This window comes from Callorhinchus milii, unplaced genomic scaffold (genome assembly GCF_018977255.1).
Source record: "Callorhinchus milii isolate IMCB2004 unplaced genomic scaffold, IMCB_Cmil_1.0 Scaffold3, whole genome shotgun sequence".
NCBI classification, from domain to species: domain Eukaryota; kingdom Metazoa; phylum Chordata; class Chondrichthyes; order Chimaeriformes; family Callorhinchidae; genus Callorhinchus; species Callorhinchus milii.
This window is the reverse complement of record NW_024704744.1, coordinates 33,944,444-34,182,164: the sequence shown is the minus strand read 5'-3', so window position 1 is coordinate 34,182,164 and position 237,721 is coordinate 33,944,444. Positions and strand designations below refer to the sequence as shown.

Sequence of the window (237,721 nt, the reverse complement as noted above, 5' to 3'; positions counted from 1 at the left end):
GCTCAGTTATCAACACCCCTAACCCAACCCCAGCTTAGCCATCAACACTTCAAAGTGAACCCCAACTCACAGCATCAACACCCCAAAGTTAACTATAACTCAGCCATCAACACCCCAAAGCCAACCCCAACTCATAGCATCAACACCGCAAAACCAACCCCAACCATCTAAAGGTATGGAAGCTGCCATTATGTTTGAAATTATCCATCTGCTTGAAAGCTCTGACCTAATTAATGCATGTTATCAATCATAATTTGTGCAATGGAGATCCTCTTGCCTTTGTTTCCCATCTCTAGAATTCTGCTCTTCAGGTTATTGGGTTGACCATCTCCTCTGATTTCAAGTGGAATTCTTATATCTCCTTTATAGCTGAAACTATGCTGTAAGATATTATCTAAGGTGAAGGTTGCTATATAAAGGCAAATTGTACCAAATACTTATTTTCCCCCAAATCTCAACCCTTTTTTAAAACCCAAATCTGCTCATCCAAGCCATAAATACAGCTTTCTTATCTTAGGAGGATCTTTAGCAACTCTCTCTTGGTCCTGTAGTCTTTCTCAGTCTTTCTCCTCTCAGACTTTAAACGCAAACTTATTTCTAAACTTGTTAGACTGTCTCCTTATCTCATTCTTTCCCGGAGACTCAAGTTTATGAAATTCCTTTCTTCGCTTGATCTTCCCATCCATCTGCAATCTACAGACCTTCAAAGGCGAAACTTGTATTCCAGTTTAACCATAGTTGTGCACAACTTTATAATAATATCAAACTATTAATTTTTGCTTTTCAATTATAGTGAAATTTGCATTATAAAGTAAGTATTTGATCTTTAGGAATCTGTAATGTTGATAATACATCATGAAGCAGTGCAAATATTGATTTCTGACATTGTGCAGTTCACTGGGGAGCCTTTTCATAACTATATTGATTAAAAAGGGCCGAGAGAATAAAGCACATTAAACATGACAGCAATTTCCAGAAACTGTAAGAGCTGCACCAAAGAGAGTGAATAAGCAATATATTTTCTGCAGGTTTCATTGCCACATACAAACTGGTAAATAATAACTGCTAATGAAGAAGAAACAAAGGTACTAGACAAAAGTGATAATGACAATCAATTAGTAAATTACATTAATTGTATGACGAGTAGGGTAATCATGTATTTCAATATATATAAAAATAAATTGCCATTATTATGAATACAGCGGTAGCCGCTTAAACCGGACACATTGGCGCTAGGTGTTTTGACTGATTTATCTGGCATCTGAGTTAACCACCGTCCGGCTAAAGAGGCTTCCAATGTATTAAATAGTATAATTTTATGAAATTTTATCATTAAATAACATTTAGTATTTCTTCCATTAATGCAATATAAAGCAGCAGTATTGCTGTATATACATAGACAAATTAAACAAATAATGTTGACAGCATTTTTCCTGGACAATTTAGATATTGGCTTTTCCAGAATTTACAAAGAGACATCTGCTGAGCTTTCAGAGGATCCTTCATTCAAAGGTTGCTCTGCAGATTCACGCACCAGCTGTGCTATGTGTGAATATCCATCACAGTGGAACTGGCTGCTGGCCGACCACAATCCCTGTAGAATGGACTGAAGAGCACTCAGGGGAGCTCTGAATGACAACATCTTGGGACTGCAGAAAGGAAACTTGCTGGTATCTGAACGCTGATACAAGTAGATCAATTGCAAAGACAATTTGAGCTGCCAGCTGTGCCCAACCATGTTGCCTAACGTGCTGCAATATTATCATGTTTACTGTGCTCTGGGTGTGAGGAAGGAGCACCTGTCCACATTAATGTGCCTTCATAGCTATTTATGAGCAAGGCTTGCAAGGCTATACCAGATGGTAGCTCAGATGGTATCATTCTATCATTTGGATCTGAAAGTTGTGGGTGTTAAACCTCATGTTGGGACAAAATAGCTGGCAAAATAGATTTGCCCTCCAGTGCAGTACAAAGGGAGCACTGCATTAACAGAGGTGCTGTTCTCCGCATTAAAACTGAGGATTCAACTACTTTAAGTAGACATTATAGATACATGACACTATTCTAAAAGAAAAGAACATTTCCTCCAGTATACTGACATCAAATTACTGCAAAACAATTTGAAATGTTGACAGTAAAGATTCCATGACACATTTTGTAAAGAGAGGGAGTTTTTCCCAGTGTCCTCATCAACACTCATTCAACTACAAGAACAATTTGGATTTATAAAGCACTATTCCATAGGGTAACACATTGAAACTTTCTACAGTGACTTTGCTGAACACTGAACAGGGAGAGTGAGAGTGGTAAACGTAGCCACGATTGAAGAGGTAGGTTTTTCAGGGGCCTTTTAAACCTCCGGGATGGAGCTCCAAAGAGTGGGGACAGAATGGCTGAAAACAAGCCAACTAATGGTGGAGGGGATCAGCAGGGACATGAAACAGGTCAGAATGGAGAGCGCGGGTTAAAGCATTTTAAAGTATTACTGATACAAATATTAAGGTCACAGTAATGGTTAATTAAAAATAGGATACACTTTATTGCTGGAATATTAATACTATGGTACAAAATTAAAAATACAATTTTTACATTTTGCTCACCCTTTATGCCTTTTATTTTTCCATTCTCATCTCTTTTCTATTTGAAATGTAATTTTCCATATTTTCACTAACCATAACAATCTATTTTTTAATAATTTTCTTTTAAAAAATGACATTAAAGCACTTTTCTTGCTTTGTTTCTTCCTTCTCCTGACTACTGCCATCGTATTTAGAAGAGCAATGTTTTGACTGATTAAAAAAGAATCTCCAAAGGTCATTTTTTAACCCAAAGATTGAAAATGGATATAGTCCCTCAAAGGAATACTGAGTCATGGATAATTACAATATTAACTTTATTCAAGTGCTTGTTGTCTGACTGGCTCTTTAATAATATTAAAATATAAAAGTATATCCAACAGTGATATAAGCATATCTTGTGGTATAATTGATCTACAATTGACTTTTAAGCCATAACTGTATAAGATCTGATCCTGTTGCATTAAACCTCAAGTTAATTCTTCACATCTTCTCCTCCAGTTGAACTCTATATAGGTTTTAAATTCTTTCAGAAGCTCCCATTCACTAGGAAATGGGTTGAAAATTTCTCAGGATTTTAACCTTAATGTCATTGCCTTAAAAATTAAGATTCTGTATTTGGAAAATTCTTTAATTGTCTAAATTTGGAAGTCATTTTTCTGCATTTCTTTTGAAAATATTCCATTGCCTAAAGCGCATTTATTTCTAGCTGATTGAGATTACGAATGGGCTTTGTGTTTACTGGACTTTTTAGTTAAAATAAATGGATTTCATATATAATTGCACGGCACTTAATGAAGTATTATTAGGAATTATTTAATTATCTTTCCTTTTTACTCAAAGAGAGTTTCAGGCTAACAATGTAGATGGTTACCAGCTCATTCAATGTATTTCTCTCCTGTCCCCCCAGTTTCTCTTTCCATTTACTGGGTTTATCTGCACCTCGTTGCATAATTCATCCACTTTTTGTTTGCAACTCAGTGCATGACTCATTCATTTTCATCTGAATGTTTGCAGGCCACTGAAACCTGCCTCCCCAAATAACATATGCTCATGACACTGAATTAGTTTGGGGATTAACTCAGTTTGTATTAATTCATTGCCTTACTAGCTCATATTAGACCTTATCGGATTTGCTGCAGAGATTTAGTGGTGCTTTGCAAATGCTGTTTGCTTTTATTGCAGGTCTTTTATGTTCACCTCTGAATAGAAAAAAAAGGTTTATTTTGAATATATAAAAGATTGTGTCCTCCATTGTAGAGTTGTGGGTGTTTTTTTTAACTAACCCACTGCTGCCATTTGCCTCATCACCAAAAAATAAGTATTGCCAATTGTTATTCATTTGTTTGAGGGAAGCTTTACCCATCACTCCACATACTGAGTTCCTGCAGAATTGACTATCTTTCAGTTCCTTACTTTGGGATTCCACCATTCCCATTACAAATTGGGTATAGATGAAGAAGGCACATTTCAACTCACCCTTCCAGAATCATGACTTTGTATTAAGGGTCAGGCTGTTTCTTGAATGAGTCCAGTTTCCTGACCTTAACTATCCTTCCTGATAACTGGATTTAATGAAAGTGTAGTGGCTGCATATTTGTAGACAAATGCAGCAGTATTTTTATTTGGGGGTTGTTGATCAGGACATTGGGAGAAATTCCTTTCTCTTTTCAAGTAGTGCCATGGGATCTTTAAAGTCCACCTTAAGCAAAACTATTGTAGATACTGACTTCATAATTTTTGTATGCTCATTTTTAGAGCTGGCGTTTTCAGTGATACCACTCACAAACCAGTTTACATGCCATAAACTCTGTGTGCAAAACTGCCATACATGTGTGATGAGATTGTTTAGATCATAGCTCAACAACAATAGGAGACTCTCCCCCCAAACAAAATGCTCATGACACGCAAGACCTTTCTGATGAGGTATAAATCATGTCTTTACATCAATCAGTTATTGCATTATTGGCAGACAGACACACAGATACAGACAGACATTTTGTCTTTATTAGTATAGATAGATTATTATACAAAATTATATACATAAAGGAAGTAGAGGGAGGGGCTAAATCCTAGCAACGGGTGAGGCCCCAACTTGAGCCCCAGACTTCACCCTTCTCGGCATAGTCGCTGCGAGGCCACGGCACGGAAACCCCGTGGCCTTACTGAGCCAACCGCTACTGGCCCAACTCCAACATGGTGCCACCCAGCCCGGGACCGCCAAGGCGCAGCAGGAAAAGCCATCTCATCACCGCCATCTTGTTCCATCGCTTGGCTTCGTCTGAGTGTGTACATATAACTGCCATACACATGTGATGAGATTGTTTAGGTCATAGGTCATCAACAATAGGAGACGGCCCCCAAAACTATGCCCATGACACTTCGCCCATGCAAGAACTTTCCGATGAGGTATAAATCATGTCTCTACGTCAATCGGTTATTAAGTTCTTGGCTGTCACACATACACACAGACAGACATTATAAGACATTATGCCTTTCTTAGTGTATAGATGGAAGAAGATAGATAGAAGAAGATAACAAAATAAACATAAATTAAATTTCTCTGCCCTCAAAAAAAACCCACAGGTCTGTACTTAAACACTTGGTTGTGATGAGGTCTTGCATTAAATGTGTTATTAATGCAGACTTTAAAAAAAATGCTATGTTGCAGTTAAGAACCTCATTTTTAGCTTTAAATGTGTAAAGATCTGCACCATTACTCTGCTAGGTATGATTATGTAGTAAGGACTGCCTGGTATTGCATTCATCTCAAAAATGTGCTGTCTAATAAAGCTCAATATTGTATAAGTAGTTATTTTACAGCATCATTTATTCAGTCACTGGGAGCATAGTCTGCAATGCAGGGCTATAATTAAACAAAATAATAATTAGAATTTTTTTAACCAGAGCTACTAATACTTACCACAACAACAACCCACATACTGTCAAACAATTCACAAAACAATAATACTTGAATTTGATATAGCGCCTTATCACATCATTCAGTCAACAATCACAACAAATTACATGCCTTTCATGTGCCTTTCATGTCAGGAGGACATCCCAAGGCGCTGGACAGTCAGGGATCTGCACCCAAGCTGGTGGTTGGGATCAGGAGGGTGACTGAAGTTACGGTCGAAGAGGAAGGTATTGAAGGAGGCAAGGGAGAGGGGGAGGAGGTGGAACTGTGGGATGGAGTACCAGAGGGTGTGGGCAGAGAGGCTGAAGGCCCGCCCGCCAATGGTGGGGCGGGCAAGATGGGGGTCTTGAAGCAGGTCGGAGCCCGCTGAGCGGAGGGAGAGGACAGGTTGGTAGGGGTTAGGGGGTCAAAGAGATAGGGAATAGCAAGGCCGTGGAGGGCTTTGTAGGTGAGGATCAGGATCTTGAATTGTATCCTCTGAGTAATGCTCCAGTGGAGCTGGGGGTGATAGGGTCATGGAGCCTGGTGCGGGAGAGGACATGGGCTGCAGAGTTGGATGATCTGCAGTTTGTGGAGGGAGAAGTTGGGGAGGTCGACAAGCAAAGAATTTGCGTAGTCGAGCCTGGATGTGATGAATGCATGGATGAGGGTCTCGGCGGCCTGCGGTCTCAAAGCGCTTCACAGAATATATTGTACAGTGAATTGAGTGTGGATTTTATGGGCGAAGCGCAGCAGCCAATTGCACACCAGAGTGTCCCACAAACAGTAATAGATTGAGAGCAAATTTTTTTGGGGAGGTATTATTACTCCCGGAGAGCGATCTGCCAATACAATTTGCATTTAATACATAGCCTTGTCACATTACAATGTCTCAAATGTCTAAAGCAATATGATGGGTACTAGATCTGGTATTTAGGCTTTGCAGAAGCAGAGAAAACTATTGCAGTAATATCTTTTCAAATTGCTCCTGAGAGAGCAGTTCCAGACAGAATTTCAGATATTTTAACATATGTTACAGCAGGTTCTGTTCTCAGCCAATCCTAGTAATATGTGAACATACCGATAAATTTATAATCTTGGTTGGCACTTCAGTGCAGTGTTGTGTTGACGGAAGTGACAGCCATACAACAGAATCTTAAACTGAAGTCCCATCTGCTTACCCTCTGTAGATGTAACTTTTTAAAAAAACACTGCTGTTACTGGGACATTGAACTTGCAATCGGATTGCCACAAATCAAGAATAACAACGTGTGTGTGTAAGTTGGTGTGATGCGTTGTGAAGTATCTTGATGAAGCAGGAAATATTGATTCTTTCAAACACAGATTAGATAGGTTTTTTTAGGAAATAATACTATGGGATATAGTGCATAGGTGGTTTAGGACATATGTGCATGTGATTGCCAGGACGGTGGAAGATGAACTAGATGGACCTTGGTCTTTTTTCATTTAGCATTTTTTATGTTCTTACGATGTGATGAGGTGCAATATCAACATAAGCTGGGAGTGTCCAAGTGGAAAAGACTCTTGAGTTTGCTAATGTAATGCATGACTGCTGTGTAATGAGCTTGTTTCTCGTTGATGACCAGTAAAGTACAGGGAGTAGACATAGCAGCACTAGGTGATAGAAACCTTGCACAATAACATTCAATCTTACTTTGGAAAAGCACAAACATTAGAGGTGTCATTCGATGGAGGATATGAAGCGGGTCCATGTTCACTGAATTCTTATGGTTGAAGGAGGTCGCAGAGATATGGTGAGGTGAGACTGTGAAGGGAATTGAACGTAAAAAGAAAGAACTTAAATTTGACCCAAGATGTAGTGGCAGAGGTGGTCAATGTTTTGGAGATGAGAGAAAGCTGAGCGGGTAAGACAGTTGGGAGTCAAACAAGACACCGAGGTTCCACACTAGCTCTGTGAAGTGGAGTGGGCATCTCTGTCAGCCCCAAGGTAGTGATGGGAACCAAGCTCTACCTTGTCAACATTTATACTGAAGAAAGTTAGAGCTCATCCAGGGTACTTATAGACAAGAAAGGATATTTGTGAAGAACTAAGAGACATGTTGAAGGGATCAATGAACATGGGAACATTCTGATCACCTGGAAGCAGCAAATATGATTCCCATAGTCAGTATGACAGAGCCAGCCCTGGTTATCAAAGTTTTTTTAACCTGACCCTAATAAATGGAAAACTAATCACCTGAAGCAAAATGGAAAAATAGCTTCTGAAAATTACGAATAAATTATTTAGATGGAGTAGATCTTAAACTAAATGGAATTTCTGAGGTGGCATCCAAAATTATAAGTGGGAAGTATATCTTGACCAAAGTATATACTATTAAATAGTATATCTTGACTTCCAAAAAGTTTCTGACAAAGTATCACATGAGAGAAAGTCTCATTCTAAGGACAGCATCCCTGACAATGTGGTGGTCTCCCAGTTCTACGCTGCAGAACATCATCAGCCTAGAATTATTCAGCAAACTCTGTCTTGCTTCATTGCCCCCACCTAACCTGTCCCACTATTTGTGGATCAGATTTCAACCATTCCACTCCTGCTTTCTTGAACTACATCCTAGATTATCTCCGCCTAGCACTTCCCTTTCCACCTTCAAATCCTGCCTTAGGACCTTTTTTTTGATGATGATAATGTTAGCCACCATGCCTCTCCTCCAGTTATCTATGTGAAGTGCTTTGAGACACCCTCTTTACATCTGTGCTTTATATATGTAAATTGATGTTATTGGCTCAAGTTACATTATTTTAGGGTCCGCCAGTGTTAAGTACCCCGAGACGCTTCCCCGCCTGAAGGATGCTATACAAATGTAAGTTGTTGTTATTGTAACATATAAGCTTAGGCCTCAACATGGGGCATTAACCTACAAACTGAAATAGAAGCAAGAACAGTACCAACTATGTCAAGTTTGACACCTACACGCATGTACTCCATGCAAAACTTGCCATGGGGAAATTTAAGAGACCTAGTGATGATAATAATAATAATAATCCTTGCATTTAATATGGCACCTTATCACTTCTTTGAGATGTCTCAGAATATACTGTAAAGTCAATTGGCTGTATTCTGTGAGCTAAATGTGGCAGCCAATTGTGCACAGAATTGTCTCACAGTCGTGGATTGAGTGACCAAATTATTACTATTATATATTTGAAGGGATTAGTACCCTTGGAAAAGCGATCCAGAACCATCAACTTCCCTCAGAATGTCTGCAAAACTGAAGCCATCCTACTTGGCTCCCACCAATGCTGCCTTACCTCTGACAACAATTATCTTAACCGTCCCAAATTCTCTCCACCTCCCAGAGCCATAGAACAACTTTGGCATTCTGTTTCAGCTTTCATTTCTTCCTTACATCTCCCATTGGTCCCTGACCAAGATCACTCTATCTTCACCACATTGTCCACCTCCATCTCTACCTTACATCCATTGCAGGCAAATTCCCTATCCACAACTCGATTTGCTCCAGCCTCACGTTCTTGCTCATCCTGCTCTGTTCGACTATTCCAGGCCTGTTGCGTATTCTTTGCCTTTTCCACCGTCCTCAGTGCCCGAGCCTTCAGCTATTATTATTCTTTGGGTCTGGGATTCCTAACTCAAATCCCTCAGCCTCACCCCTTCCTTAAAAGCCTCCTGAAAACCAACCTCCTTAGTTATAACTTAAATATCTTATATGGTACCTTTACATAGTAAGTTGCTACTTTTCAACTGGAAATAGTTGTTGAGGGCTATAGCTTAAGAATAAAATTGGATTTTGTGCATCAGAACAAAGAAGTGAATACAGCTTTGTGGTTTAATCCCATATTAGTCATATTTACTTCTACATTTTTGTGCTTAATTATTATGATTGAATGTAAAACAATATTTTATCATAGTCCAATTAGCTCCTAAATGACTCACAGATTGATGTTAACAATACCCGCAAATGCAATATCTGGTTTTCAGCACTCGATCTGCTGTGCTAAACTGCATTCTGCTGCATTTGCAAATAATGTTGACACCTTGTGGCAGAAAATAAATACTGCACAAACTTTCAACACCAAAGCAATTCTAAAGGGAGAGTAAAGTTAATTAGATCAACTTAGGGAAGAGGGGAATGGGAAAACAAATGCCCACACCAGTAACCTATTACTTTTCTTTCTCAGCTGCGTGCCTGAGAATCACAGACACTCATCACTATGTTTAAGAGTATCCAAATAGATACGAGTTCAACATACTATGCTAACTGTCCATGGATCCTTTTCGTGAAGGAATGCACCCTGTTTAGCTAATCCAAGAAAGTAATTGGCACAGGTTGGTAAGAGCCAAGGTTTGGAGACTAGAGAGTTTGTATTGGAGAATTGCTGGAGTTTAACCAACTTAAACAGCGTAGATTGCTGTTGCAAAGAGTCTGGCAACTTTTCTACAGCCTGCCTAGCTAGGACCACTCTATCCATTAGGGCTTTGCCTTGCTGAAATGGTGAAAAGGTGACTGGGAAGAATTCCTGTTTCAGTAACTGGTCTGCCCTAACTTGGCAATGATCCAGCTGGCTAATCTAACATAGTACCTTAAAATATGCAGACCCACCTGCCTTAGGAAACCAGATTAATGTGACTGTCACAGAGGATCAACTCAATTGCAATATTCCATTGCTGGCCCCATAACACGTTACCGCATCATCAAACTGTCTCAAAGCACTGCACAGGAGTTTTGCAGTGAAGTAGTGGCTGTATATTTTGTACGTATTTGAACTCAGCAAACCAATTTGCACATAGCAATGTCCCACATACAGCCATAAAGTAAATTTTATCTTAAGAACTGTTGGCCAGGACATTGAGAGAAACTCCCTTCTCTTTTTGAATAGCAGCACAGGATCTTTAACATCAAGCAGGGGAGACCATGTTTGATTATCTTATCCGAAAGATGGCACCTTTGGCAATGCAGCATAATTTCAGCACTGCATTAAAGTGTCAGTCCAGAGCTCAAAATCCTGAGGTGTGGTATTCCTTCCTGGAGAGGGGTGCCACCTGCTGGTTCCGAGATAATAAAAAGTAATAATAATAATCCTTGCATTTGATATAGTGCTTTTCACGTCTTCTACACATCTCAAAGCGCTTCATAGAATATATTGTAAAATTAATTGACTGTATTTTTGGACGAAACACGGCAGCCAATTATGCACAGCAGTGTCCCACAGTCGTGGATTTAAGTGACCAATTTATTAATTTTTTTTGCTTGCGGATTATTAGGCGTGTGGAGTAAGAAAACTTGCCCAAGGCTTTGCTCTGCCAGGAATTGAACCAGGTCTCTCACTTCTGAGTGCTCTGACCACTGAGCTGCAGGACTCCACATTAGAATATTCCTTACATTTAATATAACGCCATATAACCTTAGAAATTTGCATCACAGAAGGGGGCCATTCGGCCCATTGTGTCTGCTGGCTCTTTTAAGAGCAATCCTTTAAGTCCCTGTCCTTATCCGATATCTGATACAGCCCAGTAGCCCCTTTAGATATTTATGTAGTCCTCTGGAAAGTTTATGTGGATTCTACCTCAACCACCTCATTGAATATCCTCATTGATTTCCAGCATCTGCAGTATTTTGCATTTCATTGAATATCCTAACTGCTCTGTGCGCCTTATGTCATAAATATCTTTCAAAGCTCTTCATAGGACTTGTGTAAAGTGTAGTGACGGTGTATTTATAGGCCAATCTGGTAGCTAATTTCGACATAGCACTGTCCCACAGTCATGAAGTAAATGATGGTAATAATAATCCTTGCATTTGATATATAGCGTCTTATCACATTGTCGAGACGTCTTAAAGCTTTGCAGGTTATACTGTAAAGTGGACTGACTGCGTATTTTGTGGGCAAAACAATCGATTTTATCCAGGTAACTGTTGGCCAATGGACTGGGAGAAATTGCGTTCTCTTTTTGAACAGTACCATGGGATCTTTAACGTCCATCTGAACAGGCAAGCAGGGTGTCAGTTTAACAGCTCATCCGACAGATGGCACCTCCAACAGTGAATCTTCCTCCAGCACTGCAATGAAATGTCAGCCTGGACTTATGAGCTGAAAGTCCTCACTGGTGCTGAAATCAATAAACATTTGACTCTGAGGTGAGAGGGCTGTCAACTGGGCCAGACTGAGACCTTAAAGTCGGAACAGCAAATTTAAGATATGCTTGGGTAAGCAGCTTGGGTGGAGTAATACAGACACTAGAATTGGCTTTAAATTTTCTAATCTTTGGTGAAGGGGAACAATCAGCTACGTTATTTGTCATTTGATTCCTATCTCGTGACTCCTGGTGAAAAGTACACACGGGTGAATGGTATACTTTCATATCTAATATTAATTGTCAGCATTTTTGCTGTTGTGGTGAATTTGGATGGAATTCAGTGATAACATGGATTAATGCCTACTATACACTGAACTGAAACTGTCGAAACATATTTGACTTACAATGACTCATTGCTCATCCTTTATATCTGGACCTTATTTTTTATATAGAATGGATCAGGGAAGGAATGTACAAATTCTCCACAAGAACTAATGTAATCACAGAATGTTTAAACAAGCAGATTTTCTCAAGCACACACGCACACACACGTGTTAATAGAACCAAGAAATGTCAACTGATCCTAGACAAATTGTAGAAGAGTAATTAACTTGAATCCTCATAAACCAGCTATTGTGTCTTTATTGAAATCTTACTGGAATATTAAATGTAAGAACAGAAAACAATTAAAGATCCTTCCAAGAATGGTTCAGAATTACACATTAGTTAAAATACCAATCCTTTAGTTTATGCCTCTTTTCCCATACATTTTTATATTCATCACTTTAGAAAATGTACATAAAAATAGCATCTTATTTTTGAAGTAGACACAACTGAACAATTTACAACAGTAGAGACCCATGTATTTTATATAAAGGGAATGTTCTAATCGGCAGAAGAATCACACAAAAAGATATCAAGTGTAAAAATAAATCATAAAAATACAGAAGAATTGAAATCAATTCACATTTGAATACCTGACTTGTTTGAGAAGATTGAATTGTGATACAAACTTCCTTCTTCAAGTGCAATATTTGTCTTTCATGCTTAATCAATATTATTCAATCCGATTAATTTGGAATTCCAGCTATATACCAGAGTCATCTTATACTATATTTTTCACTTCTTGCATCTTCAGACCTCAGGACAAAAATATTTACTCAAAATAAAATACTGATGCTTTTTCGTGCATTTGATATTTTCAAATGGGTATTAAGTATGGAAATAAGAAATCGAAATATGAAACCATTTAAGGTATTAAGCTCTCAATTTACCACCATTGTAAAAATTAACCCCAAAATAAAGCCCGTCACCATTTTTTTCTTAATATGTGGCTCAGCGACAAAGAAAAGCACAAAGATATTTTCCAGGTGAATATCGCTGGGTATTCAATTAGTTATGGCTTTTTTTTTTGCAACATGGCAAAAATTGCAGATCAAAAGCAGACATCTCCTCACAGAGGAGGTAAACTCTGTTGCGGTCCATCTTCTGCAGTCTCATACTAATTGAATGGCAGCATGCATGTTGCATATTAAAATTTCTTTTTTTGTTATTTTATAGCGCACACATTTTTAATTAAAAGGGTGAATATTTAGATCAATATCGTTCAGAAGTCCCCAAAACATCTGCCCTTCTTTACTCTGCTTGCTTCTGAATAGGCTTGTCGTCTTTGGGGATGACTGGGAATGGGTGGGCTTCAGTGTTGAAGATCCATTGGTCCATGGGAAGCAGATCGTCTTCAGAGAAGAGCACATAAAGATACCTGCAGGCAAGTGACAAATCTTAACAATAAGTAAAACTGATTAAAGTAAAGGGTTAGTTGTCTTATCTTTCATGTGCAGCACTTTTTACGTTTTTTAATGTTATCCAACTTGTGGATTTCTCCACAGTTCCCTAAAATACTGATTCACATGCAGACAGCAGTGGTCAGCTGTTCAGTTGTGTTGTGGCATAAAATGAGATCCTGAAATCTTTATCATGCGAAATGCTTGTGATCTGCTTCACTCTGGTTTTGAAGTGTGATGGCAGAATGGAAGCCCTTCTCTCTCTTACTTAGGAAGCCAGAAAAGCTGATGTCTTATATCTAGCTGCTGGGGAAAACCAGTAGTTGACATGACAAAAATAATCAGCTGCTGCTGTAGAAGAAGTTTAGATACCCAAAAAAGTGATCCTTGTAATAGCTTGACATGTTTTTCATGTTTTCTAACTTTATCCTTTTCTGTCAAACGTGTCATTGTCAGATGCAATAAAAAAAATTCCAATTGAAAACACTAATCTGTCATATTCCGTCAGAAAACAGAAATGAAATCTAGAAGCAAACAATGTTCTGAAAGAGATCCCTGAAACATTGGATGGAATTTATTATTAGTATAGTATAATTTCTAACGTAAACGAGAAGACACAGATATGTAAATTTCATTCACATAGACTGAAAATTTAATTGCAAGATTTGCAAAAAGCTTTTTCTTTGACGTTTTCAAAATTATAATGATTTCTACATTAATTTTAAACTTTTCTTCAATCTTGAAATGTTATACCCAATCTACACTTTAGTTTTCATTTTAGTAATCCGTCACACAGCTACAGGAGAGCAACATTAACATTCGGCTTTATGGCACTGCACAGAGCGAAACTACTGGTAAAGCTCAGTAACCCTGTAGATATTTTAATTTAGTTTTGTTATACTGTTGCAGATATTACTTATTGCTTTTCTTATAGAGGCAGTAGGATATAGGACTTTCAATATTTCTACGAAAACAGGAATTCCAATAAATCTTTTGAACCAGCTGAGGTTGTTACTATTACTAATTATTATTATTATTAGTTTTGCAGTAAAAGCCCAATAAGGGTCCATAAGCAGAGCTATATAACAAGCACAATCTCCATTCTGCATTCATTGCATACGTGCGTAGAAAGCCAAATGTCTTGAAGTCCACATTGCGCAGGAAATGCCACCAGTAAATAAATGTCAGGATCCATACCCCAACTGTGCAATAAGTAAACCCACATCATTATGAAGCTTGTTATTATTATATAATATTAATATGTTAGAATTCATAATCCATTGCAATATTTGCCAGAAGTTTTTTCTTTGATCTTTTTGAGAATTTGTTTTTACATTTCATTTCACTAATTTTATTTGATTATGATTTGAGGATACTTTAATGTTTGAGCAATTTACAAGAGAATAAAATAAGATTTCACTCATGCAAGTTGTGTTAATATGCTTAGCTATTAAACAAATTAGTTAAAATGCCCACGTGAGAATCTTGCTGCATACATTTATGAAAATGTAGTATTATAATTTTTTAAATTTCATAAGATACATATAAGCACATTTAATAGAACCTGCTTGCGATTGAACTCGTTTTTGGTACAAATGGCAAGCTTTCTCCTTCTTTTGCATGCAGTTCAAATAATTACTAGATATTTTACACAAGTTCACATTGTACAAATTCCATTGGAGTTTTATTCTTTCTAGTATGAATCTCTGAATATAATTAAGATGTATTTTGCTATTCAGAAATTCAGACTGCTTGTCTTTGAATATTGTACTTTTCCAAAACCAAAATACATCCTTCTTTTAGGTCTTTCTTGCATCTTCTAATTATCAGACAAGTGATTGATAATCAGATATTTTAATAGAATAGAAGCAATGGAGTTTTCTCCTCCAGTTATTTTACTTACTTTAGCGTCTCTGCCAGGAAAAAGCTCTGTTGCACGTCATCATAAACTGGTTGGGTGGCATAAACATCTTTAATCCCAGAAAACCCGGCATCTACTTTGCAGAACTTTTCCAATGCCTAATGTAGAAGCAAATAAATAATATTGGTAGCCTTTTTTTAAACAAATACCTTTATTACACCCATATAACTAAAAATGGAATCAGCACCCGTATCAAACTTGGGAGCTCATTTCCATTGGAAGACTTCTCATGTCATCAACATTAACATAGCTGAAGACTCACAAAGACCCAAAATCAAGTTGACATAATGAGGACAATGGACAGTGTTCATCTAAAAACAATCATCAATAGGAATAAAACATATCAATTGATGCTCCTATCTAAATTAGTGGTGATACAGAACAGAAAGCTTGCTTTTGATACTACTAAATATTATCAAATTAACACGAAGACTTCATTTAATCCCAAAGAAAGCTAACATTCTGGTATTAGGGAAAAAATGAAAACAGTGACATTTATTTTCAAAAATGTCATTAACTGAACAGAATATGTTGACGGGATTTGCAGTATTCGTCTTATTTGTTGTGTAAATCAAAACATTTATGCTGAAAATCAAATCTCATTGTATTGCAAGGATAAGGTTTGCAATATTAAATATTTTTATTTTTAATACTCACTCCTGTTTTAATCTTACATTATTCTACTTCCTAACACATACAATTAAAATTGTTGCATGGTAGATTGTTTTGTAGAGTTGATTAAAAATAGATTACTTTGCTAAATTCCCTTTGGTTAGTTGTTTCTTATTCTTAGATAATGAAGTGGGCTACTACAGAACAGAAGGCACAATTAATCCACATGTACCTCAATTACCAAGTTTACGAGGCAATAAATGGCTCTAGGAGGGCCAGAATATTCATCAGCATCCGTTATCACAGAGCAAATTCAGGCTGATCATTAATTTTTGCTTGTGTAGCTACTGCCATAAACCTGTGATTCTAGGCTATGTGGCAACTCTTAAATAGTTCATGATTAGCTGCACCTCATATATAATAACTAAGGAAGTCCAATATTTAACTAGTCACAGCATTTTCTGGAACAGCTTCAATGATTTCAATATTCTAGAGGCAGACAGACCCAAAAGGATGGATGTAAGTACAAGCCATCATCACACAGGATAACATTGTGACTGTTTCACAATTAACACAATATGCAAAGTAGGAGTGCAGATGTTACATCAGATTTAATGTTTAGAATGCCACAAAGGCTTGTTAACCTGAACTATAAAGACCGCTACAGAGCGCTAACTCAATTCTACATTTTGTTACCGAGCACGTCACACTGTACCAGCTCAGCTCCAAGGAGACCTCACTCCCATCCCAACTGATTCAGCACGTTCAAAATAGGAAAAAGCAAAAATGATAGTAGTATCCACATTCTACGCACATACCTGAACAGCTTCCCAACCCCACTCCCTGTATTTGGGGTCATGGGTAAACCTCCACAAGTACATGTACGTCTCAATGACTTCAGGTCGTAAAATGTAATATTTCTCGTTCTGTCTTGTTGCAATAGCTTCAACGCCTCCATCAAACCTGAAGGCCTCAGGACCTAGTTTTGTTGCTGTAAATGAAGGATATGCATAAGTTAATACAAATATCAAATATTTCTGTTCAGATTCTGATGTACCTCCAATTTAAACAATTAATTGCTTTAAACAGTTTGCCTTGCTTAACAAATCAGAGAAGATTCTTACCAAAATCTTCCCTTAGGAAAAAGCTTTAGTTTTAGCAAACTGAATTTGATGAGAATATAAAACATGAAAACCACTTTGGAAACAGGATCAACAGGAAACTGAATAAATTACTATGAACTAAAATGTTTTTGATTTAAAGATAAAGCCCTAACCGATAGGGTTATCCTCAGTAGACAAGCTTGCCACATAGTGTTCTCAAGGGCAGTTATGCAAGTTTAGCAGAATAAACTCTAGCAGAGCCACACCACACTCTTGGTGTCCCCAAAACATGGCTCTTACCAACCTGTGCCTAATATTTTCTGGAATTAGGTAAGCAGAGAGGTAGAGTGTGTGCATTCCATTCTTGAAACAGAGATATTTCCATGGGTACATATGTGGAACTCTTAGTCTGGATACTCTTAAGCATGTTAATGTCATGAGGTTTCTGTATGTCAGACATTCGGTGCACCAAATGTAACTAAATGGCTAAATGGTTCAATAGTTTACTCCTGTCTGAAGTTGTAACAGCAGTGGAGCCTTATTATAATGTAGAGTTTGGGCTCTGTAAAATCTCAGCTTGCGAATGCAGGTTTGACTGCACATGTATGCAGCACTCACTCCTTGCACGTTGGCTCGATCAAGCACTAGAAGTAAATATAATAATAATAATAATAATAATAATCCTTGCATTTGATATAGCGCTTTTCACGTCAGGAGGACGTCCCAAAGCGCTTCACAGAACACACTGTAAAGTGAATTGACTGTATATTTGTGGGCGAACGCGGCAGCCAATTGCGCACAGCAATGTCCCACAAACAGTCATGGGTTGAAACTGACCAATTTATTATTGTTTTTTNGGTTTTGGAGGGATTATTATTAGGCGGGTGGAGTAAGGAAACTTGCCCAAGGTTTCGCCCTGCCTGGAATTGAACTCAGGTCTCTCGCTTGCAAAGCGAGTGCTCAACCATTGAGCTACAGGACTCCAAATATAATCAACATCCGGATCATTAGGTCACCACCAACGTCACTTCCCGTTTTCTGCACATGCACAAAGGTAGGAAGTGATATTGGCGGCAACCTGTTGATCTGGATGTCAGCATTGTTTTTAATCAGGTCATTGAGGTTGTCTTCAACATCACCTCTGCTTTACACATTGTGTTCCAACAATGCAGCACATCTCCAACACTGCACTGGAATGTCAACCAAGAACAATACAAGTTCAAAGTCCCAATGTAGGGATAGAACCCACAAACTTCTGACTCAACAAAGTTGCTACCAGCTGAGTCACGTTTACACACAATAAAGCTCTAAACAGTGCGAAAACTAGGAATTAAAATAATACAAGATACTTTGCTGTAAAATGATGAAGTTCTCAAATAAATTCAACAATGCAAGGATTTATTATTGAGCACTATATACATGTAAATTTGTATTTTTTGTAAATACAAGTGTTTATAGACTTACAAACAATGTTTTGATAAGAAGTGACCAAAGAGGTAAAACATAATTGTGCTAAATTCAAACTGGAAATAGGGTTAGGAGTAGACGAGGGGATAGAAAATAGGCTTTGTGGGTCATCAACCTTTTACCATTTCATATTGTCCATTTCAGCTTTGAAAAAATAAACGATGATATTCTACCCTCTTGTAACTGAGAATTAGGTGGCTGAAGATCATTGCAGTAAAAGAACATCTTGTTCGATAAAGTAATCTGGATTGTTCAGTAGATTCTGCGACATGCAAAAAGTTCATTTCTCAATAATGCCAGCAGCACATTGCACCATACGTATTGTTCATTAATTGTGCAGTTATAAGAAGCCTACAACATTTAGAATAGTGCAGCTGTGATGTATCCCCGGAGATTAGAGGTCTTGCAGTATAATTAGACTCATTTCTAATTAGCATTGTCTGTATCTCTTTATCTTATCCTACATCATATGAAGAGAAGGGCTCCACCCTCCTACTTACACCTCTAACCTAGATAAGCTTGCTTATGGGTCGCTTTTGTATTACATCAATCACGTTAGAAGCTTTCCTATGAGTGATACATACGTTTTCTCGTACCAGGAATCTGCTAACCCTTCCGTAAAGCTACACTGAATACAGATAAATTCTATATGGTATTCTTGAATTCAATGTTTTTTTCATAATTTGGTTTCAAAGATCCCCTCAAAAACAATCTTGAAAAAGTCACTTAAGTCATCTTAGAACTGCTGGACCCTGAGACACTTTGCTCTTACAAGAGAGGGAGAGAGGAGTGATACTTCTCACTCCATGTGGCTACTGTGCGAGGAAATTTAAAACTAATATCTGACTTGGGTACTCCACAATTAGCTGATAGTTTCTATGGGAGGAAATTTAAAACTAATATCTGACTTGGGTACTCCACAATTAGCTGATAGTTTCTAAAATATTATTAAAGAGTCGTTTGCGACAGCCCATAAAACTGTTGATAGACCTTTGTGAAGTGGAGCCGGGATCAATCAAATACATTCATACTGAAAAGTGTGAACCCCATGTTCCACCTGGAGGAAAGGTTTCGCCCACAAATATACAGTCAATTCACTTTACAGTCTATTCTGTGAAGCGCTTTGAGACGTTGAGAAGACGTGAAAAGCGCTATATCAAATGCAAGGATTATTATTATATATATTATAAAGGTCCCTTTTACAACTCCCTTTAGCAGAGAATGGCATCTCTTATTTTTCAAAGTAGGGACCTCACTCAAAGGGATAAGTCTGTAAGGGTTTGGGGAGAACTCACTCACCGCTTGTATTTGAACCACCTTACACTAGGTTTGGGTGTGTGCCATGCTTGCATTGGTATCTAATTTGAGATATTTGCAAACTAATTGTCCAGCTTGCCAATGTAACAGCTGCTTAATTTGCGAGATGTTCACAAACTGGCAATCACAAAAGTCAATGTCACAAAACAAGTAAGTAAAACAGCCATTGAGAGAAGAAACCTTACCTGTGCGGTCGTAAGACTCATGACATGTCCGTGCAATTTCAGCTGCCAGTTCCATATGGTGACCGGTGTTTTCATTCGGTGCGCTGTCTGCACCAAGAGCGAACATTCCTCCAGTAAAACAGGTGAGATGTCCCATCTTATGTTCAAGCAATCCACCTTTCCACTCTGCAATGTATTTAAGGCCTCCATTGGACTTTCTGATCAAGTGGGTCTCTATAGCCTATGTGAAAAATACATTTTGCTTGAAATGTTTTCTGAAACCATCTAGTCTAGTGAAAATTTTAATTGTGATGAAAACTGAATTTAATATTCACTATTAAATTTATGGCTATCTGCTGTCTTATCGTATTTTAGCCAATTCAGGTTTCTTTGTTTTGGGTCTTGAAAAGATACTGCTCATCACCACACTTTACAGATATCACCAATCACAAACCCTATGGCAGAAAAGCTCTGTATGTATATGAATTGGATTCAGAACAGAATCTTTTTTCCAGCAAAACAAAAACATTGAAAAAAATCCATCCCTTGGATGTATTCAAGCCATTATTCAACACAGCTTTATCATTGCATTTAAAAAAAACTCTGAAAAATATTTAAAAACTACAAAATGCTAAAGTTATCCTTTGCACAAATAGAACACCACTTGAGCAACACCATCACATTTCAGCAACATTCCATGTGCTGCTTATACTTGTCGTTTAAATGTGTATCCCACAAGAGGGTGTGTATCTAGAACTGCAGCAGTAAAAACAATAAATAACAACATTTGTAAAGCCTGCTTTTCCCAGAAGTCTGAACCAATTCACATTAGTTAAATGCCAAATTATAATGTTCAAACCACCCACCACAGAATACTTAAATGCATGATACAAATAGACTTTGAAATCCCTAATAATAAGCAAACATTACAGTATATGTATTTATATTGAAATCTGCAGTTGATCATAATTCAAAATGATGCACAAACAACCGGTGTTTGACAAGCTAAATTTCATTACAGATCTTATTTATTACTTGGCCAGGTTTATACTTTATATTTTATCAAAATTACAGTATTTTGTCTTGTTTTATGAGAACGCTGTGCATGGCATCCTTTGTGGTGCTTGACAAAATTCATATATTGAGACAGATTGCAGTGCCATATCCTTCTGTAATAAACACGTTAGAAAAAAATCACTCTATGTGCAAACATCTTTGAAACAAGATAAATATTTACCAATCTAACAAGGGGTTTTATTTAATTTGTCTGCAACCACAAATATAATTCACAAATCAGCACTAAATAGTCCCTCTTCCCAGCACTTTTCTTAAGAAAGACACATGTGCATTTGTATAATCAACAGTCTAGGTGGATGATTAAAATTCCCCATTTACCTGAACTGCATCATAATACATTTTCTTGGCTTCTTCATCAGTCTTGTCTGACATCAACCATGCCTTGAGCAAATATTCATAAAAACTGTCTCCAAGTCCTCCAATGGATACGTGATCTGAAAGGACAGGTATGTAAACCAGAAAATTCCTTCAGATAGTCTAAATACGAGGGCTTCAGATAAAGCCATTCAACATGAATATAGATTATTATTATTATTATTATCACATTATTCACAATTCACACATTTATTAATGTCACAGTCTATGTTAGAAAATATGGTGTGAAATACAAGTACAATAAAATAGTTTATTCTTTGTGAAAAAGGCTCGATTGTGTACAAGTTAGTTAACTATCTTCACCCAACACAAAATTCACTTGTGACTGACATTTAGGGAACAGATTTAAAATCATGTTACCATTACACTGTTACTGCTGATGACAGCACTGCCTTCAACAGCTGCACTGTAATATAAATGAGACAGCCACAGCTGCTGTCTCCAGAGGTGATTACCACAGTGACCTGACCTGGGTATATATCCTGCCTCTGGGGGCAACAAGGTAAATGTTGGGATAGCAAGGTAAACGGTAGACTCCAATGCTGCTGGTTGACTGGCCTCCATGGGGCTAAACAGGTCAACAATACAGTTTTGTCAGGAATAGCCTGCAGGGATCTTCTTGAGAGAAACAACTTATGGTGTGTAACTTCCGAACAACTGTGTACACACGTCTGTGCATTGTTGTTTCCAACTCGCACATCACAACTGTTTCTTCTCCATTGTGAATTTTCCCCCAATTCTCTCCCCCATCCATAACGTAAAAGGGAAAGAATCCTTGCCCCAGCAGCATCAGACTGCTTTACAGAAAAAAAATTAAACACATTTGCTTTTTTCCCCTAGAGGTACAATCCTTTGATGTTGTTACTCCTTCTCCAGCAATTCAGCAAACCGAGTTGGAGCTACGTTACTGCACCATTACAGTCAGACCCCCCACTCCCCCACCCATTTCTATGAATGTGCTCCATAATCTATCGCCTCAAGTTATCTTGGGGGCAGGTATTGTTTCCATTAAGCTTCTGTTAACTCTGCAGCCAAAGCTTTAATGGGTAGTCCCAGTTGGACGAGCAGCGGGAAGCTTGATGGATAGTGCTTTCAATGGCAAGTTATGCGGTTTCAGCTGGTCCCCAAACCTTGCCTCTTGTGCCTAATATTCTCTGTAAGTAAGTAGAATACGGCCATCCACGGAGACAATGCACATTCATTTCCCAACATGGAGTTTCCATGTGTAGGTGTGTGGCATCGAACTCAGTCGGGTGTGGATACTGTTAAGATGGTGATACAAGTGTCCCACACCTGGCTGACCAAAAAAAAAGTGCCATAGGCAGTGAAGAAGCAAGAAACACCTGTATGGCCCTGGTGAGTGGGAAATTTCCTCTTCAAAATAAATCATATTTTACTTATATAGTACTTGTATACCAATTCTCTTTAACTTTAGAACTTAAATGAAGGAGAAATCATATTGACAAAATGCCATTTGATCCAACAAGTCCACGCCACCAACAACAACAAGATTACATTTGTATAGCGCCTTTCACGTTGGGAGGACGTACCAAGGCGCTGGACAGTGTACAGCATTTCAGACTCAGCAATATACACATAATATCCTCTATTGTGCACCTTACCACAATCAACTCATCCCATCAACAAACATTCTACATAGAAACTTGGCAATCCAAAAAGAAATCAAGCAAACACTTCAATATGTTTATCTTGTTCTAGATAGTTGCTAAAGAGTCCCCAGCTCAGGTGCAAATCCTGAACTGTCCAGGGCCTTGGGACATCCTCCCATTGTGAAAGGCACCATATAAAATATACATTTGTTATCCAGTCTTGTTTTGAAATAATTAATTGCTTATCTATGTGTCGGTTCCATATATTCACTATATGCACATGCAGAATAGGGCGAGGTGAGGAAGAGTGCTTTCTGTTCTTGCTCAAGGCTTGTTAATCTCAACCTTATTCCGTACTCAAAAGTTCAATAGCCTTGGCTACATTCACATCATCTTGCTCTTTTATACACCTGATCTGCTGATATATTTCTCCTCAATCTTCTTTCCCTTCTAAAGTTATTCAGTTGCTAATATTACATGTATTACAATAATACATAAAAATCATTTCTTCAAACCAATGTCTTTTGTTAACAAAAATATTTTTTGCCATAACAGATACAGTTTACATGGTTTAGGATTTGAGGCAGATTGGAATGTTTTATTAACTTCAGGCTACTTTTCATCAGCATAAGTTTGAAAGAATAGCAGAATTTCAATTAGAAAAAGCAATGATGCTATTTCTTAAGCTTTTACTTGAAGGGGTTGAGGATGGAAGGCAACACAATTATATCCGTTAATTCCTGTGGTTTGGTCTGAAACACCGCTGACCAGGCAAATTCACAGACGCACGCGCAAGCTACCTAGCACTGTCTTGAAGGTCGTGAGAGAAGGCAGTGTTACATTAGTGGCAGAAATTGTTCCCCATTATAGTAATAATTAGCATAATGGAAGATGTGAAAAAACACAAATTGCAATAATGGACTATTATGTGCAAGCCCCATTGACATCATGACAGATGTATTGTGCACTTATCTCTCCTTTTTAGCCTTTCATCTTCACCGCTGAGCTTGGAAAGGGAACGGTGGGAATGGATGAATGCCTTCCTCAGATGCCAGTGGTGCTCCTTAAATTGGCTTGTCAAGATCAAAAACGGGTTAATCCATTTCCTCCCCCAGATCTTTCCATGTCAGCAGCCAGCTGAGAATTGATGAAATCCCCCACATCTTATAAGCATTTAGGTGAAGAAACCTGACTCTCCTACTTCAGGTATCAATCAAGTCTTTTCAAGTCGCTTGATTTTTTAAAAAAAAATTTTAGTGTTTAAAAATGTCTTGGAATACCATGATAAGAACTTTGATTCACTGAAGGCAGGGCAATGATTTCTCTAGTTCTGTAAAAGGATGAGGGAAAAAGGGCAGGAAAATGGGATTAAATGAGCAGCTCCGTTCAGTGCACCAGCACAGTCAACAATGGGCTGTGCTGTAACTTCTTATAGTTCCAGCATAGCTTTGACGCGCTGAGCAACAAAGGATCAGGATACAGGCTTGCAACTAGGATTTTTCCCATATGGAGAATTCTCAATTCCCACATGACAAAAGAGGAAAACGGAGATCTTGTCCCTCTAAACTATGGTTGTGCACCTCCCCAGCAGTCAACTCTAGAGCATCTTTGTCACAGGCTTGAGCACACTTCTTCCCCACATGTCTTCTCGGCTGAGGTAAGACATGTGGGGAAGAGCTGTGCTCCAAATGAGAAACATTGGAATAAGGCCCCCCCCCTCCCCCCACTACCATTCCCTCCCCCTGAAGATAGTGTTGCTGAAATAGATTTTTTTTTAACGCTGCTCAATACATTACCAGTTAGCAAGCATAGGTGGCAACCTGAGCCACAGATTCTAAGATGTTAGCAATTGAATGCACGAGAGAAGGGAGGTCCTTAGATGTGTTTTATGACCTTTAGCTTTCCAAGAACAAATTACCATGAAAACCTTTGACATTTTCAATCGAAACAACTAACTGCACATTCATCTTCCGAGACACTCATCAATAATATCCTGTGCTATTATGTACTTTATTACAGGAGACAAAATTCTACAGGCACATTTCTGTAGCAAATCGCTGTCAGTCTGTTGTCAGATTAACCATGTTAAATGAATTCACACACAAAAAAAACGGGCAACATGCCAGCAAAGCTTTACCGAATTAGAGTTCTTCCTCAATGAGGGATAAAAGGTGATACTTGTGGAAAAGAGAGCATTACACATACATGCTGTTGTTTTCGTGTGGCAAAAGCTTCAAAAACAGCCAGAATTAATTATAGTGTTAGGAGTACAACATCCATTCTACAAAACATACTAAGTTGCTGGTATACAATTATAAATCAAACACTGTTCGACACTTCAAAGTATTTGAGATACTTAATTTAAAAAAAAGATCAGAATGCTCTGGAATGGCGAGTACTTCCTCCCCATGAGATTATTCAAGTGTATGAAAATCCAAATTTAAAAATCAATCTCGTGCAGATGGAATTTAATGACACAATTCCAGAAAATATAGAAAACTTGAAACGGTTTTGGGTAAAGCAAGAAACAAATGCTGTTTGAATGCACAAGCACCCAAACCGGTGCAGTCCAGTTGTAGCACTAATAGAATAATACTCATTTCCCAGAGGGGCTATAACAGATACTGCTCCAGACCTCAGGGCTGGCCAGGTGTCAAACCCACTCATTCAGTGTGTGGAGCATTTCTCTGTTGGACCACCTCACACGGGTGAGATATTTTACATCTGGTGGCAGAAAAGTACCAGAACAGATTACCTTCTCCACCAGCTCAGTTGGTAAGCACTTTCACCTCTGGGATTGAAGGTTCAAACCTCATGTCAGGACTTAAAATTATAGTCCTTGGACCACTGGAGTGCTGCATTGTTGGAGGTACCATCCTTTGATGAGGTGCCACCTGACTGTTCAGACAGACTAGAATTTAAAGATCCCGGGACAATATTTGACAATAAGAGAAGGGAGCTTCTCTCGGAGTTCTGGCCAATAATCCTCCATATTAACAGGACATTTTCTTTGTGGAACCTCACTGCACAGAAAATGGTTATTGTGTTCACAATAATTACTTTGAAGTACTTGCCAACATTTTAACAAATAAGGCACCATAAAAATGCAGGGATTCTTAATGTCTACCAGAAAAGGGAGACAGGACCTCAGTACAGCACTAGAACATGAATCGAGATTAAGAACACCAGCAGAGGCTAATGTCAAGGAACAAGCTGCTGTGTGTCTTTATCTTGATGCATGGCATTACTGCACTTTCACCAATTCTACTAAATAATTATTTTACAGACTACGTTTTTATTCCATGAGGAACATGTTAATATTAGAAACTATTGATACGCCCAATTCAACAATAACCATGTTATTTTGCACTAAGTTCATAAAGTTAAGTTTTTCAAATCAAATTTTTCCTCAGTCCTCATGCTGTCAAAACAGAGGTTATTCAGAAAGATTGGTTTAGTAGCAAGCTCATTCAGCCTCATTGGAGAAGATAACTGAATTTGAGGAGAAAAAGTGGATTCATATGACTGACAAGGTTTAAGAAACACTCAAGTTGCAGTTGGATTGATTTATAGCTACCAGCCAAACTCCTTCGCATTCACCATTGTTCACGTAACCGGTCCAAGCTATCCAATTTTTTTCCCACTAATATACTATTTACTTCACAGAGATTGCTTTATTTAGCTCTACTTCACAGCCACTCTTGTGGATGCCAACAGCCAGGCTGCTCCATTCATGAATGACTTGTGATTGTACTAAAAGGATTAATGACTGGAAGCTCATCAAAAGTCCGTCAAGTGATAATTAGCAACCATAGAAAATACAGCCATGAAACTGTAAATAACTGAAAGATGTTTTGATTTAGGAGTCTGTAATTTGTATACTAAGTAGGAGAAAAAAAGTGGCTGTTTGAAACTAATTAAGACCATGTACTTCAGTCCTATAATGTTAACAAGTGGATTGAGAATTCTGAAAAAAACAGCCTCAAGCAAGAGGGGTCTCCCAAGTGGCTCAGGGGATAAATGAAGATTATGGTGGTCGACTGAACCAGTAAATCGGGATAATCTCTTGTCCGTGCAGTTATTTGATCACTGCTTCTGCAATGAGGGTGTTGATTGATGAGGGGTATTATAATTAGTCAGCTCATCTAAGCTAGGAAGTTAAAGATACAGCTAAGGTCCACTTCTGTTTTATTATCCCCTGATCAATACACTTCTGTGTGAAGTGATTGAGAACAGAATCAATGCTGGGTTTAGATTCTCCCCCCCACCCACACACAAAAAACTCTATTCAAATATCCTGTCAACGTTCATTGTCTAGGCTCACACGACACAAGACAAATGGTCATTTGAAGAAATATGAGAGAGATTCTAATGCCTCAAAAATGAAATGGCGATAAGAGAAAAAGACTGATGATTTTTAATATCAGCAGTAGTCAGTATGTTGGCTTTACATCAACCAAGTGTTCTTTTAATAAAGTTTATTAATAATGTTTGGGGATGACAGAATGCCTCAGTACTGGTAATGGATCACTAATGCAATCTATGTACCGCATTCAAATACAGTATACATCTGTACAATGCCTTTCAACTAAAAGAAAAAATCCTCAAAGTTCTTTCCTGAATAAAATTAGTTAGAAATTAAGCCAATGCTGTTATGTAGGCAAACACAGCAGGCAATTTATGCAGCACCAACCCATACCTACCCATAGCTGCTTACCACATCACCATGAGGAGGAAACATGGAGTTTAGTCAGGCGTAGGACTGAAACATAAATATTGTGCAATGTGGCAAGTTTCAGTAGCTCTTCAAGTGTTTACTAGCTGCTTCCTAAATTTTGTAGGAGTCCAGTATACAAAACTGGAAACAGTCTGTAACACACAATCTCATGGGCTCACTCAAGTGCTGACCCTAACAAACAGTGTAATGATAATAATAATCCTTGCATTTGACATAGAGCCTTATCACTTCTTCTAGACATCTCAAAGCGCTTCACAGAATATACTGTAAAGTGAATTGACTGTATATTTGTGGACAAAATGTGGCTATCAACAGGAAGGCTGAGGAAAACCACAGCAGTTTTAGATTGCCTATTACAACAGGAACTTGAACTTCATAGAGTATGCACATGGACTGATAACTGTCAAATATAATTTAATACAGATAAATGGAATGTAGTATATGTAGAAAATTAAGAATGGGAAGTGTGTACTCCTTGGATGGGATAGAACTTGCCAAGGGGAAAGCTGAAAAGAGATATATGTGTGTTAGTTGACTCATCACTTACTAAAACAAAATATCATAAGACAGCAATAAATAAGGCAAACAGGATTATAATGGGACGTCCACCCGACATGAACTGCGGTATACAAATGTAATTTTGTTGTTGTTATATTGCAAAATTAGTTAAATTGGACTAGACATCATACTGAGCTATATAATATTCTGGTCTGGTCACACCTGAAGTGCATACAATTCTGGTCACTGAATATAAACTTTGTCTGTGGATAAATACTTAATGAGGAATAATTTCCCTTTTGTTAGAATAAACTATGAGGAAATTGTTTTGTAGATGGAACTAATCTTAATCACAATTTCTGCTTGGTTTTTTAAAAAAAAATGATCAGGAAGTTCAGCTTTGCATCAGAGTATTTTTTAATAAAAGTTAAGAATATTCTTAATTGGAATCGAATTGAAACATTGCCAAAATCTAACTTACGTTGACCCCATTGACCACTGTTAGGGTTCAAGTAGTTTGGGTACAATCCTTGAGGTTTATCCAGACGATTCAAAACTTTCCGAATGCTCTGCATCTGTCAAAACAGCCCAAATTATTGCATTTTTAAGTAAAATAAATATTTGCCTTCTTACGATAAAAACAATCCAATTCAATTTGAAAATCAAACCAAGAAACCAAAGTTTCTGATTGACAAAACTTATTTAACTTGATTTTACCAAATTATCTCTTTGTTCTATTTATAGCTTCTTTGTTTTATCTGACTCATGATTGGATGACACAAATATAACTAATTTGGAATGAATGGAAAAAATACCATTCATCAAACACAAACAAAGCCTAAAGGAAAGGAAGCAACTTGTTGTCACTGGGAACACTCAGCAAGTCAAGCAGCATCTATGGAGAGAGGAAAGTGATTTAAGGTTTCTGGCCGGTAATCTTTCTTAAGAACGAAAGGTCATTGATCTGAAACGTTAGATCACTTTCCTCTCTCCATAGATGCTGCTTGACCTGCTTAGTGTTCCCAGCGACTTCTGCTTTTATTTCAGATCTCCAGCATCTGGAGTATTTTACCTTTTGGAAACAGATTGTTGTTTTATTGTGTATTATTCTTTGACTGAAAGCCATGTTTCTGTATTAGATTCAGAACCAAATAGATGTGCAAATGGTTTGATACTCCCAACAATGTACCCATATGCAGTGAACATGATCCATTAAATTCAGTTCACAGACTAGGTTGTGCCACCAAAGTAAGCCCTAAATGGGAAGTTATGATCATCTACATGGGTATTATATAATGTATACATCATATAAATTGTGGTTGGAACTACACTTTTGACACAGGGAATGGAATTGAAAAAGGAACTGTGTTTATATGTGTACATCTACTATCTTTCCCAACTGTTTTATGGAAAAGGTTTTACGTTTTTCAAAATGGTATAAAACTATTAATATTCCTGTAATCAATTATTATTATAAAATAGATATAAAAATAAATATGGGCAATATCGTGACTTACCTTTTCCGCAAATACTGGATTTCCAGAGAGACGACTTAAATGCATAAACTCAAGATGCAAGGTACCAAATTCAGCCAAGATACTGCTACCTCCTGATGCCCAAGGCCAGTTCCGACCAAGTCCACTGTAAACATATTTCAGTGTGGGAAGGTAAGTGTTGTCAAAATAATAATAAAATAAAAATCATTGCATTTGAAATAGTACTTCATCAAAATTTCTCAAAGTGTTTCACAGGACTTTTACTGTGAAGTGCAGTGACTGTATTTTGTAAGTAATTATGCAAGGATACAAAATATTCAAATGTCTCCATTAAATATACACTAAATTCTACTTTAAATATATGCCTTTTTATTTAGTCAAAATAAGTCAAATTCTCAAAAGCCCTTTCACAGACAGCTAAGATGGACCTTTCCTAAAGCTGAAGAAAAACATGCTTACCAGGATTGCCTGACAAGAGAATTATATTTGCATTTTAATTATAATTTGTGGATTACTGCCAAATAATGTAGAGTTTTGGTTTGCAAATCTTATCCAATGCTATTCATAGCAGATCCCTTTGAAATTGCAACTCATCTGCTATTCCACCCAATTTGGTGACATCTGCAAATGGAGACATCTTTGACAAATATCAGGCTACAAATCATTCACAACAATTATAATAATAGTGGTGTCAATAGTGATCTCTGTAGCATACTACCCGAACCACTGAGGGGGAGAAAAATCAAACTGCACATGAAATTAAATACATTATCGGGGTGGAGTAAGATAAACAATCAGAAGACAGAGAACATTGCTTCTAGGACTCTAATATGAGAACTGAATGGTGGCTGAACAGTGAGCAGCTAACCATCCAAAATCATGGCCTTCAGTGAAAAGAGATTACCCTACAGGCCACCAACAGGAATTCTAAACGGATAAAATCAAAGTGCTGAATGTAGGAAGGAATATATAACATAAAAAAGATATTAATCATTGCTTGAGATATAATGGTTCTCACTTGATGAAACATTTGAAAGAGATTCTCATAATTTTACAGTAAACTGTAATGACTTCTTATTTGTACATGAAGGAGGCAGGCAATCAACAAACAGTCATGAAGTGAATAACCAATTTTATCCGGGGGTTGTTGGCTAGGAGAAACACCCTTCTCTTTTCAAATAGTTCCATGGTTCTTCAATATCCACCTGAACAGGCACACGTGGGACCTCAGTTTAAAATCTCATATGAACAATGGTACCTCTGACACTGCTGGGCTACTTTGGGATCCAACACACAACATTCACATACTGGATTTGTTAAAGTGACAACTGATGGCAGGTTTTGATCTAAGGCTATAATTCATGAAATAGTTCCTTTGAATGTCATGGTCAAGTGCATGCAAAATATTTAATGATAGGTGTTAGAGTTGGTGAAGAATGTCTGGAATCATTACAGGGTGGATATCTAACCCCAGTGTTCTCTTGTGAACAACTGCATTACTGCTATGAAAAAGATAAGCTCCAACACTGGAGCCCAACCAGACTTGTTCAATTGCTAGATACAGCAATAAATAGAGCATTTGCTCCTGCTGTGAGAAAGCTCCAGGAATCCAGGAGGTCTGTACAACTTCACAGCAGGTGGCAGAATGAGTAAGCCACCTAAAGAGTCTAAAGAGGTGGATACTAATTGGAGGTCCAATTTCAATAGCCTGCATCAAGGGATTTTTTAAAATTGGAATAATAGAGCAAAAGTAACTTTCCTACTCAGTAGGAGATACTAATAATCCTTGCATTTGATATAGTGCCTGATCATGTCTTCGAGACGTCTCAATGAGCTTCACAGAACATACTGTAAAGTAAATTGACTTTATATTCTGTGGGCGAAACGCGGCAGCCAATTGTGCACAGCAGTGTCCCACAAATCGTCGTGGATTGAGATGCACCTTAATGGCATTCTAATTAAGTTTAATTCAAATTAAGTTTACATGACTCTTCTGAGAAAACATCAGAGGTTTCTATGAGATTTCAGCAAGCACGATTAAGTTGTTACTGTCGACCAATGAAGATAAAGCACTAGAGAGCTCGGACCATAACATACTGAAATGGCTATACCATTAGAGACTCTGAATTACTGTAAAATATATTTTTCTATATTAACAGTTTTTGCATTGCAATCAACAACATGTGATAACTTGTCGGTGGTATAGTCGAAATTGTGTTTGAAATTAATTAGCAAAATTTGTCTTTGGTTTTAAGAGAGTAAATTGATGTTCATGTAGAGGACAGGAAGGAAAGGGAAAACACATCAAATGCAACTTGCACCATCTGCACTAAAGAGTGTAAAGAGCTGGATAGTAATTGGAAACTAATTGGATAGTTCTTTCAATGAGCCGGCACAAGCATGATGGGCCGAATGGCTTCATTCTTTGCTGTAACATTCTATGATTTTATGCAAATTGCATTAAAAAATGGACCATACAGGGCTGTTTCATGCCTTTCCTATTGAGTTACATTTCAGCTGTTTCTCCCCACATTCTTCAATAGATTGAACAAATCACAGGAACAAATTTTAAACCATGTCCTGATCATGTCTTGAAATGTAACCATACCACTCACCAGTGTTAACTGGTTACATCACACAGCATGAAGCACATCACACTGTGATTAGCAGTCGTGGCAAAGTGGTGGAGTGCATGAGAATCAAGACTCTTCCTGCTTGTGGGGGGACAGGAACATAGTAACAACAACAACAAAATTATATTTGTGCAGTGCCTTTCACGTCAGGAGGACGTCCCAAGGCACTGGATAGACAGAGTTACGGACCCGAGCTGAGGGTCGGGGTGGGGGAGGAGGGAGGGCAGAGGGGGAAGCAGGGAGATTGAAAGCTCGGTCGAAGAGGAGGGTCTTGAGGTGGATCTTGAAGGTGGCGAGGAAGGGGGCGAGACGGAGGGATGGAGTTCCAGAGGGTGGGTGCAGAGTGGTGGAAGGCCCGCCCGTCGACAGTGGGGCAAGCAAGGCGGAGGACGTAAAGCAGGCCGGAGCCCACTGAGAGGAGGGAGCAAACAGGGTGGTAGGGTGGTAACAGGAGGAAAACATTCAATCTATCAATCCTGCTTTGACATTTTATTAGATCACGGCAATTCTTCCTTTACTTCCCCTTTCTCCATATTGGAGAAAATAACCTTCCTTCCCAAGGACTGCTCTCCCTCTGGTTTAAGCATCCGAATTGACTCTAAATCAACAACAACTTGCATTTATATAGTGCTCTTCATGCAGGTAGTGTCATTGCACTTAACCACCGTTGGTGTGGCTTGATGCTGAGTTGGACAAGAGAGGGGAGGTAACCGAAGGCATGGTTGAAGAGGAAAGTCTTCAGGTGTGATTTAAGACAGGCAAAGAGCGGACAACTCAGAGCAAAGAGTTTCAGAGATTTGGAACATCAATGGCTTTCTGAGGATTTCATTCCATATTTATAATATAATCCTGTTTGTGATTAAATGTTTTCTGATCTCACTTCTAGCTAATTTAGCTGTCATTTTTAAGATTACATCCCCTTGTTTTTGGATCTTTCTACCAGAGGGAAGAGTTATCCATTATTAATCACGTCAATTATCTTCATTATTTCAAACACTTGAGTCAGATCACCTCTTAAATTCCTAAAATCTAAGCAATATAATCCAAGTCTATCCAGTCGCTCAATCATAGCTAAACCAGCTAATAACCGAATGAATCGACACTGGATGTCTTCTGAGGAGAGTAAAATCATTGCTGTGGTTGGACACGCACAAGTGAACACAAATCTCTAAGTGAAGTCTGACCGGCACTCTCATACAACTGCAGCAGCACTTACTTGCTTCTCTATTCCAGCCCTCTTGTTAAAATGCTCAGCATCTCATTAGCTCTATTGATTGCTTTCTATATCAGAGAGGTAGCTTTTAAAAAAATCTTGGATTGCTAAATCCCTCTGTTTATCTACCCTCCAAGTTCTTGCCCGTTTAAAATATATCAGTCTTAAGGCGCAGTTCAAATGTAATTTTGTATTGTAATCTATAGACAAAGTGAACAATCTCACACTTTACACAAAATATTGAGATAATTTGAACTCTATCTGCCATGGTTCCATCCACTCACTTCATTTATAATCACCTAATTATAATAATTAGCCTAATAATCGCCTAATTATCGCCTAATAATAATACCTCCAAAAAACAAAACAATAATAAATTGATCATTTCAAACCATGACTGTTTGTGGGACACTGCTGTGCGCAATTGGCTGCTGCGTTTCACCCACAAATATACAATCAATTCACTTTACAGTCTATTCTGTGAAGCGCTTTGAGATGTTGAGAAATGTGAAAAGCGCTATATCAAATGCATATTATCATCTTTGCCCCTCTGCAATTTTCTGCTCTCTTCCTCACCTGCAGCCCTTTATAGGTGTACACAAGATGGAAAAATAACATAATTCCAACCTCATAAAAAGCCAGTTAGTCATTTTAGTGTAAGAGCCAGTCAGTGGGCAAAAAGCAAACAAGTGAACCAAAAGCATTCAGAGCGAATTGTGTTCATGTTGCAACTGCATTATTACTGAATCTGCACTATAAAGAAGAAGTTTGTAACAATTTGGGACTGCTTATCAAAATTCAGCAGGAATCTTTCTTAGGGCAAAACAGAAAATATCCTTATTGAATATGGTGCTTCAAACATCTTCTGTAGAAAAAACATCCGTATTAAAGGGCATCTGCTTTCAGCACTTTTTAAATTATAGAAGAAACTCCTTTTAAAAGTAGGTTTCACTCATGTTTAATTCATTCAAAGTAAAATACCACAAAGTACCATTCCAACACATTTTCATCCTCTGAAATCCTGATTCAAGAACACAATTTAAAGATATGGCAACATTTCACCAACAGATGGCACCCATAGTCAACAATGCCTCGTCCTGCATTGACACCATACATCTAATGCGAATTCCATACGGTATCAATACAAAATATAGTTTAAATATCTATCAAATCCTTACATTGATGTAGTAGAAACTTTTCACATCAGAACATCTCAAGTGGCCATATATTTTTGTAAGCAAATGCAGCAGCTGACATAGCCCAGCCTTTTGGGTTGTAGATTTGAGCCCTGTTCCCACTGAAAAGGGAATGAACCACAACAACAAAATTACTTTTATATAATGCCTTTCATGTCGGGAGGACAAACCAAGGATGCTAATACTTGTGGTCAGCTATATTTAAATGAACTTTCAGACTTTAAAAACAAGTTTATTTTTTTAAAAATGGGATCCAATCATTAAGCTTTTTATTATAACTCAAAGGAACTGTACTCCGTCTTAACATTGAAAACCTAATCAGTGTTAGCTACTGGCGAGGAGTTCATCCTATTCTCTGGAAAAATGGTGAAGATAAGACAATCACTACATTGCCAGAAGCAATATCTATTAATTCCAGCGATGTAAAGCAGGAAGATGGATAAAGAACAATCTCATTTTATTCCTGCAAATAGGTTAAACCAAGTGACCAATCATCATAAACGGTTGTGCATTTCACGCACAAAATATTATCCCTGCCTGTAATCATCACAGCTTAAAATGTGTCATAAGAAGCCAGAAACCTCTCAAGCTAAACGTTTTTAAACAACAGCTTCCAATGTGATAGTATCGCTGTGGAGAAGGGGGCGTAGAGTCAATTGGAGGAAGACACATTTAACAAAATCTTGGATGTGTTACAGTGATGGTTCCTAGCAGAATGTTGTTGAAACACAGAGAACTGCTGGCTGAAACTGCTGAGCCAAATGAAGAGGAACACTTCCCAAGGAGCCCAGTTTAACTATCACAACACACAGATTCTGACATACAGTGACTTTTGCAGTGTTAACTAGATTTCCAATGAGGATTTCAGTCCGAGTGAGAGCCTGCTCTTTAAATCATAATTATCTGGTGATTCTGCATTGCTACTATGCGGTGGTACTATTAATGTATTCGAGCAATGCTCTGCTTAGGTTATCTTGCTGTGGTGCAAGGTGCTCTGAATACTTGCTCTTGGTATGTGTGTTTACTATTCACTGGTCAGACACGCTTTGGACTTCCAATTTCCTTCCAGCATAAGGCATACTGAAAATATATGAAGCAAAGCAACAAATCCACTTAATGAGAATTTTTCTTTTAACCAAGATAACGGCAGGTAAGTAGTACAATAAACCTCTGGAAAAATATTACAAGACAATCATTAAAAAAACTCACAAGATTATGTTGCAACACACACTACTGGTTTTAAGCAACTTCAATACTCACAAATAATTTTCCCAGGTCCACTGTTTAGACATTGCTTCGCATTGGGATTCAAGTGCTATAAAATTACCAGCTGCAGACAAACAATTACTAGGGGTGTGAAACATTCATGAAAGGATGTTCTTTATTTTTTATGTGGTACGCAGTAGATTAAAAGCAAGATAATTTGGAACTAATTGACTACCACTTTAGAATAGTAGAGCAGAACCCAGCTAGAACGTGGTTGTTGGGGTCCATAAATCCATAACTCACCTTATAATGGGGTGAATTCACTCAAGATTTTCTGCATTGTGGAAGTTACCGATCACATGAGTAGGTCAGCAGATTGCCGACAAAGAACCTCCGTTATAAAGTCAAGATTAAACGAGTCCAAGATCCTTGTCCTAACTTTTATATCCCTCTATGGTCTTGCACCACCCTATTTCTGCAACTTCCTCAAACCTTACCAACCCATCTTTCCCTCCACTCAGGGGGCACCAGCCTGTTTCACGTACCCTGCCCCACAACTGGTGGTTGGGATTTCAGCGTATCTACCCCACCCTATGGGTCTCCATCCTGGAGTCCCTTCGACTCGCCTCTTCAAGTCATGAAGATGGTGCATTAATGTCCAGTCTCGCGGTAGCCCCATTGGATCCAATCCTTGTCTGTGCTGAATTTGCTGGTTTCAGCTGAGACTGAATTGGGACAATAATTGGTCCCGGCCTTCCCGGGGTTTCGAGCAATTTCGAGCAAACACTTTTGGTCGGCCAACAAAATAATTCTTGAATATTTCTCAGTTTCTGCCATACATCAAGAAATATTGAATCAAGAAAAAAAAATCTGGAAACAAGACACTGATTTAAAACAGACTCACCTAGACAAGAGTGAATGTTCAACGGGCTACCTCTGGATGGCCTCGAGGGCCACTTATGGCCCGCAAGCCATGGGTTGACCACCACTGGTTTAGAGGGTAAAGGCAGCTGTGAATACTGGTTCTGATTCCTCCTATCTACAGATAGTGAATGTGTGGGGCAGCTAGGTAAGGAAAGGTCAGGTTAGCTGTGACACCCTCTACAGTCAAGTGGCCTAGTAATACTCACTACCAAGGCTCACAGACGAACACAGATAGGGTACTGACTGGCAACTCGCACACATGGAATTGACCCCCTGCATGATAAGACTGGGCAGTGGATGTAGAGAGAGAAATTAGAAAAATAATCAGATACAATGAATTATGAAAAGAATCCAGTCTTGAGACTTGCTTCCTTCCACTGATTTATGCATAAAAAACTGCTATTAATGAAAGTCTAAAACATATTTTTCAATCACAATAGTCATTTGTGGCAAAGTATTCCACACGTTCTAACAATCTGTGTGAGAGCATTTCTTCTAACCACATCCTTAACTTTTCCAGTGATATTCCTGACCTTAGACTCCCTGGTTATCTATTTACCAACCAACATCTGTTCCCTGTTGCAATTCTCTGCTTATGGTAAAGAGCATTCACTACACACAACAGAGGCTGTGTGGGTTGCTGAGTGCCCGGGATGCCAGTTGGTATGAAAACATCACCAAATGTATTTGATACAATGTCAATTGCATTTGAGTAGACGCTTGGGCAAATCTATATTTACCCACTTTTGATTCTTGCCAAGGACAAATAAAACTTCAGCCTGAATAAATGCCTTATGTTTTGAAAGGAACTGAAATGCAACTGCTAAACCTGCAAATAAAGATTATATAAGTAGCTCTTCTTAGAAGTCTTATTAACTTGATATTTTGTTCCATCTCTAAATACACCCATAACACCCATAGTGTTGCCATTTTAATGTTTTGTCATACTTTGATATTGAATAGTTCAATTGGTCTGTAGCGGTCAGCACGCGAGTGTTTGATCTGACGATCATGACGGTCTAAAAGTTCTCTCCTGGTGATATATAATTGGACTCCCACGTGCTCAGTGAGGGTTGTGCCTTTGATGTTATTTGTGGTTCAGCTTTTCAAACTGTGAAGAGATGGACTCGCTGGGCAGCAATGATGTTACTATACTCTGTGTGTGTGTCTGTATATTATTCTAACATCTGCAGAAATTATTTTATTGCAGAGATTTCTTGGTCTTATTATTTGTCGATTATTGTGAAGGCTTGGTTCCATTTAATGCAGTGAATGCTGGTTCATCCCTTAGGATAAGAAATTTTCAAACAAGCCAGACACACAAACTGAATGATATACAAGGCAAAAGCCACAGAATTACCGAAATTTATGGCACAGAAGGAGTCCAATTCGGTCCATCGTCTGTGCTGGCTACTCGAGAGCAATCTTTTCAATCCCATTTACCTGTCGTTTCCCCATATCCCTGTAGCTGACTCTTTTCAAGGTATTTAGCTATTTCTCTCTTGAAGGCCAATAAGGGCACCCACTTCGGCACCCAACACTTCCTCGCGTCTGGCTCTGACTCCCTCAATCTTCTTGGCCTCTCTCTCTCGCCAACTCACTGAACCAATATATAGCCTTGGTGTTTGTTTATTCCTCCCTCACATTTGGTCCACAACTAAGACTTTTTTTTTGCTTTGCTAATTAATATGCTAACTAACATTTGTTATATCACCTGCCTATGTCCTTAACTCATAGCCGGTGCAGACAAAATCCTCATTGGGACAAAATCCCAGTCGTCTTCAGACTTGACTTTTCAAATGTCCTGTTCACCCCTTCCCGGCTCCACTCATCCACAAATTCCAGCTCATCCAAAACGCCCTAATCTGTACGTTTATATGCACGAAATGTCACGTGCCCATCACCCAGACCTTGCCAAGCTCCTCTCAATCCCAGGGATCAATTTCAAGATCCTCACAAAATTACTCCACACCATTGTACCTGCCTATCTCTGATCTTCTCTAACCTTTCCTACCCACCCCTTCTGCTCGGCAAACTCAGACTTCCTTCATGTTAGCGATCTCTCCTCTCCACCACTGATGATGAGCCTTTAGCTATTAAGCCCCACTCTGGAACTTTCTTCTCTAACTCCTCTATCCTGCACCCTTCTCTATCAGCCTTCAAAAGCCACCTAAAAACTTTAACTGTGTCTGTTACCTTCTTCCCTTCTTGGAGCCCAGTAATGCCTTGTAAAGTACAAATAAAGATGTTACTCCACATGAAAGGCACCATACAAATCCAGGCTGTGGTCTATCCAGGTTTATGTGGAAGAGGGTAGGGGAAGAAGAGAAAACAACCTGTTGAAAAGCCTCATTTTACATACAACACAGTTGGAGTATCACATAAGTACGACATAGTGGGAAAATAAATTTCTTAAAGGAGAGACACTTCTTTGGAAAGCACTATCAGTCTAGGTCATTGGTTCCCAAACTCGGTTCAGCGTGGCCGTGGCTGTGAGATGGTTTCAGGAGAGCAGAGACGCACTGGCAGCGGCCGGAATTGTAAGGATTACGGAAGCCAAGTAGACTACGGAAGCCTGAGGTGTGGATGAGAAAGGTGAGTTTCCATGAATCAGTGCAAGGTATTTCAGGGCAGCGTTTTTGTAGGGTTGAATTAGTGATAGACAACATGGAGTGCCCGAGGCACCAGGCACAGGAGATCATTCTACATTAATAATAATAATCCTTGTGTTTGATATAGCGCCTTATCACATCTTCGAGACGTCTCAAAGTGCTTCACAGAATATTCTGTAAAGTGAATTGACTGTATATTTGGGGGTGAAAGGCGACAGCCAATTGCGCACAGCAGTGTTCCACAAACGGTCGTGGATTGAGTGACCAAATCATTTATTTATTTATTTATTTTAAAGGGAAAAGCAAATCTTACAATTAACTAACAACCGTGTTCCTACTTATTGCTAGATAAACAGAGGCGTGTGGAGTAAGGAAATTTGCCCAATGTATCGCCCTGCCGGGAATTGAACCCATAGCCTCCCACTTGCAAGGCGAGTCCTCTAACCACAGAGCTACAGGACTCTTAAGTGCTCTAATCACTAAGCTAGGAGGACATTCTATAGAGGACAGAGCTGGACCTTTTGATAAGCTCCCGATGAGTACCCCCAGAGAAGACAGAACTCGCTGAGCTCTGATCTACCCAAGAATACTGACGACCACATCTCGCCCAAAGCCAGGCTCACAGTAACTTGCAATACAGTTCGTCCAAGTACTCCATCAGGCAACACAATTCCAGGGAATGCCTGCGGAACAGTGACAATCTGGCCAGAGCTGAGGGCTAGTGCTTTCCCAGCGGCCATGCCTTGCTGCCCATCAATGAAGCCCGAGTTGGGGGGGCCTCAGTCAGACCTAATCTTATGGGGGCCTTGAGCTCAGAAGGTTTAAGGGATCTTGGTCCAGATCAACTAATCCGAACACGTGTGGAACACATGGAGAATGAAGAAGAGGGTAATACTGATGTCTAATGTGCATTCTCTAACACAACAGATGCTTAATATTCTGTATAGTTCAGCAGTTTTTTTATTTTTCTACCTATAAACATTCCTGAATAAAAATTAAGCCCCAATTTTAAGTGCATAGTCTCTTCGATAATGTAAAACTGAATACAACACACCAGTCTATTCCTGAGCTCCCCTGACACAAATGGCCATTTACGCCAAGAACGGTATAAATTCTTCTCACTTTTCTGGTGCACTGCCAGATCAGGTTTCTCCATTGATTTTACTAGATGTAAACTAGCATCTTGGGGAAAGCTTATGAGAATAGTGTGATTAGAACAATTCAAATCAGTTCGTATTTATAGCAGACGGTTAATTGATAGAGATAACGCTGCTAAAAATCGTGAAAGCAGAATGAAAATGTGAAATGGATAAGAAAATGGTGACATAAGCCTGGTAAGGGAGAAAATCACTTGTTAAAGACCTTACAGTGGAGTTGTAGGAATATGGAGTTTCTGGAACTGGAGTCTGTGTTTGGAGATCTAACACAAGGTCATTGTAAATGTAAAGAATAGCTATGGGCCATAGAATAGATGTGTTCTCTTCTCACATCTATTGCTCATTAGATCTCCTTCAGTTCTTACTCCTTCAGTACTTCACACCAATGACCTTGTTAGTAATTAAATCATGGACAAATTTGGTATTTAAACAAATTGGTAACAGAATTCTGATTTTGAAAAGAGGCAAAACAAGCAAAAATGCTCGTCAAATTAATTCCGTAAAACTAAGCTTCTGCAAAACCTTCTCAGAGTTGAAATAGACTGGTATTTCTAAGCACGATCAGAATTTAACATCCCAACAAAATAAGCTTCAAAGTGTTTGAAATGTTAATGAAAGACCAACAGCTGCATTGGAAAACTGCCCGAAGTACCTTGTGAAGCATCCACAATTGTGGGTTTACCATTTAAAAGGCATTCATACAGGAATCAATCCATTCTCTTTTAGGCACGCTATAGGCACATTATAAAATGACTCTTTTGACACCTGAAATCCAGCAAGCAGTTATTTCGAGCAGGGATTTGCAGCAAAAACAAAATTAGGGATAGGGAAAAAAAGAATTTCACAGAGCTAACAGTTTGTAACACATTATAATGATTAAAGAAAATAATAATATAATTATTATTAAAGAAAATAACAAATCATATAATCATAGAATAATACAGCACAGAAGGAGGCCATTCGGTCCATCATGTCTGAGCCGGCTCTTTGAAAAGAGATATTCAAATCAATCCCACTCCCCTGCTTTCTCTCCATTGCCCTGCAAACTTGTCCTTCCAAAACAATTATCTAATAATATAACACCATAACAATTAAACTTACACTTGAAGAGGAACAGTATTAAAGGGAACAGGGAAAAAACGGAATTAGGATTAGAGTAGATAGCGCCAGCAGAGGAGCTAGCACCAGCACAGGTTCGATGGACTAAATGGCTTCCTTCTGTGACTTGTACACAATACTCTCAGTATCCAATACTTATTTTTAGCTTTCTTGATTCATTTGTTCATTCTATCTAAAATTGTTCCTAAATTTTTCATTCTCAAGTTATATTATTAAAAGGCAGCTAAACCTTACCTGGGATTGTTTGGAGTAAAATCCTGAAACTATCAATATCATTCAAATCCAACTCATAGTTTCTTAACAAGGCTATTGTTTTGTTTTTTAGTGAGTGAAAAGGGCAGTGTTAGCTATGTTCCCAGTAAGCCCCACACTTAAAAAAAACTGCTCATTTCAATCTTTACTGAAAATAGCTTTGCATTAACTGATCACCACCTGAGACCATCTGGCATACACAACAGATTAATGTAGCATGGAAGGCGTGTCAGTGTTCATTTTGGTCGCCTCAAAAAGATAAGCAACATCCAGAAAAACTAGCATAATCTCGGAGAGGCTACTCAAAATAAAGGTTAAAGAAAAAGTCACAATTATCAAAGTAAGGAATTTTCCTTTATGATAATTTTCTGCTGCAGGAAATTCTGAACAATTTACCAGTTCCTGTTCGTACCCTTGCTTCAGCAATACAGCTACTGATTTTTGATGCGCAATAAAAATAAATGCTTTTGACGCTGCAGTTGCTCAACATCAAAAGATACCTTTAAATTTAATTAGAAGCTAATTTATTGAGTTTAATGCTTTGTAAAGAGTAAATATAAGGTGCAGTTTAGTGAGCCTGTAAAGTCCTTGAGGAAACATTCAACACAAGCTCCTAAACCTCTCATCAATAAAATTAAACCATGGCACTTACAAACACATTTTTAGATAGAAGCAAAGCAATTGTGACTCTGGGGAGCTATTTTGCAACTATTTCTTTTATAAGGTATCACATTTTCATTGTAGATATTTAATTCAAAAATTGGAATGAGGATACATTAACTTTAAGAGGAAATGTAAAATGTCTCAAGAGACCATTTTTTATTGCTTTCATGGAAACACAGATAGGAGTCCTTTGGAGTATTGGTTAGAGCATTTGCCTCGCAAGCAAGAGGACCTGGGTTTGATTCATGGGCAGGGAGAAACCTTAGGTAAATTTTCTCACTCCACACGCCTCTGTTTACCTAGCAGTAAATTGGGACCTGCTTGTTAAAGTTGATTGGCAGGTTGCTTTCTGGGGGTAATAATCCCATCAAAAAATAAATAATAATGTGTAACTCAATCTACAGGACGCTGCTGTGCACAATTGACTGCCGCATTTCGCCCACAAAATATACAGTCAATTCACTCTACAGTATATTCTGTGAAGCACTTTGAGACGTCTTAACAACATGATAAGGCGCTATATCAAATGCAAGGATAATTATTTCTAAAGTCAGTATTACATCAAGTTCCCATCCAAACACAGGAATCTGTGATTTCAAGTTAACTCAAACTGTGCTGACAATGCCAAGTCCAAAGTGATACTCCACTAAGAATATATTTTTGCAAGTAATAATCTTTTTGAAGACTTCTTACCTTATGTCCATCTGCCACAAGCAAAGACAGATTTATAATAAAATAAACATAGTGATGAGATTCATTTTTCTACAACATAATAGGCCTCTGATATGCCAGAGTGGTGAGTCAGATCACCTGACCAAGATGGCTCACACAATACTTTTTAAATAGTCTTTGTGGAAGCATTCCCCTTAAAACCCAGGTCTATTTTACATATCCAGTACTCTATAAGTAGAAACAATGTTCTGATCTCTACTCTTACTTTCAACTTAATTGCAAATATGTCTGCACTTTTCTATTGGCCCGGGTCACGACTAACATTAAAATACAGTAGAATGAAGCCACATTAGAATGAGGCCACATTACATGCTGAGTCGAGGGGAACTAAGGCAGCAAAGGATTCCCCTGTGATCATTTTGCTAATGCTATACAATACAATTTTATTTACACTTATGCTTTTCATGTCAGGGGGACGTCCCAAAGAGCTTGATATTCTGGACGGTCTCTGGTGCTGAGGATATGTTATGAGGGGTGGGAAAGGAAAGATGACTGAAAGCACAGTCAAAGAGATCCGTTTTGAGGCATACCTTGAAAAAGGGAAGGAATCAGAGAGCCCTATGAATGGAGTCCAGAGAGCAGGTGCTGTGGATAAATGTCCATTTGCAAATTGTATTGGATATACCTGAATCTCACTCTTGATACCTCCCTTGCCAATTGTGTCCACTCCTTTCCTATAGATGATTAACTTTGTTCCTTTGTCTTGAGTTTCACAGGTGCTTGTCACTTTCCCCAGAGCCAATTATTCACGTGTAGTAGTATTAGCTGCCAAGCCTGATCTTATCTACACGTGATACCCGCATGAATCGATCACCATGAATCGTTGGATAATGTTTAGCAGCAAGAATTCCAACTGATCTTCCCTCTTTCACCTGAGGTGAAATGCAGCACACCTACTGCCCCCCCCCACCGGCTGAGGACAGCTAAACCAGAGTCTTTACTCATTTCTTTTCTCATGTAGTAATTTACTCATTTCATTTTGCAGAGGCAAAGTTGATAAAATAAGCAGAACTGATATCCAGGTGAGAGATACAACAAAGGATCCTGAATGTTGCTTGTATCCAACTAGCAATGTCCTATAAAAGTCCAATATTTAGGATCATTTATTTCCCCATAATGCCAGCTACAACTTCAGCTCCAGATTTCTTATAGCAGCAGCACAAATACAAAAAAAGACCTTAAAGATTTACTGCCTGTGTTACTTCACATTTCATATTTTTTGGCTGGTGAAATGTTTGTGCATCGTGGAGCATTTCAAATGCCATTGTCTTTCACAACCGGAACGGTGGTCACACAACTATGATGTAATTCAACTTCTTAAAAGGTATTTTTAAATCTTCAAATAAGCTGCTGTTTCATTATGCTGCATAATGGCATTCAACATGTCAGCAAACCAGTTCATATTTTCTACCTGGAGCTTGAGTAAATATTTTACCAGCTAAAAAATATTTCTGATGAAGAAAGTAATTTCGCTCTTGCATAAATTGCTGATGTAAATATAGAATACCAATGAATTGAACTGAATAAATAAGCAGGACAGGAGAGAAATGCTGGTTGTTTGAATTTATCATTGAATTTATCATTATCAAGCCAAAGGAATGTAGTGACTTGCCAGATAGAGTGTGGACTTTTGTTTGAATTCATTCACAATGAAAAGTACTACTTGGCATCATTCCAAATGCAAAGTCTGTTTCCTGGAGGACCACAGATAGGCAATGACTGCAGAATGGAGGAGGAGAGTTGAAAATAACATTGACAAGGGCATGTGCAGAGAATGATATCATATTGGTTGTTGGTACGAGGTGGGGGGGGGGCTAAAGGTTGTAAAAATAAATCATTCTGTGAGTGGGCTGGCATAATAAATGTTGAGAGCTTGCAATCCGAGAAACATTAACACACTTACATACTCCAATACAGAATCCTCTGACTTTAAAGGAAATAAAAACACAATATATTTTAAATTATGGTGTTTTTCTAATATAGAGGTATGAAGCTATAGAGGTTAAAGTAGTTGGGTGGTAATACACTTTGATGGAGATGTCAATATGTATTAAAAAAACAAATGATGCAATATTGGACGAGGAGATCAATGAAAGAGAAAAGCAGAGACGCAAAAAAGACTCAGAAAAGAGGCATGTAGGGGAAAAAAAGAAGCCAGGTGGGGTGGTGAACGAGATGGGTGGAAGCCAGTGACCAAGAGAAAGAACTAGGCCAGCGATCGAGAGAGGGAACGAACAAGCAAGACAAAGAAGCTAACCAGTGAGCTAGGCAGAAGATTGAGAATTCAGATAGAGAAGTTAAGAAAGAAAGCAGCGAGTGAGCAATAAAAAAAACAGGAAAAATGAAGTAAGCAAGCTACAAGGGACAGAAATTTCAGTTGCATTACACATACAAACTTCGACCGTGAGTGATTACAATGGGAAATTTCCTTTAGTGACTGAAATTTCAGCCCAAAGATTGGGAAAACTGTATAAATATCTGTAATAGTGGGATGCCAGGAACTGGGGTGATCAGTGGGTGGATATTCCACCAAATAGCACCATAAGACTTAGCAAAAGTCACAAATGGAATAAATTTAGAGTTATCACTTCAAGACACTGAGAAAATTCTACTGCTGACCAGGACATGCTTCACCAAGTTTATTTGCCAAAAATTGCAAGTTAATGTTGCATGGCATTACAGGGCAGCTTTATGAAAAATACCACTATCTTTGTCGTATAAGAGTTAATATCTCAAGAGAGATCGAGAGAATTGAAAATGCATTAGTGATTATAGAAACCAGTGAACATTTACTATTTTCAAAGTGCCTTCACCCGTGGCTGAGCCAGTGGAAAATCTCTCCATTAGTGAATTACTGCATATTTAGATGGCAATGGGTTCTTAAAAAATTTCCACTAAAACTGTTACCAAATGAGCTTCAGAAATATGTGGCAGCTACTTAAAATTGCTCAAGTGCAATAAACCCAGAAATGGCTAAAAGCTGAATCTCTGTGTTATGCCAAAGTCGGAAAATTCAAACAAAAGAAATTGATTAACACGTAAAGAAACAAACTAAATGTTAATTTAATGCTGGAAGAAGTGACATCAGCGGTAACCTGTTGACCCATGTTCTAACCAGCTACTCAGTGCAGGAAGTGGATGTCTCTCACTTCTGGTTAGTACAGATCCACAGGACACCAGATTGATAAACAAACCCTAAATGAAAAGGGTGGACATTAAAACAGGGTTTTAGGTTGCCCTGTTCATTAACCTGGCTCAATTGGTAGAACTTCAGATGAGACTTTAAACTGAGGCCTTTCCTTCTTGTTCAGGTGGACGTTAAAGATCTCACAGCACTATTTTAAAAAAAAAGGGAGTTTCTTCCAGTGGCCTGAGTAACGATCTCCCAGTAAAATTGGTCATTCACTTAACGGCTGTTTGTGGGACATTTCTGTGCACAACTTGTCTGCGCATTCGCCCAGAAACCGCACATTGACTCCATTTTACAGTGCATCCTGTGAAGCACTTTGAGACATACTCCCAATGTGCAAGTGCTATACCAAATGAAAGGATCATTATTTATTACCCTCTATTTGTGGAAACAAGGGTTCTCTTTGGTTCCTCAACACCATCTGTCTTCCCCCTAGTTTAAATAATCTTGGCATTAAAAAAGGACTTGCTATTTTGTGTGTGTATGTGTGGTGGTGGGGGGAGATCTTGGAAATTATTGTTCTTGTATGGGAGTTAGCAGCCTACCATTCTTTAAGACCTTTATTGTGTAATGCGCGCAATCATTTACATTCTCATTTGAAAACTGCATCATTTTTNATTGAATAGATCTGCCCTGATCTGATTTAACAAACACAGACATACACATGATGATGTATATTACCTAATATCCAGTCACTCCTACGTCCTTCAGTGCAAAGAAGACTAATTAAAAATGAAATTAGTCCTGTTTCTTGTGGCAAGTCATTGCTTGTCTTCTGAAATTAGTTAATTACTTTTTGTATTGTTTTCATTTAGATGGATGAACTGCATCCAAACTTTGTAATATCCATCAGAATGGATCAACGCTCGTGGTTCCTCCCATGTGCAACAAGGATCCTCTGATCACGCTCACTCTCTCTCTGGCTTGCAAGTTAAGTACTGGCACATTTCATAATTTCTTCATAATATTTTTACTCCATTTTTATTAAAGTGATTTGAACAAAATGTATTCCTTCTGGGTCTTTATTTCCTCTTTAAGGAAGTGGCCAATTATAGGATTGCCCTTACATCTTAAAGTGCAGGCAGAATGATCTAGAATTTCATGAGTGTGGAATGAAACATCTCTGATTTGACAACCCTTTAAATGCTGCATCCTTTTATGGGAGACCTAAATTTATCCCTGCTGGTGACACCCGCTTTATTCTCTTTTCTTACTGTGTGGGTGTTTAATCTGACCTGGTGTAGTACCTTCACAGATTTCTTTGTTAATATTTTTACACTCCATTTAGAAATTATTCTTCTGGTACTTTTTTTATTTCCTGACACTTATTGTAATTCCATTATTCTTTTTGTTTTAAAACAATCAAGATCAAATTCCACACAGTACAGGGAATAAGTACCAATAATTAATTGTGCTTACCATTTAAATGCATTCAACTATTTCACATTTCTCATGTTTTAATTTACATTTTAAAAAACGTTTGAAGCCAAATCTCATAATTTTATGACCATGAATTTAGATTTAAAAATGAAGATTATAGAAAACATATATAATCTGTGCTGTCACTATATCTGTAATGTGCATAAAGGAAAATATATTTTAAAAATTCATGCTGGTAATGTGTACCATGGAAACCAACTAAGAGAGGTTAATAAGCTCAACAGTGTGTGGGAGCTTAATTAATATATAATGATATTGTCATGAAACTAGGGCAGCTACTTGTAATGTTAAAATAGAGGAATTACTGAAACTATTCTGTGCTGATAAGTTTACTTGGAATCAGCATTCAATACTTTAACAACAAATACAAAAGTGGTGAACCAGCACAAAAACACACTGAACTACACAAGAATAGTTTTACAGTCCTCGCTTATTACATGAACCATGTGTTCTATAACTCACTGTACTTGAAAAATGGAAATAGTGGGTTAAAAGAAAACACTCACAAGCAACAGGCCAATTATAGGATTGCCCTTACATCTTAAAGTGCAGGCAGAATTAATTTATGCACAGGCAACACAAACGACATATTACGTGAGAAAAAGAGCTTTGGAACAAAGTGCGCTTCCTATCGGAAGCTTCATATATTTCCGTAAGAAATCTTCTCTGGTGAGTACCTGAGTTGCAGTGGAGTTCTTGCAGGTCAGCAAGAGGTTCCTTTAGATTTTACACCCAGAAGCACTCTTACATTTACACTGCTGTTTTTCTGATGAACCCTTTTTCTCAAACTCCATGGTCTTTCAATTACAATTTGCCACTTTTAATTAAGAAACATCAATTAGTATTGTTCCATTAAGTAGACAATAGAGAATGTGACTGAAATCCAAAGGTCTACTGGAATATCTTTAGTGACTAAAGTTTCTATAAAAAGGATTAAGTGCATGTCTTAATGATTTTGTTTGATAAGCATACTGGTGGTAACTGCGTATTGTTCAGTAATTCATCAATTGATAACATAACATGAATTTCAATTGTTCCTTTTCCAAATATTGCTAAAAGGAGAAATATAGAAAACCCCTTGAAGTACCATAGGATTTGTCAGAAACGTATCTTGAATGATGCCTTTGAACTCCTTTGCTTCTGAACTGCAATTCGAGTGAAAAACAACATGCTGTGAAGTGACTGCTAGGGACAAACAATCAGCTAGCTCCAGTGCTGCTACTACTTCTAAATCAATCTCTTCAAAACATTCAGCGCAGCAAGCACTCAACCAGAGCTCGGCACTCCTCTCATTTTATAATTTTTAATGGCTCAGCTATTTTGTCATCAGTGATTCTCGACAGCGAGTTTTGGAAGTTATTTGACTGTGGGTGACACTACAGTTGAGTTCAACCCTATCCATATAATATACACTCACACACATCCCTTCCAGTAGTTGGCATTGGATAGTGTGATCTGAAGTGGAACATAAGAACATAAGAACATATGAATTAGGAGCAGGAGTAGGCCATTCGGCCCCTCGGGCCTGCCCCGCCATTCAATAAGATCATGGCTGATCTTCTGACCTAACTTTAATTACCTGCCCTATCCCCATATCCCCTAATCCCCCTATTTTTTAAAAATCTATCAGTCTCAGCCTTGACGTCTGCTGATTTACAGTGGTGATGCCTTTAACTGTACAGTGTTCATTTAAATAGCATCTTTCATGTCAGGAGATGGTTTAAGAAAGTAAATACATACCTAAGTGAGGTTAGTGTAGGTTTTCTTCTACAATATCTTTTCCAGATGGAGTTTCCTTAGTGAAGCTGTTACACTCTTTGACGTACAGTGGGTAATAGTGGTTTATACACCGACTCTCACACAGAAGTTATTCTTTTTTTAACAACGATAGGCCTGCATAACCAGAATCCAAGCAGAATCATGCAATGATAGCCCACAATAAGCAAGATGTTTGAACACACTGTTGCCTTTTCAGAATTTTTATGATTTTTCCACCATTCAACAACAAGATTACATTTGTATAGCGCCTTTCACGTTGAGAGGACTTCCCAAGAACCTGGACAGCATTTCAGACCCAAGCTGGGGTCAGGGAGGGAGAAGGGAGGGGAGGGGGGGTGATTGATGGCTTGATCGAAGAGGAGGGTCTGAGCAGAAGGAATAAATTCAAAATCAATTGCAGGTGTAATTTTCTCTTCCACAACAGAAGCAGTTATGGGGCAGTATCAAGCTCCCACCAGGTCTATTCTAAATAATATAACAATTTAATGAGCTTTAAAATTCTAGCACACATGGTCAGAATCTTGCATGGTCAATACATTTTGTCACTGTGTTCAAAAAATGTAAGCCACTTTCTGATTGTACTTTATGCTGAGAACATCTTAAGGAGGACATTTTTTTCTGTAAAAATGCAGTGGCACAAATTGATTGCGACTGCTCAATAATTGTCTCCGAAAAGCGTAGAATCTCAGTGCATTCACTGTAAGTAGGTTTTATTATCTAACTAAAGTACGAACAGAAAAGGTGTATTTTTATTGCCAATGTGTTCACAGAATTAATGACCCAAGGTACTCACAGGTCAACTAAGTGTACAAAATGCTGAGCTATTTGCAAGTGTGAAATCCAGGATACTTATATGCTGTCTGATGTGCTTAACATGGAAATCAACAGTGCAGAAAGGTGCCACGTGGCCCATTAAGGCTGCACCTGCTCACAGAGTAATAATAATAATAATAATAATAATCCTTGCATTTGATATAGCGCTTTTCACGTCGGGAGGATGTCCCAAAGCGCTTCACAGAACACACTGTAAAGTGAATTGACTGTATATTTGTGGGCGAACGCGGCAGCCAATTGCGCACAGCAATGTCCCACAAACAGTCGTAGATTGAAAATGACCAATTTAATTATTGTTTTTAGTTTTGGAGGGATTATTATTATTATTATTATTATAGAGTAAGCATATCGCTTGAATCTCACTGCTCCACCTTACACCCATACCCCTTCAAGCCTCTCTCTTTTATATGAGTATTTACTCCCCTCTTGAAAGCTACAACGGTCCATGGCTCCATCACTTTACTCGGCTGGATGTTCCACATCCCATCAACTGTCTGGGTGAATAGATTTCTCCTAAGTTCTCCTTTTCCTCTTCTTCTTACTGTTTTATAACTATGTCCGTTATCAATGGAAATAACTTCTCTCTGTTTTCCTTAAAAAAATCCTAATGATTTTGCCTCAAGCCTCAACGTTCTCTGCTCCAATGAAAACAGGCCCAGCTTCTACAATCTCTCCTCACACTGCAGCCCTTCATCCTTGTAATGATTCCTGTAAACCTCCTTTGCATGCCCCCACAAGCCTTAACAGCTTGCCTAATGGTAACCTAGACAAGCATTAATAAGCCTCTATTAAAAAAAGAATCATTAGTGAACTCCATAGCAATGAATTCATTTTAGCAATGGGCACATATTTAACAAAGGCCCTAGTTTCTACAAGTCATCTTTAAACAGTTTGTTAAATAAACTGAACTTCAGGTTTGAAAGAATGGGAAACACTAACATGACTGAAACAACCAATCATGTTTACTCAATGAGGACTGAATGCTCAACTGAAAATTGCTGTCTAAAATGCTGAAAACTATTCCCATTTGACCACCACTGCTCCAGACAGAGAGTAAGCCACAGAGTACTGATTCATTTCATGGAAGTGTAGTGAATTCAAATTCTACACAAATTGATCGTACCTATTACTTCTATTGACTGCGTCTCATATTTAAACCTATGACATTTCTGAGTTACGAGCATTGAGCAAAATGATGACTGGCGCTAGGATGGCTGGCACCAGTGTTTCTAGTCTCATTTCATTTAAGAACAAGCAAATTAAATAATACCTTGCATTAATTTGAATACACAGGATTACAATAAAGTAAAAAAAAGAAAGCAAGAGCAAAAGCAGAATTTAATAAAGGTCTAAATTAAACACAGTACTGGACACTGCAAATCAAATCGAGTTACGAGAACAAATCCTGGCATAATCTTCTAAACAACTAGTTCTTATATAACGCCTTTGATGTAGCTTGAACTTCTCAAAGTGCTGCACAAAGATTATTTGATGGGGGACACTGAGCAAGGAGGAAAGGATGGAGATTTGAGATGTTGAGCAAAGGCATAGTCAGGAAGACAACTTTTTCAAGAAGCTTTTTAGGATGGGTAAGAAAGCTCATGGGACTCCATAAAACCTCAACCAGCCTTACTATGGGACATGACTGCCTATAAGTGTTTCTGTACCATGATATTCTTATTCACTTGCTGGGTGACCTCACTGAGTACGTATACAAAAAGCTAGCCGGCATTGTATTTTTGCTGATGCCACTTTATGTTCACTGTCCATGTGCCACTTTTTAAGGCAAGCAAAGTCAGTTGTGGATCTCCATGGCACGAGGATTATCAGCAAACCCATGTTTATAACAAAGCTATACCTGCGGCTTCTGCATTGTCACTCGTGTCTAGGATTCCATTCCTAAAAAGTAATTTGGTTGAAATCCAAGCAATCTGAGAATGATTTGACAGTTTTGCTGTAAAATAAAACCCTGGATATTTTCTTGTTGATTTTCCATATTCTAAGATAAGTCCAGATTTGTATTTGTTACAACCAAACTTTTTCCAAATTTTGAGTCAAAAATTTCCCCCCAGATTTTTAAAAAATAATTTGACACTAAAATCTAAGACTTCAACTCGCTCCTCCCACTGCCTTTTTTATTTTGTTGAAAAAAGTTACTTTAAAAGTCCTTTGTCTATTCATTACTTGAGTTATATTGGAAAAGCAGTAAGTTTTAAAATCCTTAAATGCTAAGCATCCGCACCAGTAAACTCTACTGCAATGTGACTGGACATGAAAATGGGAATAAATTAGGGAAATAGCACATTAATATTTAAGATTTTTTTAAAAAGCAAGGAAAATGTAGTAAAATTATGCGCAATAACTTTTTTTTGTTTGTCACCCAGTAATGGTTTCTGCTGATGATAGTGTTACCATTGCATGATTCATTTTAGAAGTGATTATCTTTAGAAGGCAGATTAATTGGAGTTCCAATTTGCAGGGTACATTGAGCACACTGCAAATCTCAAGATTACACTTTTAACATTCAGGTCCATTAAACACTATCAGTCATTTGCCTCTTTAAAAACTGTGGCAATAAAAATGAAATAAATTTCTGTGCATTTCTTGACATGTCAAGATTAAACAGCATCCTTTATGCTGTGCTGGGTTCAGGTACTGTATGTTTTAGCAAATTCTAGATTACTAAAAGTCAAAGCAAAAATAAAAATTGAAATGTTGTTTAAAAACTACTTTGTGTGAATGAAATGTGATTTGAAGATCTCAAGGTGCAACTGATATTATATCAAAGTACACAAAGTATCTTAAAGAATTGAATTGATTCCACACACTATGAATACTGTATGCGGGACAGTGGAATAAAGCAACCCAGATTGCCCTCTGACATTAATTGATGTTGCAAACTATTATGATTCACGTTTGGTGATGGATGATGTTATTTTCATAACTTTACAGGTGCAAATGCGTGTGCTAAATGATTGAGAGCTAAAACATCAAATCCCCGTACTTCTTGCAGGTCTAGGGAATGTTGGCTGCACACAATGCTTCTGAAATGAAAACCCAATGCTAAACCTGCAAAGCTTCTCAAAGACCGGTAACAGTTTTATTACTGTGATATTTACCATGCTCAAATAAAATTATTTTGAAAATCACCGACTGACCACACCTTATTACTTCACCTGATCCTAATGAAAAGCAGCTTTGAAATAAAGTGCAACAGAAGAGCAACTCATCAGTGACACGCTGGAGAGATACTCAGGTGCAAAAACGGCAAAGGAGAGGCTGATGTAACTTGCAAGTTGGCAAGTTTCTTTGTTTTCGAGACAACCAAAGCCACTGCCCTAGGCGAGATGGGGTTTGGGATTTTTCAACCTTGATCCACTTCAGATGGCTCTACAATATCTCCAATATAAACAGCATGAATTAAACCACATGTTTGTTGTAGCATTTGAAACCTGCCAAGATGCTTTGAATTTATGTTTTACTGTGACCATGCTATTTCTTTAGTGATGTGCAGTTTGTTGAAATTGTCCACCCACCAATACTTAATGCGTAGGAATGAACAATTTGAATTCTGAAATGAACTCGTGGCATCAGTGTCCATTTAGTTCAGACATATGGGGCGGATGGTAAAAACTGATAGAGAAAGTTAATTAATTTTATATTTTTTCTGCAGAGGCTCCTGATGGGGTCAGTTCTATGGATTATGACACTTTATTCCCTGCACAATTAAATCCTCGGATCAAGCAACAGCAATAACTGCACTCATGCAATCAAAAGTTCCATTCAAGAAACTATTCACGGCTAGTTGCTAGCCATGTACTTTTCCCTGCTGGTCTGTACATGCACAGGAGTGAACAATGGAAACATCAGCAGCCAAAACGCATTGCAGCAAGCAACACTGAAGCAGTGGGACCCATGTCATGAAATACCAGCTATGGATGCTGTGGTGAGCATGTCCTGAATGCAATAGTGGCAATTCATATTTATAATGCAGCAGTGCTGCACATTGTGAATCACTTGTGTCACTTCAGCGACAAGATAGGGAGCAGCAGAGAAGCACTTGTACACCCAACCAGAGAAACAATGTGTGGAACTTGAGGGCTGGAGAGAGGAAGGAGGATGCAAAAAAAGTGACTGAAAAGCATGTGTTCCTGCCCTTTGAAATATTACCTTAATATTGTTGTTTTACTCTCTTCTGTAATTTCCACATCCTCCTCTGCTTATACTATTACCTTAATTGCATCTATCAATCAATCTAAATGTTTGATTTATTGCTGAAAAAGACAATCTATATAAATCCTTGTACAATTGATCCTTTAAGATGTTTTTAATTGAGATACATAATTATCTTTGGCATAGGTTAATCAGTTGTTACTGAACAGATGGACAAATTTGTATTACTAAAAACATTGGACTTGGTTAGTACGTCTTCAGAAGTACACATAAAACCTACTGGACAGACCTATATGAGGCTGTGTGTCAGACGATTGTAGCTTCAAGTCTCATGCTGGAACTTGAATTGAGAAAGCAGACTAACACTCCAGGAGAGCACTGCATGGTGGAGGTGCCATAATTCAGAAGAAACGCTAAACCAAGGTCTCTTTTTACTAGGACAGTTAAATATCCCACGATAGTACAGTGGAAACCGCTTTAGCCGGATGCCGATTAACATTAGACACCGGGTAAATTGGACAAAATCCCCAGCCTGATTCATCTGTATTCTTACCCGTTTTAAATATGCCAGTTAATCTGTATGATAATCGGGTTAATCCGGACAAAATGTCACGGTTTTCGCTGCTGAATGTACTCACTCAGGTCTTCTGTGTGATAAGTGGCTCCATTCAGCCATGAGCAGCTCCAGAATGGAGATGTGAGAAGTAAAATTGCAATTGATTGACAATTCCCTTTAACAAAAATCTGGATGAACCTCTGGATCAGATCAGAAATAAAATGTATATGGAGTAACACAGACGGCAAAGAAAACAATAACTCAAGGGAGTGTGAAAAAACCGGCACTGGAAAGCAACAAGCTGAATAATGTAGGCTCAAGTTTAGATACAATGACAACAACAACTTGCACTTGTATAGTGCCCTCCACGCAGGGTATCGTCTCAGAGCGCTTGACAGTGGTAGAGCCTGACTCCGAGCCGGGGGGGGGTGATTGTAAACACGGTCGAACAGGAAAGGGAGGAGAGAGGGGGCAAGGCGTTGGGATTGAGGGAGATTGTTCCAGAGTTTTGGGGCATTGTGGCTGAAAGCACTACTTCCAATGGTGGGGAGGAGGGTGCGAGGGACGAGCAGGCGGCTGGTGTCAGTTGAGCAGAGGCGCTGGATGGTGGATTGGGGAGTGAGGAGAGGTAGGGAGGTGCCAGGGAATGAATGGATTTCAGATGTGGGCATGGAGTTTGGTTCTGGTCAGTATGTGAGCAGTTTTACTTGATTATTTTAGGGCTTCGGTCGACATTTTCTGAGGTGATTATATTGGCTGTATACACTAAGGCAATGTGGGGGTAGAAGGACATGTTTCGATTCATACTCTCTCGTGTTCTTAAAAATCTGATGCAACTGAAGCAGAGATCATCTAATTAATAGTAAATTTAGCATTTTACAACACTTAGTGAGACACTAACGAAAAGACAGGGTGTGTGTGCGTGAGGGAGAGTGGAGGGGGCTGGTGGTTTATGTGCTCTCCAAAATAAAGCACCAAAGGCAGCACGAACCCCTATTCCAGCAATTGCAATTTGAGAGAGTGAGTACACCTCTGCAACCCTAGAATGTTTCAACACCACAAGGGCAACAAATCACAGCCCATTTTTTCAGTTAGCACCGTGTCAAATAAAAACCCAGCACTGTGTTCTTATACAGTACAGGAAAACCAAAAGTACCTGTGAGATTTGAACACGAAAGTTCATCAATCTAAACATCTTTTTAAAATCACATAAAATGGAGTGCACACAGCTTCAGAGTTTTCCCTGCAGATGGTGACGGATATGAATTATTTTGTAGTGAGGAGGATACCAGGAAATCTTTGAAGTAGCTTGCAATACATTTCAAGCAGTTTCAGTGAGAGTAAACCACTGCTAGCAAAGTACAGCTACAAGAGCTCACATACCATTACCTTTGAATACTTTACTACATGAAAAGAAAGTTTCCCATTTGTAGCAGATAAATTGCCATGGTGCACTGATGGAATCCAAAACTGAGGGTTTCAAGCATGGTCATAGCTCAACAAAAACAGCCACGGCATTTTATACAAAAAGTGTATTGTACAGTAAACAAGAGAATGTTCAGCACTCATTTTTATAATTTTTATTTAATATATAGAGAATATCTGGGAAAGGTTGCAGATCTTTACAGCTGGTTAGACTCCAGCAATACCCCAACCACACTCTGGGGTCACTAAGCCTTTGTTCTTGCCAACTTGCCCCTAATACTCTCCAGAATTAGGTAATCAGGACGCATTCCTCTGGGGAGAGAATGTGCATTCCATTCTAAACATGGAAATTTCCATTTGTAGGTGGGATACACGGTACTCTCAATCTGGTTGGGAATCTCAATCATGGAAATGGGTTTCCGCACATGTCAAAAAAAAGCTGACCAAAAAAATCATCACATATACAACTTCATTATAAGTGATAAACATCTGTTGAATGTCCTTTATGGTTTTTGTTTCCTCTCAGGATTAAATACTTTTATTACCTCTTCCCACACTTTGGTCATTTTTATACCACAAATTGCTCCTTCTCAGAGGGTCAGAATAGACACCAGGTTCCATGCTTCACTTGGTACCACTCTACAGCTAGAGACAGGATATACTGTAAAGTGGGGTAAAATAAAGTGAAATATTGTGTATTTTATGGGCGAAACTCTAACAGTAACCACTCAAATTACCATTAGCAATTTATAGACTGATAGTAAAGCCCATTTAGTTCATGGACTTATGGAGTGGATGGTAAAAACTGGTAGAGGAAGTTAACTCATTTCATAATTGTTTTTGGAGAGACTATTCAAGTGGGAACTGCTCTCCGGCCAGCAAGAGTGTCCTGAATGGACAGTGGGAGCCACAGACAAACTTGGCTGAGGATGCAAATTCACTGTGTAATGTATTATTGGGCCCCAATCTCTAAGAACAATGTACATATCAATATAAGGATCCTACAAACAGGATCAAATTACTCTGATAACTCGTGATCACAGGCTCACATGCACCGAACTCATACATTAATAAAAACTGACATTTTCACAAAGTATACAATAAATCAATAATTTATCAGTGCGGTGTAACATGCAATCAATATTTTATACTTCCAGGGATTACAATTCTCGTAACCAATTTCACATTTAGATATTGGAGGTTATTTACTGCGTGCTCGTAGATTTCATGACCTTGGTGGTGAGTGTATGTTTATTTCCATACACTAGCTTTGGCAGCCTGCACTTATTTTCTACCAAGGACATTTGACTTGCCAACGAACAATGAACAATCCAATTGCTCTATTTATAAGGTCTATGCACACCTATTCAGCTATTCAGCTTTCTTTATTTTTACAATGAAAAGGAAAGAGAATGTGTGAATTGTCATTTGTCATGAGTTGTGATATACAGTCAATTCACTTTACAGCATATTCTGTGAAGCGCTTTGAGACGTCTAGAAGACGTGAAAAGCACTATATCAAATGCAAGGATTATTATTATTATATTATTATTATTATTATTTGAGTTTTCAAGGGAAAATCATTTAAATTTGAGAAAGCCAAATGGAGAATTTGGAAAAGCCACATGGAGAATTTGGGAATGAACTGAAAAGTTTCACAATTATTTCTCATTATTAGTTGGAAAATCACACATATGAACCTGCATTCTTTAACTGTAGCATTATATGTTTAAAAATATGAATCCTCGCTGATGTGAAAGGTACCACATAAATATAAATTTGTATTGTGTGCAGTATTTGATACACGAGATGATGTCTGAAAGCGCATCACAGGATTTTACTGTTTGTTTTGTAGGTTAATATGACAGCCGGTGTGTGAACAGCTGGTTGATCCGTAGACTGCATTAATCTATTGCAAATGAAGCAGCACATCTTTGCCAATCCTGAGCTTTGACAGTGCTAATCGAACCATGCTGTGAATCCCCCTGACTACAGCTTATACTATTTCCCAGGTAATGCGCAGCCATGGACATGAGGGTCCACCACAACAACGATTTGCATTTAGACAGTGCCCTTCGCACAGATTAGCAACTCAGATCACTTTTGCAATGGTCACTCCAGTTGATGTCAAAACAAAGTGGAAACATGCAGGAAAGATTGAATGGGGGGCAGCCACTCTCTATTTTAAAAAAAATGTGAAGGTAAAAGAGAATAAAAGTACTCTACAGTCACATGACACACAATTCATGCTCCAATAAAAATGGATTTTAATTTATCAATCTGTAACAGTGTTCCACACTGTCAGGGATTACAAATGGCATTTACATTTTTTTAAGAAAAGATAATTCATAACATTTGTTCATTTAACCTGGGCTGTTCTTAAATGTTTTTAAAAAATCACCTTCCTACATTTATCCACAGAAGGGTTGACAGCTGCAATGAGTCCTGATAGAGATGCAAAACTCAAAATATTATGAAACAATTTTTTTACCATTCTAATAAATCGAACCCTGCAAGCACAAAAATTATTCCAATGCATCCCTAATATTTTAAATAAGAAAACCACCTGCCTCAAGCATCACCAGTTTTGCATCCAAACATTTACACAAGAATGTAATTGATACATGAAGAAGAAAACACTTTTTTCGATTGCATCTGCTGCTAGAATTGTTTCAGGTACATATTTTAGCTTATGGAGAATGAGAGTGAAATTGAAGAGCTCAAACTGCTACAGAAATAATTTCTACAGATTTTCACTTGCTCAGAAAGTATGATGGCTTTTAACCAGAATAACTGGATTTGCAGATTCAATTTGCTGGAGCTTTTGAGTTTTCTTATGGTGCACCTAAATGTCTAATAATACCTTCTGCCCTTGGATTGCAATGCGTTAGTATCACTCTTGTAAACCCTCAAGGCATCATATTTCATACCATTATTTTTGAGACTTGTGTTTGCTGAAGTTTGCAAAATGATTTAAAAACACAATACAAGCCATGGGCCATTATAACAATGATTATGCAAACACCACTGGCATGTATGTATAATACTGTATTTCAGGCTCAGGCTTGGCACTACTGTACCTGCAAAGCATAGTTGGCCCTTTGCAGTTGACAAATATAGAGTCTAAATAGATGTTTAATGCACACCTAAAATAGTTTTGATTCTTTATGGGGGAGAGAGTGTTGAATCTATTAAGTTGTTATGTAATTCACATTTATTGAACAGAAAATACACACAATCGCCCACAAAATAATCAATTCATCTTACAGTATATTCTGTGAAGCACTTTTAGACATCTCGAAGACGTCATACGAAGCTGTATCAAATACAAGGATTATTCTTATTATTCTTATAGCAATCCTGTGCTAACTATCTAGGAATGTCACTCAGCGGGAAGTGAGATGATAAACCCTTTTTCTTCACCACTTCCCCTCTCTCATAGAAATCAAATTAGGGTTTTCAGAAGCATAAAAGTAAGCATCACTGTGTTATATATTATACATATATTATATGTAATATATTCGAAAAGCTCCATCAGGCAATAATGAATGAGAAGATGTACATATGGATCTAGATTAGAGTTTCTGGCACGCCCGAGACTTCTTTGAAACAAGTTGAAGCTTTCCAATGGAGCTACTCGGCAAAGCACAGGAATGTCTTCAACAGTAACATCCCTGAAGCAGTCTGACAGGGAAAGAGATCCAACTGAAAAGATCTCCAGGCATAGAAAGGACATTAAAATAAAATGGATTCTCCTTAGGCTATTTATTCTTAGAAAATAGCGGGGGGAGGGGAGAAGGTGAAATCTTTTGAATGAACAATGCTCTGCCAGACGTTCTTTCCCCATTAATCAACTGTTGAGCTCGTGCTGCAAATGTCATTGTCAACCTAAACCCTCTAAACATATAGATTTTCTAAGCTCCAATTTAGTGCTAGGCATTAAAAGATAGCTATGGAACTACATTTAAAAAAAACTGTAAAGGGTAAAACCATTAAATATGATGTGTAAAACATTTATTTTGTGATGACTCAATACGGTTCAAGCAAGCAGGCAAATTCTATTCACAGAAGGATGCACAGATGGTTTCAAGAATCACTATACTCTGAAGAAACCCCATCAAATCTGATGAAAAATTATCACAGATCAATTGTTTTTACTGAGATGACTATTGAGCGAGATTAGAGATGTACAATACTTTCACAAGAAATCCAGAATGCATTGAAAATGATTTTGGCACTCTCCCAACTTTTCATGTTTGTGCTGACACAAATACAGTCTCTACACTTTAACAACAACAACAACAAGAAGATTCCATTTATAGAGCACCTTTCAAGTCAGGAGGACGTCCCAAGGCGCTGTACAGTTGGGTCAGGACCCGAGCAGGGGGTAAATGGTCAGGGTGAGAGGAGGGAAGGGAGGGAGCGAGGAGGGGGTAGAGAGTCGAGAGGGGAGCTGAAGGCACGGTCAAAGAGAAAGGTCTTGAGACCGGCCTTGAAGGAGGAAAGGGAGGAAGCGGCGAAGGCACTGGGGGATAGAGTTCCAGAGCCTCGGGGCTGAGAGGCTGAAGGCCCGGCCACCGATGGTAGGGCGGTTGGGGGGGGGATGTGGAGCAGACCGGAGCCAGAGGAACGGAGGGTACGGGCAGGTAGGTAGGGGGATAGTAGGTCGGAGAGGTAGGAGGGAGCAAGGCCGTGAATGGCCTTGTAGGTGAGGATGAGGATCTTGAATTCGATCCTCTGGGGGATGGGGAGCCAGTGGAGGCGAGCGAGGGTGGGAGTGATGTGGTCCGAAGCCTGGTGCGGGACAGTACACGAGCTGCAGAGTTCTGAATGACCTGCAGCTTGTGGAGGGAGGTGCCGGGAAGGCCGGCGAGGAGAGAGTTCCCATAGTCCAGCCTTGAGGTGATAAAGGCGTGGACCAGAGTTTCAGCAGCGTGAGGGGTGAGGTAGTGCCGTAGTCTGGCGATATTCCGGAGGTGATGGAAGGCGGTGCCAGTTGTGGCGCGGATATGAGGGAGAAAGGACAGCTCAGGGTCGAACAGAACCCGAGGTTCCTGATTGGCTTTGAGAGGTGGAGAGTGCAGCCTTGGATGCTGATGCTGTCAGCGCCTGAGGTGCGGAGGCGCTGACGTGAGCCAATCAGGAGGGCCTCAGTTTTGCGCACGTTGAGCTGAAGAAAGTTGTCTCTCGTCCAGGACTCGATGTCGGACAGGCAGCTGTCAGGACATCGGTGGTCGTGGAGTTGAGGGTAGAGGAGGAAAGGTAGAGTTGGGTGTCATCCGCATACATGTGGAAGTTAACCCCATGTCTGCGGATGATGTCACCAAGGGGGAGCATATAGAGGGTGAAGAGGAGGGGACCGAGGACAGAGCCCTGAGGGACACCGCACAAGACAGTGTGGGGGCCGGAGGAAAAACCATTCGTGGAAACAAAGTGAAGACAGTGGGAGAGGTACGACCTAAACCACTCAAGGACAGGGCCTTGAAGGTTGAGGTGGGAGGACAAGCGGTGGAGGAGGATAGTGTGGTCGACCGTATCGAATGCTGCCGATAGGTCGAGGAGGACGAGGAGGCAGAGGGAGCCCTGGTCACAGATGGTCAGGATGTCATTGGTGACCTTGACCAGGGCAGTTTCTGTGCTATGGGCAGCACGGAAACCCGACTGAAGGGGTTCGAATAATGAATGGGTGGAGAGGAAAGAGCGCAGCTGGGAGGCGACAACTCGTTCCAGGATCTTGGACAGGAAGGGGAGGTTGGAGATGGGCCGGTAGCTTGATAGCTGCGACGCATCAAGGGGGGGGGGGGTTTCAAGGTGGGAGTGATGGTGGCAGTTTTTAAGGGAATGGGAACAGAGCCAGAGGAGAGGGACAGGTTGACGATGTCTGTGATATGTGGGGCAAGGAAGTGGAGCTGGGAGATAAGGAGTGGAGTGGGGATGGGGTCAAGGGAGCAGGTGGTGGGTTTCAGGGATAGGATGAGTTTGGTGTGTGAGACTTGTTGATGATATGATAAGGGGCTATATGAAATACAAGGATAATTACTATTTTTGTGCGATTTATTTAGTTGATTTCAACTGGGATGGCAACAATTCATGTCAGTATCACTGGGATAGGAAAGGAAGCACCCCAAAAATCAAACAAGTTGCATTTATATAAACAGCCTTCACGCGGGGTAGCGTCTCAGAGCGCTGGACAGTGGTGGAATCTGAACCCGAGCCAGGGGGAGCGGGAGGTGACTGTAAGAACAATCAAAAAGGAAGGATCGCTACTCCTGATCCCTATCTAGTAGCCCTGCTAGATAGTGCACGTGTAGTTGTCTCAAACCCACAACCTTTTGACCTAGAGGCAAGGGAGGATGCAACAGGGTGAAAGTAATACCATTTTGGATATGAATGAATAATAATCTACTTGCTGTTCACCAACAGCTGCAGTATGCAATAACTGCTGATGGATTCTCAAAGCCTTATAAGAATCACTCTCACTTGGCTTGATCCATTGAAGATGCAAGTGTCCTTGCGAGCAAGCTGGTCAAAGGAGAGACGATTTTCATTAGCAAATTTTAATTACAAATACACTCATCAATAAGACAAAAGTCACAATAGGCCTTTGGAAAATATGACCAAAGTTAACTTTGATGTGGATTCATACTCTTATTACTTGTCAGTTGCTCCAAATATATTTAAAAAAATTCAACTCCATACATTTTCATATTCTTCGGGTGTGGACAAGCAAAGCACAGAGTATTGAGAGAAAGATGCTATAGTAGTTCATGAATCACTAAAGTATGCCTCGAAAAGGCACCACTTACTTGACATTTAAGGAAATGCTTTGAAAACACATTTATATTTATGAGGTATATATTATGTGAATGTTGGTGGGGATGAGGTAAACCTATTTATCTAAGATAGAGCATCACATACACAGAGAAGACCCATGTCCAGTCCCACCTAAAAACAGAATTCAAATGTAGGATAAATGATGATAGTTCTTCCCTGGATTCCAGGCATCATTAAACCTACTCCACCACCCATCCTCTACCCCTCAAAAAAATCCAATCTACAGCAATTTACAACAACTTGCACTTATATAGTGCACTCCACGCAGGGTAGTGCCTCAGAGCGCTTAGTACAAACTACAGTAAAGCCCCATAATAACGCGTAGTTGGTTGGACCACAAAATCCCAATCAATATCAAGGATTCTACAACATAGTGACACTGATAACATGGCTGGTGGAGTTGGTACCAATCAGATAATAATAATAATAATCCTTGCATTTTATATAGCGCTTTTCACGTCGGGAGGACGTCCCAAAGCGCTTCACAGAACACACTGTAAAGGGAATTGACTGTATATTTGTGGGCGAACGCGGCAGCCAATTGCGCACAGCAATGTCCCACAAACAGTCGTAGATTGAAAATAACCAATTTATTATTGTTTTTGGTTTTGGAGGGATTATTATTAGGCTCTGTGTGGAGTAAGGAAACTTGCCCAAGGTTTCGCCCTGCCTGGAATTGAACTCAGGTCTCTCGCTTGCAAAGTGAGTGCTCTAACCACTGAGCTACAGGACTCCACAGGAATGCAAGGTTTCACACTGAATGGTGGTAAATGTTTGTTATATAGATATTTGCTAAGCAAATATACATGAGGATTATATTTACCTGTATTGTGTGAGTGAATGTTAAGGCATTTTCTTCTAAAATTAGTGCATGGGCTAAAACAATGTTGATGCAGCTACACCTATGGTTAGTCAGTGATTTCTATTGGGCAACACTGTTCTATTACAACAACTAGCACTTTATATAGCACCCACTACTCTCTGAGTAGTGTCTCAGAGAGCTTAACGGTGGTGGAGCCTGACTCTGAGCTGGGGTGGGTGGGTGGGGAAGAGGTGACCGTGAGGACGGTCGAAAAGGAAGGTTTTCAGGCGGGACTTCAAAAAAGGGAAGAGAGGGGGTAAGGTGGAGGGATTCAGGGAGAGTGTTCCACAGTTTCGGGGCATAGTGGCTGAAAGCAGAATCTCCAATGGTGGAGTAGAGGATGGGAGGGACAAGCCAGGAGCCGGGTGCCAATCGAGCGGAGGCACCAATTGGGTATTGGATCGGGAGTGAAGACGTTGTAGAGGTAGGGAGGTGCCAGGGAGTGAATGGATTTGAACACAAGAGTGAGGTTCTTGACGTCGATCTGTTTGGTGATGGGGATCCAGTGGAGCCTGGCCTGACCTGGTGAGATGCAAGTACGGAGTTTGGTCCGGGTCAGTATGCAGGCGATTCTGAATATGCAGTTCTGAATGAGCTGGAATCTTTGAATAGTGGAGCTGGGGAGACCTGCGAGGAGTGCGTTTGAGTAATCCAGGCGCGAGGTGACAAACGCATGCACAAGAGTTTTGGCTGCATTTGGGGTAAGGTTCAATCAGAGGCATGCAATCTGGTGTAGGTGGAGGAAGGCAGTCTTGGTCAGGGACCGGATGTGGGGGTGGAAGGACAGCTTGGGATCAAACTGGATGCCTAGATTGCGCACTAGTTTGGTGTACGAGTCTGAGGGAGAGCCCAGACTCACCAAACCAGTGGAGTTTAGATCCGCAGGAGTAAAGATGTTGACAGGAGCCAAGAAGTATGGCTTTCGGCTTGTCCACATTCAGTTGCAGGAAGTTTGCACTCATCTAGGCCCTGATGTCTGCCAGACAAGCTGATAGAACATAAGCAGATCTGGAGTTGATGTTGGAGGAGGCAAAGTAGATGTGTGTGTGACATGTGGAAGTTTACCCGTGTCTGCGGATGATCTCGACAAGTGGGAGCATATAGATGATGAAAAGTAGAGAGCCAAGGATAGAGACTTGGGGTACCCTGCAGGTGACTGGGCAGGGACGGGAGGGGAAATCATCTGCTGAGACAAAGTGGAGGCGGTTGGTTAAGTAGGACTCGAACTATTCGAGTGCAGTCCCACTAAGGTGGATGAGGGAGCAGAGGCGGTGGAGGAGGATGGCATGGTCGATTGTGTCGTCGCGGTAGAGAGAACCAGGAGGACGAGGAGGCAGAAGGAGCTCTGGTCACAGATAGAGAGGATGTTGCTTGTGACCTTGACGAGTGCGGCTCTGTGATCTGGGAAGGGTGAAAACCAGACTGCAGGGGCTCAAGGAGGGAGAGGTGTGACCGAAGTTCAGTTGCAACAATGCGTTCCAGGACTTTAGGAAGAAAGGGTAGGTTGGAAATGGGACTACTATTCCCTCAATTATGGTAGATAATCTAGATCCAACGTATTCCACAAAATAAGCAATACCTAAACATCCACTAATGCTATCTGATCATTCAACACCTTCCTATATACAGTACACATGTAATGTTTGTAACCCACACGTTTTATAACAAACATTTTAGAACCTAGATGATCTAAGCCAAAGGCAATGCCCAACAGCTCTGAGGTTCCATAACGCTCTCTCTTGCACCAACAAGCGATGGATTTTGAAAATCGTGGTCTTGCCATTGTAGTCTCCAATTGTATTTATACATCCCAAGTCACTGTTTTAAGACCAGTAGCTTGAAGTTGCTATGAATGGGGTGGAATGTTGCTTTCACTCAGTGCAGTTTCTTTACAACTTTAGCTGAATGACATAACGGCAAATCTGAAAACACCAGAGACTGGATGCCTCTTTGGTATTCAATGAGAGCATTGCCACGTGAGACACTTGTGACTGAAATCATGAACGGGGAGGGGGGTTGGGGAGTGGTAAGTAGTGAATAGGATTGCAAAAAAATGCTGGAAGACAAACAGGCTAGAAGAAAGGGCAGACAGCTGACAAATTAAGTTTAATAGTAAAATGTGAAATAAGTTACTTTGGTAGAAAAAACAAGAAGCTGTCCAGAGGATAGATGGTAGGAACCTAAGAGGAGCAGAGAAGCCAAGATATAAGGAGATTCAGATTAAAAGTACCAATACAAGGCCATAAAGTGTCAATGGAGTCTCGGGCTTTATATCCAGAGGGATAAGTATAAAAGTGAAGAGATAATATTGAATTTGTATAAAATCTTAGTCATGCTACAATTGTGTCCAATCTGGTCACCATATTACAAGGATATAGCAACAATGGAAAGAGTACAACAAGGACTGTACCAGAGCTATCAGCTAAGACTGGATAGGTTGAGCTTTCTCTGATGGAGAAGAAACGTTTAGAAGAAGACCTAATAGAAGTGTTCCCTCATTCCCACAATGCCATCAGTTGTCCAACAGCAGCCACTGATCGCCCACTAGTCCCGGCACCCTGGAGCAGATCTCTCTTCTCACGCACTATTACCCCATTCTCTTCTGGCTCCACTTGCTCCCCAACCCCAAGAGGATTGCGTTCAAGATCCTTGTCTTCACTTTTAAATCCCTCCATGGTCTTTCCACCCCCTATCTCAGTGATCTTCTAAACCATACCAACCAGTTCGTTCCCTCCACATGGCAGACTGCTTTACATCCCCCACCTTGCCACCCGCCATTGGTGGTCAGGTTTTGAGCTTTACTGCACTCAGTCTCTGAAACTCCATCCCAGAGTCCTTCACCTCATCCCTCCCCTTGCTTTCTTCAAGGGCCTTCTCAAGACCTTTCTCTTTGATCTCGCCTTCAGTCACCTTTATTTCCCCCCATCCAGTTTGGTCGCCTTGCCTCCTGAATCCAACCCTCAGCTTGGGAGCAAACTCTCGAATGTCCAGCACCTTGGGACATTCTCCCAACGTGAAATGCGCTATATAAATGCAATTGTTGTTGTAAAATTCTAAAAACATTTGATGAGATTAGCTTAAAAAGGCTGTTCCACCTTGTTGGGGAGTCCGTAAGAAGGGGACTCAAGTATAAGATAGTGACAAGGGGATTTAAAAGAGAATTTAAGAAGAGACTTTTCACACAGAGGATAGAGAGAATGTAGAACTTGTAGTGGTGGTTGAAGCAGAGAGTATAGATGCATTTAAAAGGAAGCTAGGTATTCATGAGGGAGAAGGGAATAGAAGGGCATGTGAAGGAGTAAGGAGTGGGTAGAGATTCATGTAGCGTATAAACATGGTTACTGACTGGTTGGCCCAAATTGCCTGTTTCCGTACTATAGTCTATGTAAAGCTATGCAGGCTTATACTTGTAAGAATGGTTGCTCAAGATGATGTACAGAAAGTGCTTGGTTCCCGTGGAGCCAACAAAAGTCAGAGTCTTTAAGATGGGAGAAAATTTGGGAAAGTGCAAAAGACAAATTTAAGGTTTCAGAGAATGTTCTCTCAAATTGGCATCAAGCACTTTTCTCACCTCCTTGCACATTACTGATCACAGCAACTCTTTCAGCATATTTGTCAATTAAAAGCGCTGATCTGCCTACCTTTTTATGTTCAGTAGAGCCCAAGGGATTCCAGTAGGTGTGTTAAATGCAGGCAGCAGCTTCTCCCCTAGTTCCACTGCTTTAACCCTGAATACCTATAGAGGGAAAAAAATACATTTAACAGTTATTCTCATATTTTCTCATATTTGCCATAAGAAAATACATTTGCACAAAAAATAGCAACATTAAAATCACAGTCTTAATCACTGAAGTCATCATCACAAATGGCTCAAAATTAAATATATTAATTAATTAATATGTTATTCTATGAGACATGTAATATGTGTATGCGATCACCTCAATTTGTTCCAAAATGTTGTAAATTGCCTACCCATGTCTTAAAACCAAATTGGAAAAATAGGGAAAAAGTACAAAGAAAGGATGCTGTTCTGATAGTTTCCAGGGAAGTAGAAATCTGGAACTCTCTCCCCAAAAGGCTGTGGATGATGGATCCATTCACATCTTGTGACTGAGGTGCATAGATATTTGTTAGATTAGGGTATTAAGGGATGGCCCACTTCTGTTTCTATTTTTCTATGTCTATTCTAAATTTGATTAAATTTGATCAATTTACAGCCCTCCAAGGTACTGCTTATGGCTGATCTGCCTCACTGGCTCATCAATAAAATTTGAAGGTGTAAGCAAGTCCTTAATGCTGTGAAGTAAAGCCCTAATTGGTAAGAGTGGTATTATCTGGACAATGACCCTCCATTGTAGTGCTAAAATGTGCTGCATTGTTGGAGATGCTATTCCTTCGGATGAGAAGTTAAACCAAGGTCCTGTTTGGCTGTTCAGGTGGCCGTTAAAAATCTCATGATACTGTTCGAAAAGAGAAGGGAGTTATTCCAAGTACCCTGGCCAATAATGTCCCAAATGAAATTGGTCATTCACTTAATGGCTGTTTGCGAGACATTGCTGCATTTTCCTACAAATACACAGTCACTCTATATTATATCCGGTGAGAAAAGAAATAACAAATTTACAGTTATATAATGCCTTTATTGTTATGAGGACCTTGAGACATCCTCCCGATGTGAAAGGCACTGTACCAAATATAACGATTATTATTATAATACAAACTATTCATATTGTGCTTCGTACTTTCAGCTATATGGCAGCTACAGTATATATGTGGAGGCTGTAGAGATGTGAGCAGTTTGTCATTTATCCTTCAAAAAACACTGAGTATGCATGAAGATTTGAAAGGAAAGAAATTATTCATAAATGTTGATTTATGAGATTCTAAAAAAGATTATCGAACATTTGAGATTCTGTTTCATTTTAATCTTGAATTTTATAACACATATTTGAAACAATGTGCACAGAATCCAGGTAGGCATAGGTACATGTGTACATCACAACCTCTTGTTGTGTTTATCTCTTGTGACTCAGGAAAGTGTGAAGAACCATCCTTTGTGACTCTCAAAGGAGTACACGTCCACAATTGGGCTATTCTGCTTTCCTTATATAAAAAAAATCACTTCTGTGGGTATTACATCAAAAGAACCTTTCAGATTCTTAGAGCATCAATGGTTGAAGTACTGTTATTACCGCAAAGACATTTCTGATCTTTAAACATTGAGCAGGTTTTATTGTTTTATGCCAGTTTAGCAGCAGACTGAACATCAACAGTAATGGACTCAGAATACCAAATGTTAGTAGGGTTGAAATTGAACCAACACAGCATAATGCACTATTTATTGCTATTCTGTTTGTTTTACAGGTTACAATTTATTAATGTTATTTTTCTGCTTGGGTAAGGGTTCTAGGATGTTATCCCACATATCCAAATGTGAAAATGATTGATAAAAAGCTTACTGTGTATTTCTTAGTTGATCTAAGCTTACTTGATAATGTTCTGGATAAACTATTTACTTTTTGAAAATAATGTTTCCTCCAACAGTGTACAACCTACACCACTTAGTTTACAAATGATACAAGATTATTTTATAAAGAAGGCAGACTGCTTTGATTGCACCAAAAGACTGAATCCCAGTGGACAAACAGGAATATTTTGTGGCTACACAGATGAATCCAAGGGCACACTGTTCTTCCATTTCACAGAGCAATGCATCATAATCCTTCTAAACGAACATACTCTGGAGACGCTCCAAGTAATTTCTTGAATCTTAAAATGACAGGTGACTGCACAGGTCTCCTTGGAATAGAGATGCACTTTGCTCTGACCCCTTTTTCCCACACGGGAAATGCAAACTGAAATAGAGTTTGAAACTGATGGTGAAATATTCATCAGCAAGCTTTGCTTTCAGATCCACAGCTGCTTGTTAGACAGACTCTAATTATCTCTTAGAGCAAATGAAAATCACAGCAAAATCACAACAGAAAACATTGCCATGACTTACAGAAATGTTAATTACATTAGCAGTTACCAATGATTTGTTGAACTGTTGTTGTAAAGTTCTTACAATCCAGAGATTCAGGATGCAGGTTTAATATACTTCACTTTGGTTTTAAATATTCACTAAATAATCCCTGGTCATCAAGAATTTCTGTTTTACATTTTAGAAGGATAAAGAAGTTGAGAAGCTGGTCAGTTTAGCAACATGAATAATGGAGACACACAGATCAAACCCCTTAGGATTTAGTGGGAGGGTTACTACCAGCACAATTTTCCAAAAAAAACTCCACAAAGAATTTTGATTAATTTATAGATCCTTTTGTAATTTTTCTACCATTTCAGTTGTTGGTTACTGAGGAGATCATAGGGAAAACTAGAGCAGAGAAGGTAACTATGTGAGATAGCTGTATTAACACGGGGTGTTAACATAGGGGTACTGCAGGATCAGGTAATTTAAAAAATAATAATAAATTGATCACTCAATCCACGACTGTTTGTGGGCCACTGCTGTGCGCAATTGGCTGCTGCGTTTCGCCCATAAAATATAGTCAATTCACTTTACAGTATATTCTGTGAAGTGCTCTGAGACATCTCGAAGACGTTATAAGGTGCTATATCAAATGCAAAGATTATTATTATTATTTTGAACTACCCATATTAATCAGCTGTATTGTCTGCTTCAATACTCCTCCCTGACATCCCTCCCAAACTGATGATCACCTCTTCCAATAATTCAGATTTGTTTTTGGAAAACCAACAAAAGCTGACAGGGCTAAATTGCTGAAATGACCTTTATTAAAAATTGAGACCTGGCAGTGAGATTTCCTAAATACAACCTGGAACAACAACAAAAAACAACTTGCATTTATATAACGCCCTTCACACGGGGTAGAGTCCCGGAGCACATGGCAGTGGTGAGGTCTGACCCCAAGCCAGGGGTAGAGGGAGGGGGGAGGTGACCGTAAGCAGGATCATAAAGGAATGTCTTTAGGCGGTATTTGAAGGTGGGAAGGCAAGGTGGAGGGGTTGAGGGAGACTTTGTAAGTTTTGGGGCGTAGTGGCTGAAGGCACGTCCCCGACGGTGAAGCGGAGGGGACGAGGAATAAACATGAAGCCGGAGCCAGCCAAGTGGAGGCAGCGGGTGGTGGAGTAGAGGGTAAGCAGGTCACAGATAGGATGGGAGGTGCGAGGGTATGAAGGATTTGAAAACGAGTGAGAGGATCTTGAAATCAATCCGTTTGGTAATTGGGAGCCAGTAGAGCCTGACAAAGGCTGGTTTGATGTGGGTACGGAGTTTTGTGCGAGTGAGTATCTGGGCTGCGGAGTTTTTAATTTGTTAAATTTTTGTGTATTGTGGAACTGGGGGGACCAGTTGAATGTATGATTCCCAACACGATCTTTGAAAGTTCAAGTCCATGATTCCTCATCATTCAAACTAGCCTGTCATAAAACGTAAAGAACCTTTAATTATAACCCTTGATGCATTTGGAGCATAACACAGAAGTGATAACACACAAAAAATATATGCTGTGCCTGATGTGATCAATATGAGCAGCAGTCACTTCTGAACACCCCCTTCCATGAAACATTCTGTCCTCTCCCAGAGAAACCAGATATTAAACCTAAAAAGATGTGCTAATAATAAGAAACCTCACATTTGATATCGTGCCTTATCACGTCTTCGAGACGTCTCAAAGCTCTTCACAGGATATACTGTAAAGTGAATTGACTGTATATTTTGTGGGCGAAACATGGCAGCCATTTGTGCACAGCAGTGTCCCATAAACAGTCGTGGATTGAAGTGAGCCAATTATTGTTGATGAAAATTGATTTCATCATTGAGTAATGATGAAAATGAAAAAAATAGGGCAGAGGGAGAAGGAATCAGGAAAGAAGATATTAAAAAGTTGATTCTTGTAAACAAAGAATTGTTACCTAACTCCAGGCCTTCTGTTTACAACTTGGGATGTCCTCCCAACGTAAAAGACGCTATACAAATGTAATTTTGTTGTTGTTGTTGTACAACTGGTTTAAAATGGGCCAAGACCAATGGTCAGGACTCCTCAATTAGATGTAATCAATAAGAAGTTGGAAGCCAATACAGCAATATTTCACATTTGCACATACCACGATTGGTCTCCTCTGAAGAAGTTAGTCTGCAGTAATATTGCATCTAAACTGACAGCAATTATATCTCCTTGAATTTCAAACCCAGAGTTTATAAATGGATTTCACTTTTAAAAACCTTTCCAAGCTGTTTGCTACAAAACTCACAGGGGACTTCCTCAATCTAGGCAGTAAACGCATAGGAAGAAAAACCCATATGCAGATCGCATTGTGTCTACCGAGATCTTGGTAGAAGAAATTAGATGTCTAAAATTAAATGATAATGCAGACTAATAAATGCATGCATGACATCCACCAAATTCCCAACGTCATATGTCGTGACAACACAGAAATAATGCAAAAAATTGCTTCTGCTCAGTACTTCATTCAAACCCAAATAAAGCAATCTAAATGAGTGTGTTATATAATGATTTGTTAATGTTGATTAATATCATCATTCAATGATCAAAGTCTTACCATCATCCGTGTACTGTCTGCTTTCTTATAGCAAATTTTCTGATGCCAAATGTCTCTGGACCCTTCTTAGAATTGGGTGCAAGTAATAGTTTAGTGATATCAGATCTGACAAGGGCTGGTGTCAGATCTGATGTGTAAAATATTTATAAATATAGTTTTTAATACTTCATTTTGGTGATCGTTGAAAGAAAAGTAAAGACATCTGTTATTTAGATACAGGCTATCGTTATTTTTCCAGCAGTAATGGTGAAAATAAACATGTGAAGGTGTCGGACACATGAGATGTGTCTGACATCAATGATGTTATAAGCAAAATATCATTGTGCAGTGAGTGGCCATGCTATTCTCCACCCTCCCCTCCTCGAAATGTGGAATCAAAAGAAAATGTGCCGGGCTCTTGAAATAAGGCTTTGAACTGTCAGCATCTCAGTCCGTAGCACAGGATACATAGTATGAAAGCAACATTAACATCAATGCCATTCAGCAGGAACAGGAAATTCTCTGATCTAAAATTCATGATAGATGATCTTTAAAACACGTATGAATAACGGTTCTCTGTGAGACTGAGACCAAGAGAGTTAACACTGAAAACCTCATCACTATTTTAGAACATGGGAAAAAAATTCAGGCACTGGAACTTAAAGTTGTTGTAATTTAATATAGACGTGTTTCCTTGGGTTTAAACCAAATGAGTTCCATTAACCATCATTTTGTTTTAACGAATACTTAGTGGAGCTTAAAGCTTAAGGTGAAGCTTAAGTAATATCTACAGGAAACACATTCCACATTTTCATACTGGTTTCGAATTGGGTAAGTTGAGGTCATAAAGGGCTTCTTTGAAATCATCTTTGGAAGCCACAAAACTGTTGCAGTGCTTTCTGGCTTTCACTGTCGACTGGAAGCCTTTTCATTATAAATTTCATTCTCCCTACTAAAACATCTTGCCTACAAGTACACAGTTACTACACATTGTAGTGAATCCTGTGTCAATCATTGAGATATCCTTCTGACATGAAAGGCGCTATATCAAATGCAAGGATTATTATATTAAAATCACCTAGGACAAGAACAAGTCTATTCTTACATATTAATAATCAAATGTGTCTGAAAGTTGTGCTGCATAGAGAAAGTCAAGTCAAAATCAAACTGATATTGCTTGGGATCTTTCTAGCCTATAGAAAGAGGAGACCCAACTGTTTGGAAATCTTAGTCCTGGAGAAATGACAATATTCAAACCTACTGGCAATAGGAATGAAAACTGTGCAGCTACTTAATATTTTACTCATTACTGGAATGGGTATCCGAAATTTATAAAATTAAAACCAGATGCTAAAAGTCCATTTAGAAAAACTTCACTTTGTTCATATTCACCATGTCTTATAATGGGAAAGCAGTACGTTTCAGTGGGATTTAAGCTTTAGGAAAGAATGGATTTGATAAGGTACAAACTGTACCCATTGCAGCTTCACTTGCAACCAAAAGATCCAACATGGAATGTAGACTGGCACACAGAGAGACACACAGACACATTTTGTCTTTATTAGTAGAGATAGATTATTATTATTATTACATAAAATTATATACATAAGGGGAGGGAGAGGGTCTGAACTCCAGAGGGGAGGGGCTAAATCCCAGCCTGGGTAAGGCCCCAACTCGAGCTGCAGGTTTCACCTTCCCCGGCTAATCGCTGCTAGGCCATGGTGCGGAGGAAACTGGAAACCCCGCGGCCTTAATGAGCCAACTGTCGCCACCATCGGCCCAACTCTGACATGGCGCCGCCCAGACCGGGGCCGTCCAGGAGCAGCAGCCAAATGGCTGCTATCAACGTCCACCTCAACGCCGCCATCTTATTCTTGCCGCTTGACTTCGTCTGAGTGCGTGCTGCGTGCGTGATGCATACGTGCTCTGTGACGCATGATGCTGCAGTGCCACAGTGGGTCGGTGCGGCCACCAGGTATAACTGCAGCGCAACACTCAAAACTGACATACATGTATGATGAGCTTATTTAGGTCATAACTCATCAACAATAGGAGACCCCCCCCCCTCCCAAAACAAATACGCCCAAACATATCCTGGCTCATAGCCTCTGTATATAAACTTTGCACACCAAAGTACAAAATCCCTCAACATGATTATTCTAGAAATGAAATAGTATGATTTTTGTATACTTCCCCCCCACTTTCCTTTTTACAGCCAACTGAAACTGGCTAACGAGTATTGTGAAAATAGCAGTTCAAAAAATCAGCCACGATATCACCAGAATATTGTTACTTTTAAAAAACAGTGTCATATATGGAGTCATAATTGCAGCTAGTGATATAACTGGTGATAATTATCACATCAAACAAAAATTGGGCCAAAAGCAGTGAATGGCCCCAGGTCAGAGATAACTGCACTGCCTTTGACCATATTTTGTTTGCTGTGATATTCATCATCTCAGTGATATCGCTTGCTGCAATTTCAATCTCATATATTGTAACAAACTGTATATTTCTGTTAGTTTTGAGCTGTTTTTACTGATGAGTTTTTAAAAGACATCTAAAGTCAAAACATCAGTTTAATCAAGAGTAGATTTGAAAACCCAAGATCCTGATGGTACCGACAGGATTTGCCACAACAGTAATGCATTCTGTCCTTTTAATCTGAAGGGAGGAGTTAGTTGCGGCTGCTTTGGGCAAAATGAATTAGAATCAGATTAAAACTGAGGATAAAGGTAAGAGGAGAAGGCTTTCAAAAAGAACATGTTTATCCCAGGCGTGCAGCATAGCTGTATCACTGTCAGTCAGATGCACAACAACATGTCTTTGCACTTGTTACTGATTTGGAAGGTACAACAACAACTTGCATTTATATAGTGCCCTTTACGCTGAGTAACCTCACGGAGAGCTTGATAGTGGGGGATCTCACCCCGAGCCAGGGGGAGAGAGAAGGGGGAGGCGACTGTAAGCATGATCAAAAAGGAAGGTCTTTAGGTGGGATTTGAATGTGGGGAGGGAGGGGGCAAGACGGAGGGACTGAGGAAGGGAGTTCCAGAGTTTCGGGGCTTAGTGGCTCTTATAGTTAAAGTAACCAATAAAAGTTGGTCATGGCAGAGAAAATGCTCACTAAGGCTGCCATGTATGAATTCCCAAGAAGCAGAATGAAGGATTATCTTGCTCTGAACTGGGAAGCTGGCAGACATAGGAGTCTAATATCATACAGTTCAATGTCAGGACTTTGAATCCAATAGATACTGGGAATAATTTGCAAGACTACAGGAGTGGTAGATTTCTTAATCTGGCAGGTCTTGAAATGATCCACCAATCATCAATACCTTTATAAGTTCTATAGTACATTTCCAGCCAACATGAATTGACCTGTAACTGACAGACGCTTTAACCCACATCTGCAATATATACTAGCATACGTGGAATTGTGCAAGTTTTTGGAAACAGAAAAGAGATATTTTCAGATTCATCTTTTAAACATGAAATAACAAATAATCCTTGCATTTGATATAGCACCTTATGATGTCATTGAGACATCTCAAAGTGCTTTACAGGATATACTGTAAAGTGGATTAACTGTGTATTTTGAGGGCAAATGGCACGGCCAGTTGTGCACAGCAATGTTCTACAAACAGCCATGGAGTGAGTCACCATTTTATTTGGGGGGGGGGGGTTGGGGATTGTTAGCTCGGACACCGGGAGAAAATCCCTTCTCTTCTTGAATAGTACCGTTGGATCTTTAACATGCATCCGAATAGGCAGAGGTCCTTGATTTAACTTCTCTGGCACATCCATCAATACAACATCCCCCTCAACCTCAGAACTGCATTGGTCTCAGCTTACACAATGTGTTCCCAATGTGGAACTTGAACCCATAACCTTTTGACTCAGAGGTGAGAGTGCTATCACTGTGCCAGGCTGAGACACAGACCATTATCCCTGGAAAGCGATCCCTCCCGCTTGCCGCCTCCCTCCCAACTTTCAAATCCCGACTAAAGACCTTCCTTTTTGTTCGTGCTTAGTTACCTCCCCCCTCCGTCTCCCCCTGGCTCGGGGTCAAACTCCCCCACTGTCAAGCGCTCCGGGATGCTACTCAGAGTGAAGGGCGCTATATAAATGCATTATCTGGAGTCCTGTAGCTCAGTGGTTAGAGCACTCGCCTTGCAAGCGAGACACCTGGGTTCAATTCCAGGCAGAGCGAAACCTTGGACAAGTTTCCTTACTCCACACACCTAATAATAATCCCTCCAAAACAAAAAATAATAAATTGATCATTTTCAATCCACGAATGTCTGTGGGATACTGCTGTGCGCAATTGGCTGCCGTGTTCCACCCAGAAAAAAGTCAATTCACTTTACAGCATATTCTGTGAAGCGCTTTGAGACGTCTGGAAGATGTGAAAAACGCTATATCAAATGCAAGGATTATTATTATTATTATTGTCTCCGGAGTGTAACTTATTGCTCTTTACTAATGACTGCACATTGTCGTGATGAACCACATGTCTAAGTCTATGTTTCTAATCATCCACCATTGTATTATTACGGCTAATAGGGTACAGGTAGTATTTAAATTATTGATAGAGAATTTAAATGTTTCGCCCCAAAGGAAGAACCCCTAATCTGTTGGAATGTTTAAAAAGACTTAAGAAGTAAAAATATTAAGCGTGATGGAGAAAAGGCAGGGAACAGGCGAATGGCCTCCCCCTCTTCCTACATTCCTGCAAATTTAACCACAACCCAAACAGTTTCAAGAACCCGATTGCGAAGAAAGCACTCCGTGACAAATTAGCACACACTGTGTAGATTGTCTCGTCAGCTTCTCTGATCTAACAGCAAACATCTGCAGATTATTTTGTTCCAAATTTAGACCCATTTTATTTCATTAATATTCTCTTGCAGAAGCTACCTCTATGGCTAGTGAACTGTGATACAGAAAAATCTTGCTCTTTTGCATATATATAACTTTTGTAGAACAGCAAGGAGCTGATTAATATTCATAATGAACTTTGTTTATGAAAAAGCCTCCTTGAAACACAGTGATTAACCAGCCGTTTCCACTTGAAAATGTGTTTAGTTTGCAATACAGAAATCCACATTCCCTGTAGTGAGCAGCTAATGTGAACCCTAATAAGCAAGGTTGCAGCAGAAAAGAAGAATTCAAAGTTAAAATCAAATAATCAACAAGTAATGTAGCCACACAAGACAATATAAGACCAGGCAGCGTTGAGAAACTAATAAGTGATTGAAAAAAGAGAATATAAGCAAGATGAAAGGAAAACAAATGAAACTGAAGCATAATAAGATAGAAAAGCAATTAAAAGATAATTGTGAAATAAATGCAACACAAAAATGAAGTAAAACAAAAACTGAAGTTACAAAACACTTGAAATGGGAACAAAATAACGCTGGAAGCATGTTTGGTAGCAAAAATCCAAAAAATGATGAAAGGGAAACTAGTGGATATTTGATGGGTGAATAAATAAATAATGGGGCAGTTTAATGGAAAGATGGAGTCTGTGAGCCAATGGTGCGTGCTGCTATACAAACCCACATGTATTTTTCCGAGGTAGTCATTCTACAAATGTAATTTTATTGTTGTTCACATATAAGCCCAGAGAGTGAGTGTTCAAAGCTTTTATGATAACAGGGTGGGGCTCAAAGCCAAGCCTGATCAAAATAGAAGCTAAACAAAATACGAACAAGCTTCTCTTGATAGCTCACGTGGAAGTTGACCCCATGTCTGCGGATGATTTCTCCAAGAGGGAGCATTGACATGTTGAAGAGGAGAGGACCAAGGACAGAGCCCTGAGAAATACTGCACAAAATAGCAACAACAACAAGATTCCATTTATAGAGCACCTTTCACATTGGGAGGACGTCCCAAGGCGCTGGACAGTTCGGTCAGGACTCGAGCAGGGGGGAAATGGTCAGGGTGAGGGGAGGGAAGGGAGGGAGCGAGGAGGGGGTGGAGAGTCGAGAGGGGAGCTGAAGGCACGGTCAAAAAGAAAGGTCTTGAGATCGGCCTTGAAGGAGGAAAGGGAGGAGGCAAGGCGAAGGCACTGGGGGATAGAGTTCCAGAGCCTAGGGGCTGAGAGGCTGAAGGCCCGGCCACCGATGGTAGGGCGGTTGGGGCGGGGGATGTGGAGCAGACCGGAGCCAGAGGAACGGAGGGTACGGGCAGGTAGGTAGGGGGATAGTAGGTTGGAGAGGTAGGAGGGAGCAAGGCTGTGAATGGCCTTGTAGGTGAGGATGAGGATCTTGAATTCGATCCTCTGGGGGATGGCAGGAGCTAGAGGAGATGAATTGGAGACGGCATGAAAGGTAGGATCTAAACCAGTCCAGGACAGAACAATGAAGGTTGAGGTGAGAGGAGAGGAGGTGGAGGAGGATAGAGTGGTCAATGAAAGGCAGCAGAGAGGTCAAGGAGGTTGAGAAGCCAGAGAGAATTCTGGTTAGAGATTGACAAAATGTAATTTGCCACGAGATGGTTTAGACATTTGGTCAATACAATAGAATGAATGGGGGACAATGGAATGAATTTAGACTTGAATTGAAGAACTTTCATTTTTATATCACTATATCTCATAGAAACATCTCAATGTTATAGTCCAGTGACTCTACATGAAGGAATACAAAATTACAATCTTTTTATTCAGGTCTAAATTTCAGGAGGGCTTGGCACTGACATTATTGCTTTCTGGTGTTTATTTGGAATTTGGAAGGCTACCTTCAAGAGCATTGTATTGGAAGGAATTCTTTGATTTCTTCAAACTGCCTTCTAAGCAGTTGGAACAATAAAACATTTTTTTTTATTTTCAGTTTCATTTTCAAGGCGATACCACATGGGATACCTGCTTAGTCCTCTGTAGAATTTGGAGCGCTATGGGGAAAATTACTTTCTGCAGCTTCTGGTTGTATCCACACAAAAACATAACTCATTTGTTCTCAGATGAAGCAGGAAGAACATAATTCCCCCCTTTTTAAATCTGTTTCTTTGATTCACAGAACAAGATTGAATGTGTGCAGTCACATCAAAACTGACATAGTTCAATCTCCTGGAGTTCTTGCTTTTGAGATATCATTCTTTTAAAACCCAAGTTAAGGTGTCCCTGCTTGTCATGGAGTCCTGTAGCTCAGTGGTTAGAGCACTCGCCTTGCAAGCGAGACACCTGGGTTCAATTCCAGGCAGAGTGAAACCTTGGGCAAGTTTCCTTACTCCACACAACTAATAATAACCCCTCCAAAACAAAACAACAATAAATTGGTCATTTTCAATCCACGACTGTTTGTGAGACACTGTTGTACGCAATTGGCTGCCGCGTTTCGCCCACAAATATACAGTCAATTCACTTTACAGCATATTCTGTGAAGCGCTTTGAGACATCTAGAAGACGTGAAAAGCGCTATATCAAATGCAAGGATTATTATTATTATTATATCTGGATTTTCATCGACACTTTAAAATCTTGGTGGGACACAATGCTGTGTTTCTCAGCACTTTATCTCGGTGCTCCTATACTCCTTGAGGTGAGGAATGGGGAAGAGAGGTAAGCGGGGTTTCCTTGGAGCTGAATTGGCTCCAAAGTGACATGCTTGGCAATGGAATGCTGGATTTGTGACAGTCTCGCTAGTCCAGCTCCTGACCCAGGAGGATCTGCTGTATTCAAAGGCTGATGTCAGACTTGTGAACCCTGCAAGCCAAATCCCTAACGACTCAGAGTTGTTCGAGCTGGACAAGCAATGGGAAGCAGCGCTTTCAATGGCAAACTTGATGGCTTTAGCTGGTTAAACTCCAGCAGTACCCCAACACACATAGAGGGATAAGCTGTGAGGAACATTTAGATAAACTAGGGCTCTTCAGCAATCATCTCTTCCACACTCTGGAACTCCATCCCACGGTCCCTTCGCCTCGCTTCCTCCCTTGCCTCCTTCAAGGCCAGTCTAAAGACCCTTCTTTTCTATCGTGCCTTTGGTCCCCCTCCCACTTCTCTGCCTTCCCTCACCCCTACACCACCCCTCCCCCATGCTCGGGCCCAACATCTGACTGTTCAGCACTTTGAGACGTCCTCCCGACGTGAAAGGCGCTCTATAAATGTAATTTTGTTGTTGTTATGTTGTCCAGGTTATAAGATATTAAATGAATTAAGAGAAATATAAATCCAGGACAATACTTTCAAATGCACCAGAACAAAAGAAAACGGTGAAGGGGAAATTTAGCTGAGACATCAGGAGTGTTTCTTAATGAAAATTTGGAAAGGAAAACCAGAAGAGGTGAGACCAGAATACTGAAATCGTTTGAAAACAGCTGGATGTTGTAATGTCAGGAAGGTAGGACTAATATTCTGAAAAAACAAAATCCAAGTCGGTGGAAAACACTCACATTCAAACTAACTTACAGTATAAAGGTTTTATTTCTGCAAACTACTCTTGTGATGCAATTTCCATGATGAACAGAAAGCATAGAGGAATAAAGGGGTAGTTGTTCAAGTTGTGCATTAAGTGCACAAAGGTCTGATGTGGCTAAGCAGTCATCAACAATAGTGCATACAGATCTAACTTTTGTATACACTTTTTGGAGACAGAGTTTTAAGCTAAAAAAACAAAATAAATGATCTGATGTTGCTGATATTAGGTTGAGCTGATTTGTGTGATATAATTTATTCAGTTTGTGAATTGAATTCTTCCCGTTACTGCAGATGGAATAAACATTTATTTAAAAAAACGATTAAGCAATAGACGTAAACACTTTAACGACTAATTCACTGCAAGAAACAGTGCAATGCATTTATAATCTCAATTTTAACTGAATCACATGTTTCTGTTTGGTAGTTAGCTCCTGCTCCTCCTTTATTTTTGCTCTCCTAAGTGATATTGAAGCAGTTCAGATCATTGGTTTTATCGCTACAGCAGAATGCCACCACATGTTCTAATATGTCAATATTCAAATGGATTTTGCATGTGTAGTGTGCATGAGCCAAATGGATTATGTTGTGAATGCAGTTACAAATTATGCAAATTGACAACACAACAAGAAACACCATTTGCAATCATAAAAAGCTAAGCTAACATATGTCATTTTCCCAAAGCTCTGTAGCGAACATTATAAAAGACAACATTCAGAAATTTCAGAAATGTTTCACCGTTTATTCTAGGCTCAGTAAATTCTTTCAGCTCTAAAAAGCATGGGCCAAAACCACAATTTAACAATATGAGTATCCAATTTACTTTGTCCCAACATATAGTCAAACCTCATTAATACTACATTATGAAGAACATTGTAGTGACTCTCCCATTAACTATGATCGAAACTATCACATATGGTTCCTTCAATTTTTTTGAGTATCCTTCAAATGACTAGCGGAAATCTTATTTCTATGCAAAAGTTGTATTTTGAAAAGTTCAAAGTTAATATACACAGTTTGACCACATACTTAAGCCATAAAACTTAAGTGACAAAATGCTGCTAATGATCTCTCCAGAGCAATCAGTCCTGCTCATAGTCAGTAGAAACACTTGTGTTCAAACTCACTTATGGTATAAAATATGTCATAAAGCTGAATTAGTGGCTGTGACTAGCTATTAAGTATTTTTTGTACTTGTTAGGCTCCAAGAGCTTTCCTTTTACTATCAATCATCTGCATACCTGGCAGTTAAGTTATTACTAATTGCAAAGCCAAGTCTGTATAATGCGAAGCCTCGTGCTATTTGTATGGCTCCCTGATATTTGCCTTTGAAGGAAAATGTTCAAAGAACCATCCTGCAGCCAAATAGGATTTTACAACGCAGACAGCAATGTAAAGAGAAGCTGTATCAAAGCAGGATGTATGTGGGACTGTATGACACAACTGCTTCCTTCCAATATTGGAAAGAAATTATAAAACTTCTGATAGTTAATATCAAAGTATGTTAGAGAGTTTATATGGAGTAGTATATTTTCAGTCACAGCAGAAAAACTCTGAATAAAGTGTCAAATGATAACTCAAGTGTACACATGCTGGCCAAAGATTGGATCTAAAATGGGGCAGTGACCTTTTAACAATTAATGCAAATATGTTAGAAATGCATCAATAATTTAACTTTTTTGCTTTTAACAAACGAGTTCCTGTTGAGCTGTTTCAATCATATGAAACCAGAGGCCATCAGAAGACTGGGTGCACATTGGATTAAAAAACAATGTTCTTTAAACTCATATTTTTAAAGTGCTCCGAGATGCTGCCCCACATGAAAGGGCTATATAAATGTAAATTGTTGTTGTTTTAATCCTAATCCACTTTGGTGGATGATGGTCCAAACCGACTTCTCAATGGGAGTAAATTCACAGCCTGAAACTGTCAAACTAGTACGAGTTTAATGCAATCATTTCTTAAAATTGGTGTAAAGAGGGGAAGGGGGTAAATATCCGCTTACTTTCAAACTGAGGAAAGTAGAGCTATGTGCATGAGAACTTAAAAGGTTAAAACACACGCTAATCAAAACAGTCACCTGCCTCCTGGTGAAAGTTATATTGTTGGGAAAGAGGAACCCATTATAAAGAGAGACAGTCTGCTTAGTGACTGAAGATTTTTTAAAAGGAAGTATACAATGTCAGTTCTGCACAGTTGAGTAATGCATAAGTCAAAATGCAGCACAACTGGTTCGAGGCTAATTCTTCCATGTGGTTTAATTGCTGACGCAAGCAGTCAACTTTTCAGGAATCATCAGGACTACACCACAAGTTTCACAATGCTACAGTAAATGTCTGAGCATAAATAAGGGGAAATGACTTGTCTCAGCATCTCCAGAGTTAGAAAAGAGAAGAAGAAGAAAACTCAGCCAGCAATCCTGATCCTGACTGCAATCCAGTGCTGGAAAGCGAGGGTAAAGGCAGATTTTGGTTCAGCTGTATTGTCCTCCCACACAGTCAATCATTTTGCTGACCTTCACTATATGGGCTCACGCATAAAGAATAACTCTTTGGGTACCAGAAGGTGGTGCACCAAAGAGTCAGCACCTAACAGAGGAGGAGAGAACATTGGCCAAAGTAAATATTTTATTAAAAAATGCTGAGATTTCTTCGCTCCACATCTAAACCAATTAACAAAAAGGAATTATTGATCCAACATTTCATGCCAAATAAGAATTATTCTGTATTTTAACATTAGAATGAACAGAAATATACAGGGAGGGAAAGAGAATAGCTTCCGAAGATACTACTCTTCCTCTATAATGCTGAACTTGGCTTGTAATACCCAATTATGAACTGAGCAATTTCTCATGACCCGTTCACTATTACGTCAGCAGAATATAAAACGTAACAATGTCAAAACAATATTAGACTTGCTGGAAAAGTTAAACAGAGCTATGTAACGGTGCCAACCAAATGGCAAGCACAAATCCCTTCATGTTTAAGTAAATGATGCTCTTCAGCTCGCTTTGGTTTTTTGATTTCGCCTTCTAGATTTAGAAAGTTTGTATGGAGTGTAATAACTAACAAGCGTGAGGTTGGGTTGACGGGAGACTCACTGAGCCTATCCCTCCTTGAAAGTGGGATAGAGCAGGGTTGTCCACCGTCACCATTTGATCAATGATGTTAAAGATGGCATTGAGTGGAATTAAGTTAGTGCGTCTGTTCTGGGCCTTGAAATAGACCTGCAGCACTTTCGTTTGCAGATGATGTTATGCTGTTGGCGGACTAACCTGGCAATTGTGTGCATTGCACTCACTATCTTGAACAATGCGCTACTCAGGGGCATATGATGGTAGTTGAAGCGAAGTTTTGTGGCTATGTACGAATCAGGAGAGGGCCTTGAACTATTGAAGTCCAGAACCAAGCAGTGAGGTTGATTTGTGGTAAGAGATGCAAATGGCTTCTTGGGAAGAGAACCCTAACCTACACTAACATGTTGCTTAGCACCCTGAAGGCAGAGTCAGGTTCACGGTGAGTACATCTCTTTGCCAAGGCACCTCACATGATACCCTCAACATCAAGCAGATGGCGTTGAGTAAATCTGGTACACAGTATTACTGCAACAAGGTGTTTGGCATGTCACAAGCTGTCCTAGATTGGTCCTTCTGTCACACTGAATGAAGACAGATGCCTATTGAATAGTTGATCAGGAAACTGAGACTCAGGACTATAGCTACTGGAAGGGATTAACTGGAGTTGGGGTTCGGAATGCAAACTCATACATCCCAGGTTGGAAGTTACCTTGATGAGTATGCAGCTCTGTACTTCAAAATGATGGAAAGGCTGTAGGCAGGAGGACAATGAAACTGCTCTCATGCATTTTATGCTGAGCTCTGCTACTCACAAAATAGTTAACAAACAGTTGCTGGTACCTGCTATCCACCAGGCGAGGGGCTCAAACGAATGCTTGTTAGATATCAAATAATCAACTCCCTCAGGGGATAAGTTAAGCAGGGTTTTCATGTAACCATACATGCTCCAAGGTGACGTGCTTAGCATCCAAATAGACAGCGGGTCCCAGACTGCAGGGAACTGCTGATGACAGACCACCAAGGCTGGCTTGTTGGTAGAACATGGAGGGGTAGACCAGTCATTGGGTTCAAGAATTATTCCCTACAGCTACTTTTAATCCGTCTTCTTTTGTTCAGCAACGATTCACACTGTTTTTCATTAAAATATGAGGTGAAAGGATACGTATATACACACACACACAACAATTTTCATGGGGTAAAGTTGTGAGGAATAAATTGGATTTTCTTTAGGCTGGAGATCCCTGGGCATTTCTAGTGGGCATTTTATCCTGAGATTTTCAGCAGCAAATATTTCTTTTTAACCTGAAGGTGATTATTATCATAGTTTGTAGCAAAAAAGGAATATTAACACAATAGTATTAGTTCACAATTACCTTCTTCAAAGTAAATAAAGCAGAATTTTTATGAGCACCACTGATGAATTGAGACATATTTATATGTAATCCCGATAAATAAAATCTTAGGTATTAGCAGCTTCTTTAATGCCAGTGGGAGTTGTATTATTCTTGTGTGTACATTCACTCTTTTTTGTTTTTAGAATAATAGGAGCTGTACAATATTTGGGCGATTATATTCCTTTTTACCAACCAAATCATTCGCAGTTCCATTGAACAGCATCTTGTTCAATCCTCTGGATTATAGAATGAGAATCAACAACATAAGTCTGCTTCCAAAATATAAGACTCATCTTGTCTGGCAAATGTACAAATGAAAGTCATAATTCCACAGCTGACATTGTGTAGCAATTAATACCATTCCCCCTGCATCCTCAACCTAACCAATAACTGAAGATTCGAACGACTACTCTTCTGCCTGTATTTCAATGTTTATTTGTTTTGTCCTTGCAGTCTCCTCTGCTGATCTAAAGGAACACAATACTTAGCATTTAAACAGACTGTTCTCTATTGCTAGTGAACAGGTTGTCCTCATTATAATCATGGAACGCAAGGTCCTCTATGGTTAAAGATGATGAGGCAAGACTCGTGTTCTGAACAGAATGGTGATAATTAAGTAAGAACTTTATCCTGGGGAGGTAAGGAATGCATGGGAAAAGGGTGAAAATAATGCAAAGTATCCCAAAAAAGCATTGTGGTCCACTGGCCTGTGCCAAGTTAAAAAAAGAAGAGAAATCCTACAAACTTTCATATAGCCCAACTGAATTGATATACAGGGGAACCTAATTATAATGCAGGGTCATTACAATAATTCTTGCATTTGATATACCGCCTCACCTCATCTCAAAGCACTTCACAGTAGTTACTATTTAGTGACTGTGTGCATGTGGGTAAATGCAGCATCCAATTTGTGCAAAAAACAGCCAGGAAGTGAATGACCATGATGAATGGGGAGCTGTTGGCCTGAATCTCCCTTCTGTAGAAGCAGTTTAAATCTTCTGGTTAGTGTGGTCACTGGTGCTATAATGGGGAGTGGCCCACACGCTCTAACGGGATTCCCCTATATTCACTAAATGGCCATTATTGAATGTTATTGCCACTATTGCTATTATTGAATTTGCTGACACAATGTACCTATAAAAACAGATTATTTCACAAATTCACCACTCTTTGTAAAGTAATTAAATCTGAACCTGTTGTTCAATCAACATTGTATATTATACCATATTAAACATTACTGTAGGGATTATTAATCGCTTCATACACTAGCACTTCCTGATCTCCATGATTTACCACCACCCTCTTCTGCTTGACCTTCTGCTCAGCTAACTGAGGCCCATGCCCTGCCATGTCACTACAGGTGAAACTCCATCCCTCCACCCAGATGTCTTGCCCCTTCTCGATCTTTGAAACCAGCCTAAAAACTCAACTCTTGAAATGTACCAATACTTACCTTCCCCTCCTCAACATCCAAACCTGGCCTTGTGAAGCTCTCCAACACGTTATCCTAGGTGAAGAGCTCTGAAAAATGCAGGTTGTTGTTGTTATTGGAGTTTAGTTTATCTATATTCATTAGGTTCCTGTCACGAGATTCAAAGCACTACTGGCAAAAGACCAGCGAGCCTGGCTCATCAGTAGGGCAGGTGGCAGGGATTATTCCTACACAGCTCCTGTTTTACCCTGCAAGTCAAAGCACTAACCATGAGCATGGAACTCTGTTTGGTTCAGGTACTATTATTCAAAGATAGAGAAGGAGTGATGGGTTTCCGACACCCAACTGACCAAAACAAATAAAAAGAAAACTCCATATTATCATTCTGGACATGGAACCTTCTTTAAACACAAGTAATATAATCAGAATGATTCTATTAAAAATGAAAGTGATGAAAACCATACTTTATACAATATCTATGTAGTCCTGTAGCTCAGTGGTTAGAGCACTCGCCTCACAAGCGAGATATCAGTGTTCTATTCCCGGCCAGGGTGAAATGTTGGGCAAGTTTCCTTATTCCACATGCCTGTTTACCTACTGGTAAGTAGGAACCCAGTTGTTAGACGATTGGTGGATTGATTTTCCAGGGATAATAATCCCTAAAAAACAATAATAATTTGGTCACTCAAACAACGACTGTTTGTGGGACACTGCTGTGCGTAATTGGCTACCGTGTTTTGCCCACAAATATACAGTCAATTCACTTTACAGTATATTCTGTGAAGCACTTTGAGATGCCTCGAAGATGTGAAAAGAGCTATATCAAATGCAAGGATTATTATTATAATTATTATGTAAAATATGCTTTTCATTTCCACTGAGGAATTCTTTTTGGGTTGGCTCCCTTCTTTTATTTCACGTTTCTCTGAATTATACAAAAGAAAGCAAACTGTGACAAAAAACCCTAACAAATACAAAACAGGGAAATGATCCCAAAACAAAGTTTCATCAATTAGATTGCTTAAGGAACAAGTGTTATGTCAGGTTCCATGTAGTAGCATAGGTGAGATTTCAAATGCAGTGGAAATCCAGAGATCAGATAATGGCCACTACAGTACCAACTGAAAGAGGAAAAAGTCCATCTTAAAACACGTTAACGTGTAGATGAAACTGTAATGCGACCTAGCAGATAATATTTAGCAGCTAAATATTAAAGCAGTGCTAGGTCTATTTAAGGTTCTTCAATGCTCGGAGATTTACTTTGAACTTCAATGAGAAATGAAAATTATAGCAATCTCACGACATCAGAAAAAATGTAGTCCATTTAATTCCTGCCAAATCGCATGCGGGACATATGGCATCATAATTGAAAAAAAGAAGGTAAGTACGTGATTTAAAAACCAAGTATATTTCAGTATATTGGTGGGGCATCAATGTAATGTGGTGACATGGTTGGCACAATGCACTGACCCACAGATCACTGTTGCATTTTATGGTAAAGCACTATATGAAATGCAATGATATATGTATGATGTATATCTAGTATATATGAGAAATATAATGTGTATATTATAATAATCATTGCATTAGATATAGTGCCTTACCATATCTTGGAGAAGTCTCAAAGCATTTCACAAGATTTTACTGTGAAATGCAGTGATTGTGTACTTGAAGGCAATGTGGCAGCCAATTTGCATACAGCAATTTCCCACAAACATCCTTGAAGTGAATGACCAATTTTATTTGTGGGATTGTTGGACATGATACTGGGAGAAACTCTCTTTTCTCTTTTTTCAAATAGTGCCATGGGGCCTAAACACCTTCGTGAACAGGCAAATGGACGTCATCTCATCTGATGGACGACTTCCCGAACAATACAACCACCTCCGGCGTGTAATTGCATCTTAGATTATATTATATGAGTTCAAAGACCCGATGCTGAGCTTTGATCAACAACCTTCTGACTCTGAGGCGAAAGTCCTACCAAATGAGCCAGGCTGACACACATTGAATTCTGATCTCAGCAATCTCCGAGTGGGATGATCATGCACAAAGATAAGGCACTTCCTGGATGAACTGGCTCCAGGGTGACATGCTTAACAATAAAATGCCAGAAACTAGTCAATCCTCTGTAGTGATTTCAATAGTCCAGTTCCTGAACCAGACAGGTCCGCAGTATTCCAGGGCACTGCTGATGACAGCATAACAGCCGAGCTCAACAGTAGGAATTGGAGTGGCAGACCAGTTACTGGGTGAGGTATTACTCTCATTCAGGACCCTGTTAAGTCCTAACAGGTAGGGTGGTCCTTGATGGACAAGAGGCGGGATGTTTGCCCAGACCATGATTTTGTTGGCAAGCTATGCAGTTTTAGCTGGTTAAACTCCCGTAGTATCCTAATGCACACCCTGGTCAACTTGTGCCTAATTCTCTCCGGAGCTAGATAAGCAGGAGGCATCCCTCTAGGGAGAGAGTGCACATTCCATTCCAGACACAGGGACATTTCCACATGTAAGTGGCACATATATATGGAATTTTGTCTAGTTTGGATACTCTTAAAACATGGTGATTGGTTTTCACGTCCTCCAAAATGCAGCCTTCTATATCCTGTAGAGCCAAAATCATAAGTCAGCTCACCATAGCTTAAAAAGGTCAAGTTCTTTTCAGATAAAGACGGCGCTTGTGACTATTTGATTGTATCCTTCCAGAATAACAATCATACCATCTTCCCACTACATTATCAAGTTGGTTCTTATAAAATACTTGTGTCTTGGCCTCAACTATCCTTTCTGTTAACCTGGCCCAGCTACTAATTGTAAAGATTGCAAAAAAACTCAATGTGTTCTGTACTTTCTCTAACACAACCATTAATCTGTGCTCTCGTGGAAAGGGAGTCTTCACAGGTAAGCTTGTCATTCTCCTCCTTCTTGTTGATCTGCCCAAGCATGGCTCCTATCAATCCAACAACAACAACAAGATTCCATTTATAGAGCGCCTTTCACGTCGGGAGGACATCCCAAGGCGCTGGACAGTTGGGTGGGGACCCGAGCAGGGGGGAAATAGTCAGGGTGAAGGGAGGGAAGGGAGGGAGCGAGGAGGGGGTAGAGAGTCGAGAGGGGAGCTGAAGGCACGGTCAAAGAGAAAGGTCTTGAGACCGGCCTTGAAGGAGGAAAGGGAGGAGGCGGCGAAGGCACTGGGGGATAGAGTTCCAGAGCCTAGGGGCTGAGAGGCTGAAGGCCCGGCCACCGATGGTACGGCGGTTGGGGCAGGGGACGTGGAGCAGACCGGAGCCAGAGGAACGGAGGGTACGGGCAGGTACGTGGGGGGATAGTAGGTCGGAGAGGTAGGAGGGAGCAAGGCCGTGAATGGCCTTGTAGGTGAGGATGAGGATCTTGAATTCGATCCTCTGGGGGATGGGGAGCCAGTGGAGGTGAGCGAGGGTGGGAGTGATGTGGTCCCGAAGCCTGGTGCGGGACAGTACACGAGCTGCAGAGTTCTGAATGACCTGCAGCTTGTGGAGGGAGGTGGCGGGAAGGCCAGCGAGGAGAGAGTTCCTATAGTCCAGCCTTGAGGTGATAAAGGCATGGACTAGAGTTTCAGCAGCGTGAGGGGTGAGGTAGTGCCGTAGTCTGGCGATATTCCGGAAGTGATGGAAAGCGGTGCCAGTTGTGGCGCGGATATAAGGGAGAAAGGACAGCTCAGGGTCGAACAGAACCCCGAGGTTCCTGACTGGCTTTGAGAGGTAGAGAGTGCAGCCTTGGATGCTGATGGTGTCAGCGCCTGAGGTGCGGAGGCGCTGACGCGAGCCAATCAGGAGGGCCTCAGTTTTACGCACGTTGAGCTGAAGAAAGTTGTCTCTCGTCCGGGACTCGATATCGGACAGACAGGCTGTCAGGACATCGGTGGTCGTGGAGTTGAGGGTAGAGGAGGAAAGGTAGAGTTGGGTGTCATCCACATACATGTGGAAGTTAACCCCATGTCTGCGGATGATGTCACCAAGGGACAAAATCCAGAAAGCAAATATTGGACTAAATGCCAAGACTCAATGCTACAGCATTGTAACCCCTCGGATCTAAAACAAAATTGAACATGTTTCCTTTTGAATTTAAAATTCCCTTTAACGGATTACTTAAATTCCTAGTCTAATCCTCTTGCTCACGCTGGATGCCATCCATTAAACAATATCAGCTGAAGCAGAACTGACGTCTTGTATGATAATCAGTACTAATAATAGCTCTACCAAAATACCTGCTGTTCTTGGAGACATTCTTTAAAATTGCAACCGTATTCAAAGAATTAGAGTGTGATAGTGCCTCTGCTTTGCAAGAATTGTTATAGAAAAAACGCAGGAAAAGATGAAATTGGCAAGGAAATGGATTTGCGAGACTTATGATCTCAATCTTTACTGTTTTTCCCCTTGTGGGACTATTTATAACCAGTGTGTCGAACATGCCAGGCATGGCTGGCTGTACTCCTAGACCAGTGCTGGCCAACCCATGGCCCACGAGCCGGAAGTGGGTACTGTGAAGAAGTGGCCCATCAAATATTCATGCTAGTCTGGGTGAGTCTGTTTGAAATCAATGTTTTTTGTTTCCAGTTTACTCCATTGAATATTTCTTGATTAATGCCATAAATCAAGAAATATTCATTCAAAAAAAATTATTTTGTTGGCTGACCAAAAGCTTGGCTAGCACCATACTATGTTACAATTAACAGAATATGACCCCAAAACTTTGGAATGACAGGATGAAGTACCGCAGAAACCTTTTGTAGAGCTTTATCCTTACAATTGCCACTGGTCCTCGGTATCCCATCAACATAGTGATTCATCAACATCAACAACTTGCATTTATAAAGCAACCTTCATGTGGGGTAGTGTCTCAGAGTACCTAACAGAGTGCTTGATGCCGACCCGGAGAGAGGAGGAGATGACCATAGGCATGGTCAAAGAGGTAGGTCTTCCGATACCTAAAAAGAGGCAAGAAGAGGGCAAGGCTGGGTGATTGAGGCAGAGAGTTCATGAATAGTAGCTGAAACGGCTTCTCCTCCAGCCCCTGCACCGTCTCGTGCAGCGTTGCTCAGGGCTCTGTCCTTGGTCCACTCCTCTTCAACATCTACATGCTTCCTCTTGGTGACATCATCTGCTGACATGGGGATCAACTTCCACATGTATTCGGATGATACCCAACTCAATCTCTCTGCCTCCACCTACGACTCCAGGACCACTGCTGTCCTGACATTAGAGCCAACTTTCTCCAGCTGAACATCAACAAGACCAAGCCAAACTCAGGCACTGACAGCATCACCATCAATGGTTGCAAACTTCACTGAGCCAGTCTGGGATCTTGGCATCTTGTTTGATGCTCAACTGTTCTTTTTATTCTACATCCATGACATGATCCCACCACCTGTCTTCCCCCACCTCCGTAACATCACCCAGCTCTGCCACTGCCTCAGAAGAGTTATAACTGCCCTCCTAGGCTGCAGAAACCCTCAATCACACATTCATCACATCTAGGTACAACTACGCCAACTCCCTGCTTGTACCCTTCCCAACTCTTCCCTCCACAAGCTGCAGATCATCCAGAACTCTGCAGCTCGTGTCCTCTCCCACACCAGGCTCCATGACCTTATCACCCCCATCCTTGCCTGGCTCCCCATCCCCCAGTGAATAGAATTCAAAATCCTCGTCCTTGCCTTCAAAGCCTACTATGTGGGACATTGTTGTGCGCAATTGGCTGCCGCGTTCGCCCACAAATATACAGTGAATTCATTTTACAGTGTGTTCTGTGAAGTGCTTTGGGACGTCCTCCCGACGTGAAAAGCGCTATATCAAATGCAAGGATTATTATTATTATTACCATGGCCTTGCCTTGCCTACCGCTGTGACCTGCTAACCCCATATCAACCTGTCTGCTCCCTTTGCTCAGCAGGCAGTCGAGCCTTCAGCCTCCACCCTTTGGGACTCCATCCCATAGTCCCTTCGTCTTGCCTTCTTCAAGGCATGTCTCAAGACCCTCCTCTTCGACTGCGCCTTCGGCCACGCTCCTACCGTTACCCTCCCTGCCCTCCACCCCTCCTGATCCCAACCCCCAGTTTGGGTCCAAATCCTTGACTGTCCAGCGACAGTGGGTAAATGAGTGGTGAGGGGGTTGGGGGAAGTAAGTCTGGGAGATCCTGAAATCAATCCATTCTGCAATAGGGAGTCTCTAGCGTCTGGCAAGGCCTGCGGGGATGGATACTGCAACAGTATCCCAGCGCACACTCTGGGGTCCCCAAGCCTTGTCTCTTGCCAACCTAATACTTTCCAGAATTTGGTAATCAGAGGACATCTCTCCAGGGAGAAGGTTTGCATTTCCTTCCACACACAGGATGTTTCAATGCAAAGGTGGCAGACATATGGGAAAATCTCAGTCTGTAAGCATGGTGTTGAGTTTCCATATATTCTTTACCCAGCAGACTAAATAAAACAATGCTGAGGATTAAAAAGCCAGAGTCCCCAGGTCAAAGTGCTCAGACCACAATGTTTCATTATTGAGCCGGATGTCCGTTAGCAGAAGGAACTCAAGAATTATCCTTTGGATTCAGAGCCAGGAAACAATCATTTCACAATATAAGTTTCCTCTTGGGCAGGTTTGCCTTAGAGAAGGCACAATACAGCCTTTTCAGGACAGAAGGGGAAGAAAAACCTTGGCTCATCATACACTCATTGGCATGCATTTGTTACACAGGAAAACCTCAGGGCGTGCCTCCTTTTTGCAACAAATCAATAGGGTTCTCTAATGAACAAATGAAACATGAGGGAGGGGTGAAAAATAAGTCTGGAAGATTCTGTGTTCTCCAAAAGTTTGTCCATTTCACTGCTTAATTATGTTATTATATTACTTGTAATTACATTCAGAAATCAGATACAATGTATTATAATGAATCAATACAACTCAAAAGAGTATCATTGAACATGTTAAGCTCCCTACCTCCATAACCACAACAAAGAGGCTTTTTAAGTACTAAACTCAAGTACTACGACTTTATGGGTGGAAGAGAGGATTCAAAGGTTTCAATTTTAATGTTCTTACGCTCATTTCTAATCCTAATCTGCTAGCAATTCTCATATTCCCTCAGTCAATATCCTATTTGTCAATAAAAATGTAAAGAACTCATTAAACCAATTAAATTGCTGCAACATCTACCTCAGCCCAGAATTAACAAAGGAGAGATTAATTAAAAAAGAATGAGAATCAGAGAGAGCATACTCAGACAACTACATACATATACATTCTAAAAGGGATCATTAAACAGCAATGAGGAACAGGAACACTGCATGATTTCCCCCCCCTCCTCTCTGGCCTCAAGACATGGAGGCCAATATCAGTGTTCTCACCACTATCCAGCTGAGATCAGCAAACTCTGGCCAGGCAAGGCATTGAACCTTGCACTGCTGATCTGTTCGGCTCAGTGCCACACTCGGCTTTGCCAAATAGGCTGTGAAGAGAGCGGCACAAATTGTGCTAAACATTACTGTTGGTAATCCTTCCAATCTCCTGATATTCCTGGCACTGTGAAGTTTATTTTAATACGAATATGTGTGTGGTTAACATTGTAACTTGTGTGGGAAAGAGAAAGTGAAGAGGAAAAACGTGATATGTTGGCCACTGAATTGTACAGCATTCCCCGCTACCATGGAAGACAGGAATTTAAAACAAAGAAATAACCATGGAGAGTCAGGTTAGGGATTTAACCCAGTTGATCCTCCCTAACACATCGGAGATTTTACACTCTTTTCAATAATCCATCTGAAATTCCAGTACTTAAGTTATATTTATTATGCATTCATGCTGAAAGCAGTATAAGCATTTTAATAATACAATGTTTGATTTTGAGTGGGGGATATGAAAATAGAATCACTCTCTTGTAAGATTACATATCCCCCATTATTTGAAACATCATCTTTGTGAGTCCGTAACTATGGATTCTACATTACTGCAGTTTGACCCCTCAATATGTGTGAGAAGGAAGACAAAAAACTCATTTTTTCTCTTGGCTTTTCATGATACATAAACTCAGCGGATCTTAAATTGGTTCACAATTTATACAACTGGTTGGGGATGTTTTAAAGAGATGTTGTTAGCTGTGTGCAAATACAATGAAATGTATCAAAGCAACTGGATCCTTAAATTGTGACTCAGGTACATGGAGCAAAATAACAAGCCGATGAAAAATAAAACAAATCCATTTTAAAGACATAAGATTGATTAAAAAATTGCAATCCTATTTAAATAAACACCTCCTCTTCAATGGGCTACTTCATTCAATGTACCTGTTGTGAACCTAATAGTTTCTTGCATCAGCCAGGACAAGTTGGATTAATTAATTTATCCATTAATAAAATGCAATCCCATCATTTTAAAACAAAAACAGAAGTTGCTGGGAACACTCAGCAGGTCAGGCAACATCTATGGAGAAAGGAAAGTGAGTCAACGTTTGGGTCCACGACCCTTCGTCAAAACTGGGGTATGTTGGGAGGGAGAGGCTTTTATAGCAAAACTTTTAGCGTTTTTTTTGAATTTTGTTTATATGTCCCATCATTTTAAAGCCTTACAACTAAATCTTTTTTGCTTCTTTTGATCTTTCCAAAAAGCTGCTAACCCCAAATCAACTGTCCGCTCCCTCGGCTCATCAGGCCTTCAAGCAGAGGCTGAAGGTGGTCGGGCCTTCAGTCTCTGCCACCATCCTTTGGAACTTCTTCCCACAGTCCCTTCACCTCGCTCCCTCTCTTGCCTCCTTCAAAGCCTGTCTCAAGACTCTCTTCGACCCACGCCTTCAGCCACCCTCCTACCCCTACCCTCCCTGTCCTCCATTCCTCCTGATTCCAACCCCCTGTTCAGGTCCAAATACCTGACTGTCCAGCACCTTGGGACATCCACCCGTTGTGAAAGGCTCTATACAAATGTAATTTGTTGTTGTTGCATTGTAATTAAAATATAATGAAATTAAGTAACAGTTACATAATTTAAAATATAGGATTTCTATATGATTCTTTCGGTTATGTTTTTGGAAGGGAAACACAAAAATATTGCTTATGTGGCCTGTGGACATTCCTCAAATCTGGCATCCGGCCCCCAGCAGCCAAAAGATTGGACAATCCTGCTCAAGATTACGAGACAAAGCCACAGAATAGGAGGGGAGGCAGAAGAGAACATCTGTCACTCGAATACGACTTCACAGTTTGCATAGGCTGGCTAAGAGCTGTATTAAAGCCCTGACTAAAAGGATGTGGGGAGAAGAGCAGCAAATTGAGATTATAGTGGTCACCTCCAGCTGCAGTAAATATAGGCTCATCTGGGCAGTATGGCCTCCTATGATGTAATTTCTTATGATTTTATTTCTGATCCACTTTCTCAGCAGACAATAGGATGTGGTCCTAAAATGGACACTTTACCCATTCAAGTTCCACTCTTTTGTCCTCTTAATCACATTCTGCCTCCAAGAGTGCAAAGATGACCCAGCACTGATTTTGATTTGACCTTCAATTTAACCATGAATTGAATGAGTTGGAACTTAATTCATAGTAAACTGCAATCACAAAACTGGAATCATTCACTGAGTGCTACAGTTTATTGAAGAACTAAGCAGCCACCTCTCCAACCATTCCCTAATTTCTTTCAAGTACTCATCCAGCTTCTTTAAGTCATAGTCACAAGGTCTGCTCACTCCTTGTTCTCCATTGTAGTTTTACACAACGCGGGTCAATGCACAGGCTGTAACTTTTATATAAACCTCAGCCAACAATTTAACAATGCATCTGAAATTCAGTAAATTATCCCAAGCAATCCACTTAGAGACACTCAGACAGCATATATTAATTTCAATAATGGCCAATTTTAGCCAGCAAGAGTATGTACACTGCCCTTTTCTCTGTGTTATTTGAATTCTGTGTAGCTATTCACCCACCAGTCTCTGACAGGAAGTAGTTACAATATTTTCAATATTGTGGTAAACTCATAAACCATTCACATCGGTCTCTTCCCTCAATTGACTGTAGGGATCCATCTCATTAGTTTAGGAAAAGGTTTCCCCTCCACTTTTCATGGTCCATAAACACAGTGAACCTTAAATTGATATACGATTTGGATAAGTGGCTTATTAAAGCAATGTTATGTGATGCTGTATATTAAGAGGTGTCACTGGCTGTGCAACCCTGATGATATAATGAATAAAGCTGTGACTTAAGGACTGGTAGCTCATTTGTTTAAAGCCTCGTCCGTGATGAGTCTGATGGTCTACGGCAGGGCTAAATCGGCCCTAGCCTGCTCAGGGTTTTATTTTTGGGGGGAAGAGACAACAAGGAATCCTGCTCCTGGTACCTTAGCAATAGCTTCTAATGGTTATTGTGTATCTGTGGAGAAAAAGTGGGTGAGGAGAGGTTAGGAGGCTGCAATGTCCTCTGAAGTATGATTTGCGCAGACGACCTGCTAAGGCTCACGCATCAAAAATGTGCCACTTGGGTGGGGTGTTCCTAACTGGGCAAGCAGCAACAAGCTTGCCAGCCAGCACTTTCAAAAGCAGGTTATGGTTAAACTCCAGCAATAGCCTGATGCATACTCCGGTGTCCTGAAGACTTGGTTCTGGCTAACCTCATCTTAATGTTTTCTGAAATTAGGTAAGCAGGGGACATCCCTCTGGGGAGAGAATGTGCATTCCATTCCAAACATTGGAATTACTATGTGTGTGTGGCGTGCATAGAACTCAGTCTGGTTTGGATACTCTCTCACGGTGATGGATTTTCACCTGTATCAAACACCTGGCTGATGAAATAGAAAGCTAATTTGCTTCCAATTTGAAATCCTAGCTTCTCATCATATTCTTCTCGAGTAAACATTGACCGTTTCAATGGCCCTCTCTAGTAACTTAAATCAGTAAAAATATTACTGCCCAATTTCCTTTCTTATTTTCAACTTCTATAACCCTGTTATTTGAATCTTCTGCTTCAAGTGAATACATTTCCCTGCATCAATGTCATCAATTTCCTTCAATACTTCAATTACACTACCTCAAAAATCTCTTCTTTTTCAGAGTTCAACACCAAGTATCAGGTTAAGAGAATGTTACTCATTTCCACACTTTAAGATGTAGAATATTCTAATGAGTGAAGAATAGCAACTTTACACCACTGTGGAATGAAATCATAGCTCAAAACAGAAAAGGTTTCCATAACATCCAAAATGGTGGAAGTAAAGTTGTCTAAATGTATCTAAAAGATTAGACAATATCATAGGTATAAAGTTAGAACACAATGCTTTTATTGTTTTTTTATGTTATTGATGATCACACAGAATATTTTAATATGCCTGACGTTCACTAAGAGATAATGCTGCTGCAAAGTTACAAGGATCATTCCTTTGCAACAACATGCATTCATATAACTACATATAGGATAGCATTTTGGAGCTTTATTTACAGAATATACTGTAAAGTTAATTGACTATGTTTTGTGGGCAAAACACAGTATATATACAGTATATATAGATATATAAATATATATACACACACTAACCACTGGAACAAATTACCTGATCAAATGCTAATTTACAGCTGCAGACATAAAACTCTCACCATTTCAGATAGCAGTCATTGAGAGCAGTCTGGCAATTTCCCGCTACTTGACCAGTTAGGACCACTCTAATTATTAGAGCTTTGACATGCAGGCTTAACAGGAGCTGAATTGGAAGAATCTCCATCCCCCGTTTAAATATGAAACTGGTGTTTAAATATGACAATGGAGATTCATTTAAGTACGTACAAATATTTTAATGACATTTAAGTACCACATAAAGCAACCAGACATCAAAGAAGTCAGTCAACATAAGTTGTTATCATAAAAATGAGTCAAGATCAGTAATTTCCAGACAAACCATTTTGCAAGCTTTTGCCTGCTCAAGTTAATTCCAGCTTTCAGCACTTCACTTATAAGTAATTAAAGAGAATACAAATGAAATGAAAGATAATCTGCAACTGGAACAAGTTCTAGTTAATTAATGATTTAAAACTAAGTGTATTTCATGTTCATCCAGACATTTTATCAACGAGAATTGCACAACATGTTTAGTATGGCAACCATAAAATTGCATGACCTGATCACTTCTCCTCTTATAATTATATAATCATCTTGTGCTGCACATTTTAAATTATATTTGAACCCCACTGCTGATGAGAATTTTATTTTAGTGTTCCACATCTCGCTGAACTAACCCATTCTATTCCATTAGATCAGTTTCATTCTAACCGTAACCAATGTTTTGTCCATCAAAGGATTCACAATGCATTATCATTCTGTTTAATTTAGGTGAGTAAATGGAGAAACAGGTGAAAGTTGGAGTCGGAAAAAGAGTCTAAATGCATTTTTTAAATATATATATGGATATGAGGTAGAGATTTAGCAGGCAGACACATCAGCAGTTCAGAAAGGGTCAACTAACAATAAAGCTGAAGCAGTTTTCAATGTTACTTAATGGATTTTTTAAAAATTACTTATAATACATGCCACACAATGCTTCAATACAATATTATTAACGTCAGATTTAATCATGTACTGCTTACTGTCTTTTTTGTGCAGCAATTTACAGCAGTACTAAGCAGTGACTTTAATGAATTATGCATGTGAAACTATTTCAGAGACATACTGGACTCAAAGAAATACAGCAACATTTGACTCCTTGCCAGAGGAATTTTGTTTTAGTGGCATACAATATTATTTACATCTATAGAAGGATTTTCACTTTGTGAAGATGTCTCAAAGAGCTTGACACTGATGGCTGGGCATCTGAGTTGGGGATGGGAGCCAAAGCGAGTGGAGAGGGTAAAGATGTGGTCAAAGCACTATGTTTGGAGGCTTTGGGATTGAATTCCAAAGTGTTAGGGCAGAATGGCTAAAACATATTCAACTGATAATGTACAATTAGGAATATTACAAAGATGCATCATGCAGTGTAACTTCATATTTAAACACAGTTTCGTATTTAAACGGGGGTTAGAAATTCTTCCAACTAAGCTCCTTTTAACCCTGCACGTCAAAGCTCTAATGGGTTGTGTGGTCCTAACTGGTCAAGCAGCGGGAAATTGCCAGACTGCTCTCAACGCAAGATATGTGATTTTAGGGAAAGGAAGTGCATTCCATCCCAGACACACAGATTTTCGCGTGTAGGTAGCATACATATTAGTGGAGTCCTGTAGCTCAGTGGTTGAGCATTCGCTTTGCAAGCGAGAGACCTGAGTTCAATTCCAGGCAGGGCGAAACCTTGGGCAAGTTTCCTTACTCCACACATCTAATAATAATCCCTCCAAAACCAAAAACAATAATAAATTGGTCATTTTCAATCCACGACTGTTTGTGGGACATTGCTGTGCGCAATTGTCTGCCGCGTTCGCCCACAAATATACAATCAATTCACTTTACAGTGTGTTCTGTGAAGCGCTTTGGGACGTCCTCCCGACGTGAAAAGCGCTATATCAGATGCAAGGATTATTATTATTATATTAGAACTCTGGGTCATGGCCTCATCGAGCCATTTTGGAAACTTGGCTTGTTTGACCCTCAACTGTCCTTTCTACCCCACTACCCCACCCCATGACCCCGATCTGCCTTACCCACCTCTGCAACATTGCCTGGCTCTGCCACTGTCTCACACCGCAGGCTGCCGAGACCCTCAAACATGCATTCATAACATCCAGGCTCGACTACGCAAACTCCCTGCTTGTCGGCCTCCCCATCTCCTCCCTCCATAGGCTGCAGATCATCCAGAAATCTTTGCAGCCTCTGTCCTTTCCTGCACCAGGCTCCGTGACCCTATCACCCCCATCCTCGCCTGACTCCATTGGCTTCCCATCGCACAGAGGATACAGTTCAAGATCCTGGTCCCCGTTTTCAAAGTTCTCCATGGCCTTGCTCCCCGCTACCTTTGACCTCCTACCCCCCTACCATCCTGCCCGCTCCCTCCACTCAGTGAACTCCGGCCTGCTTCACGTGCACCGCTTCACTCGCCCCACTATTGGTGGGCAGGCCTTCAGCCACTCTGACCCCACCCTCTGGAATTTCATCCCACAGTCCTTCCACCTCGTGCCCTCCCTTATCTCCTTCAAGACCGGTCTCAAGACCCTCCTCTTTGACTGTGCGTTAGGCCACCCTCCTTCCCCCGCTGCCCTCCACCCTCCCCGATCCTGACCCCCAGCTCAGGTCTGAAACACTGATTGTCCAAACCTTGGGACGTCCTCCCGACAACAAATGTAATTTTGCTGTTGTTGTTGTTTAGATAATCTAAGCATGCTGATGTGTTTCTGCATGCGTCAAGACGCCCATCGGACCTAAAAAAGCTTCATTATACTTTTTCCTGTCCCAGATATTTTTAACAATATCCAAACAAATTAGCAACCACAACAGTATTAATTTGTCTCATTTAATGTTAAACATGGATGACATAAAGTTTATAATAATAATCCTTGCATTTGATATAGCTTGACTATACAATCAGGAGATTGTACTGTGCTCACAAACTGCTCAGCCTTTGCGACCATGGTTTATGGATGTTCTGAAACATTCAAATAACTTAGATTTCTAAATTACACCAAGGTACCAGCTATTTTGTATTCCTTTCACAAAGTTAATCGTCTTATATTACAACCGCTCATCATTTTCACTGAGAGCACCTTTTTTTAAAATGATCCAAGAGTAAAAGGAAAAGGATGCAAAACCATTGATATTTTTCCTTCTGCAGTCTTAATCAATTAGATGCATACAATAAATGTAAAATGGTTTTATGGTTGAGTATTGCAGCTGTGAGGTCATTATACAGAAAGGTCCGTACAATGGTGCTCTGTTATAAAGCAGTAGTGTCTACGGTCATCTTCCCTCTCTCCCAGGTTCGGCATCAAACTATACAATTGTTAAGCATTCCAAGATGCTGCCCCACGTAAAGCGCACTCTACAAATGAAAGTATTTGCTGCAGTTCGGTTGGAAGTTATAAAATCTCAACTAATAGTGTAATGGGGCATAAAAGCTTCTGCGTTGACTATGCATGTGCTCAGGTAGACGAAACAAAGGCTGGTGCAAGGAAGATAAAATTGCCAACTTCTAGATTGTCAGGTTGATGCCCAAGTCACTTCCTGGACAAAACGTTATGTCAACAGTGACGTGATGACCTGGAAGTCGGACTATTTTTAAGCAATTAGAAGTTAAAAGTGGTTGGAACACTCGCCTCACAAGCGAGAGGGCCTGGGTTCAATTGCCAAGTAGGGCGAAATGTTGGGCATGTTTCCATACTCCACATGCCTCAGTTTACCTAGCAGTAAGTAGGAACCTGGTTGCCAGTCGATTGGTGAATCATTTTCTGCGGGTAATGATCCCTTCAGAAAAACAAATAAAATGATAATAAATTGGTCATTGAATCCACGACACTGCTGTGCACAATTGGCTGCCGCGTTTCGTCCACAAAATATACAGTCAATTCACTTTACAGTATATTCTGTGAAGCGCTTTGAGACGTCTTAAATAATAATAATAATAATAATAATCCTTGCATTTGATATAGCGCTTTTCACGTCGGGAGGACGTCCCAAAGCGCTTCACAGAATATACTGTAAAGTGAATTGACTGTATATTTGTGGGCGAAATGCGGCAGCCAATTGCGCACAGCAATGTCCCACAAACAGTCATGGATTGAAAATGACCAATTTATTATTGTTTTTGGTTTTGGAGGGATTATTATTAGGCGTGTGGAGTAAGGAAACTTGCCCAAGGTTTCGCCCTGCCTGGAATTGAACTCAGGTCTCTCACTTGCAAAGCGAGTGCTCTAACCACTGAGCTACAGGACTCCACGATATGTCTTGAATGTGATAATGTGCTATTTCAAAGGCAAGGATTTATTTATTAAAATAGCCACCTTCCAGAATACGAGGGCATCACTTTGTGGCCGGTGACCTCCTCACCCATAAGTCACTCATTTTGGCTTCTCCACACCATGCAGTGTTTTGTCTTGCTACGAGCATGCGAGCCCACGCACTGAATATTTTAGATAAGCTAATATCCAGTTCCAACCCCAACTACAATCCCAACTAACAGAACCCACAATTCTAATGGAAGTGCTTTAAAAAAGGATCCACTCTACAAAAGTCGAAACCCACAAAAATCCTGAAACACCTTATACTGAAAACAGCATTCTATTTTGCATTGCATTAAACACACTAAACCACCTATCATACTGTTTTATAATGACAATCTTTACTTAAGCAAACCAAATTGCATTGACAGAGGCTGTGTTTCTTTCTCATCCCAATGGTAATTTACGATATAATTAATCATGTCATCACCACAGTACAATCCATTTATCAACCTACAAACTGATACAATTCTATTGCCATATAAACTCTATCTCTAACATGGAATAATTAATGTTATTAATTCTCAGCTACTTTTGACAGACATACAACCATGGTCTCTGTAAATTATTCTGAACATAAACTTTGCCATGTAATGAATAATCTATGATTTCATTACCAATATAGTGTAATATAGTTAAACATTTTAATGATTTTAAAGCAAAATACCCTCCTCTCACCCACACGCATGCCAATAACAAAAGCATTGTCATGGGTTGGAATATATTTACAGGAAGAGCACAAAGTAATTTTTTTTTAAAAATTGAGGGATTTCATGTCAATTATCTGGAACTCAGAATCTTCCATGTTAAAAAACCGCCTTCGACACTGTCGACCACTCCATTCTCATACACTCTCTCCTCTTTACTTAATCTTCGCGGACCTGCCCTTGCCTGGATCGAATCCTATCTCTCTCACCGCCTCCACTTTATTGCATCTAATGGTTTCTCCTCCAGCCCCTTCACTGTCACTTCTGGCGTCCACCAAGGCTGTCCTTGGCCCTCTCCTCTTTAATATCTACATGCTCCCCCTTGGTGACATCATCCGCAGACATGGGGTCAACTTCCATATGCATGCGGATGACACCCATTCTTGCCTGTCCCCATTGGCTCCCTATCCTTCAGATGATCCAATTCAACATCCTGGTCCTCACTTACAAAGCCCTCCATGGCCTCGCCCCACCCTACATCTGCGACCTCCTAAGCCCCTACCAACCTGCCCACTCCCTCTGCTCAGCCGGCTTTGGCCTGCTCCACGTCCCCTGGTCCACCAGCCCCACCATTGGTGGGAGCACCTTCAGCCAATCTGCCCCCAACCTCTGGAATTCCATCCCCCAATCACTCCGCCTCACCCCCTCCTTAGCCTCCTTCAAGTCCCACCTCAAGACCCTTCTCTTCGACCATGCCATCGGCCACCCCCCTTCCTCTCCCTTGCCTTCTCCCTCCCTGACCCCAGCTCGGTTCTGAAATGCTGTATACTGTCCAGCTCCTTGGGACGTCCTCCCGACATGAAAGGCGCTATACAAATGTAATCTTGTTGTTGTTGTATTGATGATGACATTTCTAGTGGAGAAATGGCACAAATAGGTGGGTTGGCTGTTTTTGTGCTCGTTTGGGATGGAACCAGCATTTATGGTGCTTTGCTCAGTGGGGCAGCAGCAGGGTGATGGCATCCTCTGTACTGGTACACTTTGTTCCACTCCATGAGGAACACAAGCGATTGTAGATATAAACAGTGACAACACACAAAATAATTACAAACGTTCCATGTTCTTGCAGTGACAAATTAACAAAATGTGCTGCTATAATTCATTTGGATTCTGCAGATCTGGGAACGGGGGAGAGATTAAAAGAGGAAAGTTCAGAGGATAAAGAGAATATGATTGCTTTTATTTCCATATACAGTAACCATAAAGTCAATATATTGGAGATTTATTGAAATTAAAACAAAAGGCATCTTCTTTGCTTCTTGCTCAAACACAGTCAAACACTACCAAAATATGTTTTGCATATTAGACAAATACAATTTAAATGAGAAGGAATATTTCAGAGTTGAGCTTGGTGTTTACTGGGGACCAAAGATATTGCTTCTGACTGACTATATTGGAATAAAGGAATAACTTGAATTACCCTAGAGATTATTTGGTTAGCATTCCAATATCCTGTGATTTTGCACACGATATTGTAAGTTTTGTCTGCCTAGGGATTGGCATGTGGTAAATTCTCTATGATACCATTATTCTGTTTATCAAAAAAATAAATCTAGAAGAATTAGATGAGCAGTAGTTCAGACACTACAAGCAATTCATAACCCGCCCACTCAGAAAGAGAATATTATTTTATACACGGGTTATTTTGTTTGCCACCCACCACATTTAATAACTATTGTATCGTCCCAGTGCAAGTCTCAGTGAATATACTGCCTGGTGGTGCGGAAGCAACATTACGTTTTGCATATTAGACAAATGCAAGTTAAATGAGAAGGAATATTTCAGAGTCGAGCTTGGTGTTTATTGGGGACCAAAGTTATTGCATTGGCTTCCAATGAACATCAACTTTTCCCATAAAAACAGTTAACTCAATGTAATCAACAGAGCTCCAAGTGGAAATGTTGCTTGAGACTGTGTTCCACAGCCAGGCAAGGCAGTGGGATTCTTCGATGATTTTGCGCAGACATTACGGATTGACATGATGAACGTCAAAGTTCTGCTCCAGTCAAACTCGTAGGGCAGATATACTAGCTGTATCCCTTTGATCCTGACATTCAGTAAACTCTCTTGGTTAATTCCACTGTTATAGTGGATCCAGATAGATTAGGGCTTCACAGTGTCCAGGCCCAGGAAAAACATGGTTCTCTGCTGTGTGACAAACAGGGCTGAAAAGTTTTCATAATTGGACAGAGGTGGATTTTATACCACACTGAAGCTCTCCATGTTGAAAGTAAACTTTTTGACGGATTGTCACTATGCTTCCAGCTTTTCTCCTCGTTGATTTCAGCAGAGTGTCAGTGGACTGCACAGAAATATTTAAGCTGATTGTAATTCTTCATTGTTGTAGCAGTTTATATCAGTTTTAACACCACAGACTGGGAACTGAATCTGGCCTGTACAGCTTGATGCTCCAGTCAACAGTGCTGTTACCCACAACGTCATCGATGACCTAAAATGAGTTACTTTAACCACAGTTTCTAGCCATACCTGATATACCTTTACATTTTATTTTTAATAAATCATCAATGTTGTCATTGCAATAAAATTGCAAGAATTATTATTATAACTCATTCTCATAATGTAGCTCCTCTTTTGATTGTGGGAAGGGAGATTTTCACAATGACTGGAATTTGTGCAGAATTTTTGGACAAGCAGTTGCCTAAAAAAATCAAGATACAACATTTTTGAAAATAATTGGAAAAGGTTCCCATTCAGTCAGGTTAAACTCCAACCAAGGAAGGCAGGTGATCTTTATCTCACTTCACCTCTCTCTCTCTCTGCCTTCAAAAGCCTCTGGGGACAACATGTACATCTTTGATCATGTCATCATTCTTCAGTTTTTCATTTCCTTTCACTTCTCATTACACTGTTCCTATTGTCAATACTGGGAAATGTTCAGATATGTGAAAGTTGCTATATAAATGCAAGCTGTTGATGCAGGTTAAGGATCATGACTAGATGTAAATCGTTTCAATTTGGTGTAAACATGGGTTGAATTTTAATCTTTACAACCCAAAGATGTTTCTAAAACAAAATTCCAAAAGAACAAATTATCTTAAGAATGGGAATTGCCTATAATGTCTATCTGTGAGTCCTCAACTGTTCTAAGCCACATGGTGTCAGAAACACTCTCTTTCACTCCAATTCATTTCTGGTTGGCTGCTGTTCCTCATCCCAGGTGATGTCAACTTCTAAAAAGGTCCCTCTCTATGTATTGCTTTGCCAGGTTATTCTTGCCTTTTATGCCAACCTTTTCTGCTTGGCTGGCATTTCATGCTTGACATGATAGTCTGATGTGTTGCATCTTAACTATCCAACTGAGATGATTTTTTAAAATGTCTTGGCTTACTGTCACCTGTTTTCCTCGTTTGATATAGTCAATATTATAAGTTTAATACTATTAATTAAGTTGATTCTCAATATCTTGTAAAGAGATTTGACAGCAAGGTCACACTTCACCACAGTCAATGGTCAGGTTTACTGATGCATAGCAAAATGGATAAGACATTGCTGTTAAATAATCTTAGATTCAAAGATTGCAATAATTTGCCATATGTTATGTTATCCAGTCTGTTACGGTTGAGAACTATAGGCTCAGCTCAATACTGAAGAATAGATTAACACTGAAATACAACTATACAGAAAGTGTTTTTATTCTCAATACCACAGGCAAGAAGAAAATGATCCATTTCTTAGGTTTGGTGTCTCAAACTTAATAGTTAAGACTTAACAAGTATAAATCGGTAAAGAATTTTAAAGAGCAATTGTTTTGGGAGAGAGGATGCTCTGTGTACAATTTCTCATTACAACATGTATCGATTACACATTTAATGTTTTTTTTCTACAGAAAACTCTTGGGACTACATACGAAAATTTATCATAGCACTCAGCTTTTATTCAGCAAAGTATTGACAATTCAATCCTGCTTACATGGGCAACAAAACATAGTGCTCTTATGCACACAACCAGGGCTTCTGAAATGCTCTCTATCTAATTCCCTCCATTACTTTTATTGCATGTGAAACGTTAAGTTCAAAATGGTCTTTTGTTTTCAGAATTTAACAAAAATGTAGGCTTAACAGTAGTGTAAAACTTTCATCTTACTTCTCTTCCTTTTCCTTCCTGAAAAAAAACTATATGAAATCACAAACCATTCTCCATTGGTAATTCTTTAAAACCAAATTCAGGTAATTTAACTTTTACTCTCGGAAAAGAGTAACCACAGTGAATCATACAGAAAGGATAGAATTACAAACCCTCCATTCAGCTCAAAGTCATACGATGGCCATTTTACCACCTGCCAATCGGTCAGTATCGGTTATATCAAACTCAGCTTCTCATATATTCTACACTGATAGAGGGTTGACTATTGAGAGGATGACCTGCAAACCCTAACCTGCAACCCAGATACACTGATACAGACGCACTTCAAAGTTAACTCAATAGTTATGTTAAATTGCATGCCGAAAGACTTAATAAAGACTTGGGGAGGTGAAACCTACAAAGACACAGACTGCAAACATGGGACAGGACGATTCTTGAAGTTTTTTTTTAAATTGCCCAAGTTTAAATTTTGCATTTCGGTTTTTCAATGCAGCTTTATGGATTAACAGTTTATCTCACCAAATGTTAATTGACATCTGAAAGACTGTTTGAACAAGGAGCAGATAGTAAATGTAATGATACAGAATTGGAAGATTAGATGAATTAAGTCAAGAGAACAACATACGCTCTTACAAGGAGTTATGTGCTGACCTGTAAAGGCAGCCATCTGAATGCAAGATTTCTACCAGATGGGTAAGGATGTGGACAACGTTTATTGTAATATTTGTGAGGATTTTACTATGACAGGAGATACAAAATCTTAAAGGGAAAGAGATACAAAATAATTAATGACATAGCAAGTGTTAAAAATAAACAGGTTAAAAGACAGAAAAACGTACCTGGGGTTCTGTACCATTCATTATGTTTATTCACAGCACAAAGGAGTAATCTGTACTTATGGAACAAGCTGTTGCTTAGGCATCTTAAGTTATGTACCATATTAATATTAGGCATCTTAAGTTATTGCAATTGAGGAAGCCCATGTGGACTGAACTCTGACATTTTTCCTTTTGCCCCACCTTTCCTCAAGCGAAGCACCTTTTCTCCTACTTGCAGCATTCCCCCTCCAATGGAATAGTTGAGATCAGAAACTGAGGAACTGAAATTACACCACATAGGTGTCACATCAATGTGCGTTTTGAAATTTATCTTCATTGCAGTCTGCAATTCTCGACATCACAGCAGTATCTCTGATGCAAAGCAAGAGCTATTCAGAGACTGAATTAAGTGGTTCTTGTGTCAGGGATTCTCAGCTAATCAGAGCCTTTTTGCCGATTAACTTAGAGAACAAGCCAGCATGTGACAGTCGGATGACACATTCCTAAAGAATTCTGTTAAAATCCTTTCAAAAAAATCACTGCTTACCATCACTTACCCACATTTTGAACACATCACAAAAGAGCAATTTGTACTTATGGAACAAGCTGTTGCTTAGGCATCTTAAGTTATGTACAATATTAATGAAGCGATGGCATATTGTATAAAACATAAATATCCATTGTTCATCGTATGTACATCAAATATGTAAATCACATTGGTATGCATATTTTGTGTTTCCCAAGGCACTAATATTGGGTAGCTGTGGAATAACCCTTAACCATGGTATTAATTTTTAAAGTGTAACGGGCTTAGTGGATTTACCAAGATTCAAACCATGAAACCTTCTAGCCCCAATTCTGGCTAAGCTACCTTAGTGGGTTTTCACATACTCCACAAGAGACCAATCCAAAGTTTGCATTCTCCAAAACTTTCTCCTCCTTGGTTATTGATACTTGAATCCAAGGGTAGCTGAATGTTTGTGAAACATATTAGATTCATCCTCAAAAAAATCAGTCTTACCAGGATGGTCAAAATTGTATTTTTGTTTTAAATTCAGTGGAGAAAAATATAGGAATTCTGTGATATCTCTTTGAGTGCTAATCTACCCAATTAGATCCTTTCAGCTATTTTACAATTGTGAGTTCAAAACAAAATGTATTTCAAAGTAAATGTGATCTCTAAAGAAAGGATGAGAGCTGTTGCTTAAGTAAATTTCTGAAACATTTAACTGCACTAATGAAAATGATCACATTTATAGGATAGTTTAAATTTGTGGATAGTATTGTGGTGAAATCGAAACCGTTCCATTGTTGCACTTTCATGACAGAAAGAATATAACCTCATTTTGTCAACAACTCACTAATCAGAACACTTATAGTATTGACTGGATCCAAGACTCATTAATGTGGACAACTTGCATTCTGGCCAGCAGACACCAGATTTGTCCACTTCAGCTGGTAATAGCTGCACAAATCCACTCTCAAGGGCTTTCATAAAAACAAATCATTAATTGAACATTGTATTCTTAGCACGTGCCCAATTTAACCAGTGGTTTTGTGGGATCTTTTGAGCTTCCATTCAGCGAGCTGATACAAGTACAATACTTGGCTGAATGATTTATGCCAGTGTGCAACTATGGTTCAACAGAAGTGAGCCAATTCAGAATGAATTTCATTATGTCTCTTTTTTTGCCACTTCAGAAAGACAGTGTCCTCTTCTGGAAAGTGCATCTGTATGCAAGATCTCAATCCACTTTAGTACCTTAGGATAATTGGAGCTTTGGCAGCTTTTTAAGTTCAAATAGTTCCGTACTGTAATAGACGGTGGAAAATGAGTGGTAGGGGGAGTACAATTTATTCAAAGTATTTTGAAACTTCATAAATATCATTTTTGGTGCAAACTTGGGAACACTTTGCCCAATTCAAGGTTCAGTGTTGATATATTGCACATTAAATATAGTGTTTATATATTTGATATCAATGCACATACATGACATTGTAATGCATCAATATAACGCTTGTTTATCTTTTTAAAAAAATCTTTCACATTAACATGTTATAAAGATCAAATGAGGTCAGGCTACAAAATGTCAACTAGTTGCTCAAAGAAAGTTCCACTTTCTTCAAGCATTCTGTACTCTAGTAGGGGGTGAGGAATCCTCTTTGTGGTTGCTGGTTTCTGTCTGATGCAGATTAAATCTGAACGTTTGGTCTTCATTTGAGGTTTATGGCTGCATAAAATGTGAGGACTAATGATGTTAACTCTAAGTTTAGGGAAATTGAGGAATTTACAAATCCTTACTAACGGGGTTACAGATTCCATGATTTCTATTAAGGATGATCCTGTTCGAAGTTTAAGCTTTCATCACGAAACATGATGGAATCAAAACGGAATAAGAATGCACAAAGATAAAAAAATAAATTACTCAATTGGAAAACACTACAATATACCCGACAGCCTCAGGAGTTTCTCTAAGGTCAAATCAACCAATAATCTATTGGTGCTGTAGTTTGCAAAATGACTGACATGTTTATGTTTGCAGACAATTATTCTTCCATACCAGATACAAATCGTTGCACTTCCTATACGCCACAATTAGATGGCCTTTTTGATCTTTCACATTAGTTTCAGCAAGAAAATAAAGATTATCTTTGCTTTGTAGCAGTACTACTTTAAATTCTAGCTGATAAACAAAAACCCAGAGGTCATAAAAACATTGTTTTCCCATCTATTATGAATAGCATCCTTGTCACTCAAATCGCCACTCTGATTTATAGTAAAAAGATCTCAAATAGTAGAAGAGCCTGTAGGCAAATAGTTTAAGTGCTTTACATAATCAGTATATATTACAGTATTTTTTTCCAAATAGCTCAGGAAGTTATGTGACAAATAAGCAATTAGGCATCTTTTGACAAAACAAAATTCAACTAAAGAGGAGGAAAATGGAATGCCAAGAAAATAGGTAAGTATAATAGCAAATTTCAGAATAAAACAAAACCAGGGGGCATATTCTAATAAACTCCTTCAATAACATTATTCCGTGCCCAACCTCACCACCCATTCCTTCTTCCCCATTGCTTCCCACATTCAAATTATCCTTTTCCAACTGTAAGTCTTTGACTGTTTAAAGTTTCCTTAACAAAAATGTGGTCCATCGCATCAGTTCCTGGATATTGTTCTGGAAGGGTTTATTTCCTAGCTTTGGTGCAGAAATTTACTTCCGAATTTTCCTGGACGAGGCTACCTTACTGAAATTGGCAATTCATTGTCTACAGAGACTGCAACTTAATCCCATAATCTTCTGTCCAATGTCAGTTCCTTAATGATTCTGAGCTCACTACCAACACGAACAGTTGGGGAAAAAAATAATAGATTAATTACTGCAATCACAACCACCGTGATAATATTTATGAGTTTGGTTAACTGTATCTAAAAATCAAATCTTCTACAAACAGCTTGCAAAGTTGGCTATTGGACCATTGATCTATGTGACTGCTTAGCCTTCGGAATCTGCTGGTGTAATTCACAATTTTGTTTATGCTGCTTTTATACTAGTTTGTTTTCAGGCATTTGGAGACTGGAGCATAGTAGTTTTAGGGTTCTCTGGAGCTTTTGGAGACCTTCTGGGTATAGGCAGATATTATGACAGTATCATGCAACTATCTCAGCGGAATCAACCCATTCATCTTAATGACATTGTGTAAGTATTGCAATGAGATTAAGACAATTTGTGAACAGATGTTAAAGGGATGTTTTCTGTAATATTCCCTTCTCAAAAACAGTAGCAATATTGTGCAAAAAGCCAGGAGAAGGTTCTTTTGTGATTCCATTACAATTATAAAATTGGTCATTCATTTTCATGGCTGTTTGCCGACAAATACAAAGTCACTACACTTCACAGCAAAATAAATTCCTGTGAAGCGTTCTGAGACACCTCAATGAAGTGATAAGGCACAGCATCAAATGTAAAGTATTATTATCATTTGAAGCAACATGGGGTCTTGCTAGACCAGGAACTGGCAGAATTGTGTGTTAGATATTACTAGTCATGGGGTCCACTTTCACAAGTCATACAACTCTATGCTCTGCCTCTTTGCTCGATTCCCGGTCCACTGCTGTTCTGACCAAGTGGTTATCAGTCATCAAGTTCTAACTTTCTGTAGCTCAATGTGGATGAGGCAAAGGCTCTCCTGTTTGGGTCCTGTCAGTGGCTTCTCCTCTCAGGCTCTGACCACACTGATCTATTTAGGTGTTACTTCCAACTCACAAAGCCAGTGCGAAACCTTGGGGTCGGGTTTGACCCCTGAGTGAAGTGCTTTGAGACATCTTGACAATGTGATAATGCCTATATCAAATGCAAGGATGATTATTATTCAGCCATTCTGCCCCACTCTCTGCAACTCCATCCTGGAGTACCTTGGCCTTGCCCACTCTCTCTCTCCACCTTCTAAGCCCACCTTGAAATCACTCTCTTCAACTGTGTTTTTGGCCACCTGTCCTCCCCTACCCCTCTTCCCATTTCAGACTCCCAGTCAGTTGTGTGAGATTCTTTGACAAGTCTTCCCAATATGAAAGGCACTAGAGTATACAAATATAAATTGTTGTTGTATTACCATAGTTGCCTCTGCCATGAGCATATTGTTTAGGTTCCATATCAGTAGAGGTACACATTGTACAATTTAGCAATTCAAATTCTTAGAGGTCATAGCAAAATGACCAACAATTCAATGTACAAATATCAACACATCATAAACCCAATATTTACATTTTTTTTATCATCGTGACATTGAAAGCATTTAATAAACAGCTCAATTCTGAATTTATGGAATTCTCTACCCCAGAAGGCTGTAGATGCTCAGTCCTTGAACATATTCAAGACTGAGATTGATAGGTTTCTAAAGGATAGGGGGATTAAGGGATATAGGGATAAGGCAGGCAGATGGAGTTAGGTTAGAAGATCAGCCATGATCTTATTGAATGGCGGAGCAGGCTCGAGGGGCAGAATGGCCTACTTCTGCTCCTAATTCCTATGTCCTATAATGGGAAGGCAGTAGGATAGGCTGTCTGGTAGCTGAGTTCAAGTCAGTAACAGGGCCTTCTTCCTGTGATCTTTTGAGATTATTGTGCAAGATAATATTTTTTGTCAAAGCATGGGTCAGAATTTTAAATGTTGAAAACATGAATTAAAAATCCTATGCTTGGGAATCAAACTACTAACATGGATCTGCAAACATTTGCCAGATATCTAGCACATCACAGAGGTTACATATTAACTGCAACTGGACTGAAATGTGCATCTATTGTAGTAAACTACTGTAAAAGTCAGGCATACTTTCCCAACCATAGATGGAGGTTACTGCTTACAGTGCTATATTTGAAAGACCATACTTAACATATTCATGTTCTGGATTTTGAGAGCACACAGGGTGGCATACACTACACAAAGTGCATCTGTGAACTTTAGTCATCAACAGGTTGTGAGAGGTGCTGCTGATAAAAGTAAATATTTACAACCAGACAGGCACAGTAGTTTATCCCTCCACTTACAAGCTGAATATTTATATTATTTATGCTGTTGGATCAGACATGTTGATGCCTAAAACAGGGAAAACTGTGTCTCAGTCAAGAGGAGTCCAGTGGTGAGATGCAAGCTGCAAAGGAAAAAAAATCTACAAAGCGCATCTACTCTTTAAAATCTTTACCTTAAACATACATTGTTAGAGACAGCCTTGCTGTGCAGAAATGCTGAGCACAGAGCTCCAGCTGTGGAAATAAGGATAACATGCATTTTTACGTTGTTCAATTTCAGGCTCTTCTTCTCATCATCCAATGAAAGCACAAGTTGGAGATGAGCTATCCAAACTCCACAGCACTGTAAAAGGGCTCTGTGTACTTTGCTGTAACTCCTACCAATACATCGTTATGATAGTTCACATGTCTATCATCATCAACTGTCAGCATGGTTCAGTTGGTAGCACTAAGTAGGGATTTTAGATTGTAAAATTTTAGCTTGTAACCTGTAGCTTAGTGGTTAGAGCACTCACATTGCAAGTGCGACGACCGGGATTCGATTCCCGGGCAATAATCAGTGCAGTAACTCTATCAGAAATCGCCCATTCGAAATTATTAATACTAATAATCCTTGCATTTAATCCAGCGCCTTATCAAGCTGTTGAACAACAACAACTTGCACTTATATAGCGCCCTGCACGCAGAGTGGTGTCTCAGAACGCTTAACAATGGCAGATCCTGACACTGAACCGAGGGGAGGGAGGAGGTGGCTGTAAGCATGGTCGAAGAGGAAGGTTTTCAGGCGGGACTTAAAAAGGGGAGAGAGAGGGCAAGGTGGAGGGATTGAGGGAAAACGTTCCAGAGTTTCGGGGAGTAGTGGCTGAAAGCGTGACCTCCAATGGTGGGGCGGAGGGTGTGAGGGACGAGCAGGAGGCCGGTACCAGTCGAGCAGAGGTATTGGGTGGTGGATTGGGGAGTGAGGAGTTCAGAGAGGTAGGGAGGTGCCAGAGAGTGAACTGATTTGAACACAAGTGTTGAGACATCTCAAAGCGCTTCACAGAATATTCTGTAAAGTGCAGTGACTCTTTTGTGAGCGAAACACATTCACAAATTGTACCCATCACATTCCTATTTTTGTTTTAAATACAGAAAGATATCCTGGGAAGAGCATAGAAAACAGTGAGAAGTTAATGATAAAGAATTTCACTGCAGTAATAATGACCTAAGGGTCTAATTAATAGTAACCTTCTGAATGATCAATGCGTATGCAATTTCCATTTTGCCTCTCAGGCACTTGAATTCCAGTATGAGGCTTCAATACAACTGAATTTCTTATTAAAACTTAGTTATAGAGGCAGAAATTGTTAAATGAGAATTAGATTAATGCCAGCATTCAAATTCAATTTCTCATTATGCCAATATTCCCTCAGAACTGAGTTTGGAAAATGGTTGTTGTAATCATTATATTCATTCAGTATAATTCTGGAAACCCATTAGCACCACATTATATCTGTTGGCTCACACATATTATCTCCCATTTTGATATTTTGTGTCAAATCTACAAATCAATACATTGAAACTTCTCAGTGTTTTTCTTGTTAAACTCCTTCACTGCAGACTGCTAATTCTGATGCTGCTTGATGCAATGCATCACTTCAATACAGCTTAACATTACCATCTGGACCTTTTTCTGCAATAGGACCAGAAGGAAAAGCAATATTAGAATGACAAACAGAAACCTTAATAAAAGAATCACCAACTAATCCAGTTTGCACATGTTGCCTGCATTTTGTGATGTTTTGTGGTGTGAACAGGAAATTTAAATCTTCAGCGCATTTGAAAAAACACAACTTGACACTCTTGCTAATATCCTAACTTTTTTTAATTAAGACACTAAGGAGTGGCATACATGTACCCCCCACCCAAAAAAACATAATCCCGAGACATCAAATCAGACCCCAGTGATCGTCATTCTTTTCCACATTATGTATGATCTACAAGAAGTACTTAAAAATAAACAGATTTAGTTCAGAGCATCTGCACTAGACGAGGTCAGCTTAAGATATTCGGAAATGTTTTTTTTAAACCTAGCATTGAAACATTTGTGGAGCTTGAGCCAAGGTTACATTTCAAGCTTGTGCTGTCAATTTTCTTTCAACTATTTTCTCAAAAATAAAATAAAGGTGCAGGTTAGTTGTTCCAAAGAAATTCCATTGAATAACGCATGAAACACATTAGAAGATTCACCATAAACAAAAGGCAAAATACTGCAGATGCTGGAAATCTGAAATAAAACCAGAAGTCACTGGGAACACTCAGCAGGTCAGGCAGCATCTATGAAGAGAGGAAAGTGAGTTAATGTTTCAGGTCAATGACGAGTTCTGAGAAATGGTCATTGACCTGAAACATTATCTCACTTTCCTTTCTCCATAGACGCTGCCGACCTGCTGAGTGTCCCCATTCAGCAGCGACTAGTGCGGCATTTTGCCAGAGCTAACCGGATTTCTGTCTGAATCAACAATATTGTTGCTTATGATGTACCTGGGTTAATGGTGTGGCAGCACATAGGCATGAACATTCTGACTAGATTGGTAGGGTCCAGATTTGAAGCTGTAATTCCTCACCAAGCAGGTTCCGTATCTCAGACAAGCCATTATGGGAAATGCTTATCGATGGCTCGGCATGTCCTTGGACAAGAGATTTTTTTAAAAAATGGCGGGTGTCACCACAGGCTCTTCCCGTGCATTTTCCCATCCCAGCCAGGTGTGTCAGCCTGCCTTACAATCTCGCCTTGAATCAGAAGTTTGTGGGTTGAGGGTTCAAGCCCCATATCGAGACTTGGAATCACGTATGTATGGAATCCACTTTAGGCGGATGCCGGTGAACCCCGGGTAAATCAAACAAAACGTCCGGCCCCGATTCATTTGTATTCTTACCTGTTTTAAATATGTCTGTTGATTCAGATAGAAATCCAGTTAATCCTGGCAAAATGCCGCACTGGTGGCTGCTGAATGTACCAAATATACTCACTCGGGCCTTCTTTGTGTCGAGCAGCTCCAGGATGGAGATGGGAAGAGTCTAAGATTGATCGAAAGCAGATTCCAGACATTCACAAGCGACTGGAGTTGGACTGTCAATCAATGAGGTGGCTGAGGAACGGGGAAGAACAAGGGAGGGAATAGCACGATTGATTGACACCTGAGCCGCTTGTGAATGAGTGGTACCAATCGCCTGCGGCTGTCAATCACCTCAGTGCTGCTGCTATTGGTCCCTTTCCTATCCAATGGAAACAGCAATGGGCGGGAGGATGCCCTACTGCTCCTCTGCTGGGCAGGAAGATGTAAGAGACCTTTGGCTAAACTCAGACACCTCTTAAACCGGACAAAATGGTCGTTCCCGATGTAATCAGCTTAACAGGCTTCCACTTATATACATTTGAGATGCCTTGACAACATGATAAGGCGCCCTACCAAATTCAAGGATTACTATTATTATTAGAATCATATACTGTGTAAGATGACACTCCAATGCCGTGCTGGAGGTGTGTTGCAATGTCGGAGGTGCCATCTTTCAGATGAGACATTAAACCGAGGTCCCATCTGCCTGTTCAGGTGGATATTAAAGATCCATCTGAAGTACTTCAAATGGCCAAAAAATGTCCCAAATAAATACTGGTCACTCAGTCCATGGCTGTTTGTGGGACACTGCTGTGCACAAACCAGCTACTGCGTTTCTTCCACAAATACATAGTCAATCAACTTTACAGTATATTCTGTGAAATGCTTTGAGACATCAATGACGTGATAAGGCACTATATCAAAATACAAGGAGTATTATTTGTTATTATTGCCACTTGTCTGCTTCACCCACAAAATACACAAAGCAGCACGACAATATTAAGAGACTTGAAACCAATTTGAAATTCAACTTCCTCGGCTGGACGATACACAGTACAAAGCGTGATTATTTTTTTGAAACATACCTTTTATAAAAAAAACAAGAAATGTTTGGCTATATTCAGCAAAGGCATTTTAAACATCCCAATTTTTATAAACAATTTAAAAAAACCTGATCAAGAGAACAAGACATTAACCTATAGGGCAACGTACCTTTAATAGATTCTGATAAAAACAAGCCCAACAATCATACACCTGTCAGAAATGTTTTGTTTTGAGGGGAGGGGAGGTATACGCTGTAAGAGCCCTGCAATTTACATATTTACAGTGCTGACATCTGCTCTTTAGCATGCTGGTTCATACTAATTCCATAGTTCAAAACCAGCAGTAATACACTAAGGATGCATACGATATTCTTCTCACTATGGAGCCTCACACATAAAAAAGCAAACCCAGAGACAGAATTTAGAAGACAATTTTTTACAAGGCACGGATCTGTAATAATCTCCCTTCTGGGAAGAGTCAATTATGTGGCACTACAGCTTTAAACTGTCAGAGACAACAGATTGTAATAGCATTGTCTTATCACTCTCACTGCTTAGCTTCAGAGATCTGCTCTCATGAATTTATCTGTTCGTGAGCGTTTTACTTAACTGTGGCGAGGAGAAAGACAAACTTTTGCCAAGCCCCGTGAAACAATGCACACCACAGAGAGTGCAAAGTAATTGCACAAGATTTAGTTTTATTACACTCAAAATAAATTGACTGCTTAGCAGACCGACAATTGAGTTAATTTGTGAAAGTACTATTAATAATTCCAAGACAACAACAGACACAAATTCCTTGTCTTGGTGATAAATTTCAAGTATTTCTGGTGAATTTAGCAACACATGCTGAAAGAAAGATGGGAGGCATATGATAGGCTAACTCCCAAGTATATCAGTTCAGCTAACTGCAGATAGCGTCAACCAGGTTAGGTTAGATCTTTCTTTCAACAACTCTCAAATTAACCATTAGAAAAAAACTTTTTTTTCCCCTCCAGGTGGTTGAAAGCACCATATGTCCTAGTTAAAAATGCAAAGCACAGTGCTTCTTTAAATCGGCTTAGAATTCACTTTATTAATGCTGTTTAAGGGCTCTTAGATGGGTATTAAGATATTCTGAGCTGTCTTGAGCATTATTATAAATTTATGGGCGATAACTAATTGCAGCTCAACCTTCTTAATAAGCAGTATGGAACTCAACCTTCAACTAACCTGAACAGATTTGCAGTGTGCTGTATTATACCCGCCTGTGCTCCCAATCACAACAGACAAGAAAGTAATTTTCTTGCACATATTTTAACTCATTCATAACTGAAAATAGCAATTGTCAGAATTTAAAACTGTAGACCTGTGTGACCAAGATTTTTAAGACATTTATTCAGATACACCCAAGAAATGATAACTTAATTTTAAATATAGTCAGGAAGACATGTAGATTTCCCCCTCAACTACAGATCTTAGCTAATCACAGATAAATAGTGATGTTAACAACAACAACACATTTGTATAGCGCCTTTCACGTCAGGAGGACGTCCCAAGTTCACATAGTTAACAGTTCACATGGCACAAATTCTACACCTAGCAACTTAACAGCATTTTTTTTTAATAAACCACAACATAGTAAAGAAAACTGACTTTAACTCCTGCTTTATGGAAACCAAATAATATGGGTCTTAAAGTAACCTGAGAACAGGCCAGCTGAGTTGACTTGAAGACTATCACTGTAGGCCTTGACTGATTCATTGGATAACAGCAACCATCATTTCAGTCAAAGATGCTAATCTGATGCAATCAGCACAATCTCTCACAGGAAAAAGAAGATATTTATCCGAAATAAATGGCTGATGGAAATAGCTAAGTTAAAGCTCAATCAAAACCAGGCGCGAACAATCAACTGGATTGCTTTCAGTCACCTTATCAAAAGTCACAGATCACATGCCACATGAATAGTAGGTACAGTTTTTTTGCATACAAATACAGTCACTACACTTTACAGTATATTCCGTGAAGTGCTTAAAATGCCCTCTTGACATGAAAGGCGCTATACAAAATGTAAGGATTTTTAACGTTGCGATAATGATCAGAATATTACTTACCTCTTCGCCCGAGAGGTAGTAAGCAGATAGGAGGCCTCCAACAAATCGGATATTCACTTCAAAAACTGAAATCTCTGTATTCTAAGGTGAAGAGAAAACATGCAGTCAGACTGAAGGCAAAAATTATTCATATACCAATTTTACAGCTGAGCAGAACAAGGTTTTACACATTTCATTAAATTGTAACCTTCGCAGATTTATATCCTCAGCAATAGAAATTGGTTTGGTTTGTTACCAAGGGCAAATATTAAACGATTACCATGCACATGTCACACAAGAAATGATTTCAGTCCTTGATTTACATCGGATAGCATTTCAAAGATCTTTTCTCAGTTACTCTCAATAGGAAATAGAAAAAGCATATCAGGACTACAAAAGAAGACATAGAAGTAATTACTTAATAAATTTCATCAGATGACATTAGTAGATAAAATGCTTCCCCCATCCCCCCCAGCCCTGAACAAAAACACGGTTCAATTTTAAATACCATGGGGAAGGTTAGGGGACTTTTAATAAGGAAAATGATTCGAGTGAACAAAATCAGAACTTGTGGATGAAACATTCTCTGATAAATTCAAGCATTTTGTTGGTTTATTCCAAAACAATACTGCTATTCATGAAACAAAAACAGAGAGAGCTGGAAAAACTCAGCAGATCAGGCAACATCTATGGAGAAAGGAAAGTGAGTCAACATTTCGGGTCTACGACCCTTCGTCAGAACTGGGGCATGTTGGGATAAGATGCTGTTCCTCAAGCTTTCGCTGTGGATCATTGGAACAGTGTAGGAGACCATGAATGGAGAGGTCAGACTGTGAATGAGAGTTTGACTCAATGCTGTTCATGGTTTTAAGATAGTGTTACCATAGAAACTCTGGAATTTCCATGTGTAGGGATGCATGGAATTCTCAGTTTAGTTTGGATATTCTTAAGCATGGTGGTGGGTTTGTCAACACATCAGACATAGTTTGAAGGGAATATTTCCAGGTAAGAGACGTACAAGGCCTTTAAGTTCTCATGGTCTTACTTTGGAAGCTGGTTTTCCAGAATTCTGAAAGGACCTGCGGAAAGCTGGTTTCCAAATTAAGAAGAATTTTTCCAAACTTGTGCATGATCTTACGTCTTAAGAAAATTGACAACACCATGAGGAATTTATAAGCTGTAGAGCTGGTTAGGAATTGAACAGCAATCGGCTTTGGGTAACATTCTTTGACTTGAACACTCAGAGACAAAAGAGCCACATGAGATGTGCTTCTTTTAGTATAGGTTATAAAAAAAATTGTTTATTGCTGCAGATGTAGAATAAATTCATTTACTTTAACCGATCCTTGGTTTGAACACCTTACTCCAGAGATAAAATGTACATTACCTTTGGTGACAGAATCAGATAGCATTTGTGCACCAAACACAACTGATACTTAAATTAACTTCTTAGATATTGAAGCTAAATAAAATAATTGAACTTCAAAAAGGATCAATATTATACAATACCTAGAACACAAAAATGATAACTGGTAGGAGGGAGGGAAGGCATGAGGGTGTCAATATGCAGATTGGATACAATTTTTTTTGCTCAGGGTTATGTTTAAGAGTATCCAAACCAAACAAGTGTTCCACATTTGGATGGAATTTCTTTATTGGAAATGGAGTGCGTACTCTCTCCCTGGAGGAACACACGCTGCTTACCTGATACCAGAATATATAGTGCGCGACTTGGCTATAGCCACTGTTTATGGAGCCCCGATTTTTAATGTCAGGTACTGCTGGAGCTGAAACTGCTGAAACCACCCAATTTGCCGTTTGGCAAGCTTCTTATTGCTTATCCAGTTAGGACCACCCTACCATTAGGGGTTTGGTTTGCAAGGTTAAAAACAGCTGAGGGAGAAGAATCCTTGCTCTCCTCCTCCTGGGTAATGAACTAGACCAACTGGTTTGTCATCAACAGTGCCTATGAGCCTTGGAGTACTGCCAAGCTCAGGAACCAAGTCCACAATAGAGAATCAGCTCAAATCCTATATTCCATTGCCTGATTCATATGAGGTGGTTGAAAGACATGATGCAAAGAGTGAGAGTAAAGGGATGCTTTTCAGACTATCAGGATGCAGTCGGTGGTCCTTCTCAGGTCTGCAATATGATCACTCATTTCATGGCAATTTTAGTATGCAAATTGGCTGCTGCGTTTTTCCGCGAAAAGAAGGTTATTCCACTTTATAGAGTATAACCTGTGAAGTGCTTTGAGAGGTTCCTCCTTGAGATAGCGACATTAAAGGCATTATCTCAAATGTAATGCGTGTATGTCTGCATGAATGATCCGTATTTAGGCATTGAGGGCAAGGTGTCTAAATTTGTTTATGATGCAAAAAATTTGGGAGTACAGGAGGCCAAACAAGTTGGCACAGTGGGCATATCTGACAAATGGAAGTGATTATAGAAAAAATAGAAAGAACAAAGAAAGGAAATAGAGCCAAAATGATAACATTCTTAATGAAGTGGAGGAGGGGAAAGAACTATAGAAATAGGCCTTTCTAGGTGTAAGTGTAAGTAGACAAGCCATTAAAAAGCACACAGCATTCTAAACCATTTAATACAAGGCTGAGGATCATATTCAATTTGTATGACATCGGTAGGCCACATTTAAAGTAACTGACGATTTTTAACAGAAGAAAAAAGGGGAGGTTAGTCATTATTTTCGCAGAGTTGTTATAATCTGGATTGCCTGACCCATGAATGGCTGTGAATTGCTGTAACCTTCATTTAGAATTTCATGCCAAACTTTACAATGTCCCACCATTGTTGCTTTCATTGCAGTGTAGATCAATCTATCTCCATCCCAGACAGAAACTAGTCACACAATGTCCTGTGGGTCACAAGGAGGAGCCCCAGCCGCACTTATAGATTTTTCTTACATTCAGAAATGAAACACTTTGCTAATCTGCTTTTGGGTACAGAGAGGAGAGTTGTATACTACTAGAAATGTAGAAATCTACAGCACAGAAGGAGGCCTTTTGGCCCATCAAGCCTACACCTGCTCACAGAGCAAGGATATTGCTTCAATCACACTGCTCCACCTTACCCCCATACCCCTTCAAGCCCCTCTCTTTCATTTGCCTGTCTGCTCCCCACTTGAAAGCTACAACTGACTTAATCTCCATCCACCTACTTGACAGGGTTTTTCCACAACCCAACAACCCTTAGTAAAAAATTCCTCCTAAGTTCTCCTTTCGCTGTTCTTGTGCCTACCTTATAACTATATCCCCTAGCTACTGACATTCCGCTCAATGGAAATAACTTCTCTCTATTTACCCTAACAGAACCCATCAAAATTTTGTGCACATGCCTCAACCGTCTTTGCTCCAATGAAAACAGACCCAGCCTTACAACTGTATCCATTCATCTCCAGAATCACTCTCCAAAACTTCCTCTATACCCGCTTCAAGGAACTAACATCTTTCCTGACGTGAGGTGCCCAGAAAAGCCCAGAAGTGAGGTACCCTGGGTGCTATACCAGGGTGTTGGGAGTCCTGTAGCTCAGTGGTTAGAGCACTCGCCTTGGAAGCGAGACACCTGGGTTCAATTCTCGGCAGGGCGAAACCTTGGGCAAGTTTCCTTACTCCACACGCCTAATAGTAATCCTTCCAAAACAGAATAATAATAAAATTGGTCATTTTCAATCCACGACTGTTTGTGGAACACTGCTGTGAGCAATTGGCTGCCGCATTTCGCCCACAGATATACAGTCAATTCACTTTACAGCATATTCTGTGAAGCGCTTTGAGACGTCTAGAAGATGTGAAAAGCGTTATATCAAATGCAAGGATTATTATTATACTCCAGTTGCGGTCTAACCAATGATTTAAACAAACTTAGTATAATTGCTTTACTTTTGTACTCTATGCGTGGTGTATAAAACCCAGCATATGAATAGCTTCTTTTTACAGATTTTGTCACTTGCAATAACCTCTGTACTTGCACGGGAATCCCTCTGCTCCTCAGTTCTTTGCAAGATACTGACATTCAATATGTACTCAATTTTCTATTTCTTTCTACCAAAATGAATCATCTCACATTTCTCTTCATTGAACCTAATCTGCCACTGATCTGCAATCTGCCATTGTGCTACTCTGTTTAAATCCTCTTGCAGTCTCTTGCCATCCTCATCATTATTCACAATACTTCCTAGCTTGGTATCATCCACAAACCTTGATACCATACCCCGTGCATCCAAGTTGAGGTAACTGATATACATGGAAAAAAGGAAAACAACAACAACTTGCATTTATATACCTTCCATGTAGGGTAATGTCTCAGAGCGCTTAGCAGTGGCCGAGCCTGACTCCAAGCTGGGGGCGGGAGAGGTGGCCGTAAGCACGGTCGAAGAGGAAGATTTTTAGGCAGGACTTGAAAAAGGAGAGAGAGGGAGTAAGGTGGAGGGATTAAGAGAATGGGTTCCAGAGTTTCAGGGCGTACTGGCTGAATGCGTGACCTCCGATGGTGGGCTGAGGGTGCGAGGGACGAGCAGGAGGCCGGTGCCAGTTGAGTGGAGGTGCCGGGTGGTGGATTGGGGAGTGAGGAGGTCGGAGAGGTAGGGAGGTGCCAGAGAGTGAAGGGATTTGAGCACAAGTGTGAGGATCTTGAAGTCGATCCCTTTGGTCATGGGGAGCCAGTGGAGCCTGGCCAGAACTGGTGAGATGTGGGTACGGAGTTTGGTCCGGGTAAGTTTGCGGGGGGCAGAGTTCTGAATGAGCTGGATCTTTTGAACAGTGGAGCTGGGGAGATCGGCGAGGAGTGTGTTTGAGTAATCCAAGCGGGAAGTGGCAAACGCATGCACAATGGTTTCGGCTGCATTTGGGGTAAGGTACAGTTGGAGGCAGACAATGTGGCGGAGGTGGAAGAAGGCCGTCCTGATCAGGGACTAAATGTGTGGGAGGAAGGACAACTGGTGGTCGAACCAGACACCAAGATTGTGCACTGGTTTGGTGCGTCTGAGGGAGAGCCCAGGAGGAGAAGTCTTTAGATCCACAGCAGCAAAGATGTTGACAGGAGCTAAGGAGTACGGCTTTTGTCTTGTCTGCATTCAGCTGCAGAAAGGTTGGAACATCGCCAGACTACGGCACTACCTCACCCCTCACGCTGCTGAAACTCTGGTCCACGCCTTTATCACCTCAAGGCTGGACTATGGGAACTCTCTCCTCGCCGGTCTTCCCGCCACCTCCCTCCACAAGCTGCAGGTCATTCAGAACTCTGCAGCTCGTGTACTGTCCCGCACCAGGCTTCGGGACCACATCACTCCCACCCTCGCTCGCCTCCACTGGCTCCCCATCCCCCAGAGGATCGAATTCAAGATCCTCATCCTCACCTACAAGGCCATTCACGGCCTTGCTCCCTCCTACCTCTCCAACCTACTATCCCCCTACCTACCTGCCCGTACCCTCTGTTCCTCTGGCTCCGGTCTGCTCCACATCCCTCGCCCCAACCGCCCTACCATCGGTGGCCGGGCCTTCAGCCTCTCAGCCCCTAGGCTCTGGAACTCCATCCCCCAGTGCCTTCGCCGCCTCCTCCCTTTCCTCCTTCAAGGCCGGTCTCAAGACCTTTCTCTTTGACCGGGCCTTCAGCTCCCCTCTCGACTCTCTATCCCCTCCTCATCCCCTCCCTTCCCTCCCCTCACCCTGACCATTTCCCCCCTGCTCGGGTCCTGACCCAACTGTCCAGCGCTTTGGGACATCCTCCCGACGTGAAAGGCGCTCTATAAATGGAATCTTGTTGTTGTTGTTGTTTGCACTCATCCAGGCCCAGACGTTTGCCAGACAAACTGACAGAACATCGGCAGACATGAAGAGGCTTCAACACAGAACTCTGTAGCAAGTCACTAACTACTTACCTTCTACCAGAAATCTTTTAGCCTACTTTCTTCCTTCAACCACCCTTCTATCCAAAATGTCACATTTCCCCCTATTCCATGGTTTTCTCACTGGGCAGGGCAAAATGTTGGGCAAATTTCCTTACTCCAAACGCCTCTGTTTACCTAGCAGTAAGTAGGAACCTGGATTATAGTCAATTGGCGGATTACTTTTCCAGGGATAATAATCCCTTCAAATTTATTATTTTTTCAAATAATAATTTGGCCACTCAATCCACTACTGTTTGGGGGACACCGCTGTGTCTTTCCTGCCACATTTCATCCACAAAGTATCACAGTCGATTCATTCCACTGTGTATTCTGTGAAGCGTTTTGAGATGTCTCGAAAATGTGATAAGGCTAGCGCTATATCAAATGCAAGGATTATTATTATTATTGGTCTCTTATTATTTCCTCCAAAAGTTTACCCAAAACTGACACAAGGTTAACTGGCCTGTAGTTCTCTGGCTTACCCTTGGAACCCTTTAACGGAGGCACCACATCTATCACCTTCCAATCCTCTGGTACCCTACTAGACTCTGAAGATGTTTGGAAAATTATTGACAAAGCCTCAGGTATCTCCTCTCTGTTTTCCCTCATCAATCTGGGATGACTCCCATCACCTGTGACTCAATTTTTAGTTCTCCTAGCTTTTTTACTATGGTTTTATTTTTGATCTTTAACCCAAATAGCTGTTCCTCATTCCACTTATTTGACACATGCAGAAAGCCATCATCAAACCAAACTGAGAATTCCCGAGATAAATTGTTGCATTGTGACAAACCAACATTTTAAAAAAACTTGCTTTCTGGTGAGGAGCTATTCAACTTCAGATTACACCATTTTGAAGAACATTTTAACATTTAAGGTTTCACAATTGTTAAACCATTGTTGCATCAGTGTCCAACTAATAGCACACAGTTCAACCCTCAGAACTGGAATCTGCTCCACAATAAAATGGATGTATACCTAGACTAAAAAGTGATGCCACCATTTGTGACATGTTAACTGAATGATGACTTTTACTTTTGTATAACATTTCTATAGATTAAGTGGTGACCTTTCTTTCACCCACTCTTGATTTCTCTGTTCTTTCAGCTTCTTTTTGCAATTATGTCATCTGCCAATTTTAACTGAACTGTCAACTTTGTCCGGAACTTTAATCGCTCAGCAAATACACAGAAGAATTTAGGAGACATTTTAATTAACCTTTTGAGATGAACTGAGTGCGAAGCAGTACATCTACGAATAATATAACCCGAGAACAAAATGTTCTCAGAAAAAAGTCATATTTAATTATAATAGTCCTCCTATATCACAAGTGTGTTCTGTAGTAATATTAAAGCAATTAAACATAAAATTGATAATCAACATTTTAAAACTGCAACCATCTTCTATAGAGGATGAAGTGTAATTTTATGTATCTCTCAGACATTAATGATGTGTTATACATTACTCCAGTGCAGGGGGTGCTGCATTACATGAGGTGCTGATTTTTGGATGAAACATTAAACTGAGGTTGTGTCTGTTCAGGTGAATGTTAAAGATCCCATGGCACTATTTGAAACGAGAAAGGAGTTTCTCTCAGTGTCTTGGTTAATGATCCCCAATTAAAATTGGTCATTTACGTCATGATTTTTTATGGGACATTGCTGTGTTCGCCTACAAAACACACAATAACTACACAATTACAGAAAATTCAATAAAGTGCTTTGAGATGTCCTCCTGACCTGAAAAGTATGATTTAAGAATTATGTAAGAATTATTATTAAACTCAGTAAAATCTTCATGTGTTAATATTGAGCTTCAGTTCACCTTGCGATACAAGGCATGTGTTTGTCAATATCTTTTGAGCACAGGGATCAATTGATTCCATTGGTAATCAAACTAGCTTTATACTGAACAAGCATTGGGAAAAAAGTAACTAATTTATCTTCAACTACCTGATTCTCATTATTCATGAATACTAAAAAGGCTCTGATCAGAATGAAAAGTGCATCTAAAAATGTTTACGGTTGGTTAACAAAACCATGCCAAGAAATTATTCAAGGTGACACTCTTATAGTAGGAATTCATACTGAAATTTAGTAATGCACAGATGGTGAACAACACATGTCACTTGATGTATTTCCTAAATCAAGACCAATTATGAGCCTGATAAACTCAATATATAGTTCTAATTCATGACAATGGTCTTCCATTTAAGTAAAGCAAATTGCATGGCTACAACTAACAAATGATTTAGTGATCCAAAGCCGGAGGACCGAAAAAAGGACTGAGTGGAGTTGGACATAAGCAGGTCAGATAGGTAGGGAGGTGCGAGGACATGAAGGGATTTGAAAACGAGTGAGAGGATCTTGAAATTAAGCCGTTCGGTGTTTGGGAGCCAGTGGAGCCGGGCAAGGATTGGTTTGATGGGGCAACAATGTGAGATGGTGCTATATCAACTGCAAAGATTATTATTATAGATTATTAAATATCCTGCACTTGTTACACAAACAAACAGACACTGCATTTCAGTATTTTGAATATATTTATTACAAGCCAGAAAATTAACCAAACTGTCTGTATTATAATAATATTACAGACAGAATTTAATTTGTCATTAAGGACAACATGTTTTATGTTTGACAAAAGGCAAAATAAGTTACAAAGGTGAGAGATAATTTCTCATAGTTGTACAGATAGAAATGCCAGTTTGAGGGTTAAAAAGAACAGCACGTTCATGTTCATCATACTGGTCAAACTGCTTTACAGTTGTTATCCCTCCACAGGTATGTCTCTCATTGGACACACAGAGCTCTGAATTGTTGAAATGAGGTTGTAGCTTAGGGTCAGCCTTATTGTAATGCAGATCATACAGCTGCATAGGGGTCCAAGTGCTGAGATAATTATAGAGTATTTGTTCTTTCAGTAAGTATGGATAATTTCTACCGCAAACTATCAATCTACTGCTCTTTTGTCTGAAATGAGTAACAAAGGGATGCAAACCAGAAGAAGCAATGAGGGATGTAGAGATCTGAAGGAACAACCCAGACATCCGTTACAGGGGGAAAAAAAACTGAGCAAGACTGCCAGAAAGAAATAAGTAATAATTTAAGAATGAAAAAATGTCAATAAATCATTGCTCATCCTTGCACTTAACTAAGAATTAAAAGACTAATACAAATACTTACATTTGATGCAGAGCCTTATCACATCAAAATACTTTAATGCGCAGTGACTTATTTTAGAAAATACAATACAAAATTACATTTGTATAGCGCCTTTCATATTGGGAGGAGGTCCCAAGGGGCTGCATTTGCCTAAATATATAGGCAAATTATGCCACCTCGACAATAGCAAAGATTTATGTTAAGAGCTCAGGGTGAGGATTCCAACCAAAAAAGGACTACACAATAGAACAAAAAACTAGCTGTGCATTCTTGAGAAGACAGAATATAGAATTAAAGCATATATTACTGGAACAGAGATATTGACAAGGAAATCAAATGCTAGAGGTATTTAAACCATAGAAAGTAGACTGCAATAGTGGCCCGAAGTAACCTGACACAACAGTCCTGCCGTAAAATCTACCTCTTCAACTGTGCCTATAGACACCTCTGCCTCCCACTCGCTCGGCATATGACCCAGTCTTTGTACAGTGCTCTGAGACATTACCCCACATGAAAGGTACTATATATTATATATATATTATATATACGAGCAAATTCTTCTTGTTGAGGTATATTTGTCTTGTTTTTAAGAGAGATTTGAAGACATGGGAAAAACTGAAAGGGTTTAGAGAATTCCAGAGCTTTCAGCTATTCTGCTCCCATTTTCTGCATATCTATCCCAGAGTCATTCCATCTCATCTCCTCCCTTCAAAACCCATTTTAACACCTTACTTTTCAACCATATTTTTGGTCACTCTTTCCCTCACCTTCCGCAACTCTCCCCATCCCCAGCTCGGGTTGACGGTTGGCTCTGTAAGGGTCTGACATCTTTACAATGTGAAAGGTGCTAAGTAAAATTGCTGTAGCAAAATGTAATGCGAAACAAGTGGTTTAGGAAGTAATGAAGGAAGCTGGATTACAAAGATTTCACCATGCCACCAAAGCCATTCATTAGAGCATGAACACAAAAAACTTAAGTGGAGAATCTTACAATGGATCTGGGCAAGATCAGTCAGTATTGGGTAATGCTATAGGTAGAGGGACAGATACAACATGTATTTAATTGTTTGAGTGAGAATAACCTGACAATAATTCTCACTGATCAAATCACAAATCAGGTCTTCACAAAACAGAAAAGAACAGAATTCTCATTAGACTGTGGAAGCTGCAAATTTAACATGCCACTAACAAAACTAACTCCATAGAAAACAGAAAAGAACAAAGATACTTAGAAAGAGTAGGGAAATAATTAACAGAGATGGGGAAATAAATGAATAGAGAACAAAGAGGCCAATTAGTTAAAGGGAAAATATTGACTTGAAAACTCTAGACATCAGAGCCATCAGCACACCTTAAAGTGTTTCCCAATAATTACTGTGAAATACACTAGTGACTGGTCTCTTTTGGCAAATCCAACAGGTATTTTACACAAGCAAACTCCCACAATCAGCCACAAAGTGGACCACAAAGTGGGTCCTGAGCAACCAATTTATCTGGATAATTGTTGATCAGGACACCAAGAGAAACGTTTCAAATAGTAATGGGATCGTAAACATCCACTTGAAAAAGGAAGAAAGGGCACGAGTTTGGAATTCACCTGAAGTTGGTTCTGACAGAATGTTTCCTCAGTACTACATTCGAGTGTCAGCCTAGATTCTGTACAATTATGTAAGAAACCAATCTAATACATACATTACTGTCCTGGTCAACAAGCCCCCAAATAAAAAATTGGTTGTGGGTTCAAGCCCCACTTTGATCAGAGTCTAGCTAACACTCCAATGCAGTGCAATGTGGAGCACATTGCCTTTGAATGAGACGTTAAAGTGAGGTCCCATCTGCCTGTTCAGTCAGACATTATAGAGTCCCAAGACTGTTAAAAAGAGAAGGGAGTTTCTCCTTGGCTCCTGGTAAATAATTCACCAAAATTAATGATTAAGGTGGATCTTGGGCAACTTTCAAGTTCAGACCTGGCTTTCAAGTTGTCATTCTGGCTCAGTGCTAGGACTCTCATCTCAGAGTCAGAAGGTTTTGTGTGGGTTCAAGTCCTACATCGGGACTTGGAATCACATTGTCTAAGCATTGTTTGAGGTCCTTCCTTTGGATAAGATGTTAAACCAAGGTCCAGTCTGCCTATTCAGTAAGACGGTAAAAATCCCATGGCACTATTCAAAAAAAGAAGGGAGTTTCTCCCTGTGTTCCGGCCGATATAACCCCCAAATAAAGTTGGTCATTCACTGATTGCTTGTGGGACGTACGCGTTTCGTCCACAAAACAATGTGAAAATCACTTTACAATATATTCTGTGAAACGCTTTGAGATGTCTCAACGACATGGTAAGGGGTTATATCAAATGCAAAGATTGTTTTATTATAAACCCACCAGCGGCGTTTAGCATTCCAAAAGGATGTTTGATTAAAAAAATTAGCATATGAATTCAGGATCCTTTTTGAAAACTAAAATAAAGCATGAACATGAATATCTTGCTGAATTACCAATTTAGAATAGTATCTTTTTTCAAAAAAACAAAATCTCAGCCTTTTTTTTAAAAAAAGCAGGAACTGTCATTTTCAAACCTGATAATTTGGATCAGGTGGTATTCGCTTCAAACTAATCTGAAATTCTGAAGCGATAATGCTTATGAGTAATATATACTTAGAAACCTAAGAGCATTATTAATTAATTTGGCCATGGAAGACAAAATATTAATGCTCTTACTAAAGATATCTGGATCAGTCCTGTAAAACATCTGAGTCAAGGAAAAGCTCCACAGTTTGACCATATTGTATGGACCATATCTTATTGCAAAAGGGATTAAGGGATATGGGGATAAGGCAGGGTTATGTTATTAGCTGGAGTTAGATTAGAAGATCAGCTATGATTGAATGGCGGGGCAGGCTCAAAGGGCCGAATGGCCTACTCCTGCTCCTACATGTTATGTTATGTGTTATGTTATGTTATGATCCATAAAATGAAACCCGATGTTGCAATTGAGCTCAATGTAGCACAGCCACTGATGAATAATTGTCAGGGTCTTTTCTTGACATCACTAAGCCCCACTGTGCCTGCGCCCATGTGCAGAAAGCTGGCCAGTCAGCAGTAATTGTTCACTGCTGAGTTACAGTTGTTATCCAGAGACCTGCTACCCTTGAGTGTCATTCGCAGGAAATCATCCAGTCAGTGCCAGAAGCAGGAATTGTACCAAAAACAACTTGCATTTATATAGTCCTTCATTCAGAATCGTGTCCTGGAGTGCTGAACAATGGTGGCATTTGATGCTGAGGGAAGCAGGAGTAGCTGAAAGCTCAGTCACCTATCTGAAGCAGAGGAGCCGGGGGACGCACAGAAGACCTGAGCCGGCTGAATGAAGGGGCAGATAGAGGAGTGGGGTGTGAGAGGAACCACACTGCTATATACTGAAGGTGCACACAGTTTTCCTGCTTTGTGGTCTCACAGTATACCAAAGTGCAAGATAACGGGGGTAGGATAGCATTTAGAAAATAAAGTACATTTTCGAGTTCCAGAAGGTACCACTTTTAGCAAATAGTGAGATCTATTATTTGCCGCGTGAAAACTATCTGTAAATAAGGAATTACAGGGTCCCTCCAATGAAAGGGATTTATGAATTGTGTAATCAAAAAAAACCTTTTCAGTGGTCATCAATTACATAATTAAGGGCATTTATACTTCCCTCTGTACACAGCTGCATTTGCACATAACTGATCCCAATGTGCTAACATTAAGCCACTGGCTAAAAGTAATGAAGTAATCAGGAAAGCAGTTCTCTGTTTCAAACATGTTGTAGGATAAATGGTTACCCATGTAGCTTGTTGTAGGTAATAGGCCCTTTTTTTAGATAATCAAAGCAGTTTGACTATTTACTATGGTTTGTGAAGCAGTGAAGTATTCTATTTAAATAGTAACCTTATAGCAGAATAGGTATTTTTTTTAGGAACTATTTTTCTTTTATTTCTCTACATTTGACTTCCTCGAGAAAGGAGCTTTTCCTGAGTCAGTAGTGTTCCAGATAAAACTGAACATTCATTTCATGGCTGTTTGTGGACAATGCTTTGCAAAAATTGGGTGCCTTGTTCAGCAACAAAAGTGTCACTTTGTTTTACAGTAAATCCTGACATTCTCCTGACGTAAAATTCAAGGATCATTTAAAGATGTGCCGAATGGCCCTCTTCTAGGCTGATGATTCCATTTCATGGTTTAAAAAAGAAGCAATTACAAGCATTGTTTCACTTTTTCAATGCAATTGCTATTTTTGAACTTCCTTTCAACATCCACTCTTCTTCCTAAATAAATCATTGTAATGTAAAACATGTTAAAAAAGTATTTTTTTAACATCTGCAATATCAATATTTTCACCCTTTGCATTTCACTAGTATCAAACGAATGCTACAAAGTTGTATCAAAGTGAACGGCTGTAATGTTGAATATTTATTGTGACCGATTTAGTAATTAATAATTAAAGCCTATCCAATAACTTCTCATCTTATCGAAAGATTAATAATAATAATCGCTTTTGATATAGCGCCTTATCATGTCACTGAGACTTCTCAAAGCGCTTCACAGAATATATTGTGACTTGTGGTGTCTGTGTATTTTGTGGGGTGTATCAATTGTCAGAGGTGCCGCCCTTCAGATGAGATGCCTCGCAAGCAAGAGACCTGGGTTCGATTCCCGGCAGGGCAAAACCTTGGGCAAGTTTCCTTACTTCACACGGCTGATAATAATCCCTCAAGAAAAAAAATAATAAATTGGTCACTTCAACTTCAACCCACGACTGTTTGTGGGACACTGCTGTGCGCAATTGGCTGCTGCGTTGGCCCACAAATATACAGTCAATTCACTTTACAGTATATTCTGTGAAGCGCTTTGAGACGTCTAGAAGACACTGGCACCATCAGCCTCCATGGCTGCACACTGAACCTCACCAAGCCAGTCAGGAACCTGGGTGTCTTGTTTGACCCTGAACTGTCCTTTCTCCCCCACATCCGCACCATGACCGGCACTGCCTACCACTACCTCCACAACATTGCCAGACTCTGCCACTGCCTCACCCCTCAGGCTGCCGAGACTCTCACCCACGCATTCGTCACATCAAGGCTCGCTTATGGGAACTCCCTCCTCATCGGCCTTCCCAACTCTTCCCTCCACAAGCTGTAGATCATCCAAAACTCTGTAGCTTGTGTACTTTCACGCACCAGGCTCCCCGACCCCATCACTCCCACCCTCTCCCGACTCCACTGGCTCCCCATCCCCCAGAGGATCGAGTTCAAGATCCTCGTCCTCACCTTTAAGGCCATCCATGGCCTTGCCCTCTCCTGCCTCCCTGACCTGCTGACTCCCTACCAACCTGCCCGCTCCCTCTATTCATTAGGCTCCGGGCCTGCTCCATGTCTCCCGCACGACCCACCCTACCATCGGTGGCCGGGCTTTCAGCCTCTCTGCCCCCACACTCTGGAACTCCATCCCACGGTCCCTTCACCTCGCTTCCTCCCTCGGATCTTTCAAGGCTGGACTCAAGACCTTTCTCTTTGACCATGCCTTTGGTCTCCCTCCCACCTCTCTGCCTCACCNACACCACCCCTCCCCATGCTCGGACCCCGACAGCTAACTATTCTGCGCTTTGGCACGTCCTCCCGATGTGAAAGGCGCTCTATAAATGTAATTTTGTTGTTGTTGCATATCAAATGCAAGGATTATTATTATTATGTTAAACGAAAGTCCTATCTGAAAAGAGTAGGGAGGTTCTCCCGGTGTCATGGCCAACAATCCTCTAGAGAAAATTGGTCATTTACTTCATGTCTGTTGGTGGGACATTACAATTGTTAAGCTCTTTGAGAAGTACTCTGAACCTGAGAGGCTTTATATCAAATGCAAATTATTATTATGTTTAATTCATCATTTTGATGTTTTTTCGACTTTTCCACAGTTTATCTCCATTCTCCAGAATCCACATCAACCACAACTTTTTGTTCATGCACCAAAATATCAATCACCCCCCATCCAAATCAGGTTTAAATTAATCCTAACAATTTTCATACCTTGCAATAAGACTTAGTTCTCCTTCTGGTGGCCTGTGTCCCATCCTTCCTGTGCTGTGTAAATTTGTTTCTATTTGAAAAGCCTCCACACTTATGGAGCTTATGATGTAAAAATGTACTTTGGTAAAAATCATAAATTATTTACTTAAGTCATTATATTGCTTATTCTTTCCAAGTCCCCTCCATTTTCTTTTCAGTTCCCTCTTTTTACATCTTTCAGCCTTTTCCTTAGATAACCATCATCTCTCCTCTGCACAATTCTCTATCCACATTCCTCACTAGAGTACAATAACTCAAATAATTACATCTTGCACTCTCACTTGTACCATTTCATCCTCCAACGGAACCACCCACTTTCTCAAACCCAGCCATGAAGAATGTAATCCGATGATCATGTTGCTACAACTGCAGCCTGCATGTATATATAGCACCCTTATCGCGAGCTTGAGTCTTAGGTCATAGTTTGAAGCCAAGCTGGGGAGAAAGGGGAAGTGACTCAACAGGTACAATCGAAGAAGAAAATCTTTAGGTGCGACCTGAAAACAGACACCCAGTGGGCAAGGCGGAGAGATTGAGGCAGAGAGTGAGGCACAAATGTATGAAATGGTTATGAAAGATTTCACACACAAGCATTTCTCTTCAGGGGAAATGTTACAGATTTTTTAAGAACATATGAAACAAGAGCATTACATAAAATTAGTTACTGTCATTGCGCACTTTTGCACAGAATTTGATTAACTGGCCACTTGGAGGGTGCTACAACAGTTATGTCTGAGACGAAAATGCTATGCATATGCATATTAAAATTCTGCTTCTTAAAAATAAGTGACAGGAGACTGGCAATGAAATGACCGTGTGAAAGAAACGAATTGGGAATCCAGTAAAAGAATCAGGACTTCAGGGTTAACAAGATACAATGTGCTTCAGTATACAAGAACGCAAGAATACGCTACCACTCCTCCCTTCCCGTTCAGTTGACAAACTAAACCAGGCAGCTGCAACAATAGCAGATGCCTGTCCCTGTAACCCCCACATTTACTCTTGTACTTTATGATCGTGTGGTTTCCACCAAAAAAAATTGATTGCAACCATTAAGTCAACTTCAGTTTGATATTTTAAATCCTATATCTTTTTATACTAATAAAATGACAATGTCTGTCTGCACTTCAAGAAGGATCTCAATAACCGATTGATACAGAGGCATGATTTCTACCTCATTGGAAAAGGTCTTGTATCTGGGAGTGACATGGGCATATTTGCTTGCGGGTATCTCCTATTGTTCATGAATTATTTTCAGTTTTGTGTTTTTCTGGCAGTTGCACCTGGTGGCCACCGGGTCAAAGTGCCGCCATGGCATGGTGCGTCACAGAGCACCTACGTATGTACACACACACTACAGTTACACCTGGTGGATGCGCTGGCCGACCATGGCGCTGTGGCATCCTGCGTCACATCACGCCCATAGCCAAGCAGCGGGAACAAAATAAAGACACAACAAAATTATATTTTTAAAGCGCCGAGTCCTCCCACTGAGTACTCCCAAAAGGGGTCCTCCCAGGTGAGTATAAAGATTAAATGTCTGTCATGTGCCAATCTACATTCCAAATTGGATTCTTTGATTGCAAGTGTACAGCTAGTGTAATATATATGTAGTATTTATTTTCCCAATTTGTGTTTACTGATTTTCCTGAACTGTATGCTGCATTGTAAGTAACACTTCACTCTACTAACCACCACATCTCTTTAATTGCATTCGCCACATGTTTCATGTTAATTACCATTAATTAATGTTCAACTTCACAGATTGTAAAATCTCAGTTGTGTTTTGAAACTAAGGCCTATCTTAAAATAATTACCTCGAATGCAAACATAAATATAAGATTCATCTTGCTATTCCATTTGAGCCAAGTATATTCATCGAAAATATGTGATACAATTGAAATATTAATTCAGCATGGTTCAAAGGTTTGTTTATACTGGAGCATTGCTCTTCATTTTTCCAGTTCCTTCAGGGCACATATGTACAGCCTCTCAGATTTCAGCAAAATTACTTCAGTTTTAATCAGAGTTATAGACTGCATTGGAGGAAAATTATTCTTTAATGTGTTTTTATTTGATCATTTGTGTGTTAATGTTGCCTTTTAATGACAAATAAAGCAGAATTATAAAACAAGATATGTTTAAGAATGTAAGTACTTATAAACTCCCCCCCACCACACAGTGATTACACAGATCCAGAAGTTTCACTCGACAATCGTATCAGTAGCACTCGGTTGGTTCAGCAAGCTTAAAGTTTGACAAGACTTTACGGCAGTTGTTTTTGTACAAATGTATTTATTGACATATGAAAATATATTTTACTTTCCTCATGAAAAAACACACCCATGACAGAAAAAAGAAAAACAACGGCTTCAACCCTGTTACAATCCACAATGGCCCCTTCCACTTGTTTTTCCAAACAGATATTAATTACTGTACATAGAAAACACATATTCTGCTTGCATCAAGGAAAAANCAAAACACCCGTAACAAAAAATATGCAACTGCTTCAATTCCATTACAAATGGTATCCGATTCCTTGCTATGGCCTCTATTGTCTCATCCTCTCCTCGAGTGGAGGGACCAGGGCCCCCTCGCTCCTGTGTTCTGCTGCCTTTAGCTACAGAGAGCAGTTGCATTTTTGGGCTAGTCCCAGCTCTGCTATCCTTCACTTACCAGATGGAGAGCCAATATTCCTCACTACACCACTCCCCCCTTTATGGGGACATGCTTCTAGATATATACACACACACACAATAACACCACATTTTGGAATGCTCTTTTGTTACAAAGCGAGCGTCCCTTTCTACAAACCCTACATTTAAACCCATCACTGGGTAGGTACCCTGTCGTGCCGGGAGGTGATACCAATGTAAGTGCACCTAGCATGGAGTCTCTCTGGCCGGGGTCAGACCCCATCTGACCTTTGCCTCGCCTCAACTGAGCTTCACCCTCATTACATACTTCCTGACTCTGGCAATCGCGAGTCTGCAGCAGGTCTTTACCGACACGTAGTCATGTCGGAAGACCATCAGGTTTCGGGAGTCCCAAAGGGGCTCCTTCACCAAGTTGATGACCTTCCAAGCCATTTGATGTTGGTCTCTCCGTGAATCCCTAAGAAAAGGCCCTACAGCACAGAGTGCCATGACATCGGATCGCCCTAGGTCAGGTCTGGAAATCTAATACACAAAAGAAAGAGTTCAAGTAAAATCCCTCACAACCCTCCACATCCTGGAGATTTCATGTGGAACCCACCAATTCAAGGTTGCCTTCAGCAGCCAACCAACAACATAAATTACTTCAAGCTCGCCAACTGTGAACAGTTTGTTATTTATGTGTTTTAAGCATCAATTTAGGCACACAGCAATTTCAGGTGCAGTATAAATAGGTGATCAATGTAATTAACGAGTGAAAACTTCATTAATCAATCTGGCTATCAATGAGTTCTGCAAGATGTTCAAATATCCTTTCACAAATTAGCATTCCATTTATATCTTTTTTTAAAAAATGCTTTGTGGTGAGATTTTAAATGCAAAACAGCAGGGGGAGCAGGATAAGAGGATTTACTTTTAAATATCAGAAAATGCATTTGTTTTAATGTTGTCTGGATGGCCTAATGACTTGAAACAGTCCTTATATTTTTCATTGTTTATTATTCTGAAAAACTATATTTGAGCTCATTACCTTTTATTCAGGAAGAGTAAAAGCCAATCAGTGCAGTAGAGATGTATTATTTTACGCAGTTTCCAACAAGAAAGATCTCTACAGCACTAATCCTGTCATTTTTTTTNGATCTGCCCAAACTTCATTAACTGAAGTGACACAATGCAATTACAAATAAATACTTTTCTCAACATATGAAAGAGAATTCATGAAAGAAAATGTAACATTTAACCAGTAAATGTCATGCTCTATTAAATACAGGATAACCTTATTATAATGCGGTTATCTGGGTTCATTCTTTGAGAGGCTGCAATGGAAACAGTGGGGAAAAATGGCTGAATTCCGGTTCTTCAGGTTGCCACTGACGTCACTTCCTGCATGTTACGTGCTACGTACAGGAGCTCCACTATTGTCACTTCCTGCACCTATAACATATGTGCAGTGCACAATTAACATCACTCACAGTGTAGCTTCATGTGTTATGTACAGGATGCAGTTAGTAGCGCTTCCTATGCCCATGTCTATGCTCAGAAAGTGCCACGAATGTCACTTCACATAGGAACTGACATCATTGTAACCCTAACCCTAACCCTGTGTAATGTGTAAAAACTGGTGTAACCTGACAACCGAAATTTCACCCATTTTATGGAAAACTAGCTGGTTGGTGCCAGAAGTAGTGTGTCGGTTAGTGCAGGTCCATAGGACCCCAGCACTATAAGTGAACTCACACTAAAACTGGGTGGGTGTTTATAAAGGATTTCCCTGAAAAGGTTTATGCGAAAGGCCATCAGTTTATGTTGCACAAGATTAATAATAATAATAATCCTTGCATTTGAAATAGCACCTTTTCATGTCTTCCAGACATCTCAAAGTGCTTCACAGAATTTACTGCAAAGGGAATTGACTGTATATTTTGTGGGCGAAATGCGGCAGCCAATTCCGCACAGCAGTGTCCCACAAACAGTCATGGACTGAAATGACCAATTTTTTTTTTTTGAAGGAATTATTACTCCTGAAAAGCGATCCATCAATCGACTAACAACCGGGTTCCTACTTACTGCTAGGTAAACAGAGGCATGTGGAGTAAGGAAACTTGCCCAACATTTCACCCTGCCGGGAATCAAATATAGGCTTGCGAGGCGAGTGCTCTAACCACTGAGCTACAGGACTCCACAATGGCTATTTACAGAACAACAACAACTTGAATTTATATAACGTCCTTCACTTGTGTTAATGTCTTGCCAGTGCTTGAATTTCGAGGAATCTTACTGCCACTAGTGGACTAACTAATAGTCTGGAGTTTAGAATTTATAAATTTATAGCAAGGTGCAATTGTAATACAGCAACCAGTATGTGGGATCTCCTTGTAGCTGAACTGGATCCAGAGTGACACGTTTGCCAATGGAATGTCAGAATCGAGCCCACCCTTGGTAGTTCCCAAACCAGGTGGGTACGCAGTATTCCAGGGCAGTGCTGATGACAACCTATACATTGGCAGGACTTGGAAGGACAGACAGTCACTGAGGGCAGGGAATAATCCCCCTCAGTTCCTGTTAACCCTGAAAGTCAAAGTCTTAACTTGTAGGGTGATCCTAGCTGGACAAACTGCGGGAAAGCTTGACAGGCAGTGCTCTTGATGGCAAGCTATGTGGTTTTAGATGGTCCAGCAGTACCCCAATGTACACTTGAGGGACATAATACCATGGCTCTTGTCTAATACTTTTCGGAATTAGATAAGAAGGATGCACATTCCATTCCAATAAACATCTCTTGAATTTCCATGTCTAAGTGGGATGAATGAAAGTCTCACCTTGGTTTGGATACTCTTAAGCATGGCGATGCGTTTCCACACATGTCAGACACCCGGCTGACCAAAAAATAAATCAACCAAACATAACTCTGCACTCGCATTTATCATATGTATCAAAATAAATGATCACACATTAAGTTTACAATTCTTAACAATTTCAATTGGAGGTGTTCTGTAAAGTGTTTGTAAAGTAAACTAATAGTTAACAACACTATAGTACATTTACTGATGGATAGTCTTTACTTATTTACATTATTAACTCAGATTCACAGTACAGTTAATTACAAGGATTGTCTGCAGGGTAGATTAAAGAGACAGACCAGATTTATGACCAGTTCCATTCACATGCAAGTATGAATATGAGCTTTACTTACCACATTGAATTCAAAATTCTTCTTAAACCATTCCGTTCCTTCTTTAAATTCATCGTGCATTTCCATAATGTACAATGTGTCTAAGGCATCTACTATGGTTGCTCCTTGAATATTACCTGCAAGAGCAAGATAGACCATATTAAGATTTCTTTCAGGTCTTTGAGATTAAATAAAAGTCTGATGGCACAGTCTCTCCTAAATTATTCAATACAAGAAATATTTGTCAAGATAGAGAATAAATCCATCTAGGAACACATTAAACACAGGAATATTAAGAGTAAGAAATGAGATAAATATCATAGGAGGTTGTTAATTGTAAAGAGTTTTGTAGTGCCATCATAATAGTCTGAGGAAACCATAACTTCAGACATCATCACTGAAATTCAAATCAAGAGCACTTCACAATAATTTATGTGAAATATTAGAATAGAAATGGCTCCTTAAACATTTTCGAATTGGGTACTTTCAGCAATAGGTCCAAACACAATTTTCTTCTTGACCCCCTCGCCCCCATAATTTCTCATTTAGTTGTAATCATACTCACATAATTAAAGAACAACTGGCCACATCCAAAATGTATTTACAAAATAAATGAAAATTGAGCACAAAAGTTCCAGGATTGAAGTCCCCAATGTTTCAAGTGACTTGTTTTGGTTATTCACAAAGGTTTCATCATTACTGTTCGCTGCTGCAATACAATTCTGTTTTAGTTGCATCACTTAATTTACACCTTAAACCGTAATATGAGTGCGTGCAGCTAGTTCTAGCAACTGCTTTCACGGCAATTTGTGATAGGTAGTTACTTAATCTCAAGAAAAACACGAGTATATTCTCAAAACCAATGGATTTGCACCATGGAGCTACAATATACCTTTGATCCCAAAACATTAGCCTGCTCAATCACTTATTACTGCATAATAATAATTTGTGGGCTCATGAAATGTTTTGAAGTGCAATTGGTGGAATTCATTAGCAATTAACTGATGATGATTTGAAGTGTTTCCTTGCTGCTTTCAAAATAAATCAATTCTGAAGTTTTATGAAAAAGGGACTTGATACAAGAGAACCTCATAATAATATATTCTTTTAGTTCAATAGTTCAGAGGCCATGTTATAAATGAAGAGCTAAAATAAGTCTATTGTGTCGCTGCTGATGTCACTTTCTGTATATTATGTGTATGTGTGCACATGTGCTGAAGGTAATAACTCATGCTGTGGATACAGTTGCATGAGCACTAGCAATAACCTCTAGCTCTACCAAGCTGGTCATTCTTCATGCATGAAGCAGAGTAACAGCAAGTTGTTCAACTACATAGTTGACAGAGGATAAGAGAACAAGTGATTAAAATAGGATATCTGGTAATCTCTCCTGTTCTAAACCCAAGATTGTTGCAACCTCAACTGCTGCATTAGATGAGATTATCTTGCCAGGCAACACAAATCAAACCTAAGACCTTCATTGCCTGTAAAGCCCTGAAGCAATCATCCACAAATGAATGAGTCCTCAAGATGATTCATCAATCTTTCGTTATCACTACTTCTTGGCCATCATAAAATATCCAAAACATATCCATAGCAGCGGGGGGTTCCTGTTAGCAATCAAGAGTAAGACGAGTAGATGACAAAAGTCATTTGTGCATTGCAAACACACGTGTATGGTGTGTTAACTTGTTAACTATTTCATGAAGTAAAATACACTTTTAACTATCATTGCCAACTCTTCTACTTTGCAGAAGATTTCTTCTTCCAATTTTTTTCCTTTTCTCTCCTGAAGTTAGTACCATCATCCAACCATCATCACCCACATGAAGTCCACAATCTGCTGCCTCAACCCCTTCCCCTGGTCGTGCTTTCTGCCACTATGCCACAAAACTATGGAATTCTCTGCCTCAATCCCTCCACCTTGCCCGTCTTCAAATCACATCTGAAAACCCTTCTCTTCGACTGTGCCTATGGTCACCTTACGCTCTCCCCAGCTTGGCGTCAAGCTTTACCAATGTTAAGCACTCTCAGACACTATGTCGAGTAAAGGGCGCTATATAAATGCAAGTTGTTGTTGTTATACTGCATGAGGCAGGAGCAATATTACAGCCCATGCTGTAATATGACCCATGCTGCTCTCAATGGTTTGCCCAGCCATATGTGATATGTGTGTGTATATAGACACACCCACACATCAGAATCTCTTTCTCTCTTATTCTCTCTCCCTCCTAGATCACTGGTCAGCTACCAGGAGCAAAAACCAGGTAAATGTGTCCCCAAAAATGTATTTGAATGAATTTATGTGTGCTTCATCGACGTATTTATTGCTGGTGATCTGAAAGGAGGTCCAACAAGGAGGTTATCGTTAGGCAAGAACATTCTGCTATTAGGATACACAAAGCTGTTGGCAATCCGAATTAATATTAGTCCATGACAAGCGATTTGTTCAATATCACAGATGCAGAGTTCAGAAAGACAAGAGATGTGTACACAGCAAAATCACATTTAATTTTAATTTACAAGTAATAATGTGAAGAGTAAGTTAATTCACCAGGAATCTGGCAGATATGTTTTATGTAAACGGTCGCCTGTGGCTGGGGCCAGTTTTTTTTCTGGATTTGTGATTGAATTCTTCTTTTATTAAAGAAAGTTAAAGAAATGTATCTAGTTATCACTGAGCCAATAGGATAGTGTGTCTATTTTAGAAAATACCAAGAGATAGGGATGAGCTGCATTGGTCAAGGTCACAAAGGAACAGAGTAAGTCTCAATATTGGAAATTTGCAACAGATACAATACGGAGTGTGGATCCAACAGATTAATGACGTTACATTTAAAAGAATTGGTAACTCTTAAAATCCCAATATCTTCGTTTGAGGGCACAAAGACCATACAGATACAAAAGCTTATCTAATTTGTTTTGCTTTTGTCTGACAATTATTGTTTTGAATATAAGCCAAGAAAATTATGCAAGGTCTGAAGCACTGGGAACATAAATCATACCACCCATCTTGAGCCACAGAAATATATGAATGATATTGACACATTGTTTTAGTTACGCGACCAAAATATAGTGCAAGGAGCTGGGTTAACAAAAGCCCTAAGATTGACCTTTGAGAACAAAAGTTTAAATACATTTTCTAGTAGAAGAAATTATCTTGACCTTGAAAATACAAAATACATCCCCCTCCACTTTTAAAATGGATCAAATTACTTTTAAAAATAGGAGTGAATTGATCCTCGAGGTGGATACTCTAGGGAACAGTTATAGATCAGAGAAAGATGAACATTAGAAATGTTCACGTGAAGGTTACAGTACACAAAGTCTTCCAATGGCAAAGTTGCTTCCTGAACAAGTCCAGTCTCCTAGGCTTGACCCCCTTCCTGATAACTCATGTTGGCTGTTGATTAGCCTAAACAAATAAATATTTCAGGGTCTGGTCCTTAAAAGCATGATATTTCTTGTCCTGCTCCCTTGATGTATCTGAAAGTATTGTTCTGGATATGAATTTTCTATCCTTTTTAGATCTTTATAAATCAACAACGATTTTTTTTGAAGGCTGAAGTTCTAATTTTTCTCCTCTCTTTAAGGTTTTACATTTTCACCAAATCTGATCTGCTTCCTGGCTCTTTTTTGTTGAAAATATATATTCATTTACAAACATAATATTCGATACAACAGAATTCCAAAACAAACACAACATACAACATCTTCTGTTACAAATTTTTTCCTTTCTCCCGATACAAAAAATATTCAGATGTTTATGATATATTCCATCATCGCACAGAGGTTGTGCACACATTTTTTAGGACGTTTTCTTTAACAATCGGGAGTCGACCCAGTGCTCGTGCATACCGATAAGGCGCATTTGCCACTTTCGGAAGGTGACCCGATGTGCACCGTACACGCACATGTTTACAGTACATACATTTTTGGGACGCTCTTTAGTTGCATCTCGAGCCTCCTTCTGTACCCTTACTTCAGTCAGTTTTGAGTGTGCTCGTGGGCTACCCGGTGGGTGAGCCCTGAGCGGGTTGTGCCGGAGAGGCTCCTGCCGGGGTCAGGCCCCATCTGGCCTTTGACGCTGTTGAGCTGAACTTCGGCTTGTCCCTCAGTATATAGTCCCTGATCCTAGCCTGAGGCAGGCCCTCACCGTCCCCTCGTTCTGCCAGAAGAACAGCTGGTTTCAGGAGTGTCAAAGACCCTCCTTTACCGAGTTTATGATCCTCCAGGCACACTTGATATGAGTTTCGCTGTGGGTGCCTGGGAAGAGGCCGTACCGCACCGAGTGCCATGACAGTGGGTCCCCAGGCGGGGCAGGCTCGAAGGGCCGAATGGCCTACTCCTGCTCCTACATGTTATGTTATGTTATGATCCGCAAGAGAATCCATTCCATCTCTTTCCAAACCACCTTTGCAAAACAACACTCCAGGAAAAGATGGTCCATGGTCTCCTGGTCTCTGTAGCCGGCCCGAGGGCAACGTGCTGACTGGCCCAGACCCTGACCGTGCATGAAGGCCCTGAGGGGGAGGGGCTCCTTTTATCACCGGCCAGTCCATGTCCTGATGGTTGTTGGGTCAGGGCCGGTGATGAGGTGTTTTGCCAGACATAGCTGGCCATCACCTAAGGGCACCTCCTGATCTGGTCTGCCTCTCCCCGCTTTGAACTGTTTCTACTACCTGTCGCGCGGACTACTCGGTGATTGCGCGGAGGTTTGAGATGGTGATCTTCAGGAATTGCTCAACATAGGATAGGTGGTTCGGCTCCAACTGTGTGGAACGTTTCAAGGCAGTTCTGTCAGACACACCATTCTTAGCACTGGGTACAGGTAGAAGCTTAGCATGTAGCGGCATTTGTTGCTGGCGTAGCTGGGCTCCAGGCATAATCTCAGGCAACTACACACCAAGGTGGCCCTGAGTATCAGGGCTACGTTAGGAACCCCTTTCCCCCCCCTTTTCTGGGGTTTTATGCATCATGTCTCTGCGGACACAATCCATCTTGGACCCCCAGATCAGTTGGAAGACCTCTCTGGTGACTGCAGTGGCGTTGTTCTTGATCAAAGGCCAGACCTGGGCATTTATAACACAATAATATAATAACACGAGAGCCTCATACTTTATGACCAGATTTTTTCCTGTGATGGTCAGCGAAGCCCATTTTGGAGAGTACCTCATCCATGTAGCTGTGAGATACCCTGTCATAGGCTTTCTCTTGATCAAGACTTATCGGGCAGGCCTGCACCCACCTGTCCTGCGCGATGGTATCCCTGAGCAGTGCAAGGCTGTGCGAGATCCTTGCCAATTCTTTATCTCTTCCTTCCTTCTCCCCCTTTTGTAGGGAGAAGCTGCCTTTTCTCATAGACTCTGCCATGGTCCCTGCTAGCAGCATGTTGTTGTTGGCCTCCAGCAGATCCGGGCCCATCAAGTCCCACAGCGCCGAGTAGAGCTCTAACTGGCGGCTATCGCCTCCGGGGGTCTTACCGGTCTTGAGGGCTTTAACGGTCCTGGTCAGTTCGTTTATGGAGCGAGGCCTGTCTAAGTGCTCCCAGCTATCCTCATCCAGCACCTCGGTGAGGGCAGACAGGAAATCCCAGGAGGCCGTGCTCTCTGTGGGTTTCTCACAGTATAGATCGGCACAAAAGGCTCTGGTGATCCTCTGCATACCGGCCTGCTCTGCGTGCCCCCGAGCCCATTTCATCCCTCAGCCCAGTGATAACAGAGCTGGTTCTGTTCGCTTTCTGAAAGAAGAAATGTGAGCATGTCCCATCCCGTTCTATCGTGCACACCCTAGATCGGAAGATCGTAGGAGATAGGAGGAGATTCTGCAGTTTGGTCTATAGTCGGGACATGACCTTCTTTCTGGTCTTCGCTGCACTCACCCTTGTGGATGAAGAATTGCTTCACCCAGGACTTTACCATATCCCACCATTCTGCGTAGGAGTCACAGAAATCCCTCAAGGATATCCATCCTTGATACTCTTTCCGCAACTCCTCTACGTTCTTTGGGGTCAGCAGCTTTACATTCAATTTCCACTTTCCCTTACCCGTCCTGCGGCCATCATGCAGCTGCAGGTCAGCTAACAGTAGATGGTGGTCAGAGAAGAACACAAGATGGATGTCTGTGTCCCTAGCCAAGAGGCCTTTCGAGAGGAAGAGGAAATCGATTCACAAGTGGATCGACCAGTTTGGGTTTGAGTAGGTGTACTGCACCTGGGTCCCCTATGCAGTGGTTTCCTGTGAACTCCAGTTAAGAATCACTCCTTATAACAACAACAACAAAATTACATTTATAGAGCGCCTTTCATGTCAGGATGACATCCCAAGGCGCTGACCCCTTCCCGGGCCTAATTTAAGGATTAACTAATTGACTGCACATTATATTGTAAATACATTCCAGTGTTTCTCTTAAGTGGCCAATTGTACCACTGCCCACCCTAGCTGAGATCAGCAGACGCAGATCAAACCTAGGATTCCCCTAGTTTATACCCCTCAACTCACATCATTCACTGCACTTATCAAATTAACAACTCGGGAAGATCGATGAGCTTATTTTAAAATCTACCAAAAAATTTAAATGACAAGAATCCACCTCAAAAATTTGAAGACAGAAAAGTAACAGAAATGTGAACAAGGATAGGAAAGACAAAAATTAACCTTTGTAGTTTTAGTGTGAAAACGCTGAACTGTGACTGATTGGTGATGGTTATCAGTTGCTCAGCTAACCATACGATGAGCACAGCAGTCTCTAAAGGTCGTTAGCTTCTCACGCTGAGCCAATTGGGAAGGAATGTGATTATGTGCTGAGAAGGCTTGAATGAGAGGAATTATAATTTATACATCTATGCACAAGTTCATATTATTTTTCTGAATAGTAGAAAACCAATGAATACATTGGTAGATCCCACTGTACGTGCACCTTGAAAATGAGAAAAGCTGTTTCTATTTTTAAAAACATAGTCACTACACTTTACAGCGTATCCCATGAAGCGCTTTGGATATTCTCCTGACTTGAGAGATGCTATACCAAATTCAAGTATAAATATTCTTAATTATTATTATAGGGTCTTCTTTTAAGTTTCCTAAGTAAACAATTTGGAAGAAGGCTGCAATGGCATCCGATGCCCCATTTCCTATATACCGTCCTGTTCTGAAAGGGAATACTTGTAGGGCTTTAAGTAGTAATAAATCCAAGAAATACGACATGGTGCCTTATGGTTTTTGCTGAAGAAGCTGTTCTGTACTAGGAGGTGATCCTCCAGAACAAGTGGTTCTTAAAGCCTACTGGGCATGATTTACAGAATAAATTAGAAATTCCATGCCAAGAAATCCACTTAAAATCTGTTTAGTAATGGGAAATTGAACTACTTTTTAAACTAAAAAGTATAAAAATCAGTAATCCAAAAACCTGTGTGGTTTCTGTATAGCAAGTGAAAAACTAAAAAAAAATCTGTGTGCATCTAAGAAAAGCCTGTATCCCAGGAAAAAAGGACAATAAGTGTTGTAGTTTTGTTGCAATGGAAGTTCACAAGTTAAAATGAATCTCCAGGATGCATTTTGTAAATCTAACTGGAAGGCCACATAGCCAAAGGTAGATAAATTTACGAACAAGTGGAGGATAATCCCCCATATTTTTTCGTTTATCAGACTTTATTGTGGCTTTTCCAAGTGACAATGTCAATTTATAAATGAAATCTTGTTGTTGTTGTTGTTGTTATGCCTAATGGATACATTTGGGCTGTGGCCCAAAAACTCTCTGGAAATGAGATCGAGTCGGTTCAAAATCATTTCATATGACAGCCTGTCAATCAGAAAAGAGAGATTTACAATCCATTGGACTGCTCCTACATTAAGGTGACCAGAAAAGGAGATTTTGTTTAGCTTGAAGAAATTCAGTAATGATTACTCAGACAGCTGAGTATTCGATACTGAATATAGATTCACTTATAATGCTCTTCAGCTTTTATTATTTTGCACGGATTTCTTTTTTGTAACTTTAAAATATTTTAAGAAACCTGAACTGCTTACAAATGTTCAGCCTGAACCTGTAAATACGGTCTTGTTTCACTTTGGACAAAGGATTGCAAGTCTACAGATAAAGTTGGTGGAGCAGTGTTCCCAAGAACTGTCCCTCTGGTTGTTTTCCTTCATTTAAAATTTACTAAAAGATTGCTTTCCAATCCGACCTACCAGCCCAGCGTTCGTCTTTGCCATTCTGTTATCAAACCTAAGCAGTGCTTCACAGGGATTACATTTCTGAGTAGTTGTCCAACGTTTGGTATCTTTGGACCACTGAATAAGTGCATTTGAAACTCAAATGACACTGGTCACAGTTATTGACAGTACTGACAGGGTAAGATTTATTTAAATATCACTTAATAATAATCCTTGCATTTGATACAGCCCTTTTCAGGTCTTCTAGACGTCTCAAAGTGCTTCACAGAATAGACTGTAAAGTGAATTGACTGCATATTTGTGGGCGAAATGCGGCAGCCAATTGCACACAGCAGTGTCCCACAAGCAGTCGTGGATTAAAATGACCAATTTATCTTAGCAACTTAGCTGAATTGCTTTATGTTTAATTCATGAAACTGAGCAATGCATTTCCATTGAGGTGAGTAGCCCTTCAGTACCTTCACCCAAGTGACAAAAATGAATCCAGAGTGAGTGTCGACAGGTTTTGTGACCAACAACAAGTTAAACTTGTATAGTGCCCGTCATGTGGAAAGATGTCCCAGGGCACTGGACAATCAGGAGCCTTGGACCCAAACTGGGAGTTAGGATCAGGAGGGTTGGAGGGCAGGGAGGGTGGGGTGGAAGGGTGGCTGAAGGTCGAAGAGAAAGGACCATGAGGGATATCATAACCAAGCCAGCTATTGTCTTTAGATTTTCAGTATATACCAGCTTTCCAGTGGGATTCTCTGGTCGATAATCATGAGTGGGTATCTGCATATTTTACTCCTCCCCAAGGCCATTGTAAGAGGGGCTAATTACACTGTCTCACTTCTACCATGGATGAGATTAGTTAACTCAGCACAGTTCACAAAAAANCCCGAGGCCTTTCAGCTGGTATGGCTCAGAACTGCACATTACATGTTATAATAATAATAAACCTTGCATTTGATAGAGCGCCTCATCACTTTGTTGAGGCATCTTAAAGCGCTTCACAGAATATACTGTAAAATGAATTGACTGTATTTTGTGGACGAAACACGGCAGCCAATTGCGCATACAGTACTATACTGAGCATTGGGAGAAATATATTTTTTTCTAACACTGAGCAAACAATGGTGTAAAATTATCACTTCAAACTGAATACTTTGAACAGCACTCCTGAGAAGGGAGAAATTAGATTATTTCATCTCCACAGTTCACTGTCCTTCACTGAGTAACAAATTTGCATCTCTAGCGTTGGATTCGGATTCAAAACTCTTTCCCCCTCCCTAATCTTCTCAAACTCCATCGTAAAGGCTTGCCAACCCTATCTATTCCTGAATTTTTGTGTTGAAACAATTTGTGGTGTTGAATCAACTAAAAAAGAAATCACACTACGTACCATTTTACTCTGCTTTCAAACTACATAAACTTAAGTGTTTTATATGAAAATTGATATTGGGAAGGTAAAGGAAAGTGGGAAAACTCCCCTAGATGACTGACCTCTTGATCAGAAAAACAGGTCAGGTCAGAAAAACACAAAAACTGCAGAGATGTTCATTCTGTCACACCAATTTTTTCAGGGAGTATGGTACAATACTGCAACAATAATCAAAATGAGACCTCATTCATGGAGCTCATACTTTGGTTCTTTTGTTCTTGAGGCCACAATAGTGGAAGTTAAGCCATAAAGCAGTACAATAATCAGTCATGCCTGGACCAAAATGGCCTCCTTACTAACGGAAACAAAAACAGAAGTTGCTGGGAACACTTAGCAAGTCAGGGAGCATTTATGGAGAAAGGAAAGTGAGTCAACGTTTTGGGTCCACGTCCCTTCGTCAGAACTGGAGCATTTCTGTTTTTGTTTCAGATTTCGAGTAACAGCAGTATTTTTTGTTTTCTTTACTAATGGAGATCATTTCCAGATAAATGCACTAATGGAGAATTCTGGCTGACATTTCACAAGATGTTGAGTTGTCACTGCAGACAGGTTGTCACGATCAGCATAGAGCAAAGAGTTATATACAATTGGCGAACAAAAACATCTCTCTCCTGAGATACCATAAGAAGGAAATCAAAAGAAAGATGAAAGCTATATGATGGGAGAGATAAAACACCAGTTGATCAAAGCCCTAAAACACAGTGAATTCTAGGCCAAGGTACGTTCTGATAATACTTGCAAGTTGAGCAGTTGCTATAAATAGTGCCAAGTAAATCTCACTAAACATGTTGGAATTGTCAACCACTCCTCAACATAACCTAAAATAAATATTAGCGATCTTCTTCCACCAACTGCGCAGCATTGTAGAATGATAACAATAATAAATAATAATCCTTGCATTTGATATTGTACCTTATCACGTCATTGTCTCAAAGCTCTTCACGGGATGTGTTGTAAAGTGTTGTATTTTGTGGGAGAACTGCAGCAACTAATTGCACACAGCAGTATCCCACAAACAGTCGTGGATTTAGTGACCAATTTTTTTTGAGGGATTATTACCTCCGGAAAGGGATCAGCCAATCCACTAACCACCAGGTTCCTACTTGCTTAAGGAATCAAACCCAGGTCCTCTCACTTGCGAGGTGAGCATGCTAACCACTACGCTATGGGATCCATGATAAGTGTAAGATATGTGAACCAATGTTGGGTAAGCTATGTGCTGTGCCCCATTCCCTATGGTTGAGTTGCTGGAAGTGGAGAAACAAATAGCTTACCAGTCTTCAACAAGTTGTGTGTCTGGTCACCTTTGAAAGTATTAATACCAAATCCAAGTTGTGAGCCCCACACGCCTTCACTCCCATATAATAACCAATGACCCAAGCTCCAGGACAGAAAACTCCTCCATGCTTTAATCTCCAACTCCAGCTAACAAGAACTTATAGAAGCAGGGTATGTGTTTCCAATTTGAGAATAACCATGATCCATATTCCCATTGGGAATTTGCGGCATGGGGGTGGAGGAGAGAGAAGCAACATAATTGCCAGAGAAAACAGTCTTGGGTTAATAGGACAATGTCAAAGTCTGCTGACATGTAATCAACTATGGAGTCCTTTAGCTTAGTGGCTAGAGCCTTCGCCTCGCAAGTAAAAGGACCTCGTTTCCCAGCAGGTTGAAATGTTGGGTAAGTTTCCTTATTCCACACGGCTCTGTTCACCTAGCAGAAAGTAGGAACTCGGTTGTTAGTCGATTGGCGGATCACTTGTCTTGGGGTAATAACCCCTTCAAAGGTAAATAATTTTTTTAAAAAATAACAATTTGGTCACTCAATCCGTGATTGTTTGTGGGACACTCCTGTGTGAAATTGGCTGCCACCTTCCACTATCAAAATACTCAGTCAATTCACTTTACAGTATATTCTGTGAAGCACTTCGAATCATCTCAAAAATGTGGAAAGGCGCTATATCAAATGCAAGGATTATTAATATTTATTGTTATAACTAAAACTAAGGCAATGGTAACCTTCCCAATGCTTGCTCAGCTCAGGTTACCCTATCTTACCTTGAACAGTTAATAGGTAATTGGGAAGAATTGCATCCACAATGGCACCTCTACCTCTCAAAGTCTTATTGGTGAGAGAGGCCGGCTCTTGTCAGTTACAAGATTCACTCCAGTAATTTTTAAGATCTTGTGACAAATTTATAATCATGAATTGGCAAACTTTCTGGCATTCAATTCTTTTTAATGTTATCTAGAACTGAACACAAATATAATTAACAAGCAGGCAGCCCTGTGGAAATAATTTGTGTTCAAATAAAACAATGTTAATGCCAGCAATATTTATAGATACAAAAATAGCAATTGTTAAAAGATTATGCAATTTGAATTTGGGGCTGAAGAATAGACTATACTCAGAGATGATTATTTTTCCTTCCTTCTCACCAAACAAATGATTGGCAATTAAGTAGAATGCATCGATTAAATATTGTTTTTAATCAGTATTCAAATAAAAAAATATAATCTTTTTCAGGGCCAGTTGAGCCTGGCGAGGGCTGGCGTGACGAGGGTGCACAGGTTGATACTGGGGAGGATATGGCCAGTGGAGTTTTGAATTCAATTGGATTTTATGAGTGGTTGAGCTGGGGAGATCAGTGAGGAGGATATTGGAAAAATCAATGTGGGAGATGGCGAAAGAGTGTGAGGTACGGTCAGAGACGGATGAGGTTGCGGAGGTGGAGGAAAGCTGGGGATTGAATCGAATGCCAAGGTTGCGGACAGGTTCAGTGAGTCTGAGGGATATTCTGGGGAGGTTAGGGAGAGAAGATATTGACAAGAGCCAAGGAAAATGGCTTCCGTTTTGCCCACACTCAGTTGCAGAAAATTAGTGCTCATCCAGGCCTTGATGTCTGACAAGCAAGCGGACAAAAGACAAAACATGATGGACCTGGGGTCATGCAATTTTGGGCAGTTTATCAGAAACAAGATAATTGTATTGATTGGGTGGATAACGGTTCACTCGTTCATTTTTAGAAAAAAGTGTTAGTACAGTATGAGAGTGGGCTGATAGATAGTTTAATGTAAAAACAAAGAATATTTGTGAACTAAGCAAGTATCATATTATGCTAGCTTGAATTGAAGTGTTGAGGCACACATACATTTCTGTCACCATTTCTACATTACATTTGATTAAAATATCAGAAAAGAATGCTTGAAAAATTGTGTTACATTCAGTGAATAATAAATGTTCTTTAAAACAAAAAGTACTTGAACTGTGGAAACAAATTTGTTGATGTGTGTCTAGCTGTGTTAGTTTATGTAAAATAAATGTATTTTGTGCAGTCTTTCAGCTTCTTTAATTTATGGGTATGTTTATTGACTCAGGAGAAAATGTATTTTGTGCTTTTCTTCGGGGGGGACAAAGAAAAGCCATAAAAATAAAATTCTGCACAACATGTATTCTGTAATTTTACATTTGAAAACACAAATTGAAAAAGAAACTCACCAAACAAATTACTAGAATGCCGCACTTTGGATATGGGCTTCAGTTCATTTGATCCCCACGCATAACGTTTGTAGTTTTCCCAGGCGTATTTCATCATCTATAAAACATAGAACACTTGGCAATTTTAGATCCAAAGAATTTTTTTTAATATAAAAAGCACATTTTTGCAATCTTCTATCAAAAATAAAAATGCAGACTTTGGTATTTAAAATAAATTCAGCTTAGCAATCAAAAAGGGGTCAGCCTAGCTCAGTTGGAAGCTAACACTCTTGCTTCAATGTCAGAAGGTTGTGGGACTTTAAACTCGCATAGCACTGGATTAGCTGACTGACACTTCACGACAGGGATGGGAGACCCCTGCACTGTGAGGTGCCATCCTTTGGATGACATGTCAAACCGAGGTCCAGTCCATCTGTTCAGGTGGAAGTGAAAGACGCAAGGCAATGCTCTAAAAGTGCAAGGTGTTTCTCCCAGTTTCCTGACCAACATTCCCCCAAATACAACAACAACAAGTGCAAGGTGTTTCTCCCAGTATCCTGACCAACATTCCCCCAAATAAAATTGGTTATTCGCTTCAAGGCTGTTTGTGGGACATTGCTGTGTGCATATTGGCTGCCGTGTTCAACTATTAAAATATACAATCACTGCATTTTACAGCATATCCTGTGAAGTTCTTTGAGGCATTTTCCTGATGTGAAAGGCACCATATAAATGCAATAATTATCTATTTAATTTAAATTAATCAATTTCATTGCACGAGAATATTTTCACTAGTCAGTCAGTCAGTATTCATTAATTGTCATTACTCTCAGACACAATGCAAATTAATTTTTAATTTGTGTTTTATTAAGAGACAAAAAGGATACAAGTCATTTTTCAAAAGAGTTTTAAAAGTTTTCTTTTGTTGGTTTAACACTGAACGTTTCAGCATTTAAAAGGGATTTAAATACTTCAGAAATAGTAATAAAAGGGAACTAGGATTGAATGGTAAAATGGGGAAAGAGGAGGTAAGGACAAACATGATGGACAAAAAGACTTTTTACTAGGATACTATGAAATTATTTCAAAATAATTTTAAAATAAATCTTAAGACAAAAAAGTCTAGAGCATGATTAAGTGCTTTTAAAGGTTAACAGTTTAAATTTACCCTAATTTGTTTTTGTCCCCATGTTCTGTGTGTAACCGAATATCTTTTCATGTTCCATGCCTTAGGTTATTTTATTGGAGTCATGTTACTGAGAGAATTTTGTGTAAATGCAGGTCATTGAGAACGAAGATAATGGACAGATCTTAATAATTCACTCTTTTGCACTTAGTCAACAGCCGTTTTGTTACATTAAACACAAGCTTCAGTATATGTTTCTTTATGTTCAACTGTAACAGTGTAAATAAAAACATTTAACCCAGATCTGGGTTTTTGAGAGAGATTATGTTTTAGAGGACGAGACTTAAATGAATTTGAAATTCAAAACCACTTAAGAGTTTAATAGTAATGGTAATGCATCTATTCTGAAAGCTTAAAAACAAATTTAAAAAGGCACAAAAGAAAACTACTGCAATGATGAAGAAATCACTTTGTTAACCGAGTATCATGTTTAAATAGCAAGTTATCCATATCACAGGATTGTACACAAACACATTGGTGTACCAGCCACGTAGCAATAGCGAATTGTTTGGCACACCATGGCTAACTCAATTCTTTGACTTGATTGGCCAAATAAATTAATTCATCTGTTCTGGAAAAATGTAATACAATTTACATTTATACTATGCCTTTAGTGTCCAGAGGATGTCTCAAAACGCTTCACAGCGATGGGCACCTTGTTTTGAGATGTGCCTTGAAAGAGGGGGGACAAGGAGTTAGTTGGGGGGTGTTCTGGGATCCAGTCTCAGAAAGCGGAGACAGATAGACTAAAAACTAATGAGGGGGGAGGGGGGGAATATGAAACAGGTTAAGTGTTCACTGAGTGAAACAAGTGTGATATTTAAGAGAAAGTCACCCATAAACTTTGGTTAAGTATCATATCGCCATGTACCTCTCTTGTGGTAATGGAGACGTTTCTATTTTAGTTAGCACTCCTTGTATTGAGTTTCCTCCAACATCAATCTAGCCTTGTTTGTTCTGTACCTTTTTTTGCCCCAAAAACTAATCGTCCATTCAAGACTAGGAGCATAAACCAAAAATGTTGTGCCAATCCTTCATCATCAGGTTCTATAAGACGGTAAAACAAGGTTCCATCTGCCTGTTCAGGTGGACATTAAAGAACCCATGGCACAACTCAAAAAGAGAAAGGAGTTCCTCCCAGTGTACAACAATTCCCCAAATAAAATAGTCACTAATTTCACAGCTGTTTGTGGGGAACTGCTGTACGCAAATTGGCTGCTGCGTTCACCTTCAAAATACAGTCACTGCACTTTACACTGAGAAGCATTTGCAACGTGAAAGCGCAATATCAAATGCAATGATTATTACATTAAAACATTAAAACATTCAGCGCAGGATGCCTTAGAATAACAACTGATTTTTTTGGGTCAGCCGGGTGTCTGACACATGTGGAAACCCATCACCAGGTTTAAGAGTATCCAAATCAAACTGAGATTTCCATACACATGGAAATTCCAGAGGGAGTGACACATCCTGCTTACCTAATTTAGGAAATTGTTAGGCGCAGGTTGGCAAAAGCTAAGACTTGATGATCCCAATGTGTTGGGGTACTGCTGGAATCTAACCAGCAAAATTAAAAGCTCACAGCTTGCCATCTAAGCGCTCCGAGAAGCTGCCTCGCATGAAGGGTGCTATAAAATGAAAGCTGTTGTTGTTATTGTTGATAGCACTGTTTGGCAATCTTTCTCGCTGCTGTCCAGCTAGGATCACCTAGTCCCATTAGGGCTTTGGCTTGCAGGGTTAACAGGAGCTAAATGGGAGGATTCCCTGCCCCCCCCAAGTCCTGCCAATGAGCCAGGCTGGCTGTGCGGTCATCAGCAGTGCCCTGTAGCACTGTGGACCTGCCTGGCTGCAGGAATTGGACTACCGAGACTGCCACAGACGTCTGGCTTGGTTACGACCTTCTATTGCCAAACATGTCACGTTGGAGACCCTGCATACCTAACCCGCACCCCCGCACATCCCCCCCCCCACACACACACAAGGAGGTAACAACTGAAATGAAAAGCATATACTATCATTTATACCAAACCACTTTTATAATATTTGATCATCTTTAACAACATTGCACATGATAAAACGTTTCCAACACAGTATTGTTTACAGTAGATTGCTTTCATTTCATTAGGCCTTGTAAAATGTTGCCACAGCATGTAAATAATTTATCAATTTCCAATGACCAAATGGCAAGTTTGTGGATTTGAATAATAATAATAATCCTTGCATTTAATATACCGCCTTATCACATTTTCTAGACGTCTCAAGATATTGAAGCTCGATAAAATAATTAAACTTCAAAAAGAATCAAAATTACACAATACCTAGAACACAAACAAAAATGATAACTGGTGGTAGGGAGTGGGAAGCCATTAAGGTGTGAATATGCAAAGCAGATACAAAGTTTGTATTTGTCAGAGCATGCTAAAGAGTATCCAAACCAGATAAGCTGTTCACATTTGCACAGAAATTTCTTTATCCAAAATGGAGTGCCTACTCTCTCCCTGGAGGAACACACTCTGCTTAACTAATCCTAGAAGGTAATATAATAATAATCCTTGCATTTGATACAGAGGCTTATCATGTCTTTGGGATGTCTCAAAGCGCTTCACAGAATATACTGTAAAGTGAATTGACTGTATATTTTGTTGGCTGAACACGGCAGCCAATTGCACACAGCAATGTGCCACGAACAATCGTGGATTGAGTGACCAAATTATTATTATTTTTTAAAGAGATTATTAACCCCGGGAAACCAATCCACCAATCAATTAACAACTGGGTTTCTATTTACTGCTAGGTGAACCGAGGCGTGCGGAATAAGGAAACTTGTGCACTGTTTTGCCCTGCCCAGGAATCGAATCCAAGAGCTCTCGCTTGTGAGGCGAGTGCTCTAACCACTAAGCTACAGGACTCCATGTTTAATGGAGTAGGGCGTAATCTGTTTCCAGGACACTGTGTTCAGCCTTTTAAAAACTACATATATATCCAGTAAAGAATATTAGGAAGTCTGCAAAGGGCTGCACATTCAAAATATAAACAGAACAATCTGATGAATCTGTCTTTAATACATCTGTTGTGCAACGAAAGGGTGAAGAATCCAAGGTTTTGTTGACTCATCGGATTAGGAGTCAATTTTGAATCCAGCAAACCCATTCATCCAACAATTTATCTCCGGACAAAATTCAATCACCTTGACCCATAAGATACAACATCAGTCAATTAGCAATTCTGTTTAGCTAAAAACACTCTGGTGGATGGAGCCTAATGGTCATCAATCCACTTGGCAAGATCGGTATTATGGCTAAAAGCTTAGGCTGGACAGGATCCAACAGTCTAAGTAATAAATATCGTATTGCTTTTTTNCCTCACAACCATAAAACTTAGTCACCTTACAATAATGAATAGTTAAATGCATCCTGTTACACACATCTCATCCTATTATACACATCACTACTGATTGATCGATCACTCTGAATCATTTAAATCTGTCGCCCTGCGTTTCTAATGCCCAATTTATAATACAGGTTTACTGCTAATGGCATTATTGCTCCCGGGCGTGATCAGTGGCAAGATTCCAATGAAAACTACGAGTCTTTAAAGGGTAACTTTCACACAGTTAAGACACTTAACAAATATGATAGGGAGCAAAATCCTTAAATTTTACAGGAGAAGCTTTCCTTTAGTTGCTCAAATCCTTACGTAGCAGATACTTCATTGGTCTGTTTATAAAGCTCCACCTTATGTTCGGGATCATTTTTCAAACAATTCTGCTGACAGAAATTGTCTTATGCCTAGATCAGGGCCTGTTTAATCCAAGGTAAGGAGAGAAGTCCAGTGGAGTGAAACCAAAAATAGGAGCCGAATCACCTTTCTTTTCTCTCTCCTTCCCTCCAGCCCCATTCATTTAGCTCCTGACACACAAGGAAACCCAATACCATGCTTAAGAGGGTCCAAACAAAACTGAAGGGCAACATTATATGTCATCACTATACCACAAATTTGCTTATAATGCAGCTCTACTGTGAACCCGCAGATACTAAACATTCCAGCATGGACATGAACTGACCACTTCCAGTATAACAGCATGTTCCCCGGTTTAGTCGTCAGACCGAGTGACCAAACCCCAAACTTACTTAAGATCTCAATTCTCAAGATGCATTAGTTCTTTGAGACACATTGTAGTAAAGTTTGTCAGGCTTTCAGCCATTTGTATTAATAAAAAACAATTTTTGTGATAGTCTCAGCAAAGCACAGGTCTTCTCACGTAATAGCTTCTGTCACTATGTTCGATCATGTGCAGAGCCCAGGGTCCAAATGGTTGACCACAATTGGAGGGTCAGAGAACACTGGTCAGAAAATGACTAGCTACAGGAATACAAATTGTACCACATTGTCACGCTCAAAGTAAAACCAACGCACAAGGCTAAACTAAATATCTGCCCTTGAATTATAAATATTAAACGCACTCTCAAACATGAACAAGGTTACTCACACTGAACTTCTGGAACATAATAAAATGTACATTAAAAATTTAACTTTTATTTTCTCAAAGGAAACTGTGCGCCAATTCAGTGCTACATTTGAAAACAAATTGTTACTCAGACAACAGCTGCCTGGGAATGTCATAAGGGGAGATAACACAACAAAAAGGTTTAAAGTTACAAATGACAAAATTTTACGTTTTTTCTGCTTAATAGTTTTAGCTTTTGTGCAGTCGAATTCTATCCAGGTCCTCAACAAAGCTGAGGAGACACAGTGACAAATAACCAGATTTTAGTTTAACTGATACCCTTAGCATTTCAGAATTGTTATGTTGGGGATCATTTGTACATGCTTATGATAAATTCTTCATATGAGATACTCTGTAAGTCTTTAAAAATAACTGCAGGGTGCAGTTATAGAAGTTGACATTTAGTAATCATTAAGGATTCATTTTCAATACAACCTGCTACATTAGAAAGAGCATGTACAGTGTGAGTACCTTTTGATGAAATGAACAAGGATACTGAAATGTTAATCTAAAACATATTATGGTGATCAGCAAGAGCACATATGTGAAAGATAATGGTAGGATACAGATACAGTGACAGCCACTTAAAACTGGACACATTAGTGCCAGCTGTTTTGTTTAGCTTAATCAGCTTCCATTGCATATTTCACTTTATCTACTGCCATGATAATAGAGAACAAATGCCAGCAAAGCACACACACAAAAACCATTGGCACAATCTGGAACCTTGGCGTCTTATTTGACCCTTAACTATTGTTATTCTACCCCACATCCAGGTCATGTCCTGCTCTGCCTTATCCCACCTCCGCAACATCGCCCAGCTGCGCCACTGTCTCACACCGCAGACCCTCATACGAGCATTCATAACATCCAGACTCAACTACACAAACTTGTTGGCCACCATTGGCGGTCGGGCCTTCTGCCACTCTTCCCTCATCCTCTGGAACTCCATCAAGCAGTCCCTCCACCTTGCCCCCTCTCTTGCCTCCTTCAAGACCCATCTCAAGACTCTCCTCTTCGACGGTGCCTTCGGTCACCCTCCTTCCTGCCTGCCCTCAGCTCGGGTCTGAAATATTGATTGTCCAGCGGCTTGGAACATCCTCCCGTGGTGAAAGCCGCTATACAAATGTAATTTTTTGTTGTTGTTGTTGTATCAGTATCAAGCCAACATAGGGTTGTGACAAATAAGCTGCTATAACCACAACCACTCAAGCTCACGTAATGGCTAAACAATCAAATTTATAATTAGAGCTCACATCTTCATGCTGAATTTCATTGAGAATTCATGATGGGCAAGAGACATCACTAATTCAGGACTCAATTACACAATCAGTCAATGTCATGCTGGTAGAAAAGTAACTATATCATTCTGGTGTTCAATTTAATACTGGCCTACAAAATATGAGTCATGCAAATTATGAAATTATGTTTTGAGGCATTTTGATTTGATAAAGCAATACATCAAAAGCAGGTATCAATACAAAACAAGCAATGACCGTTTAGCACCTGGTTTAAATGTTTCACATTGTATTTGTGCCTATCTGGTAGAAATACGGATGCAGGGTGAAACAAAATCAAGTTGCCTGCTGGCCTTCTCACTGACTGTGTATTGAATTGTTTGAATCACAGTTTACACAGGTCATAATGCATTTCAAGTGATCTGCTGTGTGCAATTAATTGGCTGCCGCATTTCACCCACAAAACATACAGGTCAATTCACGTTATAGTATATTCTGTGAAGTGCTTTGAGACGTCCCGAAGGAGTGATAAGGCGCCATATCAAATGCAAGGATTATTATTATATTATATATTATATTATATTATATTATATTATATGCTGCCCGACAGTACGAAAAGGACCAATTTAGCTAGGTATGCTCGCATTAAACCATGGGGGCAAGCAGTCTCATATTTAAATCTACATGTGGCTCCGAGATCCACATAGAAATTGTCCAACCATCAAAGCCACTGATTCAGAATTTTGCCACTGGAGGGAGTTGCACCATTTTCATACCTCACTGAGAAGTCTAGTAAAGTCTCAGGTCATGAACCAGTGTGCCAACAAATTCTCTATCCATTGTTCTGAAGTGTTCCAACCACTGCGGGAAACCAGGTCATGACTTTTTAAAAAAAACTCAAGTGACATTATCTTTCTACAAAACTAAGGATAGTTATTCAGGTTTTGTGAATTTGCTTTAAAGATCTTACACGTCTTAAACCCAGGTGTCCCCCACACTCCCGGCCCCATTTGTATTCATAAAGCACTCAACTATTTAAAATCCTGAATTGTGTACTATCAATGTAAACAGTAACATTTATGAAGCTGCAATATTCAGCTTCCAAAGGCCTGTGGCAATATCTACAGAGTCTGGGTCAGAGATCAATTAGTATTTTAGTACTTGGCTGATTCCACTGACATTTAACCAGTCACATTCGGTTAAATTAGACTGAAGACGGCCAAAATGTCATATATATACAATTCTATCACATACAAGTAGGAATTTTGAAGAGAAAAAATTCACGCAGAATTATTACAGCACGAAATACTTTGTCACAAGTGGCCAATGAAGCCGAGGCCACGGCAAAATTTAAAGTGGGAGTTGGATAAACAGTTGATCGAGAATAATATTGACAAGTTGGCACAGTGCATGATTTAAGAGCAGCTGACAACAACTTGCACTATATAATAATAATAATCCTTGCATTTGATATAGCGCTCTTCACGTCTTCTAGATGTCTCAAAGCGCTTCACACAACATGCTGTAAAGTGAATTGACCATATATTTGTAGGCGGAACGTGGTAGCCAATTGCGCACAGCAGTGTCCCACAAACAGTCCTGGATTGAAAATGACCAGTTTTTTATTTTTTTTGTTTTGGAGGGATTATTATTAGGCGTGTGGAGTAACGAGACTTGCCCAAGGTTTTATGCTGCCAGGAATCGAACCCAGGTTTCTCTCTTGCAAGGCGTGTGCTCTAACCACTGAGTTACAGGACTCCACAAGAAAGGGAAGGAAGAAGTAAGGCAGAGGGAGCAACAGGCCTCCTTTCTCGCAATTTCTGTGATTCTCTGATCTTATTGTGTTCATGTTGCTATGAAGTTTCTAGAAGAATTTTATTTTTACATGGAGGATTGTAAGAATGTAGATCATCTTACCATGAGTGGCTGCTTTAGACAAGCTCATAAAGAAAACACTGACTCCCTATCGCTGAACGGATCAATTTCAAGGTCCTCACACTCGTTTTCAAATCGCTTCATGCCCTGGTACCTCCCTACCTCTCCGACCTGCTTACCCCTTAACCTACAACCCGGTGCCTCTGCTCAACTGGTTCCAGCCTTCTGCATGTCCCTCTTGCCTTCTGTTCCACCACTGGTGGCTGCGCGTTCAGCTACTATGCCCCAAAACACGGGAACACTCTTCCTCTATCCCTCTGTCTTGCCCCTTCCTTCCCCATCTTCAGGTCGCACATGAAAACCTTCCTATTTGTCCGTGCCTATGGTCACCATCCTCCTCCCCACGGCTCGGCATCGTACTCCACCACTGTCAACTGCTCTGGGACGCTACCCTGAATGAGGGGCGCTATATAAATTCAAGTTGTTGTTGCTGTTGTTGTTGAGATTACAGCTTCTCAGAAACAGAGAAGGCCTGATCCTCTGCAAATGTTATCGCACCTGGACAATACAAATCCAGCCAGTGACACCAGATCACTTCCCTGTTGCACATCTCACTTTTACATCTTCACAATCAAAAGATTCCTCTTCCCTCACCACCCCTATCTATACCACAATACAAAATAAAATCAATTTCTAAACCAGTGAACGGATTTAATTTACAATACACTGCAAATGGTAAATCAATGTTTTTAAGTATGTTGTACACCCTCCCATCTCCATAAATAAAACCCTGCAGCCTTAGCAGCAAGTAGAAGGGCTCAAATGAGAATGCAATTTTTCACATCTTGTCCACAATCCATTCCTACTGGTGAAGAGTGCTGCAAGGCAAAAACAGCAAAACATCCATTTGCAAATTCAACACATATCTTTCTAAGCCTTTCAATGTAGATCCCAGAGGACTCAGTATAGACGTATACAGCACAGAAGAATGCCATTCAGCCCATTCTGTCTGGCCTGTCTCTTTTAAGAGCAATTGTTTCCTTCCACTCACATGCCCTTTCCTCATACCCCTGCAGTTTACTCCTTTAAGATTTGTATCTAATTCCCTTTTGAAAGCACAGGTGAATTTCTGGCTTTCCTAAAAAACTGAAGCCCTGCACTGGATCCCCTCTCCATCTGATGTGGGTCAAAACACTAAGGAAACTATTTTAGTCTGAGACAATCACAGAAATGACAGAAGATTTACAAAAAACAAGGAGATATTTCGACCCAGTGGATCTGTGCTGGTGTCAGATTCCCCAATGCAGCCATCAACTCCAATCCCATGTGATCCCATCATCTCCTGTCCTCCACCTCATTTTTTCCTTTGTCTTTCTTTCCCCGCTCCCTTCTCTGCTTGTCCTGATAAACTGTTCCCTTCCAACATCCCTCAGTTCTGATTAACTCGCTTTCCTCTCTCCATAGATGCTGCCTGACCTGCTGAGTGTTCCCAGCGACTTAGTTTTTTTTATTTCAGATTTCCAGTATCTGCAGTATTCTGCCTTTTGCCTATTAAGACTGCTCTTTCCGATACCGTTTAATATTTGTTCTCAACATGTACTCATTCAGTCAGAATCACAACAACAGATTAAATCCTCCATGATCTGAAACTGAATCCCTAGACTACTGCCTGTGGCCATCCAGCATTCCAGCTGGCAACAATTCCAAAACAAAGCTCCAAGCGTCAACTAACGGGAGCACATGCACGCACACCCACTCTCTTTCTTAAGGGATTATTATCAGGCATGTGGAGTAAGAGAAACTTGCCCAAGGTTTCGCCCTGCCGGGAATCGAACCCAGGTGTCTCACTTGCAAGGCGAGTGCTCTTACCACTGAGCTACAGGACTCCGAGGACTCGATTGTAATTGAACAATTAAACTTATTTTTTGAAAAGTAACATGTGATCTACCCACAATATGTGCACAAACATCCTGTGGCTTTACCCTACCACATATTTTTACCATTTCACAAACTTGCAGCAAACCGAAAGCATGTCAATAAATTTTGGAAAGTGTTCAATATATCAAGCCCTTGGCACTGAACTTGATAGGTATTGATTTAGTTATATTACTATAGCAGATCTAACTCAATTCAAAACTTTGTCATGTTCATTATTCAATAGCCTTGTACCGGTTGCAGTCCTGCTAAGTCTACTTCACATTATTTATCACACTGGAACTGTAATATTCTCCCAAATCACTGAAATCTAAAGTTAAATTAGTGATGGCTATTTCATGCTGTTGATCGCACAGAAACCAATATCCCCCAAATCACTGATTTTAAAGTAAAGGTATTGGAGGCTCCAACTTAGTTTCTTTTAATCCTTTCCGATTAGATCAAAGTAGCAAACTGAAATGAAACATAACCTCGAGTTCTCTGATAACATCAGTGCATGAGTTGCAATGTTAGCATTTCATATATTTACACAAATGGGTCTTCCTGCCTCAGTACCTCTCAAAGTTTACCCTGACAGCAACTTTGTAATGTACTGGTGGTAGCATTTGTTTTACACTCAATTGCTTCCATCCAAAATGTCTAAACCATTATCCTCAGCCATTATAGTAAATGCAAGTAATGGTTCTGGCAGTTTTCAACAAAGTACAGCCCATTAAAGGAGAAAAACTAGAACTCTATTATTCACCATTTACAGGCTTCCCAACTGCAAAACTATTCGGCAGCAATGGTTTCAGAACCAATGCAAAATTCTGATTCTCTAATCAACCTCCCAGCTGCAACTCCAAACACTGCGGAGTGGAAGTCGGCGGGGGAGGGGAGAGAATGTGGTTTGCAGCTGAAAAGGTTCAAACCAGCAAGATTGAAATACTGAAGAGGACGCTGGAGACAGACAGTGCCTCAGGTTTTCAGTCACAAAAGGGATGTTAACAGGAATAATAATTCAACTGAAGCAACTACATCTGGATTCTTCTCATAGCTTTGTAATACAATGCATGACCTTATCGACTACAAAAGGTCTCGCAACTGAGGAACATACAGATGGCAAATCTAATATCTATGGCCTATATACAAAATGTTATTAGCTTTCTGTCAGTGGAACTACTGGAATATTGCATATTAATACTACAACCAATGTTTAATTTGCTTCTGTCTCCTCTTATTCTCAGTTGTTTCAAGATATAGCTCATACACCACTTCAAACGTGTGACCACATTTTACCATTTTATACTTAATTATGTTTTTGTGATGATTTGCTTATTTGGCATGTGTCCCTGAACAGAGCAGGATATACAAGTCTATTTCCACATTCGAAATTAGTCCATTGTAGCAAACCAAGCTTAGCAAGTTTTCTGCTATAAAGATGAAATAGACACCATGAGATGGTTACATTGAGCTATCTAAACCATCAAATATCGGAAAAGTAGAAAGAGGCCAAAAGCAAATGAACTGAAAAATGTATTAGGGGAAATGCAACATTTTAAAATGCTGTAGATAGTTTTATTGGAGATTCTGTGCTTAAACAGAGAAGAATGTGCTCCATAAAACAGATTATAAAAAACATTTAAGAAGGTAGTTACACCATAAATGGATGGCTCCCCTTGCTTCTGGTCAGAAGGTTTGGATTCAAGGCCAGTATGGGGACGTTATGCTCAATGTCTAGGCTGAAACTCCAGTGCAATTATGAGAATCGTTGCATAAGACCTCAAAAGTCTTAGTAGATGAGAGAATAGTCAGACCAATGACGTGTAATTTAATGCTGCTAAATTTTGAGATACTAAATTTCTGGAAAAATGGGAAGTGTAGCCTAAAGGATAAAGCACTCAGTGGAGTGAAGAAGCAGAAGGACCTTAGGGTGCAAAATACATGAATCACTAAATTTTGATAGCACAGTCGCTATCAAGAAGGCCGATTAGGTCCTGGAATTTATCGGTAGCAGAAATGAATATAAGGGTACGAAAGTTATGTTGGAATCACAGACCTAAACATAATTTTCCTACTTTTAGATGTGCATCTAGCCAGGTCAATTCCCAGGTACCGAACAATCTAGGTCATTAGGTCGCTGCCAACGTCACTTCTTGTGCATATGTGCAATGAACGTAAAAGCATCGACTGTCTACCGCCGCCTTGTTTAACATAGTGGTTTGCGTTACAATGGGCAGCTCTTGTGAGAGCTTCCAGCAGATGTCGGGGAGATCTTCTACCTATGCACGGAAAGACAGTCAAAATACTGCACTTGTGGTAAACCACAGGTCCATGATTCTCACATTAGAGATGCACCTGCATTGTTACCAAGCACAGTATAACAGAATTGATGTTCTTGAGATCCAATGGTACTAACTCAACACCAACTGCTTAAAATAGTGAGGGGCTTTGGCAAATAGACACATCTGATGTGAAGCTGCCTCTGCCACCAGGGTGCTCAGCAACAGGTCTGCGGATGGAGCTTTCTCTCCCTCCCGGCACTAAGTCTGCTGTGTGTTCATACAGACAGTGACATTGCTAGCCAGAAATTATTTGTGATGTACTTTGATGTGTTGAGGCACTATAACATTTTTTTTTCTTTCTTGCCTTTCTTTGCAGAAACAGCGATTCCTTTACAGTGATCTACTTCTAGCTTGTCAAAAAAAAATAATAAATTCCTTTGGCAGAGCATTATCTCAGTGAAATCACAGCTGTCAAGATGCGAGCACAAGCATCCTCATCTGATTGGATGCCATCAATGATTGATTTTGTGTCCTTAACAGATGTCAGGAAACAGAATGTGTGTATATGGTGACACGTACGTGATAAAGCAATGTCTATCAACAAGCCTGGAGAAGGATTTTAAAATGACTATTGGACCATTCACTGAAAAAGTGCCATCTTTGTGAAGCAGTTAAAAATGCTAATCATGTATCGGAATAAATCTTAAGGGCATTTGACTGTAAGCTGAAACTGCAATAATGTATATTCTATACATGCAATCATTGGAAAGGCCACATCAGAAATTTTTGTTCAATTTTTTTGACACTTTACCTTCAAAGGGATACAGATGCACTGCAGTGATTTCAGACGAGCAACATTGATGATTATGGGCTTGGAGTTCTGAATTATGAGGACAGACTCGCAGAACCTAGCTGGTTTTCTTGAGAAGAAAGACAAGAGGAGAAATGATCCAGGTTTCAAATGATTCAGGTTTCTTGCAGCACATTATCTGCAACAAATGTATACGTTCACCTCAGGCACTGACAGCATCACCAACCAGGGATGCACACTCCGCCTCACCGAGCCAGTCTGGAACCTTGGCGTCTTGTTCGACCCTCAACTGTCCTTTCTACCCCACATCCGTACCATGACCTGCTCTGCCTTCCCCCACCTCTGCAACATCGCCCGTCTCCGTCACTGTCTCAACCCTCAGGGCGCCGAAATCCTCATATACGCATTCATTACATCTAGGCTCGATCTGCCAACTCCCTGCTTGTTGTACTCCCCAACTCTTCCCTCCACTAGCTGCAGATGATCCAGTACTCTGCAACTTGTGTCCTCTCCTGCACCAGGCTCCGTGACCCCCGCCCGGCCCTCCCCACCATCACAACAACAACAACAACAACAAGATTCCATTTATAAAGCGCCTTTCACGTCAGGAGGACGTCCCAAGGCGCTGCACAGTTGGGTCATGACCCGAGCAGGGGGGAAATGGTGAGGGGAGGGAAGGGAGGGAGCGAGGAGGGGGGAAATGGTCAGGGTGAGGGGAGGGAAGGGAGGGAGCGAGGAGGGGGAAGAGAGTCGAGAGGGGAGCTAAAGGCTCGGTCAAAGAGAAAGGTTTTGAGACCGGCCTTGAAGGAGGAAAGGGAGGAAGCAAGGCGAAGGCACTGGGGGATGGAGTTCCAGAGCCTAGGGGCTGAGAGGCTGAAGGCCCGACCACCGATGGTAGGGCGGTTGGGGCGGGGGACGTGGAGCAGACCGGAGCCAGAGGAACGGAGGGTACGGGCAGGTAGGTAGGGGGATAGTAGGTCGGAGAGGTAGGAGGGAGCAAGGCCGTGAATGGCCTTGTAGGTGAGGATGAGGATCTTGAAATCAATCCTCTGGGGGATGGGGAGCCATCAGCGATCAGGCCTTCAGCCTTTCTGCCTATGGAAGTCCAGCCACATTTCCTTTGCCTCGCTCCCTCCCTTGCCTCCTTCAAGGCACGTCTCAAAACCCTCCTCTTCGACCGAGCCTTTGGGCACCCTCCTACCCTCCCCGACTCCCAGCTTGGGTCCAAATCACTGACTATCTAGTGCCTTGGGACGTCCTCCCTACATGAAAGGCATTATACAAATGTAATTTTGTCTTGTATTTTCATGATCACGCATCCTCCCTGTCAACTCTTCACCAATGGATGCAATGCTGTATTCAATGAAATTATTCATTCTGCATTTAGTGGAACTCTACTAGAAAAAATGCTTCCCTTATTTCAATCCATAATAATTTCAAATTATTGCTCTAAAAGTTTAGAATTTACGCAGCTCACCTACCAAAGTTGAGTGTTATTTTTCCTCACTTGAGATATACATTCAGTAATGTGGCTTTGGAAACAACTAGCCTGAAGAACTGAATGATTGCTGTTAATACATCCTACTTGATTCACATTACCATTAAATAATATTCGCTGCTACACTTTGTACAGCCGATTAATTCAGTCAAATATGCTCTTATGAATACAATATAATACAGCATGAGGCAAGTTTGTCTAAAACATCTGCAGTAACCGTAATGTAACCACTGTACATAACTCCTTAAGATTTTCTGAACAAACACCTGCCCTGAACATGACGGGGGGTTATGGGGAAGGGAGGTCATGATGAAAAAGCTAATGCAAACTATTGTTAATCTCTGAAGTTCTTCTATATGCATCACATAGTTGTTTAATTGGAAATGTAAAAGCTTAGAGATGTCAATGCTAAAAGGAGCTGCTTAATTTCAGCAATTAAATTCATTACCACCTCCACACTGTTGTAAAGTTAGGTACTACAGTATACAGGAAGAAGGAATTCCCGACCTCATTATTTCAGTGGGCAAGATGTTTCATCTGTAAATATATCAAGAGGGACTAAACTGATATGTGTGTGGAAATTTGTTACTAGTTCAAATAAAAGAAAACTAAAAACCACTGAGCATGGTGATTAACATCATTTTATTAACTGTGAAACTTGTCACATCCGATGACAGGAGCGATAATGGCAGAAACACTAAGGTAAATGCCTACACATTTCATCAAAATGTCATGGAGCTACTCATGCTGCTTCAATGGGGACAACTATTACATTCCTCTTTTAAAATGTTCCTATTTTTCCCTCTCAAGTTTTCATAAATTGTGCCACTCATTTGTTGAACCAGTTTAAGAGCACATCTTGGCTCAGTCGGTAGCACTCTTCATGTTTGATATTGAGCTCAGTTTGGGAGACAAGTCAATGCCATGTCGGGAGAGCTCTGTATTCTTGAAGTGCTGTCCTTTGGATGAGATATTAAACCAGGGGTGGGCAATTATTTTGGCTGGCGGGCCACTTCACGAGTTTTGGTAAGCTTCGCAGGCCGTACACTTAATATAGATGCAAATGCTTAATAATAGCTCAAGATCAAGTCTTACACTTGTACATGCATAAAATAAAGTCTATATAATTGACATTCATTAAAATTAGGTTAAATAAAAACAACTTATTGAGCAGACATTTATTCGATATTTATTCATTTATTCACATGTTGATGAGAAGGTGAGGAGCTCACTCAATGGGAAGAATGAAAGCACTGATGTGTGTTAACCAGACAATTGAAGTCAGGCAGCGTCTCCGTTGTTGGAATACGGAGTACTACTGCAAGATGGTCATCGGTCATCGCAGATCTGTTTTGATTTACTGAATTTCATCACAGAAAATGTCCTCACATATGTATGTTGATCCAAACAGCACAAGCATCCTCCGGACATGAGCCTTTATTTTTGGAAAGGTATATTCATTAAGAGAGGAGTAAACCTGGGAAACGGCACTGATTCGAATTGCTCCACAAGCAATGGATCACATTGCAGGTCAATAAACTCGAGTTGGGGCTTTGTCTCCGCCAATATCTCACCCAAAAGGCCGCCGAAACCCTGGTCCATGCCTTTGTCACCTCTCGGCTGGACTATTCAAATGCCCTCCTCGCCGGTCTCCCCTCCACTACCATTCACAAAATCCAGGTCATCCAGAATTCTGCCGCCTGCATTCTTACCCGTACCAAACTCTGCTCCCCGATTACTCCAGTCCTTGCCAGACTGCACTGGCTGCCTGTCCTAGGGAAGATCAATTTCAAGATCCTCACTCATGTCTTCAAATCCCTCTACTCCTCTGCACCACCCTACCTCTCTGACCTCCTCTCTCCTCACAACAGTGACTGTTGCCTTCACTCTACTGGGTCTGGCCTCCTCCTTGTCCCCCGAATCCTCCTCTCCACCATCGGCGGCAGTGCCTTCAGCCACTACGCCCCAAACCTCTGGAACTTCCTTCCTCACTCCCTTTGCCTCGTCCCTCTCTTCCTATTTCAGGTCTCGGCTAAAGACCTTTCTTTTTGATTACGCCTTTGGTCACCTTCTTCCCCCTCCCCGTTATTGTGAAGCGCTTTGAGACGCCGTCCGGCATGGAGGGCGCTATATAAATCCAAGTTGTTGTTGTTGCTGTTGTTGTCAACATCAAATGAGAAAGGTGAAGAGACCAAAGACAGATCATTTTCGATCAAATTGAAATCCTGAATCAGTGAGAAAATTCAGCATGCAAGTCAAGTAGTGATGAAGTATACTTTTTAAGGCTTTGATTGCAAACAGTAATCTGCTGTAAAGTTGGAAAGTGGGCAAACTGCCTGTTTCCTATCTGATGCAATAAAAGAAATAATTTTGTCATAAATGACTTGACACTACAATACAAATCATGCACAAAGGCCGCCTTCCATTGCAGTTTTGAATTCAGATCAATCATGTGGCCCATGATATCTACGGCAAATGCTAAATTCGAGAGCCAATTCACATCATTCAGCTGTGGGAAATCCGAATCTCTTTGTTTCATATCCAAAAATAAATCAATCTTTGCTCTCAATTCCCACACTCTTTTCAAGACCTTTCCTAAACTAAGCCATCTTACATTCGTGTGATACAGAACATCCATGTGCTCGGATTCCAATTCCTCAAGCAGAGTTACAAATTGCCTGTGGTTTAATCCTCTTGCTCGAATGTAGTCGACCACTTTCGTAACTGTGTCCACGACATTGCTTAGTTTTAGAACACTCTTGCAGAGGACCTCTTGGTGAATAATGCAGTGTAGAAAAACAATATTCTGTTCTGGATTTGTTTCTTTGACTTGATCTTGAATTCTTTTCAGTAACCCAACAATTTTGCCTGTCAGATTTGGGCTTCCATCGGTGGTCACATTCACCAATTTTTTCCACTCCCCTCCTAATTTTAAGATACACTTATCTACTGCCTGTAAAAAGTCTTCTCCAGTTGTCCTATCTTTCACTGACTGCATTGATGCTATTCTTCTGTGAACTCAAAATGTTTGGTGATACCTCGAATAAAAATTATCAACTGGGCTGTGACTTTGACATCACAACTCTCATCGAGTGCCAATGAAAAACATGCTAAATTGCTTATTTTATTTTTTAACTGCAGATACAGGCTCTCAGAGATATCCTTAACACGTCTCACAATAGTTCGCCTTGACAAGCTAATGTTCTCGAACTGTTTTTTCTTGTCTGGGCATAAGATTGAGGCAGTGTCAACCGTACATTCTTTTATAAATTCTCCTTCAGAGAATGGTTTGTTGTTCTTGGCGATGTTGTGTGCAATCACGTAACTCACTCTTGTAATCTCATCCTGGGACGCAAATTGTTTTGTGCAAATGCTTTGCTCTTTTTGCATTCGAACAATCATCTTTCTTTCCTTTTTCTTCGGTAGAAACGTTCTTATATTTGCAAGCATGTTTGCTCTTAAAATGACGAATCAAGTTGTAGTCTTTGAGCAATGCCACAGTTTCTTTGCAAATTAAGCACACAACTTTTCCACCCACACTGGTAAAAAAAAATTTAGAAGTCCATTCTGTGTTGAATATTCGGCCTTCAGCGTCCACTTTCCGTTTCTTTGATAAACTCATTTCGAATTAACATCCTCTTCAGTGAAACGTATTGCTGCGGTTGCCGCGTGCGCGTGTTTGAAAATTTGCCGATCCGTACATTTCTGATGTCAGCCTGATTCAGCACTTTAAGGGAGCTTGCGCACAACTAAGCAGTGTGATTGGCTGATGTTCCCGATCTGATTCAAATGTGAAATTTGTGGAGAAAAAAACTAACGACTTTAGTAATTAAAAATCGATGCTGTGACAAAAGAAAGAAACGTAAAGGATGCATTTAAAACTGATCCTTTCTGGGACTGAACAAACTACAATTTTTTCTATTGCTAGACATAATGATGGGCTGGATAGAATCATTTGGCGGACCGGATACCACCACTGTATTAAACCAAGGACCTGCCTGCCTGTTCTCATTTGAACACTAAATATGTTTTACGACACTTCAAAAACAGAGACGTTTCTCCTCATGTACTGGTCACCAAATCCTCCAGATGAATTTAGCCATTCACCTTATATTTGTTTGCTGGTGCATATGGCTGTCAGGTTTGTCAACAAACACAGTCACTACACTTGACTAATTATCTGTGAAACATTCTGAGAGGTTTTTGATGTAATCAGGCACTATTAAAAAGTTACTTCTCATTAATAACTCATATGTTATTCTAGAATCACTCTCACATTATTCCACTTGTTTAAAACCAATGCTTCAAGCTATTAGTCTCTCCACCAACAGCCACCTACAAGCATTCCCTTCACTCTACTCAGATTATTTCAACTCTTTGGTCTGGTTTCTTTCTTCCTGCTGTTGGCATTACTAGGGTAGCTCTTCACTCTGATGCAAATCACTTTTCTTACTGATGAGCGTCCTTAGTATCCCTTGGAGCTTGCTGCTGCTCTTCTGCCATTAACAATATATAGGTCGTAACCACCCTAAAGTTGTTCATGAGTAATGATATGCTTGACAATTACATTTTTCATACCTACAGTATTTTAATACTTATAAATCGCTGAGATCCATTAATCCTTTGTGAAGCTATGATTCTTTAAAGCCCAACAAAGGTTCCTTAATTTTTTTTAAGTTTTCATTGAACATGGAGATAACATTTAATCTTTGCTTGAAAACCCTAGTAGTCAAATACAGTATTTAAAAGATGATCACTTTTAAAAATCTAATCAAATGTAATGTTATGTTCTGCGGATTTCTGAAGCTTGTCATCATTTCAGTTTTTGGAGTTTTAAAAAATGACTCAAGGATTTAATTTGAAAATTCCAATATTCAGCATAGTTGTGGCTGTTTTTTTCTCAGTTATTTCATTATTTGTCTTACATTGCCTGTACCAGGGCTGAGCTAGGTGGATCTACAGTACTCTGGGGCACTGCTGCTGAGACTAGTCAGCCTGGCTCACGTGATTCTACCCACTCCTAACTAGTAGGGGGTCCTAACTGGATAAGCATCAGGAAGCTGCCCAGACAGTGTTCTCCAAGGCAGATATGCAGTCTTAGCTGGTTAAATTCGACAGTACCCCAACACACACTGCACAGTCCCCAAGCCTTGGTTCTTGCCAACCTGTGCCTAATATTCTAGAGTTAGGTTTGCAGGATGTATCCCTCCAGTGCACATTTCACTCCAGACACGGGGAAATTTCCATCTGTATGTAGCATACATAAATGGAACTCGCAATCTGGTTTGGATAATCTTAAATCATGTCATTTGGTTTCTGCAACGTGAACCTGGCCAACCAAAAAATATCTACATAGTGAATTTCTTGCTTTAAATCATTCAAACTCTCAATCTAAAGCTCAATGGAACAAAGATTTAAAATGTATTTTTTCCATGTTCATTCAGGAAATGTCTGCAAGAATTCAATATTACAGGAGTTTTAATGAAACTGATACAAAAATGGTAGGTTAATGCTAATCTCATTGATTATGCTTATCCAGCCAGAGGCACAAACTCACAAGATGAGGTTGGCTACAAGTCCTGAATTTCATTATGCAATACTAACCTGCAGTGCACATTTTGAATGAAGAAATTGAAACAAATTCTGGTTTGAGCAGCACAGGAAAAGTAAATATAAATGGGGAGCAGCAAACCACAAAGCTTAAGATTCACTTGAATGGTGAAAAACCATTCACTTGAAAAACCTGAATTAGCTCAGATACATAAAGGTTCTGTAACTCGTCTCTGGGATTCCTCATTTTGAATTTACTCCAGGCAAATAAATTGATAGCCATTTCTCTGACAGCTGTGAAGGGCCCTACCATAAGTGAAATTAGCCAAGCCAGTCTCTGTTCTGATTCCAGTGAGCAACTCATGCACAAACATTTTCAGAGCACATATCGCATTTCATGAAATATTTTACTCTTGCTCAAGTCCTTTTATTGTTAATACAAAAGCACTTAGTTCAACACAATCAGTGATGTACAATTAACTGCACGCCACATTCTCCTGGAACCACAAGCTCAGTATGGAACCACTGTATATGTTTAAGTGATCTGTCTAACCTTAATTAACCAATGCAGATAAAACTGTTGCATTCTTAGTTGATTGTTGAAATGTAGCCCTTTCCAGTCACTACCAAGGTCAACTCAGTTTTTGATGCAATATTCACCCATGTCTGAGGACATAATGAGCAAAAACAGAGAAGGCTGGGAAAACTCAGCAGGTCAGGCAGCATCTATAGAGAAAGGAAAGTGAGTCAACGATTTGGGTCCACGACCCTTCGTCAGAATGGGAAATCTGGGAAGCATTCAGAAGATTCAAACTTACCCATTATAATACAATGTAGTACTCCCTAATTTTCAAACAGTACAACTAATTTGCATTTATTTAGAATCCTTCACAGAGTAATATCTTGGATCACTTTACAATGAGGCTGCCGGACACTGAGGGAGATGACCACTGAACAGGTTTAAGCTATTCACTAACACTTTCAAAATCATTTTTCTTTTACTCCTGCCTGGCAAGAATTACTTTTAATACTTATCAAATCCACTGCTTGTTTATTTACATAATGTTTGAATGATTTCAACTCTATTCAGCATTCAATTTGCTAGATGGCAGTCGAGCAAATCAATGCAATTCCACAGGTAATCAATGCAACACGATTACTGTTTTTGCAACATGATCAGGTGACAGCCTGCCTCAGTTGACAGCATTCTTGCCTCTCTAATAGAAGGTTGTGGTTCGAGCACCACGTTGGGATTCTGAATTCAGTCTAGGCTGACACGATGCAGAGTCAATGACGCGCTGCATTGTTGGGAGGTGCCACCCCTCAGACAGGACATTAAACAGGCCCTGTCTGCCTTTTCAGGTGGTTGTCAAATAAATATTAATTATTCTTTCATTTGATATAGCGCCTTATCACGTCAATGAGACGTATGACACCCCAGGCTTGGCATCGTGCTCCACCACTGTCAAGCACTCTGGGACACTATCCTGTGTGAGGGGCACGATAAAAATGCAAGTTGTTGCTGTTGAGACATCTCAAAGCACTTCTTGGGATTTTATTATAAAGTGGAGTGAGAATGTATTTTGGAGGCATACATGGCAGCCAATTTGCACAGAGCAATATCCCAGGAACAGCCATGAAGTGAATGGCCATTTTATTTTTACCTGGGGAATTGTTGGACTGGGCATTGGTAGAAACTCCCTTTTCTTTTTGAATAATGCATTGGGATCTTGAAGTGGGGCTTGGCTGAGCAACTGAGCAAAGTTAACACACAATCCCATTACACCACTGGAAAAAAGAAAGGAATTTCTCCTGGGTGCGCTGATAAACAATCTCCTCGAAAAAATAGGTAATTTACTTCATGGTTGTTTGTGGGAAATTGCTGTGTGCAATTTGACCAGGTTGAATACTAGGCTCTTAAAAGAGCCACATGCTGCAAGTCCTGCATACATAGCATATTAATAACTCAGGCTGTAGCTTTGTGATACTGTTATACAAACCCTAGATATGGTGATGTTCTCAAATGGAGGCTCAGATAAGCAAAGTTCAGCATTATAAAATCTGGCTGCAGTAATTCTACTGATACAGTTTATAAGAACATAAGATTAGGAGCAGGAGTACTACTCCCCCTCGAGCCTGCCCCGCCATTCGCTAAGATTATGGCTGATCTTCAGACCTAACTCTAATGACCTGCCCTATCCCCATATCCCCTAATCCCTCTATTTTGTAAATATACTGTTTTGACCCATGTTTTAACAACATTAGAAAAGGCCAAGTTCAGCAACACAGTGGTGTTGTGGTGTAAGTAGTCTGCTTTTATTACTATGCCAATTGTGAAAAAACAAAAACCCTGCACCAATGTGACATCAATCTGGAAAACATTTCTTTTGGTCAGGCGGGTGTCTGACACATGTGGAAACCCATCACCATGCTTAAGTGTATCCAAACCAAACTGAGAATTCCATGTATCCCACCTAAATTTGATCTTTTTGGGGGCTAATAAACTGGTATAGCCCCAATTTCATTTTTAAATGGATACATTTCTTTCCAATTGTTACCGTGTGCCTCAGGTAATCAGATTCTCCAAATTATTTGGAAATTGTACGAAATTATTTAGCTTGTTGGTTTTGCAAACTCCCAAAGCTATTATGCATCTTGTTACTAATTATGCTAAAGCTCACAATTATTTAAATTCCTTTGAAATAATAACATTTTGTTCAATGTGCACTTTCATGTATTTTATCTACATTTAGCAAGTTTTTCTTTTCTAAGTAAACTTAGCATGTGCACATATATCTGGAAAATACTTATCTTTAAATTACATAAAATGGTCATTTTTTTAAAAAAATACCCATGTTACAGAAAGTTCTACTTTAAAAGAACAGTACAAAGCCTTGAACAACTATAATCACTGATAATGTAATGAGCTGTATGAAATCAGCATCATCAGTGTAATCACCTTAAAATTTCTAGTCTCCTGGATTCAACAATGAAATCTGGTTAGATTTTTCCTTTTAGATGTTTAATTCCATTTATAAGCAAGAGATTAGTTTTTTTATTAATTATTTACCTCCATATAATCTGTCAACACCATGAAATGCAAACGACAAAGACATACAGCTGGGCGAAGTCTAGCCAGGTGGAGCTATTTTTCAAAATCATCCTATTCTGCTTTCTAGAGTTATGTCCATTTCAAACCAGTACTTTTCCATTCATTTCACAAATTTCAACCTCTTTCAAAAAGGCCCACCGGTAGGTTATTGTAAAATGCCTCTTGAAAATAATAATAATAATCCCTGCATTTGATATAGCGCTTTGCACATCTTCTGAACAAAGCGCTTCACAGAATATACTGTAAAGTGAATTGACTGTATATTTCTGGGCAAAATGTGTCAGCCAATTGCGCACATCAGTGTCCCGCGTGTACTCATGGACTGAGTGACCAAATTATTACTTTTTGAGAGATTATTATCCTTGGAAAAAGCGATCCCCCAATCGACTAACAACTGGGTTCCTACTTACTGCTGGGTAAACAGAGGCGTGTGGAGTAAGGAAGCTTGCCCAACATTTCGCCCAGTTGGGAATAGAACTCTAGTAAAATGCTAATAAACTAGATAGAAATTGCCTACCATAGTGAAAGTTGCCTACCATAGAGAAACTTTGATAACTAGCCCCTGGGTTAAGACTTCAATCCTACAAAACTAGTCACTCACTCAATATCTCTGCATTTCAAGTACTTTATACTTTCAAGATACTGTACTTTGGATAATTAGTGACTCTGTTTATGAAGGATGACAGCCTTATGGGTATCATTCAGTTGGAAGCACACTCAGCTCTAAGTCAGAAGGTTGTGGGTTCCAGCCTCGTGTTGTGACTTTGAGCTCACAGTGCTCCAATACTGTACTGTACTCCCAATGTTGTGACGGGGGAAGCACAACGTTATCCGAATGCTATCCTTTGGATGAACTGTTAAATTGAGGTTTGTTTGCCTATTTCCATTGAACTTTAAAGATCTCATGGTACTAATCAAAAAGAGAAGGGAGCTTCTCCTAGAGTCTTGGTCAACAATCCCCCAGATAAAATTGGTCATTCATTTCAAGGTTGTTTGTGGGACATTCCTGTGCAAATTGTCTGCTATGTTGTTCTACAAAATACAGTTACTATATTTCACAGTAAAATTCTGTGAAGTGCTTTGAATATGTGATAACGAGTCATATCAAATGTAAGGATTATTTATTTTCTTCTTTAAAAGCAAGATGAACTGGTCTATAATTTCCAGGTTCATACCCAATTATATCTTGAAAACTCCTGGTAACATCTGCTATCTTCCAGTAATTATATACATTGCCTAAAAATACTTCATTCTCTTTTCCTTGAAGATTTGTGTTAGTATTCCATCTGGTCCAGATTCTTTGAAGACATTCAATTCATTGAGTTTTTTCATAACACATCCTTTACTAGCTTGCAAATACCTCATGGAGATTATACATTAGAACTTTTAGCTCAACACAAATGATGATTTTAGTTTAATTTAACTTTGTTTTGAATTGGGAGTTTACGATAAAGTCTGAAGATTATGGTTCATTAAATTACATTTATTTGAGAAATTTAACAAAGTGCTAAAATGAAACTAAGAAAGTAAGAGGAGCAATGATGGAACAAACTAGGGGCTAGGCTTGACAAGGAAAATAGCAGATTCCTGTTCCATAAAATAATGAACTTCATACTAGACCATCAGCATTTAACATGAAGGTATAATAATACTAATACAAAATATAGCACCTTTCCCATTGGGAGGACTTCTCAAAGAACTTTACAGGATATATAAGTGTAGCATATGTAGCACTCAACCGCGGTCATAGCATGAGGTAACCAGAAATGCATAAACAGTATATTTAATGACTGCAAATCTTTAGTTACTTTACTCTCAACTCTAATTAAAGATCACTTTACTTTAAAAAAATTCTGCAGTTATTTGAAGTCAGCTGAAAGTAAATATTATTATAATGATAAATAATAATCCTTGCATTTGGAATAGCGCTTTATCACGTTGCACAGACGTCTCAAATGGAGTATCTGTGTGTAACTGTTTGACACAGTTGATCACGCCATCATCCTCCACCATCTTTCCTCCGTCATCCTCCTCAGTGGGACCGCACTTGCCTGGTTCGAGTCCCACCTCACAAACCGCCAGCAGTACATCTGCAAGACGGCTTCTCCTCCCGCTCTGACCCGGTTACCTGCGGGGTACCCCAAGGATCCATCTTTGCCCACCCCCCCTTTCTGATCTACATGCTCCCTCTTGGGGATGTCATCCGCAGACATGGGGTACAGTTCCACATGTATGCGGACGACACCCAACTCTATTTTTCCACCTCTCTTTGCGACCCCCAGTCCCCTGATGTTCTATCAACCTGCCTGTCAGACCTCAGGGGCTGGATGATCACAAATTTCCTTAAGCTGAACATTGACAAGACGGAAGCCGTACTATTTGGCTCTCGTCAATGTCACAATCTCACGGTTCTCACCTCCTCCAACTACCCGACCTCCCCCTAAAACTCTCCGAACCCGTACGCAACCTAGGTGTCAGGTTCGACCCCCAATTATTCTTCCTCCTCCACATCTGGTCCCTCACCAGCATCGCTTTCTTCCACCTCAGACACATCGCCTGTCTCTGCCAATACCTCTCTCCGAAAGCCGCTGAAACCCTGGTCCATGCCTTTGTCACCTCTCGGCTGGACTATTCTAACACCCTTCTCGCTGGCCTCCCCTCCACTACCATCCATAAAATCCAGATTATTCAAAACTCTGCCGCCCGCATTCTCACCCGCACCAAACTCCGCTCTCCAATTACTCCAGTCCTTGCCAGACTGCACTGGCTGCCTGTCCCAGAGAGGATCGATTTCATGATCCTCACCCTTGTCTTCAAATCCCTCCACTCCTCCGCACCCCCCTCCTCTCTGACCTCCTCTCTCCTCACAACAGTACCCGTTGCCTTCATTTCTCCGGGTCTGGCCTCCTCGTCCCCCGGGTCCTCCGCCCCACCCTCGCCGTGCCTTCAGCCACTACACCCCGAGGCTCTAGAACTCCCTTCCTCACTCACTTCGCCTCACCCCCTCTCTTCCTATGTTCAGGTCTCTGCTGAAGAACTTTTTTTCGACCGTGCCTTTGGTCACCTTCCTCCCCCTGGCTCGGCCCCAGGATCCGTTGCTGTGAAGCGCTCTGAGATGCCGTCTGGCGTGGAGGGCGCTATATAAATCCAAGTTGTTGTTGTTATTGTAAAGTATTTGTAGGCAAACGTGGCAGCACAATTGTGTACAGCAATGTCCCACAAACAGCCATGAAGCGAATGATCAATTTTATTTGGGGGATTGTTGGCTGAGACACCAGGAGAAACTCCCTTCCCTTTTCAATTTGTGCCATGTGATCTTTACGGTTGCCATTTATATCTAGTCAGCATCATTCCTTAATATAGACTGTTAAGAATCTGCCCAGTCATGGTTTCAGATTAGATTTGTCATGGTAGAGTTTGTGAATGCTTGAATGCTCAGTGACAGTGGATGGATACGGGATCATACCCTCAGTCTGCAATATGAGATTTGATGCAAAGTCACGGCTTCAAATACGAGACACAAAGCAAAGGCCGGGCTTTTTGCTTTAGGAAATGGGGGGGGGGGGGGAAGGGGGCGGAAAGGAGTGTGGGGGGGCTGGCGGTGGAGGACAGGGGATGCACGGAGAGAAATAATTCAACTCTCGCTCCCCCACCGTAACACCAATCAAAAAAACTGCTTTCCAACATCTCTGTCAGTTCAGCAGGAGCACACAGCTGGTGGGCAAGGACCAGAGAAAAACCTTTATCATTTTTAAGTAAGTTGCTAAAGGGGATGCTGATGCACATAGGCTTTTAACAAATTGCGGTCACTGTGCAGATTAGTTTTACAGCTGCTCAATACCTAGTTTTGGCAGTTATTCACCACAGATCTGGCAATATTTTACACATCACCATTATCACTACACAGCAGAGGTACTTAGAATAGAAACGGCCTCAATCTCATTATAAAACTATCATTTTGTTCCCTTTGTCAGGCAGATTTTTATTTAACTTGTCTCCTGAAGGCAGATTTGATACGAATAAAATCTATGTACAAACAAAAACTTGTACAATATATAGCGTCTTTGATTTACAATGAAGGTCTTGAAGCATTAAATCTTCAATTCACCTAAAAGATGGATCTGATCGATTGACGTCTATGGTGAAATCAAGATTATACGATTTCACAGTCCTCATAAACTTTGTTTTACTGTACAATCACTATTATGCAAAAAAAAATAATAAATGTGGTCAACACAGAATAAATTCAGAATAATACAGAATGTTTTATTCTAAGTAAAGAAATATATCATTGTGTCTGTGCTCAAACAGCGCTTTATAACCCTGAACTGCTGATGTCTTGTTCTGCTGACTTGTGTTATCTGAAACAATTGTTCTGGGTTTACATCCTCAATCCCATGTAAAATCATAACTACCCACTGTGATGTTTCTTTTCAAGGTTGAAGATTGAAGAACCCTATGCTGTATTTCCCGTTTGTGCCAACAATAGGCATTCGCATAAGTGACATAAGGATTTGTGACCATGATCTCCCACAATGCTGATTTTTCAATCTTCTAATAGAGAGTTTAGATCAATAGTTACTTCTCACTAATTAAACCCTCTTTTCCCAATTTCCTGGATCCATTTTAAAGTCATTTTATCTACAGATGTTAAATATTTTGGATACTGACAAGGTCTCCCTTAAATGTACTCTTTCTAAAATAAAATACTCAAGGTGCAATTGATATAGCGCCTCATCACATCTAAACATCTCTAGACAGTTTAGATAATGAATTACAACAAACAACAATAATAAAAATTACATTTGTGCAGAGCTTTCGTGTTGAAAGGAAGTGCCAAGACGCTGGAGGAATATTTGATACAGAATAACTTACATGGTGTGAAGATATGCTGTTTCAAGAACTATGGAAACTATGGAGTTATATTCTGAGTAACTGAAATGAGCAAGTGTTCTTGTGTAGGTAAACATATGTTTAGACTCAGTTTAACAAATTCAGTGTTTTCCTAGGGCTTTGAAAAATGTGTTTGTGAACAGCCATTTAAGAATTCTTGAGAAAACAAACCACGCAATCATGTAGTGCGCAATTCTGCAAAACTTACAATCATGCACAATTCGATGTCTTGAACGAGGGAGATCGCCTGGTTCCACCTTAAAGCAGATGTTCAAACCCTTGATGCAATCTAAGAATATTAAACAATGTTTTCCGGTGTAGTCAGTTTCAGTATAATTTTATTCTATCTACTGTGCATCAAGCTCATGTACTGCTGAGTTTCAGTAATGCAGTCGTCCAATGTTCTATCACCTTTATTCAGATGGATTTTTTTTTTTTAATTTCGAACAAAATAATATTTAGGACTATTCTGTGTTCTTCTGATAGGGTGGGATGAAATAGAATAAAACATTTACACGTTTTGAAAAGCTCCAAACCATCAATAATGGATAACAATTGCGAAAGATTAAAAAAAACTGTTTTACAAATTCATCCAATAAAACTCACAGATTAAAAGAACCAACACAGATACAATAGACTGGATGGCCTCGTGCGCTGTAAATTTCTACGACTCCATGGATTCCATGGCACACAAAAAGCATAGTTTACCCCATATAAGTAATTCTGCATTAACTATCAAGAGAAAAAAACAAAGATAGAACAGTTCTGTCTTCAACATATTTGGTTCACAGAATGATAGGAATTATAGTGCTTCAGCTCATGCAGTTGTCAGCTTCTCCACAGCTCTAATTGCAATTCCCTGCTCCTAACCCACCTGCTCCTATCTCACCCTTTGAAAACATATTTATCTAATTCCCTTTAAACTATTATAGTTGATGGGCCAAATGGCCTCATTTTATGCTTTACACGTCTATGTTCTATGTCTCAATCTCAAATAATAAACCATCATATGTTCTAACACTCATACATATGTTCTAATACTGTGTGAAAAAATGTAACTCCCTCTCAACTCCCCTAGTGACAATCCTAAATGCAGATCTGTTAAATATGGATTTATTGTTATTATAATCTTCCTCACTCTTATCCATCATCCTCACAAATAAACCCCCAAAAGATATCATCAAGATTCATTAACTGACTTTGATGCAAAAACACAGATGCTAATTTTTAATGCTGGAGATGCACTTCAGTTGCAACTGCTGCCCACCCACCCAGCCAGCCAGCTCTTCACTAAGTTGCCAGCTTCGTCTACATACAGTGGTTGCCATTTTTACATTGATGGGCATCTTTCACAACAAAATTTGCATGGTCACAAAGAACGAATGCCATACAAAACCACATCGTCAACAATGCACGAGCTGTTAATCTTATTGTGGTGTAGCTTCTTTTGGATGTTGACATTTTCAACATCGATTATTCAGTCACAGCTATTCCAAGTGAAGCGATAGAGTCATGATGATGTGGAAACACAGTACTAATATGAACTGCTTACATTATTGCTTTTCTATTGCAATGACGTTAGTTTAGAACAATGCAAGATGACAGCAGAAATCTAGTTTGCTGTCTCTTTACAGTAATGTAGATTTTGATGATTTTCAAAAATACTTTCAAGCAGCTTCTGTTTCTGTACCCAACACCTTTGAAAGCTATCTTTCGCTTAAGCATACTGTGGTGTCATATTCGGATACCATGTTCAATAATAAAAATAAAAATCCTTGCATTTGATGTAGCGCTTTTCACATATTCTAGACGTCTCAAAGTGCTTCACAGAGTAGACTGTAAAGTGAATTGACTGTATATTTGTGAGCGAAATGTGGCAGCCAATTGTGCAAGCAGTGTCCCACAAACAGTCGTGGATTGAAATGACCAATTTATTACTTTTTTTTCTTGAGGGATTATTATCAGGTGTGTGGAGTAAGGAAACTTGCCCAAGGTTTCACCCTGCCAGGAATCGAACCCAGGTCTCTCGCTTGCAAAGCAAGTGCTCTAACCACTGAGCTCCAGGACTCCACTCACTGAGCAACATGGAAATCGGAAAGTTCCTCGCTCTCTATGATAAACTGAATCATTCAACAATCATGGATTAGAAACCCATTGAAGGTGCCATAATATCTCATTAATTCAATGTTACCATAAATAAGACTATAGATATTCAACACAATAAAAAAAACTACAGCTTTTGGTCAACATAGCTCATACTATGAAGTACTGTATTACTTACAATGTTGACTGGAGTTCAAAATATTAATTTCATGCTTTCTTTAGCAGCTTCTGTACTTTGACAACTGGAATAAATGGATACAGGATTTATACAAAGATAAATCCAATTTTGGGATCTTAGGAAGTAGGACTTTTTTCAGCTAAATCATGAATACAATTTTCTGGGATTACACCAGTAAATGTTTCAATAACCTTGAACATAGCTCAAATGACATGTGTTACAGTGATATATTTTAACAGTAATCTATGTTTAGCAACTGCAAGAGAGACTGATGCAAAATGAAGAATTCAATCAGGGATGACCAAATTGCTTGCGTACACCATCCTGCTTTTCTTCAGATGACTACTGAAACACTGACTGTTTAATAAACTGCCACAATAAATGTCTGATACACTTACTCAGAAAACTCACTTTTGTTAAGCTTGGCTCAGTTGGTAGCACTCTTCCCTGAAGGTTTGGGTTCAAGCCCCATGTTGATACTTTGAAGACTTGAGTCTAGGCTGATTCTCCAAAACACTGCTGGAGAAGTGCTGCATTGTTGGAGGTACCATCCTTTGGATGAAGCATGAAACCAGATCTTGTCTGTCTGTTCAGACGAGTGTAAAAGTCAAGGGAGCTTTTCCAGGTGTCCTGGCTAACAATCTCCTAGATAAAATTGGTCATTCAATTTATAGTTGTTTGTGAGACATTACGCACACAAAATGGTTGCTGTATTCACCTACAAAATACAGAGCCACGCCATTTCACAGTAAATTCTGTCAAAAGCTTTGAGACATCCTCCCGACCTGAAAAGCGCTATTCAAGTGGAAGCATTATTATAACTCAGTAGTTAAAATGTTTACTTTTCAAGTGGTCAATGAGGTTCTACAATAAGAGACTTGACATGAACGAGCAGACATTTTCCCTACACTACTTTTCCCAAGCTATGTCAATGCAGCAATCTTGACAACTTTTTAATTTCTACACACATCTCTTCAGTTTGTGAATGTACTGGACCTTTTTTTTGATCAGCCTCTTGTCTGACACAACAGAAGCCCTTAATCATTCCTAAGAGCATCAACATATACAAGGAAATGCAATTCAATATATGAAAGGAAATGTCTCTTTATTTAGAATAGAGTGCAAATACTCTTCCTGGAAGGATTCACCCGGTTTACTTAATTCCGAAAAGTATCAGGAACAAATTAGCAAAAGCCAAGGATAGGGGACCCCAGAGTGTGCATTGCTGGAGTTTAACCAGATAAAGCCATATAAGTTAGCCACCGAGAGCATTCTTTAACAAGAGTTCTACTGTTTATCCAAGTAGGACTTCGCTACTCGTAGGAGATTTTGTTTGAAGGGTTAACTGGAGCTGAATGGGTAGAACTGCTGCTTGCAATCACTGGTCTGAACCTCTGAGTTCTTTTGACCAGTCAGGCTGCTTAGAGATTCTTGCATTTTTTGGAAATGTTAGAAGGTTCTTACCACAAATTAACATCCTAAAATGCACAAAACCAGTGTTCCAACTCATTCCTTTTACATTTTTCAAACATTTCAATTGCTCCATTAATAAAATCACAAATTGAATACAAATCCCTTAAATGGTGTTTCCATGATCTGTCAAACAAGACCTGAATTTGCAAGCTGTGTGCAGTACAATGGGCACTCCAACTGTTCACTGTAATAACAAAAACAATTGTTCCAATTTCTGTTTAGTGACAGCACTCTAAAGCCGTAATTTCGCTTCTAGAAAGGTCCCTGAATGTTGGACTAATTGTTTCTACAGTGAGCTGTGCGACAGGTGTTTGTACAATACTTACACTATTTGTAGTGTCAACAAAGAATGGCCTTGGCTGTGGCACATTCAATTTATAAGGTCTGAGAAAACTGCTTTCAGCAAATCCTTCAAATATGGGAAGTAAATCAAGAGGATACTGCAAATTACATTTCTTACAGTCCTAAACAATGATGGTTTTATGAGATTGAAACCTATGTTTCACAAGGGAGGAATTGGGTAGAAGAAATTTCTGTGACCTCTCTTCCTGTCTGTTAAAGTTTATCTATTGCAGCTACCTTTTTTAAAAAATTAGCGATGCCTAACTTTGTACCTGAATCATGTAATTATGCATAACTTTGTACCTGTCATTTTTATTCTTAAAATTTGGAGGTAAAACTAAAGTAAAGACTTCACTTAACTGTGAATTTGATCGACAGAATAGAAAACGATGATGTAAAATCTTCGTCAGTTTGACCAAGTCAGTAGAATTCGCCACACCTCCTCCACCTTGAGCAACATTCTGTCATTTAGAGACAGATTAATAGGCATTCCTGGCACAAATTATCTGCCCCTTTCACCAACTTAACAACAACCACCACACTTCAAAGTATAGTCAAACCCATCTTCAACAACCTCTAAGGGGACTGGGCCAAACTGGCCTTTATATAAGGGTGGTTTCTGAGTGAGAGTTCTCTGGTGTGTGTATAGAGTTGTGTGTGGACTGTTCCAGGGTGGTTATTAACAGGGAGTGGTTGCTGATTGGAGGTGGATGCTGGAACAGATGTGACTGTTCTGTAATTGATTGTGCAAAACAGTTTGTGAATCGCTTTGAGATGTCCCAAAGACATGATAAGACGGTATATCAAATGCAAGGATTATTATTATTATTCCCACTTCCATTCTGTCCCTGTTTGGCACCTTTTCAAAGATTAGGAGGGTGACATTTATATTATGTCATAAATCACAAGATGTTACAAGAGGTGTAGAGATCAATGTGAGCTGGGTAACGAATAAACAGTTTGAACAGAAACACCATTAAGAGCACATGAAATATACCGATGTTATGATTAGTTGAAGAAAATCTGCCTGCCTGAGTTTCTTTTTTGTGGACATCACATGTAGAACAAAATCAACTTATAATGATACATAATAATACTTGCATTTGAAATAGTGACTTATCACGTCATTGAGATGTCTCAAAGCACCTAAGACCTTACCAATCAGCTTACCTGGCAAAACTATGCAGTTTTAGCTGGTAAAACTTCAGGACCCCAAAACACAATCTGGGATCCCCAAACCTTGGCTTGTCTACCTGGCCTAATACTCTCCAGAATTAGACAAGCAGGATGTATTCCTCCAAGGAGAGAGTGCGCATTCCATTCCAATAAATGGAAATTTTCATGTGTAGGTGGGATGCATGGAACTCAATTTGGTTTGGATACTTTTAAGCATGATATTAGGTTTCCACACATGCCAACTTAAAAGCATGTTGAATAACTACTGATTCCTAAAGCACTGAGGTCAATTATTTTCACCTTCTGTGAATAATAATAATAATCCTTGCATTAGATATAGCGCTTTTCACGTCGGGAGGACGTCCCAAAGCGCTTCACAGAACACACTGTAAAGTGAATTGACTGTATATTTTTGTGGGCGAACGCGGCAGCCAATTGCGCACAGCAATGTCCCACAAACAATCGTGGATTGAAAATGACCAATTTATTATTTTTTTTTGGAGGGATTATTATTAGGTGTGTGGAGTAAGGAAACTAGCCCAAGGTTTCGCCCTGCCTGGAATTGAACTCAGGTCTCTCGCTTGCAAAGCGAATGCTCTAACCACTGAGCTACAGGACTCCTGAAGTGAAGCACACTAATGCTGCCAGACACTGAAGCAATGAAGAGTCTTTCGTCCATTCAGTGATCTAAATTAGTCTCCTAGCCACCTGTGCCAGGTTCTTAAGTCATAAGCTTTAAATCTAAATTTGAATCAATTCTAACCAGTTCCAGTGCATATAATTACAGAATTGAACTGCCAATGTCAGCAAAACAGAATGTTTATAGAAAAGAAGTAATAGGTTTATACATGAGAGGCAGGGGGAAAACACATTCACCATCCATTAAAGTTGCATAAACTGTGCCAGGTATTGACCTGGTCACATCTATGATGAAGCTTCATCAATCTTCATTTTAGCTATTGTGAAGCAGTTTTTCAGCCAAAGAAAATGTTATTTAAAAAAAAATAAAGCAGAATCTTTTTTAGAGATTGAAATGTCATACCTGATGAAAAGGAGGTAAAATAGGTAGAAAGCAGATAAAAGGTTAGACAAATCATAAGTTGGAGGACATGCCCCGGTATTTAATTTTTGTTTAAAATTATGTTTGGATTTATTTTAATGGATAAGGTGTACTAACAGATGCTGTTATTTTAGTAGCCTTTATTGCTATATTAATTTTGCTCCAAACTGAAAATTCTACATTAGAAATAGTCTGTTAAATATACACAAAGCATAGTGATCACTGTTCAAAATATATCACTGTCAGTCAGCAAGCTCATTATAGTTAAAATGCAATACAAGACTAAGAGGTTATTTGCAGCGTTAACTGATTTCGGGCTAGGAACCTTTATAATAAATAGTGTATCAGAAAAATCTCCTTACAGCAATATCTTGGCTAAATAAAGTTCCTTGAAGTTGAGAGATTGTATACAAATTAGAAATGCCCAAACCTAGTTTGAAAAGAAAAGCCTTGGATAAAAATCAAATATTTCTGAAGCAACTCTGCTTCAGAATGATATTACACACAGCATATGCTTAGAACATTTGTTTTTAGCGTGCATCCATCACCCTTCTGTAGTGTTTTTTTCCTGCTGTCACACTCATTTACTATATATGCACTCTGCAAGCTTTTTTTTAAAGAGGGTCCTAACCTGAAATCAATTAACATTACAGAGAACCTCTTAGTCTTGCATTGCACACCTGAAACCCTCTAATCTCCATTAATTTAGCTGCACCAGGGCAGTGCCACTTGGCCACTGGGAAGCCCTTAAAGTGAATTTATACAGTTTAGTGGAAAACAGATTGGAAATTACACCATCAAAAAATCATTTTGTTAATCTTTATTAAACTAGAAATGCCAAATGATTAAGCTTCTAAAGGAAATACTCACATATTACACCAATATTGAGTCATTACATGCTACAATAAATCTTGCAAACCTCTTTGAGACATTTCAACAGTATAGTGTAGGAACTGCATTATTTTAGGAATAAAGTCCCGTAAAGAAAAAAAACTCTAGCTGCAACCAATTTTTTGCTTAAAAATGTAGAAAAATACAAGTTAGTGTCTGGGACATCTGGGAGGTCTGAACGCGAGCTCTAGAAGTTGAAGCTACACATTGCCACCTGAACCCAGGCTGATCCAATTTCCCCAATATCACAGCGCACTATCACATCTGTGTGCCAGACTCTCAATAACCACATAGCCCATCCATTTGAGGCTACACAGTAACAGAAATACTACACCCAGCACACACCAAGAAAACACACTGCTTTGGACTTCTACAATGCATGTCCATTAAAATGATAGTAGAACTTTAAAACTAACAGTAGAATTTCTAATACAGTGATTTTACCATTCTGCAAAATTAACATTTGCTAAATATATATTACAAGTGGATACGCATTCTCCTCCAGGTTGGCTGAGCAGACTTGCAATTGCACGCTCTGCCACTTGTAAGCTGGCCTAGTTTCTTGTGAATCACATGGTTTGGTTATATTCTATCACATCTGCTATGCTTGCTTACCCAGAAGAAGTGCAGGTGGTGCCATCAGCTTGATGTGAGGAGGAGGATAGAAATTAAGGTGTAGCTTTTAAAGGATGTTTGAGGCCAGTGAACGGGTTTAGTGCTTTGTCCACTCTACCTGTTGCAATGGAACATCATGCAGAGAGCTCGTACAGCAATGGGTGTAGGAGAAGAGAAAAATAAGCAAACAGTTGCCACATTTCCTGAAACTGTAGCATATCTCCTGATGTTTCCCCCAAAGGGTTAGAGAAGCAGGCCTCTACCTCCCCTCCATGCCATTGAAAAATCGCAATCAGGAGTGAAGCAAAGAGGGATTTTTAGGCAGAGATTTGTGACAAGAAGCAAAAGATTTTATATACCAGTTGGAATGTCAACTCAACACAGCAATCAAAAGAGAAAGAGATTAGATTCAAAGCGGCACCAGAATTATTATAATATCTGCGGTCCACTCAGTTATATCTCCACTCACTGTAAATGCTGTTATTAATTTATTACCCTACACAGTAGTTTCATAATTTATTGCATATTCACTTTTATAAAATCTATTTCAGATTCTTTGTATTCTATTTTTTTTAAAAAATCCTTATTCAGCAAAATGTCAATACTCCATAGAATATTTTCATCTACATAAAGTACTTAAGCAAATCTCTAATTGGAAATTTTAGATTCATCTACATTTTTAATTGTGGTACCAAGTGCCTGCACTTGTCACATTCATTACAGAAGCACAGGAATAATGTGGTTCACAGTGACAGCAATAAGCTGTCCTTATACTCATAATGTGGTAAACAGAATTAAGCTACCAATTTTTACTAGTTAAAATTTCCAAACCATAGATGAAGGGTATTATTTTATGACCTCAATAACTTACAATTGAGCCTCTATTAATTGTATCGAAATATATATATTATGTAGTGAATCATCTTAACACCTAAATTTGAGGGAATTAATTAGATCATTTTCATTGCAATAGTTTAATTTTTAAATAGCTTGTTCATTACATCTGATCTTACAAACAAAAGTAAAATACCACACTAATGGTGAGTAATATAAATAAAATATCCAACGTTGTAAAGATATCAGACTGACATTTTAATTTTATAACAGAAAACTTCAAAAGAAAATCTGCAAAAAATACATAAGGTACAAAGTCTTCATGGAGAAAATTAGCATTTCAGGCCAACTTTTTAAACCTTTGCCTTGTTATATAGCAAGGAACAGTAAAGTAACATGCCACTATTTATATAAAAAGAACACAATCCATAACTAATATTACACCAGGGTGCATTGTAACATATAATAATAAGCCTTAAAAGAAAACATTTTGGTCAGCCGGGTGTCTGGCACAAGTGGAAACCCATCACCCTAAGATAATAATAATACTTGCATTTGATATAGAGGCTTATCAAGTCTTCTAGACGTCTCAAAGCGCTTCACAGAATATACTATAAAGTGAATTGACTATAGTATGTGGACAGAACGCGGCAGCCAATTGCACACAGCAGTGTCCCACAAACAGTCGTGGATTGAAGTGACCAATTTATTGTTTTTTTTCTTTGAGGGATTATTATCAGGCGTGTGGAGTAAGGAAACTTGCTCAAGGTTTTGCTCTTAAGAGTATCGAAACCTGGCTGAGATTTCCATGCACCCACCCACACATGGAAATCCCAAAGATAGATTGTTGGAGTGGAATGCACACTCTCTCCCTGGAGGGATGCAGTCTGCTTACCTAATTAGCAAGAGCCAAGGCTTGGGGACCCCAGAGTGTGCATTGGGGTCACTGCTGTAGTTTAACCAGCTTAAACTGCATAGGTTGCCATTGATATTGCTATCAAGCTTTCCTGCTGCTTGTCCAGCTAGGACCACCCTACCCATTAGGGCTTTGGCTTGCAGGGTTAATCCTTCCATTTTATATAGTGCCTCTGCCTATAAAATACACAGTCACTACACTTTACAGGATATACTGTAAAGTATAGTGACTGTATATTTTGTAGGCAAAGGCAGTAGTGAATTTATGCAGCGCAGTTTCCCATAAACAAACAAGAAGTGAATAACCTTTTATTTGTAATATATGGGGGAATTGTTGGCGAGGACAGGGAGAAACTCTTGTTTTTGAGTAGTGCAATGGGATCATTAACATCCACTTGATCAAACAGCCAAGGTCTTGGTTTAATGTCCCATTCGAAGGACGGCTCGTCCAACAATGCAGCACACTCTCAGTTCTGCACTGGAATTTCAGCCTTGAGACTAAGACTCCTTATTCTTAGCTTGAGCACACAACTTTCTGACTCAGAGGTGAGAGTGCAACCCAGTGAGCTAGGCTAACACTCCATGAAAAGATCCTCAGCTCAGAAGCTATTATTCCGGTTTTATTATTCCATTCCACGTACATTCCCACTAAAGATACAGCATAAACTAGTCAAACGTTTTTTGATTGCACACTCTGCCAGGTATAACTAGATACTTGGTGAATAAAAGTTGTAGCACACTGGAGGTTTTTGGAGGTTGGCACATATTCAAAAGTCATGTTTAGCATATCCAATTTGGAACTTCAAAAGTAAATTGACAATAATATGGATTCTATTCCCTTGCACACAGAAGTACAGTAATGCAAGGCAGTAGTCTCATTGCTTCTTACAGGAAAAAGAGATAACATTCTGAATCATGAGTGTTGGAGGGATAAATATGAACACCATTTATCTAGCATTGATAGATCAGAATCCTTTACTACAGTAAATAGCGAATCATAAGTTTGTTCCATTGTGTCATTGCTCAAATATTAAAATCACTCAAGTGAGAGCTAACAGATACACAACTACTTATTTGTCCTTCTATGAACATTAAGCAGGAATGCAGGCATAAAATCATTTCAAAAGTCACAACAAATTTACCTACCACTGGTGGTAAAGAAGGCAGACAATTTGCTGTATCTTTACTCAGTAAGCACCAATCTTCACCAGGCACGACATTCAGAGCACCAACAAGCCATATCTAAGATTTACCTAAGTTCAGTTCAATTTATACTTTTACAATATATGACAAATCACATTTTAGTTAGATGAATGACTTTGACTTCTGCTTATTGAAAGTGCTGAAGCTATCTTAAGCCAAAGAAATGAAGCCCTATCTTGCTTGTTAAATCTCAAAAGATAATTGCAGTCACTTTTTTGTGAGCAAACACCCACTATTAAGTGTTAAGTGTAAAGACATTGTATTTTTGGCAACAAACAAATTTGCAAACAGCAACTTCCCACAATTGGCCAAGAGGCAAACAATCAATTTGGAGGAATGTTAGCCAGAACACCATATGAAACAGCCTTTGAGTATTGGCATTGGCTCTTTAACGACCTCCTCAATATGCAGATGGGTACTCAGCTTAACATCTCATTTGAAAGACAGCGCCTCTGACAATGCAGAGTTCCTCCAATCCAGGATTGGGGTATCTCAGAGTCAAATGTGGGTCTTGAACCCCAACTTTCTGATCCAGAGGTGAGAGTGTTTCCAACTAAACCAAATTGACAATCTAAATTAAGACATACAAAGCTGGTCCTTTGTATACCAAAAATTCACTAAACCACTTCTAAAGGGTAAATTTTCATGAAGCAGTCTAATAATGGCACAAAATATAGTTTCCTTAATTTATGAAGAGTTCAGTCCCATCAATGAAGCTGGTGGTCTCCAGTACCTTATTCAAGTGACCATTTATTACACAAAAGGACCCAAAAACATAACCTTGGCTACTGAGTGGTGAAAGAAGAAGCATACGACAAGCAAAGACAGTGATCGGGGCATGCAGACAAAGCCTCAATTCACTTTCTGACATTATTAAATAGTCTGGAGTGCACATAATCCAAACATTAAAAACTTTCTGGGCAGTCATCAAGTTTTTTTTAATGTTTAAAAGATGGTTTTGAATTGGTTACAGTAAAATCCAATAAAACCCTAGCTGCCTTCACCATGGATCAGATTCCAAAATTACCTCCCTTGAATTTGTTTCAAACAATGTGGCTAAAAATTGAATGGATGGACGTGGATGTGTCTTCTTGCCCCCCTCAATTACATTTATACAACAACAATTTGTACTTGTATAGCGCCCTCCACTCCGGGCAACATCTCAACGCGCTTAACAATGGTGCAGCCCAAGGCCGAGCCAGGAGGAAGGGGGAAGGTGACCGTAGCTGCAGTCGAAAAGGAAGGTCTTCAGACGTGACCTGAAGATGGGGAAGGAGGGGGCAAGCCAAAGGAGTTGAGGGAGGGAGTTTAAAAGTTTCGGGGAGTAGTGACTGAAGGCATGGCCGCCGATGGTGGAGCGGAGGATTTGGGGGACCCGGAGGAAGCAGGATCCAGTAGAGCGAAGGCAGCATGTAGTGCTGTGGGGAGAGAGGAGGTTAGAGAGATAGGAATGGAGGGAATTAAACACTAGAGTGAGGATCTTGAAGCCGATTCGTTCTGTGACAGGGAGCTAGTGGAGTTGGCAAGGAATGGAGTAATTGGGGTACAAAGTTTTGTGCTGGTGAGAATGCGGGCGATGGAGTTTTGAATGAGCTAGATTTTATGAATAGTGGAGGAGGGGAGACCATCGAGGAGGGTGTTAGAGTAGTCCAGCCATGAGGTGACAAAGGCATGGTCAAGGGTTTCAGCAGCTTTTGGGGTAAATTATTGTCGGAGACGGGCAATGTGGCGGAGGTGGAAGAAATGGTACTGGTCAAGGATCGGATGTGGAGAAGGAAGGATAACTGGGGATCGAACCTGATGCCTAAGTTGTGCACGGGTTCGGAGAGTTTTAAGGACAGGTCAGGTAGATTGAGGAGGACGGAATCGTGGGACAGAAGATATTGGTGGGATCTGAAGAGTATGGTTTCCGTCTTGTTGACGTTTAACTGCAGGAAATTTGCGCTCATCCAGCTCCCGATGTCCGACAGACAAGCTGACAGAACATCGGGGACTGGGGGTCGTAGCTGGATGTGGAAAGGTAGAGTTGAGTGTCATCCGTATACATGTGGAAGTTAACCCTGTGTCTGCGGATGACATCACTGAGATGAGGAAGAGAAAGGGGCCAAGGATGGATCCTTGGGGTACTCTGCAGGTGACCAGGTGGAAGCGCGAAGAGAAGCCACTTGTAGAAATGTAGTGTTGGCAGTTTGTAAGGTTGGACTCGAACCAAGTGAATGCGCTCCCACTGAGGTGGATGATGGAGGACGGGCAGTGGAGGAGGAAGCTGAGGAGGCAGAGGGAGCCCTGGTCACAGATAGAGTGGATATCATTTGTGATCTTCACGATCGCTGTCTCTGTACTGGAGGGGTTTGAGTAGAGTGTGGAGGGAGAGGTGTGTGCGAAGTTAGATTGGCAACAACGTGTTCCAGAGCTTTGGAAAGGAAGGGCAGGTTTGAGATAAGGTGGTAGTGACCTAGGTTGGAGGGATCGAGGGTAGGTTGTTTAAAGAAGGGGGTGATGACTGCAAGTGGGCCTGATCCTGAGGAGGGAGACTGGTTAAAAGTGTCGGCCAGTAGTGGGCAGAGGGAGAGCTGAGTGATCAGCAGTTGGGTGGGAAGGGGGTCAAGGCAGCAGGTGGTGGGTTTAATTATGGTGATGGTGGATGAGAGGGAGGAAGGAGAGATGGGGGCAAATGAATGTAGGATGGAAGCCATGGTAGGAGCTGAGGGCGGGGTGGGTGAGGGAGACGACATAGGGCAGAGGGATGAAGCAGTCAGGCGGATGTTGCCAATTTTTGAGGTAAGGAAGTCCATGACCTCTTGGCATTAGTTGTGATGATTGAGGGTGCTTGAGGGGGAACAGAGGAGGTGGCGGGCAGTGGAGAAAAGGATTTTGGAGTTATTGTTGACCTCCAGTATGATGTTTGAACAGTGCGCAGTTTTTGCTTGCGACAGGGAGTGGCGGTAGGTGTGAAGATGCTCAAGCCACAGCTGGTGATGAACCGCAAAGCTAGTTTTCTGCCATCTGCGCTCGAGCAACCGGATTTGGGATTTTAGGGAGCGGAGATGGCTGTTGTACCAGGGGTAGTGGGTGGGTTTAGAGACGGTCCTGGATTTTAGGGGGACGAGGGAGTTGAAGGTAGAGCAGAGTCAATCATGGAACAGCTTGATGGCTGCTTCAGGGTCGCTGTGGGTGGAAGACCAGAGGGATAGAAGGTCTGAGGATGAGAGGGCCTTTGTGAGGGTCTCGGGTGAAGCCTTTTCCATGGGCCGAAAAGTATGGTTGAGGTCTTGATGGAGGGGAAAGGGATGCAAGAGGACAAGGAGATGAGGAAGTGGTATGAGATGGCCTTGTCCATGATGCACAGGTTGGAAATATCAATGCCACGTGTGATGACTAGATCGAGGGGGTGGCCACGGTTGTGGGTTGGCAAGTTGATGTGGAGGGTGAGGTTTAGGGAGGAGAGCAGTCTGAGGATGTGGTGAAAGGGGAGTTTTGGTGGAGGATGAAGTCGTCCATTCTGAGCAGGTGTTCTGAGCAGAGGGACAGGGAGGAGACAAAGATATCGGAGAGGAAGGAGCCAGGGGTTTTTGGGGGGCGGTAAACCAGGAGACATTTGAGTATGAGAGAGGAGGGATGATATAGGGTGAGGTGCTCAAATGAGGAGAAACAACCAGTAAGGGGACAGACCGAGGGAAGCTTGGGAGATGAGGGCCACCCCGCCACCGCATTGGTTAGGGTAGGGGGTGTGTTGGAAGGTGTAGCCAGGAGGGGAGGCTTTAACTAGGGGGACGGAGTCACTGGGGGAGAGCCAGGTTTCTGTAAGCCCAAGAATATCCATGTGTTCATCCAGGATAAGGTCATGGATAGTGAGGGCTTTATTGGAGGGAGCAGACATTTTGTAGGGAAATGTGGATGGGTTTGCTGGTGGGGGGATGGAGGAGAGAGTGGTATGGAAAGTATTTGGGGTTGTGGGGAAGAAATGACTGTGGAGTTTGAGGAGAGGAGAGAGTTGGTGAGGGTATGGATGAGGGAGAGGGAAGGGGTGTTTGGCTTTTGGAGGCGGTTGCTGTAGAGAGTGAACCATGGGGCTGCTCTGGGACAATCAGTGCCAGGAGCCACGATGGGCCTGGCGGAAGATGCCCAGTCTGGAGCAGAGGGAGGTAATGGTGGGGTCCAGGAGAGAGAAGGTGAGGAGAGTGGTGGGAGAGAAAGCGAATAGAGGGGAGTAGGAGGAGGAGCATTTCCTGGGGAACGGCTTGGTTTGGGGCGGCAGCCAAAACACGCATACAGAGACCGGGAGCGAGGGATCAGCATCAGCCCATGGGCTACAGGAGACAGTGCAGGGGTGGGGAGGGGGAGAGGTGGGATGCCATATGAGGTAGCATATGTTTTCAAGTATCAATCTGATGTGGTTTCACACCAAATCAACACCAAGCTTGTAATATTCAAGTGGCATTGTTATACTGTAGAACTACATCCTGCAGCTACTAATACATTTGTATGCTGAGACATGCTGAAGAATACTGAGAAGGCATCTAGTCACAATCAGCCAAACCAAAATCAGGAATATGAAAGCATCGCAGGTGTGAAGTGGTTTATTCACATCCTTTCATAAACAAAAACATCAGATTGAACTTCGTAGCCATGGGATTTCAGATGAGTTTGTTTTTATTACATGATTCATTTTAACTTGGAAGTGCAAGGTTGTCACATTGGATCAAATCAATGATTTAACTCCAAAAACATTTCCTTGTTGTAATGATCTGGCATGGCTTCAAAATCAAATTAAAAGATTGATTTAACTACATAAACTTTTTTTTTGCAGTGCAAATACAGTCAGTTCCCTTTACACTGCACTTGAGCATGTTTCAGGTGCATGTGTAATGCAGGTACACCAAGGATAAACATTTCTGGCTTCCATCCCTGACTGATTTCCTGTGCCCAATCTGCAGGCACATATAGCTTTCCAATATCAGTGGCATCCCAGCACTCACTAGAAATTCTTGGACATAACTGGCCAGCATTTTGCATACTCCCAAGCACTCATATCTGGGACAACATCATTGACAACTTGACTACAAAAGTATTGTAAAGTTGCCAATGATGTATAACATTGTGTCATAATTTGGGCTCTGATGTTATGAACCTTTTGTTGTTGTGTGTCCGTCGTACTTGAATATGACATTGCCAACAAAGAAGACAGCATTTACCCACTTTCCTGGGTAGGCTCCCTGTCGATCCCTCTGACATTGCTGATCCTTCCATCTCACACGTCTTTCTTCCACACTGACATTGTTCCTCAAAACCCTTCACCCCTTTTCTCACTTCAACACACCACTGCCATCTGTCAGTGCCTAGGGTTTTTGGAGTCAATGACCATGTTCCATTTTTTCAGATGTATCATAATTACGTCCTTATAGCACCTCTGTTGTCCATCCTGCTTTTTTCTGTCACCTGCCAGGTCTCCATAGAGCACGTTCTTCAGTAACCGTATGTTTTCCATCCTAACAAAAAGTCTAGCCCACTGGTGCTGAGCATTGATGATTATAGCCCCAATGCTAGTGTTGTAAGCACATTCCAGTACTTCATTTTTATTCTGCCACCTAATGAAAAGATAAAAATGTTTCTTTGGTGAACTGTTTGAAAGCATTCAATTCAGTTTTGTCAACAGAGATCTTTGGTCTAATATATGGCTCCCCAGGAGCTGGTTGACATTACTTCTGTCTTCTTCAGACTTCTTCAGTAAGCCCGTAGCTGGTAGCGGAAGCTTTTATCATTATTGGAATGTGCCACAAGCGCACAAATTTCTCCGGACATCCAAATTTCCTCAAAAGTTTCCAAAGATGAACAGTGTCAAAAGCTTTGATCAAGTCAACAAATGCCATATATAGATCTTGATACACTCCTCCTGAATTTGAGGAGCATCTTGTGTGTGATCCCTCGGTTTGCCCTGAAGCCACACTGCGATTCTGGAAGCCAACTTCCCACTGTTTTCACGAGCCTGCAATCAAGAAGAAGCTGACTCAGAATCTTGTCAGCAAAACATATAAGTGAGATGTCCTGATAGTTACCATGATCAGACTTCTCCCCTTTGTTCTTGCATATCTTGATGATGGTTGCAACTTTTAGGTCACATGCCTTCTCCTTTCTCCAGATTAGGCAGAACAGCTTGTGTAGGCCTCAATAACAGCTTTACATCCAACCTTGTAAATCTTTCCAGGAATACCATTAGGTCCCAGTGCTTTGCCATTCTTCAAGATGTCTAGCCCACTGGAGCTGAGTATTGATGATTATAGCCCCAATGCTAGTGTTGTAAGCACATTCCAGTACTTCATTATTATTCTGCCACCTAGCAGCCTCTGGTCGGCACAATATCCAAGTAGTCAACATAAGCCTCTTGCAGGATGCAGTCCAATGCTTTCTCAGCAATAGACGATTCAGTGTTGAGCAACCAAAAAGTGCTGTATCCAGTATTGGTGCGTTGCTTCTGCACCACTTCTGGGGCCTGGGCAGCTTCACGGGATACCAGCCCAATGGTTATTAGCTGGTCATTTATGCCCCGAGGCAAAGACTCCAGTTTGGGAACCATGTCAGTACAAATTGCAAATCCAACACCGGCAAGACAACGTTTTTCCAACAAGCGCCTCGCCAGAAGAATGTATAACCTAAACAATTACATTATAACTGGGTTCAACTGGTCAATGAATGGAAAAGATAGTACCATCTAGAAAGAGTGGGCTAAAAAATTTAATTTGATGTGATAATTGCATCGCCAAAAAATGCAATCAAACCAGCCGTTGGGCAGGTACCCTGGGAAGCAATACTCAAACGCAACAGGAGCAACCGCAGAAAGCTTCTGGCTGGCTGTGGGATAAACTATTGAACTAAAGTTATCACTTTCACGCCCCCGGACCAGCTGATAATTATCAACTGGTTGAACCGCAATTTTGACAATGTTATAATTATCACAAAGAGGTGATAATTATCCAGCAGGTATTGCATTTTTACCTTTGTTTAAAACAAAAAGAAAAATGTTGTGAAATTTTTTTTTAAGTCGGATGGACTTCAGGACCTTCACACTCGTGTTCAAATCGCTTCACTCCCTGGCACCTCCCTACCTCTCCAACCTCCTTACTCCCCCAATCTACCACCCGGCGCTCTGCTTGACCAGCACCGGCCTCCTGCTCGTCCCTTGCATCCTCTGCTCCACCATTGGAGGTTGTACGTTCAGCCACAATGCCCCGAAACTTTGGAACGTTCTCCTTTAATCCGTCCGCCTTGCCTCCTCTCTCTCCCTTTCAAATCCCACCTTAGAACCTTCCTTTTCGACTGTGCTTACGGTCATCTCTCCCACCCCCCCACCCCGGCTCAAAGTCAGGCTCTATTGTTAAGCACTCTGAGACACTCACTCCCTGCGTGAAGGGCGCTAAATAAGTGCAAGGCGTTGTTGTTTTAAATCCTCCCTTCCAACACAGCTGATTAGGTATTCATCATTTCTCCCTGTACAAGAGGCAATGTTACAAGTAAAAAAACCATAGAAGTCTATGGCTAGGAAAAAAAGCTGCATTTAACAATAATACATGAATAATGTATTGGGAACTTCTTAAAATTTGCTTTCACCTTTTAGGTTTTTCATAGCAATCTGTAAAAGAACACTTTTTAATCTTTTAAGATTGCTGCTAGTGGAACAGGCAACATTTATGAAATTAATTAACATATGAAACCATCCCTCGGTCACTGAAGATTCAGCTAAAGAATGTAAAAATCTACATCTTCAATAACATTCTCAATTTATGGACCAAATTAATTCTATTTAACCCATTAAAATAATAATCCTTGCATTTGATATAGCGCTTTTCACGTCTTCTAGATGTCTCGAATCGCTTCATAGAAGATCGTAAAGTGAATTGACTGTATATTTGTAACCCATTAGCATCTTATTCACAGTAAAATCCAGATAACAAAAATACTTCTTGTGCCTCCTTCCCCCCCACCCCATTTCTTCTGATTCTTACTAGAGTATAGCTCTATAGGAACCAGCAGCTTTCCAATAGCTGACCCAAGTGGCTGTTCTTCATCTGTAAGTGTAGACAGCCGATGTCGGCAGGCTAGCCAACCATGGAGAGCATCACTATGGAACCTGATCCTGTCCTCATTTAGCTTCTACACATGCATACTCTCCAGCAGGGGTTCTCTGGATAGCGGTCAGGAATTTTGGCTGATTTTCTCTCCCTAGCAGGAAAGAAATTGTAGCACCCACCCACAATAAGAAGCTGATCAGCTTTCTCTGCAAACTCAGGACATGGTGGAAATCTTGATATGTATGGCTTGTGCCCCATTTTTAAAACAGCGTTTTGTGTACTCATACACACCAAGTACACACTTGTTAATTAAATCTGATAAGAGGTAACAACCAAACATTTAAATTTTAAAGGCTCTTGCCATTTGTGACTTTTCTAAAAAGATGCCAAACCATTTTAAGGAATTGAAAACATCATTTAAATTCTGCAGTTTCCTATTGGTGGAGTTGGAGGGGAGGGGAATGCAAAGATACTGTTTAAACAGATGATCTCTGATAATGTGAGCTAGGTTAGGAGTCACTGAACCAATAATCAACCCTAAGATCCTTAACCTTCCATGGTCTTTGTACGTTACACAAACCATTAGAATCACTAAATCCAAGTCATTACCCCTAATAATAATCCTTGCATTTGATATAGCGCTTTTCACGTCGGGAGGACGTCCCAAAGCGCTTCACAGAACACACTGTAAAGTGAATTGACTGTATATTTGTGGGTGAACGCGGCAGCCAATTGTGCACAGCAGTGTCCCACAAACAGTCGTAGATTGAAAATGACCAATTTATTATTGTTTTTGGTTTTGGAGGATTATTATTAGGCTCTGTGTGGAGTAAGGAAACTTGCCCAAGGTTTCGCCCTCTGCCTGGAATTGAACTCAGGTCTCTCGCTTGCAAAGCGAGTGCTCTAACCACTGAGCTACAGGACTCCACAATGAGAGCGAGTGGGTGAGAAAGAGAGGACGAGAGCGTGAGAGATGGTGTGCGTGTGTATGTGTGTACGTGACAGGCTGCGTGTGAGAAATAGAGTGTGTGTGAGAGTGTGAGCGTGTGTGTGAGAGTGTGAGCGTGTGAGAGAGAGAGAGAGAGAGAGAGGGAGGGAGGGAGGGATAGGAATTGGGGTGTAATGCCTCTCAAACTCCAACGCTGTCACACAGCTTCAGTGCAGTAAATCCGCGCCCACACGTACACACGTCCGCGCCCGTAGTGTCAGATCCAGGCTGTGCTGGGGGGGGTTTGTGGGGCGTGGTGGTGGGGGGGGAAGAGGATGTCCCAAAGCGCTTCACAGAACACACTGTAAAGTGAATTGACTGTATATTTGTGGGCGAATGCGGCAGCCAAGTGCGCACAGCAATGTCCCACAAACAGTCGTAGATTGAAAATGACCAATTTATTATTGTTTTTGGTTTTGGAGGGATTATTAATCTGGTGAAGACTCCACACCTTTTGAGCACTATTCATGTGCAATCATCAAAAACGAAGCCATTTGAATATTAAAATATTATCTGTTCGACATTGGGCAAGTTTCCCTATTCCACACGCATCTGTTTACCTAGCAGTAAGTAGGAACCCGGTTGTTAGTTGATTGGCCGATTGCTTTTCCGGGGGTAATAATTCCTTCAAAATAAATAAAAATAATTTGGTCACTCAATCCACGACGGTTTGTGAGACACTGCGCAATTGGCTGGCACATTTCGCCCACAAAATATAGTCAATTTACTTTACAGTATATTCTGTGAACCGCTTTGAGTCGTCTCGAAGATATGATAAGGCACTGCATCAAATGCAAGGATTATTATTACGATTATTCAGTTAACTATTCAAATAGGGTTAAAGCAAGTGAGTGTTTCAAGTTACAATGTCAAGGGCATGAACAAGTAAATTGCACTTTCTTACAGCTGACAAGCTGATATTTAATTACAGAACTTGTACAAATGATAGTGTTTGATTTATGTGTTAGAATATTGGTAAGAAGAAACCCTGAATATGAATATCAAGCCCACTGTAAAGCTTAGTAAAAATCCTCCCCTCAAATATAGAGGCAACAAATTGCTCTTTCGACATGCAAGAGAACCACAAATACAGTTCAAAAGTTTTCCACATTTATCAAAGTTGTTTTTAACAGCCGTCAGTGTCGAAAGGTTTGAGTTCAGAATACTGCCACAATTAAAAGACCATCATGGCCCCAAAGATTAAAGTTGGAAAACAATAAGCCAAACTCTGAGGAGAAAATAATGATTTTTCGAAAACCTGCTAACACAAACTTCCAGAAAATAGAATTTTTTTTTTCTTTCCTCCAAATTTGGTTTTTAGAAATATTGAAAACATTTTACCGTACTTCAAAATCAACTCTGGTCTTATTCTGTGAAAAGTAATCTATGCAGTTTCAAAGATAATGATTCCATGTGATAGTTAAAGGAGCTATTTCTCTCCGTAAAGGTTATCAGTTTTTGTTCACACTTTCACAATACTTGGGAGTCCAAATATTTGGTTAGGCAATAAACAAACTTATCTTCATGAGCCACTCTGAAACAAGGCAGCTTTAGCATGTTATGAATACTTCCAGAAACAGAGAAAGTTGAAGAAATATTTGTTAAAAAATTAGATAAATGGCATGGATTAAGAAAAAGTTGTGCTACATAACATGGGGTATTGGTTCTTTCCAGACTTGTTTTAAGTTGTTGTTGCAAGTTACATACACACTCACACCCTACACAATTGGTGAACTGTGGAAACAATATATGCTATACAGAAAGTGCTATCCCCAGCCTTTCCTTCCAATTATTGTAATTACAGTTATCATAAATAAAATGTATTTATTGGCTGTCAAAACTGTTCTATTTGGCTTTGAGTTCCAAGAAAGAGGTTGTTACAGTATATGACTTAATGACAGTACACGTGTACCCAGCATTTGGAAAACGAAAGAGCTGAAGCCATTATGAGGACATTCTTCATGATTATGCATCCTGGCAGCAGAACCTTCTGTAAGGAAAGTGATTTACTATCAATATTTGTAGCTGGTAATAAAAATATCCCTAGACCACAGGTTTCCAAGGTCACAGAAAATATTATCAGCATTAAAGTATCACAGACCATAGTTGCATAACATTTGCTATTTCTGAGACATGAATAGTTAAGAATCACAAAAATGTATTTGAAATGAAATATTAAGAGAGCTGCGACTTCCACTGTGGAATGGAATACAGACAATGACATTATCTATGTTTTAATCAATTCAATTGCAATTAATATACATTTGCAATTTCTAGACTTCCATTTCAGAACGCATATAGTAGCTCTATCCGCTATTGAAATGCTTTAATGGTTATTAAATGAATGGTTTGATACATAAATGTACGTTGGTACCTGCTGTCCCCCAGTTGCCAAACTTTCACTTGTCATAATGACCTGCCTCCTGGGGGAGGGGGGGGAAGAAATTATACTGCACCATAACATAAAGCAGCTGGCTGCCAAGGCCCTAGAGGTGGTGCAGAAGAGAGCAACAAGGGTGCGTTAGAGGAATGAGCTATGAGCAATGACTAGACAAGCTATGGCTCTTCAGTCTTTAGAGAACTCAGAGGGGACCTCATAAAGGTGAGCAAAATTTTAAATAGAATTGGAAAAGAAAACCAGATCAATACTCTACAATGCATCAAGACAATGGAACAGGAGGACATAGGTTGAGTTTTGAAGGGCAGTTCAGGACAGATACCAGGAAGTTTCTTCTTTACCCAGAAGGTAATCAACAACGGGACAGAACAGGTTGTCAGGAAAGGTGGTGGAGCCCAGAACAAGAGATTTATCTGAAAAGCAGCTTGATGATGCAGTGGTGGGGAGATGTGTTCTGGATGGATTAGATTGGATGGCCCAAAGGGTCTGCTTGATTTGAATAACTCTGATCTTGTGTGATCTTATCTTGGGATAAAGCTCGCTCCAAGGTTACATGCCTGGGAATGGAAATCGGAATGGCAGTTTCAGGAGTCCAATTCCTGAGCCAGGCAAGTGTTCAGTGCTCTAATACACAGCTGATGACTGACCAGACCAATCTGGCTCATTGGCCACAACAACGTATGCCCTTCATTCAGTGTAGCATTTCGGATACTTATTGGCAGGACTTGGAGGAGCAGAAAACAGTGAGAGCAACCCTGGGAGGAGGGAAGCTTTCTGCTTAGCTTCTGTCAACTCTGTTAACCATTTTTGCATGGGTCAGGCTCCCAGCTGACCAAATAAAAATGGATAACTAATACACTTTACATCATCCTTCTTATGCCTTTTATCCTTCTTTGTCTTTACTCCACATCCCCTAACAACCCGATTTTGAGTATCTATCTACTTCCATGCAACACTAATTCATTCCTAGTCCTCAGTTTAAAATTCACAGCCAATTTCCTTACTAGCTACTCTTTTGTAAAATATTCTGTTTCATGTGTAACTATGTTCTCTTACTCTTCCTTGCAATCCTCCACTCCACAAGGTCTACAGAACCCTCCGGCTCTTTATAGATCACTCAGCATTTCGTTTGCAATTCTAGGAATGTCATTAAAAAGAACGGAACCTGACAGAACACCTTCTGGGCAGACTCACGGAACACCAGCATATGAGGATTAAATCATTTTCCAAGCCTACAGTTGTGTTAGGGAAATCAAATAAGGATACATATATTTCTTATGAACTTTTAATTTGTGGGCAATGTACAGTATATACAGGTTTATACTAAACAAGGAGAGCTGTATAACTGCAACGTAAAACAAACTGTCAGTGAATTTCTTCAACATTTCTGAATTTGAAGAGAAATGCTATGTGGTGATCAAATAATGTGACTACAGGTACTTGTTATGACAGTGGACAAACTAACTGAACTCTGAGCAGCTTCACACTGAATTTGAAAGCATCACCCAAAGGACATAAACACCCAAACATATTTCAACAGCTCAATAAAATGCAAAGGTTTCAGCTCCTTCGTGTACAAGGCACTATTTAATTCATTTTGGTCAGGGGAGTCTCTGACATGTAGAAACCCATTACCATGCTTACGATCATCCAAACCAGACAGAGTGCCACCTTTGCAATGAAATTTCCCTCAGACTGGAATGGAATATGCATTCTTTCATCTGAGGAAGCATCTTGCTTATCCGATTCCAGAAAGAATTAAGCACAGTTTGGCAAGAGCCAAAACCCAGGGACTCCAAAGTATCTGTTGGGGTACTGCTGGAATTTAATCACCTTCTGTCTGGCAAGCTTCCCACTGCTTATTCAGCTAGCACCTCCTTACTCATTAGAGTTTGGGCTTGGAGGGCTAACACAAGCCAAGTGGAAAGAATCCTTGCTCACAATGACTGGTCTGCTCCACTCAGTCCTGCCAACCAGTGCCTAACAATTTCTGGAATTAAAAACAGTATACAATCACTCCAGACAAAAGGAAATTTAATGCACATGTGGAACTCTGTCTGGCATGAACATAAATCATTGGACAGAGGAAAGAAAGGGGGGAAAAAAATCTACAAAAATGATAGCTTCACTATTTAAATGTGTCACAGGGTAAAGGTAGAATGATGAGCTACATAAATACTGTTGCTCTTTCAGAGAGCTAGCACAGGCATGATGGACCAAATTACCCCCTTCTGTGCTGTAAATTACCACAATTCTATAGGTGTGGTGCTTAATTATAATGGCCAATTAGGTCCAAGTTGATGTGATTGAGTCTTTTTAAGCTCAACCAAAGGGAACATATAATGTTCACTCCTCTTAAGTATAAAGTACCAGCCAAGGAGAAATCTCTTATCTGGGGAACAAGCTCACTAACTGCCACGAATACCAAATAGGGATTTTTTTTAAAAAAATGCATGAAGATACTAAGTTAAACTACCATTCAGAATTTTTAACATTTATACCTACTAGTGCAGTTATGCAAGTTTAAGGCAGCATTTTGTTGAGTTGGGACAGCTTGCTGTGTGGCTTGGGAAATGATCTGGAGAGGCAGCCTATGGTGGGTTGTTGCCATCTCAGCACTTTTGTCATGCTGATCAGCTTTCCCTTGAAGACGTTGGAGGAAGAGAGCAGAAACTGCCCTGCAAATACTAAAAATCTCTAATCTTTAAAAACAAAGCAGGGCCAAATTTCTTGCCATTTAAATTCAAGGCAAAGACCATACAGAACCATAGAAATTTACAGCACAAAATATATTGCCCATTTAACATAGTGCACATGACTTACATAGGTGCATAGTCTTTGTAAACAGACTTGCACCTTTGTTTCTATCAAAGTGGTTCCACCCAATATCAATGTTCAAATGAATGGCCAACAATATGTACCTAATTAAATGGCTGCATTGTGTTTAACTGCACCAGATTTTTCTAGCACAGGTTTCAATTATGCTCTCAGTACCATCCGATTGTTCTCAGTATTCTTCCTCTGGTTACATTATGTCTTTTCCTGGTTACATTTGATATCACAGACCCATCAATAAAGTTTACAAAGATTTACAAAGAATGCATAGTATGGAATCAGGCCATTCAGCCCAGCCAGTCTGTGCCGGTGTTTATACTCCACGCGTCCCACTATTTCTTTACTCCCTCCCGTACCCTTCGATTCCCCTTTCTCGCACATGAAGGTCGAGCTTCCTCTCTTATTTAAAATTAAATAAAACACTGCTTCAGGCAGCAAGTTCCACAATCTGACTACCCGCTGCGTGAAGCAGTTTCTCCTAAATTCTCTTACTGATCCCTAGTTCCTATCTCATATTTGTATCCCCTGGTTATTGACTCCCCAACCAATGGAATCAGCCTAGTTATGTTAACCTTATTTTACCTTTTTATAATTTTAAAGGCTTCTGTTAGCTCCCCCCTTTGGGTACAATCTAGATTAATCTAGTAGTGTATTATAATTATTATAATAATAAAAATTATGCAGCACCTTTCAAATAAAATAAACGCCTCTAAGCATTACTAACTTGAAGTTCCATCTTAATCAACAGTCAAAATCTGTAACTACTTCAAAGAAAACAAGCCAACTTCTGAACTTTGCATGGGCATATCAGCACAGGACTATATAAAAAACAATGTATGTATAATAATAACAACAATCTCTACATTTGGTTTAGCATCTTTCACATCATGAGAATTTCTCAAACGCTTCACAGGATACACTGCAAAGATATAGGATATACTGCAAAGACTGTTTTATGGGTGAACACAGGCTATTTGTGCACAGAAAATACATTTTAATTTATTTTAATTAATTGTATTGATAAATTTTAATTTACCATTTAATTAATTTTAAAATAAGATCAAAGTCTGAAAGCCTATATCATAATAGTAATAATTATTGCTTTGATATAGCACCTTATCATATCTTCGATACTTTTCACAGAATATACTGTAAAGTGAATTGACTATTTTGTGGGCGAATCGTAGCAGTCATTTGCTCACAGCAGTTTCCTACAAAAAGTCGTGGATTGAGTGTACAAATTATAATTATTTTTCTGTTTTGTTTAAAGAGATTGTTACCCTCGGAAAAGCGATCCGCCAATCGACTAACAACCGGGTTCCTACTTAGGCAGCTAAACAGGTCTGTGGAATAAGGAAACTTCCCCAACGTTCCTCCCTGCCTGGGAATCAAACCCGGGTTCTCTCCCTTGCGAGGCGAGTGTTCTAACCACTAAGCTACAGGACTCCACATCATAATAATAATCCTTGCATTTGAAATAGCACTTTTTACGTCTTCTAAACGTCTCAAAGCGTTTCACAGAATAGACTGTAAAGTGAATTGACTGTATATTTGTGGGCGAAATGTGGCAGCCAATTGTGCACAGCAGTGTCCCACAAACAGTCGTGGTTTTGAAGTGACCAATTTATTATTGTTTTATTTTCTTGAGGGATTATTATCAGGCGCGTGGGGTAAGGAAAGTTGCCCAAGGTTTCACCCTACTCGAAATCGAACCCAGGTTTCTCGCTTGCAAAGCGAGTGCTCTAACCACTGAGCTACCGGACTCCACTTGCATCATACTTATGCAATCAACACCATCAAAACCACTCGGCAAACAAAATCTGACCTTCAAAACTAAAAATTAAAACAGAAAATGGGATTGAATACTGTAGTAATCTTGTCCTGAAAATGCCAATTGAAAATTTGTTGTCCTTCAGCTTGACTTTCCTGCGTTTAATTCATAGCTATGATACAGATGGTTATCCATTACTGCTTAATTTTACTAACTGGTTCCTCACAGGTTCTTCAGTATGCACCATGAAACTTACAACTCAAAGTTATGTTTAATTTTTAATAGGTTTCAAGACATATACATCATTGTTTTTTTCTAATCTCACTGCCCAATCAATTACAAAGTCCATATTGTATCTACTGTTAATTTTTAAAAAAGCTATTAAAATCATGTAAAAAAAAAAGAAAATCTCACTACTAATTTATCTGAATGCCATCATATTTGTAAATTACCCTAATTTATAGCACCCGTGAGGGTTATAGACTGTTCTCTATAATTTCAATGGCCCCTATTTTACATAATTTATTCAGGTATGAACTGGGATTAATTTCTGTTCTCACACTCCCTGGAACTGCATTAGTGATTTTTCTGAAAAACAGTGTAAGATAATCAGTCACTGTGCTGAGATCTTTATGGTTCGATAACTTGGTGAACATAAATACTTTAAATTATAAACTGAAGTACATTGTACCGTGTCGGTTTGAGGTTTGTCTGCAATAACACTGCAGGCTGGCATAATTAGGTACTGGAGCACCAAAAGTCAGGAAGCCAACATTTTAAACTCATCATCAGGTTTGTAAATTATACAGCTGTTGGACTGTGTCCACCCATCACTTTAGTGTTAATCAACTAGCAAACGTTTAAAAGTAACAGACAAAATCTTCTGTAGAGAGACGACAGCTGTTTGCAACATAAAACTCTTTTCCTACTTTCACCAGTAAAGAGGAAAAATTGGTGTCAGTAATAAGCCATATTTTAACCACAATTGTAGTTATGAAGAGTTTGGTATTAAATAACTAAATGCATAATTGATAGTACTTTGCACTCTGCAAAATTTGAGGTGTTGGATCGTGTGGAATGATGAGAAGTTTCACCTTTGCTTATCATACAGCTTTGAGTGTATTAAGAAATCAGACCAGTTAGTTGTTAGGACTGTTCCAACCTCCAAATTTCTAGTGCTAAAAGGACGTAAACTCAAACTATAAGAAACCTTTTCAACTTCATTGAATTCAACCAAATTCGTTGGAATTGGTAGCAGTTCCTACTCATATCCAACAACAATAACTTGCATGTAGGTAGGTAGCACCATTCAAGTAGGATAGCATCTCAAAGCACTTTTAGAGGCAATACTAGACACAGAGCAAGAGATGTAAGAGAGGAGGAAGGAAGAAAGTGATCATCACCAGTCAAAGAGGTAGGTTTTCAGGCGACCATTCAAAACAAATAAATGGGGTGATAGAAAACGATTTGGAGAGTGTTCCATATGGTAGAGCTTTAATGTCTGAAGACCTTGCCATCAATGGTGGGGCAGAGAGGATGAGGAAGATGCAGAAGGCTTGTGTCTGTCGAACGGGGGGGGAGGATTTGAAAAACAATGGAGGTGAAAGATGAGGTGGGAAGACAGGGTCGAAGGTGTGGAGGGAGGGATAGGTGCCGGCTAGAGGGAGAGTAGGAAAGGGAAAGGGGTAGAGGCAGCAGAAAAGAACCTCTTGATTTTGGACCCAAGGAAGTCCATCATCTCCTCACATTTGGAGTTGAAGGAGAGAAAGGGCAGACATTGGAAGATGAGTGAAGGAGCTGGTTTCTAGTGCAGAAGAGGAGCCCGGGATGATAATCCTGGAGCAGAAGGATGAATTGGCTGAGACAAGGGAGTAATAGTAGGATTTGGTGCATCAAGCCAAATCTGACAATGGACCGTAAGGTTGGATTATTAGCCAGGGGCTTTCAGCAGCACACATCTGTGACTTGACAGAGAAGAGGTGGCTGGTGTACCAGTGAAACTTGCGGGAATAGGAGGATGAATGAATGAGTTCAAGATAAAGTGCAAGATGAAGAAAAGAAATCCTGGTCTAGGCTGGGTGTAAGGAAGAAAGCCGACGGTTGAACATAACGGCAACTTGCACACATTAGCCAGGTTTAGGACCAATCAGCAAACTCTTTAATTAGCACAGATTGTTCCAAGTAATTGGAAAATAAAGTCATATTGTCCATTAAACTGAAACAATATTCACAAGAATATGGAATGGACAGTCTCTAGACGCCACAGATTGTTGAGGCTTCCAAGAGAGAAGATAAATAATTGGTAAATTAATAAAATAAAGGATTATGAAGAAAACAGGAAAGGAGAATTAAAGACAGTTGCCATCAATGCTGAAATAGATACGACAGGCTAAATCCTCTACTCCTAATACTATTTTCCTAATATCTACAACCCACCCCTGTGAAACCTGCATCATTTGGAAACGTGTCCTTTAGAAAACAAAATCACACCTGCTGCATGAAAACGAAAAAACCTTATCTGCTTTTAGATTTAAAAAAATTGGAATCTAACCAGATGATTATCTCTAAAAATAAACTAAACTACAATAATCCGCACAAGTGAGTTTCTCGAGAAGTGAACCATGTTTTATAGCACATGGTTTAGTGACAGGTTCAATCAGCTCTCATGAGTGGCACTATATTTGTATCTAGATTGCTTCTGCTCAGCCAAGTGTGCCTACTGTAAGCCAGAGAATGATGAAAGGAATGCATTTAAAGTGGGTTAACATTTTATATTTTAATGGGAGTTGTGCTAGAGTTGGGGTGTGGTAAAGCCAATCTCCACACAGACTCTTTTGCATACTTAGACTGTAACCACCTCTCCAATCACTCTCTCATTCACCAATAACTTCTTGAGCAAGTGACTTAAGATGTACCTATTTTGCCCTTATAGTCATTATTTCGCTAAATAATGGCAAGATCACAAATGTCGTTGTACTACATATAGTACTAAACTCCATAAACCATATTTCGAATGATACACACAGAGCTATGCGTTTAAGTGAATTCTTTAATACTATTTATTCCAAGTCTTTGTAGATGGGCACAGATATTTTAGCATTTATTTTCTTCAGGCTTCATAGGATATCACATTTCACTTTTAACCATGCTCACTTTCCTTTTTATAGCAGTACATTTGACATTAGGTTGTCAAAACCAAGTCAGACGCTTACTATCAATATGTCTTAACGTCTGTTACATCCTTTACAAATATAAATGTCACTGAAAAATATGGAGTCCTTGAGTTCCCGCAAATTAATAATCATCTTCCTGGCCCTGTACCTTTTCTCCCATTTGTTGAAGGATCTCTTTTGAGTGCGTTATCTCTGCAGTCTGTCACACACAATGGAACTCAAGAGGTATTATCTATAAAATACTCCAGTCTACATGTGAAGGGAGTCAAGGGAGTACTCTTTCAAAAAACAGAACTTCCATTGCGAACGTAAGAGAAATCAGTTTTCTTTCAAACACTAAAAATAAATCTTTCCCATCTCCAGTTGGCCACTCTACTTCCAAAATTGCCAGATTACAGTATACATGACCATTCTGAATGAACAGAAATGTACAGTATATAAAGCATCAGTGAGAAACGAAGGAAAGTATTTTTCACCTATTTTTACAACTAAAATAAGCCTTTTATTCTGCAAAATACCATCAACCTCTATTAATTCTTACTATTTGTTTTCCCATTTGACAGATATTAAGAACTAGCACAGTAATCGTTCCGACTGGATCTAATTAACCTATCAATTACACTGAAATCAAAAATGCATTGGATTATACCAAAATCTAATTAGGCCTGATCTTAGAATCGATTATTATCACATATTGCTTTTCAACAAAGAAGTGCACATCATATGGCAAGATACTGTAACTATTCATGGATAACAAAATCTTTGCAATTTAAAGAAATTGTAAAAGTTAATCAACTAAAAGGGTGCTGAAATAAGAACTATATCATATTTAGCCACAGGGAAAATAGAATTAAAAATGTCATTTAATTGGCTCCATTCAAGAATTCTTCTGAATACCATCTCCAACAGCACTTTTTCTCTTTAATAACTTAAAAGTGTGAAAATTTAATTAAATCGGAATGATAAACAGTGAATTCAAAATCAGTGATACAATGATTCTTTCTTATGGCATTCCAAGATTAAAAAAATTACATCTGAGTGTGCAATAGTTAAAAGAAAATGTCTTTTTCACATGAAATCATAACTTGCAACACAGAGAGAAAGCAACTTACTTTATATTTACAAAGAAAGCATTCTTCAAAATCTGTCATTCTCTTGTGACGCTTTATTTCCTAATGTTGAAAAAGCATTACTCATTTCTCCCCAGGTTTCCTCATCAATTAACTACAAATCTCAAAGTGAAACCACAAAGTGTAAATCTGTTGGACATTCTACCTTGGATATTTAAGACACAGCCTTGTTTGCCCCAGATGTGTTTTTTGGCAAAAACTAGAGTCACAATAGATTTGTATTGGATATGACATGTCACCAGACTACAGTACTCTTATTAAAAAGGTACATTTTAAATATTCAAAAAAATACAATCAATATAAAAAACAAAGGTTTATAATGCAAGCCAGCAAATTTGGTTGACTCAATCAGCACCTTCTAAATTTACAATTAAATTGGCTGGTACTTCCATTTGTTGACAAGTCCAAGACGAGAGAATATAAATATGAGACAGCAATGCTGTTGTAGATCTAATAGTGAGTCAGGGGGAACGCCTGACTGCAACTTTCTCATAATCTCAACAATTGTGCTGTTAATTCTGTGGAGCACACCCAAGGTACTTGATTAAACCATAACTCTATTTAAGTGAATTAGTATAAATTACATATTAACATCAAGCTGTATCTAAGTCTAAGCCATGAAGACCAGATGGTGGCAAGGTCAAATCCCAGTCTGCACCAAGTTTGTTGATAATAATAATAATAATAATAACAATATAATAATAATATAATAACTATTATAAGTTTGTTGATGTCACCCAGAACACCAGTTGGGGTGTAAAAATTGGCCTGAATGTCCTGAGGTTTAGAGTCAGGGATATAACCAGCCAGCATTTTCACTCCTGATCACCATCCCAAATTAGTTTATTCAGCAGAATATTGCATGGGATGTAGAACATGCCCTCTGTTGTGGAGTCCTGTAGTTCAATGGTTAGAGCATTCGCCTCGCAAGCGAGAAGTCCTGGGTTCGATTCTCAGGCAGGACGAAACGTTGGGTAAGCATCCTTACTCCACACGCCTGTTTACCAAGCAGTAAGTAGGAACCCGGTTGTTAGTCAATTGGCAGATTGATTTCCGGGGATTATATTCATAAATATTTCTTGCATTTTATATATAGCGCCTTATCACATCTTCCAGAAGTCTGAAAGCGCTTCACAGAATATACTGTAAAGTGTAATGAATGTGTGTTTTGCTCAAACATGGCAGCACACAACAGTTTCCAACAAACAGTCATGGATTGAGTGACCGAATTAGTATTATTTTATTTATTCTCATTACACGTTTTCCTGTGTGACATGATGTAATTTGACACTAGCATCTTTGTGACTTTCATCCAATAACACCATCTGTAATATATTAGAAGATGCAAAAAAACCTTAAATAAAACATTGTACTTAATAAATATCAAACTGACCAATCAACAACACACTACCAATTAATGGCTGTAGTTTACCACCACCCTGTATTCTACAAGTTCTCCTAACTAATGAAGAACCCAATTAAAGCAACATGGGACATGTTCTACATCCCACACATCATTCTGCTGAATAAACTAATTTGGTATGAAGTTTCTCAATCTCAACAATTGTGTTGTTAATTCTGTGGAGCACACCCAAGGTACTTGATTAAACCATAACTCTATTTCAGTGAATTAGTATAAATTACATACTAACATCAAGCTGTATCTTTAATATATCTTCTCATAAAAATGCACTGTAAATTATTTTAAAAGGGTCTAAGTTGTTTACGCCATGCAAATCTAATCAGTCGCCAAAAGCTGAAAACCCCACTCAATTCAGTTGCATTTTACTTTCAGAAGAAGGCAACAAACCTTTCCAGGAGATATTATTCAAACACAGAGTGCAGAGTTTGTCAACAACGAACCAGTTCTGAGAGGATAAGTAGAATGAATGGCATGTGTCTGCATTATGGAATTTGGTGTCAAATTCCAGAGTCCCTTCAGACACAGCTTGTAAAACTGGTTCTGCCTGGCTATCCATAACAATCTTCACTTCTTACGCAATTTGAGGCAGCATGCAAGGTAGAGACACCGAAGGAGTTGACAAGTTTTAAAGTAAAAACTGTACTGGATTTACATTTCCAATCACTATACATTTATATTCCAAATCATACTATACTTCAACACAGTTCGCACTGCAATGCACCATGATGCAACAATGTTTTCCTTAAACTTCACGTTCCACACATAATTACAAAGCACTTTGTACCACACAAGATATAAACTGCTGAGCACAACTGGTTGCCCATTTCTAAACAGCAATTTATTCTGAAAACGAATTAGAATAAAGAACTGCATTACCTTTCCAAACCCTCTTCCTTTACAACCTGAAAAACAATTCAGGCAATCAACAAATACTCTTATATTTATCTTTCGAAAAATTAAAAAGCAAAGGATCAACCCTTGGGATAACTAAAAAATTAATTAGTGCAGCAGGATATTTAGCCTGAGCAATTTTGTGAAACTAATTCTGCTATTTCCAACAAAGATTTATGAGTTTAGTGTTATTAATGCATTTAAAATAAACTCATTAAAATGCATTTAAGAAACAAACAAGGACCTGCCAACATTGAGCAATCATGAAAGTTCACAAGTTGTTTAAAATGCTTTTCTGCAGATGGTGCAATATGCTGCTGGTCCAAGTTACTACCAACAATTTTATCACTTTGCTTCTTAGACAAAGTGATGATATTTAGGAGTGATTGTTTTTGGGGGGGTCTTTTTTCTGATTGCAGAATACACTTGTGTTATAACGTAAACAAAAAAAGTTCAATATTAAACTGTTGGAGATGGAATTGCATGGTAAAAGGCTGATTACTGAAAGGAATCAAGACATACCCTCTTCCTTTACAACCTGAAAAACAGAAAGACAGAATATCTTCTGTTCTCCGTTATATTGACCAAGAAACAAAGTATAGACTTGGTACTCACCCATGGGAGGAGTAGAAAACTGGGCAGCCCAGCTTCTCATCGAGAAAGCTGGCTGAGGTACAAAGGCAAGTAATCCTCTATCAATTTATAACAGAATTATTATGCAATGCTATTTAGGCTCATGCTCGCTGACACTAATGTTCCGTTTGTATGCCTTAATGCATCTTGATTTTGTGATGAGATACTTATTTTTAGTAACCAGCTTTGTACCCATGCAATTCCACCTACAACAGTTTAAAATTGGACTTTTTGTTTACACGTTATAACACAAGTGCATTCTGCAATCATAAAAAAAGCCACCCAAAAAACAATCTCTCGTAAATACCATCAATATTTCACATGTTTTAAAGTGCCTATTTTGAAAATTACACAACAATCATCATTTTCCTTTTCTAGGTTAGCAAATATACAGCTTACATGGAAGACAAATACATTGGGAAAAGTATTCTTTTCAACCACTCCCTGGCCATTTGAAACACTTTGTTATAATGCTCACACAGCTTATAGATTACCTTGGACCGAACAATTTCACTAACAAATGGAACTCTCAATATTCAGAAAGGTTTTCGTTTTTCAGGACATCTAAATTTATGATCTTAATTTGTGGTATATGTTGTTAAATTGTCCAAGTGTAACAGCACTTGATAAAGCAGTCGGGAATAATGTATCTGCTTGTGACATCAATCAATCCTAACATAATAAGGTGTATCCTGTATTAATCGATGCAGTGAGCATTCTGCCAGTAAAAATGAAAGAAAGTGCCTTTCAAAAGTTAGTAACTGGAGAAAAACTCAATAAAAATAACTATATAAAACAATTGGTCATAAAAAAATTCCAGAGATCTGTACTTACAACAGTGAGCACTAACAAACAGCCCACCTATTCACAATCTATCTGTGGCATAAGACAGATGACACACACAAGCCAATACAGATGACGCTTCTACAAATTGAACCTAAAAACTGTAGAAAAATTACTGAAATTCAATATCAACTACACAATCTTCTCTCCCCCACCTCACCCCATATTTTTATGGGTTGCAATACTGTACAATTGGAGGCTCGCATCACGTTTACACTGGTGGAAACCAAAGCCACATTTTTTCCATGAGCAAAGTGATTAGAAGTAGGGGAGCCTGAATTCTACATTTCCCTGCTAACCACATTGCCTGGGTGGAAGAGTATTCTGCATATGTGCAAACAGCAAACGGGAAAGCTCCATTAAAGATTGTTTTTATCTAGAAATTGAACAGTTCTTCAATAGCATTAAAAACGATTCCTGAAAACAGAACCCTGCCAAAAGAAAACTGGGTCAGAGACTACAGTTCAAAACAGATATCAACTTGGTGTTTGGCTTTCCTCAGCATTCCTGACTGTGTGGAAAAGTAAAACCAGCCAAGAAGGGTTCATTCATTACAGCATCATTTCCCAAGCTCCATTGGAGCATTATGCAAGAAGTAACCCAGGCAACTTTGGGATTATATTTAGATAGAATAACGACTTGCACTTATATGGCCCCCTTCACTCAGAGGAGCATCTTGGAGCATTTAAAATCTTCCCCTTCTAAAGACAGTGGAAGGGCAGTTGATGATTGAAACAACAACAAATAGAGATTTAAGTACATAGAATGCAAATTACATAACACAAGCATTATCTGTATCCTTCAGAGAGTGAGACACCAAGCGCATTCCCTCCATCCTCAATAATACTGGGGCAAGAAACACCTTCAAATCACACCTTTCACCAAAATTCTGTTTCCCATTTCATTCTCTATACTTATGTGCTTGGCATTAATGTGGATTTCTTTTTAAGTTAAGTTTCTAAATTCTCAGATCACTCAGAATATGAAGATTTTGTATACCACCCTCCACCCCGCTAACCACAGAAGTACATTTTGTTCCAGAATCAATAGTGGTCAGTAAATCACATAGTACTGAACATTTTTATGAGGTCCATAACACCTAGAATTAAAGCTGATGACTAGATCATAATGAAAACAATCCCAACATACTAAAAAAATGAATCAGGAAATTATAGATCTGCTAGACTTAAATTGATAGGGGGAAAATGTCAGATTTTATGGGATGCTATGAATATCAACCAAAAAGCACAGTGAGCCCAAGATGTAGTCAGCAGGATTTGGAATCAATAGGTCATTCCCAAGGTGAGTTACTTGAGATTAAATGTCTATCCAAAAGAGACAATTTATTTGGATTTTAAGGCAGCGTTTGATAAAGTTGCATATGTGAGACTTAAAGAAATAGCTCTAATAACAAATTAGATTAAAAGTTAGCTTTGCAATGGAGAACTGGTGAAGGCAACACAAAGAAAAACATACGCGAGTCAGCAAGGGCAGTTGTATGAGAGTGTTTTGCTTTGTCCCCGCCACCTTCAAGACCCTCCTCTTCGACCGTGCTTTCGATCTCCCTGCTTTCCCTTCTGCCCTCCCCTCTCGCCTACCCCGACCCTCAGCTCGGGTCTGTAACTCTGTTTGTCCAGCGCCTTGAGATGTCTTCCCGACGTAAAAGGCTCTATACAAATGTAATTTTGTTTTTGTTGTTGTTGGATGTTTCCTACCACAGTAATAGTATTTACAAACAATATAGAGAAAGTTACTCTGATGCGGTTATACAATGTGTACATGACATGAACTATGTAACCAAAATAATAATCCTTGCATTTGATATAGCGCTTTTCATGTCTTCTAGACGTCAAAGCGCTTCACATAATATACTGTAAAATGAATTGACGATATTTGTGGGCGAAATGCTGGTTAAGGGAGATTAATCATTAAAAAATGCTTTAGTCAATATTAAGTGAGTGAACTACGGAATGGAAGATAGATTTTAATGTAAGGTACTGATTTTAATTCTGCAAACTGGATATTTGTACACATGGTAATTAATATTTTGCACTCAATGAGCATTTTTAAGTAAATGTGTGTGAAATATTCCTCTTAAATACTCAAGGTCCACAAAGCACCTAACCAATCGCCCCACGTCTCAGTAAGGTTCCAACCCAGCCTGACCCAGAAATTATATGTTAATCATTTCTGTGCATTTGTTGATTCTGCAAAAATAAACTTATGGAAATACAACAACAACAATTATATGATACCCTTCATGTAGGGCAGTGTTTCTGAGCGTTCAACAGTGGCAGAGCCTGAAAATAATTTAAAACACAAAATGGGAGTCCATTAGAAATGGTGCAAAGGTTAAAGTGAAACTGTTAACTTAAAATCTATTTGATTCTAAATTGAAACGTGTTATTGTATTTTAATTGTGTGCTTTATTGATGAACACATTTAAAGTATGCATGGTTTTAAGTTCCTCAGCTAAACTTTTTTTTAAAGAAAGCAACCTGGAGGAATTTAATTCAAGGACAGAATATAAAAAAAAATCTTTACACTGCAAGAAATTTATGTTAAATAAAACAGCCTTTATCTCCCTCTCCGTCCACTCTTCAGATAATTTACGAATTCAGTTTCAGACATGTGGACAGTGCAAAATTCCAGGGCCGGGAGTGGGTGTAGCTGGAATCTTTGTAAGGAGCAGGGAAAGAGGGGAACAGATATTTAATGAACCCTGACATATCAATGAACAAGGCTCTGTAATTATTATATTCCTTATCAATTTCATATTTCTTCACACCATATTTAAACACTGAGGATGCAAATGTTGGTACTTTAAAAAAAATTAAATCTATTAAATATCTAACTGTACATGGTGTAACCTACATTTAAGTCTCTCTTTTAAATGATATATTCAATACTTAACCAGGACCACCTCTGGAACATTGTCGATCTCCACCCCTTCCACATCCCTCCACTGCCAAACCCTCAGACCTTTGTCACCTCTTGTCCATTGATCTCTTCACCAATCTCCCTAACTTTACTCTCCACAAACTCCAGCTCATCCAGAGCTCTTTAGCTATATTTTCCTCTCTCACACAAGACTTCTGGTGTCCATTACACCCATCCTTGCCAGGCTCCACCGACTCCCTATTCCAGTCATGGAACCTCCAAATCGCTCCGTTCTGTTGTGCCATCTATCTCTCCAGCCCCAATCTCCCACGTCATGCTTTCTTCCGCATACTCCAGCCTGCTGCACACCCCTCATCCCCTCACAGGAAGCCCAGCTTTCAGCCTCTTAAAATCCCTTTGCCTTGTCCCTCTCTGCGACTTCAAAACTCTTCTAAAAATCTGCCTCTCCATCTATGCCTTTGGTCAAGTTCCCCCTATTCCTCCTTGTTTGCTGACCCAGACTGACAAAGTGTTTTGAGATGTTCTACAATGGGAAAGCCAGTAATTTGTGTTACCCATTTGTGTTCCATACAAAGCATCAGACTCGCGAAAAAAAAGGAAGAAATATGTTCATCACACAAAAGTTAAAATAAAAGATTTTCTTCAATCTACTTGATACAAATGGACAATTGCCCACTTGTTTTTATTCGAATTTACTAAATCTGCAAATGCAGGCGTTACATAATGATGAAGAAATTCTGAAACAGATAACTTATTCTGTTCATAAGCTTTAAATGAGTTCAAATAAACTGGGTGAGTTTAGCTCTAAAATCAGAGTCCAGAAAGAGATTTATGCAAAGATTACCAAATCATGTGATTTCTTTTGCACTTAAACCCATTTTAATAAACAATTTCAGTGTTTTACTGGCCACTGCTGCAATTAAAATGTTCTGACTATCTGATAGAAGATACGTTACACCTGGAGGCAATGTGAAGATCAAGCACTTCCTATGTGAAACTGATAAGCTTGCTATTTTCTGTAAGTATAGGTACGAATGAATATACCTTTATACACATTTATAGATTTGTTAAGTGTGGTGAAAAATAAATAACATGCCAGCTGTACTGTGAAGAATAAAAATGTATTGCATTAATAAATATAGATCAAAAGATTTGCGCGCACAAAAAAAACTGCCATACTTTTATTCAAAGAAAAGCAACACTTTTCAGTATTCTCATTTAGCCAACTAGACAAGGCAGTGAGAAGAGACAGTGGTTCCCTCCCACGCACTCATTGCTCGCCATCTTGATGTTTGCAACGACTTGAATCTCATCAAAACAAGCACACTCACAAGACCTCTGGTATTTGAATGACGCCCAAGGCCATAGAGAACATCAAGTGCCAATTTGAAAAGCTCAGTGGCACTGCAATTTGAGATAAAAGCCCCAAAGATACCTCTGTTCAAAACGAGGAGTGCGGGGCCAAGGGGTTCTGTTGAGGTTCAACGTATTGAAACTGCAGTATCAACAGGAAGATGTAGGCATGCCCCAGAAATTAAACTCCTTACAAAACAACTTTACTGCTGATTATTTTGACAAGTGATCGAAACAAACAAAAGCAACTATGCATTTTTAACTCGACCATGAAACAAAACCACGGAAACAAGCAAAGCTCAAAACATTTAGCCCTTTTTTCTTAAAAAACAGCAGTTTAGTCAGGTTCAAATACATTCACTTCCTGGAATCTTTCTACCTCTCCCACCTCCTCACTCCCCCTTGCCACCACCCGGCACCTCCGCTCGACTGGCTTGCCCAGTTCTGACGAAGGGTCGTGGACCCAAAACGTTGACTCACTTTCTTTTCTCCACAGATGCTGCCTGACCTGCTGAGCATTCCCAGCAACTTCTGTTTTTGTTTTCAGATGAGTCAGGTTGTCAAGCAAAAAAAATCCATCATGACTAAGACACTAGCAAATATTACAAGTAAAACTTTATTTCCTCTCCAGATAAGAAGATGCAATATTATGTAACAATATGTTTTGTTTCCTGCGGTTCCATAGTCACATACATACTGTCTATTGGCAATAAGCTGTACTGAACCATGAAATCATACGTGGCCAACTGTCAGTGAAAACTACAACAACAACAAGATTCCATTTATTGAGCGCCTTTCACGTCGGGAGGACGTCCCAAGGCGCTGTACAGTTGGGTCAGGACCCGAGCAGGGGGAAATGGTGAGGGGAGGGAAGGAAGGGAGCGAGGAGGGGGTAGAGAGTCGAGAAAAAACTAACTGTTTTGGTGCAAAATTAAGAAACTGAAAGCTCAATATTAGACACTAATTTGTAGAATCTTTGCACAAGTAAATAGCAAGCTGAATGAGCTGGATTCAGTACAGCTTGAAATAACTCACTTTTCTCAGACTTAATTAAATGCTTGGTGGTATAAACCACAGTACAAAGTAAATTATGCACTGAAAACACAGAAAAATAACTTTGGGAAATGCAGAAACCATGTTGCTGCACAAGATTGTTATTGAATAGCTTCCACCGGTCTCCAGTTGTGGGCAAGCAATCCAAAAACAGTGCACTGTGTGCAGGAAGCTGCAAATACCAACGGAACAGCTGTGAAGCACTATTTTGTACTGTTGTGAACTAAATTCTTCAGCAAACATTTCAAAGCGTTTATACACTAAAGTACCCCCCAATTCTTTCTACCCTGTAATTTTTTTTAAAAAGCTATATTGCCCTGAATTCAACAACAACTTGCACTTATATAGCACTTTCCATACAGGGTAGAGTCTCAGACCGCTTCACAGTGGCGGAGCCTCCCTCTGAGCAGCGAGGAGGGGGGAGGTGACCGTAAGCACGGTCGAAGAGGAAAGTTTTCAGGCGGGACTTGAGTAAGGGAAGAGAGGGGACAAGGCAGAGGGATTGAGGGAGAGTGTATCAGAGTTTCGGGGTGCAGTGGCTGAAAGCATGACCTCCAATGGTGGGGCGGAGAGTGCGAGGGATGTGCAGGAGGCCGGAGCCAGTCGACCGGAGGTGCCGAGTGGTGGATTGGGGAGTGAGGACTTTGGAGAGGTAGGGAGGTGCCAGAGAGTGAATGGATTTGAACACAAGTGTGAGGATCTTGAAGTCGATCTGTTCGGTGATGGGGAGCCAGTGGAGCCTGGCCAGAACTGGTGAGATAATAATAAAAATAATCCTTGCATTTGATATAGTGGGTATGGAGTTTGGTCCGGGTCAGCATACGGACGGCAGAGTTTTGAATGAGTTGGATCTTATGAATGGTGGAGCTGGGGAGACCGGCAAGGAGTGCGTTGGACATTCACATTAATGGTAGTTAGTCATTAATCCTGTGTTTAAAAAAAGCTGAAACAGAGTCCAAGCAGAGTAACATTTCCAAAAGTCTATTGATATCACAATTTCATATGTTAAAAAAAATGAGCGGGCTTCGTTTCTCTGTATCTGACCCCATTTCCCAGGTGATTCACAGTACAGTGACAAACCACAGTCCACTTTGTACTGGAAGGAGAAGAGGCTGGCTCCATTTGGAGTTAATAATAATAATCCTTGCTATAGCGCTTTTCACGTTTTCTAGACGTCTCAAAGTGCTTCACAGATTGTAATGTAAAGCGAATTAACTGTATATTTGTGGGTGAAAATTATATTTATAAGTGAAATTATAGGAAACTAAACTTGTATTAAAAGAAGCATAAAATTCCATGAATTATCCATTAAAGCAAAAACATAACAGTTTACAAAACCTTGTTTTGAATGTAAAATTCGTAATTATTAAACATATTCTCTCAACGAACATCTACAAACCTAGGTCAAATATTTTTCCTGGTGCTCCAAATCTCCTGGTATTTGCAAAAGTCACACAACCATTCAACTTCACAGTAAAATAAAGTCGGCAATGTAATTTAAGTTCCTTTAGATTAAAAAATGTTTTATATGCTGTAGCCCTGAAGGTACTTGTGTCAGACAGAACTCAAAAGGTCACAAGCCTGAATCCCAGTTTCTGCTGAAGCTGCAGGTTTTCTGCCAAATCAGTTCTGCCAGTTTCTTATCATACCACTAGATAGAGCACTGGACAAGAAGTAAGCACTCCATTAACAAGAGGGGAAAACAAAGAAGTATGTCCATCAACGGTGGGGGGGGGGGCGTAGAAAGACGATGACGATGAATGCTTTAATCATCCTGCTGGAGGCAGCATTACTTTTGAGGGAGAATTACACAAAAGTTTGGTTGAGAAATCAATAATTTCTTAAAAGTTATTCTATACTCTGTATCGTTTACAGTATAATGCTGTTTTACCTTTTTGAAATTCACAGGTATGTTACCCAGGAAGGATGGCTTATGTCAAAGTTAAACGAAAACCATTGACTTTCAAGCTGACAAGTATTTTATACAAAATGTGCATTTTACCAGAGGCATCAAGTTCATGTTTTACCATTGAAATATTAAAACTAGAATCAGGCGGATACAACAGATAGGTTACCTTGCTGACAGTTTTCACTGTATCTAAAGCGCCAACAAAAACAGGACAAGTCCTCAAAGTTGAACAGATAAAGTGATGTTAGGATTTGGTGACCATACTATGGAGCAATAGGCAAAACGAGCCTCCTCCAAACAAGCACCATTTTTGCACGATGCAATCACCAAGTCAAACAAGAGATTTTAATCTTCCAACTTAATTCTGTTCATTATTTAATGCTGTGGTAAGGCACAATTTGCTTAAAAGGATCAATTTAAATTGTAATGGCTTAATAATGTGACCGTTTTAATCAAATAATCATACCTCAAATCTTCATGTTAAAATGTAACATGATAAAGATTACCTGCAATTATCAACTCAACTTACTGTATTATGATAAACCACTTACAGGTATAAAGTGCATCTTCATTTTTTTCTTTAAAAAGTTAACTTTTGACTGGTAAGAGGCATTTATCCGAGACATATGTTGCCTCTCATGAAGCCCACCATATTCGGTCTGCACGAGTACCCAGACCCACTCTGATGATGTACACACGAGTACCCAGACCCACTCTAGGCAAGCAACTGCTGTTAATCGTTTTCCAGTCACTCATCCCGATTAGCTTCCAAACCCCAGGCAACCCCCAAGTAGCAACTCCTGACATAAAACAATGGAGTAGCTTCAAAATTCATGCTGTTTATTTTGGTTAGGATAATGGGTAAAATTCAACAAATTAATGAAAGAATGTCTTAAAATATACATCCTAATTTCTTGGTCTTTGTATAAAATTAAGTGAGTCGTCATTTTTTCATTGACTTTTGTTCTTATAGTATTATGTATAGTATTTCAATCAATTATAAATTATGAGGACAGCTCATTTCCCCTCCATGTATGCAAGTGAATAATAGTCAATATATTGCAAGAATTTATCGAAAAGTGGAAGAAGTGATTTGGGGGAAAATATTAATAATAATTCTTACATTTTGACATAATGCTTATCACTTTGTTGTGAAGTCTCAAAGTGCTTTATAGGTTAACTGTGTATTTTGTGCGTGAAACACACCTGCCAGTTGCACACAGCAATGACCCGTAAAATTATTTTGAATCGCATCACAGAAGTATCAAAAAGTTTGGCATATGCAAATAATATGTGCTGTGGTTCATTAAATGTTGAGTTTCAAAATGAGAAACAAATGTATTCAGCAAGTGGGAAATGTACATTGATGGGAAACATACTGTCCTCGTAACTTAGAATTGATTGAAATACTGTATGACGTGGAGTCCTGTAGCTCAGTGGTTAGAGCACTCGCCTCACAAGTGAGAGGACCTGGGTTTGATTCCCGGGCAGGGCGAAACATTGGGAAATTTCCTTATTCCACACGCTTCTGTTTACCAAGCGGTAAGTAAGCACCCGGTTGTTATTCGATTGTTTGATCGCTTTTATGGGGGTAATAATTTGGTCACTCAATTCACAACAGTTTGTGGGACACACAGCTGTGCGCATGTGGCTTGCGTGTTTCACCCACAAAATACAGTCAATTCACTTTACAGTATATTCTGTGAAGTGCTTTGAGACGTCTCAAAGGCGCTATATCAAATGCAAGGATTATTATTATTATAATACATCAAGAATAAACCGTCAATGTAAAAATCACGATCTGCACTATCACACTGGAAGCTTGTTGTTGTTTTGGCCTATGTCTGTTTAAACATTTGTCACCTTTACTGTTAATTTCACTTCATTGGCATTTCAGTAATACATCAATGGTGTGGCAGGATGCACTCCACCAAAACAAAATAATGTTTTTTGCATTAAATCTAGCCAGACTGGCATTTTGCAGTTTTTTTTTGATAAGCTGCTACAACGACCAGTTGATCCCAACCAACAATGCAGGGGATGGATTCATCTGCTGATAGTGATCAAATCCCCAACATTACACGAGGGCAGTGTCAATTTCGTTCATGGTTTCAAGTACACAATTAAATTTTTTTAAAAAGTGTGCATCTTCTTTTAGCTCTTACCTTTTACGGTATTCCGTAAGAGTGCAAACCTACTTCAGGGAAATGTATATACTGTTTATCTGCAAAGCTCTCGTCACTTCTTTCTTTTTTTAAAAAAAACTGGACGATTTCTGTATGTGCATTACAGAAAACACAAGAGAATTACAACTCTGGGGCGGAATGGGGGTTTGTGCAATGAGTCGGATCCCAATCTAACTCAGTCAGTAGCGGTGTTGGGTGTGTGTGTGTGTGGTGGGTGTGGTGGGTGTGGGGAGTGTGTGTGAAACTAATGACGGGGAGGGGAGCGGGTTCTCGACACACAGTGAAAAGCGGAACGAAGCTGGAAAAAAAAATCCCCTTTTTTGAAAAAAAAAGCCCATAAAACATCAAGTTTCAGTGAGTGACAAAGTGGCTGCGGCCCAGAGTCACTGAGCGGCGAGAGAGGGCGAGAAGCCGTGCAAATGCCCTGTGCAACTAACAGCACTGCACTGGAGTGAGTTGCACTGGAGTGTGTTGCACTGTAGTGAGTTGCACTGCACTGTGGTGTGTTGCACTGGAGTGAGTTGCACTGCACTGTGGTGTGTTGCACTGTAGTGAGTTGCACTGCACTGTGGTGTGTTGCACTGTGGTGTGTTGCACTGTAGTGAGTTGCACTGCACTGTGGTGTGTTGCACTGTAGTGAGTTGCACTGTGGTGTGTTGCACTGTAGTGAGTTGCACTGCACTGTGGTGTGTTGCACAGGAGTGAGTTGCACTGCACTGTGGTGTGTTGCACTGTAGTGAGTTGCACTGCACTGTGGTGTGTTGCACTGGAGTGAGTTGCACTGTGGTGTGTTGCACTGTAGTGAGTTGCACTGCACTGTGGTGTGTTGCACTGTAGTGAGTTGCACTGCACTGTGGTGTGTTGCACAGTAGTGAGTTGCACTGCACTGTGGTGTGTTGCACTCCACGAGGGACTGTCGTGTGTTGCGCTGCACTGTGTGTGGATACACTGTAACACACTGTTACCTCCTTAATCTTCCCGCGCCTCTCCCGTGTCTGCGGGTCGGACGGCTCGCGCCCCGCGGCGCCCACGGGTTTGCGGAAGGCAATGCTCGGCAGCCGCGGAGTGGCCCCCGGTTTGCTCAGGGAGCCCCGCAGAACTTTTTCCTTCTCCCGGTCGATGTCCCGCTGGATGTCCTCGGGCAGCTTGTGCAGCGTGTCCTTGGCTTCCCGCAGAGCCTTCTCGTGGTCCTGCCGGATCCGACTCAACTTGTGGCCGCCCTGCCGCCCCCGGGGCGCCGCCGTGCCCTGGCCGTGCTGGGAGGTCGGGGGCTGGCGGGGCCGGTGCGAGTGGAAGAAGACGCCGCTCAGCAGCTTGGAGGAGTCGGGCAGGAAGAAGATCGCCCCGAAGCACAGGGTGATGAACCCGCTGAACACCAGCAGCAGCAGGAACTTCTCGGTCAGTCGGAAGGCGGGTCGGTTCATGACCACCGAGGAGCCGCTGGTGCTGCTCACCGACTTGCGGCTGGTGCCGGGCACGGCGAAGGGCAGCAGAGCTGTGGTTGGCATCTCGATTTTTTTTTTGGGGGGGGGTGGGGGGGGGGTGGGAGGGGGAGGAGTGTGTGGGGGGGAGGGGGTTTGGGGGGGAGGGGGGTTTGGGGGCTTTTCCCCCTCTTGTTTGCAAAACAAAAGAGAAACTGCTAAACACTTTTTTTTTAAAAAAGCGTCTTATTGAGAGCCGCACAGAGACAGAGACAACCACAGCCACTGCCGCTCTGCTCTGTCCTCTCTCTCTCTCTCTCACTCACTCAGCACCAGCTGCCATGAGGAGGGAGGGAGGGCGCCTCCCCGGGCCGGGCCGGGGCTCCGGGGCCGGGGCTCTGGGGGGGGGGGGGCTGTTGCTGGTAGTTGTAGTGGGAGTCGGGACTGTTGTAGTACATCACCTGTCCATCGCTTTACACCACGTCTGCAGCCGAGAGGAGCTGCTGCCGCCACCCCGCCCGGAGCCCCGCCCCCCCCGCCAGGAGCCCCGCCCCCGCCCTCCCGGCCCCCCTTTCGTCATCCCGCCCTATAGCCCCGCCCCATCTCGTCATCCCGCCCTATAGCCCCGCCCCTCCTGTCCGGAGCCCCGCCCCATCTCGGCATCCCGCCCTATAGTCCCGCCCCCTTTCGTCATTTCGCCCTGTAGCCCCGCCCCCTCTCGTCATCCCGCCCTGTAGCCCCACCCTGTAGCCCCGCCCCCTCCACCGGCCTCGGGACAGACAATGGGCTCTGCCAATGGCCTGACCGCCCGGCCCGGGCCCCGCCTCCAATAGAACACCGTGACGCCGCGCCCCGGGGGCGGGGCCACAGCCGCTTCCGGGTCCACAGTGACAACCAACGGCTCGACTCACAATCCTGTGGGTTATCGCTGTTGTGTTGTCACTGGAGAGAAAGGGGGAGGGAGGGAGGGAAGGGGAGGGAGGGAGGGAAGGAAGTAAAGAAGAAGCGGAAGGAGAGAGAGAAGTAAAGGAGGAAGAGGAGAAAACAAGTCGATTGGAGAAAAATGTACAGAGACCGAGACATCCACAGAGGGAAATGAGTGGAGGGAGAGAGGAGAATAGAGGGGACAACAGAGGGGGAGAGGACTGAGGAGGAGAGCGGACCACAGAGGGCGGAGAGGGGAACGGGGGGGGGGAGGGAGAGCGAGTGAAGAGAGGGGAAAACGGGAGGAGGGGAGAGAGAGGGGGGGAGAGGGGAGGGGGGAACAACAGAGAGGGGGAGAACGGGGGGGAATGAAGAGGCGAAAATGGAAAAGGGAAAGAAATTCCTTATTGGATGCATTTTCGTGCATCTTCTCTTCCTCCCAAAGCGCAGCGGGAATCCCTCTCTGTGTGAGCGGCAGCGCCTCCCGCGCCTCTCCCTGTGAGCGAGTGGTCCCGGGACCCGGGACCCGGGGTCTGACCTCAGCCGCTTCTCCCCCTCTCTCGTGTTCAAACTTTCCCCACAATGTCCCACTTTCCTCTCGTTCGGGTTTTGTGTTCGCGCCCTATTGTATGCGTTGGTGACGGGTCATCCAAACCCGAGAGGTTCCGCGGAGTGGCGGAGTTTTGATTGTTTGCGGTGTTTGTTTTTTTTTCTACTTCGTTCCCTTTTCGCTGTTCACCCGCGCACCGAAGGCACTGACAACCGAGAGCGTCGGCGGTGCAGTGAGTGCAGTGCCGGGAAGCGAATTGCAACCAAATACTTGTGAGATATATACACACATATATATATATAACTACAGATAAGATTGACTCTCTCCCGGTTTTCCTGTCCATTAGATGTCGCCTATATACTATATAGAGTGTCTGTGGCTCTGGTGCTGTACGATATCTTCACAAACTTCTCGTTTTGTTCTGCCAACGGGGGGTCAGCGTCAGGAGACGCTCTCCGGGTTTTGATCACCGCCGCTCCCCTGACCAGCGGCACCGGGGGCTCACACGTTGGCGGTCCAGATGTTTGCAAACTCGCTTTGCCGCACGTTCACCCGCAAGGGAACGAGCACCGTGTGGCCGCGGGAGGAGAGCGGTTTGTGATCACGTTGCAGTGAAGTTGGCGCCTTGTAATGAATGCTGTGCCCACACTGCACACAGCGATGCACTTAATGCACATAGGGATCATTTGGGATTGAGCTCCGGTCTTCCGCAACATCGCAGCGCACATCCTTCGCAAACTCCAGTGCGTTTAACACAATGTTTCTTTTTTTTTTGCAACGCTGTAACCAACGCGCACTGTCTCCATCATACAATGTAACGTGGAAACGGTCCCCAGTGCCACACTGTGTCGTGGGGTCCAGAGCGGTGCATTGCCTTCTGCAGCCAACGCTCGCTCCATCATTCCTCAATGTGAGTTTGCAATGCAAAAGTATTCTATGACACTCGACCACTATCTACACCTGTAAATATTTTATGGTGATGATGAGTTCTGGCAACCGAGAGAGAGAGCTCAAAACCTGGCTAGATTGGCAGGAGACTCAGTCACAGTCAGGGAGGTGGGAGGAGGCAGCTCAGATCCATCCTGTTAATAATAATAATAATCCTTGCATTTGATATAGCGCTTTTCATGTCGGGAGGACATCGCAAAGCGCTTCACAGAACACACTGTAAAGTGAATTGACTGTATATTTGTGGGCGAACGCGAGAGCCAATTGCACACAGCAATGTCCCACAAACAGTTGTAGATTGAAAATGACCAATTTATTATTGTTTTTTTTGGTTTTGGAGGGATTATTATTAGGCGTATGGAGTAAGGAAACTTGCACAAGGTTTCGCCCTGCCTGGAATTCACTGTAAAGTGAATTGACTGTATATTTGTGCCAAAGTTCTTTAAGCCAAAGTCCTAAAGGGTTGGCCAATCCTGTTTGAACAAGGACAGGAAGCTTGTCAATTATGTTCCAATGGCAAGTTGAATGTGTATCGTTGGTTAAACGCCAGCAGCACATGAAGGCACACGTACCAGACAAACACATATCATGCATGTGTGTCTTAGAGATTCTTAAGGATAGTTAGGGGTTTCTGTATTGTCAGACACCAGGCTGACCAGAAAAGGCAACTTCAAAAGGTTGAAGGGCTTAATGAAAACCTACCTGGATTTAAACCAAAACATTTGAGCCCTAAATCTATTAAAGGTGTGATTAAATAATAATACCCTTTATATTTGGTATAGAGCCTTTCATGCCAGGAGGATATCCCAAACAGAATTTAGGTGGAGTAACTATTTATAAGGTAAATGTGGCACCTTAATTGAACACAGCAATGTTTCATAAACAGGATGAAACAAATGATCAATTTGATTTGGGCGATTGTTGGCCAGGACACCAGAGTAATTCCCTTCTCTTTTTGAATAATGCCGTGGTGTGTTTAACATCCACCTGAACACGCAGGTGGGACCTTGGTTTAGCATCTCATCTCTGACAATGCATTCACCCCAGCACTGCACTGTGAGTTCAAATGGGGTTTGCACCCATGACTTTCTGGCTCAGAGGTGAGAGTACTACCACTAAGTCAAACTGACAAATTATTTGACAAATGCAAAATATCCGATGTGAGAATTATTTTTACAAGTTAGAAATGTGGAGGTCATAATGAAAACAAAGTAGTAATGGCTGATGGAAATCCAGTACAAAAAGGTTTAGGACTAAGATATTGTTGGAAAGTAGTAATGGCTGATGGAAATCCAGTACAAAAAGGTTTAGGACTAAGATATTGTTGGAAATTTACCCTGAATCTCACGTGCTCCATCTAAATTAAAGCTTCTTACTTACTGTTAAACGTAGGAAATATATTGTCCCAGCACTGACATCTTGACTTATTTTAAAATACAGAAAACTAATTAAAAAATACAATAAAATTTACATATATCTACAATACAGTCTTCATTATTCACAATATGGATGCATGCAGATACTCACAGATACCCCCAATATCTTGAATCCTTTACATGAGTCTTTAATGAATCTGAAGCTTACCATTTGTCCGCAACTCAGTTGTGTGAAGCATGTCTAACACAAATTTCTGTGCAATTGTTTTCTGTGAAAAACCGTATCTAATCAGTATAATCCTTGTTTTTAATATAGTGCCTTTTACATAGAGAAGACCTCTCAAAGCACTTGAGAGGATTTACTGTAGTGAAGGGTAGTGACTGTATTTGTGTAGGCGAACATGGCAGCCAATTTGTACATGGCAATGTCCCACAAACAGCCATGAAATGAAAGACTAATTTTATCTGAGCAGTTGTTGGCCAGGATACTATTGGCCAGGAACTTGCCTCTTGTTTGATGCTCTGCAACATAAAATGGAGGTTATGCTGAATCATAGAATGTTGAGCTTGGCATAGATTTTATAACTTTCTACAGTGGTTTTACCTACACGCTATCTCTGTAACTTTTCATTCTTATTACTGGTCCACTTTTAAAAGTTGCTCCAACATATTTTGCTCTACAGGCTTTACAGACACAATGAGGTATGTTACTCAATATGCTTTGGTACTTATCCATGCTCTGTACCTGTTTTTTAAAACATTTTTGTTTTAAACAATCAAACCTCTGATTAAAGACAGCACTTATCATAGCTGAAGTTGTACTACAGTTAATATTGATTCTACCGTACTGTATTTCTGAAACTACCCCCTGAGGAATCAAAGCAGTGCCCTGAAACTTGATTCATTTGAACTTTTCACCTCAATTGGACATGAAAGTAACATTGGATCAAGATTATTCCATTGTAAAATGCCATTAGGAGTGCACATGATCAAACTTTTGCACTTAGAAGCAAGCACAATATTACTTAGCCAGCAACTTCTCATTAACAGTGCTATAGAAACGGAAATCTTGCCTTATCAAAAAAATATAGGTACAAATTCACACTATACTGCTGTTGCCAAGTTATTGGTTCTTTAACATGTGTCACTTTCATCTTGAAATACTTAGATTGGAAATAATTTTCAAATTACATTCATTATAATCTTTTTGCTACATGTACAGTAGTTTAAATTTACAATTTTTTAAAATTTATGTTTTTTGAAAGTTTTTTTTGAAAAACAAGAAACTCAATAAATAAAGTAGGTGAACTATAATGCTACAATTAAAGCGTAATGACGAAAAACTAGACTCCATACTGCACTTAATGAATGAGGGAAGGAGCTGGGGGTGGAACATTCAGTATGTATCACCAATGCTAGTTATGACATTGGTTAAATATGTGATCCAAAGAAGTTATTGGTCTTCGGTGCAGACATTTCACCCCCAGGCTACTGCTAACCATTGACCTACTTTTAACCACATTTTTATGTTGAGGTGATGATTATCACTGGTAGTAACATCACACATACTATAACATCACACACACATACAAAAATATACGCTGTATATTTTTAATTTATTTAAATTAGTTGATATTTTAATCCCTTTATTATATCCAGTTATGTCAGGCAAATTAGCTCTGACCTCTTCCTTGGGTAAGTTTCCTTACTCCACACGCCTGATAATAATCCCTCAAGAAAAAAAAAATAATTTGGGCACTCAATCTACGACTATTTGTGGGACACTGCTGTGCACAATTGGCTGCTGCATTTCGCCCACAAAATATAGTCAATTCACTTTACAATATCTTCTGTGAAGCACTTTGAGATGTCGAGAAGACGTGAAAAGCGCTATATCGAATGCAAGGATTATTATTATTATATCCTGGTTTGAAAAATCTCTTCTAGGATTTTTTAAAAACGTGTTTAATTTTTCATGGGCAGATTTATATTTCAACTTTTGATCTGGCAACTTGTTAAATATCTTTAGACATATGGCAAATTTGAAAAGGAAAATAAAACAGGATAACAACTGTGGTGCTGTTCTAGCTCTCAATTTCAGAAAGGTTTGCGAAGGGCAATTTTAAAATAGATACAAGGAAGATATTTTTACACAGAGGTTAATGAACATCTGGCAAGATCACCAGAAAAGGTGGTGGAGGTCATGAAACTGGACTCATTTAAGAAAGACAGAAGACATAGTATTCTGTAGGATGAGATCAAATGATCTTAAGGGCTTTTTTATCCAAACCTCTCTGGTGTGTGTGATCTTGTAAATTGAGTGAAGAACACTTTGTGTGTAATGGAAAGTTTATTTGAATGTACCAGCATTCACTGAACTACTGAAATATACCACTATGATGACAAGCCCATGACCTTTCACTTTGATCACCCCCCCCCAATAATGAATGTTGATTTTCAGTTCAAATAATCCACCTCAGGAATACTGCCAGTATTTTAATTATTACCTCTCTCCCAGATGTGAACAACTCAGTGCAGTATTGCAGAGTATGGCTTCAGAGTTCCACAGGACTGCAGCCAACCATATAACATGATTCAAATCTTGTTCTACAATGTAAAGCTGCTTGTGTCCATGTGATTCAGTATGCTTTAAATAAAAAATGTGTTCTATATTTCACCAGTTCTGTCAGAAAGTGTCAACAGCACATGTGGCACTTATTATACAACATGAAAGTAGCGGTTTATGCAAAACATTTTTGTAAGTCAGGTCCAATAATGATATTTGTGAAGTATTCAACCATCACTGTTCATTGTCTTCAATTAAATTAAGTTTGAAATAAATGGAAGTTGAAAAATCTGTAAAAATTTTAGCCTGAAGGTAGACAGTGCCCTATTGTGATATTTTTTTACATTGAGGTGCCATAGGTACACGAATAAACATGTAGAGCACTTATGGTAACAGAAGGGTGTATCAACTTATAGATCACAAAGTGATCAGACAAGGTTTGCTTTCCATTCCCATTAACTTTTCAAGGAATACTGCATTGCTGTAAAAGGAGAAAGTGCTGAGGAAAGGAGGGAAAATTGCTGGTAATACTATCACACGGCCACTCATGGTTATCTCAATAGCGAACTCACAAGCTGCATACTGAGTGGCTACCTGTTTTAGGCTATGGAAGAAAGCAGAAGGAGAATATGGGACCAGTGTTGAATAAGTTCCGCCCTCCCCCCATTCGATTTTTTTTGCCAAAAACCAAGAATACTGTTTTAAATAGCAACTTCCATTTATATAGTGCCCTTCACATAGGATAATATCACAGAATGCTTCACAGCTTCAGATGTATTCTTCACTTTAGCAAGGGAGAAAGGAAGAAGGAAGTGTCCATAAATGGATTGAACAGGTAGCATTTAAAAATAGATAGACTGGGATGAGACGGAAGCGTAGAGAGAGTGTTCAGTGACCAATGGTGATGCGGAGGGGGCATGCAAGTGCAGCCTGAGTTAACCCGGTGGATGGAGGGTAAGCAGAAGAGTGGAGTAGGAGAAAGTCAAAGATAGTGAGGTGCTGGGGTATGAAATAAGCATTGGTGAAGGTAAGACCTTGAAATCAATCCATACGAAGACAGGGGAGCATGGTGAGGATGGGGGCGAGGGGTAGGTGTGTAGAGTTTGGTGTGGGTGAGGATGAATGCGGCAGAGTTTTGGATCAGCTGGATCTTAAAGCTAATAAGTTGGCTGGTTCATGATTTGGACTTTTGATTTGTGCCGGTTAGTGGGATACTATCTTAGCTCATATAAAAATCCGAGTAAAGCCAAAATCCGAGTAAAGCTGACAGTTCAATATGTGACCTGCCTGTCAGATGCGACCTTTCAGAAGGGTGTCGAGGGAGGCATCAACCTTCAGGACACTCAGGGGATCAGTCAGTGTGGTAAATATCATAAAGTGGCAAATTTCAATAATCTGTTACTTTGTGAATTACAACATCACAGTTTTTAATCCCATATCCCCATTTTTGAGTATGGTACAGGTTGCAGAAATAATGCTATAGCCTTCCAAGGAATAGCACTGAGGGTTCTATTTTGCCAGATACCATGTTTCCTGAGCATTGAAAGGAGAGCCGTAATTTTGAGTATTGAGGTTAGAAGTGGTGAAAGGAGATCCCACTGTTACATTATACATGTAAGGTCTGAAATTCCACCTAGATAAAGATTCGTAATTTGGAAGCCAGTTGTCAACAGTACCGTGTTCGCCTATAAACCGCAGTCATTATACATTACAGTCATTCTTGTGAAGTGCTTTGAGATGACTTGACAGTGTGATAAAGTGCTATATCAACCGCAAAGATTATTATAGAAAACAAAATGTTAAAGTTTGCACAAAACTTGAGAATGTAGTAAATAGTCGGGAGGATAGTAGCAGACTGCAGGAGGACATAGACAGACTGGTGAAATAGGCAGGTACGTGGCAGATGAAGCTTAAAGCAGAGAAGGGTGAGGTGATGCATTTTTGGAGAAAAAATAAGGAGACGCAATGTACACTAAATGGTACAGTTTTAAACAGGGTTTAGGAGTAGAGAAACCTGGGGGTTCACATACTCAGGTAGCATGATAGATTGATAGAGCTGTTAAAAAAGGATATGGGATCCTTGGTTTTATAAATAGAGACATAGAGTACAAAAGCAAGGAAGCTCTGCTAAACCTTTATAAGTCACTGGTTAGGCCTCAGCTGGCGTATTATGTCCAATTCTGGGCAC

At 40.0% G+C, this 237,721-nt stretch overlaps 1 protein-coding gene and 1 non-coding gene across 2 annotated transcripts; one reads left to right on the top strand and one right to left on the bottom strand.

Moving 5' to 3' along the window:
• Positions 1–12,175: 12,175 nt before the first annotated feature.
• man1a1 (mannosidase, alpha, class 1A, member 1) lies at positions 12,176–229,261 on the bottom strand. The gene is made up of 12 exons (XM_007899660.2): positions 228,714–229,261; positions 154,555–154,651; positions 141,483–141,598; positions 120,496–120,576; positions 68,155–68,249; positions 29,735–29,858; positions 28,699–28,792; positions 21,315–21,430; positions 19,941–20,160; positions 16,687–16,859; positions 15,239–15,354; positions 12,176–13,313 (listed from the first exon to the last, which is right to left on the bottom strand). The coding sequence occupies exons 1-12, from the start codon at positions 229,254–229,256 to the stop codon at positions 13,187–13,189; spliced, it is 1,902 nt and encodes a 633-aa protein (XP_007897851.1). The 5' UTR covers positions 229,257–229,261; the 3' UTR covers positions 12,176–13,186.
• On the top strand, positions 124,010–124,081 carry trnap-ugg. The gene has a single exon. It is a non-coding gene; the product is annotated as a tRNA-Pro (tRNA).
• Positions 229,262–237,721: the final 8,460 nt, after the last annotated feature.

Excerpts from the sequence above, each read along its gene's own strand:
- man1a1 (XM_007899660.2), bottom strand. The coding sequence starts at position 229,256 with ATGCCAACCACAGCTCTGCTGCCCTTCGCCGTGCCCGGCACCAGCCGC. Across the intron at positions 120,577-141,482 it reads AGAATTTTGAATTCAATGTG|AATACAGAGATTTCAGTTTT; the intron begins GTAAGTAAAGCT and ends TCTTCACCTTAG. Across the intron at positions 29,859-68,154 it reads GCTCTACTGAACATAAAAAG|TGGACTTGGTCGGAACTGGC; the intron begins GTAGGCAGATCA and ends ATATGTTTACAG.